Below are 223,358 nucleotides of genomic sequence, written 5' to 3'. Positions count from 1 at the left end.
GCCCAGTCCAAGTTTGAGACGGAGCTCGGTAGCTAGCTAGCTGGCTGGCTGGCGTTTGGCGGCTGTCCGGCTGTTCCGATGGGTGTGATGTGTGCAGGTGTATATGAATGCGGTGTGGGGTGTATGTAGTGGATGGCAAAGAAAGAGATGGGGGAGATCGATGGAGGGGGGAGAGGGGATCGAGGCGGCGGCGGTAATAAAGGATGACCACTGTGGCGCACTTTGAGGTTGTGGAGCTAATGCAACTTTCGATAACACACACACCAAATGGTAGTGTCGACGTCGACGGTCCGAGTCGGATTACTGTGGTTGTGTCACAGTGACAAAGCAACGCGTGTGTGGGTGAGTGTGTGTATGTGTGAGACAGTGAGCGAGTGTAACAGAGACAGTGAGAGAGAGAGAGAGTGAGGGGGAGAGAGTGACGATGCAGAATTCTGGCCAGCGCGAGGGGGATTGCATGGCCAGGATGGGTTAGGGCGCGAGAGGGAGACGCTCTACAGGAATGGCCCAGGACGCCAGGATCATTCACCCCGTCCAGTCCAGCCAGCTCAGCCCAGCGCGCAGGCCACCAGGAGGAAAAAAAAGGTATCCATGGCCACCCATGCCATCCAGGGCACGGCCCGATACGCTGCCGGCGGGCGGCGGCACACCGGGGCGGGGCGGAGAGCATAAAGTGCGCGCGCACGCTGTTTGTTGTGACGGCGGCGGGTTTCGACGGCCGCGCAGCTTCGGGCGATAAAGAATGTCGGCTCAAATTCGACCAGAGACGGACAGCTTACAGCACAAGCGCGCGCATATTTCTCGCACTTAACACCGCTCTCACCCGTGTTCTCTGCTGCTGCTGCCTTGATTTTTGAACTCTGTTATAACCTCTCTCGGTCGTACCAACTGTCGATTGCCCGTGCAGTACAAGCCGATGTCGGAGCGGACAATTTTCTGTCAATTGGCCTCCCATGATTCATCATAATGAGCCATGTTGCACCGCCTGTCCGCGTAGCGTAAGCAACGCCGAGCGTACCGAGCAGTCTGTGTGAAGAGGTGGCATCGCACACCCCTTGATAGCGCGCGCTACGGGCAAGAGTGTATACCCTTTTCACCTCCTCCCCGTGGCCCGTGGATTGCACGAGGGCCGAGATTCCGGGGGTGCGAGCATGCAAGGTTATTGCTGTGTGTCTATGCGCGTCTATGCGCCGTCGTCTCGCCACCATCGCCCGCGATTGTGCACTCGCCCTGGCAATGGCACTGGCGCGCTCCTGCATATTGCATGCCGATCCTGGTATCCTGCCTGGGCCACAGCCAGTCCCGCCAGTCCCCGTTTTGGCCTCGTGCACCGGCCACACAGCATGCCACCTGGGTTTGCCCTGGTCGCCTGGCAGCAGTCGCGATAACGCGCAGTGAACCTCGAGGACACGAACGAGGACACTCTCTCACAACACCCCGAGACACGGCATCGTCATTGGAGAAACGCACCGCGGCAGTTTTTCCGCCGCCGTAAGTCCACTCGATCTCCCTCCCAGTGGGCCAGTAACGTCATGCTGCTGTCTCTCCCCTCGGACACTAAGCGCGGGCCAGGTCACTGGATCACTGGATCTCTGCTTGTTCTGGCGTTGCAAAGTCAGACAAGAGACATGTGCTCATGCGTGCTCAGGGGAGATTCAGGACGTCAACACGTTTGGTGGCAAGAAAAAAAAAACAAGTGTCCAAACGGGTCGTCCGTCTCCGATCTCCTATCCGCGTATCCGACCAACCAAAACAAAAATATCGCAGCAGATAGACACAGCAGCACACAGGGAGTTGGAGTAAAACGTGCGCGGCTCGAAAGCACCGCGCAACGAACGGGGACAGGACAGCACAGGGACATTGTTAATCGTCGCTCACATCAGGGTACAGACTACGTGCTTTACAGACATGTGGGAACGGGGTTCCGATGGCAGTTGTTTTAACCCATTGGCTGGCAGTCGCGCATTGGTTGCAAGCGAAACCAGGATCACGAGCGGCAACGGAGCGGCAATGGCAGCCACAACCGCAGGGCCCACCAAACACATCCATCCTTCGCCCTTCCCAGACGCCTCTCTCGCCTTCCTGGCCTGGGCCTGACCGCCCAGACCCCTCTCCCCTCTCTTCTTTCTCACACCCTCAGGAATAGCTGTTCACTGCCAGTACAGTGTCTGGCAGTCCTCCTTGGCAAACGCCAATCCACATGCCGGACACTTGCGCTGGCGCGATGCAATGCGCGAGTCGAGGCACCTGTCCTGAGTCAGCTGCGAACACTTGCCGCCGGCAGAGGAAAGCGATGAAAGCGAGGAACGCTCCATGGCTGTCCATGTGCCCTCCCGTGAAACGTTTACTCACGGCTTGCAGAACGTGTGCATGCACTTGGTGATGATTTGCTGCTTGAAGTTGAGGTCACAGCACGAGCAGCGAAGGAGTTTCTGAGAGGCCGCGTCAGCATCAGGCAACACGAGGACAACAAAAAAATGCGACACGCGAACGTGAGGTGCAAGTTGCCAGGTCAACGACATGTGTAGACCCGAGGATATGCCGGTGCCCAGGACACTCAAGGAATGTCGTCCACCGCAAACGCAGTCACACAGAGACCCTAGATGCCTACCACCCTGTACACACGGTCGGGCCGAAGGGATCGGCCACAAACGCGCGGATGCACAAGGTGGCAACACGTCGCTAGCACCATCTCATCGGTCTTGGCGTGTCCCTGTATCCCGCGTCTTATCGGCCGGTCCTCCATCTCCCATTCGCACTCACCAGCAGCTTTTCGCGCTCCTCTCGGATCTGCAATTCCTGTGCCGACACATTGCCCGCCGCGCTCGCCGACATGAGCGATTCGTGCTTCTGGCGCAGCTTGTCGAGCGAGCGCTTGGTGGCATCGGCCTCTTCTTGCAACTTGGTGAGTGCCTCCTTGTCGGCAGCAGCTTCTTGCACGCGCGTGCTCGCAAGCTGCTGAGCTTCGGCAAGCGCAGCCTGGCTTTGCTGCAGGCGGAGCTCGAGCTGGCGCTTCTCCGAGGTGGCAGTGGCGAGCTGCGTCTGCAATTCGAGCCCCGCGTTCTTGAGTGACGTCGTGCCCTTTTCCTGTTGCGCCTTGAGACTCCGTCAGCCCAAAAGCCCTCCCTCCCCTCATTGAAAACAACAACAAATCCACACTCACAATCTGCGCGGTCAAGGCACGCTCAACATCGCGGGCGCGCTCCAGCAGCTTGAGCTGCTTGTCGACGCTGCGCTGGGCAGTCTTGCACTCGGCCTCGATAGCCTCCTTGGCACGCATCGCCTGGAAGAACTTGTTGTCGGCCTTGGCCTTTTCGGTGCTGAGACGTGCCATGCGGAGCTCGCCGTCCTTGAGCTCAAACACTTTGGTGCGCAGGGTCTGCTCGAGCGTCTCCCATTGCTTGGAGAGGCCCTCCACCTCGGCATACAGGGCATCAGTCGACGCCTCGGATTCGGACAGCTTGAGCTCGAGTTGCGACTTGGAGGTGATGGCCTCCTGCAGGCGTTCGGCGAGCTGCTTGACGTCGTCGGCGACATCGGCAGAACCAAGGACACGCTGGTATTTGGACAGCGAGCGCTTGGCCTCGGCGAGCTCGGTGCGGACAGCCATCTCGGCAGCAGCAGCGTCGCCCGATGCCAGAGACTCGATTTGAGCTGTCAGAGCCCCCGTCTTGTCCTTGGCAGCCACCAGCTGCTCCTCGAGGCTTTTGACATAGTCGCCGTCGATGCCACCGTCGCCCTTCAGGAACGCCAGGAAGCCCTCGGCGCCGTCGTGCGAGGCGAGCTTGCCCTTGAGGCGGCGGACCTCGGACGTGAGGAACGATATCCGCTCCTGGCGGGCAGTGCACAGCGCCTCCACCTCCTCGGCAAAGCGCGACTTCTCAGACTCGCGTGTCCGACGCTCCAGGAGCTCGGCGTTCATCTCGTCACGCTGACCACGAAGACGTGCCAGGTCGGTGTCCTTCTTGCCCAGCTGCTGGCGCAGCGTCTCCACCTCAGTCCTGGCCTCAGCAACCACAGCGTCTCGGAACTCGAGGTTAGCGTCTCTCAACTGGTCGAGCTTTTGCTCGGCAGATTCGAACCGCGCTTGCAGAGTGTCCGCGCGCGCAGCCTGAGCGGACAGCTGAGTGAGGTACACCTGGAAGAATGGGGATTCTCGCAGCTGGCTCTCGGGAGGGTGGTGGGCTTGCAGTTTCAACCGATCCAACTCCTTGTTGGCCGCCACGTGCTGCTCGCGTAGTGTCTCGAGCTCTTGCAAACGGGAACCGGCAAGTTGTTCCAGCACTGCTATCCGTTCTGTTGTCTCGGCAGACGGCGGCGCGTTGGTAGCGTTGGAGGCAGCCGCCGGGGTTGCTGGTGAGGGCTCGGGTTCGCTCGTTCTTGCGTTCGGAGTCGAATGTCCAGATCCATTCGCCACTGGCTTGTTCGTAGCCCCCGATGCTTCCCGCTGGGTACGCCACTCGGCTCGCTCCTTGTCAAACTCCATCTTCTGCTTGTCGAGATGCTTCTCCGCGCGCTGCAGGTCGCGAAGATACGTGTCGCGGGATTGGCACAGGTGGTCAATCTGCGACTGGAGCTGGGCAGAGTTTGCGCGCAAGGTGCTCGATTCTGCTTGCAGTTGCGCAAGGCGTTGCTGCAGATCGGTGCCAAGGTCGGAGCGGCCCTTGCCAGCAGCCAAGTCTGCAAAGACGGACACTAGGCGGAGGGTCGACGAGAGGCGCAGTTGCAGGGCACTGTCTTGCTCTGACTGAGACGTGGAAGGGTCGGTGGTAACTGGACACAGTCAGCCATTGCTGGTCACAAAAGGGACGAGATGCCGCCTCCATGCCACGCCTCTTGACGCACAGTTTAGTAATTCAGCTTCTTGAAAGTCGTTGGGCTGCCCTGCCCTCTCGCGGACAGATGTAACAAGCTGTTTTTTTGCGTCAGAAGTGTGCACTGTACGCGCCTTGAAGCGCGCGCACGCGACACAACTCACCTGAGCCCAGCATGTCTCAACGCTTCGAAGGCTGTCCTCGAGTGCACGACGCTGGCGCTCCAAGGCGTTGGCACGGCCCTGCTCGCGCTCAAACGAGCGCCGGTAGTCGAGCATTTGGCGGTAGATGGCCTCTTTGCGCTTGGCCTCTACGACGCGAACCCAGTCCTCGACGCCATCTTCCTCTGCGTCGACAGGAGAAATGGGCGAGGACGCGCCGCCGGCAGCGGCGACGGCACGTCGTTTTGACGAGGAGGGGCCGCCATCTATTGAGCTGTCGCGGACCCGCTTGAGGTCGGCGTTCATGCTCGCGGGTGGTAGGAGGGTGGGGGGGAGGGATGAGTAAGAGAGCGTGTTGGTGAGATGCGCATGCGAGGTTGAGTGGGCTCGTTCGCTCTTGGGCTCTGCCTGCAAAGCCGCGCTCTGTCAACCACACGGCCAGGGCTCTCTCTGGCACAAGGCCACAGCGTGCCACCCAAGACGGGTTAATTCCGCGGCGTTATAAGCGCGTGGCACCGTCGACCCCACGCCACCCACCACCACCCACCACCACCCACGGCCCCAGGCGCTGGCACGAGAGTGGACGCGTCCCCGGGTTGTTGTTGACACCCATCACCGTACACCACCACCACCGTCAGTCCGTCAACCGTCCCTGCGTCGCCACCCTCTCTCCCTCCCACCTCTCCTCCATACCTCTCCACCCGCCGAGGGAGCTCAACAATGTCGGCGGGCCCAGCCCTGGAGGCGTCCTCATCCATCGACAACGGCCATGCGGGGCTGCACAAGGTGTCCAGCTCAATCACCATGGGCTCGCATGATGAGAACCAGGAGTCCGTACCCTTCTCAAGTGGCTTACAGCCTTCTATCTGCTAACTCGGGCTCAGGTTTGCGTCTCCCAGGGAGGAAGCAGACTACTATCGTGACAAGTACAACGAGGTCTTCAATGGCTTGACAGAACTGCAAGAGGAACTTGGTGAGCTCTGTATGGATCACTGGGCCGCAACCCGAACCGGGGGAGAAGGGCCTACGAGACACAATGCTGACCTGCCACCTAGATTCCTTTACGGCGTCGTCAAAGGAGCTGGAGAATGAACTGGAGGATGAGCTACAGCATACCGAAGCCCGGGAACAGGACCTCAAAGGCCGCCTCGCCGTTGCTGAAGGCGAAAGAGACGACTGGAAGGTGCGTCCAAAAGACTGATGACATGTTGGATTGGGCAACTGACGACACAACCTGCAGACCAAGTATCTCGATTTACAGAAGAGGCACAACCTCGAAATGGATAGACAGCAGGGCACGATAGACAACCTCACCGCCGAGGGGATTAAAGCGAGGGCCGCCTATCGCGACCTCGAAAATGGAAACGACCAGCTGGAGCGCAACGAACGGTTCGTCACTGATGCTCAATGATTGATGCTCATATGCCTCCCCTCAGCGTTGCAACTTCGTCTTTGCTTGATCTGGAGTCAAAGTACAACCGCGTCATTGAAGAGAAGACGGTCCTGGAGCAGGAAATTGTCCAAAAGCAAGAGGTGGAGGAGGAATGCCAGCGTCTCAAGGACGATGTGCGAGGTGGGTTCGTCACTCACAGCTTGTATGCTAACCCACCCAGACGCCAACAACGAGATTGCGATTCTTCGTGACCAGCTCGCTCGTATGGTTGTGCCGACGCCCCCGTCGTCCACTGCCCCGATGTCGCCTGTGCCAGAGCGAGTGTCGCACTCTCGAACCGGCTCTCGTTCCGATGCGGCCTCACCTACACCGACCGATAGGTCAGCGACAACTGAGCGCTCGGTGCGATCGGCAGCTGGAGAGCGCAGCGACCGGTCCACGACTGTCACTCCGTCCAATGTCCGCCCAAGAGGCCAAGTTCCTGGTTCCCCTCGGGTTCCCAGCCGCTCTGCGCTCCCCCCACTGTCCCCTTCGGCCAAACGGTCCAATGTGTCGTCTCCTTCTAGCATCCCCGCGCTCTCGCGGTCGACCACGACGCGTAACCTTACACAGCCGACAGTGTCGTCGGCACGCCGTGCTGCCGGCTACAACCCCTCGCCGACCACTCGTGCCAGCCAACATCAGATGACCAAGAACAAGGCTTCCAAGCTCCTTCACGATCTCCAGGCTCGTATCAAGACCACAGACGACAAGATCGGCAAGATGGTCAAGAAGGCACCCGCCCAGCTTGCACGCCGACAGCCCACGACATCAAACGCCTCCACCACTTCGGCTGCTGCCGCGTCGGCGACTGCTGCTTCTTCCTTGTCCGCCAGCACGATTGGGCGACCCCGCGCGGCCACCACGCTGGCCATGACTATGGCGACTCCCCGTCCAGCTTCTCACGCCGAAGACTCTGATGTTGGTTTCCTGTCCCCCACCTCTTGGGTTCTCCTTTCTGAGCCAGAGGACACTCCAATTGCTGCCCAACTCGCGCGTCCAGCACACAATCGCGAGGAGCCACCTTCGCCTTCCCGCACTGCCACACAACGTTCCCGTGGTCTCCCAACACGCCCGTCTATCCCGTCTCCCTTGGTCCGCGAGACCAAGGCCCGGGCCGGTCTGTCACAGTCGGTCCGCGGTGAGCGCCCTCCACCACTTTCCTCATCAATCGCTCGTCCCCCGTCGCGTACCCACACCCACGTCCGCACAGTGTCGCGGTCGGGCGCAATGTCGCCGTCCATCACGGCCCACGTCCGTCGCACCAGCGTCAGTACTAATGGCGACTTCTCCTCGCCACCTGCCTCCGCCTCGACTTTCCGCAGTAGCTCGTCGCGCCCTTCCTCACGTAACTCGTCCCGTGCTGACGAGCGCCCAACGGCTCGTGGTGCGTTCATTGGCGCCGTCGGCGCTGGACCTCTTCGAACCAACCGCCCCAGTCACAAGAGTCACGGTAGCCACAGCGGGACCATGATGGGCAACACCACTCCAAACAAGGCGTTGACCACTGCCGCAAGGCGACCTGCTCGTCGCAGCTCCATGGGAGTCGTCGAGACCGGCCAGCCGCCAACAGGTATCCCCGCACCCAGGACGAGCGTGAGCAGCTCTATCGCCCGACCAACCAGCTTGCACACGCCGCCACCACCCGTCCCGCGTATCCCGAGCCAGGTACTGCGTGAGAGCAAGAGCAGGCAGGAGAGTCAGCGCCCGAGGAGCCCTCCTTGTACCCTTCCTCTGTAAGGATGTCTGAAGATTAGACTAGGTAGTTTTATGTGGATACACCCCCCACCATATCGCACAGCCCCGGGTCAGTAGAACTAGAAGAGGAGCTTTCATCAGCTCCTCCGCGCGGAGATAGGGTCGCACGCATGCAAGGTGTCGAGGAGATGCCATGTACATGCATAGTGCCCATGAGGTGATGAATATATGTACAACAACTAGGCAATGTCCCCTCCATGCTGTCTTCTCTGTATTTGTGTCCGTGGGTGATGCTGTGCGGGTCAGCACTCGATGTCGGCGGAAGAAACCCACCTCTGCCACTCAGGCCTTTTTGCGCCACTTGCTATCGCGATGCCTTTCGTCAGCGACAGCTCCCAGCCGGTATCAACACGCACGCAGCCTCGCGCCTGACCTCTGCGTCGCGCCTCGCGTTCATCTCGTCCGCCTCGGCGTTTTCGCGGTCGGCCTCTTGCGTGCTGGGGAAGCCAATCCTCCAGAAACCAGGCGGCGTAGGTGGCTTTCGCCACGTCTCGCGGTGACGTGACACGCGGTTCTGGTGGTCTTCAAGGTCGCGGTGAGGGGTACGTGTGGTGCGTGCGTCTGCGTCTGCATCTGCGTCCTCGTCGCAGTCTCCGTTCTTGGACGGGCTGGTCGGACTCTTCCATGCGGGTCCTTGGTTGAACCGTGGAAGCGGGCCGACTGCTTCATAGTACTGTATTTGTCAGCTGCGGCTGTTGTGGACAAACCCGGTGGGGCCAACCCAGCTCACGTCTTTACAGCACTCGCAGTCGCCGCCGTGCATCTTCTTGCGCTCCTCACGGTTGCGCACCACGTCGTGATACTGGTGCGAAACGCCACCGTTCTTGGCCGGGTCAATCTCATACTCGTCCGTGGCAGTGCGCTGCAGATCCTCCGGGGCAAGGTACCGTCCGTTGCCCTTGTAGCTGGCGTACAGCTCGCGCTTTTCGGAAGTCGACAGACGGGCAAGCTTCTTCCGCTCAAGGGCACGCTCAGCGGGCGAGAGACCCTCGAGGTCGAGCGCACGTTTGCGCGACGTCGACCCTGGAGTCGACGGGTCGAGAAGACTTTCACTTGAAGTGGAGGGGTGGTTGATCGAGGTATCGCCTGCAGGCGAATCGACGTGCGTGACGGTGCGCTGAAGCATGGTCCGGCGGAGGTCCCCCGCTCCCGTGCGGTCACGCACGAGTGGCGTTTTGACAGCCGTGGCTCTGGCCGGGCTGGGCTCCGCCTCGACTTCTTCGTCAGAACCAAACGAGTCGCGGCGACGCAGGGGGGTCGTGCTGGGACGGCCTGTAGATGACTTGCCGCCCAACCAAGGTGTGACCCGCGTAGATTGACCAGCAAGACGCCTGGCCGTGTTTGTGACCAAAGGAGTTGAGGTTGAAGCGGCAGGTATGCGCATGGGCGTCGAGGTGGCTTTTGCTAGGCTGAGAGCCTTCCCCCTGGCGAGAGCCTCGGATGGGCGTTCTGGGGCTGAGACGCCTCGTGTCGGTCTTGGGGCAGGTCGAAGCTCCTCCATGACAACGTCCTCATCAACACGAGTCACCATGTGCGGCGAAGACTCTGGCCTAGGGGGTGGGAACGCGGGGGGTAAAGCAGACTTGGCTCTTGTAGGTGCATGCGGCGTTGGTGGCTCAGGAAGGACCGTCTCGGGAACAAGTGTGCCCAAGTTGGTTGTCGCCGCCACTTCGGTTTTCGGGGCTCTGGGGGTGGTATCCGGCTGCTTCTTGTTACCTGGCGTGTCGAGAGCTACGCTCGTGTTGCTGTGTTGTGATAACACGGGTGTGCTCGGCCTCGAGCTGCTGGCGTGTGACTGCGCTGCAGTATACGTTTTCCTCTCCTCCCTTCGACGCTGCTTGATCTCATCCCTTGCCTGCTGAACGGCTCGGTACTCCTTCCAGTGCTGTACATCCTGTCGATAACGGTTCTTCATGCGGTCGTACTCGGCCTTGAGTTTGCGGTGCTGCTCTTCAAGGTGTGCATACCGTTTGGCAAGCGATGTGGAGGACGGCGTAAACACCTCGGACTTGTGCGAAGTGAGCGAGTCGATGGCGGGAGTCTTGGTTGGCGTACGCGGTGTGGCGACGTTCGGGGACACTGGCATGAGAGCACGAGGGCTTCAAGAGTCAGTGTTGCTCCCAACAGCTGTGGACTTGCCTTCTGTCGCGACTCTCGCTCTTCAACTGGTCGCGCTCCGCAATCACAGCTTGCAACTGCGCATTGAGCTTCTCACGCTCGGCTGCGGCCTTGGCGTCGAGTTCAGATTTGATGCGCTCGAGCAGCTCATTATGACTGCTGCCTTGTTGAGCGGCTGCCAGCTTGAGGTCGAGAATCTCCTCTCGGGCTCGGTGTAGCTGCTCAGCAAGCGTATCGGCACGCGTGTCGGACGATAACCTTCGCTTGCTTTCCGCATCTAGAGAGTCGCGTGTGTCCTGGAACAGTGACGTGAAGCGATCCAGCTCGGCTTTGAGGACAGCGACCTCGTGGGCAAGAGCCTTCTCGCTGCTTTCCCTCTCACTGCGTCGGGCGTCTTTCTCCGGTGAACGGTCTCGCAAACTCCGCTCCAGTCGACCAATTCTCTCTCGTAGACTGGACGCAATAACGCGCTCTGCCTCGAGCTCGTCCTTGTGCACAGAGTCGATGTCGGTCAACTTGCGTTGGAGTTCGGCGACCTTCTCCGTCTGCACCCACAGTTGGCGGGTAACACGGCCGTTCTGCTCCAGCTCGGTGGTGGCCGCGGCATCTGCCGTACGCCAGAACCTTTCATCCTCGACGAGACCGGCGTATTCGAGTTGGAGGGCGTCGCGCTCGTTCTTGAGCTTGTTCACTTGGGCCGCGAGCGTTTCCTTGTCTCCATTGCGCGCGGCGCACTCTTGAATGAGGGAAGAACGCTCACGCTTCAAGTTGTCACACGCAGCCTTGAGGTTGGCCAGGTCATCTCCAAAGTCCGCCATCTGGACGTCAGCAAAGTGCAAGCCCGCAACCCTCGCACTTGTTGTTGAAAGTCTGCTCGTGTCAGTTGTCGGGTCATGGGAATGGTCAGTGGAGCAGGAGGGAGAAGACATACCTCCAAACTGCTTGATCCGGCGCTCAACGCCCGACCCGATGCTCTCCTGCTCGGGAGCGGCGGTGTGCTCGAGAGGGTCCGACATGGTGTTGGTGTTGGGCCCGAAGGCGCTCTTGTTTGTTGATGGTGAGAAGGGACGCGGTGGCCAACGGACAAAGAGATCAAACGCGTCCAGCTACAACTTACGTCAGGGAAGAACGCCCAACCAAACAACAATGCGACCGTGGGAAAGCTGAGTAGACTGGGATGTGGTCATGGCGTCCACCTACATTCAATGTTGTTGACTCTATTAACCACAAACCCAAGCATCTCAACTGACTGCCCCTCTGCACTCTCCCCCGTGTGCACGGGGCACACTAGTTTCAAGATGCGTATCCTAACATGGAACGTCGTGAGTCCACCAAGAACATGAGATACGAACTGACGCCAGAATGTGCTCCGCACCGTCCTCGATTACCATCCGTGAGTTGGAGGAAGGCAGAGGGGAAGCTAATAACAAGATGGTCGAGTATGAAGAACAAGAGCGTCGAGGGACTTTTGGAGGAGCTTGGTGCAGATGTTTGTTGTTTTCAAGGTGAGTTATCGCAGCATTTACAGTTCCTAATTCTTCAGAGCATAAAACGCGTCGACCCCAGGTGGACAAGGCCATGGCATGTCCCGGTCCTTACGACGCGTTCTGGACGTGGCCACGCAGCAAAACCGGTTACTCGGGTGTGTGTACCTATGTTGACTCGCGCGTGTGCGTTCCTCTACGTGCTGAGGAAGGTATCACTGGCCTCCTGCTTGAGGACAAGGGTGGAGCGATGAAGCCTCCTTGGACCGAGGAAGAGAAGATTGGTTGCTACCCCGACATATACACCATGGACCTCATGGACGAGGAAGACGGTACAGCGGTTGATCCCCGCAGGCTGGACATGGAGGGGCGCGCTGTGGTGTGCGACTTTGGGTGAGTGCCGACGACGTAGACAGTTCCCTAACCAACCAGCATGTTCGTCCTCTTCAACCTCTACTGCCCAAACGAGACCAACGAGACGAGGCGCCCGTACAAGATGAACTTTTTACACGTCCTGGAGGCCCGTGTCGCCAAGCTCATGGCCGCCGGTCGTGAGGTTATCGTTGCCGGCGACATGAACGTCATGAGCGCACCTATCGACTCCCGAGAAGGCGGAATACAGTCCACCGCAGAACAGCACTATGCCCACCCTGCTCGCCGATGGTTCCACGAGTGGCTGGCCCCCAATGGTCCCATGATCGATGTTGTGCGCGAGAGCTTCCCCGACCGAGAGGATATGTTCACGTGTTGGAATACGAAGATCGATGCCAGGTGAGTTGTCTGCTGTATTGGCCTTCTTCGTAGCTGTTTGACTTACACCCAGACCCTCCAACTATGGCTCGCGCATCGACTATATTCTCTGCAGTCCTGGTCTCCGCCAGTGGATTAAAGGTGGTGACATCCAAGCCAACCTGTTCGGCTCGGACCACTGCCCTGTCTACATTGACCTCCACGACAGCATTGAAACAGAGAAGGGTACTGTTTTCATCCGTGACCTGCTCAACCCCGCCGTCCGTCCACCCAGTACCGCGCCAGTGTACCCAACAGACGTCCCGCGCACTGCTCCTGAACCACCCCGCTTTGCCACCAAGTTCCTGGAAGAGTTTAGCGCCAAGCAGAGAACCCTCAAGAGCCTCTGGGCCAAGGCTCCAGCTTCGTCTGCGCCAAGTCCTTCGCCCGCGCCGTCTGAAGACAAGGACAAGGACGAGTCGCAGTCAACGCAGGGTGTGTCACAGGCCACCTCGGGACCTAGCACAACGAGTGGCTCTGACCGGCCACTTGGTATTGCTCGCGCAGCGTTCAATTCGTTGGATGCACCTTCGCTGCCATCTCGCTCCGCGACCACTGTCGAGACACCCGCTTCGGCTCCGTCCACTGTAATCTCGCCAGCCACTTCTGCTGCTGCTGCTGCTGGACCATCCAAGCGTCCTATAACTGTCGATTTGACTGGCGACGATGATGACGAGCCCAGATCGAAGAAGAAGACCGTTGAGCGGACCAGGTCGGCCCCCGCCGCGGACAAGGGGGGCAAGAGCAAATCCTCCAAGGCCGACACCAAGAAGACTGGTGGCCAGGCGAAACTTGCGGCTTTCTGGTCCACTCCAGCCAAAGTCGTCAAGGGCCCATCACTTCCCAAGAGGAAGACGCCATCACCCGAACCCATGCCCGATCCCGGCCCATCTCAGTTCGCTGATGTGGACAACCCTCAACCGGACGTCCACCAGGACGCGTTATTAGCTCAAGCCCTGGCCGACGAGGAATCTGAACGTGCCCGCTCACGCAAGGCGAAGAATGATGAGGCGGCACCCGTGTGGTCGACTCTGTTCGCCAAGAAGCTCCCGCCACTTTGTGCTGTGCACCAGCAGCCCTGCAAGGATTTCAGTAAGGGCTCAGTATCTTCAAACGCTAACAGCCTTCAGTTGTCAAGATTCCCGGACCCAACAAGGGGAAGCGGTTCTGGCTCTGCTCACTGTAAGCTTAGTTGACCTCGCTTCTGTAGCTGACAAGCAGGCCAGTTGGACCAGGCTATGACACGGGCCGCTCGTCGCGACCTCGGCAGGAAGTCAACCACGACTACCGCTGTGACTTGTGAGCCCCCCCTCCCCTTGCCCTGACCCCCCGTTGGCTTGTTCTGACCCCCTATAGTTTCTTGTGGGACTCTGCCAACTCGCGCAAGGAGCCGCCCAAGGTTGTGAAGAGCAGCTAGAGGACAGTCCGTTGGCATATGAGTGTAGCATAAGCATAGGAGGAAGTTGTATATACATTGGGGACCCACTGTGGATGGAGATATGACGTCAATGGCTGCATGATCCCAGGCACGAATTGCCACCTTCGGGCCCTGTCGGCTCTGCCATTCGTCATTGCGCTGTAATGGAGCACCCCCGGAGGCAGTCTAAGCAATGACCCGGGTGTCGCTTCTGCAGCTGCCTTCAATCTTCTGGCACCGTTTGTCCTTTGGCACAAACTACATCTCCCCCAGTTCTCTATAGACAGTACAAGAGAGCCCTATAGATTACACCACTCGTCGCGTATCCTCTGGCCAACACAACAGCGCTCCACACCCACATTTCCCGACGCTCGCTGTCGCCACCTTATCACCCACACACCCCCACAATCCCCGCCCACCATGTCCAAGGCTGGCGGCTACTTCCGCACGGGCATGTCCTTTGTCGACAAGCTTGCTGGCGAGAAGCCACACTCTTCCATCACCGACTGGGTGGAGGTCCTCTCGTCGGACAGGTACGAGGAGCTGTCGCTGGACGGCATCCCCGAGCTGGTCGAGAGCATCAACCTGCAGCGCGACGTGGGCACGACCGAGGCCGCGCGCGCGATTAGGAAGAAGCTCAAGTATGGAAACGTGCATCGCCAGCTCCGTGCCCTCGTCATCCTCCGCGCCCTTACCGAGAACGCCGGCAAGGGATTCCAGCACAACTGGGCCGACAGCCAGATCCTTGAGCGTCTCGAGACCATGGCCACGGACGTGAGTGGGCTGGGGGGGACACGGCGGCGGCGATCTATGCTAACAGACTGCAGTCGCTTCTCGACCCCAAGGTGAAAAAGCGCCTCATCCTCGTGTTCCATGCCTGGTCGCTGCACTATGCGGTAGGTTACTTCGATCCCATCAATGCGGTGCTAACCTGTCAGGATGACCCCCGCATGTCTACGGTTGCTGGCTTGTACAGGAAGTACCACGGCGGACCTGCTACGCGTCACGCAACCGTTGTGCCTGCTGCCAAGGACACATCGACAACATCTGCGGCTCCCGAGACTCCCTTCAGCGACCCGTTCTTTGACCACAGCTGGGAGCCCGCTGCTGGTCAGCGCGGCGCCGACACGTACACGGACCTGGCGTCGGCCAAGGCCGATGCCGAGGAACGCAAGCGTGAGCGTGAGGCGCGCATCGCTTTGGAGCACCGTGAGGCGGAGATTGAACGCCGTGAGCGTGATCTCAAGCGCAAGCAGGAGATGGCAACTGTCGAGGCTCGCCGCAAGCGTGAGGCAGAGGAGGAGGCCGAGCGTCGACGCGTCGCCAAGGAGACGCGCAAGAACCAGGCCAAGCAGCCCAAACGCCCCACGTTCAACTTTGACAAGGAAAAGCCCAAGATCATGGTCGTGGTCGCCGACGCGCTGCAGGCTGCCAACTCGCTCATCAACTCGTGCCGTCTCATCAACCGCGAGGTCGAGAATGTTACAGAGTCGCCTCGCGTGCAGGACAACCTCGACAAGGCCAAGGCTGCCCGTCGCCAGGTTATCCGCTTCATTCAGCTCGTCACTGACGAGGACACTCTTGGCACGCTCATCGACGCCAACGAGAGGATTGTCGTGGCCATCCAGCTGTACGACAAGCTGTCCAAGCCCGCGGCACTCGACTCGGACTCGGACCACGAGAAGGACCCCAGGGCCGCCGAGGACGCCCAGCAGGTCGAGCGTATCCGCCAGCGTCTCGCGGCGTCCAAGCTCGAGTCGCAGCGTACGGGCGAGCTTGAGGCTCTCCAGGTGGCCCAGAAGGCTCAGTCAGTCAAGGCTGCGGCTCGTCGCACAAACACGGCGGACACGTCCCGGAGCGGCAAGGCCCCTGCGTCAGGCGTCATGGCCGACCTGCAGGACCTCGACTTTGGCTCCATCTCCAACACCCGTGCCGGCAACTTGCCCCCGCCTATGCGTCCCGACTCGGATGCTGGCAGCTACGAGGGAGGGTGAGTTAACGTTCGTTCTTCTTATTGCCTGCTAACTCTACCCAGTTCGCTCTCCGACTTTAGCGAGTACGATTCGAGCGAGGACGAGTGGCAGCAAAAGCACAGTCGCCAAACCTCGCGCCAGTACGACTACGACTCGTATACGAACAAACACGCCTCGGGCTCGGGTGCTGCCTCGTCGTCGCGCCACCCCGACCCCGCGGCGTACGCTGCCCTCGACGACGATGGAGCCGGCTCCAAGGGTCTGCTCGACCCCAACGACCCCTTCGGCGACCCCTTCGCGGACGAGAACGATACGCCCAATGTCGAGAAGGTACGCATGGAGTGGGCTGCCATCTAGCCGTCTGGGTGCTCGAGAACTGGTAGTGTCTTCCATCCCTTTGTGGTTTAATGCCCAGGTGACCTAGTTAATTTTGGGGGGCTGTGGTGTAGAATGGAAGGGGTCCGTGATGCAGCTTAATGATGATGCGTGACGGGGGAGTTGCTGCTGTCTGCTCGGACAAGTACGAGTGTGTCCATCGGCTATCGTCGCAGACTACCTGTGGCAGCGTTGTTTATGGCAATGGGTTAAGCTCAGCTTCATGTGAGTTCTCGACGAGTAAGTACCTGCTGATCGTGCAATTGGAGTGACGGACAAATGTGGCTGTCTGGGACTGGGTGGGGGAATGGTTGCCGTCGGTTGAACCTTCATCGAGTTGTCTCCTCCGCTATGTTGTTGCAGTTGGTGGCAAGCGCCTGTGACAGTCCAATTTGTGGCGAGGTTCTTGCTTCTGATAGGTGGTGTGTGGCCTTGACGTTTGCTGCCAAGTAAGTCATTCGAGGGCATAAACAACCGTAAAAAAAGGAATACTTGTCCATCGTGCTGCTGTATTTTGGCAACCATCGCTACTCCTGCTTCACCGAGGCGGCTGGATTGCACCTGTAAATAACTTACACGTTACTTGCTCTGAGAGGGCGAGTGATTTGCACAACGATGCACATGAAGCGCTACGGTGGTGTCCGACGTGACCACTTAATAAATCTCACCGCCACTCGAATGGACCACGTCGTACTCGGCCCCAATTCCTTTATTTCCGTTCCTTGGCACAAAGGATCTGGCTGGACTCTGTAGCACGTCTCCCAAAGAATAGACAGTACGTAAAAGGAACCCTCAAGTTGAATGAGTTAGTCGTTGAAACTGAGGGGTACTGGGCATTGAGTGCGTAAACCACATCCGTGTGCCTACGAACAATGGCCCAACACCATTCCCCGCCCGGGTGTGCCTTCCACCCCATCTACCCCAATATCTCGCCGCATGGAGCCCAGTCCCGTGCCAGTTAGAATGAAGATGATACAAAGAGGCTCGTGCTGACCAGAAGAACGTTTAGTACGTACCAAAACGAGAGGATCCTGTGGCACACGCTCTATTTTCCTGGCGAGAATGCGGCAGTGGGCGGAGGATAATACAGGTAAGCAGTACCGCATGGATGTGCCCTGTGAGTAGACTACTACTGTCTCAAGGTGTCTCCTTAACGGTGTCTAGAGGAGTGGGAGCGCACACCACATACACAGCACGTTCTTTACAGACCACTGTGTTCAGGACCGTGCTAGCCATTACCCAGGTCCGAGACTGAGGTCCCGAGGAAGACGAAGCAAGGTACCACACACAACGAGCATTGTTCATTGTTCGGCACACTCCTGCACTCCAGCCCAGAACCACCCAACTAGGCTAAGGAACACACAAACCTAACATACTACGGAGGACATGTTGGTTCTAAAACCAAAATAAAATAAAATAAGTGCAGAGCTCACGCCGACGCTCCGGCCCTCCTTATCCACCGCCCGAGTGAGGCCGGAGCGGCTGCCCACAGCTTAGAGACACCATAGACACGTCCCAGTTGATGGAAGTCCAAGGGTGAACCAAAAAGGCCGTCACCAGCATGACTGGGAGTGCCACATCATGTCGCCCGCCGAGGTCACCCGTGGTGGTAGGACAAACCGGACAAACAGTTGCCGACTCGCGACTCGACATGGTTTGGTCCCCCAAGAGCCACCGTAGGCGCTGCGTAGAAGAGACTGCAAGGAGGCAACGTTGGTTTGTAGTGTCCACACTTGTGAGGAGTGCATGTCTTCCGATCTACCGCTCTCTTTGTTTATCTGGTCTACTGAAAAAAATATATACCCAACACACTGCTATACTGCTACTGCTCATTGTCCCCTTCCCCCCCGTTACTTCTTCTCCAGCGCGTCCGCCCCCCTACGAAGCGCATTCCGGAGTCCCTCGGCGAGCACGCCGCCGGCGGCGGTAGCCACCTGCCTTGCGACCTGGACGGCCTCGGCGGCGTCAGCGAGCGCGGCGGGGAGGCCCGCAGCGACGCCTGGCAGCGGGTCCGAGGCGTGAGCGCGGCCAAACTCGCGCGCGGCCCCCGTTCGGGGTGCGCGGGAGGCGCTGGAGCCGGCGTTGGCCATGAAGAAGGCCTTGAGCGGGCCGAGCTCGTTGATGACTTCCAGTCCTGTACCGCGTGCCCAGTTCATGAAGGGGTTGCGCGCGCCAAAGACCGTGTTGAGCTTGTCGACGGCCGCGAGCATGGCGTGGTTGGGCAGGTAGCGCTCGCGCGGGTACGGCGCGAGGGCAGTGATGCCGCCGACATCCGAGCCGACCGAGCGGGCCTTGTCGAGCGTGGAGGCGAGGACGCGGGCGTCGGCGAGACCGGCGTTCAGACCCTGGCCAGCGAGCGGGTGGGTGGTGTGTGCGGCGTCGCCGACGAGAGCCACACGGTGTGCCGTGTATGCGTCGGCGTGGGTGAGACGGAGCGGGAACGAGGCGACGGATGACGGCTGGACGCCGGTAATAACCGGAGGAAGGGGAGCGTCCGTCGGCTGGGCGTCCGGGAGAGCGGCGAGGATGCCCTTTAAGCCGTCGGCCGAAAGGGGAGCGTTCATGAGGTCGGCTGCAAGGAGTGCCTCCTGCATGATGGCCAGATCCTGCTCGGGAAGAGTAAAGCCGGCATTAATAGCCATGGTCAGAGCCGCCGGCTCGAGACGCTTGAGTGCAGCCGCGAGTGGAGGGGTGGTGGACCACACCATGGTGCTGGCATCCTCGGCGAGAGGCAGGAAGGCGATGGGTCCGGTGGGGAGGAAGCGCTGGAAAGCAGTGTGGTTTGGCCACACGGGGTCGGGACGGTGCTCGAGGGTCGCCACAAGACCGTGGGCGTTGTATGCGTGACCAAAGGTGTCAATCTTTGCAAACGTACGGACGGGTGAGTTTGGTCCGTCGGCACCAATGACGAGCGAGCCGCGCACCCACTCGTCGCCGATACGCAGACCGACCCAGCCGTTGCCCTCGCCGTAGCGCATCTCGGCCACACGGGCGCCCTCGCGCACTGTCACCACGCCCTCGGGTGCGCGCTCCAGTCGGCGGAGCAAGGCACGCTGGGTGTTAATGTTCTCGGTCATGCGGGCGAGTGGCCTGTCACTGCCGGGAAAGTGCAGCATGGGGGTCGCGTTCGTGTCCGGGTTGGCCCAGACAATAATGTCGTCGACGGCACGCGAGCGGTCAAGAGCAATGCCTTGCCATGCGTCAATGCCTACGTGTGTCAGTGTGTTCCCGGTCGCCACCGATACCCGGGAGAGTTCGAAACTCACTTTCCAACCACTCAATGTTTTCCGCGGTCAGCGACGACACGCGGTTCGACCATGGTCCTTGGTCGTCCCATTCGCGGACAGGCTTCAGCGAGCCGCCCTCGAGTAGCAGAATACGTGTCGTGTCACGGATCGTTTTATGTGAGACTGTGCCAGCGTCAGCAGGAGATCTTGGATTTTCATTGTCCGGGTATAGCACAGTTGCCCGGTGCCAGGCTGGCTTTGTCTTCACGTACCGAGGGCAGACGCGAGTGCAAGACCAGCGGGTCCGCCGCCGATAATGACAATGTCATAGGTGTTCTCTGCCGAGATACTTGGGATAGGCCCCAAGTCGGCGGGTGGTGCTGTCGAGTGAGTCGAGTACGCGCGGGCATACGAAGTTGCCCGACGAGCTGCGGCGGAGGGGACCGGGTTGAATGTTGGGAGCGCGGCAGCGACGCGTGGGATGCGCCTTGACGAGGAAGCGACGATGGGCTCAAATATGCGGGAGGTGCTTGCGATGCGTCTCATGGTGTGTGTGGGTGGGAGATAGGTTGTAAGAATGTGTACGGTGTTGGGGGGCGAGGGGAGTTATAATAGTGGAGGGAGATTAACATCGACCCATTCATGGCCCTTTCTCCAGACCGTGGGGTAAGCCACACTACTGATAGAATCCCCATTGCTCCACCCGCTGCACTGCGACAGGAACCGCGGCAGATAACGCGCGCCAGCGAATGCATGCTGATGCGCCAGCCTCGTGTCCCCAGGAGCCCCCTCGAATAGTGCAATTTGCATGGCTCCCCACACCCGCGAAAGCACCGCTTCATACGTGTTCGCTTGCTGCAGCGCGCTTACAAGACGAGAATGGCTCCCCCCCAAATAACTCGAAATCTCCATCCCGGAATTGTACAGAACCACACTTCGCGCCAACTTTCGACACGCGTGTGCGCGGCAGAGCGGCGCGGGGGAGGGACGGACGGGGGAGACGGGGGTCGGTGGAGGCAAACGCGGAAGCAAAATGCAACGCCGCACGATCACGATAGGCACACATCCAACACGCGGCAGGCGCCTAACGTTTGCTAACTGAAAGTGCAACCACACACTACACAGTTGGCACTTTACATCAACATTACTCTCGTTCCATCCACATCCACTCCTCAACAGCTCCTTTACAGCCCACCCTTTCCCGCCTGGTACAGATCTCGACCCTCGCGATCATGTCGGGTAACGAGCGCATCAAGGTAAGCTAAGGTTACACGTTGGCCAAGCTCACAATAACAGGGGGTTCAGGTCCACCGACCGATCATTTACGGCTCGCACGCCCGCCTCCTCACCGATGAAGAGAAGCTGAGCGCACCTGCTGGACGTGAGTGTCAAAGAGCCAGTGTAGTTTTGGGCCAGGATGGGGTGCACCTTGACACCAGACGAGGTGATGTCAGACAGCTGCCTGTCTGACATATGTCCGCCCCGGACACATGTCTGTTGTTGTCATGACGAGGTCACCTGTCTCGGCCCCATTGGCCGAACGGCTCCTTGGCTGTGTCAAGGATGAACCTCTGGTGGTATTTCACCTGCATCCTGGCTGCATTACCATGCTTTCCCTACGCATGGATCATTACTGACCATGCAGACACGCATCGCTGGACCGTCTTCTTCACTTCTGCCGCGACACCGCTGCCTGAGCCGCGCCCCGCGGGCTCTACGGGGCCCGTCCCCATTGACATGGACTACCTCCCTGGTGGCGCCGACGATCTGTCATACGTAGTCAAGCGCGTCGTCTTCCGCTTGCACGAGACGTACTCGAACCCCAACAGGAGTGAGTGGCAGTTGGTGGCCAGAGGCCAATATCACTTGGTCCGGACATCATGCTCTTGCTACGATGAGTCGTCGTCCCCAACCCTTGGCCTCTTCTATGGACCTTTGACTGACGGCAGTGTGCGAGCGACCTCCTTACCAGGTCACCGAGACTGGCTGGGGAGAGTTCACTGTCCAGATCAAGGTGACGTTCATCCCCGAGGCCGGCGAGAAGGCTCTGTCCCTCCAGCACCCCATCAAGCTGCACCACTGGGGAGAGCCCATCGACGTGCCTGTAGCACCCGCGCCTGGAGCCGAGGCCACCCCCGTGGGAACACCGGCCACCGACAAAGGAGACGGCGAGGGCGACGCTGCAGTCAAGGCCGAGGTTAACACCCCTGCTGCTGAGGCCACGCCTGCTGCCGAAGGCTCTGGTGCGACCACCACCGAGGCCGCAACTGGCACAGGCGCGGCGCCGACTCCTGCGGCCGACGGCGGCGCACCTGCAACAGCAGTTGGTACGCCAACTCCCGCACAAGCTGCTGTCCAGTCCATGGCAGCAATGTACCCCGTCCACGCCTGGCAGTACGACGAGCTCGTGTTCTCCGACCCGCCCGCCAACTTTATGTCCATCCTCGACGAAAACCCACCCACCCCGTTACCTGCGCGTCCCCGTCGTGCCCGTGACCAGCGTGAGGAGCACGACCTCAAGAACGCCGGCAGCACCAAGAAGAAGGCGCGTGGGTCTTCGACGGCCCGTGGCGGCGCAAGCCGCGCAGGGACCGACGCCCCAGAAGGTGGCAGCGGTACGCCGCGCGTTGTCGGTACGCCGCGGGCCGGCACCCCGGCCGTCATTGGAACCCCAGGCGGTACGGGAACGCCTGGAGCAGGGACACCTGGCATTGCCCCCGGCGTGCCCGGCGAGCTGGGCAGTGCGGATGTGCCGCTGGAGTTTGCGACCGACATGGAGAAGGGCGAGTTCAACCGCCTGACGGAGATCAGGATACGCATCGTGGAGCAGATGGACCGTTGGCGGTGAGTTTTTTTTGTTTTTGTTCTTGTGACTCCTAGGAAATGGGGCTGTGGTGTTTTACGGATACGGGAATCCGCTGGTTGTTGCTGGAGTCATCCCCGCGTTCCGGTCTTGCCTCGTCGGTTGCGCCGTTGAAAGAGCATATGCTTTTGCAACCCTGCGTCAATTTTCTTGATATTTCCTCCACCTTTACCGGATGTGGGTGGGTTTCGGGGACAAGCCAAAAGGAAATAAAAGTAAAAAGTCTACCACAGCCCCTCGCGTGACACCACGGGGTTGCGTGGCGAGGAACGAGGTCGCTTCCATGACGGGCCCGAGCAGCAATAGAGTTTGGCTTTTTATGTTTTTTATTTGCCCGTTCGTGTGCTGACGCCGAATTTCCCAGAGAGCGACTCATTGCGCAAGAAAAGGAGCTGGGTCGGCTCAAGGAGGAGATGAGGTGAAGCGGGTAGAGAAAGAGAGCGATCAAGGGGGATGCTTTCCTCTGCCTCCACGTACCCACACCCACCGCCACAAACCACTGTTCCGCAGGTCACGGCTCGCACAGGAATCCGTCCAGGCGGGCGTGACCCGCTAGGTTCGGAAACTGCACGCGGAGAACCAGTGACGCGGACAAGATTGGCGCGTGCTGCAGGCAGGCAGGCCAGCAAGTAAGCAAGCTCGAGCGACCGAGGTGTGGGCGACGGTGCTTTGGTAGATTAGACCGTTTGTTGTAAATTCCACCATCCAAAAATGTGACAAGATAAGACATCCAGAGCAAAGCGACGCACGCAACGTGGCCAAACGTGGTCGTCGTCATGCCTCGGGCCCGCAGATCCGCAGATTACACTTTGGGGTGTGGCCGTGTTCTCATGGAGGGTTCAGTTGAGCGCGGTGCCGTCAACGACTGAACACCGACATTTGGTATATGGCCATCGCGACACCCGCAACCGACGGCAACGTTATCGTGTCCCACCCACATGGCGAATAAGGCTGGACCGGCGGGACCCATGTGCCATATCGGCCATCCATAAGCGACTTGCGACCTGCGATCCTGCGATTCTGCGACCTGCGGCTGGCCTTTTCCCTAACGGGACCCGAGACCCGAGCGTTTAATGAAATGGCTACTCTCTCTGGTGCTGGTGTGGTCTCAGGCTGGAACACGACGACCGTTAATGAGAGGAGTGTGTCCTGCTATACCTGCTACACGCTAACGCCGGCCTTGGACTACTGTTTTTTTGTGGCTGCTTTTGCTGCTGGCATGGCATGTTACCCTGTGTAATCTTCATCCATCTCATCTCTTCCCGAGTGTTCCCCCGGGATGTCCTGGGTGGCTGGGGTGGGTGGCTGGCTGGTGGGCCGGTGTGGTGTACCGGACGTTGGGATCGGAGAAGAAAGGACGCGTTAAACGCTTTCCCATTCGGCGTGCTTGCCTCTTGTCGGCACACGTTTGCGTGCGTGCGTGCGTTCGATGTGTTCATGCGTGCGCGCGTGCATGCGTGCGTGCACACTGGTGTCAGGTATCGGGGGCAGTGGCGCATCCACTTTGGCTACGCAACTACGCACGCCATGGCCCCGCGCGCGACGGGCGACCTAGACTATGGCGATAGATTGGCCTGCGAACAAGAGTCCGAGCGTTCAGTGCGACCCGATGGCGCCTGGTGACCGGGCAACCTGGCGACCTGGCGACCTGGCGAGCCGAACGACCCGGGCCGTGTAGAACAGTCACAGAGAGCACTTAGAGGCCGAGGCCAGCCAAGGGGCCAAAGACGTTAAAGACACCTGAGGGCCGCCGTCGCGCGCGCCCGAGTTTCACAAAGGCCTAAGGGGAGGGAGAGGCCTCAGGAGGGACACATGGAAAGGGAAGCGCCGAGATGAGATGAGTGATGAGTGAGTGTGATCTCGTTGTGCATGGCCTCGATCAGAGGTCGCACGCGCGGAGGCGTCACTGCGTCGTCATTTGTGCGTCCACCTTCATCATCGTTATCCTGGAATGCCGGCGTGTGCCCCGGCTCCGCTCGCCAGCGCGCTAGCATGGGCAGGCGTGCGCAAGTCGAGGCCGAGATCGAGGCCGAGGTCACCGTCGGCAGGGATCGGATCGGAGCGCGCTCGCGAGCTCGCGCACTCCTGTGGCGCCGTGGTTGCGTCGAGACAACCGCGCCAGACAGAGCATGGAGAGCATCACAATTAATCACAAGCGGCCGAGCCGCGTTGTTCGTGGCGCATGGTGCGTGGTGCGTGGTGCGTGGTGCGTGGTGCGTTGCCAAAGCTACATGCGCGATTGCGATATACGTGCGGGAGAAACATACGAGCGTGTAGCATGTCAAACGTACAACTGCCAGAACGTGGCACGCGAGCAAGACAGCGAGAGGCAGAGACGCGGAGAGGCAGAGACGCGGAGAGGCAGAGACGCGGAGAGGCAGAGACGCGGAGAGGCAGAGACGCGGAGAGGCAGAGACGCGGAGAGGCAGAGACGCAGCAGCTGCGAAATGGCCCCAAACCGCCGCCGGATGCTATTGATTTTCGGCTTTCGGCTACTGACTGATCAGACTGACTGACTGACTGCATGACGGACTGAGCATGACCGACAATATGACTGCGCACGCGTCGTGTGGCATATGTGGCATGTGTGGCATGTGTGGCCGTGTGGCTAGTGGTGTCGTGGCCACGACGTCGGCAGGTCGTGTGGCGGCGCGGGACCATGTGCCATGCCATGGTGATCCGAGACGGGGGGGAGAGCAGGTATGTAATCTCCGCTGATCTACTGAGATGATATTCCTTCTCCACGCCCTCGGATACGCATGTCGTCGCACGACGCCAGACCGAGATCTCGTGGCACAAAAAGTAAGTATGCAGCCGAGCAAAGCGAAGGAGGTGGTGCACGACCACAAGTTCACAACACTACTGGCTTGTGGCCCCCTTGCCATGCGGGTGTGGGTAGCGGTGTGAGCCACACGCGTCACAGGCAGAAAGGACGTAGGACGCGGACGCGCTCGCGGACACGGGGAGCGGAGACGATCGCATTTTAGTGTCGGAACCCCCACCAACCGCCTCTCTCTCCCTCCCTCCCTCTCATTCACGCGCGGGGCGCGCGGCGGGCCGGCGAGAGGCTGCGTGGGATCGGATCGAATCTGTGGCATTCTCCCACTCACATTGTGGGTGTCTGCGTGGGGTGGGTCCCGTTCCCGGTCCGCGCGCGTGCTTGCCTCACATGTGGCTGCTGCGAGTTCTGGGTCTGGGAGCTGGGAGCTGGGAGCTGTGTGTGTCGGGACTGGGTCTTGTCACTCGTCTGAGCCTCGCGTTGTGGGCGGCGCTGTGAGCGGGTGTGAAACTGGAGGCAGCGTTGACGCAGCCATGGGAGAAAGGAGCAAAGAGGGTGCGTAAAACGAGCAATTTCCGTCGCCTCCCATTGCCATGTGCCACAGCCACAAGTTCATCAGACCATGAGATCCATTACGATGGAGTACGAGGAGGGGGTACGCGGATACGGATACGAACACGCCGAGGTTCCCGAGGTCGTCGCTGCAGTGTTTCACCCCGGTGGCCGGTGGCCGGCGAGCACGGAGGTACCGGACAAGGTCCTGGCCATGGCCCGGTGCCAATTCCAATGCACCGCAGAAAAGCAGAGGTGAGAGATGTCTCTCGCCAGACTGGCTCCGGTAGCCTGGGAGACGGCCTGCGGCAACCCGTGTTTGTGGAGTGGGGTCTCGTGTGTCTGTCTGTTTACTCGGGGTGGCCTGCCACAGCCGGGCACGTCGGACCAGACTTTTTTTTTTTGCCTCTTCTCAATAACACTGCGTGAGACAGGACGACGGCCGTCGGGGGCCTAGAAGGAACAAAGGACACGGCCGATCGGGTGGGTTGCGCCGTGTCCGTCTGTAGTAGGAAGGGAGGGGCAGTCTGTTGTTCAGGAGCCTGGCAAAGGCGGCATTGCTGGTGGTGAGTAACAAGCCGCGCGATAGGGTTGCGTTTGCCGAGAACAGACTACATCCGTTTATTGCAGCATACAGTGCGATGGGCGACTGACTACCCCCCCCCCCCCCCCCCCCCCCCCCCCCCCCATATTTGGATGGCGATTCCGTGTGGGACACGAACGGGTTGTTCCCAAGTCTAGACACGAACGGGTTGCCGGCATTGCCGTTTTGTCAGTGCAGTGGTTCCGTGGTGGTCGATGGTTGCAGACAAGGGGGCTCATTACGGCGTGGAGAGTCTGTCTCATGTGTGAGAGGCATATCAGAAGAGCCAAGAGGACGGCGGAGGGTCTGCCGAGACGCGTCCAGAACGCCAAACGCGCAAATGTGGAGAGACAGAGTACAGAGAGAGAGAGACCTTGGGTATCAAGCTTTGTGCGGTGCTGTCTGATTAATTTCTGTGACAGGAGCCGCTGTTATCTGAGACGAGTTTGCCCATCAGTCTTGTCGCGTCGGTTCATGCGGTGGGATGGGCAGAGGCCTCTTCCGGGGCATGTCGGCAAGTAGAGCCAGTAGACGGCCCCTGAGACCCAGCGGAGAGCGCGGGGGGGATGGTGGGGTCAGCAACGCAGAGGCGCAGAGGCGCAGAGGCGCAGAGGCTAGAGGATCGGTTGATCGGTTGCTTGCTTGCAGCTTGCCGTTTGGTAAATGCCGCTACTCCCCCCCGGGGGTACTGGGCGGACGCCAGAGGGCCAGAGAGGGCCAGCGTGGGGCAGACAAAGATGGCAGGATTAGGATTTCCTTGCCCCCTCGGCCCTCTCTCCGTACGGATTACCTACCGGAGTAATAAAAACGGCTGACTGACTGGGTGGAAAAGAGAGGGTTTGGCCCCAGAAATCACACACCCAAAAGTTACAGATCACAGAATGGGTGTGTGGTGCAGCACGGAGACAAGCAGGCGCGGGCCCGTGCGCACTGCACCCACGCGTGGGTTTTGTTGGAGGTCTGTGCATGTGCCGTCGAGTGCATTGCTGAACTTGCTGGCCTTGCCAGATGCGTCAGTGCGTCAGTGCGATCAGTGCGCTGCTGCTGAGCACACTGGGGTGTGTGCGCACTGCGCTCTCTCCCTTTGGCCGCTTGTGCTCAATCCATGAAATCCATGAAATCCATGAAATCCATGAAATCCATGAAATCCATGAAATCCATGAAATCCATGAGAGGCCAGAGGCATGGCCGGAGAAAAAGGACCCAACCGTCGATAGAGTAGAGTGTGTGTGTGCACCCAGGAACTACAAGCATCCACACATAGAGTTTGCCATTTGCGTAATGCAATGCTGAGTGGAGACAGAGGGGAAAGAGTGGGAGCGGAAGCTGTCCCGGGGGAGGAAGAGGGCAAAGAGAGACAAGCACAGATGGCACAGAGACGGACAGAGTACACAGACACAGACGTGTATGCATGAAATGGCATTGCAGGCATGGTTGTGTTGTCCTTGTGGTGTGCGTATTTTGATTAGATTTTGTCCACGGCGTCCGCCCCCCGTCTCAACGTCTCAGCACGGCAGCTGCAGCTGCAGCGGCGAAAGGGGTGTGTGGAATTTTGCGTGTGGTGTACAGGGCGGGCGGCGCGGGCGGGGCGGGTCCTTTTGGACCGTGACAGCCCAGAGAGACGCGGGTGGGACAGGCCTTTGGGTCTGCTGCCTCGTCGCCTGGGCCTCTCTCCTCCCCCGCAGCCTTCCCTTCTCCCGTGTCCCGTCAAAACCTGGCCTTACCCTCTGATGCCTCTGATGCCTCTGGTCTGATGCCTGTGCCTCCTCTCTGCCTCCTCTCCCCCCGTCCCCCCCCCCGCCCCCGCCCCCCCCCCCGCCGGCTGGCTGGCTGGTATTCATGTCGCCGCCCTTGTACAGACCATATGCCACCAGCGGCCACCAAACGGGGCCACCCACTGCAGCCGTTAATACGCAGAGTACACCTCACATACACACACAAACACAATCGTTGGTCATCCACAACACCACCACCCACCACCCACCACCACTTGCTGGACGCACGCCGCCACACGCACAGGCCTGCATACCCGTCGTCCTCTCGTCCTCGTCCTCGTCCCCCGTCTCTCCCCTCCCCCCTCTCCCTACCTCCCCCCCCACCCCGCTGAAACGTGCGACCCGTGGCGTATCTGCGCATAGACCGCCGCCGTTTTTCCTTTGCGCCGTAGTCTGCTTTTTCCCAACACGGGCCCACCCACCCACACGCCGACGCCGCCGCCGCCTCCGCCCGCCCGCCGCCGCCTCGTACAGAGACAGCTCCAGCCCCGCTTCCAGCCGTTGCCCGTGCGTGCGACCCTCAGGAAACGGGACAGCGGAGAGAGAGAGCCACTGGCCACTTTGTTGCGTGCGCACACACACACACACATTCTTCCATCTCGTCCACCACCACACCGGCACACAGGGACCGAGCGCTGGATTTCGTGTCTGCTGGCACACACACACACACACACACTACCACTGCTACACACACACACACACACACACACACACACACACACACACACTACCACCACGGCACCCTTCTCTATACCCCCCACCGTCCCCACCAGCATTATCGTGCGCCGCGCGTACAGGAAAGCCCCCCCCCTTCGTGTCTTTCTTCTCGAATCCCGTCTCCATCCCACAACCTAGCCGACAAACTACCCGGCGCCTCTTGCTGCTCTGCCCGCGCACACGACAGTCAACTTTAACATCGTTACCCCCCTCCCCCTCCCCCTCCCTCTCCCTCCTCCCCCCGCACGAAGCACCACTATCTGCTGGAGCTTCCACATCGACGCCGTTCGCTGGCCTCTCCTCACCGCTCACCTTCTCCCCCATCCCCCATTCCGTTCCGCCTAGAAGCGCGACGGACTGTACGGCCTCTCATCGCACCGAAAACAGGTCACGGGTGATACCAGCGCCTTCTGGTCTCAACCCCCCCCGCGCGTTCCTCGTCCACCCCCTGTCGCTCGCACATCTTTCCACTTGCACACCAGACTCGCCACCGCTTGCGTGTCTGTGACTTGGCTGCTTTGGTTGCACTGGCATCCTTTTTTGCGCTCAGACTCGAGGCCTGAGCGTCCGGACCAACGCGCCGCTTGACAACGACGACAGTCGTTAGAGCCCACACACACACACCCTCATACACACCGACACGCATCTGTTGTCGGTTGCGCCGCACTGGCCTGGCACTCGGCCTTGGTAAGTTTGAGACCCCTCCCCCCTCTCCTCCTCTTCTACACTTTCCGACCACACCTTCGCTGTCCGTTCATCACCACACGCGCCCTATCCGTCGGCCAGGCCCCGTACGCGTCGTGGCCGCCGTCTCCGTGTCCACTCGGGCCACCCCACTCCGTCTAGGTTCTTTTGCTGACTCTGCGTGTCTCTTGCACCACCTTGTCTTTGTGCCCCTGTCCGTGCGCCGCTCATCTTTCCCCTTTGCTCTCCTGGTTACCAACAACCTGGTCTCTCCTCTACCACCACCTTCTCGACTACCCCCCTTCTTCACCAATTAGCGCGTCTGTGTACGACCTTTGGACGTCTTCGCAACGAGGACTGCGCCGCCGCGTCAAAAGCATCACCGACGGGTACGTGTTGCTCTCTCCTCCTCGCTCCCCACCCATCTGCAACCTCACGCTGACCTTGGTTTCCTCCCTTCGCGCGCTCATTTACAACAACCCATTCTCGCATCCGTCTCGTCCTCTGCGAATCGGCCCTTGTGCTTCTCTGCTTCTCTCACCCCCTCATCCGTTCCATCATCGCTACAACCCCAACCCCTGATTCGACTCATTTCCATCACTGCCCAACTCGCCTTCTTGCGCGGTCGTGATCCTTTGTTCCGGCTCAACACAATAGACTCTGATCCCATCACTCCCTTGTCGGCGTGCCCCTCTTTGCGAGCTTCGCCAACTCGACATTACCCCACCCCCCACCCAACTCTGGTCTTGCATGCTCTTGCATTGATCAGCACACTCAACACTCTTTGCCATCATGTCCATCTCCCGCAAGCGCGTAGGCTCTGTTAGCCAGCGCAATGACTCCCCCCTGCCTCCCCTGGACATTCAGTCTATTCAGATGCCCTCCAACCCGTAAGTATGCGCCGCCGCCTCCCCGACTTTCCGATCGCACATTGTGGGTTGCCACTGACGCACTTCTCCCTTAGGCAAAATGCACTTGCCCTCAAGACGGCAGCTCTGTCATCAACAAAGTCTTTGTTCCAGATGGCCTCGAGCCTGAGGAAGCGGTTGCGCAACGTCGAGGACTTTAGTGTTTTCCTTGGTGGGTAAAATACATGACTGCGGGGGGGACGGTGGATGGATGGGTGGGCCCCGTTTCGTTAGGAAGCACGGCAACGCGGCTTCCGGCGCCCATGGCGCATCAGCCTGCCCCCCCCCCCCCACAACCCCCCGACGACTAAGGCGTGTGCTAACCCGGACTCGCAGAACAACCGCCAAGCGCGCCCCAGCTTGATGTGGTGTCTCACATGTGTCACGTCCTGCGCTTGGGTTCGCCGCTTTGCGTCCTCTACAACCAGCTCATCCCCGTCTTCATCACCCCATCCTCCCCCATCTATGCCGACATCCCGGCACCCAACCCCATCCCCTATGACCTGCCCAACTTTATGGACAACCCCGATGGTGTCCGCAACTGGGCCAAGCGATCCGGAGAGTCGAAGAGCTGCCAAAAGCTCATTGCCCAGTTCTGCATGGCCATGAAGCAGCGCCGCGAGGAAGGCCGCTGGCACAACGACGCGTCCTGGGCCTTGCACGAGCTGTGGGGCAAGAGTACCGGTGACGACAACGAGGTCGAGTCCTACGACTCGACGGGCTTGATGAAGGTCTTCCAGACCGTCGAGTACATGCTCGACTGCCTGCCCAACTCGGCCCTCTCACCACTGTCCCCCACTCCCACAAACTCGTTTGCTGCGAGCACCCACCCATTCGCAGCCATGACCCCGCTCGCCGCCTCGACCAACACGGCTCGTCAGTCGTACGAGGTTCCCTACTCAGCCAGCAGCAGCACGACGCTCGTCAACCCCATGCTCGCGCAGTCCAACGGCGTTGCCAACATGGACGACAGTGCCGGCCCAGGACCCTCGACTGTTGAGCAACTCAAGTCCAGCTCGGACCCGGCGCTCCAGGGCAACGCGTTCAAGACTGTCGAGGAGCTGGTCCGCTCTGAGCGCTCCTACGTCCAGGAAATGGAGATTCTCGAGCGGTGCTCGGCCGAGATTGTCGCCGCCGAACTCATCAACCCCGAAACCGTCTTCTCCATCTTCTCCAACCTCCGTTCGATCCTTGATTTCCAGCGCAAGTTCCTCATCAAGCTCGAGACAGAATACGAGCCCATCGAGGAGCAGGGCTGCCAGGCGTGGACCGAGGGCCGATGGGGTCGCCCATTCGTGGACATGGAGAAGGAGTTTGAGTGCTACGGCCCTTACTGTGCCAACTACCTGGACGCCATTGCCCTCATCAACAGCTACATGCCCTACCTCATGGCCGGACAGGACCTGCCCGATGGCCAGCGCCCGTGTCTCCACCCGGAGCGTGAGCTGCAGGCTTTCATGATCAAGCCTATCCAGCGTATCACCAAGTATGGTCTCTTGCTGGACGCCATTCTCCACGCCACGGCCAAGTTTGAATACCCCCACCGTGTCGAGCTCGAGGCCGGTCTCGCTGCTGTTCGCCGCATTGCCGCCGACATCAACGAGACGACCGCGTTCAAGGCCAAGCAGGCCACTGTCCGCGAGCTTGTGGACCGCGTCGACGATTGGAAGGGACACGACTATGAGCGCTTTGGTGACCTCCACCTCGACGACCAGTTCACCGTCTCCAAGGCCGACTCGCCTCGCGACTACCACGTCTTCCTCTTTGACAAGATGATGCTCTGCTGCAAGGAGATTACACCCGACAAAAAGTCCAAGGGCGGCAAGAACAGCAACATGCTCCGCAAGGACAAGACACAGAGCAAGTCCAACATGGGAGCCAAGCCGCGCCTCGCATTAAAGGGCCGAATCTTCGTGTCCAACATCACCCACGCCGTCCTCCTTCCCCCGTCAGCAGGAGACCAGTTTGCCGCGCCCCGCGTCAAGATTATCTGGTCTGTGCCCGCCAAGAACGGCGACTCGGAGCAAGATGTCGAAGACTCGTTTGTCATGTCGGGCCGTACCGAGGACCAGATGAAGAAGTGGGGAGACAAGGTCATGGAGCTGGCCGCTGCTGCCAAGAAGGAGCAGAACGACCGCCACGAGAGGGCCAGGCAAAACTCGCGCATGTCCGACCCCAACCGGGGACCGTACTGGGCCCAGTCGTCGTTTGCTCCCCCTACCCCGGCGCAGACCCATTCCGACTTTTTCAGCCCTACCACGCCTGCCCACAGCAACTACTACTTGCCAGACGGCGACGAGGACGACGAGCTGCGCGCTTCTTCTGGAAGCCTCAACGGCCTGGCCATCTATGGTGTTCCAGGTGTACCATTCCCTGCAGGCGGCAACCGTCGTGCTCAGAGCCAGCAGTCCCTGCCAGCGATTCACCAGACCGAGCTGCGTACTCGTGCGATGACCGAGGACCACAATGGCCCGAGCATTACCCAGTGGCGCCAGCAGGCGCCGCCACTGCCGCAGGCACCGCACCTGCCACGAATCACCTCTGGCGGTTCAGTCGCCGCGTCGGATGCTTCGTGGACTAGTGCCAACGGGTCTCGCCGTCCCAGCCAGTCTCGCCTGGGTCGCCCAGACGAAGACATTGAGGAGGAAGGACGTGGGTACGGCGTCAACCCGGGCGGCCCACCCCCTGGTGCGTTTGCCCGTTACGAGTCGCAGCGTGGCATGTCCCGCACCCCGTCCCAAGGTGTTACTGGCGTATCGACTGGCAGCGGCGGCATCCCACCACCACCACCACTTCGCAGCCGCAGCGCCTCGTCGCCCAACGTCTACCAGCAGGCCCAGGTCTCGCCCATTCCACCACTGCCCATGACTGCCGCTACCACAAATGGCGGCTCCAACTGGCCTACGCAGCACAGCAACAACGCGCCGTACCCTCCCTCTGGATCTGCCACTTCGTCCTCGACCGGTCTGGGCTCCACCCCCGGTGGCACTGCCTACTTTACTCGCCGCATGAGCACTGGCAAGCGCTCAAGCCAAGAGTCACAGACCACCGAGACTTCCGAGACGTCGAGCCAGTCCCCACGGACGCCTTACACGAACGCCACCCCAGGCGACCTTCGTGGAGCAACGCCCGTCTCGAGGCAAAACAGCCAGGAAGCACCGCCCTCGACCGTGTTCGTCAAGGTCCGCTCGGGCGACGCAAACTTTGTCATCCCCGTCCAGTCCGATGTGTCATATCGCACCCTGTACGAAAAAGTTGTCAAGAAGCTGCGGATCTGCAGCGCGCGCCACACGGCCGCCGGCCTCGACGTTGTGGTCAAGATCAAGTGGCTCGATTCAGACGGCGACGAGGTCGTCATCAAGACCGACTCGGACGTGCAGATCATGCTCCTCGAGGCCGCCTCGGAGCAGATCCAGCTCATCGCCACGTAAACACCCACCGTCCACAGCGGCCCCCTCGTCCCCTTCCTCACACTGGCATCATTTCCCCCTGCATCACCTCATTCGCTTCATCTGTCATTGCACCCTCCGAGACGAATCCGCCACGACCCCAACTTTGTCACCACCAAACCAACCCCAGCATTCTTGCTTTAACGCCTCCCTTTGCCGCCTAGACCTACCTCCCCCGCACCGTTCCTTTTCTCTCATGTTCGCCTCGATTTGGATTTGCTCGTTTCTCTCTCTCGCTCTCTCTCTCTCTCTCTCTCGCTCGCTCTCTCGCCCGCCGTTGTTGTTCGCTAGGATTCTAGATGCGCGCCCTCTCCTCCCCCCTCCAGTCGCCAAACCCGCCTCGGCACACAGACACCCACACGTCCAGCCCCCGCTCGCCGGCGCGCTTTTCCGTCGTGACCTGTCTCACCCCCGTTGGGGCTGCGTGGTTTAAAAGGATGTATAACGATATATATGCCCCCCCTCAGCTGAGATTGAGGAGTATGAATTCTGCTACAGAAGAAGACGATTGCGCGTGCAGAGAGCTTTTGTGGTTCTTCCTTTTCCGCTGGAAGAGATCAAAAAGAGACTAACCTCATGGATGTGCCACTGTGAGGGATATACGCGGGTCCGGCCTAGTGACGGCCAGAAACGAGACTGCGCTCCCTCTTCCCTCTCCATCCCGCGGCATCCATTCTCACACCCACTTTCGAGGAGCGGAAGTACGTGCTTTGGCCGCGGTGGCCCGGTAGGTGCGTCAGAGCGGCAGCCGGCAGAGGGGCAGCCAGGGTGTGGGGCCACGCGCACTGCACCACACTCACACACGCGTGTCCGGGACGGGAGGATTATTCGACTGATTGGAAGGTTGGGCAGGCACTCGTGGGACTGTGGTACTGTGGAGACAAATTGAGAGTGGCTAGAGCCCACCGCGCCCACAGCCGGATGACAGGTCCTGTCAGTTAAAAAGGTAGTACGCACATATCGATGTCCATAACAGCGTGCGCGGGTACGAGAGACTGCCGAAAGCTGGACAGTTACGGAGGCGTGCAGTGTTGGCGCATGGCGGGGCATTTGGTACATGTGGGTACACTGGCCAGACACTATATTCAACAGAGTTGACGCCCGGGGAGACCACAAAGGTGTACATTGGTTTGCTGACTTGTGCAGGTCGTACAGTCCCATAGACCGAGCAGCTCACGTATACCTGCATGCGATGGCCGTGATGTGTACGGTGGTACGGTGAAATGGTCCAAGTCAAGGACCCGCACGACGGGCTAATACGTCAAATAACGGGAACGAGGGGGGGGTATATTTATGCAGATTAATATATTGCAACGCCGGGCATTACCTCTAAGGCCTAATGGCCTAAAGCAGACCGGGGGAGGACATTAGTACTGTGATCTGTGAAAGCAAATGCAAGAGTCGCGCTAAAATATGGTGCAAAGGTGCGTGGCATTGCACAGAATTTTGAAACGTTGCACCCAAAAAAGGGGAACACGGGAGTATTTTGCCCAAAGAGGCAAAGTTGCCCGTCACAAAGGAGATGCGGGAGTATTTTGCACCAAATTATGAAACGTTGCACCCAAAAAAGGGGAAATGCGGGAGTATTTTGCACCAAATTCTGAAACGTTGCACCCAAAAAAGGGGCGGCACGACGGGATCACAGGACAATTACAAACCGCAACAAAGGAATAGCGGCCATCACAAAATGTGACGCGGGAGTATACACAATACACAATACACAAAGCTCATTACACACAGCCCTTCGTCGCTCGCACAATGTGGCTTATTAGGTAATCCACTTCTAGATGACGTAATCAGGAGCGGCCGCGGTTGACGGTGTTGGCTGTCACGTGTATATGCTCCCGCCGTTGCCCTCATTTTGCCACTCTCGCGTCGTGAGTGCAATATGCATCAATCAATGGTAACGTTCGCTTCGCGATTGTCACATCCTCCATCCACCTCTTGAGAACCACCAATAACCGCCATGTCAGCGTCCATCCGCCGCGCCCCGGCTCTCGTTCGTGCCATCTCCACCTCAGCCATTCGCAGCGCCGCGGCTGCTCCTGCATCGTCAACCCAGGCGAGTGGCAGCACCTACTACAAGTCGCGATACGCGCGTGCGCCGTCGTCATCAGCCGCAGCTGCCTCGTCTGCGACCCCGGCCGCTGTTGCTGGACAGGCTGCACCAGCGAGCTCGCCTGCTCGCCGTACGGCTTACACGCGGGCACCTGCTGCTGCCACCGCCAAGGCTGCACCTGCGCCTGCTCCTGCGGCAGCCCAGCCCGCTCCTGCCGCTGTGTCGTTTGCCGAGGCTGCCTTTGACGACTTTGACGACGCCGACTTCCGTCTCCCGGACCAGCAGATCGAGGACTATGCCCATCTCCAGCGCAAGCCCGCCCCCGCCCCCGCGCCCGCAGCCGCTGCTCCTGCTTCTTCGACTGCCGGCGCCACATCCTACGCTGCGCGCCGCAACCTCCCCGCCGCCAGCCCGCCACTCACCACGCTCCCGGACGCAAAGTACACCCCTCTCCCGTCGGCGCCGGGTCCATCCACGCCTCCCGCGGGCTCGGGCCAGCTGGGAAACACCGTCATCATGGATGGATACGTCTTCAACGGCGGCAACCCCAACCCTGTTCCCGAGTCGACTCGGATGCCCGGAGAGATGGTGACGGATGACTGGACGACGAGCTTCCGTGGTCTGAGTGAGAGGCCGTTCGACAGGGAGGTTGCCGAGGCGCTCTTGCGGCCTCTGCACCCGGACGATGTGGAGATTAAGCCTGGTAAGTTGCTGTAGTGACCATTGCTGTCAGCACGTTACATCCTGTGTCTCTTCCTAGTCCCTCCCACTCTTGCTAACTATTTGCCCAGATGGCCTGCTCTATCTCCCCGAGATCAAGTACCGCCGCACCCTCAACGCTGCCTTCGGCCCCGGCGGCTGGGGCATGGCTCCTCGTGGCGAGACCCACATTGGTCCCCGCATCGTGTCGCGCGAATGGGGTCTCGTGTGTCTTGGTCGGTGAGTCGAAGTCGCGTCAGCTTTTTTTTGCTGGCCGATGACGTCGGTGTACCCTTCCTTGCTGGTAAACTGACGGATCCAGTTTGGTCGCCATTGCCCGTGGAGAGCAGGAGTACTTTGACCCCTCGGGCGTGCCTACTGCCACCGAGGCGTGCAAGTCGAACGCGCTCATGCGTTGCTGCAAGGACCTCGGAATTGGATCGGAACTCTGGTGAGTGGCTGAAGGACGAGGGATTGACGAGGTGTAGGGCCCTTGCTGCATACCTCTGCTGTGCTCTGTCCGAACTTTGACTGACCTCCTCCCCAGGGACCCCCGCTTTATCCGCGAGTTCAAGGCCAAGAACTGCGTCGAGGCCATGGTCGAGCACGTCACCCAGAAGCGCAAGCGCAAGCTCTGGCGCAAGAAGGACCAGAAGTTTGAGTACCCTTACAAGGAGATCTCGGCTTTTAGCAAGTGAGCGGAGGCGGCGCTCCATTCCAATCGAGGCGCCGTGGAGAGTCTTGCAGTGGAGAGTTTTGGGTTTCGTGCAGAGACTAGATACTAGCTCTCAGGAGATGAGTAGAAGCTTGTAGCGGGCCCAGGAGGCCTGCGGGGCCGGCCGCGAGAGTGTGTACATTATGGAAATATCTCTACTCTGTGAATTGGCGACGTTGTGCCACTGTGACACCTTTGGGCATGTTGAATCAGGTGACCATGAAACCTACGACCTGAGGCAAAGGTTATCTGAAAATAGGCTGCTGTGGAGCGAGGACGAGGTCTAGGTGACGCTCGAAGCGTGTTGCCCGAGAACGCTCAATACGGTGTTGGGCGGATCACCGCACTCTAGCCGTTGCCGTCAGAGGATCAGAGCCCACAGGTGGGCGCTGGATGTTGGTGAAGGACAGGCTGTGGAGGCACAGTCGTTCTGTTCAACGGTGGGCACTCTCCTGGCGAAGAGTGGACGCTGAGGAATGCGGAATGGAGAAACCGCGAACCGAGACTGCGAGCGTAGACGCCGAGGCATGTGGGGAAATGCGCCCCCCAAGCGCAATTCACTCCCAACGTGTCAACAATGCAGTCGATCCAACGCATAAGCTATCCGCTCTCCGCGATCCCTCTCCAGTCTCTCACGACTCTGTTGGTATTCCACTCTTCACCATTCGGACCATGCCGTCATATCCCACCCAAAGACCGCCGCACAGACCCCCTCCGAGCTGGTCAGTCACCACTTGCGCGACATTTCCCGCGACCTCTACTCGTCTCTCGGCTGTGGGGACGGAAACGGCAACAAAAGGACAATAGCACAATAGCAAAAACAACAAAGAGAGCAGGGCCTGTTGCGTCAGATGTGCGGCGGAAAGAAGCCACGCAGGCATAGCTTGCACGCAGGAGACCTCCTCGTCCACTGTCCTACTTCAGACGTTGGTACTACCTCGTCGCACTTTATTTTATCGTCGCCTCGCTTCTTTTCATTAACCAACTCTGTTCGCCGCCAGGTCTACCTCCTCGCTCACGATCAACGACATGCCGATCGCTATTGGCCCTCCTCCGCTTCATGATCTCCGGATCCACATGTGAGTGTAGTGCGGCCGCAGGTGTCTGCGCGCCGAAGGCCATTCCGGCCCAATTCCGAAATTTCTGGCTGACAGCGCAGTGTTGGTGCTGGGTAGGTACTGCCGGTGGTCGTGGGTTTGTGGGGTTCGGTGCCAGCAGCTTTGCGAGCGGTGGGGTTGGGGCACTTGCCAACACCTTGCCCGTGTGGGCCTGGCCGTGTATCACTTGGTTCCACTGGGAATGTTGAGCGCTCGAACCGCGCCTGCTGGTGGTGGTGGCAACCCTTGACATTGGAAGCTGGTGCAAAGGTCTAGTACGACCTCTTCCCTGTCCATGCCGGTTAGCTCTTCGGCGTTGCGAACGGCTTCTGCCCCATCTCCACCTCCGTCTCGATCTTCACTCCTCCAATGGCCAGTTCCTGACAGACAGTATGGGCGGCATGGGCTCTGCCCTCTCGCTCGCCCGCCAAGGCTTCACCAACATTACAGTGTGGGAGCAAGCGCTTTACCTCGAGGAAGTTGGTGCGGGAATCAACGTGCCTCCCAACCTTGGCCGTATCCTCTCACGCTGGGGCGTCATGGATATTTGCAAGGCCGAGGGCGTGGCTATCGAGCGTGCCAACGTGCTTGGTGAGTGTAGCCATGTTTACGCAATGCTTACGCTCAGACTGCGAGACGGACGAAATCATCTCGTCGGCGGCGTACTCTGCACACATGGTTGCCGACTATGGCTACCCTTTCATCGTGAGTCGTCGAACAAGGTCGTGATTGTCCACACAGCGGTACAGCGAGTGGCCAGCTCGAGACAAGTCCAGTGGGGCATGTGACAAGTACCTCTCCTAACACCCAGACTGTCCACCGAGCCGCGCTCCAAAAGTCGCTCGTCCGCGGCGCCCTCGACACGGGCCACGTCAAGCTTATGACCGACCAGATTATTACCGAGTACGACTTCGACAAGACGCGCCTGCTCGTTCGCAACGAGGACACAGACGAGGACGAGTGGGTCCAGGCAGACCTTCTGATTTGTGCCGACGGCATCAAGTCGAGGGCTCGAGCGGCCATCTACAAACGGCTTGGTATTGCTGACAGTGGTGAGTAATGGAATACGTATGGCGCTCACCTCACTCCAGTCGAGGACACTGGCCAGGCCGCTTACCGCATCATGGTGCGCCGCAACCTTGCCAAGGACGACCCCGAGCTCCTCAAGCTGTTTTCCAGCAAACAGTCATGGCGCTGGATCGGCGAGAAGAGGCACGTCATGGTGAGTCGATGTCTGTGTGACCCGCAAACTGACGGGTAGGGCTACCCGATCAACGCGGGAGAGCTGTTCAACATTTCGACGTCGCAGCCCGACGAGCACTTTGGCGAAAAGGACTCGTGGACCGCCCTGGGCGACAAGAGTGCAATGGTGGCCACGTTCCACGATTTCCCAGAGCGCGTCAAGAAGCTGCTGAGTCTTGTGCCAGAGCATGAGGTTCTCGAGTGGCGGTTGAGGGCCCACAAGCCTCTGCCCGTGTGGGTTGACCACAACGTCGCGCTCGTCGGCGACGCGTGCCACCCTACGCTTCCGCACATTGCGCAGGGAGCAGCACAGGCGATTGAGGACGCCGCTGCACTCGGCATTGTCCTGTCGCGCATCAAGTCTCGTAATCAGATTCATTCGGCGTTGATGGTGTACCAAAACATTCGCAAGCCACGTACCGACTGGGCCGTGTCGATGGCAGCACACAACTCGATATCGCTCCACCAGGATAAGGCTACGCGTGAGGCGTCCCTTGCCATGGCGCGTCTGGCCCTTGCCAACGAAGGAGGCGCAGAGGACGGCAGCGACAAGGAGGACGACCAGGTGTGCGTCGACAAGCTCGCGTCAAAGGAGCTCAGAGATAAGCTCTTCCAGTACGACATTGCACTCGAGACAGAGCAGAGGTTTGACAAGCTCTTCGCCGAGGAGCTCATGAAGCAAAGGGATTAAGCTGCACCCGAGGCGACGGTGGGGTTTAAGACGGAGGCCAAGACCATGGCCAAGACCACAATCCACCTTCTGTGTCAGACAAGTAGATTAGCGGACCCGTGGATATGTACGAGTAGCATAGCAGGGAGTGCTCCGCGAGTCAAACGGGCATCACCCTCTTAAAGTGCAGTACGGCAACATTGCGATAGAACGTAAAGACTTGGAGATACGCTCTCGACCAGAGAGACCGTTCAGTGGACCTAGAGCTCATTGGGATGTTACACGGGCACCGCCAAACGCAGTGCTCTTCTGGGTCTGAGACATGCAACGGGGAACGTGCGTTGGTATCGTGAAATCTGACGGCGCAAGAATATACGGGGCTGCCACTCACGGGCTCTCCGGACGGAGAAACACTCGGCGACCATGTGGCCATCTTGCATCTGGGCTCATGGCTCAAAATATGAATTGCTCCGGCAATCGCGGCGACTGTGTTTCGGTTTTCACTCCCCACAGCGAAAGCATGAGCGTCTGCTCTCCGGAACACGTCTATTAGCTATTAGACATGTACGGCGAGGGAGGCATCGGGCGCGGCGGCTGAATGGCCGGCCGCTGGCCGTTACCTTTTATCGGCACGGGTTGCTCGGCAGTCATCGACCATCGACATTGATGTGCCTTGTGCTCCCTCCCGCGCGTGCCAACTCTTCGGTCATTTCATTTGGGGGGCAAAGGCAAGGGACACGGCAGTTAGACAACGTTGTGCAGCTTCAAACTGGCCAACTGGGCGGGCGGACATTCTGTAATTCTGTAAAGCTAATGCAAACATGGTGAGAGGGGAAGAGAGAGGCACGACGACAAGGCGGGGCGTTTTTGTGGCCGTTTGGATATTGTGTGTGATCCGGTAAAAGGCAGAGCGGCGCCAGCCAGCGACATTCATCAAAGCAGTCCCGCGTATGATGAGCACACGGTACTACGCGTCGCGTTGGCGGCCAATGTCAGAGTGCCAGGATGCGTGTGCTCTATGCTCTATGTATTGCGTGCAACACCATGGAGAGCAGCAGCAAGGGCGATAAGTGGTACGTATGCAAGCGACGTTGTGTTGGGTGGAGGAGAGATGGAATGACGGAAGCGACCTGATCCCCCCCCTTTGTTCCCCGCCCCGCCGCCGCCGCCGCCGCGTGCCGCGCCCCCCCCGTTGTGTGCTTGGCCCCCCCACACCTGGCGCTGGACGTCCATCCACCATCTCCAACGTTCATCACACTCTTGTCGTTCCACACGCACAGCACCCCATCCCCCCACAACCACTACACCGGCGCATCCCTCACCGTCGTCCCCCGCGTATCCCGCTGTACATACCCCAGTACACGGCACGCTCGGCACTGCGGACAGCGTCGTCGGTCGCCCTTCCCTTCCTCCCCCCCTCCCCTTCCCCCGCTCCAGCCGCCCGTCCCCCCAACCTCGGTCCGCGCGTGGTCGCCTTCCCTGCTACCACATTGCCCTCCTTGGTCTCGACACTGTACATCCCTCTACCCACCACAGTGTCGCACTGTAGCGGCACCACATCCCCCTCTTTCCACACTGCGCTTGCACGTGTAATTGCCGTCGCCGTGGTCGCCGCGTCCTCCTTGAACACGGCTAGCCCGGCTGCTGCCGCCAATCACACGTCTTAAGTGTCCGGCGACATTGACGACACATCGACACCGAGAGCCTACAAAGACACAAACCCCGGACCCTCGGGGCCATGTCCAGACCCTCGTCCTACCACGGTGCACCTCACCGTGACGACGACGACTTCTCGCTCCCGCTCTTTGTGCCAGCCCTCCAGCAGCCGCTTCAGTACGCGCCCCCGCAGACGTCGCAGCAACTGCAGCAGCCATCGCTCCAACCAGGCGGTGTCTCTCATCCTCCACCTCCGGCCGCTCCCCCGCGCTCGCCGAACCGTCTGCCCCCCCTCGCGGGCTCTCATCGGCACAGCCTCTCCATTGCGACGAGCCAACTGAACAGCGCCAACTCGACGCAGCACTCGGCCGGTTACCCTCCTCCATCGGCCTACTCCAACGGTACCAACACCGGTCCCCTGTCCGCCGCGCCTGCTCAGCGTCAGACAATGCACTTCCCCGCCCCTTTTGTAAACTCGGGGTACGGGGACGAGATGCAGCCGAGCCCTCCAGGTAGTGGAGTGGGGACGTTGGGATCGCTCGCCCGTTCCGCGTCTCTTGGTACTGCGCGCCGCAGGGATCCCTTCTCCTACGCCGCCGACGATGTCGAGAGCGGGATGGCTGGCGATCAGCAATGGGGAGGATATGGCTCTGGTAGCCTACACCCTACGCAGCAGCCGCCCCAGCCATACGTCAACACGAATCGTTCGTCGGACCGTGACGTTCTCATGAGTCCCGGTCGGTACAACCAGGCGCCATCCATGCCTCCGCCCCCTCTCCCGCCCGTGCGCACACAGCTCAACCAGCAGCAGACCATGTTTGTTGCCAGTCCCTCGACGGCCACGCCCCTCCAGCAGCAACTTCCGCCAACGAACCCATATATCCCTCGTAATGCGGACACTGGACCGGGCGTCGGTGGACCTGAAGCTAGTGGAGCGCCGCCATCAGATGCCTGGCTCAGCTATCGCCGCAACAGCGCTGCATCCGACTCTGTCTCTCCCCTCGGCGCCAGTCCACACTCGCCTGGCCTCTTGGCCCAGTACGACCCTTCTCCTCATCTCCTCACTCCGCAGGGCTCGTCCAACCACTTGCCTTCGTCATCGTCTCCGCGCCAGGCATACCCACTGCCCGCCTCCCCACAGCGCCGCCCATCGGGCCAGTACAACTCGGGCATTCGTTCCCAGTCATTTGCGGCCAGCCAGCCCGTCACTCCCTCTGGGAGGTACGAGCAGATGCCGAACAGCTCAGGTGCCAACCGCCGCGACACTGCCTCCCGCCACGGCTTCAGACCCATAAACGACTGGTCGGATCTCAAGCCCGTCGTCAACTCTCACGCGCAGGGCAGGCGTGCTGACCCCGACATTCCAGGAGGGTACATGAGCGTAAGTTGGATATCAGACTGTTCGACTGTCCATTTGCTGACATTTTGCCTAGCCTCTCAAGTGTCTCACACAAGCACTGCCGCAGACGTACACGCTCTGCAACCCCACGTTCAAATACGAGTCGACTGACAACCCTCGCCGTGTGCTCACCAAGCCGAGCAAGCCAGTGTACAATGACGGCGCGGACAACGAGGACTGGGATTACATCCTATTTGTCAATGACGTCCTCGGTGGTGACCACGGAGGCGACAGGTGAGCGATTATGACCCCGCAGAGGACGCTGCCGAAGCACTCCTGGCTAACGCCCCTCATCAGGTACCTCATTCTTGACGTGCTAGGACAGGGCACCTTTGGCCAGGTCGTCAAGTGTCAGAACATGAGGACGCACAGCATTTGCGCCGTAAAGGTCGTCAAGAACAAGCCGGCGTACTTGAACCAGAGCAAGATGGAGGTCGCCATTCTGAACCTGCTCAACCGGGATCACGACCCACGCGATGAGCACCACATACTGCGGATGTACGACTCGTTCACCCACAAGAGCCACCTGTGTCTCGTGTTCGAGTGTCTCTCGTCCAACCTGTACGAGCTCATCAAGCAGAACCAGTTCAAGGGTCTCAGTCTGCAGCTCGTCAGGGTGTTTACCCAGCAGCTGCTCGAGTGTCTTGCTGTCCTCAAGGAGGCCAGGCTCATCCACTGTGATCTCAAACCTGAAAACATCCTTCTCAAATCGTAGGTCCCTTGATTATGGCCTGGCCTTGCTGACCCAGCCAGTCTGCAGTCTCCCCAGATCAAGGTCATCGATTTTGGCTCGGCGTGCCACGAGCTCCAGACCGTGTACACATATATCCAGTCCCGCTTCTACCGCTCCCCCGAGGTGCTTCTTGGATTGCCGTACTCGTGCGCCATTGACATGTGGTCGCTCGGCTGCATCGTCGTCGAGCTCTTCCTTGGGCTGCCCATCTTCCCGGGTACCAGCGAGTACAACCAGGTCTCGCGTATCACCGACATGTTGAGTCTGCCACCAGCACATCTCCTGGAGATGGGCAAGCAGACAAACGAATTCTTCAACTTTGTCGGCGTCGACGCTCACGGTCGCAAGCAGTACAAGCTCAAGCCCATGGACCAGTACGCCAGCGAGCACCGTACCAAGGAGCAGCCCAGCAAACAGTACTTTAAGCAGACCAAGCTCGACGAGATTGTCATGGAGTATCCCTACAGCAAGAAGAACGTCAAGCAGTCGGACATTGACAAGGAAATGGGCCAGCGCCGCGCGTTCATCAACTTTGTGCAGGGTCTGCTCCACCTCGACCCCATGAAGCGTTGGACTCCCTTGCAGGCGGCCAAGCACCCGTTCATCACTGGCGAAAAGTACACGGGGCCATACGAGCCTCAATCGGTGCCAACGAAGAGGACGCCGGCGTCCTCATCGACTCCCTCTGCTGCCACGACACCGACGACGCCCTCGTCCAAAAAGTATGGCGGCCTCGTCCAGTCGCCATCCTCGAACCGCGGCCAGCGCGTGTACTCGGACGCTGCGGCTTACAACCACCAGCTCAACCAGCACCAGTACCAGACCGCACAGGCTGCGGCCGCCCAAAATGTGGTTCGCCCAGGCCCCTTCTCGCCTGGCTACGACTCCCAGCCTCAGTCGTCGTACACCAAGCCGCGTGTTTCGTCCCAACATGTCCCACCACCATCGTGGCACCAGCCCATGGCGCCTCCTGCACAGCAGCAGAGTTATCGCATTCCATCCGGCTCGCAACAGCAGGCTCAGCAGGCTGTGCGGCCGAACATTCCCATTATCAACGCCCCAACAAACCCCCCACCCAACTCATACTTCCCAGCGTCGAGGAACCGTGCCAACACGATCAACCAGATGGACTCGATTCCGCCGGCATTAGCTCGGCTCACCAACCTGGGCGCGCCAGACCCGTCTGGAAACAGGTCGTCGCTCACGCCCGTTCTGCACCGCGAGGACATGGCCGAGGCGTGGGAGAGGAGGCAGCAAGGCGGGACGCAAAAACACTCCAACTTGCAGACGACAACGTATCCGCAGCTCGAGTACTTGCAGGAGCAAGCAGAGCTCGTCAACCTCGGCCAACAAGGCTACGTTATGCCTGGGCAGTACCACGGCATGCACCTTCCCTCCAACCCCATGGCCCACCACCGCGGTACCCAGTCCTTCTCTGGGACCCAAGCGTACCAGATGCAGCCTGGGATCGGACACGTGCCACAAGACTACCGAGGACGTGCACCGCCCCACGCCCTGCAGCCGACAAGCGACTATGACCCGCCATCGTCATCTTCGCGCTCGTTCCTCCCTGCCTTCCCGCCTCCAGCCGCGACAACGACGCACGCGGGCCAAGCGGCCGGCGGATCGTTTGACGCCTTTGACGCACGCGAAGCCAACATGAACCTCATGTACACGCCGCTCCAGCCCACGCAGGCCGGCGGCTCGTACGGCTACTCGCCCGGCCACGCGTCCAGGTCGTCGTACTCGGGGCCCTACGGCCAGCCACCAGGCGGTCAGCGGGGTAACAACCCCTTCGCCCCCGGCCAGCCTCCACAGAACCCCAACTCGCCGAGGCGATATGGTGGCGGCGGCGGCGCCGGCTACGGTGCGGCGTAGGGATCGAGCGAGCGAGAGAAAGGCATTGAAAAAAAAAGCAAAAGAGAGAAAACCATTGAAAGAGTGCTTTGCTTCGAGCACTGCAAAAACCCCCCAACGGAGAGGTGTCGTGGCCCTTGCTGGGTGGGGTGTCTATCCTTCTCTGGCACAGCCATGAGAAGCGGGCCCGCCCCCACACTGAGCGAGGAGGAGACGACGCGCGGCGACAAATTGCACATCGAGTAGAGCGAGAGAGATCGAGAGAGGGAGGGAGTCATGAGAGATTGGCATTCGGGATGATGGAGGCAATGATACATATTCCGACAACAACGTGAGAGTCATGCATGCCACTGGTATCGTTTCGTGTAGCCGCTGTTGCACTCGCCTTGTGTTAGGGCAGATGGTCTGGGAGGCGCAGAGGGTGACACAGTCTTGGGGGCGTGATACTGTGTCACCATCGGAACCCTCGGCTGGCGTTCTTCCCTATGCGCATCACAAGTGCACGCCAGCAGGCGCACAAACTGTACTTCTTGTACTTGTAGCATGGATACACTAATGGTTCGTGTGTACCATTGGGCACAACAGACTATTGACAAGGGCCTCCTCGGCTTGCCTCCGCCAAATGTTCTCCCTGCAAAACTCTTCTCCCTCACACTGACCACAACACTGCACATGTCATTATATCAATGTTTGTCTAACATCGTGCGGGGTCGCGTCCCACCACTGGGCGGGTACGCACTGCGCTGCCGGTCCCCAACCCCGGGGCTGCCGGAGTACGTGAGACCGCCGAAGTAGCGGCGTTGAAGTTGCTCTTGAGCATGTTGGCGTGTAGGTTTGTGCCGCTACGCGAACGGGGGATCTTGCGCACCGAGCCACTGGCGGCACCGTTGGGAAGACCGCTGATGGCTCCGTTGGCAGTGCTGGTTGCTGGAGTAGGTCCACCTGCCGGTTGCGGGTTGATGCTGCCCAGGGGCGCACGGTCTGTTGAAGTGGCACTGGCACCGGTAAGGTTAGGGGCAGCTGGGACTGTGCGCCGGATGAAAGGAGACGGGAGATCGGGATCGTCGGCAGACCACTTTGCTGGTGTTGCTTCAGGGCGATACACATACGTTGGGGCTGGAATCTGGGTTGGTGGCAAGCAAGGGCTGTCATCCACTGTATCGCTAAACTTGCGTGGACGGGGGAGGAACGGCGTCGATAGCAACGAGTGAGCGGGGGAGATGGCAAAGGACGCCGTGGCCATGGTGATGTCCTCTGCGAAGACGCGGTCAAGCTCTCCAGGCGACCCGATAGATGTCCTTCCAGTGACATGACGATATGGCGTTCCCTGTGCACGAGCTTGCTTGGCGGGCGTGGACTGTAAGGGAGCAACAAACTCGTCGTCGGAACGAGCGCGAGCGGCAAGGTTGGTCATCGACTTGGACGCCAGGCGACGCTGGAGATTGCTCGAGCCCATCCCTGCCGAAGATCCACGACGCGCTGGCAAGCCGGAAATCTTGTTTGTTAGCCTCTGGTCGAGGGGAACTGGCGATGCGAATGCCGATGGGAACGGAATCTTGGATGGCGTTTCATCATAGGACGGGTGACGTTGGAAGCGCGAAGAAGTCGCAGGAACAGGAAAGGTTCTGGTGGTCAGTCAGAATACAAGCATCATGACTCACTTTCGCTCCTCAAGTGGTGGTCGATTAGGCGCAGCTTCAGGTACGATCTCCTCGGGAGACGCAACCGGCAGCTCCATGAGGTCCTTGGCTTGAGCGTCCTTCACTTCCCTAATATTTTCCCACTCCCGACGAATTGCGTCTCTGGCCTGGGAGATGCGGCGATTGTTTTCGCAAAGGACGTTCTCGCGGTCCTTGAGCTCAGCCTCGCGAGCATTGAGGGCTGCTTCCAGCTCCCTCACGGACGCTTCGCGCTGAGACATTTCGACGTATTCCTTCTGTAGTGCTGAGGTGCGTTCTTGCAAACGAGCTTCGCGTTGTTGTAAATCAGCCTGGAACTGTAGCAGGTCGTCCCGTCTCTTGGTAAGTTGCATGGTTCTGTTGGGTCAGCTCGGCAATAAATCTGGTACCCACTGCATCTGAACGTGGAACCCTTTGTGATGGACTTTCATCTCGTCCATTTCCAACAGGTCCCTGGTCGAGGGTCGACGCACAGGCTAGGCGTCAGCGTTGCTTAATCGTCCTTGAAGACTTACATTCAAGTTGAGCATAGCCCTGATGACGGCCTTGAGCGAAGGGGAAATGTGGGATGGCAGGGGCGGCAGTTTGCCCGACTTGACCATCGTGATGAGCTCCTCTTGAGTCTTGGCGGAGGCGAAAGGCGAGCTTGCAAGGTCAGCTAGCTACTATGGCACATCATGCTTGCTCACCTGAGTGCACACATCTCAAAGACCAGGCATCCGAGGCTCCAAATGTCAGACTTGGTGTCATAACGGTTCTCGGCCAGGATCTCGGGAGGCATGTACAGGGGAGTCTGGTTTTGTTAGCCAGAACGTCATTGTGTTGGTCATCGCAACTCACCCCCACGTATGTGCTGGTGAAGGCAAGGCCGGCCATGTCCTTGCTCAGGCCAAAGTCGCCCAACTTGACAACATCACCTGAGAGGAATACATTCTCAGGCTTGAGGTCGCGGTGCAGGACCTGCGTCCTGGCTGCCACACCGTCTGCCCGACCATTTGCGACACGGGGACGCTCGTTGGGCCAGTGACAATGATGCAGAGCCAAGGTGATTTGCAGGAAGATGCTCCAGATCTGATCGTCGGGCAGAGGAGTGTTGCTGCGCTTGGCCTTGCGGATGAGAGAGCCAAGGTCGCCCGAAGTACAGAACTGGAAATGCGGGTCAGCAACAGCGTCTCAACTGCGGCTGTCCGTATGTGTGTGTGTGTGTGTGTGTGTGCCCGAACAACCAGGCTCAAACTTACTTCCATGACAATGAAGATGCGTTCGTTCTTGGGGTCCTTTATCTTCTGCACAAGCTGTACAATGTTACGGTGCTTGAGAGATTCGAGAATCGCTCTGCGGCGCATATTAGTTGCTGGGCACTACTGCGGGTAAATATACAGCCTGCTCCGTACTCACACCTCAGCCAGGATCTGCTTACGGTCGCGCTCCGTCATCTTGCCATAGTCTAGCTGCTTGAGGGCAAAGTCCTTCACACGCCATGTAAGCTAGAAGGCCCCTAAGAAATGAGTTTGGAACTTACTTTGTTGTCATTGATGCGTTGAACTTTGGAGATGACACCAAAGCTGCCTTGGCCAATGTTGCTCACGAGCCGGTACTTGTCCATCTCTGAAGCCTCCGCATAGCCAGTGGCAGAGGCAACCGAGTTGGACGGCGTTGTTGTGCCCGCTCGCCTGGGAGCTGCCATGGTGGACGGCGATGGCGCTGTTTAGGAAAGGAGAGACCGAGGACGGGGGCCGGTGGGTCGACTGGTGAGATGTTTGTGTTGATCGGTTGGGGTAGGAGGCGATGGGATGCTGGAGGGGGAGGCTGGGGTGTTTGTGTTTATGGGTACTACAAGGTCGTGGACGGTGTGAGGACGGTGCAATGAGGGAATCACGAAGGAGTGTGACGGGGTAGAGAGAGAGTGTGTGTGCTGTCGGGAACGTCGATGTTATGATCCCCCTCGTAGCTGCTGCAATGGCCCAAACGGGTGTAATGTGAACGCTACACACCTCCGCACTCCGCGCACAATACGAGACAACCAGCCTCCCCGCCCCGTGCCGCGTTATCAAAGTTAGTCGCGGTCCGGAGGTATTTATTATTGAAAATGACACGTGTAAAAAGAGGAGGCAGACCTTTCCTGTGCCGGGCCTCCACCGGCGACTTTGGATTTTTGGCCACCATGCACGACAAGTTCAACAACATCCACACCACCATGTCGTCCGCTTCTTCCGACTCGGGCCCCTCCAGGTCTCCTTCCCCCGATGCTGAGGCTGGTCCCTCAGCCAAGACCTTTGCCGACCTCGGTGTCTCCCAGGAGCTCTGCGACGCGTGCGAGTCACTTGGCTTCAAGGCTCCTACGGACATCCAGGCCGAGGCCATCCCTCCTGCCCTCACTGGTCGTGATATTATCGGTATCGCCCAGACTGGTTCGGGTAAGACGGCTGCCTTTTCGCTTCCTATCCTCCAGACTCTTTGGGAGAACCCCCAGCCCTTCTTTGCTTTGATGCTGGCACCTACTCGGTGAGCTCTCCTAGTGTTATCTCCCAGAGCTAACTGGTCAGTGAACTTGCGGACCAGATCGCCAAGCAGGTCGCTGCCCTTGGTGCTCCCATTGGTGTCCGCACTGCTGTCATTGTTGGTGGTATGGACATGATGTCGCAGAGCATCGCTCTGTCCAAGCGCCCCCACATCATTGTCGCCACTCCTGGTCGTCTTATGGACCACCTCGAGAACACCAAGGGCTTCTCGCTCAAGGCTCTCAAGTACCTGGTTCTCGACGAGGCGGACCGTCTTCTTGACCTCGACTTTGGACCCATCATTGACAAGCTTCTCAAGATTATCCCCAAGGAGCGCAACACCTTCCTCTTCAGTGCCACCCTCTCGACCAAGGTTGAGAAGCTCAAGCGTGCTTCGTTGAACAAGCCTGTCCAAGTGAAGGTTGCTTCCAAGTGAGTTGTTGTGTTCATTGGCTGCAGCTAACCCTCCAGATACTCGACTGTCTCGACCCTCATGCAGTACTACGTCTTCTTCCCCGAGGTCCAGAAGGATGCCTACCTCTTCTACCTGGTCAACGAGCTCTCGTCGTCATCGATGATCATCTTCACCGGAACCGTCGACCGTGCTCAGCGTCTTTCCATCATGCTCAACCGTCTTGGCTTCCCTGCCATTCCCCTCCACGGCCAGCTCTCTCAGAGCGCTCGTCAGGGATCCTTGAACAAGTTCAAGAGCGGTGGCCGCAAGATCCTCGTGGCCACTGACGTTGCCTCGCGTGGTCTCGACATTCCCCTTGTCGACTTGGTCGTCAACTATGACATTCCTTCCAACTCGAAGGACTATGTCCACCGTGTCGGACGTACTGCCCGTGCTGGTCGCTCGGGTAAGTCGATCACTTTGACGACGCAGTACGACGTTGTCATGCTCAAGGGCATTGAGGCGGCCATTGGGCGCCAGCTGCCCGCCTTTGAGGTCGACAAGGAGGCTGTTGCCATTCTCTCTGACCGTGTGTCTGAGGCTGCCCGTGCGGCCCGGATTGAGATGCGTGAGCAGGGCACTGGTGGCGCCGGTGGCAAGCGTGGACGCGACAAGGGAAGCAAGGGACGGTTCGACGACAACCGTGACCGCGACGACGACGTTGTGCAGGGCGGCATGCCCAACAAGAAGTTCAAGAAGGGTGGCAGGAGGTAGAGAGGGATGCTTCTTTCTGTAGACTTTTATAGAGTACGCCTGTCATTAGGGAGACTGCGAGACATGTAACAATGCCACTAAAAACAACACTCCACAAAAAAAATGTTGCCACCCAGAGCGAGGCCCCGCGATTCCCTGTTCCGGAACATGCCCGGGAATGCCGCCCGTTCCTGCACCTTGTGCTCATGCGCGAGTGTTAGTCCTTTGATTGCCTTCTGCCCATCTCTATCACCATGGCCGCGCAGTCTTCCAACCCCTCCCACCTGCTCATATCGCGCAACCCGCGCTCTCCAGCGCACCCGCAGCTGGCATCGACAACCACGTCACTGTACTCGCCGCAGCCAGGTCCGCACCTGTTTTCCTTTGGGTCGAGTTCAGCGTCTGCGTCCGACTCGGCCGACCCAGCACACGGGATCGTTGCACACGTGCCCCTTCACACGCGGTCACACAGCACACCCGCGTTTTCGATGACCGCAGAGGACGACATGTATGAGGATGACGAAGACGAGGAGGAGGAGGACATCGTTGTGCACCCAACGTTCACGCAGGACGCGGCGTTGCCCGGACGCGTCAAGGTGATTGTCGGTCGGCACGAATTCTGGTGTCACAAAGAAGTGCTCTGGTTTGCCAGCCCATTCTTCAATGCGCTGCTACAAGGGAGGTGAGTTACCTGTCGTCTGGTTGGTGCTGACGTGGTTTACCAGCTGGGCGGAAACCTCGAGCGTTGTGGTCGCTGCTCAACCATCCTCACCGACCGATACCGATCCCGCACATGGTCCCGAGCGTTCCGTCACTTCTTCCACTGACGTACCAGAACCCAACACAGCAGAAAGCACTGTTGTACCTGGGCGCGTCTCTGAGCGGTCGTCCGCTGCCTTTGCAGCTCTCAAGGGAGTTGGTTCACCACGCGCTTCCAAGCGCTCATCCCGCCAGAGCCGCCGGAGCATAGGGCTCGAGTCCGAGTCTGATGCGGACCTCAACAAGACAAGTGTCTATCTTGACGCTCTGGACGACGGTCCCTCAGTGGCCCAGATTCTCAAGGAACTGCGCGAGCTGCCAGAACCGCCTGCGTCTGGAGCATTTGATACTATTGCCGGTACAGGCAACGCACCGCCGCCGCCGCAGACTGGCACAACGACGACGACGTCGACAGCCATGACGCCCGTGCCCGAGTCGCCAAAGGAACCAGAGACGCCAGCGGCGCCATCGCAAGCCCCAGTGCCCGTTGCGGCCGCATCCCAGGCCCCGACTGCAACGTCGTCCACGCCGCCCGAGCGGCCGCGTTCGGCACCGACAATCTCGTCCCCGTCCGCCACGCACGTTGCACCGCTCAGGCTGCAGCCAAGCGTGGGCCACACCTGCCCTCCAGCTGTGACAATGGCCACGACGTCTGACGCCCGGCACCCATGGCGGTTGAGTAATGGTTTTGACCCATCGGTCCCTGCGTTCCCAGTGCGAAAGGAGGACCGCACCGACGAGCGCATCGACGCTGTTGTCGAGCTGCACGAGGAGAGTCCCGCAGCGTTTCAGGACTTCTTATTTTGGGCATACCCTCACCTCGAGTGCAAGGTGACATGGACCAATGTGGAGTCGGTGGGTGGAAGATGTGCATCGTGATAGCAACGCTCACCTCGCAGCTCCTTGCCCTCTCCTCCAAGCTGGACGTCCCGGCCCTCCAGTCACTCTGCGAGCGGTTTCTCGTCACTCATGCAAGCGGCCGGCCGTTTGTAGCCCTCATGCTTGCCGAGCAGTACTACAATGCCGACCTGTATCGTGAGGCGTCGCGCTTCGTGCTGGACCAGTCCACATGGGACGAGCACGAAATGGCCACGTTGAGTGACCAGACGCAGCTCAAGCTGTCGATGCGGTGAGTTGCAGGCCGCTCTCTCTCTCTCTCGAACACTAGCTTATAGTTCAGACGTAACTGGTTCCTCGAGCGTCTGTTGAAGCTCGGCAGTATCGATTGCAAGAAGGAATACACCTGTGTGAGTCCAACAGGCTGGCTATACCGCCTTCTGCGTCGTTTGTGCTGCTCGCTCACAACACCGCCAGCGACACGACTGCCCAGACCCCTCCCGTTGCCAGGCACAGCTGGACGAGAAATGGCGGCAGGCGCACCAGGCCGTGTCGCGCTACGGTCCCCCTCAGCCTTCGGTCGCGTTCAGGTGTCTCCGCCAGCTCGAGACGTTCCCCACAAACCCCTCGCTCGTCATGCCGCACCCCTTGTGCCAAAGTGCCGCCAAGAGCTGGGTTACGACGTGTAAGTCAACCACAGCCCAAGGCTGCCAGAAAGCTGACTTTGGGCACAGTGTTCGACCGCATGTTCCAGCCCAAGCTGGTCTTTGGCGCCCTCAGTCCTGGTACCGAAAAGGTTAGTTGCGGTGACAGCGGACTCCAGCTGACAAAACAGTACTGGTTGTACATCACACTCCCACGCTAGACACGACATGCTTCCCGTCCTCCTGTGTCCTTTTAGTAATCTCCCCGGTCTCTTATTCCTTGGCCCCCTCTCCCCAGGTCTTCGATACAGGGGCATCATATGCATTGTTTTATAAACTTGTAACGCATCTCTACAGGGCTACTGCACCTGGACAACAGCAACGGCCTTGAACGGGTCGGGACTGCCGCTCTGCAGGGCGGCCATCGATGCCTCACGCACGCGGTCAAGGTACGCCACGAGGCGGTAGGGCTTGTCGTCAGAGCCAAGGAACTCTTCGTACACGTGATAGTCTTCAGCGGCGACGAGCTTGGTCATGTCCAGAGCGCGCTGGAGGAGGGCGGGGAAGAGTTCGCGGTTGTCCACGAGGCGGTTGTGCAGGCGCAGGACGAGGTCGGGGACGAAGATCTGGCGGATGCGGGCAAGTTCCTTGCGGCGCTGCGAGCCTGAAGTAACAGTCAGCGCCCCGTCGTGAAGCAAGCTGCACCCGTATGTATAACTCACTGTATGTCGTCCTTGACGAGATGTGGAATCGCAGCCAGCCCGAGGTGAGGAGAGCACGAGTCTGGTCATGTGTCTTCTCAATGGCAGACAGAAGACGCTTGCGCCAGTTGTGCTGGTCGACCTTGGTCGCGGTGGCCTTGGGCTTTTGCGAAAGAATCTCATCCACGGCCTCATGGCACGCAAACACGCCAAGCAGGCGTCGATAGCTGTCGTGCTCAAGGAGCTGGCTGTCATCGTCGTCACCGGCGTCCGTGGTGATCTCGGCCGGGAGCGTCCTGAGCAACGCTTCGGCGGCTGTGGCCTGGCCAAGAGCTATGGATGTCAGCTGGAACTGGACTTGCGGCTCGAAGCAGCTTACCGAGGAAGTACCGCGCCACATCGTTGGACCGCAGCAGGGCTTCGTCGTATGTCTCGGGGACCATGGTTAGCCACTCGATTGAGCGGATGAGGCGCACGTCGCGCTCGCTCAGACCAGTCGAGAACGTGGTCATGTCAGGCTGGCCAAGCGCAAGTGCAGGGATGTGCTGGGAAAGAGAGTTAGACGGGGGAATCTTTCCAACCGTATGGGTGAAGCTCACCTCAAACTCAGACTTCAGAATCTCGCTGACGGTAAGCTTGGCGATGATGGTGACGTTGAGGTTGTACTGTTTGGCGCGGAGGAGGGCTTCCTGCTTGACCTCGCGGGTGGCATTGGGATCCATTCCACGGAGGAAGCGAGCATAGCTCTCTTCGCCGTTGCCCTCGCGGAGGCACGCGGCGTACATGGCCACGAGTGAGTCCTTGCCCTCGCGCTTGAGAATGCTCAAGTAAGCCTCAAGAATGTAGTTGGCGGCAGACTCGGGAACAGGCTGGTTCAAGGACCGGAGGACGAGAACGAGGTGTGCGAAGAAACGCATGAGGGGACCAATGAGTTCGGGAGCCACCGACTCTTCGAGGCCGGAGATGCGGTCGGCAAAGGTGTTGAGGAGCGACTCGGCACGACCAAGGATCACCATCTTTTGTGCCACGTAGTACGGGTTCTGCGAAGCGTTCGCGACGTCTCCAGATTGCACAGAGGCAATGCTGGCAAACACCTGGTCAAGGCCACCGTGGGCGACGTCGACAGCCTCTTCGTCGTCACGGCCACGGAGCTGGTCCTCGGCCTGCCAGAAGCCGCCCAGCTCGCTGCACCGGCGATCGAGGCGCTTCTCGGTAAGGTGAGTGATGTGGGCCCAAAGATGGTCCTCCCACGACTGGCACGCGGGAAGAAGGGACTGCAGGTCCGAGATGAGTGCAGCGTAAAGGCTGCGCTCGGAAGAAGAGAGCGTAGGCTACTGGGTCAGCTGCGTGTGTAGTAATTAAGCTACCTACGTTCTTTGCAATCGCGCGACAGCTCTTCTTCCACAATGCGCGGGTGCGGTTGCCCTCCATTGCCGATCCCGTCAGACTGTCGTTCGCTGAAAGGTTAGCACATGGAGAAGTAGCGTACCTACTCAATCCGCTCATGTTCCACCTCCTGCCGCCCATAAGCGACGCAGCGCGCCAAGGCTCGCCGCCCTCTTCACAGACCTTGACGGCCTGGTCAAGCTCTCCATGACGAACGAGGTCCCAGAGGGTCTCAAGAAGAGGAGCCTGGTATGTCTGGTCCTCGCCAGCAAGGCTCTGTCCGTGGGGATCGCGCAGGGTAAAGTCGGGGTCAAGCGAGGTTGTGACTGCCGCTCCGTTGTTCAAACGAGCGGCCTTGGCGCGCCTCATGGTGGAAGGAAGGTAACCGGTACGGGACTCGATGGGTGGTGGAGAGGTGAAGAGTGGCCTGCTCTGCAGATGACCCACAAGCGTAGCCCACAGGGCAAGCTCAGAGTCCTCGTTGACAATGGTCTGGACAAGCTCCTCTGGCGGGGTGTATGGGGACTCGCGAATCTGTTCAGACGCCGACGGCGCAACGAAGGCTGGGTCGGCTCGGGGCAGTCGGTTGCTGTTGGGTTAGTGGAACTCATAGGAACACAACCTACTCGTAAACAGCCCGTATCAACGCCCAGGTGCGGTGCTCGAGCAGCATGGACTCGTACTCCTCCGAGGGCATGGGGGCGGACGAGTTGGCGCGGTGAGCTTGGAGGCTGAGGGTCAGATGAGAACGTTACACGTTACATTTCAGCTGCATACTTACTATCCCTCCAGGCTTCCCATGAGAGCCTCAATCATGCCATTGTCCTGATCCAAGACAACATCGTAAGGGATGGGTGTGTCGAGTTGAGCCGAGGAAGGACCAGCTTCTGTGTACTGGCTGTGGTACCGAGAGAGGATATCGGCAAAGGTGGAGTATGGGGACTGTGCCAATGTCCCTGCTGCGCCTGCCATGTTGCTGAAGAGGGCGATGTTGGAGGGGGGGCGATGGGGGGAGGATGCAAGAGCTGATGGCCGAAAGTAGAGGAGGCCTGAGGCAACAAAGCGAAACAAGAGCCAGAGCGCGAGGTGTGTGTGTGATAAACAACTGAAGAATTGACGTGTAAACACGTGTCACGGTTTGCGTCATCTTGCCCCGCAGGACCTCCCCCGGGCGGCGCGGGCGGCGGCGGCGACGGCGGCTTCCATGCGTCCGTTTGCAGACGTGCAGAGCTTGGTTCCGTTGTGTGTGTGTGTGTTGGGTGGGAGACACAACGGGTGGTCATCTTCGTTTCGTGTTCCTTCCATCGTCACCACTTCCTCATCTTGACATTTACCTTTTGCTATCCAACTCCCCCTCCCGTCTCCATCGCCCGTTACACCTCCTACCGCCCTCTCCACCTCCCCACGCCCCACATACACGTGACACCACTCTCCCCCCATTACATCAGCCACACCCACTCTCCCGACCTCTCGGTCTTGCGTCGCCACTCACCTCGTCAAAACGAGGTGTCTGCCCACCGTGCCGCCCCTCGTCACACCGTCCCCCACAATCTCCCCGCCGCCGGCCAACAAGCGACTTCGCGACTCTACCTCCCCTATACCACAGCAACCCGCTAACAAGCGCGCGCGGTCCTCTACCCCTTCAGACGACGCAGACTTGGGCACCCCGGCGCGCTCCAACATGTCTTCCGACGGCGAAGACTTTTACTACGATGACGCCGACGACGGCTTTGGGCAGGACGACGACATCATGGACGGTAAGTTGCACACAGTCCTATGCGCTCTCCTCGTCGTGGAGTTGCGCGGACGCAAATTGGCGCACACAGCGCATGGGTCGCTAGAGCACCCTCGAGCCGGCCTCAAGGACCACTCACCATCACTTTGGGAACACGAGCTGATACGTTTATGCAGACATCGACTCCGAGTCTGAGCCCGACGTCTTTGACGCTTTGAGCCCCACCATCGAGGGTGAGTCATTGTCCATCCTTCCTGCTTCCCTCCTGCCTGCCTAACCCCGCTCCCATCCGGACAACATTGACACTGCCGCGCAGAGGCCCCTTCCAAGAAGCCTTACGATGTGTCGTACAAGGTCCGCTCGCCTCAGGAGCTCCTTGACATGCAGAACAAGGAGATCAAGAAGATCCAGACGCTACTTGAGGTTCCTGTGAGTTGGCGCTACCATGCGGACCGTAAATAGTAACTGACCAACCTTTAGTCATCCGCAGCAGCCACTCTTCTCCGTCACTACGCTTGGAATGCCGAAAAGCTCCAGGAAGAGTTCTGGACCGACTCTGCAAAGTCCCTTGCGGACTCTGGGCTCTCCCCTCCTGGCTCTCCCAGTACCTCAATCGCGTCGCTTCCTCCCCGCTCCACTCGCCAGACTCGCAGTTCCCACCAGGAGCCCTTTGACTGTCCTATCTGCTGTGACGACTTCCCGGCGTCCCAGTTTGAGGAGAAGACGTTTGCCCTCGGCTGTGGACACCGTTTCTGCCGCGGCTGCTGGCAAGAGTACCTCACAGGCAAGGTCAAGGGCGAGGGCGAGAGTGCGCGAGTCCAGTGCATGGAGAGCGGCTGCAACCGCGTCGTGAGGGAGGAGGCTGTGAACGAGCTGGTCACGTCCGACGTTTCGGCAAGGTGAGAAAAGACAACGCTTGACTGTGTGTCCTGTACGGGCTAACCCTGTAGGTACCACGAGTTGCTGAATGCCGCCTTTGTCGCCGACTCGCCAAATCTTCGCTGGTGCCCTCACCCCAGCTGCGAGTATGCCATCGAGTGTTCGCAGGCGCCTCCCCGTATGCTCAACCAGCTCGTCCCTACTGTTGTCTGCCACTGCGGCAACGACATGTGTTTCGGGTGTGGCTACGCTGCCGACCACCGTCCTGTCCTCTGCAAGATTGTCAAGCTCTGGGAGAAGAAGTGTGCCGACGACTCGGAGACGGCCAACTGGCTCAACGCCCACACCAAGGAGTGCCCCAAGTGCCAGTCGACGATTGAAAAGAACGGTGGTTGCAACCACATGACCTGCAAGAAGTGCAAGGGCGAGTTTTGCTGGGTGTGCATGGGCCCTTGGTCCGAGCATGGTACCAGCTGGTACCAGTGCAACCGCTTTGACGAGAAATCTGGTATCAATGCCCGTGATGCCCAGGCCAAGAGCCGCGCGAGCCTGGAACGCTACCTCCACGTTAGTGCACAAGTCTTGGTTCCTTGCTGACTCCATTTAGTACTTCAACCGCTGGGCGAACCACGAGCAATCGGCCAAGCTCGACGCCGAGTTCTACAAGAAGACTGAGAAGAAGATGGAGCAGATGCAGAACAGCGGAAACCTGTCCTGGATCGAGGTCCAGTTTGCACGTGACGCTGTCAGCGTCGTCATCAAGTCGCGTATTCTCCTCAAGTGGTCCTACTGCATGGCCTTCTAGTGGGTTTGCCAGATCTGTGTGCGCTAACCTGTCAGTCTTACGCGCAACAACATGACGGAGCTGTTCGAGGACAACCAGCGTGACCTCGAGCGCGCTGTCGAGGACCTCAGTTTCATCCTCGAGTCGGACATGGCCGAGCAGCCCATTGCCAAGATTCGCTCCGAGGTCACCAACAAGGCGGTGAGTTGCTCGCTGGAGGGGCGATGGAACTTTTACTGACAAACCGCCAGGCATATGTGCAGAAGAGGCACGACATCCTCCTTGACGACACTCTCAAGGGCTACCTTGAGGTGAGTCTTCATCAGCGACGAACACGATGGCTAACTGTACAGCGCAGGTGGAGTTTCCAGGTGGATATCTAGACAATGGTGTCCTAGATTCAAGGCCACACAGGCCTTTTTAGCATGTCCGTAGACCCGTGTGTATGTAATATCAGTTTCCTTGTGTATCACGATGTGACGCGTTATGGCTGATCGGCCTTGTGCCGCGGTGGCAAAATTCCAGGCTGTAGGCTGTCCTCGAGTGGAGGTGGACAGTTAATTCCCGTTACACTGTTATTTCCCGTTCCACTGTTGTTCACCAACAGCTTTCCACTTTTCGTCTTTGTGCTCTTGTGGAGGCTGTTCGTCGTTACCATGCCCGACTATACGGCACAATTAAACGTGGCAAGGCAGCACATGGCTGAGCTTGTTGTCCATACACGCGCCTTTCAGTCCACCCGATTCTCCTTCGTCCCACCCATCCTCGACAAAGCGACCGATCTGACATGGGGCAGCTTCCTTCCACCTGGGATCGTGGGGTTTATGGCCGCTATCGAGAACCAAGCTGCAGCTTTAGACAAGGTGGGTGGTACTGTGGGGCTTGAACTGACAGACCAGATGGCCGCGTCGGACGTTCCACTCGCCGAGGACCCTCTTCCTCCCGTACTGGGCCTCGTGACCATTTGGAAGCAGGTCGTGCTCGCCCGCGCACCCGTCACCTTCGTCCGCTCCGCCTTCAAGGGTGCAGGCGGAAAGAAGGCTCGTGAGACGTTTGTCGACGTGATCGCACGCGGCGGCGCAGAATGGATCCGCCTGTACAACCGAAAGGCATCCGCCCTCCTCGCCGAGTTCAGGTTAGAAGATAGCTACCTCACCGAGGACGAGGACGAGGATGCTGGCCCTCCACCACCTATCAGCAATACCGTCACTCGACTTGTGGACGACCTCCTCGCTGCTGTGGCCGAGGCCGAGCGACCACCCGGAGCGGCTCGTCCGACCATCACCCTCCGCATCACTCGCATTGAAGAGCACCCAGCTGGCGGCCACCCCGACCCGCGCATCCCAGCAACCTTTGCTGCTGTGCGTGCTCGCGGTGTGAAACTCGTCTTTGGTGACCTCTCCGAGTTCTCCCTCTCGTCGCTACCGACGACTGTGCCGCCGCCACCCGTGGTCAGGCCCACTCGCCGTCTCAACCTCGACCCCACAGCGCTCATGGGTCTCTGTTCTGACCTCGTGCATTACCCATTACCAAAGGACGAGGACGAAGCTGCTGCGCGCTACTTCCGCCCCGAGCACGCTCTCGAATCGCATGTCCAGGGCAAGGACTCGCGCTGCTTCATCCCCAACGACAGGCTTGAATGGCGGGCTCAGAGCAAGAACTCGGTCGAGCTGGTGCATGGGCTCATCGACGAAATGGGCGCCCCTGTCATTGAGCAAATCCGGGACGCTCTCGATGCGCTCGTGACTGTTGACCAGGCCATCGAGTTTTGGGCCACCCGCAACGCTATCAAGTATGTTCAGGAGACCATCTCGTCCGAGACCATGATCGGCGAGGGCGGTGAGCAGCGTCGCATGCGCTGCCTGACCGGCTTGCAAGACGGCGACTTCTGGGAAGGGAGCCGTTACGAGGGCAAGGCTGGAGTTCTCACCGGGATCAAGCTGCACGTCTTTGGGGAGCCAGAGACGTACCCTGCCGACTATGACAGCTCGGAAGGCCGCCCGCCTCTCTGTCGCGAGGGCATGACGAGCTTCCACACCTCAACAGCCGCCATTGCCACCCAGCTGGTGGCCGAGTACCATGCCCGTGTCTCGGGCCGCATCGCCGCCCCGTCTACATCCATGGTTGTTCAGAAGCGGCTACCTGCCCCGCGTGTCGTCCACATCTCCGTCCCTCTCCCCGTTGTGAGCCTCGAGAGCCTCGCCCACGGCTCAGCGGAGGGCATGACGACACTGCTGTTAGGCCACGTCGTGTTTCGTGACCTCTTCAACCAGCCGCGCTGGCGCATCAATGGGTGGGCCCAGAGCAACTATGAGACCGAGGACGACGATAAACAGCGTCGCGAGAGCGAGAAAGTCAACGCCAACGGCAACGGTGAAGCCAACGGTAACGGTAACGACCACACTAGCCAGGTTCTCGACCCCGCCGCTGCCACGGGACCTGTCAACGCCGTCGCCTGGATCTTACCTTACCGCCTCCTCGGCGAAGGCAAGCGCATCAAGTTTGCAAAGGGCGACTACTCGTTCCCCAACTTCATCAACCGCGGACCGGCGGCCATGCGCGCTGCTCGGGAGGCAGCGTCGGGCACCCAGTCTCCTGCATCTCCTGCATCTTCCCGCCCCGTGTCCCCTGTACCCACATAGGGGCCATGCCCAGCATCTGTACACACCTTGCACATTACAATCCATGACATGCTCATATCCACGCTGCGCCGTATGTGAGCACAGGCGCTGAGAACAGTCGTCATTTTTGGCCAACTCGATCCGTATAATGTAAAAAACGTGACATGCTCTCTGCTACCCCTATCTCCTCTCTACTTGCCAGCATCCTCGTGCAGGAGCACATACTCTCGGGACGACGTTCCAAACTTGAGCACTGGAAGGGTGTCAGCTTCTCTACGGCCACAGAACAGCCAACTCACCGTCGCTGGCGCGCAGCTCATAGTAGCGCGACTTTGGAATCTCCTCGCCATTCACATAGGTGCCGTTTGTCGAGTCGAGGTCGATGACAAACGGCTTGACCTCGGACTTTTGGTCGCCAAACTCGTTGCGCTTGGTGATCTGGCGGAACTGGATGGCGGCATGCTGCTTCGAGCAGCTGGGGTGCGCGATGGGAATGTCGGTCACGACGGTGTCGCGGCCCACGAGGTAGCAGCTCTGGCGGTAGATGTGGATGAGGTCTGGCTTGTCAGCTTTGGGTCGTCTCAGTCTCAGGCATCGTTAGCTGTACTCACCGACCTGCTCGTCTCCCTTGAAGACGTACAGCCGCCAGTTCTGAACCGGCTTGCGCGCCTCGGGCGGCTCGTGGTACTTCATCGCCACGCCCTTGACCGTGTTGGCCTCCTTGGCGAGCAGGCCCGAGTTGCCAAAGTTGGGCTTGATGGGGGACGGCGCGCGGGCGACCTGCCATGCGTGTTAACAACAGCGAGCAAGCAGAAGAGAGCTGCACACGACACAACTCACCTCGCCACCGGTGTCCTCGTCAAACCGCTTCCTGTCTCCATCACGCTCCTTCTCGCGGTCTCTTGCCGAGTACCCTTCATCCCTCCCGCGCGAGCTGTAGGTGTCATCGCGACGCCTGTCTGTGCCATCGCGGCGGTCGCGATCACGGTCACCACGGTCACGGTCTCCTCGGTCACCACGTTCACCACGTTCACCACGGTCTCCGCGCTCGCGCTCACGATCCGGCGAGCGGCGCCGGGGTGAGCGCCTGTCGTATTCGCGTGGCCTGTCGCGATCTCTCCGTGGTGAGCGGGACCGCTGTCGTGAGTGTGGTGGGCTGTCTCTGGGCATGGCGGGTTGGATGCGAGAATGGGCAAGATGGAAGCGGAAACGCTCAGCTGTTTTCTGTTTTGGGCGGCGACGAGAACTCGGTGGGCCTCCCATATTGTTGGCACGCGCGCGCCGTGCCTGAACCCCCGCAACCAAAGCCGCAAATGAGCGCATTTGAGTCTCACTACGATCACTACGGGACGTCCTCTCTTCCTCGTCTTTTTCATCCCCGCATCTGGACGTCTCTTTGGATTCTTGCTCCCATCCTCCATCCTCAACGGGGCGTATCCCGCTTCCCACCCCAGGAGACCGGTCTGCCGCTTTTCGGGGCGCGCATCCACCTCGGCCACCACTGGTCCCCCGTCGTCTCTCGACCCATCAGCTCCACTTGCGCCTCGCCTTCTCTCCTCATCACCCCTTCCTTTCCTCCTTCAAAGATGGCGCCTCGCGCCACTCTGCAAGACCAAGTGACGACGCTCCGGAACGAGCTCGAGCTCTCGACGTTTCTCAACAAGGGCGTGCTGCAGAGCAACTCGGAGTACAAGCTGCGCATTGCTGAACTCGAGGCCGAAAACCAGGTCCTGCGTACCGCCGAGTCACGCCTGGCCGACACGGAGGACGCGCTCGAGGCGGCCGAGACACGCGCCCAGCGCGCCGAGGAGTCCCACAAGCGGTCCGAGGACCGGCGCGCCGCTGCCAACGCGCGCGAGCAGGACGCCCGGCGCTCGGCGGAGGAGGAGCGCGATCTCTGGCGAGCACGCTACGACGCGCTGTTCAAGGCTACGACACAGGTCCAGAGCCTGCTCAACGCGGCGACGGACACCGAGCGGTCACGTGCAGGACCGTCGATGGTGAGCTCTAGCATGCCCCACAAACCGAGCTTGCACGACTTATGCTAACGTGTGTACAGGCGAGGAAGGTCAAACCCCGCGTCTCGGCCCCGCCAGCACCAGCGTCGCGTGGGAACCCGACATCACAGGCCGTCGAGGTCAGCATCTCGTCCCGCGCGCCGCGACTCTCCAGCTCGCGCGCGTCCGCGTCCGCATCAGCAGCCGCATCTGGCCCAGCCGAGACGGACGTGTCGCCGCTCCTGCGCGGGCCCAGCGCTGCGGCGCGTAAACGCCGGCGCGTGGACTCTGTCAGCGACAGCAACGACGACGGAGACGCGTACGTCGACAACGAACATACCGGCCGCACACGACCGTCCTCGTCGCCTGCCCGCCGTCCGCCTCGACCACCAACACCCCGCATCCCATACCCGGCACCACGGAAGCGCGGGCGTCCCCCCAAGCAGCAGGAGAGCGACAGGACCAAGAGGGCCGCGCCGCGTGATGACGAGCTGGTCAAGAGCGAACCAGAGAGTGATATTGGTACGTGGTGCAACGCTACATTTCCCCGTTAGCCCGCTGACAGATGGCAGACCCGCTGGCGATGTAGCATGTATGTATTGCGTGTGTGAGTAATGGGTTAGGCGGCGATGTATGAGACAACATGCCCATGGAGGGCATAAAAGCAGCAGCTCGCGCAGGGCCACTGACAGCGCTCACTGCGAACAACAACAACAACAACATTGGCACTCGGTGACTACTTGGCTATGCGCTCCTGACGCTAATGCGGGCCGCAATGGTGGCTCCACTACCACTTGGGTACCAGTCGGTGTCGACGGCGACCAGTTTCACGGCACAAGCGTCTGGCCACACCATGGCGAGAAACACCACGCCTATTGTTGACGAAAACAGTAGCCCTAGTGCGTTTCTCCCAAATGCGCCCAAATACGCCTTCAGCTGGAAATACTCAACGCCGATGAACAACATTGGCGCGAGACAAGGTCGTCTGGCCGTGGTCTACAGTGTCGTGATGGGCTGAAAGTCTGCCATGTCACATGGATGGGACCAGCACAAGGCAACCTTGCTCAACACAAAACAAAGTCAGGTGGCCGCGGACTGCCTCTATATCCCTGGCTTCACCAGCACGCTGGTTAGGTGGGAGATGTCCCGCCAGTACCGATACTTCAAGCCGCGCGACACGCAAACATACCTGCCAACTATACCTGCCTAGCCACCGCCGACAACCTGTTCGCTGTGGCCACGGTGTGGCCGTCGAACGCCAGCCTGTTACGTCCGAACTACCCCCACTGAAAGGCGATATGCTCGAGGTACTGGACAGTACTCACCACACCACAGGCCACAGGTCAGCATCGGCGTCGAAATGTCTTGGTTCCGCAGACAGCACCTATAAAGCTGAATCTACCAAGACCGCCAAGGAACCTGGTCGCGATCGTCTGGTTCGTGCGATGCGACGACGGGGTTTGTCACTGAGATCACTGCACTGCGCCTGCGCAGCTGCCGTGCCAGATTGGCCGATCATACTGGACTGACCTTTTTTGGACGTGTCCTGCATTTACACTCTGACCCAACAGCTCGGCGCGCTCGGCGCAGTCCTGTACGGCCTCTGTACTGTACAGTACATTCCCGGATCCCTTCCCTGGGCAACCATTACTGTGCATGCTGCGTGCGTGTCTTTCCTAAAGGCTGCGTACCTGCGGCCTGCGGCGGCATAGAATGACTGACGGGGACCCTTCATTTGCGCTGTTTACACCGTACCCTGGGTGTTTTGCTCGCTCCCTCCCTGCGTCTCCAGCCATCGACAGATGAATAGGTTTAGCGGGTGCTGTCGCACTAGTGCTTAACGACAAGGACATTTGATGTAACTCTTGGCATGCTTGGTGACGAGCGACAAACCAGCCTGAGCTGGGACGATTTGTGCTTGTCAAATTGTTGCGTTACATATGCCAAACCGTGAAGACACAGGTTCCTACGTCCTCTCCCAGATGACATGTGTGTGTGCCTCACCCAGTCTTGTTCTTCTGCAGCGGCTGTGCGTTTGGGTTCGACGGACGTGCATGCAGGCGCGGGACAGGCATCGATTCCCGCAATGCCAAGAGGTGCATGCTGTCCATGACCCCTGCAATGTCCACAGCAACATGGTCGTCACCTCACCGTCGGAAATGTAAAACCTGCTGTCATGGGCCAGGTGTACCAAAGGACGGGAACCGAGGACACAACTGCACGACTCTGTGAGACGCTGCCTCCCGCTGTCCGCCTCGTCTCTCCGTTATTCTGTCGTTTCGGGTCGTCTGTGGATCTGTGGCCTGAGGCTCGTTTATGGGACGACGACCCACTGCGGGACTGGCTGGCTGGCAGGAGTACAGGAGCAGGCAGGGAGTGCTCGCGCAACGACGGCACGGGAACCCAGCGAACCCAGCTCTGCAGGTGTGTGCTTCTGCCAAGCCCAGCCCGCGGGAACAGTTCAAGTGGACGGTGTGGTGTGCAGTTGGTACCAAGAGATCAAGAGACCAGCCATCCCGCTCCATCATCCACCTTGTGTCGCGTAGCGTTAATCTATCTACGAGGCAGCTGCGCAGCCGGCGACCCCGAGACTCGGGTTGCATTTTGTCACTGTTGTTGGGACTGTTTTGACCCGTTTGACCGCTTGGATTCAGGCAACGTGATGGACCGTCGGACGCGACAAGATTTAGAGCTCGGCGTGTTCCCTGTGGTTGTTCCTGCAATGGAGGACCCTGGCGACTCACTTTGCAACCCGTGGGGTGGAACATGTCGGCGCGCTTGGCTGACGAGTGAGGCTGGCGGAGCCGCAGGCCGCAGGTCCATACGGGAACGTGCACACTGGTGTTGGTGTGAGCTGTGTATGGGTGTGCTGTGCGCTGTGCAACGGGTCCAACGGAACATGGCTCACTACATCTGTCCAGAAGTGTGGGATGGTGGGTGTGTCTGTGTGTCCCCCCCCCCCCCCCCCCTGCATGCATGTGCTTTAGAATGGCGCGCGCCTGGCCACGACGGTGAGACGCGGGTGCACGCCCAAGGATGCGCAAATATAGGACAGATCTCCCAAGTGTGCCATTCCCCGAGGAATGGCCGCCACACGCCAGCGAAATGAACGCGAGAGCCGGCTGTGATCGCTGTGGGTGCTCTGGGTGCGCGAAATATGCACGCAGCGACCCAAGAATGCACCACCCGCGCCAGGGGGGAGACGCGCTTGTCCTTTGTTGCTTGTGCGGGAACGCTGGCGCATTGGCTGATGGCGCAGGCGGCCAGAGATCCAGAGAGAGCCATCGGGAGCGCACTAAGGGAAAAAAAAGGGATCCACCGTGTCATGACCATTTCATCACCCGGTGCGCGCGAGGCACGGCGTCTACGCGCCTGCCTTCAATGTTCCCCTGCCTAGCCGGTCCGACCGGGGGGACGACGAGGAGGGGGCCACGCCACCCAAAGAGTACCACAGTCATGCCCAGCCAGCGCCAGTGAGCGCCAGTCAGCCAGCCTCCTCCCTCCCTTCCTTGGCCCCCTGGTGCACACACAGCCTGCGGCCAGCCAGTCGCACCCGCCTCCCCCCCCATGCACACCCACACACACAGTGTAATAGCTGGCCGCATCCCTCTCAATCCTTTCCTTTCCTCTCTACCCACCTCAATCCTCCTCACTCTACCTCCTCTCGTGAGTACCACCACCACAAGGCCACCATCCACCATCCTCATCCCTCCGGAGGATGGTCAACATTGATGGTGTGCCTCTCTAGCGTGTGCACGGTGTGTCAAAGAGAGCCTGGCGCTGACAATGATCCCCCCTTGCTTTTGCGTTTATCTCCACCTTCCTCCCGGGCAATCAATCCTTTGTTCTGCACACTCCATCCCTCTCTCCTCCGGAATGCACACACACACACACACACACGTCCATGGTTCCTGGCACGCACCCATCACGCGCGCAACATTACCCCCAACCCCCTCGCACTCTCTCTCCCATTCTCTCGCTCTCTCTCTCTCTCTCTATTTCTCTCTGTCTCTCATACACATCAACCTCCTCCTCGTCCGCCAAACCCTCTCCTCCCTGTCACCCTTGCCACCCCCTCTACCGCTGGCGGTATTACCCATCATCCCCTTGCACCACACCCGTTTCATTCACCTTCCTTTTCTCCATTGTTGGCATCAAACCCCCCACCCCCCCACCGTCCTTGACCGTCTCCCACAACCCCCCGGTCTCCTGTTCTCTCCACCCAACTACTCTCCCAAAAACAGTCTCTCCCCTCGACGCCGGACGTCACCTAGGACTCTCTTTCGCAGGTCGAATCAAGCGCTAGCCGCAACACCCCCAGTGTCCTCATTCTTTCAACCCTCCTAGACAACAATCAACCCCGACTACAACACTCACACCATGCACATGCGCACTCTCTGTCTCCTCCTCCCCATCCTCGCGGCGTCGGCCCAGGCGGCTCGCCTTCCCTTCCGTCGTGGCCAGGAGCCCGTCAACAAGGCCGAGATCGTCACCCCCGAGCAGCTCGCTGGAACCAAGTTCCTCGAGCAGAACGAGACGTTCCTTGGCCGCCGCCGTGTCGCCCCCGTTACCCAGCGTCGCCGGGTGCGTCGCCGTAAGGGCGAGTCGACCACGTCGTCAGGCTCTGCCGACTGTGGTGGCTCTTCCAACTCGACTTCGTCGTCGGCCTCTTCGGACGACTGGTCGCCCTCTGCCACTTCGACCGAGTCGGCTCCTAGTGAGACCGAGTCGTCGTCGTTTATCGGCTCGGGCGGCTGGGCCACTCCCAAGAACGAGACTACGACCACCACCGGCTACAACAGCCAGTCTACTGCTGCCAGCTGGGGCGAGTCGAGCTCTGCGACCGGCGAGTCCTCTTACTCGGCCACTTCGACCTCGAGCGCAAGTACCAGCCAGTCGACCTCTACCTGGCAGCTCGTCGACACCATTGCGGGCTCCAACTTCTTCGACTCGCAGTACTGGACCTTCTGGGACTACTCGGACCCCACCCACGGCGACGTCAACTACGTCGACTCGGCCACCGCCTGGAGCGATGGCCTTGTCTCCATTGACTCGAACAACCGCGCCATCATGAAGGTCGAGACCACGGCTACCGTCTCGAGCGTCCGCAAGTCGGTTCGTCTCCACAGCAATCGTGTCTGGACCGGTGGTATGGTCCTCATGGACGCCTACCACATGCCTACCGGTTGTGGCACCTGGCCCGCTTGGTGGCAGAACGGCCCCAACTGGCCCCAGGGTGGCGAGATTGACATTCTTGAGGGTGTCAACACCAACACTCAGAACCAGGTCTCGCTCCACACTGGTGTCGGCTGCACCATGCCCACCGACCTGTCCAGCGGCATGTCCGGTACCATCACCACCGGCAGCTGGGACTCGTACGACTGCTCGTCCACCAACACTGGCAACCAGGGCTGTGGTGTCATGGACACTACCAGCGACAACTCGTACGGCACCAGCTTCAACAACAACGGTGGTGGTGTCTACGCCCTCGTCTGGGTCACCACTGGTATCTCGGTCTGGTTCCACCCCCGCGGCTCGATCCCCTCGGACATTACCAACGGCTCTCCCGACACTTCCAACTGGGGCACTCCCATCGCTCACTTCCCGTCGACCAACTGCAACATGTACGAGTTCTTCTACGACCAGTTCAACATCTTCGACACGACCCTGTGCGGTGACTGGGCCGGCTCGTCGGGCTCGTGGGATTCGTGCGCCGCCTCGACCGGTTACTCTACGTGCTCGTCCTACGTCCAGAACGAGGGCGCCGCGTTCAGCGAGGCCTACTGGGCAATCAACTCGGTGACATACTACAACTCCACCAGCCTGGTGTAAGGTGCGAGGGACATAGTACTCCATAGGCTTTTGTGCAAGTTCTGGAAGCTTGCAAAGCAAAACACTCCTCGATGGAGCGCATGCAATACACTGGTGTATTATTGTAACATTGCGAGACGTGTGGGGCACAGGAAGGGGGGGGGCAAGGAACGAGCGGTAATGGGCCGCTGTGGCGCTGCACGCACGCGAGGTAAACATTGCTGAAGCTGGAACGCCAATGTGACGTGAATGGAACTGAACGGAGAACTGAATCCAAAGGCTGACTTTGTCAAAGCTGACCGCGCGAGGCACTACGGCGTGTCACTTCCACTCCCCGTGGGCACATGCATCAGGCATGCCAGGCACACAGTACAGCCAGCTATCATCGATACAGCCTTGAATTGTTGAATGCGCAAAGCGTGCTCACGAGAGTGGTCGATCACTGCACACATGCTGTGATCAAGTACCCATTAGGGGGCGACATCAAACGCAAAAACAATGTGGGCGGGTTCGAATCTTTGAAGATTCGAACCCTAAAGCACCTTCTCTCATCGCCAGTCGCCGCGGTCGCTACTCGTGTCGATAATGGTTTGTCGCATCCTCAGCTTGATCACACTGCCCGCATTCCCGGATAGCCAGTCGAATGGCCCTCGAATTGTCGGGCCTCGGATTCGTATAACGACAGGGCTCAGTGTGATTAGCATCATCGGATGGGGGTTTACTCGGAAACCACGCAAACCATTCGATTGTCGATATTTTCTGGGTTTTCGAGCGGTTATGAATTTTGCACCCGCATTTCTGGGACCGGGCCCGCCCGCGGTCGTTCTTTTGCCCCCCTGGTTATACATTTGCTCCCGCGGTTTGTTTTTGCTCCCGCGCAACAGCGTTTGATCCCGCCGTACACTTTTGATCCCGCGTTATGCCTTTGCTCCCGCGTTTTTTACTTTTGCTCCCGCCCCTCACGGTGACCAGGACGGTTAATGTTTACGCTGTTGATTAGGAAGTAGATTAGGAAGTGCTAATGTTTCCCCAGGATGGTGTTTACACGACAAATGCCACACTGCCAGTGTGCATTGTCACCCCATGCAGCCCTCATGAGCACGCACCGCGCCCACGATCCGCACATGACCATGGCGGCAGGCTCGTACTTTGGCGCTTGCCCCTTCATCCGCTGGTGAGTTGGCGAGGATGAGGGGCGGAGGCGGCGGAGGAGGCATGGGAACACCAAACACCGGACAAAAAGGTAGATTGGCTGGTTGACTGGTTCGCTCCTCCGGATTCGAACCCTGGGTGTCGGTCGCCCACTATCCTCCTTCTTGTAGTCCTCTTGTAATCCCCTGGTTGTTCCTTCATAATTCCCTTATACAGTTGATCTTGACCCCCGCCGTAGGTACGGAGTTGTTGGGATTTGATGCCGTTTAGCGCCCGAGACCGATGGTCTTAAGCTGGCAGTTTGTCTTTCAGAAGAGGATGGGGATGCATAGACGTCTACAGAGCTGCTTATATGCACACAGAAGGGAGGCCCGAGCACTACAGAGAAGCATGAGGACAATGAAGAAGCAGAAAGAGCAGCATTGGTGCGGTACCCTCGTTCTCCGGTCAGCTCGGTGCCACACTGCAGTGGCGCAAGTGGTTACGTAATCTCAACAGGAGCGAATGCTAGCTACTGAGCGCCGCTTACAATTAGTCCTACGGCATGTGGTTTCGTCGAGTCTTGAAGCATCGATAATCATAATCGGGCTAATCGTTGGGAGCACCATAGTGTCAACGCCATCAATACTTGTAACTGGGTGCAACCGCACAAACCAGTCCGGTAACGTAATTGCATAGTTTTGTTTTTTTCAGTGCAGCTATGAACGTGACAATCTCGCCTGATCATCTCGAAACCCGTTCATGTGGCTTCGTTCTATACACCTTCTTTGCAGCACGCCGGCTTCACAAAAATCATACACAATCTCCCATGTGTAGCCTGCACCTTGACGTGGGTCCTGTCCCAGTACGGGAAAGGTCAGTGCTAGTGGCGTGCGTTCGGCTTCGGCGGACAAACGTCATCCCAGACGCTGTACGCCAACAGCTCCGCGTAAACTCCCAAATTGTTGTATGACGCTCCACAGAACCCCCGCGCGACTTACAGGCTGCCGTGTACGAATGTCAGCCGACGGAGGACGTTGTCGCTGCAGACGAGTGATGCCACACCCAACACCCAAACTGCACCACTGCCTGCTCCATTCGCGGAAGCAAAAGCGGACAGGTACGGATGTCCGAAAAATGATGGCTTTGCTCGCGACGATCCGTTGCTTGCAGGTGATCAAGTGGTGCAAAGCAAGCTCGTCTAGATCCAACCCTCACCCGCGCGACGCACCATGTTCAAAAAGTACGCTCTCGACACACACACACACACACACACACACACACTTATGGGGTATACGCACTGACGCATCCCAGGTTCAGTCCCAAGGAGGACGTCTCGAGCTCGACGTCGCTCAAGTCGTCGGTCCAGCGCAACATCCGCAGCTCGCTTATCGCCCAGCTGCCCCTCCTCTCCGCGCCTGCGTTCCGGGAAGGCGCTGCCGGTGCCGACGCCGACGCTGCTGCGGCTGCCGACACGGCTACTGCTCCTCCTGCTGACGAGGAGGTCGAGGAGGAGACCAAGGGCGGCAAGGGCAACAAGAAGGAGAAGGGCGGTGGCAAGGGCGGCAAGGGCAAGGGCGGCAAGAAGGGTGGCAAGAAGGACAAGCATGAGGAGCCCGAGGAGGCCGAGGACGAGGGTGTTGTCACGGTCCTTGACGAGATTTGGCCCAAGAAGGAGCCTCTGGGTCTTACCAAGTGGTGAGTGGTTGGTTCGATGGTTGGTCCAGGTGGAGGCGGCGCGGTTTCATCTCGCCTGGCTATCCCTCATCTGGGGCCAGGATTTTGCGAAGCGGGCATCCCTGTTACGTTGTTGGGCTTGCCTGGTTAGCGACGGTCTTTCCCAAGCCGTGAGGCCTCTGATGGGGCTCTGAGGGAGATGGGTTTGCTCTACTCGCGATGCGCGATCGTCGCTGTTCTCCGGAGAACGAGCTGTCAAGGCCACCATCCGTCTGCAGCTCTTGCACCTCCTCCACCTCACGATTGCACGCCTGTCCCGACCCCAACTGACTCTCCTCAGCCACGACCGGATAAGCATCTACACTGTCAACCAGGTGCCTCTCTACTTCAACCACTTTGACGGCCCGTTCATCCCCACCCTCCGCCTGCTGCACAAGTACCCGGACATGCTCCCGCACGTCCAGGTCGACCGCGGAGCGATCAAGTTCCTCCTCGCCGGCGCCAACATGATGGCGCCTGGCTTCCTGTCCAAGGGTGGTGTCCTGCCAGAGGGTCTGGCAAAGGACGCCATCGTCGCCATCCACGCCGAGGGCAAGGTCCACGCGACGGGTATCGGCAAGATGGTGGCCAGCACTGAGGAGATTCGCAAGACGGGCAAGGGTGTTGCCGTCGAGGTCATTTGCTGGGTTGGGTGAGTACAGACAGACCTATCTTAGCCGCAGACACTGCCGCCACAACATTCTCTCCTTTTTGCTTTGTTGTGGGGGACGGGATGATGGGCCAACCAAGTGCTGCCCACTTGCCGCGGACGTGGGACCCCAGTTTTTGCTGACGCCACAGTGACGACCTCTGGAAGGTGCAGACGATCGGCCTGTAGAGGCGGGGGGCCACACTGCTAGACGACGACTCTGTATGCATGCAAATAGATCATGAGGAAACTGTGGGGGCCCAGGACCTGGACCCCAGCCATGGTTTAAACGGGCCGCTCCGGGCCAAGCCCAGCGCCGCGAACGGCGTTCAGCCCAGCGAGCCTCCCAGCGAGCCCGGTCCGGCGCCTGGCGTAGAATGGGGCCCGTTGGGCCCGCTGGGGCCGGCGCGGTCCCGTGAGATGCAGCGGGTCCGCAAGATGTGGGTGATTGAACTGACCTGAGCGGGCGAGCCCAATGGGGACGGACGGTGGGCAGCAAAGGCCTCTCATGTGAACAAACCCGCACGTCGCACACTTTTCCATGCCTCGCGCCATGCGGGATGTGTGTGGCACGATCGAAGGAAGATTGTGATCCCACCTAGAAAGTGCCCAGGACGTTCCGATGGTCCGAAGCCGTCTGCAGCCGGCCTACGGCACCGACGGAGGGCGGCAGAGGAACGACGAGATCTGGAAACTGCCTGGACCTTGTTCGGTGGTCTCAGCTGTCAGGTGTGTCCTCCTCTGACGCCGCCCCTCCCGGCCACACTCGGCGCATTTTTGGATATGCCAAGCCAGCCCTGGAGGCCTGGTCGTATGGTCGTATGGTCGTATGGTTTTCGTTCGCTTGGGCCCACACGCGGAGGACGCAGCGCTCGCAGTCAGAACCGCTCTTGAAGACGACTACCACAAGTACTAGCGACGACTCTTTTGCAGATTGGCCCATGCTTGCCAGCAAGTGAGGCCACCATGTGCATCTGGAACACATGTGAACGAGCGTCATCTGGAGGATCCGCTCGCCTGTGTGGGTATGACAATTTGGGTTTTCTGCTCGTCATCGTGACGGATCGAACGGACGCAACGTGCAACGTGGGGGATGTATGTGTGTATCACGACGCTGCACCGACGAATGACCATGGCCTTTCAGACCCGCAGGCACCGGCGGTGTCACAATATCGTTCCGTGAGTGCGAATGATTTTCTATCTTTGGGTGTCTTTCCGGTCCTATTGACTGACCCGTTTGCCTGTTTAACTGTTTTGGGCCGACATTGAGGGGTACGTCATGTTTAGCATTGTGAGTGCATGAGAGTGGCATTTCGGGTTTGGATGCAAATGGGTGTGTGGTATATATAAATGGGAGTGTGGCTGCTCGTCGGGAAAGCCGCTTTGTGTGTCGGGTGAGAGGAGGAGTGGCGGGGTGGGTGACAGGAGATATCAGGAGATCAGGAGATCGGGAGATGGACACACCCCACACACACAGAAAGCAGCTCCCACCAATTGATGGATATCGCGCAACACCTGGCTGGAATGAGCGCAGGATGAGTCCGGGATGGGTCCAGCAATGAGGGTCCAGAGGATGGAGGCCCCTCATTGCACCAGATAATCGTACGTCGTACGAGCTGCAGGCGGATGGATGCAGAGGGCCAAAGGGGTTGTTTTGCAGAGGCGTGTGACTCCCACTCCCCTCACTTTCCCCCCTCTCCGCCCAGTCACGCCTTGCGGGCACTTCTGCCTTCTAACCGCCTTTCGGACAAGCCCCAGGCACAACCCACCATCCAGGAAAAACAGCCCGATCTCAGGTCCCAGAAACCTACCTGAGCGTCGCTGCTGTGGTATGTGCATCGATGGGGGGGTGGGGAGAAGACGGGGGGCAGGTGCATCCATCTAAATACATCGCTCTGCTCTCTCTCAAACCACTTTCCTTCATAGACAGACCATGCTTTAAGATACACCAGCATCCCCCCCCCCCCCCTCTTCATCTCCTCCGCCAGCAACACCCGTCGACCGGCTCGACTCTCTTTTTGTCCATTACATTTTATCGCTCTCATTCATTCGCATATCGGCCGACAAACATTGACCACTATGGAAAAGAAGTGAGTTTTGGATCCCCCAGCCACCCAACCCCCCCGCCCACCCCCCAACCCATCAAACAGCACAGGCTAACCCACCACAGTTCTTTCAAGCCCGCTGCTCCCAGCATGCGCTCCTCCCATTCTCGCCGTCCTCGCTCTTCTCTTCCTTCGTGCTTTGGTAGCTGCTTCAGCAAGGCGTCCCAGTATGACGCTCTCGACGACGGTACACCGCCACCTACCGCGCCACCTGCCAACCTGCGCCCTGCACTGGTCCAGCAGGGCAAAGTGGCCACACGACCGCAAGCAACATGCACCTTTATCGAACCCGCCACTACCGTCAACCGTGTGAGCGCGCGTCCTCTGCCTCCCGTCGCCAGTCGCCGTATCATTGCACCCCCGTGCTCCGCAGTCGGCTCCAAGGTTGCGGCCCGCCGCGTGCCCCGCTCGTCCCTCCCCTCCGAAGTCCTTGCCGAAGAGGACGAGGACGTCTACACGGCCCGCTACACCGCTCCCAAGTCGGACGTGTGGCTGTGCTCTCGCCCAACTGGCAACGCGCGGCCTCGCAACGCACCCGTCTTCACCCGCAGCTGCAGCGACAGTTCAGACTCGAGCGTCGAGGAGAAGACCTACATCTCGTCCCACTGCGCCCGTAACCTCCGCAAGTCGCCTAGCACACAAGGCTTGACTACCAGCGAGTAACGCCTTGCTCCCCCCTTCTCGTCTCCTGCCCCTCGCTTCCTGATCTCCCTCGCATCTCCCTCGCCTCCTCCCTTTGTCCTCGGTCTCCAATTGGTGTTCCAGTTTTGTCCCACATCCATTGCACTCGCCATCAACACACGCTCGCTCCACACACCCATTGTCAACACATCCTCTTTTTACATAACCACCCATGGCTTTATTGAACAGTCCATAATGTTTTTACGTCCCAGGCCGCCCAAGTTGTCGCCCTGCTAGTCCTCATCTAGCCCCCATCTAGTCCATCTAGTCACTGTTATACGCACATTGATGCACAATTGTAACCCCCCACGCAACGAGCAGTCAGGCAGTCAGGTGGAGCACAGCAAGTGGCACAGGGAAGGCCAAGCGGGCTCGCATGGTGCCACGGTGGCTATTCAACCCTGGTGCGGAGCTGCCTTGGCAGGATAAGCAAACATTGCACATTGAAATGGTGGGCAATTGGGCAATGTCGGCGAACGTTCTTTCCCGCGGGCCGCTTGGCTGTTCATCCCGCAGGCTGGCTATTTATGGGTTTATGTGCGCGGCGGAAGGAAGACGGGGCTAATGCCAAGGGGTTCCTGTACGTCCACAGCACCTGGGGGGGTCGAAATTAAACGCCGCGTCAGCTGGAAGCGATGCCACTGTGACGTATGGGGTCGCCTTCACCCCTCCAAGAAGCAACCCCCGCTTGGGTTTAGAGTTGGTGTGTGGAATTTGACGAGCCAATTTGGTATGCCGCTGAAAGTAGCTGAATGTGCCCGCGTGGGAGGAAGAAGACGACCTTGCCGCTCAATGGAGGAAGGAGATGGCCCATGAGACATTTGTCCTGTTCTCTTCGCTTCAAAGAAGACAACAGTGAGTATGTCTCAATGACGTTGCTTGACACAATCGCTCTCTTGCACGTAGCAAAACAAGCCCACCAAACGGTGTATTGTGGCGATACAGTTACGGACAGTTGCGACAGAGCACTGTTTTGTGCTGGAGAGAAGGCACGCTTGTGGATTTATACACTCCCCCCTCCTTCCACACCGGGAGCATATTGCCCGGCGGGAGCATATTCACAGGGTGTGCTCGGAGCCCCACGCCGAGACACAAACTCAATGTCGCGACGCGTTGCCTTTCGCGAGCGCGTTTTGTGTCCTTTCCAGCCTCATCACAGTCAACTCATCCTACGACCCTCACATCTCTCATCCCCATCCCCCATCCTTCCTCCCCCCCTCCCTTCCCTCCCCCTCTCCCCCCCTCTTCCTTTCGCCTCTCACCATGTCCTTCCGTGGCCGAGGGCGCGGCCGCGGCGGCGGTTCAAAGGGCAACACGCGCTTCACGGGCAAGCGTGCTGCATTCCGTCCAGGCGGCGGCGGTAACCGACCAGCACCAAACCGCGACGACGACGGCACAGCACTGCAGGAGCGCTTTGAAGAGACCAAGGTCGCCGACGAGATTGACGACAAGCTCGGTTTCTGGCGCTTTGAGAGTAACCTTGCGAACGGTGACTCGCGCGACGGATGGCTGGTCAACATGCACCAGGCGCTGGTACAGTCCGATATCCATGCTAGCGGACTGGCAGCGGTCGACTACTACTTTATCCAGGATGACGGCGGCATGTTCAAGGCGACGATCCCGTACCAGCCGTACTTCTACGTTACCTGTCGAGTGAGCTTTCTTGCTGATTTCGTTAAAGCTGACAAACACAGGGAGGCACAGAGACAATTGTGGAAGAGTGGTTGATTAAGAGGTTTGAGGGAGTTGTCGTGCGAGTGCAACGAGAGAAGAAGTGGGACCTCAGTGTCGTGAGTTCTGGAGTCATCGTTGCACTGTGAGCTGACAGGCAGCCCAACCACCTGCTTTCAGCACCACCAGTCTTTCTCAAGATCTTCTTCCACAACACGCAGGACTTTCAGAACGTCAAGAGGGAACTCCTCCCCCTGGCAGTAGCCAACTCGGCCAAGTTTACTGCTGTCGATGCGTATGCCGACGTCGTTGGTGCCGAGAACGCAACAAACGCGGCCAACGGCGATGGCCAGGAGCGCGCCTGGGGAGAGGACGAAGATACCCAGAAGCGCAAGTCTGAGCGGGAGCCGGCAGACTGCATCATCGACATTCGCGAGCACGACATTGCATACTACTTGCGAGTCGCCATTGACCTCGACCTTCGTGTCGGTCTGTGGTACAATGTCAGCTCGACCATGGGCACCATCAAGATGGAGCGCCTCACAGACCGTGTCAAGCGTGCCGAGCCAGTCGTCATGGCCTACGATATCGAGACAACAAAGCAGCCCCTCAAGTTCCCCGACCAGCAGACCGACCAGATCATGATGATCTCGTACATGATCGATGGCCAAGGTTATCTCATCACCAACCGCGAGATTGTCGGCGAGGACATTGAAGACTTTGAGTACACACCAAAGCCCGAGTACGAGGGCGAGTTTACAATCTTCAACGAGCCAGACGAGGTAAGCTGCCGTGTTTACATCTCAGCTGACATCAGGCGGCATTGATACGACGCTGGTTTGAGCATATCCAGGATTCCAAGCCAACTGTCATGGCCACCTACAATGGTGACAGCTTCGACTTTCCGTTCGTCGACGCCCGTGCCAAGATCCACGGCATCAGCATGTACAACGAGATTGGATTCCGACCAGACAACGAGGGAGAGTACAAGTGCCGCGCGTGTATGCACATGGACTGCTTCAGGTGAGCTGATCGGTATGGTGCACAGCTAACAGTGCAGATGGGTGAAGCGTGACTCGTATTTGCCACAGGGCTCTCAAGGTCTCAAGGCCGTCACAAAGTACAAGCTCGGCTACAACCCCATCGACCTCGACCCCGAGCTCATGACGCCGTATGCCATTGAGCAGCCCCAGAAGCTTGCATCGTACTCGGTTTCCGACGCCGTCGCCACCTACTATCTCTACATGAAATACGTCAACCCCTTCATCTTCTCGCTCTGCAACATTATCCCTCTCAACCCGGATGAAGTCTTGCGAAAGGGCTCTGGAACGCTGTGCGAGACCCTGCTAATGGTGAGTCTCACGGTCACTCTGTTTTATGCTGACCTTTCAGGTCGAGGCCTATCAGGCGCACATTATCATGCCCAACCGTCACGAGGACCCACATGGTGTCACGTACGAGGGACACTTGCTTGCCTCGGAGACCTACGTTGGTGGTCACGTCGAGGCCCTCGAGGCTGGTGTCTTCCGTTCTGACATTCCGACCCACTTCAAGGTCGCCCCGTCGGCCATGCAGGAGCTCCTGGACGACCTGCACAACGCTCTAAAGTTCTCCTTGGTCGAAGAAGGCAACGTCAAGTTGGAAGACGTCGAAAACTATGACGAGGTCTACGACGAGATTGCCAAGGCTCTCATCCTCATGCGCGACGAGCCCAACCGCGTCGACCCTCCTCTCATCTATCACTTGGATGTGGCTGCCATGTACCCTAACATCATGTTGTCAAATCGTCTTCAACCCGATTCAGTAAAGGACGAGGCGGCGTGCGCAGTCTGCGACTACAACCGACCCGACAAGGTGTGCGACCGTCGTCTCGAGTGGGCCTGGCGTGGCGAATACTTCCCGGCCAAGCGTGACGAGGTCAACATGGTTCGCTACGCTCTCGACCAGGAGCTCTTCCCGCCCAAGTATCCCAACGACCCCAAGCGCCGTTTCACCGACCTGCCACAGGCTGAGCAGTCGGCCCTCATCCACAAGCGTCTCGGCGACTACTCGCGCAAGGTTTACAAGAAGACTCACGAGACAAAGGTCGTGACCAAGACGGCCATCATCTGCCAGCGCGAAAATTCCTTCTACATCGACACTGTGCGCGCCTTCCGTGACCGTCGTTACGAGTACAAGGGTCTGCACAAGACATGGAAGAAGAACCTCGACAAGGCGTTTGACGAAGGAGGCGCTCTCCCCCGCGGTCGACGAGGCCAAGAAGATGATTGTGCTGTACGACTCGCTTCAGCTTGCGCACAAGTGTATTCTCAATTCGTTCTACGGATACGTCATGCGTAAAGGTGCTCGCTGGTACTCGATGGAGATGGCCGGCATCACCTGTTTGACTGGCGCCACCATCATTCAGATGGCCCGCCAGCTGGTGGAGCAGATTGGCCGTCCTCTCGAACTCGACACGGACGGTATTTGGTGCATGCTTCCCGGTGTGTTCCCGGAAAACTTCACCTTCAAGCTCAAGGGCGGCAAAAAGTTTGGTATCTCGTACCCATGCTCCATGCTCAACCACCTCGTGCACGAAAAGTTCACCAACCACCAGTACCACGAGCTGGTCGACCCAGAGGCGGGCGTCTACAACGTTCGCAAGGAAAACTCCATCTTCTTCGAACTCGACGGTCCTTACAAGGCCATGATTCTTCCCTCGTCCAAGGAGGAGGACAAGCTCCTCAAGAAGCGCTATGCCGTATTCAACTTTGACGGTTCCCTTGCGGAACTGAAGGGTTTCGAGGTCAAGCGTCGAGGAGAACTGCAGCTTATCAAGATCTTCCAGTCTCAGATCTTTGACAAGTTCCTGCTGGGTTCTACTACCGAAGAGTGCTATGCTGCTGTTGCCGAGGTGGCCGACCAGTGGCTCGACATTCTGCAGAGCAAGGGCTCGAGTCTGGACGACAATGAGCTGGTCGAGCTTATCGCCGAGAACCGCTCCATGTCCAAGACCCTTGCCGAGTACGGCAGTCAAAAGTCGACTTCGATCAGCACGGCCCGTCGTCTCGCAGAGTTCCTGGGTGAGCAGATGGTCAAGGACAAGGGTCTCTCTTGTCGCTTTATCATCTCGGAGCGGCCACACGGTGCTCCCGTCACTGAGCGCGCCATCCCGGTCGCCATCTTTGACGCCGACCCGACAGTCAAGCGCCACTTCCTTCGCAAGTGGGTCAAGGACGCCAGTCTCATCGACTTTGACATTCGTACCATCCTCGACTGGAGCTACTATACCGAGCGCCTCGGCTCGGTTATTCAGAAGCTCATCACCATCCCTGCGGCTCTGCAAAAGGTTGCCAACCCAGTCCCTCGTATCCGCCACCCGGACTGGCTGTTCCGCCGTGTCGCCACTCGCGAGGACAAGTTCCAGCAGCACACCCTCACCGACATGTTTGCCAAGATGCGCACCAAGGCCGCAGACATGGAGGACTTTGGCACCAACAAGACGGCCAACAAGCCCAGGATGGCGGTTGTCAACAGGCGTAAAAAGGCCAAGAGCCCCGAGATTGAGGAAATCGCACCAGACCCAGAGGTCGACTACCCTGGTTACATTCGTGTCATGCGTAAAGTCTGGCGCAAGAACCGTCTCGAGAAGCAGCGTCTTCGCAAACAGGGTATCCGCCAGGACTTTTCGATCTCGTCCATGATCCGGACACAGACTGCCAACCTCGCTGCACGCCAGTGGGACATTATCCAGATTGCAGCCACTACTCGCCCCGGCGAGTTCCTCCTCTGGCTCGCGATCGACACCACTTTCCAAAGCGTTCGTCTCCGTGTTCCTCGCGAGTTTTACCTCAATTTCAAGTCGATGCCAGGTGACGACACGTTCTCCAGCCGCTACGACGTCGCGTCCGTTACGCGTGTTCTCCCTCGTGGCCAGGCCACGCGTCACCTGTATCGCGTTCAGGTCGAGGAGGGCCTGTTCGTCGACGGCGAGTCACACTTCTCGAGTCTGATCAACAATCCCAACATTGACGGCGCGTTCGAGTTGCAAGTGCCACTCATGGTGCGCGCTCTCCTCGCCCTCGGTACCGCTTGCGGTCTCAAGTCAACCTCGCTCAGTGGCCTGAACCGCGGTCTCGACAAGGGTTTCGACCTTGCTGAACTGGAACGTCCGGGCGCCAGTGTCCTCCGCCATCGTTACCTCAACGACGGCAAGAACCTCAAGTACCACTTCCTGTTCCACGCCACCGTCAACTCGCGCCACCTCATCGGTCTCTTTTCACCTACAGGTCCAGCCAAGGTTTACGTTGTCGACGGCGCTCGTAACCGCCAGCAGCTTCCTAACCCAGCACGCTGGTACGCCGAGCGCGTCGCCAAGGCTGCCCCCGGTATCTTCACCTACCCCGAGGAGCTCGAGTGCGCCACAAGCTACTACCCTACCGAGGCGGGGGCGATGCGTCAGCTCATCAAGGACCTGCAGGCGATTCGCACAGGCATGAATGTCATCGCCCTGTGCTCGCCCTTCGAACACGCGCACTACCAGGCCCGCCACGCCGTCTTCTCCGAATTCCCCTTTGTGACCATTCGCACGATCAAGGACGAGGAGCCTTCGCTCATGTGGCTCGTCACCATGGCGCGCCGAATGGTGGTGCAGTATCTTCGTCTCTCGGCTTGGATCGCCGGACAAATTGAGATTGCCGCGCACTACGACGTGCCTATGGGAGTGAGTCGACTCGGAATACAAAATGCGAGCCATCAACTAACATGAACAGAACCTCGGCCCTGACCCTCCCACTTTCCTTGCCGATCTCGAGTTTGCCCGCCGTCTCAAGGACCAAGACATGGTCCTGTGGTGGTCGCAGTCGCCCCGTCCCGATCTCGGAGGAGCAGAAGAGGACGCCAACGGCAGCGACGAGCCTGTCGCGCCACAGATTTCGACTCGTGGCTGCTACTCGTCGGTTGTGCTCGAGATGGAGCTCGCGGACATGGCGATCAACGCTGTCCTCCAGTCGGCCTTGGTCAACGAGATGGAAGGCAGTGGCACAGGTGCCCACGCCTTTGGCACGGCTTCCCACAACCTCGACGAGTATGCGCAGGGTACGGCCAACGCGAGCGTCATGCTCGGCGACGCTGTTCTCTCCATCCAGACCTTTACCGTTCTCAAGAGCATGGTGCGCAGCTGGTTCCTTGACAAGTCGCGTGCCCACGTTCGCGGCATTGAGGGGGGTCCCGCCGACCTTGTCATTGACCAGTTCTGGCGCTGGATCAGCTCCAACTCGAGCTGCATGTTTGAGCCGGCCCTGTATCGCTTCCTCCACGGTCTCATGCGCAAGACTCTCCTGCAGCTGCTTGCAGAGTTTAAGCGTCTTGGAACGCAGGTTGTGTACGCAGACCTCAACCGCGTCTTCCTACTCACGTCCAAGCCAGACGCTGGCAGCGCGTTTGCCTTTGCAAAGTATCTCGTCACTGCTGCAAACTCGCACGACCTGTTCCGCCACATCGTCATCGACGTCACCTTGTTCTGGAACTACCTCGCCTGGATGGACGTGGCCAACTTTGGCGGTGTCCGCATCTTCCCCGACGAGGCTGGTACCGGCCTCCCGGCTCCCAAGCAGTTTGAGATCAGCATGGACTGGAACATTCAGGCGTTCCTTCCTGCCGAGCTCCAGCCCATGTTTGAGCGTCGTGTCGCCGACTATATCTACGCCCTGTATACGGCCAAACGCAACGCCACCGACGGCCGTGGTCCGCTCAAGCCGGTTTACAACCTCAACATTGAAGCGCCGGGCGAGGCGGCTCCTGCACAGACCAACCCGGCAAAGGTGAAGGAGCAAGCTGCCGCCGCCAAGGCAGTGTCCACCACGCTTACCCGCAAGCTCCTGGACGACACGTCAAAGATCAAGCGCCGCCACGCGACTGCCCAGGCCAACGGTGACGACACTGCGCTCGCGTTCCCCAGGCTTCCGGGCGCGGTCGCGGCCAACCAGAAGACTGAGAACGCGGCCTTGGCGTTTGTCAAGGATGTGTGCGAGGTGTACTCACTGTCCACCGATCTCCTTATCGACGTCCAGGTCCTCCGCCGCAACTTGCTAGACCTCGTCGGTGTCCGCGAGTTTGCCCCCGAAGCCGCGTTCCGCAACCCAGGCGAAAGCCTTACCGTGCCCATGGTCTCGTGTGGACGCTGCAACGCCATTCGCGACGTCGACCTCGGCCGTGACCCCGACTGCTTGCCCAGCGTCAACCAGGCAGGCGAGGCCCAGGCCCCACCACGCGACATGTGGGCGTGCCACAAGTGTGATGCCGAGTACGACCGTTTCGCGATCGAGCACCCGCTCATTGACATGGTTTCCCGTATCGTCACCTCGTGGCAGACCCAGGACGTCATTTGCCAAAAGTGCAGCCAGAGCAAGAGCGATAACCTGGCCCCCACCTGCCACTGCGGTGGCGCTTTCCGTCCCTCCCTCAACCGCTCCGAGCTCACCAACAAGCTCAAGATGATCCAGAGTGGTGAGTTGGGCCGGAGTTGAGCTACCCCCCTCGCAGCAGCTGACAATTCAGTTTCCCAGTACCACAAGCTTACCATGACCGGCGAGTACGTCGCCGACGTCCTCACCCGCTGGTAAGCGCACACTTCAAGACCCGTTTGGTTAGATTGGGTCTTTCTTTTTCACTGTATAGACCTTGTATTTCGTATCATGATGCTGCATGTTCTTTCTACGGACAAGACGGAAACGGGGGTAACCAAGTGCTTTGATGCGGGGTATGTTGTAGGTGATTTTGGCAACTCTCTCTCTCTCTCTCTCCCCTTCTCTCTCTCGCCCAAGCTACCGTTACTCGTCCCAGTCGGGCGCGATGGGAACGAGTGCGGTCATGCCCGTCTTGGCGGGAAGCACGCGCACGCCCTGCGCGGCGTTGGCGACGTATGTCTCGCAGTGGACACGGTCGGGGCGCGGGGCCATCTGGGACGACGACAGGTCGCGCGTCTCGACCAACTGCACCGACACGGGTGGGAGGGAGAGCGTGCCGTGACGAACGGGGACGAGGACGACAGTCTGTTTTTCCGACTGGGACGCGTCGGCCGTGTAGACACCGCGCTTCTTGCCAACGACGATCCAGTCGTCACCTGAAGCCTGGACGTCGTACGTCACGCGGTAGGTCTTGGACTCTTGTCCCGCGGCCTCGTCCTCGCCGTTGGTATCTGTGGCGCCGAGCCACGACAGTGAAGTGGAAAACTCGACGTCAAAGGCAAGCGCGCGGCCCTCATGGATCGCGTCGGTCGTGGCGGGGGTGAGACGCACGGTAGTGAGCAGGCGACGTAGAGGCACCTCGACGGGGATACACAGTGTCCTCCATCGCGGCGCTGCTGGGCCCAGAGCTGCGAGGAACTTCTCCAACGCCGCCTTGGCCGAGGATGGGACCGTAGCGCTCCAGTTTGCGTCAAAGATGGTCGCCAACTCGCCGGAGAGGAGGTACCGCTGCAACCACAGAGCGCGCTCAGCAATGTGGGACCGAACTGCGCGGGAGAGTGGTGCTGAAGGAAGAGCAAGGGTGCTCAAAGCTGCCTGAGCGGCGAGTTCCACTTCTGCCACAGGTTAGAGCTCATCTTAATGAACCTACTCACCATCTTCGATGGTCTGGTACTGGATCGCCAGGCGCAGCACCTCGCTCGTAGGCGGACCCTTGGGTCGCACCTTGAAGAGGCATGACATGGGCTGGGAGGGTGAAACAAGGACCAACGAGTCCCACTTGCTGCGACACGCGTCGACAGCGTACGTATCGGAAGGCGAGACCAGGTTGACCGAGCTGATCCGGACGTACTCTCGTCCGTCGGAGGCAATGGCAAAGCTTGAGACCAGGCTTGGGGGTGAGCTTGACAGCATATCCAGAACTCACGCTTCCGGCCTGAAAAAGTCTTGTACGTTGACAGTGATGGGGAGGCCCATGAACACGGATTGCTCGTCAATGTAGTTTGATTCGACGCCTTCCGACGACGTATACTGAATGACAATCTGGATCTTTGCCAGCTCGCTTCGTGGCATGCCCGAGTAGGGGATCGAGATGAGAATGACCGTGTCCTCATCAAGGTCACCAAGACCGATGCTGTCCTCTGACGCCTCGACTTCTGAAGGGTTAGCGCTGCGGGATGTGCCTAACACACCTTTTCCGTCCGTCGTTGCGCGGGCAAGATCGTATGTGACCTCGTTTTGTAAAGGCGAAATCGCCAAACGAGCAGCCTTGACCGCCTGCTTGCCGCTGTGGACTTCGAGAACAATCTGTGACTCTTCATCGAGGGAAACTGCCAGTTAGACGAATATCACCAACGGGTGTGCACAACTCACTGATACTGGGCATGCGGAGGACTGCACGCAGTCCTTGAAGGTTGCGGTGGACCGGGACAATGACCTGGCCCTTAGGGTAGGAAGTCACAAAACCAACGGGCCCGAGGGCGACACACGCCTCGCGAAGAGTGACAGGACCGCCAATAGAGCTCTGGGATGTCAGCTTTATGAAGGAGAACATAGCTTACCGAACATGACACAGTTACGATCTGCGCGCCTGGTGCGATGGTGGTAGCACCCGACGAATAGACGATTGTGCCGTAGGTCTCCGAGTCCAGCTCGAGCCACACATCATCCACCTCTACCTCGACAGGCAGCGTGTTCGTCACTTGCAAAGTGAGTTGAGTAACGCTAACGTCGGAGCACAGCGACGCCGCATTGTCGATAAGACGTAGGTGGAAGACGGGGTTGTCTGAAACTGCTGGTTTAGCACACAACACTGACGGTCTACTCACCTTGCCTAGGTTGCGGCAGCTTTCTCAGGCCCGCAAGGGCTGTCTGCAACTCGGCCCGCTCGTTGTCGGTCAGGCCAGCAACGGAACACACGCGCAGGTATGCGAGTGCAAGGTTCGCCCAGTCGTCGTCACGGGGCTTTTGGAGCTCGGTGTGGGCGAAGAGCGCACCCTCGAGGGCATACTTGGCCACACGGTCCCAAACGCGGAGCTCGGCGCAGTCTCGAGACAGTGAGCGGAACAGGTCGTATGCGGTCGTCCAGTCCTCAGAGTGCATGGAAAGGGCTGCCAAGTCGGTCTTGAGACGAACAGCCGAATTGACCTTGCCGCATGCCTCGTATGCAGCGAGAGCTTGCTCGGTGAGGTTGGCAAACAGCTGAAGGAATGACTCCTGGGACTGCAGTGCCCCCACCAGCACCTCGTTGGACAAGGGTGGCTTTGGCAAAGGCGAGTCCTTGTTCTTGGGCGTCGACTGGGGCTGGGCCTCGTCCTCGTCCTTCAAGGAGATCTCGCTGAGCTTGCCATCGAGGGAGAGGATGGGCTGGAAGGGATACTTGTTGGGCAAGTTGCCAGTCATGACGCCGATGCGCTCAATCTGGACTCGCGCAATGTCTAGGAGTTCGGAGCGAGCCGACTCGTATGCGATCAAGCCGGAGTAGTCGTTGTTGGGGCGGTCAACGCGAGACCACTCGTCACAGTGCGCGACGAGGTCCATACATGCGTTGTACGTCCAACTCTCAACGAAGTATTCGGGGAGGGTCGCCTCGCTGTCTCGCAAGCGACGGGCCAGGCTGGCGATGAACCACTGGCCCCTCTTGGCAATCTCGGTGATGCGACCGATTTTGCCGAGGAGGATACACTGTCGAGCAAAGACGTAGATCCTAAAGTCGAAGACGGAGATGGTACTGCTGATAAGCAGCTCTCGATACGGCTTGGCAGCCGGGTCGAGGATGGATAGGCTGTCATCCAGTGGGTCGGTGGCTCCTAAGCGACCAAACCACTTCAGACTGTTCTCCTTTAGTGCCTGGACAAATGCCGCGTCCAGCTCCTCGTAGATGAGCAAGGCGTCCTCGAACAGGTTGACTCCTTCGAACGAGTGGGCAAGCGATTCCTGGGTAGGTTAGGCCTTTCCTGCCAACATCACCTACCTTGAGGAGGAACCACGAGAAAAAGTTCCAGTTTGGGGTGACACGCTGGGCCTCGCCGCGCTTGACTTCTTCCTCACGCTCAATAATGGCAGCATCGAACGCCTGCACAACGCTCTCCTTGAGCTTGTTGATGATATCAGGCCACGCCGCAGGGTCCGTCGTACCAGCTGGAGGGAGGAAGATCTGGGAGCAGCTACAAATGTCAGCAATATCCGAGGTGGTCGCACTTACATGTCGCGCTTCGTGGTGTTGAAGTCGGTCTTGAGCTTGGCGATGATGCCACGGTCGCGACCAAAGACGTTCTTGGAAGACTGAGGTGCTCCTGAAGCCGAGGGCGGGTTGACCAGCACAATGAGAGGAACTTGAGACCCACGCCTAGACGAGAGGAGCGCCAGCCAGTCCTTGATAAAAGTACGTGTGTTGTTCTTGTACAGGTCCGAGTCCTTGTAATCGTCAGGAGCCCGCTGGGGCGACGTCACAGAAGGCAACTCACATCGCACGCAACAAAGCAAATGTTGACAAGGGGCAGCTCGAGCACACTGCCAGCTACCGGGTCCATGGGTGGAGGGACATCGCCGAGCTCGACAAGGTGCACATCGGCTTCTTGGATCGTACGGAGCGCAGTACGCGTGCTCGACTTCCAGTGGAGGTTACGGAGTGGGAATTGGTCGGTGACGCCTGCGAGCGCTGTGCGGAGGTCGCCATTTCCAGAAGGGTAGAGCGTATAGGTCACCAGGACCTCACGCGGCGGCATGGCGGAGTATGTCCTGCTGCTGGGTATCGAGTGTTGCAAGTGGTGAAGAAGCGAGATGAGAGGGACGTCTGGCGACACGGACGCACGACACATGGCATCTCGCGCTCTCTGGCGGCGGCGACGGACGGCGCGTAACGCTTAACACGTCGAGCGTCTCAGGGCCAACCGGGGGAACCGGGGGACACGAGACCACGTGACTTGCACGCGATCGGACATGACCACCACCAGGCAACCACCAAAAAGTCAAAAGACACAGACTGTCGGTCCAGCATCACAACAACAGCGACAAACAACCATGCGCACGGCACTCAAAGTCCTGCCAAGGGCAGTGCCTCGCACCAAGATTCCCTCTTGCACACGGTGCTGCTCCACCTCGACGACGGCGACAACAGCCACTGAGACGTCTGCAGCAACTGACCAGTTGCCCAAGGACGCTCGCCTCCGTTTTGCCCCGTCTCCCACCGGTTCCCTCCACCTCGGTGGTCTGCGGACAGCGCTCTTCAACCACATCCTTGCGCGCAAGTGGGGCGGTAAGTGGCTTCTCCGCGTCGAGGATACGGATCAAGTAAGTAATGCTTTTCCGTTCACGACCTGACGTACCAGAGTCGACTTGTCCCGGGCTCTGTGGATTCGCTGAGGAGTGCCCTGGAATGGGCCGGCCTTGACTATGACGAAGGTTAGCGGCTGGCCATAAGTCTCTGTCAAATGGTACTGACCTGTTAGGCGTCGGAAGGACTGGAGGCAGCCACGGACCGTACACCCAGGTAAGCTTTCGCGGTTACATTCACTCTAAGCTAACCACCAGTCGGAACGCCTCGACATCTATCGCCATTACGCCCAGGAGCTCCTCGACGTGGGTGACAGAACTGAGAATGAGGCTGACCGTGCAGAAAGGAGAAGCGTACGAGTGCTTCTGTTCTGTTGACGACTTGGTGGCCATCAAGACAGCGCTGGTGAAGAGCGGCAACCACAACCAAGGTTACGACGGCCGCTGTCGTCATCTTTCTCGCGACGACGTGCAGCAGCGCAAGCGTGCTGGCCACAAGTACACTGTGCGACTGAAGGTAAGTTGGGCTCAGGACGATATTCAGCTGACAATCCAGTCCAGAGCCCAGAAGGAGGAGCTGCCTGCAGACCTCATTTATGGCAAGGCCGGGTCCAACTCGAACAGCTCCGGCGCCGACGACTTTATCCTAATGAAGGCTGATGGGTGGCCGACCTACCACCTTGCCAGCGTTGTCGACGACCATCTCATGGAGATTAGTCACGTTCTGCGCGGTGAGGAGTGGCTGCCATCCGTCTCGAGGCATCACCAGCTGTACAAGGCATTTGGCTGGGAGCCGCCAAAGTTTGCCCATTTGCCCCTCCTCATCAATGCCGATGGGTCAAAGCTGAGCAAGCGTACTGGGGATGTCAACGTTGAGCAGTACATTGTGAGTTTACATATCTGCCTTTGAGTTTGTCTGACATGGATAGGAGAAGGGCTATGAGCCAGAGGCGCTTGTCAACTTCTTGGCCCTTATGGGTTGGGACCACAACACGGCCCTGGAGGCAACACTGGAGGCCAAGGGCGAGGGCCTGCCTTATCACACCAGGAGAGACGGTCACTCGCTCTACGAGATCTTCACCATGAGCCAGCTTATCAAAGCGTTTGACATTAGCTTGATCAACCACCGCAGCTCCGCTGTTGACCTTAGCAAGCTCGTCTTTATCAACAAGATGACTCTGCGCCGCAAGGCCGGCCGTCTTGGAGATGACGGCAAGTTTGTGAACATCGGTCGTGAGGCCGATACTGCAGGCGATGGAGGTTACGACGCAGTGTTGAAGCGGTACCAGGACGAGCTCCGTGCCCGGGAAGAGTTGGCTGGAAGGTAGGTTTAACATGATTTCTCGGTACTGACGTTCCAGTACACTCGTTGAGAATGCCGCCTACGTCCGCAAAGTCTTCGAGGTCGAGCTGGTGAGAACTCCCTTTTGTTTGTCTTCCTTGCTGACACAGACAGCCACGTGGGGAATTGGTCAAGAGCATGGCCGCCAACTCATCGACCTTCTTCCTGGAGCCCAACTACAAGGGTGCCGAGGCTGAGAAGTTCCTGGATGAACTGCGCACGAAAATCTACGGTACGTTCCGTTTGGGTCTGGGAGATTGTGCTCACGATATCAGTCGACGTTCTCCAGCTGGTGATTTCCCAAATCGCGGCGCTCAATGAGACCCAAAAGTTCGATTCCGACGCGGTCTGGGATATCGTCCACGCTACATTGGCCGAGTTGAAAATCCGCAAGAAGAAGGATGCCTTGCTGCCCATGCGCCATGCACTGAGTGGCACCCACGTAAGTTGAACTGTAGAACGTCAGTTGGGATGGTGACTGACAGCCAGGCTGGTCCCGGTGTACCCCAGATGGCGGAGGTGCTAGGCAAGGCTCGCACCCTCGCCCGTCTGCGTGCTGGCTTGGCCTATGTAGTGGCCAGGGCCCGTTCCACTGGAGTAGTTTGATACATGTAGATGGTACACCGCTCTATCAATGCAAAATGCAGTATGCAAGACTCTCTCTCTCTCTCCCCTCATCAATTGTCGTTGTCCTCATGTTTACCGCTTGCCAGAACGCCCCCGTCCCGACGGGCGGCCCTTTGCCTTTCCAGACGGCCGACCTGACGACGACTTGCCGCCAAAGCTGCCGCCAGACTCGTACTTGGCCTTGCGCTTCGTGTCACGCACCTGAGACAGGGCCTCACGCTGGGCCTTTCGCACTTGGGTGGCCGACTTGTTCCGACCCGCGTCTGCTGCAGCGCGCTCCTCGGCAGCCTGTTCCAGGAAACGAGCAACAGTGAGGGACACACGGTCTTGGAGTGTCTCGGGAAGGGTGGGAGGCATGGGAATGTCCGCGGCAAGGAAGTCGTCGTCGTCTTCAGCAGCTTTGGCAGCAGCAGCGTTCGTGGCAGCGGTGGCCTCGGCGAACGCCGCCTCGGAGGTCGAACCCACGGCGCCCATGTCGCTCACCGTAATGGGGAGGCCGTTGTGGTCGAGGAGCTCGATACGAGCCCCGGGGGCGGGCTGGTCTGGTGTGATAGACGAGATGAATGCCGACTCGACGCCGTCGAGGTCATCGAGCGTCCAGCGTCCCAGCTTGCCCTCGCGGAACTGCTTGAGGAAGAAGGCCATCGACGCCTCGGTGTTGCGCTCTCCGCCCTTGAGGATGGCTCCGAGTCGCAAGGCGAGCTCGTCAAGGAACACTGACAGGTCATCTGTACGCTCAAAGGCACCCTTGAACGGGAGGTGGGAGGTGTAGCACTCGTCTAAAAGCATGAGCTTGGTTTTGGATTTAGCTACTCACGACGAGCCTTGTCTCCTTCGGCAAGCGTTGCCTCAGTAGCGAGTCGGAGGTTGAGTTTGTACAAGAGGTAGTCGGCAATGGCATCAGGCTCAAAGAGACCATCCTTGATACCAGCTACAAGAGTTAGCGCGTGTACGGTGCGATATGCAACCCACCAGTAATCGCCAGCTTGAGACCACGCTCAGAACCAGCCTCACTGTGACCGAGGAAGGGCATCATGACACCGGGTGTGTCAAAGACGTAGATCTTTGGGTCGTCATAGATCTTGACCGTGCCGGTAAGACGGCGGGTCACGCCTGGCATGGCTCCCGTGGTAAATGCCTTGCCCTTGCGAACACCGACGCGGCGGAGGCCGTTGAGGAGGGACGACTTGCCGACGTTGGGCATGCCGACGACGAGGACCTTGAGCTCGGTCAAGGTCTCGCCTGCCTCACGAGCCATGGTGGCAGCGACGCGAAGCACCTGCTTGACATCTGCGTCCACTCGGCTGTCCGCGAACAGCACACGCTGGCCAGTCTGATTCATGAACGCCTTCTTGAGCGGCTACATCTGATTAGCACGCTGCAAGGGAGAATTAAGACCACCGGGACTCACGGCTTCATACCTCTGCTCCGCCAAGTCTCGCTTGGTGTACACGACAAGTTTCCTCTTTGACATGCCTTTGCGATCCAGTCCAACGCCAGAGTGGCCCCAGACACGCTCCAGCATGGAGTCGAATGCGGGGTTGACGGAGGTGAGGGGCAGACGGGCATCGCGGGCCTCAACAACCATGTCGACCTCGTCGAGCAGCCCGGGCAGTTCGCGCAGTGAGCGCGCCATGTGGCCAGCAAACCATGATGGTGTGCGAGCCGGGAACGGGAATGCCGTCCGCACGAGAGCCATCTGGAGAAAGTGCGGGGTTGAGGATGTGGATGTTTGTGGTGGAGTGAGAGCACTGCAAGGGTAATTTCTTGGACGGGTCCGCAGTCATGTCCACATCCAGGCACGGGCTTGTTGGCTGTGGGATCTGTTGTGGCGGCCCGAAAACCCGGCCGTATATTCGGAGTGGTTGTCCATGGCCCCATGGGATGTTGGCTGGATGTTGGGAGCTCAGTACATGCCACACGCTGCCAAATGTCCCATACGCGCTGCATGCTGTGCAAGGGTCTTCCGTCTCCATGCCGGGTGGGCAGCCCGTCGTTTGGCATTTTTAGCGAATAGCGCCTTCAACCGTCTATTTAGAGCTGCCGCGCGTGGCGCCGAGACCCCGGAAATATGAGCCACCCTTTTGCGCGTCGTTTGTTGCGGCCGTACGCGCTCGTCATGAACCGCGCTCAGATGCCTTTGATGGTCGGGATGCTACGGGTGAAGGCAGTAGACGGTGTTCGAAAGTGGGCGGTGCTCGGACCCCCCTGAGGCAGAGACGCGTTGTGAGCTCGACGAGCTTGTTCATGCCTTTCCAGAGTACCAAAACGTTGGTGGATCCGCGGGTTGTTTTGCCACCATCTGCCATCGTCTGAGCGTTGTATTGTCGCTGCAGACATGCTTCAAACTGGAATTGTCACTGGGGCCTGGCCATGAGCGTCTTCTCGGCTTCTTTGCTTCTATAGCCCTGTCGAGACCTCCAGGAGCGGCTTGGCTCACGAGCTGTTGCGAACGTGGGTGGGCCCTGCATCTTGACATCCCCGTTCGTTATTTTCGCAACAAGCCACGTTCCAAAGAGTCCCTACGGCCTACACCCCATGCGCCTCGGAAAGGTGGAGATCTTCTGGCCACTGGCCTGGACGGTACCATAACATGACAAGTGCTCAAGGAGAGACCTTCTTCCTCGCAACTCTTCCTCGCTCTTCCCCTCCAATCCTCCGCCATTGCGAGCCCGCACGATGGCTGTTCACAAACGGAGCCTCGTTGAGAGCGTTCTCCAGCGTTTTCCCGCCATCAGCCATGCCGTTGTTTTCCTCCTCGCTGTCCTCGGGCCGACTTATGCCCCCATCGGTTTCGTCCTGTACAGCGTTCTGGTCAATTTTATCATCCTCGGAGTCAACTGCAGGTACGCGTTGCCACTCGGATCCTTCTCACGTTCTTTTAGGACTGCTTATGGCACTTTTCTGGCCTGGCGCGGGGTGAAGAAGCACGCCAGTACCGACTGGCGGGCCGTCTACGCTGAGGGCCACAACAGCCACAGCCTCCCGTATGATGATGTCGAGCACATTATTGTGATCCCCAAGTACGTCCCAGCGCAAACCTACCCCCTACTGACCGCGATTTAGTTACCAGGAGGACATTACCGTACTTCGTGGGTGTGCCACTTCCAGATGCCACAACACGCGCAGTTCCGGGCCATCCGCAGCTAACCAATATTAGGCGAGACACTATACCTGCTGTCTACGCAGCCCCTTGCTGGAAACTACCGTCCCGTGCTGGCCATGGAGGCACGTGAAATGGGTGCCCGCGCCAAAGCCGAGACCCTGCTGCACGAATTTGGTGGCGCATTCAAGGCCATCTCGTACACCTTGCATCCTTCCGATATTGACGGCGAGGCCGCGGGCAAGAGCTCAAACCTGTCGTGGGCAGTCCGCCAAGCATGGTTCAGCATTGCCGAAGACGCAAACCTGGAAGTGGGCAACATGGTCATCACGGTCCTGGATGCAGACAGTAGGTTGCATTTCGCCGGGTTTCGACTGACGGGTAGCCGCTCTTGCAGGCGACTTCTTTGCCGCTGTCAGCTGCAAATACGCGGTCCGCTCAGCTGAAGAACGGTACGTTGTGCCCCCTTCTGCCATCTTTTCTAACGGTGCAGCACCCGCATGTCCTTTGTTCCCCCCATCGTCTTTGATCGCAATGCCTCAGATGTTCCCATTGCCGTTCGCCTCGTCGACATGCTGTGGGCAATGTAAGTACCGCCATTTATTTTAGCCACAACTTGGGAGTCTGACAAACAAGGGGCGGGCTTTCCACAATCTACCCTTCCTCGTCTGCCAAGATCCCGACCAGCGCGTACAGTCTCTCGTTGACTCTTGCCTTGCGTGTTGGCTTCTGGGACGCTGGCGTAGGTTGAAAACGTGCCAATGGTGACTGACCTATTTCAGCCTACTGCAATTGGCGAGGACATGCACATGTTCATCAAGACTCTCTTCTGCACTGCGGGCAACCTCATTTCCGAGACCATCTATTCCCCTGCTTCGCAGCTGGACGTGTGTGGCGGCGAGCACTCGACCTTTTTCTCCCTCAGCGACCATACTGCGCGGTACAAGCAAGCCGTGCGCCACCTCTGGGGCAGCCGTGAGTGTGGTCTTGGCGAGGGAATTACATGTAGCTGATTTAAACCCAGTCGACACAGGATATATGCTCAACCGCTTTTGGAACCGCCACTTTACGCCTTGTGAGGACGACTTTGCCTCGGTTCACAGGCACGGTCCCCCCATCGGTCTCTACCACTTGCACAGCGAGGACGAGCCCGCGGCCATTACCATGGCGACGAACTGGGTCGACAAGGTCGGTGCACGTACGCCGAGCGATGTGCCCTCGCCGCTCGAGACCATTTCAGAGGTGTCGTCCGTCAGCTCGCTCGACCTGCTGAACGACGACAAGGTCAACACGCTCCTGGCGGAACGACGGGCCAAGAAGGTAAAAGTCGTGCCGTTCCTCACCCTCGCGCTGCGCCTGTACGAAGCCCACCTCCTCATTGGGCACATCACCATCCTGGCCATCGTCCGTTCGGTCAAGTGTTTCAGTGCCGGTGTGTGCGGCACGTCCCCCGTGGTGGTCGCCACGGCCGGTCTGGGCCCGCGTACAATCTTCTTTGTGGACTGGGCAAACATCCTCTTGTCCGTCAAGGGCAGCAGTATCTTTGTGCTCATCACCATCGCCATGATCGTGGTGTATGACCGATACCACCAGCAAGCGGCGCGGTACAGGTGGCAGAGCTCTGACAAGCTCGGTGCTCAGCCTAGTGCTAGGTCGTACCGCCCGTTCCCGCGGGCCACTTTTGAGTGAGTTTTGTACACCTCACAAATGCGGGGGCGAAAACTGACGGCGACAGCATCGTCGCCTTCCCTGCCATCTTCGCCTTTGGCGTCGTACCGTGCTTTCACGCGCAGATAATGCACATCTTCACGAACCGCCTCACGTACACCGTGTCCTTCAAGCCGGCTGTCGCGGCCCGGATCCCACCCACGCAAGAGCGTAAGCAGAGTCTCGCGTAGAGTGTGTGTCGTCGACGCTGCGTCTTGCCTTTTTTTTTGATTTTGGTCCTAGATAGTAATATCCGTTAATCTGCTTTGATAATGATGCACTTTGACAGTGCCCCGGGACACGCAACCAGAGCCTTGTATTCAACATTTGGACATGCAGGGGAGAGACTGTCTACACAGAATGTAATTCGCGCCACTTCTTTATTTTGATACCAGAATAAAACCACTCTCACAATTACGCCTGGTAGTCGCGGTACTCCTTCCATTGGTCCGACTTGAGGAGGCTGGCGACGAACGCGTGGAAGCCCGGAGCCTGGGCCGCCGTGCTAATGCGGTACAGGGGGACCGCGGTGCGGAGAGTCGAGCGCTGCATCTCCTCCTTGCGCTCGAGGTCCTGCTTGATCGTGTCCTCCTTGACCTCGAGGTCCTTCATGATGACCTTGAGGTGGGTGGCGACCTCGTCGAGGCGCGGGACGACATAGACAGGGGCAAGCTGGGCGAGACGGAGAAGAAGCATGAGACCGAGAATCTTGATCTCGTTGACGTCGGCGATAGCAGCAATGACACGGTCGGTGAATGCCGGCAGGTCGATGCGGCTAAAGCACGTCGCGAGGAGAGTGTACATGGTCTCGTATGCGGTCTTGCGGTTCTCCAGGCCGTCGTCCTCGAGTACTGTACTGTTAGTCACCGCATCCTGTTCCTTAACAGCCACTTACCCTTCCATGGACCCATCTGGACCTCGCGCTGGAGCTCCTTCTTGACCTCGGTCTCGCTGTAGAGCCAGGGCTGAATAGCCGAGAGCTTGTCGATGATGAGATGGGGACGGCTCTGAGCCGCAGCGTTGAGGGCGGCAACAGCCAGGCGACGGACGACGGCGTTGGGGTCCTGCATGAGCGAGAGGAACTCGCCGACGATGGGGGCAATCATCTCGTCCGTCTTGGTCGACGCAGCGTCGTTCTTGGACGAGTCGATGAACGTGTAGCGGATAGAAGCGGCAACGAGCGCACGCTCCTGGTCGTTGCCCTGGAGCATCTTCTGGAGCTGAGGGAGGAAGCGAGCAGGCGCAGCAATGGTGAGCTTGCCGATGCACGCGGCCTTGACGTTGCGCACACCGTCGTCGCTGGCAGCCTGCGAGTCGGCGTTGCTGAAGAGAGGGTGCCACAGAATGTCCGTCAGCTTGTCCAGCTGAGGGTCGGACGAGTGAAGGATGACCTCCTTGAGGGAGTAGAGAAGGAGGAGACGTTGAGGCTCCTCCTGCGTCGCCTCAATGTGCCTGATGAGGATGGGGAGAAGGTCGTCGGGCGAGCCAACAGCCATGTTTCCAGCAGCAAAGGCAGCGGCGCTGCGGACCTCTTCACTGGGGTGCGTGAAGAAGCGGAGAACGGTCTCGAGCAGGCCCTCGTTGACTGAAAGGTCGTCCAGGCGACCGATTTCGCCAATGCAGAGCAGGGCGAGGTACGTGTCGGGCTCCTTGGCCGTCTTGGACGTGATGGTGTGCTCAAACGTGGCAAGGATACCCGCGAGGTTGCGCTGGCTGTGCATGACGACGGCACCGATACACCTGGCGGTGCTCGTGTAGGCAAGAGTGCCGCCGAGAGTAGCATCGGGAAGAGCGTCGGCCTTGGCAATGTTAAGCACGAGCGAAGGAACAAGGCGAAGGGCACAGTCAACGTCGCCGTCAACGTAGGTGCCAAAGAAGTCGGTCAGCGCCTTGATCTGCGCGGTGTTGCTCGACGTCTTGACGGCCTTGAGAACCTCGGGAAGAATGTGCTTGTCAACAGCGCCGCGGCTTGCTGGCTGGTTCTCGAGGACAAGGGACACAGTGTTGAGCGCGGCAGGAGTGTCAACAAACGCCTTGAGCTCGACAATGATGCCGTTGGCGGTCTCGACCGGCAATGTCGAGCCAATGCGCTGGAGGATGCTGTCAAGAGTCTCAAACTCGTTGGCCTTGGACACTGAACGCTTGTTGCGGCGAATAGAAACGACGGCCTCGGGGAGGACCTTGAGGAGCCAGGCGTCAAAGGTGAGGCCAGTGCAGAGAGGCGAGTCGGCAACGCGGCCAATGACCTCGACGGCTGCCGACGCCGTGTTCTCGCTGGTAAGACGAGCGGTGATGAGGTCGAGGGCGACCGAGAGTTGGCTGGCAAGAGCATCACCCTCGTGGACGAGGACATCGCCGAGAGTGATCAGGGCCTTTTCACGGACATCGCTGTCGACTGACGAGTCGCCGAGGACGTTGGTGGTGGCCGTGAAAATGTCCTGCACGGGGCGGTCAAAGCTGGAACGCAGAGGCGAAGCCGAGCCCTTGTTTGGGCGCATGGCCTGTGCAAGCGCCGAAGCAGCGGCAAAGGCCTCAAAGCTGACGCGCTGGAGCTTATCACGCATGCAGCGGACAATGGCCTGCGCCAGGTCCTGGAGGTGCGAGGCGTAGCTGCGAGCAGTGTGGTGGGAGAAGAAGGCGGTGAGGAATGAAAGGACGGCAATGGTAAGCGAGGGACTGTCGGCGGTGCGGAGGGCGCCGTTGGCAGTGGAGCAGATGGTGTCGGCCTCGGCGTCCAGTCCGCCGTCGAGGGCCTCGACGACTTGGCGAAGAAGGACAAAGCTCTGCTGGCGAGTGGCGACGCTCTTGGACGAAGCCTGCTTGAGGATCGCCTTGACGAGCTGCGGGCTCAACTCGAGCAGCGACCCGACGGCGGTCTCCTCGGCACCCTCCTGGTCCATCTCCTCGCTCCTCTTGCGCTTGTTGCGGCCACCGGCTGCCAGCTCAGCACTCCTCGTGTTGGCAGTCTGCTTTAACAGGGCCTCAAACGCAGTGAGGATCTCAAGCCGCACACTCTCCTCACGCTCGCTAAAGCGAGTCATGAGACGAGGAGCAGCGGTCTTGTAAAAGTCAAGAAGCAAGTCGATACGGGTGCTGATGAAAGCCTGGAGAAGCTTGGCCGCGGAACGGCGGATCTTCCAAGAGTCGTCCTCATCGTCAGAGTACCTGCTCATGTCAGTTTGGCCACAGTTGGTGATGCCCATTCTTCAACTCACGCGTCGTTGTCAAAGTCGTCATCGTCGTCGTCATCCTCATCACCCATATCCACATCATCCTCCTCGTCGTCGTCATTGTCGACATAGTTGGGGTCATACTTGATGAGCTCCAGCGCACCAGTGGTAATGGACTCGACGTAGCGAGACATCTCAGAGGGGCAACGAAGAGCCAGCACCTCGAGGGCCTGTACTGGTCAGCTTTGGGGAGCGCAACGAGGCACGTACAGTCAGGGCACCCTCGGCAGCATCAGTGTCGGCGAGGTCGGACACCTGGCGCATAATCTCATCCACGAGGTCCCCCGACGCGATGAGGGCGCCGACCTGCGAGCTGGCCGACGTCTTGGCCATGCCCGCGACAGCCGTGACCCATGCCTTGGCCGAGTCGCCGCCCTTCTTGAAGCCCTGGGCCATGTCGCTGCTAATCGCGGAGAAGTGCTGGGGGCAGATCGAGATGAACGCGGCCAGCGCGGGCACGGCACGCCTGCGAACCGAGAGACGGGGTACAGTAAAGACCTCGTGGAAGAGAGTGAGCGATGCCGTCTGCAAGTCGGCCGACTCGGCAATGACGGCGGGGAAGCGCTGGTAGATGTCTGTGAGAATCTGGAGGAGCTCGGACGCGAGCTGCGGGTTGGCGTCGGCCTGAGAGGTTAGGTTGAGCCCATACGACAAAGACCTACATGGCTAACGTTCTGGCGAATGCGAGCAATAACGATCTTGAGGCAGTCGGGAAGGTTGGTCGCCTCGGGGTTCACCTCGGCAACAACAGACTTGAGAGCTGATGGAGTGTCAGTGAGTCCGGCCAGCGCTGTCGCATAAAACGCGTACCCAGGCAGGAAATGTCGCGGTTCTCCTCGTCGACCTTCTGGCCCGCCGCACCAATACCCTCGGTGATGGTGATAACAATCTGGCGGAGGTAACCCGGGCGCGCCTTCTTGGACATGTTGGCGACGCTGGCAATGTGCGTCAGCCACCGGCGTCACAACAACGATTCCCGTCTGCACACGCGTGCTTGCTTACCAGGCGACCGCGGCATTCTTGACTTCGGCATTGCTGTCTAGCAGGAGGGACAGGACGCGCTCAGTAAGGACCTTCTCGGACACCTCGTCGGCGTAGACGTCGGTGGTGGACGTGCGGGACGACGAGGACGGCCTGGCGGGCGACTGGGTGGCGAGGACGCGGTTGAGCTCCTTGTTCAAATCCAGAAGCGCCATGACACTTCACAGAATCGTCAGCTTAAGACTCCTGACGAACAGTCGTCTCAACTTACCGGAGGTCCGAGTCAGACGACTTGAACTGTATGGGAAGTGCGGATCAGCTTGGGACACGACATAGAGTCCGGCAGCTTTGCGACGTACCTTGTCCGAAAGGGACGGCACCAGGGCGCTGAGAGCCTGCCTCGACGAGGACATTGTGGTGCTCTTGTTCTCGAGGGTTGTTGTGGGAATAGTTGGGTGAGGAACAAAGGAAGGAAGACCAAGGGTGGCGGCACCGTACGTGCGGACCGTGAGCAGGTGAGTGAGTGATGGTGTCAGAGTGGAGGTCCGATGCCATGACGTGTAAATAGATATTGTTGGGGCATTGTGTTATCAACGGCGCCTGCGCCAGCCTCAGGACGTCAGCGTTAGTCGTGACCAGCCATGATGGAGGCCAAAGGAGCAAACCCACGACAGACGTGGGCGTCGGATGCAGCAAGGTCTTTTATCTTTTAACTCGCAGAGCGCAGAGCGCTGATCCGGCCATGTCTCGTACAGTCTATGTGAGATCTCTGATCTCTGAATGAAACCCGGTGTGCCTGTTCTACTATCTATCAAAATCGGCGTCTCTTTTCTGCTTGGAACAGACACAAAGGACGAACCAAACACGGCAGCGGACTGTGCAGGCTGTGGCGTCGCCGCGGCGTCCTCACACGCTCCTCCTCAAAGGATCAACGAATACAAAGCTGTAGCATGATAATGACTACAGGTGGCTAAAGTCGACAACGCGCGTGCCCACACGCTCAGACTGCTCGGGCGAGTGGGTGATCCAGATGAGAGCCTTGGGTCCGTTACCGCGACGAGGGATGTCCGAGCCCTGTTTGGGTTTTCGTGTCAGCCACGCTGTCCTTGTTCCTCGACCGCGCATGCACATTCCAAGCACTCACAGCGGATGCACCTCGGGGTGCGGGAGGAAGCATGGAGAGAAGGGTGCGCTCGACCTTCTTGGTGGATACCTCGTCGAGGGCGGAAGTGGGTTCTGGAACATTAGTTAGAGCTGCGTGTGGAGGTTGTAGCTCACCGTCAAGGAGGAGGACCTCGGCGCCGCCCATGCCGACCGCGACGGCCATGGCAATACGCTGGCTCTCGCCGCCCGAGAGGGTGCCCCAGTCGCGCGTCCAGAGTACGCGGTCGATATCCCACTCGTCGGCCAGCTCGAATGGCGTCGGGCCCTTGTTCACTTTCCCGTCCAGCTCAGCCGCGCGGACCTTGCGCGACGCAAAGCTCTGGAGACGCTCCAGGAACTGCAACGGCGTGCCGGGGAGCAGCGACGGGCGTTGAGGCACATACTGCACGAGCGTCCTGTAGTTGGGGATGCCGTAGGATGTCGACTTTCTGGGTGTCGGTCAGCCATCGCCCTGGTCTCGGCCAGCCCCGTGCCCTGGTGATGGTGAGGCTCAACACTCACTTGCCCTCGAGGAGGATCTCGCCTTGCTGGTACACGTTCAACTCAGCAATGCACTTGAGCAGAGTGGTCTTGCTGGGGGGCCTGTCAGATCGCTCTGGCAGCTGCGTTGGAGCTTACCCGCATCCACTCGGTCCCTTCAAAATCACAACCTCGCCGTCCTCCACCTGCAGGTTGAAGTCCTGAGAGGGGGTGTCAACAACCAGACTGATCTGCGCCGGCAGCGACGAGGGCGGTGTCTGGGTTACTTACGTTAAGAATCGCAGAGCCAGTGCCGTCGTCACGACGCAGAGTAAGGTCGTGGACCTCGAGAAGGGGACCCATTGTTGCTGACGGAGAGTAAGAGAACAAGGAAGAAACGAGGGCCGTAATTTAAATAACTTGCGGGCTATTTTGATGACGACACTGGCCCCGCCGTAGGTGTGGGGAGACAGGGACCAACGCGGGCTCCATTGCCCAACCACGACCGCTCTGTTGCAGCCACGTAAATCGCAGATACCGGGACATGTACAAGGAAGCCAAGTGCTACTGCAGCTGAAGGTGAAGAGCCATACTCCAAAAGTGCACATCGAACGGCATGCTGGATGCACAAAACGCCACTCTGACCGCGTCCCTTGCCCGACCATTTAGTTCGCGATGGCTCGGCAGCAGCTATGCCACACGAGTGCCATTGAGCGACCTCCCATCGCACACGGGTACACGGAAGCTCCAGACAGTGTTGTAATGACACATGTTAACAATGCATGATTCGGCAACTTCTTTACTCGACCTCCTCGACCTGGACGTCCTCGACGACCTCCTTGGCCGCAGGCGCGGCGTCGTCCACCTCGTCGAGGTCGTCACCATCGGGCATGCCACCGCCGAGGGCACCGGCACCGCCCATCTGCTCCATGAGCTTGGCCTGAGAGCGTCAGTAGAGCTCCTTAGGGTGGTCTCCATCGCAGAGAGTTGTGAAATCTCTCGTCTCAACTCACAAAGTCCATGCCGCCGGGCATGCCACCGCCGGCACCACCCATGCCGCCCATCATGCCGCCCATGCCGCCCATCTGGGCCATGAGGTCCTCCATGCCACCGCCGCCCATGCCGCCCATGCCACCCATGCCAGGCATACCGCCCATGCCGCCCATACCGGGCATACCGGGCATACCGCCGCCCATTCCGGCGTCGGGGGCCTCAAGCCTTGTGGCGTGTCAGTTGAAACTCGCGAACCGTTGAAAACAACTTACTCCTCGCCCTCCTGCTCGTCCTCGTCGACCCACTTAGCAAAGTCGGTGCGGATCCAATTGCGGTTGGGCTTCTCCTTCGTGAGGCGGGGCCAGTACTCGGCGCGGAGCTCCTTCTTCTGGAGGACAAGGACGACGGCACGGCCGTGGACGACCTTCTTGGTCTTGGTGGGGTCGATCTCTCCCCACAGGTCAAGGTCAAAGGCCCACTCCTTGGTGGGAATGCCCTTGTCGGGACTGGGACAGTCAGCATCGGAGAGGTTGGGAAGGAAGGGAATGGAAAGTGTGAGTTGACACTTACGTGCCCGACACGGCGCTGAAGGAGATCTGGTCCTTGGTGATGTCGAGGCGGGGCTCGCCGTTGATGTCCGCGACGTCTGGCTAGTTAGAATGGGTCTGCTCCAGGTTCGCGTGCTCGTGCTGTATACCCACTGATGGTCAAGTAGATGATGTTCTGTTCCAGGTCAGCGTCGTGGACATTTCTCGGCTCGTCGCAACCGAGAGCCGGCCAGCCAAAACACAAAACGCACCTTCTCGGGCTCAGTCTCCGAAGAGCGCTCAGCGTAGAGGATCTCGGGGTGGAGGGGCCTGGGGGGGATAGTAGCCATCTTGTCTGTTTGTTGTTTTTCGGTGGGTGAAGGAGATGGAAAGGTCGGAAGGTGCGAACGACGCCGCCTTGATGTCACTCTCTCTCGACCACCTCCACGTTCACGGAAGCAATATCGCTACAGAATACGCCGGAAACTTCTGATATTCTACACATCGTCTATCCAGCACCAACTAATGCATGCATATGCTGGCACCCATGCATATGTGACAGCAGTGGTCAGATCTAGGAGGATGCATACCATAGACCAAGCTCGCGCCGCTGGGGCAATGTTGAATGCAGAGATCCATGGTTGACTGCGTCAAAAGCACAGACAAAGGGGCCACGAGCACCCAAACAGCCGCGTCAACAGTCACATAACGACGTCATATTACATGTGGCCATGGTTATGGCCCGTTTACATACGCGAAACCGGCAGTCAGGCAATAGAGATGGTCTGCTGGCCGATAAACTGCTCTCCGGGCTTGATCGACTTGAACTCGCTCACGAATCCGGGCTCAATGCAGACGTAGCGGTTCTGAGAAGAAGAGAAGAAAGTGTCAGTTGTAGCCCCGCGACACGATCGAGCCAACTCACCCATCCGCCGTCCTCCATGTCGGCAATCTTGCTGCCGGTGACGTCGGCAGGGTTCCAGATCGTGCAGCTGAGAGGCGGTTAGTACGGACGTCAACTGTTTCACAGCGTTGTTACTCACTCCTCAAAGCCGCGGAAGCGGACCTTGTAGTGGTCGCCAGCACCGTCGTCAAGACCAATCTCCTTTGAGGGGACCTTGGCGTAGACGCTGTGGCTGTCAGTACATACCACTCTGGGGTTGTACTCACCGGTCAACCTGCTGGTCAATGACAAGAGGGCCGCCGGGGGCGGCGCCGACCGCGCCGCCGAGAACCTTGTCCTTGTAGCTGGTGCCGGCGTCGATACCCGTGAGGGCAATCTTGGAGACGTCGGGGACAGCCAGGTAGGTGTGGAGGAGGGCTTGGAACTTGAAGTCCTCGGTGCCCGTGTTGAGGACGTGGAGGTTGCAGACGAGCTCGTGGGCGGCGAGCGTCACGACGTAGTGGAGCTCGAACGAGTGGGGGAAGGTCGCGGGAGGGGGCGGCGCAACGAGACGGACCGAGACGCCCTCGCTGCGATCCAGGAGGATCTTCTCAAGCTTCCATGTCTGGGTACGGGCAAAGCCGTGCTGGGCGAGGGCGGCGTACTCGGGCGGCGATGAGGGAGGGGGGCCGAACACGGGCTGGGAGACGGGGGGTCAGTTCACTCGCAAGGTAGCTGTCGACACCGATTGGACCATGGACCACTCACAAAGACAACGGGAATGCCACCACGGATCTAGATGGGCTCGGGGTTAGTGGCTTGCAGGCGGACATCATCAACAGTTATCCCCGCTCACAGCAGCAGATCCGTCGAGGTGGGCCTTGTTGGAGAGGAAGATGCGCTCGCGACCGGCAGTCTTCCACGAGGTGACAGTCGCGCCGAAGAGGCTGGCCTTGTTAGCACTTTGGCTCGCAGACAGTAAGAAGGAAGCAGGCACACTAGATTTCGACGCTGGCACCCTGTGGTTGTTGTCAGTGTTCAGTCGCTCTCTGGGTTCAGGTGCCGGCCAGACTGACGGAAGGGTGGGTGAGCACGATGGTCTTGTCGTTCTGTTCAACGGGCATGGTGGGTTCTTTGTTGGTGCTGTCAAACGAGTGGGTTGAAAGGGCAGTGAGGGTATTGGATGCCAAGTGCTGGGAATCAAAAGTGATGTCGGTGGTGGGTTGCTGGCAGCTGACTTGCGGGGGGTGAGGGCCATGTGCGATGACGTTCGCCCGGTGCTTAGTATTGCGATCTCGGAATGTCTGTCCGCCGAGCCGCCCGTACGCCGCCTGCACGCCTCTCCTGCACAAACCCCTGCACGCCTGGACAACGGCGCACGCGCCATGGCCCGACGGGCCGGCGGCACGAGATGCAAACGGTCCCTTGATAACCCCAACAACCGTGGGTAAGCAATGAGCAAGCACGCAAGCCATCCAAATGGAAAACGTTCCGAAGAGATCAGAGACTGTTCCGAAGATGGAGAAACGTGGCTGCGGGGATGGACGGTCGGACTTCCGGTCCGAGATGCCATATCACTCTGTACTGCCGAGGACGGACCTGACCGCTGGCTGTAGCATCAGCCTGGGCAAGTGGTTAAGTTGGGTGAGGACGACAACAGAGGTACAGAGAGGAGAGAATGGCAAATGGGTGAAAAAGAGTGTGTTTCTAATGAGATGAGATGCGAGCGTGTGACAGAAAGAAAGAAAACAAGAAACTTGTAATAATGACCTTTGCTGCTGTCCACCTTCAGCTGATCAGCTGAGGGGTGGCAGGCATGGCTGAGGCGAGCCTGCGTGTTCGAACGTCACAAAACTCGCATGGCATCTGTACTTGTCCGCCTCGACCTCCTCCGCGTCTGCACATGGCCATCTACCATCTCTTACCGCCATCCGTTATACCTCGTGCGTACCCTTGCACACTGTATGTACACTCTCCCGATCCAACCGCTCCTCCTTGGCCTCCTCCTTGACCATCGCCAGCCAATCTTGTCCTCCTTTCCCTTTCCCTTCCTTGCCCTTAGACTTGTTCTTGCTGTGGGCCTTTCGCCTGGGGGCCCCTACTCGTCTTGGTCCTCGGTGTCGTCCTCGTCCTCGGTGTCGGCCTTGGCGTTCTTGGAAGCGACCGGGTCCTTGAGACACTTGAACGTAAACCCAAGAGTGCGTGCGACCTGGCGGATGCGCTCGGTCTCGTCGCGCAGTTGGCGGTCGTGCGACGCAAGCATGTCCTCCAAGTGGCTCTCGGCCCTCTCGAGACTCTGACGCGCCTCGTGGACCTGGGTTGTGGCCCTCTCCACGGTCTCGTTGGCATCGCGCAAGTCGTTTCCCGCCTCACCGACTGCCTGCTCGGCCAGTAGGGAGTGACGCTTGTCACGAGCCTCCTCCTTACGCAGCCTCGCTGCCGCCAACCTTGCGGTGCGCTCCTCCTGGAGCCGCCGGGCGTGGTCGAGGTCTCGGGCGGCGGTCGGCACCGCGTTCCTCGCCTCGTTCACGGCCACCCTCGCCTGGCGCTCCTCGGTGTCGAGGTCGTCCATTAGCATGGCCTCGGTGGCGAGGTCCTTGCGCAGGGTGATCTCGTCCGTCTCGAAGCGCTCCAGGTCGGTCTCAGCCTTGCGCTTGACGCTCTTCGTCTTGGCGTCCTTGACACGACGCCGGATGGAGCACTTGCCGTTCTTCAAGGCCACCGTAATGGCACGTCGAGCCGCACGCGACCTGACCTCGGCAGGCCTCGCGTCTTGGGCCGTGCGACGAGGGGGACGGCTGTTACCCTCCTGGCGCTCCTGCCTCTTCGCATTGCGCTTGTTCTCGACCTCGCGCGCGCGCTTCTTGACGTCTGGCTGTGCCTTGCGGAGAGCGTTGTAATTGTTGTCTCGCGCTCTCTTCTCCAACAGCTGGTCGGCATCGAGCTTGTCCACCTTTGCGGCGTCTCGCCTCGCCTGGATCTCGGCGTCGGTGAGCTTGCTCGCCTTCTCCGCGTGGTAGGCTTGATTGTAGGTCTTTCTCTCCTCACGCTTTGCTGTCGCCAGGTCGGGATCCTCGGCCATGGCCTGCTGCTGCTTCTGCCGGTGGCGAGCAGCGTAGACCAGACCCTGCTGGCGCACATGCTCTGCGTGCTCTGCGGCCGCGGGGTCGCCGAGGTCCGTCTCCAGGCGGATGGTGTTCGCCGGGCGCAGTTCGGGAATGTCTTGGGTCCACGGAGACCAGTTGTTCGTGCCGGCGAGCAGAGGAGGAGACTGGGACCAGATGGCGGCACCAGAGCCGATGACGAAGGTTGGGACCCAGTAGTGCAGGAGACCCTCGACGTACACAGCCAGGAAACGGCAAACGGTTCCCAGAGCGGAGCGGCGCGGCGGAAGGGCGCCAGCGTCGACTCGCCATGCGCTTCGGAGGCGGACGTCGTCGACAGTGACCTCTCCATTCTTGACAGCCTCGCGTGCGTTCTTGTTGAACGTCGAGTTGGCGCCGCGGGCAGTGCTGTTGGGGTTGAACGTCAAGCTCTCGTACTCCCATGCTCGACGCGCAAAGCCAGTCAGCCCCGCCTGGCTCTTCTTGACCTCGAAGCCGCTCGCCGAGCCGGCATAGATGTCTGCCAGATGACCCACGTGCCTCAGGTAGGCGCCCCAGAGGGGGTCGCTGTGGGCCTCGGGCAGGAGGTTGACAGCGGAGGGGGACGGAGGTTGGTCTTCTGGAGCGCTGAGCATCTGGAGAGCGTGGGTATTGAGACCGAGGAGGAGCATGTGCAAATGGTCGTCGAGCGAGAGGTGGTTGGCCGCCCACCTAAAGCGCGGCTTGATGTTCACGTCGCGCAAGCCAGTGTCCAGCACACTGACTATCCTGCCGCGGAGGACATCGGCCATCTTCTCGTTGCACATCGTGACGCTGCCGGCCCAGGTCTGGCGCAACAAGTTGAGGGCAGTGTAGAACTTCTGTCAGAAAGTTCAACTCATCCAATACTTACCTTGTTATCGTCCAAGATGTTCAATTCATTGTGCAGAGGGTCGTCCTCGAGGAGACGCCGTTCGACAAGCTGGTACAGTTCAAACGAGACGGACATTGCTGGAAGGTTCTCATACGCGGCAGTTGCGTCCTCGCTGATGGTGGTTGTCGTGTTTTCCTCGCCTCCTTCGTCTTTCTTCGTGAGCGTGACCTCTCTGACTCAAGACCTGCGCAAAACTCACCGGTCTGCTCGGCTACGTGGACGAAAGGATCTTGTGGGACGGCAAGCGGTCGGCACGAGTAGTAGTGCTGCGCAGACAGCGCGCACGCAATGGTGATCGTGGGAGCACTCCCGTCGTCTGGGCCCAGCTCAACGACGTCTTCCAGCGTAAGCACCTGAATGTGGATGCCTTCTGCCCAGGCAAGGCCGTGGAGGTCACCGATCTCTGCGAACGAGCGCGGGTTGCTCAGTCGGGCGAGGTACGCCGGGATGTTGTCCGGTCGACTCTGGTCGAACAGCGGGGAGTACATGGCGTGATGGTTGCTTCCCAGCCACTGCACCGTCGAGTGGCGGAGCTCGAGGTGGTGGCTCTCCTCGCCGTAGAGTTGGTCCGAAACGGCGCGAAACGCGCACGCGCCGTCGCCGACGACCTCCTGGAGCGATAGGCCTTGTTCGTGCGCGTGGCGGCGCAGACGCGCCAGCTCGTCTTCAAGAGTCAGCTATCTGTCGGCAGGTATGGAAGTGTGTGCTCACCGAGAACATGGGAATCCGTGTCACCCATCTTGATTGGTGATGTGGCTGTTGTTAGGTTGGGTTTGTGGGTGTGGCTTTTGTAGCGGTGAGTAGGCAGAGGCAAGCAGTGTGTGGTAGGAGTGGATGATGTGGTGTGCTGAGAGGTGATGAGACGCAAGTGTGAGAAGCCCGTTGTCTTGACATAAAACGGTACATACGTGTCCTCTGATGACCTCTGATGGCCTCTGGTGGCCTCTGGTGGCCTCTGATGTTGTCTCCCACGCCGAAGACTTGTCTGTGGCACTGATGGCGGCCGGTGATGGCAGTCGGTGAGTTGTTTGGTTCCAGGTAAAACAGACATTAGGCATTAGGAATGTACAATTACAAACTAGGATTTCAGTTGCAGACCCCAACAAATGTAGGCCACCCGCCCCCGTTATTTAAATACGCATGTTTTGTACTTACTGTACTGCTCTTCAAGCATGTTGCACATGTGGAGGGACTGGTACAGTGGGGGCTTTGAACCCTGGTGACTTGTAAGCAAGAATGTGTGTCATGAAGCAAGTCGACAGTCACCGTACACAGTGGTGGTGTGAGTGGTACTGAGTGTGTCGCCGAGTGCCTGCGGTGGCTACCGGCGGCGCGCGGGGCCGGCGGCACTGCTGTGTGCACGGTCCACCCTTTGATGACACCCGCGCGACAGACCCGACGACCGTGGGTAAGCAAGTGAGCACGCAAGCACTCACACTCTTCGGAAGATGGAACGTGGGCTGTGAGGGAGTGACTTGTCAGCCAACTGCCCCCCCCCTCCGGCTTTCCGGGCCGTGGGAGCTGGGCGCGCGGGAGGTTAATAGCGGGTCGGACTTCCGGTCCGAGATGCCCACGCAGGGTTTTGCACGTCTCCCATACTGCCGCGAAAACGGACCTGATTGCACAATCAGTCAGTGAGTGCCGCCAGAGATCATGGGCCACGGCGAGATATGGAATGCACAGGTGGAGTGAGGACAGAGAGAGAGAGAGAGCGGACAGAGGAACGAGATACAGCAGCGAGAAAAGTGCCACCGGGAGAAAGTGCGAAATATGTCCATTAGCGTCATGTGCGCGGGTGTGTGCGAAAGAACATGCTAACCAATGACGTTGACACGTTGCCTGCACACCCGCCCGCTGGGTGCGGCCCAGTCATTTAGTATCCTGCAAATGCAAAGGCATGCTGTCTCGCCGTGTCTCTCTGCTGTTCTCCGGTTGATCGGGAGCCACGACGAGAGGATGTGAGGGAGAGGTAGACCCATGAGCGGAACCTTGCTGTCCGCTCTTGCTCGTTGGCTGGCGGCAGAGGGGGGTGGTGGGGACACACGGTATGCGGCAGGGTGCGGCAATGGACGTCCTGGCAGCGCTGTGCCGCCCTGAGCCGGGTCTCTGAGCCTGGCATCGTGTGGGGAAAGGCCAGAGAGAGAGAGCAAGGAGCGCGGCTCTGAACGCTGGGGCGACCGCACACCGTACAGGCTGACAGGCTCCCCCCCCCCGTCGGCCGGGTTGACTGGCCCCCCCCCCGCCCCGCCCCCCCAGCGTCTCCCCCCCCCGTCTTTCTCAGCCAGCCAGCGCCGTTCCCCTCTTTAACTGCCATCGCTTTCATCCACTCCTCCATCCCCCCTCTCTTCTTCTTTCTTCTCACCTTTATCCACCTCCCCCAACCTCTATACAAAATGTCGTCCGAGCTGTGAGTGTCCTTGCTACTCTCCCCTCACTCCTCCCTCCCCCCTCCCCACCGGCTCGCCCCGTCGCTGCCCAAAACGTCATCGGTCTCAACCGAATCACACACCACCTACCACGGGATTCTTTCTGTCTCTTTCCACCGCCGCTGCACCCCGGCCAGAGCGCTCTATACTCTGCATACGCACACGCAAAGCATGCCTGTTCACGTAGAATGCAATACTGACAGCGTAACAGTGCCGACGTTGGTCTCATCGGCCTTGCCGTTATGGTATGTCACTCCCCCGGCTCCCAAACCTCCTGCTGACCACGACCTTTTTTCCGTCACTCCTTCCGATATTGTTACATTTTGTTTCTTCCAACAGGGGTATGTACTCACGAATGGAGCGTGTGCTGACCTGCAGTCAGAACCTCATTCTCAACATGAACGACCACAACATTAAGGTCTGCGCGTACAACCGGTGAGTACGAAAGAGCGATGAGAACAGATTATGAACTACTCGGGAGGCCATCTAGCAGACACCTCCGTCTGATGGTTTCTCGAGTTTTCATTTGGGCGTTCCCCTAGATCTTGCAGCTGACAGTCCAGCACCACCTCCAAGGTCGACCACTTCCTTGAGAACGAGGCCAAGGGTGAGTAAAGGCTGCTCAAACCCACAACTGCGTATCCGTCGACTGACCTTTTGTAGGCACCAACATCATTGGCGCCCACTCGATTGAGGAGCTCTGCTCCAAGCTCAAGAGCCCCCGCCGTGTCATCCTTCTTGTCAAGGCCGGCCAGGCCGTCGACGACTTCATTGCTCAGCTCCTCCCCCACATGGACAAGGGCGACATCATCATTGACGGTGGTAACTCGCACTACCCCGACTCGACCCGCCGCTGCCTCGAGCTCGAGTCCAAGGGCTTCCTTTTCGTCGGCTCGGGTGTCTCGGGTGGTGAGGAGGGTGCCCGTTACGGCCCCTCGCTCATGCCCGGTGGCTCGACCGCCGCTTGGCCCCACATCAAGGACATCTTCCAGAAGACCGCTGCCCAGGTCAAGGGCGAGCCCTGCTGTGACTGGGTTGGTGGCACCGGCTCGGGCCACTACGTCAAGATGGTCCACAACGGTATCGAGTACGGAGACATGCAGCTCATCTCGGAGGCCTACGACATCCTGAGGCGCGGCCTGAACCTCTCGGACGACGAGATCGCCGACATCTTCGCCAAGTGGAACACTGGTGTCCTCGACTCGTTCCTCATTGAGATCACCCGTGACATCCTCCGCTTCAAGGACACCGACGGCGAGCCCATCGTCGCCAAGATCCTCGATGCCGCTGGCCAGAAGGGAACCGGCAAGTGGACTGCCATTGACGCTCTCGACTACGGCATGCCCGTCACCCTCATCGGCGAGGCCGTCTTTGCCCGCTGCCTCTCGTCGCTCAAGGCTGAGCGTGTCCGCGCCTCGGAGCAGATCCCCGGCCCCACCGTCGAGGCCTTCAAGGGCGACAAGCAGCAGTTCATCGACGACCTTGAGCAGGCCCTTTACGCCTCCAAGATCATCTCGTACGCCCAGGGCTTCATGCTCATGCGCGAGGCTGCCACCGTCAACGGCTGGGACCTTAACAACGCCGGTATCGCTGCCATGTGGCGCGGTGGCTGCATTATCAAGTCGGTCTTCCTCGGTGACATCACCGACGCCTATCGCCAGAACAAGGACCTCGAGTCGCTCCTGTTCGCCCCCTTCTTCCAGCAGGCCCTCGCCAAGGCCCAGCCCGGCTGGCGCCGCGTCAACGCCCAGGCTACCCTCTGGGGTATCCCCATCCCCGCCCACGGCACCGCCCTCTCGTTCTTCGACGGCTACCGCACCGCCGTCGTCCCGGCCAACCTCATCCAGGCCCAGCGTGACTACTTCGGTGCCCACACCTTCAAGGTCATGCCCGGTAAGGAGAACGACCACATGAAGACCGGCCAGGACATCCACGTCAAGTGGACCGCCACCTCGGGCAACGTCTCGTCGTCCACCTACAACGCTTAAGTGTTTGCGTCCCGCTGTAAGGAGTGAGATGCTGTAGTCTTTGCAATGCAAGGGAGTTTCGTAGATACATTTTATTGAAAAACAAAAGGATGCTGCAAGGTAGCGATTCTGGTGCAGGTTGCGTGTGTTGCGTCGTGCAGATGCAGAGCAAGCGTGAGGGGGAGTGAGAGGGAGTGCAGCTTGTGGCATCGCACCGTGTACCGTCTGTACCGCGGAGACGGCGGTCAAAAATGGATTCCACCGTGGGAAAATTCATCTTTGGCCGGCCAAGATTTCCATACAACCCACACGATCATCGGCATCCACACCTTCCCTCCCAACACAACAACCCACACCCCACCCCCTCAACCATGTCGGCCGTCGCTGGACCCTCGTCCGCCAAGAAGTCGTCGTCGTCAAAGAAGACCAAGGCCGCCGCCGCCGCCGCGCCGCCCGCGCGCTCCGAGTCGGTGGTGGACTCGAGCTCCGAGGACGAGAGCGAGAACGAGAGCGTGAACAGCGACGACCTCGACCGCGTCGTCGTCCCCAGCACGCCGGCCGCGAGCGCGAGCACGCCCCGGGCGAGCAAGTCGAGGTCGGGCATGGCGTGAGTAGAGCTAGAGCCAGAGTGCTGGTGGTGCGAAGGAGCGTGGTACTGACACCAGGTGTGTAGTCGCTACCAGCCGCCGTCCGGCATGGAGCCCATCATTGCGTCTGTGTCGTTCAAGAACTCGCCGTTCGAGTTTGACGAGATGGCCAGCAAGCCCGGCGCCGAGGTGTGGGCCATTCGTATGCCCGTGGACGTGAGTTTAGGCTACTGTTGCTGGCCCGCTGAGTTGCGGGTTCCGCCTTGTGTCAGCCCGTACTAGTCTGCTGTCCACCTCTCTTGTACACAGCTGCTGACTCCCTCTCCCAGTTCAAGGCATCCCGCCTTTCGGGCCTGGCCGTCAAGGTGTCGTCGTCCGGCGTCAGCGGCGAGGTCAGCACCAAGAGCGGCAGCTACGCGCTGCAGGCGGCGAGCGCGGACGCCGACGGCGCCGGCGCAGAGATGGGCGGCCTCAGCCTGCTGGTTCCGCACATGGCGCGTGCCGGCAAGCTTGTTCGCGGTGAGTAAGAGCAAGGCCACTGCACGAGTTGCGTGCGACCCTTGAGCTGACACCATGGATCGCAGCACCCATCACCGTTTCGCGTAACCTCCTGCTCACGCCGGTCGAGGGCGTCGCCGCCGCCGCTGAGAGCGCGAGCACCGAGTGGGTCGCGCCGCCCAAGGTCAAGCGCGCGCAGCCCGAACACAAGTTCAAGTTCCGCAACTGCGTCGCGGGCTTTGACACTGCCGGTCCTGGCGCCACCGCCGAGGCCGTGGCTGCTGCTGCTGCTGCCTCTGTGGCCAAGCCCCAGCCCGCGGCAGCAGTCGAGTCGAGCCCCGAGAGCGCGGCCAAGAAGCCCAAGCTCGACAAGGAGAAGCGCACCAAGAAGCGTAAGAGTGATGTCGACGGCACGCCCTCCAAGAAGAAGAAGAAGGAGTAGGCTAGGCGCACCGCACCCACCCACGGCGCCGCTCGCTTGGATGTTGTTCACTTGTTCCGTTTTTAGAGGCTCGGGTTTATATATGCATGATACATGTACACAAAACGTACAACAGCAGCGGAAAGACATGACGAGACAGGGATGTTAGGTTAATGACAGAGGGTCGGTTCCGCGCATGAGGTTGTAGACCTTTTTGGAGAGCGCCTTAGGTAAGAGTTAGCACACGAACAGGGGACGGTCCAACTCACCTTGCCGACTTTGCGGTTGCTAGCGGTACCGTTCTTGAGACTGCGAATGTCGCAGTCGGCGAGCATGTTCTCTGCGACGGACGGGTCTGCGCGGTGCTCGGCCTGCTCGTACGCCCGCATGAGGCCGCGGAACGACGGATACGTCTCCACGACACCGTACGCGGCCGACGCGGTCAGGCCCTGCACTTCCTGGAGCATACACTCGAGCGTCTCGCCTGCCTCTTGGGTCTTCTTGGCCCGCTCGGGCGCCGAGAAGGGGAGGTGGCCCTTGGATAACAGCTTGTGCTGCAGAGGTCAGTCACAGGACCATGGCGGCGTTGGGCTTGTACTCACGGGTCGAACGGCAATGTCGCCGGCGAGGTTGAACAGCCAGTCCTCCAGGTCCTCTGTCTTTTCCACTGCCTAGGTCAGCACATGCCAACTGGCCCGTGAACCTACCATGAACGACAAACACGCGCTGAACAACCTGAGCGCGGAGAAGCTCTGCTTCCACTTGATCCTTGTCGACGCGAGCAGACAGCACAGAGGTGGGGACACCCGCGACACCCTCGCCAGCCAGGCCGGCGCGCGCAGTCTCGCGGAACGCGCGGTTGGCGATAGACTTGGTCTTGGAATGGTACTTTTCCAGGCCACGGACAACGAGCATGAGCTGCTCGTGGGTCTTCATGTCGAGCGTGAGCTGCACATCGCTCAGCCAGTCCGTGAGTGCGTCTCCGCCCTGGGCGACGCGGTCCACAATCGCCTCGCCCGACGCGACGAGGACCGTCGTGGGCTCCCACTCTTTGCGCTCCACCTCGATAGGCACGTAGATCTTGGCCACGGCGTCCCACTCGGCCGTCACGCGGCGCAGGAAGCGGATGGTGCCCTCGACGACCGTGTCTTCTTCTTGGGCAACGTGAATGGACGATAACGACTCTTCAATGCGCCGGCGGAGCTCGGGTATCGCGCCCGCAATGGGCGCCGATGGAAGGGACAGGTCGTGCGAAAGGTGCACCTCGAGGTCGCGAAGCGCGTCAATCTTGGAAGTGCGAAGCTGGAGAAATGTGTCAGTCATAGGTCAGGTGGGGAAAGCGAGGGAGACATACGCGGTTCACCTCGCTGACTTTCTTCTGGTACGACTTCTCGGCTTCCTTGGTCGCCTGGGTAGGTCAGCAGAGGCAAGATGTGCCGGAACACCTACCTTGGCAGTATCGCGAGCCAGCTGGCGCTCGGCCTTCTGCTTCTCCTTGGTAGCGGCGGCCGCCTTGTCCCGCTCCACCTTCTCGGCCGCTTTGGCAGCAGCCACGGGGTCGTCTCCGGGCGAGTTCTCCTGTTGAACAGTTAGCACCTGACCATCTAGAAAGCTACTCACCTTGTTGGTCTGAGTCTTGCGCTTCTTGACCTTGGGCCGAGCGGGGCTGGCATCGGGGGCGGGTGACGGCGACGGGCGCGCCCTCGCGGCAGGGGCGTCATACAGCGACGGGTCGTTGATAATGTCGAGGAGCGAACGCTGTGTGTGAGCTTTGTCTAGCACCTCGCAACTCACTGTCGCTTGTAACGATTGCATCGACCGCTCCTTGCTCTGGAGCGTACTCGTGTCGGCGAACGCAGTCGAGTGGCTCCAGCCTAATGCGCTCGCACGGCTGCTCGAGGCCACCGCGTTCGAGGACAGCGGCAAGCTGCGACACGCACCCAACGCGCTTCGGTTCACCGAGCCCAACATGGGAAACACCAAGTCGCCCAGCGCATCGTCACCCTCGTCTTCCTCCAAGAGGTCAATGACGTCCACGGCCCTCGCGCGCGACGTGCGCATGAACACGGGCGACGGGGAGGCCGGGTTTGTTGGCCACTGGGACTTTGAGCTGCCGACGAACGCAATGTCGTCGTCCGAGGCATCATCCGAGAGCACAATGACTTCTGCACCGGAGTGAGCGTGCTGTTTGTAGGAGAGTGGACATACCTTGGCTCGGCATGGTTGCAAGAAATGTGATGGACGGAGGTGTGAATGCAAGAGACTGGTTGAGTCAACCTCTCAAGTCAGGAACCACACAAGCGCGTCGCGTAGTGGAGTGTTTTTAAACCCACAAAAGCGGACTTCCATCTCCGTTTTTTGGAAGTGATGTTCTTGCACTGTTGACAAAGGACAGCGTACAGCGCAGCTTGCAGCTGGGTGCACACTGCCACCTGGCAAAATGTGGATGGATTCACAACGCAAGTTTCATGCAACAATAGCCTATTTGACACAATTTCTAAATTCCAGTTTCTTCGCCCCTTCCTTCCTTCCTTCCTTCCTTCCTTCCTTCCTTCACTCATCCCCGCCGTCTCCAAACCCCCACCCGTCATCCTCGCCTCCAAAGCCCCACCCGTCCTCTTCGCCTCCGAGACCCCACTCGTCGCCGTGCTGGCGCTTGCGCACCACCAGCGCCTCGACGCAGATCATCGACTCGCCGGGCGGGGGTGCATACGCGGGCGGGGCGCCCGTGGCAATGTGGTCTTCGGGCGACGCGGCGACGGTCGATGTGCCGCTCTCGTCCACGGGCTCCGTCTCCCTCCCGCCCCTCACGTCTGCAAACGATAACGAGAGACTGTCGAGCGGGAGGGATAGACCGTCGAGGAACGCGTCGTCGGGGCCGATCGGTGTGTCCGGAGAAGTAGGGTCGATGGACAGAGTCGCGAGGTCGGGCAGCGGCACGACAGGCGAGGATACCGTGGTGGGCGAGGAAATGGGGCCAGAGTGCGTGCGAGCGAGACGGAGCGTCGAGGGGCGTGTGGGCTGGTGTGGTAGCCTCGAAGCAGCAGCCGCCGCAGCGAGTGCAGTGGACGCCCGGGGTGCGTGGCCAATAAACTCTGCGACGGGCGATGAGGACCGGTCGGCTGCGTAGGGCATTGGCGACGTGCCGTCGCCGCGCAAGAGATCGAGGCGGCGTTGCTCGCGACGTGCAGCAGACTTGCGTCGCTTGTTCTCCTCGCGCGCGGCGCTGATGGCTGCGGCGGCCGCGGCCGAGTCGGAAGTAGGCGATGGGGTGGAGCGGTTGGTAGCCGGGGCCGAGTCGTCCATGTCGAGATGGAACGGTGTGGGGTCCGTCTCAGAGTCGTCCTCGTGCAACCGGAAAGACTCTGCGCTGCTTGTCCGCGTGTGTCCGTTCGCTCCCTTGAGAGGAGCAGCCTCCTCGCGGGTCCGCTGGCGGCGTGACTTGGTCTCGGGACCTTCACCGTTCACGCCCCGCGTCCCCTTTCGCGGCCGGCCGTTCTTGTCCAGGTCTGGGCGACGAGCCCACCACGAGTTGACCGACGCGGCTGACGACATGGACGGCGATAAGCTTGGGGAGTCGGGTAGAGCCGGAGCGAGGACAATCTCCTTGAGTACCATAACTGTCGCCCCGACCTCGGAGGCCATACGCTCGAGTGTACGCAAGGACGCGTCCATTTCGGCGCGCGTCAGACCGATCACCGTGCCGTCATCTGCGAGGCCCAGTTCGTAGATTGCCTCATTACGCCCTTGCTTGAGCCTCCACATCATTTGCGTTACGAGTCGTTCAAAGCGCTCGGGAGACGGCTCGATGAGCTTGAGCTTGTACTCGATGTGGCCCTCCTTGTCGCGCTCGGCGGCGAGCTTGGGTGCCGTGGCTGGGGAGCATGGCGCCAGGTGGGGGCTACCGCTACCGCTACCGTGAACGAGGGCATGGCGCGTCACATCCGAGTCGGGCTGCGCGAGCAGGCGGTCCCAGTCGCGTAGGGCTTGCGACTCGCTTTCGCTGTCAGGAGTGGCAGGGTAGAAGGCCGGCGGGGTCGACGCCATGCTCGGGATCGACCCACGCCGAGAACACGGGGGCAGGCTCGTCGTCGACAGCGAATGGGCAATATCATGCCATGGCGAGGGGCGGCGCGCCGTGAGGACGTCAACCGCCGACGAGATGATGGCAGCAGGTGGCGAGCCCGCCAGCGGCTGGGGTGCCGCCAAGGGGGGTGGCGACGTTGCGGCTATTCGAGCAGACATGCGCGGGGAGATGCGGTTGCGCGCAGCGAGCGGCAAGCCAATAGCGGCGGCAGACAGGACGGCGAGGCTGGCTCCTCCGGACAGGCCCGGAGGGGAGGTGGCAATCGCCGGAGGCGACACTGTGGTAGATATGACGAGCTGGGGGGGAGAGGGCGTCTAGCGGCGAGCGGCTATGCGCAAGCCAGTGTTGGGGAGTCGAGGAGGCAGGGGAGTCGCGAGTGGGTGGTGGGCCATCGGGTGTCTGGCGGGGATGTGGGTGTGTGTGGAAGTGCAGAGGCACTGAAAGTGTCTAGTACGCGGGGGCGTGTGTATGTCCAGCTGAAGATGGTAGTAGTAGTCACAGCACAGAATACAAGAAGTGGTGGTGGGTGAGCGATATCCGAGGAAGCGACGAACGTTTGTTGGATGTGTGGTGTCTTGACCAGAGACACATCGAGTCCATCTCCCAGTCCGACTCGGCGCGCCCATCATATCCGGCGCCATCTCTGGAACGGAGCCGTCGCCCGGTGCCCCGGAACCTATCTACGCCATTCCCCCCATTTAACCACCACGTGGACCGACTGGGGCGCGTTCATGATGAGCGAGAGCTTGTTGTCAGCATCCACAACACACCACATTCACCACCTTGGCATCATCGCACTTTCGGCCACCATGCTCTTTCCATGGGTGTGCCTCCTCCTGGGGCTGCTAGGACTCGCAGCAGCAACAGAGGACAGGCATACCAACAACTGGGCCGTCCTCGTCTGCGCCTCGAGGTACTGGTTCAACTACCGCGTAAGCAATAAGGCCGTTGTGTACATAGCTGACATCACAGCACATGGCCAACACGCTCGCCATGTACCGCACGATCAAGCGGCTGGGTATTCCCGACTCGAACATCATTCTCATGCTTGCGGACGATGTCGCGTGTAACGCACGCAACGTCTTCCCCGCCACAGTGTACGCCAACAAGGACCGTCACCTCGACCTGTACGGCGACAACGTCGAGGTAGACTACCGCGGGTACGAGGTGACTGTGGAGAACTTTTTGCGTCTCATGACAGGTTGGTTTAGCTGGAGGTTTTGGGCCATATACCATCAGCTGACACCATTAGGTCGCTTGAGTGACAATGTGCCCCCCAACAAGCGTCTGTTGTCGGACGCGTCATCCAACGTCTTCGTCTACCTCACCGGCCACGGAGGCAACGAGTTCCTCAAGTTCCAGGACAACGAGGAGATGAGCGCGTTTGACATTGCGGATGCCGTCGAGCAGATGTGGGAGAAGAAGAGGTGGGTGTCCGATTGTCCGTGTTTTAACCCACTAACAACGACAGGTACAACAAGCTGCTGTTCATGATCGACACGTGCCAGGCCAACACGATGTACTCGCAGTTCTACTCGCCCAACGTGATCGCGACTGGCTCTAGTGAGCTGGGTGAAAACTCGCTCAGCCACCACAACGACATGGACATTGGCGTCGCTGTCATTGACTCGTTCACCCACTTTGTCCTCGAGTACATTGAGCCCTTGAACAAGACGTCCCGCAACACGCTGCAGAACCTGTTCGACACGTACGACTACGACAAGATCCACAGCACCGCCGGCGTCTCGTCGCACCTGTCCACTACACCGCCCAGCGAGATCCTCATCACCGACTTCTTTGGCGGTGTCGCTGGTGTGGAGGTTGAGCAGCCCGCTACTGCTCCCGAGGGCGATGTCGCGATCGGAGCCGGATGGGAGTCGTCGGAAGGCGCATTCCATCGCCAAGACTCTGCGCGCACGTTTAGGAAGATTGCGACGACCGAGACGGCCGGCTTGCCATTCACGCCCACCTCGTCCACTCCCATCCGGGGTATCCTGGGCGCGGCCGTCCTCGTCGGCGCCGCCGCCCTCGCATTCTCACATAGCAGGTAGCATCATAGACCATGTACTTCATATCATATCCAGAGCCGCCGCCAAGCACTCCCCTCCGTTCTTGTCTAGATCTAGGCTTTACCGCTCTATGTTTAGAGCTTCTTGGCTGCGTCCGCCTGCGAGACGATGCTGACGAGGCGGCAGCCAAAGTCGACGGCCATGCCGAGTGGGAGGACAAGGAAGGGCACGTACGAGCCGAGGAGCATGCCGAGCTCGACGGTCGAGATGTCGGCAGCGAACAGGGCCTGCAGGACGGGAACGAGGGTCGTGGCGGTGGACGCGCCGTACGCGACGAGGAGGGCTGTGTGCGGGTCAGCAGGGATGGGGCGCGGCGCGACGTCGCGGCCACACGCGTCGACCGGGACAACAACGTACGATACACGCGGCGGTCGTCTGGGGGAGTGTCAGCGCAAGTGATAGTGCCAGAGCGGAGAGGGGAGGAGCTGGATCGGTCCGCGCGCGTGAGGTTACTTGGACATTACATCGGCTGTGTTGCTCCTCCTTCAAGACAGCCGCTGATGAACCACACGGCACAGACACAGACATCACCAAGGCACCTCGCCCCCTCCCGGCGCTCCTCTTGCAGACTCACTCTTCCAAAGCATATAAGCTCCAATAGCAAAACACGGCGCCTGGAAGAAGGCCTCGATGCAGATGAACGAGCGGAACCAGTCCCACTCGGGCCCGCCAGTGAAGCCTGCCGAGAGGACGGGGTCCTTGGTCATGTCCATGTACCACTGCACGAGGCGCTGCATGGGGGTGCCGTCCACCCAAGAGGCTGGGTAGAGGACCTGCAGGTCGACGAGGAGGGTCGTTGGCTGTGGCGGTCAGCGTCTGCGAGAAGAAGGAAGGAAGGAGGGGGGGAGGAAAGGATGGGAGGAACGTGGGTGCTGGTGGTAAGGGGGGCCGACGGAACGCACCAGGTGCATCTGCTGTCAGCGGTTTACATGCATGGCTGTGCTTACGACCAGGAAGGTAAACCACACGCGGTCAAGGGGACGACCGGCAAAGCGCGACATGGTGGAGACGATGGGGTGAGGAAGGGCAAGAAGAGCAGACTGCTGGGTTGACAACAACTGCGGAGATATTGGGCGTGACAAGGAACGGATGTAGCAAGCCGGGCATCGCGATATTACGTCCTCCAAGCCTTACCTACTCCGAAGCATCCAGACCTTGCACATCAGGCAAGGCTCACAGCGATAACGTGCAACTCCCATTAACGAACATGAAACTACTGAAACCCCGTGCTAAGCCGTAGCACCACGGGGGAGAAGCGTCCACGCTGATCTTAGGATCGTAACCGAGACAACGTTGGCCGTCACCAGGCCTGTGAAGGGGGCAAGCTGCACGGGTTGTTGATAGCATCTAAAATTACATGGATATGGCGCCTACTTTGCGTACCGGTCACTGCTGGGTCAGTCCTTCTCTTGGCTTGTCCCTACACCCACCTCTTCATCTTTGCGCGGCGGTCAAGCATGGCCTCGGCGACGCGTCCCTCCTTCTTGGCCTTCTTGAGCGCATGCCTGTCGTCAGACGAGACGTGATGGCGGCCCGCACCCCATGCCTGATACTCGCGGCTGGTGGGTTAGCGACATCGACCAAGACGACACCCACTTTCTGCTCATCTCGTCCTCGACACTGCCGAGCGCAGGTCCGCTGTCAAAGAGACGCCGCTTGCCCGTTCCAGCCTCCTTGGCCTCGAGCGCGGCCATGCGCGCCTTGAACACAAACTCGCGCTGGCACTTGATGCGCAGCTTTTCGCTGTCGCCAGTCGAGGTCTCGGCGTCACCGCGAATCTCGGCCTTCTTCGCCTTGATGTCCTCGGCGTCGGCGGGCGGGACCGACAGGTATGTCCCCGAGTTTGTCTTGAGTGCGACCGAGGGGAAGAGGGAGCCTTCCTCGAGGGTAGCGGTGAAGCCCTCGAGGGGGCCACGCGAGACAGAGGTGGCGGTCAAGGTGCCAGAAGGTGCTGCGGTGAGGAAGGTGCCGCTGGGAAGAGTCAGCTTGAGGCCACATGGCGCGGGACTGCCGGCTAACTGCGACGCGGATCATGTAGTCGGTACCGACATGCTTTTGGCACGCTGACTCAGGCAAGGCAACAAGTGACTCACGTGCTCGTCCTCAGGCTGACCTCCTCGCTACCTGCCAAGCGGGACACGACCCAGACCTGATCCACGGCAGTGGGCTCGACAACGTTCAGCGCTTCCGACAACGAAAGCTCGTTGGCACCCTCTGGAGCCTGAGGCATGTCCACAGGCGCGGCGTACACGCGCTGGCGCGTGGAGTCCCACTGGAGAGTCAGCTAAATTGCCAGGAGGCTGTGGACGTCGGAGCTGTTGTGCGGTCCTCAACCAGCAACAGAGCCGCATCACATCAGTCACAGCAGGAGACTTACTGCCAAACATGTCAAAGGCTCGGTAGGAAGAAGAATATACGAGGGACCAGTGACCTCGCCAACGGTCTCGGGGAACATCCAGCCTAAAGATGTCAGTGACGCTCAAAAGACAGACAACACAAACAACCTCGCCTGCGGCCTGCTCGGGACTCACCAGTTGGATCGGCTGTGGCGAGTGCCTCGAGAGTGTCACCTCCACCACCCGTCTCGCGGTGCGAGCGCTTCTTCTTCTTGGGCTTGTCGCCCTTGAACTTGAGTTTTGTGGACACGACGCCGGACATGGTGGGATGGGTGGATGGAAAGATGGCTCCTGGAGGTGGAGGGCCAATATGAAGCAGCGCGGGGCGGTGGCAAATCCCAGCGCACCACTGGCTCAAGGAACGCGGATTGAGTGTGGCGCGCCTCACCCATTATGGTCCACTGCTCTTGCTCACGGCCGGTCAGTCGATGCACCCCGTCCTGTATGGCATGCAGGACCAAGTAAGGCTGCCCCCAATGTTCTCCTCCAAATTGTATTCCGACACAGGAACGCCATCTTGCGGCTGCTTGGCTCCATAGAAGCTTTCGACACTGCTGCCATGGGCGCTTTCGGCGCTGCCCGCATCCGGGTCCAGGCGGTTCAACTGGTCACGCGTATGACGCCACCAGTGTGCGTCGGTGGGTGTATAACTCAAACCCTCCCCGACCTCGCTCGTCATGGCTTTGCCCTCAACTCACACATATACTCTCTCCTAGCTATCGTTCTCCTCTCGCCACTGCACCCACACCATGACAACATAGCCCATGTCCATCAACATTCGTCGTATGACGGACCCGTCAAGTACGTGGAGTTGCGTCTCTCCGCTGGTCTCAACCCGTTTCGCAAGCTGACCCGTCCTCCAGATGCAGAGCTGGAACGCATGAAGACTGTCCTCTTCACAGCATTGTGCACATGTACGCCGCCGCTGCTCTGCCCCGCTGGCACCGCTTTGCCACCGTGTTAACTCACACCTGACCGCTGTAGATGTCCCGAACATCGGCAACCCGGCCATGACAGCCGAGACACTCACGTCCTGGATCGAAATGGCGCTGGGTGGCGAGGAATTCGAAATGGAAGCGTGGGTGGCCGAAGTCGAAGTCGACGGCCAAGTCGACAGTGTGGGTATAGTCGGTGTCGCGCTGTGGAACCCGCCCACTGTACCGGACTCGTCGGGAGAGGAACCCATGGACGTCGACGAGGCATGGGACATGGATCTGGGCCGGCAAGTGCAGTTACCGCCGCACAGGAAGTATCCATCCTCCGAGGCTGGCGCTGGCCACAGCCCCGTCACCACCAGCCTGGCGCTCGACCGCGATGACAAGGTAAGGCGGCGGCCGCACCGACTGGCAAGTGTTGACAGCAAGTTCCGCGCGATCCAGGAATGGTGGTACCTCGCGCTCTTGGGAGTCGAGCCAGCATGGCAAGGTCGGGGTGTTGGGTCGGCGCTCCTCACGCACCACGCTCAGATGGTGGCACCCGAGGGTGTGCCGTTAGCGCTCAACACCCAGTGTGAGCAGTGTGTAAGTACACCCCCTGCTTGCCAAGTTCTAGACTGAGACTGAGCCGCTGACGGCGACAAGGTCGGCTTCTATCAGCGAAGAGGGTTTGCCATTAGGCACGAGGAGCTGTGGGCCCTCCCCAATGGTGGTGTTCACCACAACCGCTTCATGTCCTTCCCGGCAGATGCGCCAGTGCAGTAGACGGTAGATCAAGAAGAAAGTAAAGGTGAAAAGAGCGTGTGTGTTTCATGGTCATACTGTTCGGTCGTTAGGAGGGAAATGTATGTACAACTGTGGTTTGTGGCCGTCACTTGGCAGGGAACTTGGTCTGCGAGGTCAGCTTGCGCAACAGCCTTCGAGCTCACCGTAGGAGCTGCGGGGACCGCATGCGTCTTGTTGGCGATCTTTGGAGTCAGCTCGGATCGTCCAGACTCCAGGGGCTCACCTCAAGCTCGTGCGCGACAACGGCGCGAATCTGAGCGATGACCGTCTGGGAGAGCGGAGCAGCGTGGTCGTGGTCCCACCCTCCGTGCGCGGCGAGGAGGTCGTCTACCTTGTGGAGGACATTGTCGGCGTCTTCGTCGTTGAAGAGCATGAACATGTCGGTAATTTCCTCGACCTGGCGGAGGTACTCGTCGCAGTTGCCGCTGGTTGGGGTAGGCGTGTGGCCGTCGTGAGTCTCAGTGGAGTAGACCGGCATAGTGGAGTTCGCAGAGGCGGCAGTAGTCATCCTGGTCGTGACGGTCGTGAGAGGGCCGTGGGAGGCAACGTGCAGCAAGAGAGAGAGGGAGTGTTGCGCCTGAAGTGTGAGAGTTGAACGAGTGTGGAGAAGGAACGGTGAGGGATCGCAGTTGGAGGAGAGGAAGGCGATGCGAGGAGGAACAGGTAACCAGTGCCGAGTGGCAAGGAAGGAAGGCGATGTCAAGTTACGAGATGGGGTTTGTTGTCAAGAATACAGTGCAGATGCGCCGAACACATTCAGATCCATGGCAATGTACCCAGCGACGGCGCGTGAATCTTGTTACATCTCTCTTCACAGGCCCACAGGTAACGTGCGGCCACCAGTGGCCAGTGGCCGTGACGTTTTAAGTCTCCCCAAAGGCGGAGCGCTTCGCTGCCTGGGCAAAGTTCATGAAACCACCTGTAACGTATAGGTCAGCCGGCTAAGAGGTCCTATTGTCAGTGCCGGAGACCGTGTATTGGTATAGCACGGTGAACAAGCAATTGGCCACCCTGCGCCGGTTCCCCTCTGCTGCTACCATCCACCGCCTTGCGGCACAACCTCTTACACGATCGTCTCGAGCACCCACCCTCCCCCTATACTCCGATTCACACTCAGCGTCTGTGAGCACGCACGGAGGAGCTTCTAGGGGAAGCAACCTGTGGGCACCACACCTAAAACAAACCGCCAAAGTGGCATTTCCACGGGAACCCTTCCACCACAACCTACCCACCCTTCCAACATGTCCTCTACACCTCCCGGACAATCCAAAAAGGTTGGCTGGGAGTAGCTGAATACTCTTCTGACGAGAGTGGGATTCGAACCCACGTCCGAAGACTGCGGATGAGCTCTATTCCTCGGAGGAGGAGGAGGACACACCTTAACACAGCGCCTTAGACCGCTCGGCCATCTCGCCGATTACGTCTCTTTCTGCGGCCAGGAGGCCATGCATGGAGCCAGGAAAGTGAGAGGATGTACGCTACATTGATATGCATACGTCCAAGTAGCCAGTTGAATCAGAAAGTGATGCATGTTGGAGATTTGTGGAGAACGAAGGGAAAGAGTTGTCGAGGGTTGAGGGTTGTCGCCACCTGCCACAGCGACCATCCCTGGCTGTCGGAAGCTTCCGTCGCCACCTCCACACTCCCGGCCCCGACGTTCACCCTTCCGTCCCCACCTGTTGCCCATTGCTATCTCCCATTCACCCATCGCTTGCACACCATCGTTGACACTCACACTATAGCTCGTCCGCCATGCCCCAGCCACAGACGGGCATTCATGGGCCCCTCTTACTCGAGGAGCCTCTTATCAGGGTGCGTTGCCAGCAAGGAGCAGTCGTCGCCGCCCCAACACCCGCGCCACCCTGGCTGGTGGAGTCCCCGTCCCCGCGGTCGACTGGGCCTCGGACCATGACGCTGACCGTTGCAGACCCCATTCGAGCTGCTCCGCCGGTCCCATAGGAGCGCGCAGCGACAGGTGGAGAAAGACTTTGTTGCCGTGCAGGTGGGTGTTCGATAACCACTTGGACCCCCTGTGCCCCGGCTGACGGACCAGATGCAACTGAGCGGCCTGCTCAAGAGCTTCACTGGGGACGCAGTGGCCGACAAGGAACTGGCCGCCACCAAGCTCGACGGTATCACCGACCGTGTCCGCGGACTGAAGCGCAAGCTCGACGACCTCCAGCCTTCCCCCGAGAAGCCGAGCGTGCTGCGTGACCGGCTGGCGTATGTGGACGCGGCACTCCTTGCGCCGCCCAAGGAGAGCAGTCCCGAAGTGGAAGTCGCGGACGGCAAGGAGGATGGAAGTGGACCTGCAAAGCCGAAGAGCAAGGACGAAGTGATGGACGCGGAGGGTGCGGCTGTGGAAGCCGAGGTCGCGGCCGAGTTGACTGTCGAGGAGGTGCCCTCGCGCCCCTCCAGCGGTGGCTCTGGCTCCAGGACCCCCGGGGACCGCACTCTCGACCGATACATCGTGGACCACCTGCTGCGCACTGGCCGAATGAAGACTGCGCGTGCCCTTGCGGCGGTGCAGGATATCGAGAACCTCGTGGACGTCAAGCTGTTTGCCGAGCTGGTGCGCATCGAGAGTGCGCTTATCGAGAAGCGCTCTTGTGCCGAGGGACTGGCATGGTGCGGAGAGAACCGCGGCACACTCAAGAAGCAGGGTGTGAGTCTTGCTAAAGACATGATTCTTATGCAGCAAGCTAACGTCCTCCAGAGTGATCTCGAGTTTGCGCTCCGCATGCAAGAGTTTGTGGAGCTGTGTCGCAAGCGCGACACTGTGGCCGCCATCACCTATGCGCGCAAGAACCTTGCTCCATGGGGCAGCTCGCACATGGCCGAGGTGCAACAGGCCATGACGCTGCTTGCGTTCGGCGAGACGACCGGTGTGGCACTCTACCGCACACTGTACGACAGCAGTCGGTGGGCAGTGGTGCGCGACCAGTTCCGCGAGACCTTCCTCGGGATCTACGCCCTCCCATCTCAATCGCTCTTGGCCCTCTCCCTCTCGGCTGGTCTCAGTTCTCTCCGCCTGCCATCCTGTGTTGGCCCATCACCACCTGGCTCTGGCCTGGCCTCGCCACGGAGTGCCGAGAAGTCGCCTCGGTCGCTCGCGCAATCCTCCTTCCCACCCGCACCGCTGCTTCCTCCTGCACCAGACCTACACGCCATGCTGGGTCTCGACTCGCTCATTGTTCCCGAAGTCCCGCGCGTGTCCGAGCCCGGTTCGCACGCCGACGAGACCGCCCCGCTCCGCCTCGACCAGCCGACTGCCAACGTCGACTGTCCTACGTGCGCGCCAAACATGCGTGTCCTCGCACGCGAGGTGCCGATGGCACACCACGTCAACTCGACCCTCGTATGCCGCATTTCCGGCGCCGTGATGGACTCAAACAATGAGCCACTGGCCTTCCCTAATGGCTGTGTCTACTCGTCAAAGGTGAGCTGGCCTGACATTTGGATGTACGGTATAGCTGACAAACAGGCCCTTGCGGAAATGGCAAAGAACAACTTTGACGTCGTCACTTGCCCGCGCACGAATGAGACGTGTGCCTTTGCCCGTCTTCGCAAGGTGTACATCTCGTAGAAGCCAAGCTGCCGGTACTGTACAGCACGTTGTATATCACATTTCGAATGTACGCATCCTTTCCTGTCACCAGCCACTTTTGGCGTTTAGTCATCGGCCTCGCCGGCAAGGACGATCATGTTGAAGTTGATATCGCCCTCGGCACGGTCAATATACTTGTCCTTTACAATCTTGGCAACGTCCTGCCGTCAGCTTGGTGGTTCATCGTACTTGAAGCTCACGTGGAGAAGGTCGGTACACTGTCCACGGTCAAAGGGGCCGGAGCGGCTTCCGTCAAGCTCGACGACACGCTTCTCGCCCTTGGCGTTGGTGGCCTCGACAAAGGCAATAAAGTGCGTGTCGACGTCGAGGTCGGTGGGGACCGCAGACTGGCCCGACTGGGCAGCGGCAGTGTGGGCCTCCTCGAAGAAGTCGGCCTCGTCGAGGAGCTTGGCGCGGGCCAGGGCTGAGCGTGAGCAATCATGGTCTTTGGTGTGGATAAGGGGTCAAGGAGCGCGGGTGAGAAATGCAGGGGTGGACTCCCTCTGGCTATAGAAGCGATGACCACTTGGTAGCCATTGGCACTACTCACGGTCAAGAGGGAGCGTCTCGGCCTTGAACTTGACCAACGGCGAGTCGGGCTTGAGCGAGCCCTCGGGCAAGTTGAGGAGGGTGTGGAGCAGTCCGATAGAACCACACGCGTTCGAGATCTGCCGTGTAAGCTTGTCTTCCCCACCACCATCACATGTTCACTCTCCTCTCCCGCACTCACAGTCTGCTTGATCCACCACACATTGCCATCAAACTTGCCCTCGCCCGTCTTCTCCTCAGCCTCGCGAGCCTCGGCAAGCTTGCCGCGCGAGGGGAAGAGGAGGAGGACGGAGCGGACAGGCTGCGGGGTGAATGCAAGGAACTCGGGGTCAAGAGAGAAGAGGTCCTGGAAGCTCAAGGGAGCGTCCGGGAGGCCGAGAGGACGCGACCACTGATGGGTCAGCAACTCTAGTCAAACCAGCGGTCACCCACGTCGTTGAAGACCTGTGGTTGTCAGCTTGACACAATTAATGCTCGATAAAGCTTACCTCGGGAGACGCCTCGAGCGGAACCCACTTGCTGGCCATGGCGATTGTTGTACAGGTGAAAGCGACGGTGGGAGCTGAGAAGAAGGAAGGTGGATGCTATATCGGGTGGGCGGCGGTTACCAACAACAGGTAAGCGTCCAGGACGTCATCGCAACAAGTCTCCCACGGTGTCCTGTTCGCGTCGCCACTCGTCAACCTCGTCAACAAAGGGGCGCGCCTTTCCTGTATCGCTGTTTCCAAGCTGCATCCAACACCTTTTTTCTCAACAATCACATCTGCTTTGTGCACCCAAACATCAATTCAAGTAACACCCCATTCAACAGCTTTTAGAATTCCTTACCCACCTCCATCCATCCGGCGGCCTCCTCTCCCCCCGATGTCCGGCAAACAATCCACCAGTTCCACCAACACCGCGGCGCTCCCGCGTTCCCTGCAACTGCTCCTGCAAAAACAGCAAGAGTACGCCGCGCTCCAGGCGCTCAAGGAGGCGAGCGGCGACCTCGTCGGACGAGTGGAGAAGCTATCCGAAATGACGAATGTCATGGCCGACGGCGGAGAAGGTGGGTCTGGGCGCCGAGGCTCTGGTAGGGGCGCCTCGCCATGTACCAGAGTATGGCTGCTGCTTTCCGCGTGTTCGCGCCGGGCGAGCTGCCAGACGAACCCACCACTAACGTCCCAGCCGTTGCCAAGGTGCTCCAAAACTGGGCATATGTCTTTAGCGTCCTCGGAAGTCTGGACATGACCCGTGGCGAGGAGGGCGAGCCCGTGCCCCAGATGATTCGCCTGCCCCACCCCGAGGCCGAGGCCGCTGCGGCTGAGGAAGAGGCTGCTGCTGCTGCCGCCGCCGCTGCGCAGGGAAGACAATGAGCGATAGAGGTGACATGGTATTGGAGATTGAAGGGAGAGGTGAGCTTTCAGGGAATTGACGTCGAGCTCACCCCAGAGCCATGCTCGTTAGAGACGGACTATGGTCTTTGGCGTTGTCCAGATATACCTCCAGCTGGCAGCCCACAGGACATATATGGCTCTGTGGAACGACAGACATCGTGTACGGTGAGCTCGCTTTGCTCCGCAATCAGCTCATGCCCAGCGTCGACGATGTGCCGCCGAATCTACCCTCAGCCCAAGTCCATTACGCCTAGAGATTGAGAAGCGAAGTGCTAGACGATAATTAGACTGTACCACCACCATGTAATCACGACACCAGACGCAGCAAACAAGTGTAGCTAGAGATACATTCCCAAAGAGTCTATCGTCGTTTCTACCGCGTGTCAGTCTATCTAGAACGAGCCAAACCACGACCAGTCGGCCGGCAGACCCTCGCGGGTCTTCCAGCTCTTGCCACCGAGCCACTCGCCGACGGCCTGCTGCTCGTCCACACCGTCGAGAATGTCCACGCGGCCCTTGCCCTCGAGACACATGGCAGCCCAACCCACCAGGATCATGCCCGGAGGACGCTGGTCGACGGAGGCAATGGCGCCGACGATGCCGTCGAGCGTGGAGAGGATGACGCGCTGGTCGGGCGACGAGGCGCGCTCGACGACGGCGATGGGCAGGTGGCCTGGGTAGCGCGCGCCGTCACGGGCGGAACCGACATCCTCGCCGGTGAGGACGGCGAGGACAGCCTCGATGCGCGCCACGCCCATGAGGATGCACAGGGTGCGCGATTTCACGTAGCCCGGAAGCTGGACCGCCGAGCCGGCACGGCCGACACCGGTGCACATGACGAGCGAGTCGGCCACGCCACGCTGGGTGACGGGGATGCCGACCATGAGGGGGCCTGCGAGCGCAGACGACACGCCGGGCACGACTGTGGCCTCGAAACCGTTCTCGCGGAAGTGGAGGACCTCCTCGCCGCCGCGGCCGTACACGAAGGGGTCGCCCTGCTTGAGGCGGACAACAATCTCGCCGGAACGGGCGCCAGCGAGGGCGAGGTCCATGAGCTCGTTCTGCGCACCCTCGGCGTTACCGGGGAACTTGCGGGCAATGTGAAGCTTGGTCGTCTTGGGAATCAGAGCGATAATCTCGGCGGGGACAAGCTTGTCGGACAGGATAAGAGTGGCGTTCTCCAGAGCATGGCGAGCGGCGACGGTGAGGAGCGACGGGTGGCCTGGACCAGAGCCAACGAGAAGGATCCGGCCCTTTTTGCCGTCGTGGTGAGGGAGGACGGTCGAGATTTCGCCACCAGACTCGAGGGCGTGGTCCATTTCAGCAGACGACATCGAGGCAAGCTGGTCGTACGAGTAGTACTCGCTCATCTGGTGAACCCAGCGCATGCGACGCAGCCGGTCCTGAGAGTTCTGAGTGACGGGCTTGTTGAGCGGGGTGGTGAGGTCGTCCTCCGACAGGAGAGTCTTGGCACGCGAGCGGAGCTGGCCAATGTTATCCACAGCCGAGCCGACGCTCGGGGGGAGCTTGGCAGCAATGTCACGGCGGATACGGCCGGCAAGGCGGCAGCCCTGGCCGTTGGTGCTGACGGCAACCTGGAGGTTGGACGGGCCATCGACGCCGGCGAAGCGGTGGACAGAGGGGAAGGTAAAAGTCGAGAGGAGCGGGCGGTCCGAGACGTTGATAGGAATGGACAGGTCGGTGGCGGCGGCGTAGATGGCAACTTGCGATGCAGGAGCCGCCTGGTGGGAGCCAATGAGCGTGTCGGTGACACACACCAGCGCCACCTTGCGCTCGGCAAGGAACTTCTTCCAAGAAGCCTCGTTGCCGTCAAACGGCTCGTAGCGCACCTGGCCTTGCTGCACGCGCCACTGGATCTCCTCGGGCATGGCCGAAAGGTCCACGTTGCTGGTCACGAGGACATCCGCGTCCGCCTCCAGGAGCGTGAACACGCGGGTCGACGCAAGGTGGTTCGATCCAACAACAAGAGTCGTGCGACCGCGCGGGTGGAAGGTGATGGGGAGAGGCGCACCGGGGATGGGGGTAGGGAACATGGCCTTGGCATCGACGACGGGGTGGACCTTGGCCTCCTTCTTGTCCTGGACGTGGACTGAGAGGACCGACTTGGGTGGCGAAAGGGCCTTGATGAGGCCGGCGCCAAGGACCAGAACCGCAATGGTCGGCACGACAATCCAGGTGCCGTTGGTTGCGACCCAGACGGTCCAGAAGGTGAAACGATCGTTCTGGGCAGTGTTGCACCATCCACAGTAGTACTCCTGGAGGAAGTACAGGATGGTCTTGGACGAGGTGAGGAGCGTGACGGCAAACGCGATCACGGGGCCAGCGGGGTGGTCACCGAGAGAGACGCAGACAACGTTCAAGAACGCCTCAAAGACGTTGAGGAGAGCTGCTTCGTGAGCACAATATCCACAGTGCAGACACCCAGAGACGGCGAGGTGTCTCGGTGTATGTTGCTATCAACTCACATTGAGCGTTGGTGAAGCCATCGTTCTCGTTGAACGCCTTCCAGCCGTAGATGAGGTCAACGTTGGCGTAGGGAACCATGTTGTAAGGAGCCCAGATCCACGACAGGTCACCGCCGGGGAAGGACCGTGGGCGAGCAAAGCAGTAGCCAGCATCTAGAGGACGTCAGCCATGTTGTCGGGTTTTTGTGGACCAGGGAGCGGTTGGAGCAACAGCCATAATAAACTCACCCCACAGCACGACCACGGTGGAGAATGTGAGCCACAGACGGACCCAGCGGGGGGTAGTGTAGCCCATCTTGAGAATGGGGATGAGATGGATGTGACAAAGACGAAAAGGTGTTTGCTTTGTGTTGGATGTCAGATGGCGACTCTTTCTCCACTGCAGCTCGTCATCTCGCCATCTGGCCCGCTCTTCCGATTCTTTGCTATCTGCGTTCGTAAAATCGGGCGGCCTGGCCAGTGGTGGCGTGATTATTATGGGGTGCGTGGGGTCCCCGCATCTGGCGGAAACAAACACACGTGATGGTCACGTGGATGGAACAGGCGAGAGATGCAGTGACGATGACCATCATGGATCGAGGACCAGACACCGCCCATCGACCCTCCACCCCATCCACCATGCTTGCAGCGATAGCTCTGGCTCTCCTCGCCGTCCAGGCGAGCGCAGCAGAGTACACCCTTTACCACCGCTACGTCTCGTCTGGCGCAGAGTTTGTCCCTCGCGGAACTGTCTCGTTCGACAACGGCGCGGCCGTCTTCTCGCCTTCCTCCGAGTCGCCTTTGTCGTCGTCCTCCGACGACAGCGCGTGGTACCAGGTTGCCCTCGGTGTGGGCAGTGACCTTATTACGGCGTCCACTCGTTCCGTGAGCTTGCTGATCCTTATCTTTAGCTGACAACCAGTGCTTTGCGGACAGCGGCGTTCTCACTCTGCACCTCACCGACGACAGGCCGTCGGGTATAGAGTTCAAGCCGTCCGACTCGGCGGCGTGCGCTAGCTCGGCCGACGCTGTGCTTCCTTCGTCTGTTATCCAGGTCAACATCAAGACCGCTCAGAAGGTGGCAAGGTGAGTCACAGCTCACAGGCTGGAGCTTGGAGCAGCGTCACCATGGCCGGCTGCAGACCATTCCGGTCAATGTTCAGCAGCATACTAATTGCCTCAGCCCCTCCCTCGCTGCCCCGCGTGTTGTCGACACTACTGGCCAGACCGTTGTCCCGGAACCCGAGAAGACGTTCATGCAAAAGTACTGGATGTACATTGTCGCCGGCATGCTCTTCCTCGCCACCCAGATGAGCGATGAGCCGCGCGGCCAGGCCGAGGGAGGAGGCGACGCACCTGCCGCGGCAAAGTAGGTAGATATAACGGGATGTATAGACACTGGACGTAACAGGGGACGCGGTGTGACCATGGCTTTGCGAATAGCCAGCATGGGCGATGGCCACGGGCATGACTGGCGAAGTATGGAGCGTCTGGTGGGCTGACTATCGTGGGCTTTCCGCGCGTGCATTCTTGCACCCATTGCTCATATGAGCCCCAGCTCCCCCCCCCCCCCCCCCCCCCCTCCCCCCCCCGCGCTCGTTTTGCTCTGGCCGCTGGCCGCTGGGGTCGCAGCTGGCGCTGCTGGTGACCAGAACAAGTGTGTGGGTAAGACAAACAAAGGTATTGGCCTCAGAACCGATTACCGAGGCTATTAGGCCCCTTGTCTTGCCACCACACATCACTTCTTCCTCTTTGATGTCACCCACTCCATCACGTCCTTGGCACATATCGATGATCATCCCTCCTCCGTCCCCTCACCCGCGACATACGACCTCGTCGCTCGAGATGGTCCAAGTCCGCCTGCTTGCCTCGACCGAGCTCCCAACCAGCACGACCGACGAGGCGCTCGCTCGTCGTGCCGATGCGTGGTGCGAGTCTCACGGTGTCGAGCCTCATCCTGTCAAGACGCTCGTCTCGTCCGACGAGACGCCCACCAATAGATTTTATGCTGGAACAGAGCGTAGTGCTAAGGCTGTTGAAGCCGTGAGGGTACGTATCCATCCAGAGAACGGCGGTTAACCATTCGCAGCGTAGCGCCCAGACGGTAAGCACCGTCACCAAAGCACCGCTGACAATTAGGCGTCCCGGCTGGAGCAGAAGGTGGAGGCTTTGGAGGCCGAAATCAAGGAGATGAAGACGGTGCGTTCCTTAGCAGTGCAGTGCAGTGCTCACGAACAGCAAAGGATGTTAGAACAGAAGGTTGCAAAGGATCGTCGTAGCGCAATCGTTCTTGTCGCCGCCGTCCAGGACGCGAACACCGCTTTCAAGTGCGGTGGTCGCGTGGTTCCTGCGCAAATGGATGCCCTCTTTAGGTTCGCCATGTGAGGAGTCTCTCAGGCTAACAATCAGCGCCAGCAAGGATGTCAACACCAAGCTCGGCCAAGCTCTGGCAACTCTCGGCCCGGAAGTTCGATCCGCCTTCGCCACCAACCCCTCCTGGACAACGCAGGTCGACGTCCACAACGATGACGCTCATCCAGTGTGGGCCAAGCTCCTTCTCGAGCTGTTGGAGCTCGAAGACAAGGCCGTCCCCCTCACGCGTGAGGCCGTTACATTCGTTCTGCTCGCCACTCGTCAGCGCCAGATTGATGGCATCGAGGTCGTTGGCGTTGACGAGATTCTCGAGGACGTGGTGATTCTGAACAAGTTGTTCCCAACGAAGCGACAGATGGAATGGATGAAGCAGCTCAACCTTGGCGTGTGAGAGGGGATACGGGTGGGACGTAAAGGAAAGGACTCTGTTTCTGTACATTACAAGGAGAAGCGCAGCATGAGAAGGCAGGCAAGAGAAGTCAGGCAAGTGCATATGATAGTTCATGTACCGCATGGTTGTGTATCCTCGCAGTTTGCGGTGAGGGCATTCAAAGTCTAGGCTGGCATGCGCCAAACGTTGCATGTCAAGCCGGCCTCGATCAGGTGCAGCCGCCACCTGTTGTTGTTGCTGCCTTTGTTTGGTTCCACATTTTACGATCCTCACCCCTCCCTCCTGTTGCCACCCTTGTGGCCACACCTGTTCTGGTTTAGCTGGCCGCACTATGTGCTTCGGAATGAGGGGAAGTGATACCAGAGCCTGCGGGTCTCGTTTCCAGAACTTGGAGCCCGTGTCAATGGCATATGGGTACGTCCTGGGGAAGCGATCGGCTACCGCTGCTCGGGTTGCTCCGGTTATGACGTGATATGCCGTATGGGTGGTGGGCAACCGCACCGCAAAACGTTATTGTCCCTCCAACATTCGTATCTCTCTCGTCAACAACTGCACACACCACCACCATGGGCGACGACTTCCAGTCCCTCCCCGTGCTTGACCTCTCGCGCCTGGAGACCGACAAGGAAGCGCTCCTCGCCGAGCTCCGCCATGCGTTGATCCATGTTGGGTTCTTTTACATTGTCAACCACGGTGTGACAAAGGATCTCATGGACGCGACGACTTCAAAAGCAATCGATTTCTTTGACCAGGACCTCGACGCCAAGCTCACTGTGGACAAGATCTACTCACCCACCTTTCTCGGGTACAGCACACAGGGCAACGAGATTACAAAGAACAAGAAAGACAACCGGGAACAGTACGACTTTGCAAACGACCTGCCCGACCCTTGGTCACCTGGCAAGCCCGAGTTCCTGCGGCTTACGGGACCCAACCTGTGGCCTGCCGATGTGCCCGGCTTCAAGGACACGATCGGGTCGTTCTGGACGGCGGCGCACGGCCTTGCCGAACGTCTGGTGAGCCTCACCTCTGAAGCGCTCGGACTCGGCCCCAACGGACTGGACGACTATGTGGTCAAGGGCCAACAGCACCGCGCCAAACTCATCAAGTACCCAGCTGTCGACGCCCTGTCACCTGTGGACGGTACGCAAGGTGTGGGCGCACACCGGGACACGGCCAACCTCATTACGCTCCTGTACCAGGCCAACATGGGCGGCCTCGAGGTGCAGAACCACGCTGGCGAGTGGATAAACGCACCGCTCAAGGAGGGAGCCTTCATCGTCAACATTGGCACGGGACTCGAGTACCTCGTCCACGAGACGGCCATTGCCACCACACATCGGGTGACCAACCCACCGGCGGGCAAGGGCCCGCGCTACTCCATCGCCTACTTCCACGGCACCCGGCTCGACACGGTGCTGCGGCCGGCCAACGTGCCAGACGAGGTGCTCGCCCAGAAGCCGACGAATGTTGTGACGGACACGAAGGGATTCCAGTATGCCCAGCTGTATGCCGAGGACCCGGGGACGTATGCGCTTGTCAACCGCATGAGCTCGCATCGTGATGTGGCCGCCAAGTTTTACCCGGCTGTGGCCAAGGCGCACGGCATGGATCTCAACATTGGCAACAGCGGGTACTAGGAGGGTGGAGAATACTTTCACGATGTTGGCTAGCGGTTGTACACAGATATGCATGGGTCGTTAATGTTCAGGACTAGGTGCTTGCTGTACCCGACTGCGCTTGTCCACGCATGGCATCGAGTCGTGAGCAGAGGAGCCAGTGAATCGGCCCGATGTCGGAGTTCGGGAGCTATTTGTTGACATCCATGGTGCCGACTCGAGTCATGATGATAACCGAGCGACGAGACCAGACAATTCATGCCAGTCTCCCAATTTCAACAACGCTCACATCACCACAGCAGGCAGGTCGCAACCCCAGGGCTCACACTGACAGTGCAGATCGACACTGCAATGACCGCAGAGACCAATGGCAGCAGCAAGCCCGAAACTGTGATCCGGGCAGCAACAGCCGATGACGCAGACGCCGTCTCCGCAGTCGGCGGCGCGGCCTTCATCGTCGGCCATGCTTGCGCGTTGGACGACGCCCATGCCTACATCGACAAGCACTTCACTCCGGAAGCGATGCGTGTAGCCATTTCCGCGCCCAAGTCGGTCTGGCGCGTCGCCGAGTCGCCGCCAGGCAACGTCGTGGCCTTTGCCTGCCTGTCCCTCAAGGACGCCGATTCCGAGTCGTATCCAGGCCTGGCGCACCTCTCGTCCACCCAGCTTGTCGAGCTGCAGCGCGTGTATGCCCATCCGTCCTGCCACGGGACAGGGGTCGCGCGCGCGTTGGTGGAGGCCACGCTCGAGACCGCCCGCGGAATGGGATACACGTACGCGTGGCTCGGCGTCTGGGAGCGTAACCCCCGTGCAGCGGCGTTCTACAGCAAGCTCGGGTTCCGACATGTGGGCGAGAAGAAGGAGTGGGTGGGTACAGACCACCATACCGACCTCATCCTGCTTGCTGAGCTGTAATGCGGGGGAAGGAAGGCCTGGGGAAGGTGGACTGGATCGGTGATCGGTGAGCTTGTCAGCACCGAAGCCACTTTGGACTATGCCAAGACATACCACGCTACTCACGGTTGAACAAGTCAACTTGCCAGGAGACTCGCTTCACTGTTTAGCCTCTTCTGACCGGGGTGTACTTACAGCCGAGCAGCCGGCATGTACCTACCCCAAACTTCGCTTCGGCGGGCGTCAGTGACCTTCCGGGATATCCCCAGTGCACCGGTGCCTCTTACGTCCACACGTCTCGGGACAGAGCGAACACCAAGCAGTGTGTTGGTGTGTTGTCCCTCTCGGAGCTGGCAGTTTACACGCCAGCGGCCAGCAGGGAAAAGCCGGGCATGCCGAGAAGCCGAGGGAACGCGTCAAATCCGACATCGAAGCCGCAAAGCTGCGGTCACCGTGGCTTCCAAACACGAGTGCTGTGTAGCCGTGTGTGTGAGACGCCATAGCGATTAGACGTCGCGACGTCACAACGTCACGACATCACGACGCGCCTCGGAGGCCTCGGAGGTTCCGATTGAGGTGTGAAACATTGATGAAAGATGCGCAGAGGTTGCGCAATTGGCGACAACAGGGGGACAAGGTGCAGAGGACAGACCCCTTGTGCCGCGGGCTTGTGGAGGCTCGCTTGCGCTCTCCCACTCTTGCCTTCCTGGTAAGGCGGTGATCAGTGCGGGAAGAGGACACCACCGTCCGCAGCATCAGCAGCAACAGCAGGAGCGTGACATGACAAGGTTACTGTGTGCTGTAGAAGGGATTGTCGGCCGGTTACGGGTACGCCGAACACACACCGTCCACAAATGACGCCACTTTCCATCTGCCTTCTTGGCCTGTTGTTTAGGCTGAGTACCAATTTTTTGGGTAAGGGCGTGTATACACGTACAAGTGTACTCTGTTGTCGCTGCGCCATTTGCGTGACAGCAGGGGCGGTGCCGCATGCCGGGTGGGTAAGCCCACGCGCTGTGTGAAGTCTTTCATGAAACTCGCAGCTTGGAAGCTTCCAACGGGATGAAACTCGAAACGCAAGTGGAGCTCTGGATGGCGGAGCAGACGTCGTCGGGGTTTGTGTATCGTCCGATAGACTCTACACACCAACATGCTATACCTCCAGGCGTCACAACGGCACAGATCCAAGCCATGGTGCATTGAAACATGGTCCATGTCACACTGCGACGGCTTGGGCCTCCATGGCACCATGAAGCTGGTTTGAGCGGCCGACGGGGAGCGAATCGAATGGTCTGGCCAGCGTGGAAAGACGTGCGGGATCGGAGCAGGCGCCACATGTGCACCATGGGCAACGCATTGACCGTCACACAGACCACAAATACGATCAGAATTCAGAAGCCGTACGGTCCTGGGGCAGGGCAGTGACTCTGATTGTTTACAAATGGGGCTATGGAGGTCGAGAAGAGACAGAAGACCAACCCTACCCAGTGGGGTGTTTTGAGCGAAAGGCGCCACAGAGTGGCCAGTGGCCAGTGGAAATGACAAGACGACGCCTTTCAAGTGAACCGCAACCCAGCTGTGATGCAGTGGAGCACCTTGACCAACGCACAAAGACGACGCGCAGGCATGTTACATATTCTCCCAGCTTGTTCCAACATCCGGACTGGCCCGACTTTGGGAACGTGCGCGGACGATCGCTTGAATACAAATTCTAGACGCTACGGCCACGCCCTTTCAAAGCATGGCCCCAACGTGTTGCGCATGTAACGCGTGTTGCCGCCACCGCGACACGTACGTACCGACATTAATGACCCTCTCGTTCGGTGGATGAGCAGTGACACCAGTGTGCACTCGTAAGATATGTGTGACGAACCCTGTGCAGTTGTCTGCCACATCAAACGACTGGCAGTGGCTGCTTCCCCCCAGGCCACCCGAGGCCAAACACCGCATTGGCAGAAGCTGGTAGCGATCCCACCACACCAACAGATTGTCGCCCACTGAGAAGATTAGAAGTCAATGCGCTACACGAGGTCGCGGATCCTGAGGCTTGACCTGCGCCCTCAGTCAAAAGGAGGTGGGCATCTTGGTCGTCGCTCGCTCGCACCCACGCAGGCGGTCCTGTTTTCCCACCATCATTAACCATCTGTCGCCTCGCAACGACTGGCGACGAGGTGGGCCTCGGTGTTGATCTCGGGTGACAATGACACGCCGGCCCGCATTATTCACACGTATATGCATGCGTGGGACGTCTAGATGAGCCGGACATCAGAGTGTCCAGGAGGAGCAAGGACGAGAGATCTCACACTGACACAGTTAAACTCCCCGCGCGGGCTGCGGCGCCACCAGCCCACACCACCACCATTGAGGAGATCTGATCTGATCTGAGGACTCTCCCTGCCCCATGGGTCTTCACTGTCAGTTTCCTGGCAATTTTAAACAGTACAAATGTAGCTTGTGAAGGACACTGGCCATAGGGAAAGACGCAGGGATTGCCTTGGACCACGTGTAAAATCGATACAAATGACGAACTGATGGCCGCGGAGGCTCTGTTTTGTACAGGCTGACATCGGAGGTGTCTACGACAGGCCGCGCCAGGAAAATGGGAGAACAACAGAGGTGTCTACAGGACAGACTGCAATGGTTTCCCCAGGGACGCAGCTGCGTACAAGCATCCCGTCCTTGGGATGAACCCAAACACAGTTGTTTGCACGATCGTTTGCTCGGGACTCCCGCTTGGGGACAGAACAATCACCAATTCGAGACCATGCGTCGGCCTTTACAACAAACCCAGCAGCGGGCCTGTTCATGGGCATAGTCTCGTTTGAACGATGAGCAGAACCATGCATTGTCTACTGCCACATGCCAGAATGCACCAGATATTCTGATGATCCTTCCCTGTCCCTCTTTCAGCCAGTCGGGCACACCATCGTTTGCCACCTGCGCAGCAAGCCCAGTTGCCCCAAGTGCACGCTCAGGCCACCTCACCGATACCAGATCCCCTATCCAGAAATTTCCTTTCCATTCTGTTGCATGTGTCTCTCGCGCAAACAGTCCACAGGCCACGGGCCACGGGGCAACACGACCCCCAGTGTGCCCGCCTCTGTACACGCCCCCACCCGCCGCGCAAAGTCCGCCAGCGTGAGCATGCGCGGCCGTCTTCCGACCCACACCTGTGCGTGCGCCTTGGCTTCTGCGACACTCGTCGTGCGTATAACCGACGGGTACTACATGGTAACAACCCACCTGTGCACACACAGCACACACACACACACAGAACACAGAACAACACGCCCCTCCAGCTCGCCGTAAACGCGGGCAACCTACCGTGAGTACGTCTGTCCCTTTGCCCCCTCCCTGGCCTGCACGGAGCTGCTGGTGCCGGGGCCGTCGAGAGTGTGTGCCCAGTCCCCGATGGCTACAAGCGTTTACCCGGCTCTGCTCGGGTGTTGTGCGCTGTCACGGTGTCGACCAAGGAGCCGACAAGGAGAACAAGGGAGTGATGGGCTGTCGTGCGAACGGGTGAGGCGAGCGCCGATCCCTGCCAGCGGCGATCAACCGGGCGGTGTGTGAGGGCGACCATGACCTGCTGGGTTTTGCTGACGACCAGAACACCGTGAGAGCGTAGAGTAGTCGTTGTCTTTGCTGCACAAACCTGTGTAACGAGAAACCTTGCTTGTGGGCGCCAACGGCCAAAGTCACTCAAAGGGAACCCACCTACAATACCCACCTACGTGCCCCTTTTGCTCTTGCCAGCGGGCAGCGGGCAAGTGACACGGCCGTTCGCCGGACGCTTGCGGTGGGCGCATCGAGTGCGACAGCAAGAGGGGGAGAACACACTGTCCGCAGGGGGATCGGGTGGCGATCAGTGCAACGGGCCCGCCGAGCAGCGGGCATTGCGAGGGGGGACTTGATCAACAAGGGGGGGTGAGAGGGAAGGATCTGAACACAACCGTCCACGAGCGCGCGCTGTGGTGGCGAGCAGCACCAACAACGAAGCATCGAGGGCGTTTTCTTCGGTGAGCGGGGGCCTCTGTGATGATTCTGCCATTCTCTCCCTCTTTCTTCTCTCTCCCCAACCCGTCGCCCATACATTAAGTCTCACCTCGGTCCTTGTTTCTTCCTTCCCACTCTCCATTCCCCTCCCTTTCCCCATCCCCCATACCTCCCCTCCCTTCGTCCTCGTCCACACCCCCCCGTGCCCATCCTCTGCCCTCGATAGTGTTCGCCGCCCTCTCGGGCAACCCCGTCAGCGCCCAAACCTTCGGATATCACTCTTGTCGCCCCGCGCGCGCGCCGTGTTTACCCTCACATCCTCCTCCTCCTCCTCCTCCTCTTGCAACTGCCCGCACCCAAACAGTCACCGCACCGCCTCTTTATCTTTCTCTCTCTCTCTCTCTCCATTTGCATATAATCACACCGTCTCGTTCGCGTCACTCCCCCGGCATCTCTCGACTATCCCTCCCACCCTAGATCTGTAATCTCCCCTTCTCCCCACACCCCCGCTTCCTCAGCAAACGACCGCGACATTCCACAGTGACACACCCTGCCACGCCTTTTGCCTCCTTTCTCGCTTATAAGCCTCAAGCCCACCCTCCCCGTACTTTGTTCCTTTCTCCTCTCCATGCCCAACGGCAACAACACTCGCTGGCGTGGCGGGGACGTGTCCGACAGCGACAGTGATCAAGACTTTGTGCCACGGACCCGCGCGCAAGCCCGTGGACGCCGCTCACGCGCCGCAGCGACCACCGCCTCGACCCCGGCTCTGGCGCCATCCACCCCAAAGTCGCCAGGCGAGTCGTACCCAGTCAATGCCCAGGACACGGGTTCGGGTGCTGGTTCGGGTATCACGACGCGTCGACGCGGGAAAAAGCGCGCACACAGCCCAAACACCAACAACAACGCCAATGGGATGAGCGGCAACAATGGTCCGCGCCCAAGAGGGCGCGCACAGCGCGACAGGTCACGCTCGCGCGCACTCTCCACCATCCCCATGGCATCCATGCCCCCTCTCACTGTCCCCGCACCAGACGATGTGGCGGTGCGCGCGCTCGGTCTCGCCCAATCGGCTCGTCCAGGTGCCGGCGTTCTCTCCCTCGAGCACGAGCAACTCGTGCGCATGCGTGAAGGTCACATCTATCGTCCTCGCCCCGGACGTAAAGTCGACGCCGATCGTAACTGGCGCGTCCTCACCCTGTCCGAGGCGGCATGGACGCGTCTCGAGGAGGTCGGATGCGTCGGCAAGGGTCGCGCCTGGACGGCCCGTGAGGGCTATGACGACCACGGTGAACGTGAGTGCCCCAAGTGCTGTCCCACCCTACCCCACCTTCACTCTTGTCCATGGATGCTTCGCCTACCTGGAAAGACTGAAACAGTCGCTGCAGTCACCCCATGTGATTTTAGTTCTCTCGCTGACCCACTGCCCAGCTGTCAAGCCCGAGCTCCCATACGTCATGCTCACAAAGCTGGTCATCGCCTCCAGCCCACGCAAAATGCTCACTCTCAACCAGGTGCGTTACCCCAAAGCATGACTGTGAACGCTGGCCACTAACATCCTACAGATCTATCAGGGCATGGAAGAGCGGTGGCCATACTTTCGGTCGCAGGGCCAGACATTCCGCGTGAGTGGCACCAGCTCCCCCAGGTTAAATTCACGAAAAAGCGCCAATTTTCCTCATTTTTGCAGCGCTGACACTACCACAGAACTCCATCCGCCACAACCTGTCAATGAACCCGGCCTTTATCAACGTCGAGAGGCCCCTTGACGAAGGCGGTCTCGGTGCCATCGGCAAGGGTGGCTACTGGCGTGTATCCGAGGACGTGAGTGGGGAGTCTTCGCTTTTCTTTTCTTTTCTGACCTGTGCTGCAGAGCACCACTTCTCACCGCGGTCGCGCGAAAAAGCAACGGGTCAAGGGACCAGACGATCCCCCCAAGCCCCGCGGCAGGCCCAAGAATTCCAGCAAGCGCCAGCGTTCACCCACCCCTCCTTCCCCCGGAATCCCAATCGACCCGGCGCTCATGCAGTACCACCCCCGGCACGTGGTTCCTCTCCGGCCCGCTACTGTCTTCACCCCCCGCCGCTTTGGCGGACACGGCCTCAATGACATGGAAATGGACCAAGACGCTCCCGCCGTTGGCCAGCCGGGTTCACCATCGCGCTCAACCCCGGCCCCTAACGGCTACCACCACTTTCTGGACGGCCACGAGCAACCCCCCGGTCTGTATCCCTCCTACGGCCATGGCCCTCAACCGGGTACATACCCGCTGCCCCCACGCGACATGTACCGCTCCCACCCGTCGCAACCCGAGTCACTCGAGCGCGGCCAGCCCTCCAGCAGCGAAACGCAACTCCCAACGCCTCCCATCAGACACGCAGGCCAGGCCCCCGCTGCCACCCAGTGATCCCAGTGACGAGCAGGCCGGGTACCCGTCTCGCGCGGCCTCGTTTGTGCGCAGTGCCCCCGCGCCGCACGAGAGCCAGCTCCCGACCCCGCCATACGACAAGGAGCAGCGTCGCATGTCGCGCTCCAACCTCCCGCTCCCGGATCTTGTCGGCGGCGGCGGGCCAGCACCGCGCACTGTCTCCTCTCTCTTGAACCCTTCTGAGCGTTCCTAAAGCAAACCCAAGCTAAGCGTACCCACCCGTACACGTAACATACTTTTTTGCCGAATTCACATCAAAATCTTGAAAGAGGTGCGCTTGTCTGAAAGAGGTGGGCTTGTCTGTATGTATTGTAGATAATCGAGACTACTGTAGTACAAAGCAACAGCAAAACGACGAGGAGGATCAGAAAGACATCTTGTGTACATCGATACCAGTATAGTACACGCATGCATGTGGCTCTTGTAATGATTGTGGGGTTCCGTGGCTATGCGGTTGGGGGGGAACAAATGTACAACACAGGCAAGTGGCGGCCGGCGGAATCATCACCACCTCACACCCTCGTTCTCGTCCTCGGCCTTGGCGGCAGCGGCGGCAGCTCCCTCGGCCCCAGTGTCCTCGTTGACTTCCTGCTTGACGTCGACGACGTCGTCCACGTCCATGCCCGCGGGAGGCGACGACGCCGCGGGAGTCGCACCGGCATCGTACGCCGACGCAGTCTCGTAGCCCTCAAACGGCGTCGAGCGTGCGCGGAAGGGCGACGAGCCACCAGGTCCATTCTCATGCTCGTACTCGTGTTCAGCGGCCGGCGTGCCCGTCGCGTCGCGCTCGCGCGGCGTAGCGTCTCCCGGTGCTGGCGTGGCCTTCTTCTTCTTCTTGCTGGGCCGCTTGGACGTTGGCGGGGTGCCCGTGGCGCCGGGCGTCGCTGTCCCCGCACCGGATCCCGGAGCAGCGCCAGCGCCTACGCCTGTGGCCGATGGCGGCGGTGCTGCGGCGGAAGCCATGTCGCGGCGCATCTTCTCGGCGCTGGCCGCCTCGTCGCGCTCGTCGTACACCAGCTCTTCGGCGCGGAACGTGTCCCACCGTTCACACATGGGCCGGGCGCCCTCTGGCAGCGGCGACGCAAAGTCCGGGCCAAAGTTGAGGTGTACCTTGCCACGGCCAAAGCAGCTGACCATGGGGAAGTAGCCGAGCGTGCCGTCGTCGTGGTACTGGTACGCCTCGCGCTCGCGCTCGTACGCGTGTGTGTACTTTTTCCGCTGGCCGGGCAAGGGTGGGAGCGGGAGAAAGTCGTACAGGTCCTCGAACGCGGTTCCGAGCGGCTCGCCGTTGAGGAAGAACGAGACGTAGGAACCAGGCAGCTTGTGCAGTGTGCGCGCGACGGGTCGGGTTGGTGGCTCGGCTGCGCTGCTGCCTGCTCCCTTCTTCATCTTCTTCTTGGGCTCGCTCGGCTTGATGTCTTCCACGGCAGCTGGCGCGGGTGGCGGCTTGCCTTCACGGTTGACGAGCGCTTCCATCTCCTTGGTGACTGGGTACTCGTCCATCTCGAAGTACAGCTGGCCGCGGTATCGGAGGGGGATCCGCCAGCGGCGGACATAGGCGACGTCTTCTTCGTCGACAGGCTCGGTGCGCGGCGGGAGGGAGATGAGGCATCCAACAACGTCGCCAGTGGCAAACGTCCGGCCGTAGCTCTTCGCCCGCGAGATGTGGACCTTTTCACCACCCACGTCGCGGATCGCGTAGCCGTACGCGTCGGCGCCAACGGGCGCGTCCAGCCCTGCCTCGCGGCGGCCCCAGCCGATGCGGACGTGTGGGTTGCCAGCGTCACCTGCGCTGCCGCGGCCACCGCCGGACGCTCCGTCGCTGCGCACAATTGTGGCCTCGTAGTACCATGTTCCCTCGCGAACGGCGACGCTGCCGCGTCCAGAGCGATATCCGCGGTCGGTCGTACATGTCCGCCCGTCCTGCGCAACGCGGAGAAAGGCCGAGCGGTCGAGAAAGGAGAGGGCCACTGGCGCGGCAGGTGGTGGGCCAGGCAAGGTGCGGTGAAAGGGGAGCTGGGGGTTGGGAGAGACGTTTGGTGATGGTGCGCAAGGCACATACCGATAGCCTAATGTCAGCTCGCTTCAAATTGTGTTAGCTCACCTTGCCTGTTCATCGGCAGGTCGGTGTAGAGGAAACACTCGTCGCCCCAGTTTGTCCCGTCGCCCGAGCCAACGACGACAGTGCCCGGCTTCGCAACAGTGCGCTCTTCGCCTCTTGGCGCAGGTGTCGTGCCGGCACTGGCACTGGCGCCGGCCCGTCCTCGCTCGCCGCCGCCGTCGTCGCGCGCGTCGTGGTCGAGCTCGCTGCGGCGGGGAGCGCTGTCGTCGGGCGAAGCGCGGGCCGAGGGCTCTTCAGAGGGGAACCCTGGTCCTGGGGTCGATGTGGAGGATGCCGATCCTGATGCACGACGTTTCTTCACCATGGTGAGGGGGGTCGCAAATGGTGGAGATTGTGGGATGACGGCAATGGAGTTTCAGTAGATCAGGTAGAAGACGCGTTCGGCAGATGGGCGTGATTTCAGATATTACGTAATGGTAAATGATGTAAACAATCTCTCGGTGCTGGGCCGGTTAACACGACCTGCAGCACACTCTTCCCAAGCACACTCTTCCCACAACCACACTCAACATTGGCATCGGCTTACTCGGCACACGGCCCTTGTTGACTCGGGCTCCGCTCTGCTGAAGGACATGTTCTTCAAGGCAAGAGCACAAGTTGCCGCTGCGACCCGAGAGCTGGGATGAGCGGGAGGGAAGACACGTCGATTTCGCCTGGCATCTTGCCACCCGCCAACAACAATGACAAACTAACCATTCAGAGCAAAACGTACTTATTATACTTACGTCTAGGCGACTGCCGGCCCATCTTACTTGTAACCACTTTGGACAGCTTGCATGGGTAGGCTATATACAAGCGAGACAGTCCTAAACGAGCGTGGGAGATCTACGGTGGATAACCGGCGATTATGCGCGAGATCGCGCCGAGCGTCGGACCGGATGTGTCGCGGGTGTACTGCATCACCCGCCTGGCGCCTGTTGCCTTATATACAGCCCCCAACAGCCCATTTTTCTCTTCCCCACCCCCATTCCAGTCCCATCAGTTCACCATGTGCCCCTCTTGCCCCGCTCTCAAGGAGGACAACCCTTCGTTTGTCCTCCACGGCATCCACAACACCCAGTACGACGAGGTGAGCAACTGCCGGCGGCTATGAGCTGCCCGGGAATTCGGGCCCCGTCCCCCGAGTCCTACTCACACTACTGCGCCGCGCACCCGTGTCGACGATCAGTGCTCACACCCATGCAGCGTCCCGTTCCCGAGGTCCAGAACGATGAGGTCCTTGTTCAGATTGCCAAGACTGGTATCTGCGGCTCGGACGTCCACTACCTCGAGCACGGCCGCATCGGCTCGTTTGTCGTCGACCAGCCCATGTGCCTCGGCCACGAGTCTTCGGGCACCATTGTCAAGCTTGGCCCCGGCGTCCCCGCTTCGTCTGGTCTGACCATTGGTCAGAAGGTCGCCGTCGAGCCCGGATTCGGCTGCCGTACCTGCGTGCAGTGCAAGTCGGGCCTTTACGAGGTGAGTTGAATGGCGCCTGTCTCGCGCCGCCTCGTTGTGTGCCTATGAATCCCCGTGGCATGAACCCGCCGTTCGTTCGGCGGTACATAGCCTAAGCGAAACGCCTCGAGCCTCGAGAACAACCGCTGACAGGCCCAGCTCTGCCCCAACATGACCTTTGCTGCGACCCCTCCCTTCACCTACGGCACGCTGTGCCGCTACTACAAGCTTCCGTTTGACATGCTGCACCCCATCTCGGAGCAGGTGTCGTTTGAGGACGGTGCCATGATTGAGCCCCTGTCGGTTGCTGTCCACTCGCTGTCCAACCTGGCCAAGATGAAGTCGGGCGACAACGTCGTCATCTTTGGTGCTGGCCCCGTCGGCCTGCTCTGCATGGCCGTCGCCAAGGCGCTCGGCGCTGCCCGTGTCGTCGCCGTCGACATCCAGAAGGAGCGTCTCGACTTTGCCAAGGCCTACGCCGCCACTGACGTCTTCATCCCTCCCCCCAAGAACGAGGGTGAGGGCGCCGACGTCTACGCCGAGCGCAACGCCGCTGCCCTCCGTGAGGCCCTCAGCATCCCCGCTCTCGGCGCCGGCTCGCTCGACATCTGTATCGACGCCACCGGTGCCCCCGTCTGCATCTCGACCGGTCTCCACCTCCTCCGCCCCGCCGGCACCTTTGTGCAGGTCGGCATGGGCCCCTCGACCGTGCCCCTCCCCATGTTCGCCATTGTCGTCAAGCAGCTCACTGTCCTCGGCTCGTTCCGCTACGGCCAGGGCGACTACCCGCTTGCCATTTCGCTCGTCGACCGCGGCCTCGTCGACCTCAAGCCCCTCGTCACCCACCGCTACAAGTTTGCCGACGCCCTCGAGGCCTTTGAGCTCACTCGTGCCGGCAAGGACAAGGAGGGCAAGCCCGTCATCAAGGTCATCATCGACGCTCCCCTCTAAGAGACGGCTGCGACGGCCATGGTATGGCGTATAATGGACACTTTCCGCCTCAGGGGGGGAGCAGTAGAGGCAGTAGTAAATCAGAGGCAAAACGACGCAGTAGGGACGTGGCGTCTGTGATATTAGAGTTAGTAGTATTTGGGTACGACGTGCATGCACCAAGCTTTTGGGCACTGTAGCAAGTGAGCAAGGAGGTGTCCGTCAGTAGCGTGTCAGTTTCTCCAGTAACTTGCTTTTGTCGCCAACACCCAACCTAGCTCCAACCTGGCTCTGATCTCTCTGGGCAGCATTTGAGAGGGCTTCTTCGGCTTTCTTTCATACGGCTTTACTTGTACGTGTCCAAGTCGTCACCGCCCTTACGCTCGCGTTCGACCATGGCGTCAAACTCGGCCTGGGCCTTGGCCAGGTCTTGTTGCTCCTGGCGCTCCTCCTTGTCCAGCGCGTTTTGCCGCAACAGAGCCTCGGTCTGAGACGAACCGGCGGTGAAGTCGGGGGACGAAGACGAAGACGCAGAAGAAGGCGACGACGAAGCAGCAGACGAGGTGGACGCAGAGCCCGAGTCGGAACCTGCCCAGCCGTCCGGGAGCGTCTTGGACGACATGCCGCTGGGCACGCCGATCGCGCGCGGGTGGTACCATGTTGGCACGGTGCCGGTTTCGCGCACCTGGATGATGCCGTCGCGCGCCGTCTCGGCAATGTCCTGGAACGTACGGAGCTTCCTGTTGGGAGTGTGAGCTCAATTTAACCACAAGCTGGGGGCGCGGCTGTACATAGCTGTAGCGATGCCTCATTCGCAGCAGCGACTCACTGCCGCGACCAATCCCCGTTCACATGACACTCACTCGTGCGCGTCGTCCATGTTGTTGTTAATCGACATGGTCACACCCATTCCGCCGGCGATGAAGCCGAGGAAGGAGCCGCAGAAGCTCGCCATGGTGGAAGCCGCGAGCGACCAGAGCATCGGGCGCTTGCGGGGCCCGCTACGCAGCATGATGTAGAGGGGAACGCCGGAGAGACCGCCAATCGAGGAACAGAGCGGGATCCAAGTGGTCGCCTGCTTGAGAAGGTCGACGTCCTTTTGTGTCACTTCGCCTAAAGCGGGGAGTCAGCGCCAGTCTGTGGGTGAGGGGCATTGAGCGTGGGCCAGAGGCTTGATGCATGGCCTGCATGGTGGAGACGACGGACCATACCCCCGCGCGGTGAGAGGGAAGGCATAGTAGACACCATTGGGAGCTGGCGCTCAACGCTCGTATTCACCTTTATCCAGAGCCTCCTGCAGTGCCTGCTTGGCCACGTCCTGCTCAAAGGGGTTGAGAGGACCCCCCTGCAGTCGTCCGATGGGGAGGATGGAGATGTCGGCGTTGGACACGGGCATGGCGGGCCGAGATGCTGTGGGTGTGGTGGACTGTGGGGATAGGAGATGGATGCGAGTTCCGAACTGGGGGTCTCAACTGGCAACTGGGCAGACGTCAGAGAGATCATGATGGAAAACGGCGGGTAAATATCGGACTAAATAGCATTCGTTGGCCGTTTCTATATAACATTAGGAATTCAGGTTAATGAACCCACGGTGCTCCTTCGCACCCATGTTCTGCTGCGATATGCATGCCTCATTCTAGACCCACCTCCTGTCATTCTCCTTACCCACGGCCACGCTGTCAAGGATATCGTCATACCTGTCCTCCTTCTGCACAAACGCCCTTGCCTCGTCGGCTGCCTTCTCCGCGCGCGTCTCCTTTGTCTTCTTCGTGGCCGGAACAGTGCTCGACGAGCTGGGAGCTACACTGTTGCCTTGACGCAAGCGAGCCCATGCGTCGTCATGCGAGGCGCTGCCGTTTCCGTTCCCAGCAGCTGGGCCCGATGGCAGACCGGCCTGTTGGAGGCCGCGCTGGGTAGCAGTGGCAGGCTTGTCCGCCATGGCCGCGTCGGTCGCTTCGTCCTCGAGACTGAACGCGTCCGAGCTGAGACCGGCGCGGAGGCGGGATATCCTGCGCTCACTCTCCACAGCGGTCTCGTGAATGACCTGTAGCTTGCTGTGAGGAGGCGGGCACGTCAGCACACTAGACGCAGTGTTGTCGCCACGGCGGCTCTTATACCTACCGATGGTAGTCTGGGATACCGTTCCGAACGCCGTTTTCCACCATCTTCTCTTGGACCCTCGGCAAGGTCAAGACGAACACTGAGCCGCCCACACTCCATATGAACAAGTTGCCGATTACACGAACGGGACGCGGATAGCTGCGGCGAAAGTACGGGAACCACAAACTCAGCACTGTGGTCGTGACTGCCGCGGAGATGGACACGAGCGGGAACCTTGCCGCCTCGCTGAACGCCGCATCGACGACTTGCAGGTCACGGCGGCTCAGGTCACCTGTGTGACAGTGTCAGGTGGGCTTGATGTGTGCATTCATGCGACACAAAGGAACATACATACCTGCATCGATGCGTGTCTCGAATGTATCGTCTTGGATGGATCGCTCGGCCGCTGTGAGACCTGCGTGGGACAGGTCCCTCTGGAGCTGGCGGATCTGGGCGGGCGACGGGTCGACCGCGTGTGCCCCAAGCAAACGGGCGAGTTTGTTGGCGATGCCCTTGCTGTTGGTATCGTCCGACATGTTGTGTCTGGGCCAGTGTGAACAGTGAACAGAGCGTTGCCGTTGATCCAACCCTTCTACCACTTTCGACGCAGGCAACAGAACAAAGAGCGTGTAATGTGCGTCATTCTCTGGATGTACGGGGTGGGCCATCTGGTCCCGTAGCGCCAGGAACCACACAACAGCCACAGCGCGCACCGAATACAACCAATGCATCCCGCCTATACAGTTCCTCGTCCTCGTCCCCAGACGCTGTCCAGGTCCTACTTGCGCTCAGTGCGGCGGCCAGCTTCCATCTCTGCGCGCAGGTCGTTGGGGATGTGGTCGTCCAAGGTCTCACGACCAGCTCCTTGTGGCTTTGGATCCCAGTAGGAGCCCCAACTGGAAGTCGGGGGTTCAGGCGGCGAGTTGTCCGTGTTGAATGCCCCCCCGTTGGCGCTCGCGCCAGCGTCCGAGGACACACTGGAACTGCCAAATGGATCGCGGTGGGCTCTGCCCGTGTCGATGGCCGACGACGACGCTGGAGTACCAGTGACCGATTGCTTGTACAGCTCGAATGGGTTTGGCCCTGGCGGCTGCTTGGCAACCTCGCTTTCAGTGCTCGACTTGGGCTTCTGTGGGGTCGGTAACCATTGGCGAGCAACTATATCTTGGTCTTGAACTTCTTGAGATCGAGGTCGTCCTTCTGTTCGGCCGCGACACGCTGTTCGAGGCTCATGGCGGCCCTGGCGTCACCTCCCATTCCGGAATGGCCGACACATCCTTCGCCGCCATGGTGGGGGGTCGTTGAGTATCGCGCGCAGCAGAGGCTAATGGACGATAGGAGATGTGATGTGGACAATGGCATCAACAAAAAACGGGGGATGTCGATCGGCCATGTTCGGGCGCGGGATCTGGTCCTCACACGCGGATCAAAGGCGGCCCCCAGGTCTCACCCACACACTGAGGCAGAGCACAGTCAGTTGCCACCCCTCGCCCACTCCCCCGACTAGTTGTCTCGCCGAACATTGCTCCCTGGCTGAAATCTAGCAGATGCATTCTATAGCGGGCGGGGTATCTAATTGGTTACCACGCAGGCGGTTGTACAATCTAGGACAAAAAAGGGTACCCAATGGTACAGAGCGAAGCCACCTAAGTACACGTTTTCTACTCGTCATCGGTGTCGGGCTCGCGCTCGCCACCGTACGCAAGCCAGTTGACCTTGCGGATACGCCTGCGCTCCTCCTGGGCCTTGACCTCGTTACGGGTCATCTTCTTCTTCTTCTTGGGCTTGAGGGCGAGCTTGGCGAGCTTGGCAAGGTCGGCGTCCTCGTCGGCAGAGTTGACGGCCGAGTTGACGGCAGACGTGTACGCCGAGGTCATGGCAGAGGTGGTGCCCGAGGCAATCTCGGGAGTGGCAGTGCCAGTGACGGGGGTGGCGGCGCCGGTGCGCGGGGTACCGGCCTGCGAGGGGACGCGCGACGGGTTGTCAAACGCGTCCTCGGCGAGGTTCTGCTTGCCCTTGTGGGTAAGCAGACCGGCCTCGACGTTCCAGATCTCGGGGCACAGAGCCGAGACAAACTCGACCGAATGCGAGATGATGCACACGGCACCTCCCCACTCCTTGATGGCGACGGCAAGACCGCCGAGAGCCTCACGGTCCAAGAAGTTGGTAGGCTCGTCAAGGAACAGGCACTGAGGACGGTTGAACATCGAGGCGGCAATGACGACCTTGACCTTTTGACCACCGGAAAGACCCGACATCTCGTTGTACTGGGCAATGTCGCCGTCGAGACCGACGGCCTCGAGGACCTCACGGACGGCAGCGGCCGAGGTGTCGCGCATACCGGCACCCTCACGCGACGACTCCATGTCGTCAAACTGGCCGAGGAGCTTCTGGAAGCCCTTCTCGAGGAGGACGTCACGGGGGATCCAGGCGTTGAACTTGTGGTCAAAGCCCTTGAACTTGACCTCGTACTGGAACGACTTCTTGAGCTTCTGGCGACCGAGAATGTACTCGATCTTGCGGAGCTCGCCGTTCTTGCCCTCGATAGGGCGGTCCATCATGGCCTTGTCCTCGTCGGTGAGGACACGGGTGGCCTTCTCCAGCATCTCACGGTCGTGACCGTCCTGGTAACGCCACTGGATGTACTGGACAGCAGTCTTGTCGAGGTGAAGGTTGATGTGGTGGAAGGCGTGCTGGGCAACGTAACCGACACGGAGAGCCGGGTGCTTGTGGACCGAACCCTCCTGAGGAATGGTCTCACCAGTGAGGAGCTTGATGAGGGTCGACTTGCCCGCACCGTTGGGGCCGACGATACCGACACGCGACGAGAGCGAAAGCGAGCAGGTGGCGTTGGAGATCGAGGGCCGGGGAGCACCGGGGTAGGTGAAGGTGGCGTTCGAGAGCTTGAGGATGGCACGAGTGTTGGAGCGGACACCGACAAGGTTACCGGGGGGAGGGAAGGTAAACTTGATCGAGGTGGCAGCGAGGGTGTAGTACGACTTGGCCTCGGGGACACGCTCGACAAACTTGGAGAGGTTGCCGCGGTAATAGGCGAGCTTCTTGCTCTCGTAGTGGATAATGTCGGTACAGACGTTGTCAAGGAAACCAGAGTCGTGCGAGACGATCATGCAGGTCATGGTGGGGAGGTTGGTGAGGTAGTTTTCAAGCCAAGCGACGGTCTGGACGTCCAAGTGGTTGGTAGGCTCGTCGAGGAGGAGAATGTCGGCACCGATAAGCATGGCACGGGCAAGCTCGAGCTTCATCTTCCAACCACCCGAAAGCGAGGCGACGGGGGTCGCCCTGCTTCTCGTCAGAGAAGCCGACCTCGAGGAGCATGGCCGAGATCTCGGCGCGGGTACGCTTGGCGAGCTTGGGGTCCGACGCGATAAAGTCGGCAATGGACATCGAGGTGTCCTCGCCCTGGAGAGCGTGCTCGACCATGATGCAGCGGAGCTCGTCCTCGGCCGGGAAGCCCTCGACCTTGCCGTCGCGGATAGCCTTCATGAGGGTCGACTTGCCGGCACCGTTGGCGGCACAGATACCGTAACGGCGGCCACGGCGGAGCTTGAGGTTGGTGTGGTTGAGGAGGAGAAGACCACCGTAAGCGAGCGAGAACTGAATGTCGCACACAAGGGGTCCGTCCGACTCGTCGTCCTCCTCAGGAGGGGCAAACTTGGCCTTGTCAAGGTCAAGGAAGGCCTGACGAATGTCGGCGGCAGCCTGGACACCCGCGTCGGCACCGACAAGGAGCTTGCAGAACGAGGCGACGGCCTTGCCCTCCCAGATGTCCTTGTCGAAGCGGCGGAGCTCGACAATGTCGGCAATGACGTTGGCCTGGTGCTCGAGGCCAGTGGCAATGACGGGGGTAGCCGACATGCCCATGGTGAGGGGCACGGTAGGGTTGGTGGGCCACGAGGCGACCTCGAGGTGAGCCTTCATGACCTTGAGAGCCTCGTTGACGCCACCGATAATGTCACGGGGGGGAAGGGGAGTGGCGGTGGCCGAAGCACCGGCGGCAGTGAGAATGTCAAGCGCCTGCTGGGCGAAAGCACGGATCTCGGGGAAAGCGGCACCGATGGCGATCTGCTCGACACCGGTCACGAGGACACCGAGGTAGCGGGCGGCGACGGTGGGGTCACGGACAAGCTTGACGAGGTTGCCAACGACGACACAGGTCATGCGCTGGGTGTCGGTGGAACGCTCCTTGAGGGCACGCGAGAGGAGGGGGACCATGACGGCCAGGGTGGGGCCGGTGACCTCGGCGACAAAGGTGGTCGAGCTAAGACCCTTGATGGTCTTGGGGACGGCCGCGGGCGACGCCATGGCGTCGACAAGGAGCGACACGTGCTTGAGGACGTCGGGGTTGGGAAGAGTGCCACAGAGGGTGGTGGCGGCCTTTGTGGCAGCAGCCGAGACCTCGGCCTTGGTGTCGTGCATCGACTTTTCGATGACGGGGATAGTCTCACCAAGCTCCATGGCGACCCACTCCTCGGCACCGGGCTTGACGAGCTCCTCGAGGGCCTTGCAGGCGGCGACCTTGGAGCGCCAGCCCTTGCAGTCCTCGAGGGCACGGGCGAGGGCCTGGATCACGGGGCGCGTAGACTCGGGAGGGCAAATCTTGATGAGAGCCTTGATGGCGCTGTTCACGGCCGAACGGACGGGCTGGCCCTTGTCCATGGCGAGGTTGAGAAGGGCGGGGATGACGGGGATGAAGATACCCTCGACACCCGAGCCGAGCGAGCGACAGATACGCTCGACCAGGACGGGGGCGCTCTCGCGCTCAAAGCCCGACTTGGAGTTGGCCCAGATGTTGAAGACCTCGATGACACGACCCTCCTCGATAGCATCGAGAGTGCGGGGCGCCTTCTTGAGCTGGAGGGCGATAGCGTCGGCAGCGGCCTTGGCGTCAAGGTTGCTGGCGGCCGAGGCGAGCTTGGCAAAGTCCTCAGCGAGGGGGGTGGCCGGGAGGGCCGAAGCGGTAGCGGTAGGCATCGCGGTTGACGGGGTGTGGGTGTGACTACGACGCGAGAGAGAGATAGGCGAGAATCGTGCTGTTGCCGCTGATTTTTTGGGAATTAGATGGGGATCGTCGAGGTTTTTTTTTGTGATGGTTCGGACAGATGGGTGTGGTCTAAATTACAGGAAGAGTGGTGAGTGGGGAGGAGAGGAGGAGGCTAGAGTTGCGAGGGTGTCCCACACGCGTATCTATGAGGGGGGAGGGGGAGGATAGGGAGGGGAGAGAGAGATGAGAGGGGGATGAAGGAGTGATGGAGCAATGGGATGATGGGGATATGACCACCCGTGTACCGTGAGCGCGCGCTGGCCGGGCACAGGAAAATCTGGATTTCTGTTGCCACTCGGGGCGTGTCGCCCAGGGGCCAGGCGGCAGGCGGCAACTACCCACCCAGCCAGGGGGCTCCCGGGTGACACACGGAGGTTTATATCCAGCACCCCCACTTAACCACGCAGCAAACCTTTACTCCCGCCAGCGGCCTCAGAGTGGGAGAGTGGGTCCGTCCGATTACGCGTATTTCACTCCGGTTTGGCTCCGGGTCCGACCCCGACGACCACCGCCCCGCACACCGCACGTTTCAGCGTCGGTGGCCAACAAGCGGCGGGGGTGGTGTGTGCGTGGGGTGACAGTGGAAACCGCATTGTGTCGTATATGAGTGCCACAGAGCGCACGGCCGCGGACGTGAGGCACCACACAGCTGCGAATTGCTTTATATACCCGGCACGCTCTGCCGCTGCACCCACTGGCCACTGCGTCCACCACACCCAACAACCAAAGATAGAATGGGGATGTTCATACATTGCTTCTGCTGATGACATGTCTCTACGCCTAGACCGACTTTGCGGGAGGAACCTGGAGAAGGAGGTTGCCGCCCGAGGCGGGCACGTACGAGACGTTCCGGGACTGCGAGAGCGAGCCGGCTTAGAAAGAGGAAGAGGAACAGCGTCAGCAGCTGCAAACTGTTTTCTTCTGGCACACAAAACCCCCAACTCAAACTCACCAATCTCGCGCGCAGTCTCGATCTTGCGGAACTGGACAAAGGCGTCACCGGCCTTGGCGAGGGCGGCGGAGATGGTCGAGGCGGCCTCGGCCTCACCCTCGGCGCGGATGACGGCGGCCTGGCGCTCCTGCTCGGCCTTTTCGACCACAAACTTGGCGCGCTCGGCGTCCTGCTGGGCAATCTGCTTCTGCTCAACGGCGGTGGTGAACTCCTTGCCGAAGCTGCAATGTTAGTAGTAGGTAACAGTGAACACATCCGCACACCTACGTCATGTGGGTCTGGGCAAAGTCAGCTTACGGTATTTTCGTGGATTGCGGATTGCGTAGCTGTCTGCCTGCACTCACGATAGAAACGTCCTCGAGAACAAGGTTGAACTCCTTTGCACGGTTGAGGAGGTCGTCGCGGATACGTGCCGACACAATCTCACGGTTGGTAATGAGCTCCGAGGCGTCAAACTGGGCCACAGTGGCCTTGAGCACCTCGTTACCGATCGAGGGCAGGACACGCTCGTCGTAGCTGTACTGCGTGAGCTCTGGAACACGAGGTTACCACTTTCTTAGCTCACTCAAGGCCGAGGTTCTGGTAAATCTCGGACAGGTGGTTGACGTCCGGGCGCGACATGACACGGAGGGTCAGCGAGACCATCTGCATGTCTGGAGGGTTAGCTTCAAGTTCAGCACCCGTAACCCACCCTTCGAGCCGGTGGTGGTCGAGATGTTCTGCCGTAGTCAGTACACTGCGCAACATGTACACGCTGTGGCCAAAGAGGAAGACATGGAGGCCACAGAGCTGCAAAAGGAGGGGTACGCACGCGAGGCTTGATGCGGACATCGTACAGGATGGCCTTTTGCAGCCAGGGGACGAGGAAGTGGGTGCCCTCGCCAGAAGCCTAGCACGGCATGTCAGCTGGGAGCCCGCATATGGAATAGGACAGCTTTGAATGGGACATACGTTGGGCTGCACACCGGAGAAACGGTCGAACATGACCGCACGGTAGCCGCCGGGAACGTCATACATCGACGCATCGATGAGCGCGCCGGCAATGGCGACGGGGACTGGCGGGGAGCGTCAGCACAACATGTTGCGGGTTCTACCGGAAACGCCAAAGAACCCACCGATGAGACGAGACAGGTTCTGGGCAAAGGCCATGGTGTATGTTGTTGTTGGGTGGGTGGTGGGAGAGTCGACGAACGTCACCGAAGCTCAATGTGCTTGCGAGGGCGAAAGAGAAACCGGCCGGCTGCAGGCTGACGTTCGCTCGGCCTGGAAGAGCGGAAGTATAAATCGCGGACATTAAACTCCGTCATTTCGGTCACCCTTACAACTGCTGCAAACAAACGCAAACGATGCAATGCATGTGGGATGGGATTGTGTGCGAGGGCTACAGTCTACAAGAGCTGTCTGGAGGACAGGGAGCTGAGCTGTTGGACCGACTTGAGTCTCTGCACGAGGGCAACCACCTCGCCTGCCTGGCCACGAACCACTTCGTCCACATCCGTGGCCGCCACATAGCCCAGGACGTTGGCAGCGCGGTCGAGAACGGGCGTTTGCAGAGTGACAGTGCACCGGGCGTGAGACTGCCGAGTCTGAAGCTGGGAACTGCTGTTGGGGAGACGAAGCTTGAACTCGTCGCTCGCAGGAGGTTGCTCGGGGCTAGCAGCCTCGATGAGGGAGGCGGTCAAGAGGCCGAGGAACACGACGGCAGCGCGACGCAGTGCCGGGTGCTTGCTGTCCTGTGCGGTCGGCTCTTCGTCGACGATCCGAGGCGTCTGCTCCTTGGCAACTTCTTCTTCGGGCTCATCGTCGTCCACGAGCACAATCTTGGGCCTGGCGGGGGCCACAGGCTCTTCTTCCTTGACTGCCTCTGGGCGGAAGGGCGAGGACACCACGCTCTCGATTTGAACGAGGTCAATCGCCGCACTGGTAAGCTCGTTGGCCCACGGGAGAAGGGCGAGGTGGTCCACCTCGGCACAGGTGGACAGGAGTGACAGTGACGACGTCCTCAGGATCGTGGGGAGGCTGGTGTCGGGGAACATTGACAACAGTGCCGGCACGACGAACTCGGCTGGATACAGTCAGCTAAGCACGGCCATAATTAGCTCTCACCATTGGCAACAAATGCCTTGCCAGCGCTGCGGATAACCATGCCCAGAGCTTCGCCGATACGGAGCCGCTTGTCGAGGTTGTCAAGCTCGACGTTGCCCGTGCGGTACATGCGCACCAGTGTGCGGAAGATGTCCTTGCCCAGGGCGTCGGCCATGGCGGCAAGACCCTTAACGGCGTTGAGGTAGATGTAACTGTCCTTGTCTTGGATGCTACCCATGTACACCTCCATGATGCCCGGCGTGAGGGCAGGCTCGTACTCCTTTGAGAGGACCAAGTCGCGCAAGAGGACGAGACCGTGTGCGCGAACGGGCAGGATCGGGTCCTGCACCAGCGTGAGAGCCCGGCGATATGTGGCAACAGCGTGTGAGACCTGGCCATCCTCGGATGTGAGGGAGGCCGAGCGACGGACGAGAAGGACAAGGAGCGCCTCACGGGCCAGCTGGCGAACATTGGTCGGTCCAGCGCTGGAGAGCGTCTCCAGGTGGTCGTTAATAGGATGGAGAATCGCAGTGGTCGTGTGGTTGAGCTTGTCGTTGGCTATTTGTCAGCTGCGGTTACCTCCATATAGCTCACCTTCCAAAGACGCCAGTAGGAGCGAGATGGCCGTCTCCACCATGCCCATTTTCTCAATTCCCTCGGGAGTGAGCTCAGGAAGTGGCTCGTCGATGTTGATATCCTCGTCCACCTCTTCTACAAGCTTCATTGACGCAACGCCGTCCGCTAGCGAATGCTTCTTGGCGGCTATGGTCTGGACTTCGTCGTTGAGCACTCCCTCCACAAAGTTGAGCACATGGTCCGGGTTGGATAGTAACTTTTCGCCGAGAGTCTCCATCATGGCGAGCGTGAGGCGCAGAAAGAGGAGAGAGCTGGCTGTTAGCTGATGCTACAAGTTCCGTGCCAGAAAACTAACCTCAAAGGGTCCTGGTCTGCTGCATTGGCTCGCACACGCCACTCGTCAAGAACCTTGAGGAAGACCTCGCTTGAAATCTCTGGCTGATCAAAGTCCTTGAGGAGCTGCGAAAGAGTAGGCGGATCGGGGGAGAGGTCGAACTGGTCCAGCATCGCTTCATCGTCTTCCATCGTCGCGGAGATCTCCTGGTGCTCGACCATGGGACTGCTGTCAGCTGTTGCCACGACAGCACGACTCACTAGTCGTTGACAAGCTCGACGCCGTCGGCCCCCTTGCGCCACTGGACTTGCAGGCCCTCTGGGGAAGCAGGCCACCCCTTACCACCCGTAACGACCGACCAAATACCCTCCACCCCTTCGTCTTTTGGCACCACCTTGCCCCAGCTGGTAAGCAGAAGCCTGGCGTCGTCCACCAGGCCAGGGGCAGACTCGCTGCGTTTCTCAATGGACTTTGCCTGGATTTTTGGCGTCAAAGAAGCGTACAGCGCAAAGAGAGGCAGGATGATAGGGCGGACGACAAAGTCGACAAAGAGCGGGGAAGGCGGGGCGTGCAAGACAAGGAGGGCCATGGTGCGGGCGGCAGCCGACACGGCGCTTGCTGGGACAACGACGCCCTGGGCTGGGTTGACGGGAAGCCACAATGGGTGCAGCCTGCCATTTAGCCACTCGACAGCCAGACTCGATGTGGACCATAGGTGGTGGATGACATAAGCGGCGGCGTGGGTGTACACGATGGGGTGGTTTCCAGATTCTGGCGCTACAAGGTCCATGAGAGTGTTCAGGAGACCCGGGATGTACATCTGTAGGTGTGTCAGCAAACCGAACCAGTACGTTGCAGACACACCTGTTCTGGTACGTTCTTGGGCACTCGTGCAAGCAGCTCGGCAACCTGGTCAAGCTTCTGTCCCTCTACCGCTTCGGGGCCAGCCATGTTGCCAGCCTCACCAAAGACGTTCTCCATGACCGCCTTGACGCCACCGCTGCGCTGGACTTGCGCGCTCATGAGGGTGCTGACGGCACCGGCGACGTATCCTGGCCAGATAATCTGGCTTCGAGTAGGAGTTGTCTTGCCTGCCTTCTTGCTGGCTTGCACAATCTTGAGTGACGTACCCAGCGACGCCATTGCCTGAGTGGGCGACAGACTGTTGAGAGAGCTGATGAGCTGCTGTCGGAGAGCGGCGTACGTCTCTGGTCGAGCTGTCGGCGTCCATGCCAACGTCACAGCGGCGAGAATGAGCAGTGGAAGGTGAGCCGCAACGACCGTCTGGGTGATGGTAGTTGGTGGAATGGGATTGCGCTCGCTGCTTGTTGCGGCTGGGAGAGGGGTCTCAATGAGGCCGACGAGGGAAGACAGCGCCGACAGGAGAGAAGGGTCAACAGGAGCTCGTTGGCGGAGTCCACCAATGTACGCTGTGATCAATGGCAACACGCCAGATGCCATGGAGTGAGACAGCAGCAAACGAACAAGACGCAGGTCGGCAGTGCCGAGGAGAACTGAGAGCCGTCAGTGCCCGCAACAGCGAGACGCGACCTAGCACCACACATACAGTCCTTCTCGTTGAGGCCCTCCCTCAAGTTGACTGGCCAGAATTCCTTGGACAGCCACCATTGCAGCGCGACGACAAGGTCGATGCTGCGCTTGCCCACAACAAGTACGAGTTCGTCACGACGCTTCTTGACTCTGGCAGGGTTGCTGCTGTCGTCGTCGAGGGCGATGACGTCTAGCTCATCGTCTTCATTCCATGCGGGCTTGTCTCTCCAAGACACATGCTGTGCAGAGTGGCGGAGACGTTCTAGCAAGAGAGGCGGAGCTGATGGTAACGGGGCTGGCGGCTGCAGCAGCGTGTAGCCGGTGTCCAGAATGTCGCGGATGGAGGTGTCGGCCATCTGCGACATGGGAGAGAGGGTGAATACAAACGTCAAAGATAATCATGTCACGCCGATTAACCCAGTCAGACAGCCCTCAGCAGTTGGAATAGCCTAGAAACATTAGGCATCCTTAATAAGCCTGATTAATGGGCTTTCTTATTTAATTGAGTCCCCCCACTAAACCCCAATCCGCGGGCTTTCCGGTCCTCCGGCCGTTTTGTAGCCGAACGGCCCTCGCCGGCCTCTGGCCTCTGGCCTCTGTGTCACTTGCTCGTGTTCCCTATACCTATATTCCCTATCCCCATCGACCTCATAACCGCCCAGTTGCGCATCATTGTCGCTCCAAACGCTCTTCCAACGTGGGGGACACTGGCAATCTCACACCCAGCAATGTCGACAGGACACCGCAGCAACCGCCAAGGCGCACCAGCGTCCTCCTCACCAGCGCTGCCCGACCAGTATGAGGTCCTCTACAACTCGGCCGTCCAGTCGTTTGTCCGCCGCGACCATGTCAAGACCCAGGCCACGCTCGCAAGGCTTCTGGCGCTCACACGATCGCTCCCGCGCGACACCCAGCCGTGGTACGACCTGACCCCCAGCACCGATGCCAACGCCGCGGCCCACAAGACGAGCGATGAGTGGGTGACAAAGACGCTCAAGCTCGCCATGTCCGCCAACGCGTCCATGTACTCGGACCCGCCCCGCAAAAACGACCAGATGCAGCATCTCCTCCCACCGGCCCCGCCCACTGCCATGCTGGAGCACATTCGCGACCTCTGCGTGTCGACGTACGGTGCTCCTCTCCTCCCGCCCCAACTCGTCTCGACGTTCCTCCTCGCCGCACTGAAACTGCGTCCATCCGAGCCGGCACTCACGTTTGCCCACAACCTGGCCGAAAACTGGCTTGCCGATCTGCCTGACGAATTCATCCTCGGCATCGCAAGCGAATCTCGCGGCGCCAATCGCAAGCGCGTGGAAGTCGCGCGCGAGGGTTATCTCAAGGTGGTGGAGCTGTTTGTGGGCGAGGTCCTGGGTCGTGAGGGAGAGTGGGAGATGGCGCGTGGTCTCCTCGAGGGTGACATGGTCATGGGTTCAAAGAAGAAGGAGGTGAGCTATTAGGCCCGTGATGTCGTAGCTAACATACAGGCTCTTTATCGTCACCTCCGCCAGCTCCAGACGCGTCCTGTCTCGCAGCCCCAGTCTCCGGCCAACTCTGGCATCCTGCCCACTGCCGCGAGCGACGACAGCGTCCCTCCAACGCCTACTCACAAGGGCAAGCGGTCACGACTCAGTTCAACCTCTTCCTCGTCGAGCGAGGCCACCGCTCGTCCAGCCGGCGTGACGTTTGGCGACGACCGCCTCGGCGCCCTGCGCAGCGTCAGCGGCAACGCAAAGGGCAAAGCTAGGGAGGCCCAGTCCGAAGGCGGCGACTCGACCGTCCACGCCCCGCAGAGCGAGGCGTCCACTGCCATGCCTCTCCCGAGCAAGATCTACGTCCGTCCCTCGGGCTCCGGGTCCAACGGCGAGGGTGACGCCGGCCCCAGCCGCAACCGCCCGCGCAACTCTGTCCTGCGCTCGACTCTGGCCTTCCTCCCTGCTCCCCTCGCCGTCCGCCTCGAGGAGCTGTGGCGGTCTGGCTGGCTCTCGTCCGTCCTCGTCCCCCTGCCCATTATCGTCGTGCTCCTCCTGATCGCCCACCGCCGCCAGCAGGCGCGCAACAGGGGAGCGGTGACGACAGTCCGTGACCGTCTGCGCCGCGCGCGCATGCAAGGGCTGGGGCCGTGGATTATGCTCTGGGTCAAGTGGTGGATGGACAAGGTGGCAGGTATTTGGAAGTTGGGTACAACTATCACGTATATGTAAGGAGAGAAGCAGGAAGATGAACAGGTATCTATTGTCTAGGTTTTGTGGCTATGCAGACGCAAGGGTTTTGCATAAACTAGTGGTGGAGACGGCACGAGTCTGCAGCGATCCAGCGAGATGCTCCCCATCCCCGCTGTTGTGCGGCGAACCCAACAGGCCGAGGCTCTCGTCGGGGTCTTGCATCTCTGCGAACATGTAGACCAGGCCGTTAAGCTTCAAGGCAGGCACCCACGCATGGCCGTGCCGCACGGTCAAATGCGCCAAGATATGATCGCACTTGCGCACTGAGAGCTTGGATAAGCAGAGGGCGTGTTGTGGCACCACATCTGAACATGTGAACACCGCATCTGAACACGTGACTTAATGTAAATATTACGTAACATACAATACGTCCGTCTGAATTCAACCAACCAACCATGTCACTTTATAAACGCTCGAGTGCCTGATGTAAGAAAAGAGAGCCTCAGATGTCGATGCTAGCACTGCTGCAGACAGTACCAGCGAGGTAACGAGGGTATGAGGTATAGAGTGAAAGAAAAACGGAGATGCATGGCATACTAGCGGTAGATCATCTTATATAGGTAGCGCTTGGGGGACTGCTGACATCATACGGTGGAAGCAATCTGGTCACGTGTTTCTAACACCTGATGCTCTCGAGGATACTTAGTCGCCCTGGTGCGAGGGTAGGAGTCGCGGAAAACGCTGGCCCCCTCAAAAAGTGTTGGTCACGGCGCCCCGGGTTCGATTCCCCCGGTCCGCCAAAATTAGTGTCCGCCACTTTTTGTCACTTGCACGGTTTTGTAATAATCACCACGTCCAGCGGCCAAGGAGGTATTAATCGTATCAATGGTACGTGCCCCAGACGTCCCATGCACTTCGGCCACCAAGTGTGCAAGTGGCCAAGTGGCGGGGCCAGGAATCCGGTGGCATCCGGCCCACCGCCGACGAACGACGGAAGCGGCGGCACCCTCGGCCACCAACGCCCAGATCAATGTCTTCCATCGCAAAAGACCTCATGCCACACACTCCCAAAATGCCACACACTCCCAAAACGCCATGCCAGTCTTGATTCATGCCACTACAAACCATGCCCATCATGCACATGACTATGACCGATGCTCGCCTCAATCGTTGACTCAAATCTCTCACACACACTTGGCTGTGGGGGTCTCTTTTCGCGCTCTCACTTCTCGTCCCTTCTTTCTGGTCTCTCTCGTCGCCGGTGACAATCAAAGGGAATTCTAATTATGCCTAGGGGGATCAACGACGCGTCCTCGGCCCCCCGCCTCTGTCCGCTTCTCCTGCCTGCCTGCCTGCCTCTCTCTCTCTCTCGCTCGCTCTCTACTGCGGCCCACATTTCGGCCCTATCCCGCACCCCAAATCCTGACGACACCGTCGGCGCCGGCGCTGGCTACGATGGGCAGTTCTGGGTGCGATGCCACGCAAGTGACGCCCTCGTCGGACCGCTTGCGGTGGCCAGACAGGTCCTGGAGGGATGTCTTGCGCTGGAGGTCCCAGAGACGCACGGAGCAGTCGACGCTAGCGCTCAGGATGCACATGGGCGACAGGGGGGACAGGGCGAGGCTTGTGATCGGTGCCGGGTGGGCGAGGAGGGGCGGAGTGGTGGCCGCAGGGTTCGAGGTGTCAAAGAAGCGCAGCTTGCCCTCCTCGTCACCAGTGACGATGAGGGGCAGAGTAGGGTGCGAGAGGACCGCGTTGACCTGCGCACCGACCTGGCCGTACGACTGGACTTCAGAGCCGGCAGCGACGGAGAAGGCCTTGACGAGGCCGTTGGAGAGGCCGATGAGGACACGGCCAAAGTCGTGGTTGTCGACCGAAAGACAGGTGGGGACGACACCGTCGCCAAAGTCCGAGAAGCTTGCTTGCAGCGACCAGCGGCCGTCACGGTCTTCCCAGACCTTGGCAGTACCGTCCGCGGAAACAGAGACAAGCTGTGACTCTACGGCGTTGGCGCGCTTCGGGCTGTTGTTCGATGCCGGGCGCGTGGGCAACAGGACAAGGTCCCACACGACGTCGGTATGGCCCTCGAGGGTCTGGATGGCACTGGTGGGGTCAAAGGGGGCGTATGGGTCCTGGTCGCGAGCGGGTACGCGCCAGAGTCGAATGGTCGAGTCCATGGATGCCGAGAAGACAACACCTAGCGGGGCCGAGATGGTCACCGCGGTTACAGCTGCAGTGTGCCCGCGGAAAGTCGCCACGGGCTCGAGCTCAGTGGAGGCATGTGGCTTAGAAGACAAGACAGCGGGAGTGTCGAGTGCCCACACCTTGACGGTACAGTCGTCGCCGGCGGAGGCGAGCATGAGCTCGGGGGCGCTGGACACTGCCACCCCGCGGACAATGTCGAGGTGACTCTTGAGGGTGCGGCGCGTGGTCCATACACGGTCAGACGATCCGTCCGCTTCCTCCTGCTTCATATCATCCTCCACGAGTGTCAAGCCGGCAAGTTGCTCCTCGTCACCACCAGCGCCGCGAGGAGGCCATGGGACATTGACTGCTGCCTCGTGGGCTGCCCTCAACTCTTCACGCCATGCTGCCTTGCTCTCTGGTCGGTAGACTGCTGTCAAGGGCTGGCGCGGAGCAGCGCCGTCCAAGTCCTGCGCAGCCTCAACTGCATCGGCACTGTCGGCGCTGTCGGCACCTTCGGGCAAGTCAACAGTACGCTGTGCTGGAGAGGAGGGTGGGGCGTCCGCTGGCACAGGTGCTGCTGGGGTAGCGGGAGTAGGAGCTTCAATGGGAGCAGCAGCAGTCAGGTCTTCTCCGTTAGGAAAACTGCTAACAACGCTGCTCGTTTGCGAAGGTTGTGGGGGGTCGTTGGTAGGTTGGGTGCTGGCAGCAGGGGCCGCAGCCGCCGCTTCCTTGGCGGCCTCCTGTTCTTTCAAAGAAGGGACGGCCTGCTCGGGAAGGGACTTGAGGGGACGATCAGAGGATGGCTGTGGGTCACCACCGTTGGAGGACGCGTCGTCGACAGAAACGGGGGCTCGAGGGGGCAGTGGATTGAGGGCACCGGGGGAAGTAAGGTACGTGATTTCCTGCAGACATTGCTTGAGGTACTCGCGGCTACGAGCACGAGCCTTTGGATCACGAGGCAGGCCGCTCAGGTGCTTCCATGCTGTCGTGTCGGGGGCTGGGCGGTGCGCGATTGAGGATGTCTTGGTAACAGCGTGGGTACCATTGGGCTTTGACGCCCGGTCTGCAATGTCGTCCCCACCTTCGCTGCTGCCACTGCCCTCCTTATCCGTGTCGTGCCCCGACTTCTCCTCATCCTTGAGGGTCGCGAGACGCGAAGGAGGAACAGCGATAGCCGACGTCGAAGCTGAACGGCCTACTCCTGCAGAGGACGACTTTGTCCTAATATGGGAGTCAGCACGTGCAATGTATGACACAACCTCGGAGTCCAGGAACCTACCTCTCCTGGCGAAGCGCAAACTCGAGCATCTTGACACGACGCAGCAAGTCGACCTTGAGGTTCTCGGCCGACCGACGCTGCCCCTCGAGCAGTGCAATGCGCGCCTAAAACATCCGTCAGCACCCTCTTCCCATCTTTGACGTCGGCATTCTTCTGTGCGTACCCTCATCTCGGCGCGCTCAATCTCCCACTCGTTACGGTCGCGCTCCCACCGCCGCCATTCGCTTTGAAGGTAATGCAGGACGTTGGCGAGGTTCATCTCGGGTGCAGCGCCTGCCGAGTTGGACTGGCCATCGGAAGCAGTAGGAGGGCCACCGTTCCCGCCCATTTGCTGCTGCATGCCCATCTGTTGCTGCTGTCCTCCTTGCTGCTGCTGCTGCTGTTGTTGCTGCATGCCGCCCATCTGGCCGTTATGCAACGGTCCGCCGAGAGGCGAAGGGTTACCACCCCCGGGCCCTGCATAGAGGGGCGGAGGGTATCCCGATGTATAGTCGCGACGCTGGTTGAGAGACTGGCGCATCATGTTGACCGGGTGTGATGGGTCAGACCTTGGTCAGGTCAGGGGCAAACTCGAGTCTTCTCGAGAACGTGTCCAAGTGGTGTTTGGCACACTGCTAGTCGCGTCGCCCGCGCGCGTCGGAAGGCAGGGGAGCAAGAGTTGCTAACGTGTGATGGAAACCGTGTGGTACGGTCTAGAGACGCGCAACTGGTGTCGCGGACGTGGACAAGGGAGTGGGCCGAGAGTGGCCCAGGTGGGGAGGGTCGTGCGACCGACCGAGTTGCTGTTTCGTGTTCGTGCCGGCGCAAATGGTCGGGGATCGTGACGACAAAGGATGCGTGAATGCAACGGAAGCGATGGGGTGTGGGGAGTGGGATACGTTGCCCTGCTGGGGGTGGGTTGTGGAGGACAGGACGCGTGTGGTGTCGCCGTCCGTTGATGTGTCGATGCTGACGGGAGGAGAAAGGTGGTGTATGGATGGAGGGGAGAGGTTGTGCGCGCGCCGTATACTCTGAGCGTCATCGCCGCCCACAGCGTTTGGAAGCTTAGAGCCTGTGCGCCAGTGTCTCGTCCTCTGCGCCAGCGCCAGAGCCGGCCAGCCAGCCAGCGCTGCCCGCGCGCTGGACGGTGAACCCAGAAGCTGCCGCTCCCCGCCTCTCTCTCGGCGTTACCGTGTTACCCCGCCAGAGTGGCGAGGCACCAGACGCGTTGTGACCGTCTGGTCCCATATAAGGTTCCGCTCCTGCCACTCATATGACGAATTCAGTAATGAAGACCGACCATAGTGCATCAACACAGCGTACATTGTATTGATCCTAGCATGTACAGTAGATAGTGAGGATAAGGGACAGAGACCCAAGGAAGAATGTCACGACATGGTCCACAAGCATTTGCTTTGGTAACGCTTGGGACGCGACCATACGATGGGTGGGCCCAAACTGTGACGTCACGTGATCACGGAAATGGTAATCTACTCATTAGAAATTGCGGATTAGGAATGCGCTTCGTTGTCGCAGAGTCGTTGCAGGGCCAAACTGGGACTCACCACTGGCTGCAGGCTCCACATGCTTGTCGACAAACCGTAACATGTACACGTTGCTCTGCATAGTTCCTAGTTCACTGATCACTGGATCACGGACGGTCTGTATCTTGGTGACACTTGGCAGAAACAACGACGACCCCGGTACGGCGGCGCTAAAACACAAAAGGACCGTACAAGCCAATCGGCAGCATCGCCTAAAGACCTGCGGAAACGTATTAAGACGGCGAGGCCAACCCGCTGCATCACCCTGGTGTGTTTCTTACCAGATTCGACCAGACTTTAGTTTTGGGAACCGCCAGTGGCCAGTGAGCGCTGGTCGTCGTGGCATACTGCAGCGTATGAGAAGCCTATGCTGTCGATACCGTGCTCCCATGCACTCGAGTTCACCCAATATCCAGGACGCTGGATACGCGGTGGTGCTGCTTGTTACCCCAAGTTGACGGGCGTTCTTCAAACATTCTTTGACACGCCACGCAGTGCTCACTCAAACAGACTTTTGTTGTCTGTGCCAATACCCCAGATGTCCAGACCCATGTACATCACATGGACCCCCAAGACAGACCTCGGTCCATAGGCTACACTACATGCAATCGTCCACCACCCAAGCATTCAAGCTGGCGTTGCTCGCGAGGACGTGACGTCATGACGCTGCCGTAAAAAGTCGAATCTTGTCCACAAGTTCTGTCACATTGGTTGTGGACGACCACAACGACTTGTGAATGGTGTTGTCGCATGGTCGCTGCAGGTCTAGCTCTTACAGGAGAACGGAAATTGTAGGAAGGGGCGTGTCGAGATCCGGGCAATCTCGATATCTGATACGGCGCACCTCTTGCTAGATCTGCACGCGTGCATCCTGGCGTCTTGCTTGTGTCTCCCACTTCCAGAGATGAGCGCAGCCATACCTCTCTCACCGGTCCCCATAGAATGTAGCAGGAATGCATACTCCACACGAACACGACACGAATAACGCATACGGCGAGTTTACATCATCTCATGATAGTTATAGCCCCGAACATGCGTTGTCACTCTACTCGGCCTTCTTCTCCTCAGCCTCGGGCTTGGCCTCCTCCTCGGCGGGCTTACTGCGAGAGATGTCAGTTCTGCGTATGACGCTGTCCAGGTCTCGTACTCACGCCTCCTCCTTGGCCTCCTCCTTGGCCTCCTCCTTGGCCTCCTCCTCGTCGACGTCGGTCGAGGTGACGTCCTCAGCGGGCTTGTCACCCTTGAGCTTCTCGTTGGCCTCCTGGGCGTCCTCGAACGCCTTCTTGAAGAGACCGGCGTCTGTAAGGTTGTCAGTTTACCGTTCCACAGCGGCATTCGACACTCTGGGAGTGTTTGAACCCCTAATCGCCTGCACTCACTCTCCGAGTTGGCGAAGCGGATGGCGAGGGTCTCAGCCGAGGCGGTGCCCTCAGCAAAGTCGGCGGTGACGTTCCAGACCCACGAGCGGTCAGAGCCGACGTTGGGCGAGAGGGTCATGTCCTTGGAGACTGTGTGGGGTTAGTGTCTGTTTGTGCGGTTTGCGTGTATTTGTGGGGCACAACTCTTCGCCCCAACGGGTGGCGGCAGTCGCACCGGCTCGTGTTTTCCAAGAATAATTACAGCACCATTGACTGCTACCGCCACTGTCATCCACCGTAGACTCACCGATGTGGTTGGCGCAGACCTTGAGAGTCTTATCCCGGCGCATGACGAGACGGACCTTGCCGGTGTCCTTGGCGGCGAGGAGACGAACGTCACCGGTACCACGCTCCTTCCACTCGGTGTCCTCCTTGTGGAAACGGAAGAGCTTGGCGCGCCTGTCATGTCAGCAAGGAAAAGGGAAATGGGAGGAAAAGGTAGGAATCTACCCATCGCGTCCATCAGCATCTCCAACCTACATCTTGAAGAGGACGTCCTCGTTCTCCTCGTGGGTCGAAGCGGCGACGGTCTCGGTGAGGCGGATCACGGGCTCGAACTGGGGGTCGTGCGACTCCTCGGTGGCCTCCTGCACAAGCTCGTCAGTGTCTGCTCGCTACCTTGCGCAGTGTGCGCGCCACCCACGACGGGCTTGGGCTCGGTGTCAGCCATGGTGGTGATCTGTGCGGGGTCAGCTCGAAGATTCAGGTTGGGTCATTCCAGGAGGCACGCCCAAAGTTGGTCACTTTGGAAAGAGGCCCACAGGCGACACATGATTGATACGTACTGAGTGTGGGATTGGTGGGGGTGTAGGGGAGAGCGAGGGAATAGACAAGGTGGTCGTCTAGTGAGTGAGGATGGAGAGAAGAGGGTGTAGCTGCTGGTCGACGCACCGACTTCCATAGTTGGAACTCTCTGGCAGACTTGCGGCGAACACGCGTTTGATGGCGTTTAGCTTGCCTAATGTCTATTAGGCGCGGCACTAAAATGAAATGCCTTTTTAAAATAGGCCTGTCCGTCGCGTGCCACGTCTGTGCTTTGGCTGCTCCAATGCTTCCGGTGCGGGGCATATGCCTGCTCGTCATGAACAGACTGCGAGAGCTGGTGGACACGGCGAACAACGCGACACATTCTCATAAAACACACCAGCAAACCACCAGGAGCCGAGCACGACCACAACACCTCGCTCGTTCTCTTTCTTCCTCACGACCCCTTTACGACCCTTCTCTCCATCACCAGCCATGCGCTACTGGGCCGTTGTCGCGGCCGTGCTCGCGCTCTTTGCGCCAGTGTTCGCCCACAGGATAGACGTCGCGCCGCGCTCCAAGCAGTGCTTCTTTGAGAACCTCCAGACCGATGACAGGGTGAGTCTCATGCTGCTGAAGTGGCCGAGAGGAACATGACTGACCCCTTTCAGATGACTGTCTCGTACGAGGTCGGCGGCGCGTCGCACAATGGCCCCCTTGAGATTGACTTCTATGTGCGTACTCGCAACACACGCCCGGGTGGACCTTGTCACTGTACCGGACGCTGACCGACAGGTTCAATCGCCCAGCGGAAACCAGATTTACAGCTCAAACCGCGAGTCGCAGGGCTCGTTCTCAACGGCTGCCGCTTCGCCCGGCCGCTACACTTACTGCTTCAACAACCACGGTAGCCCGACCTCGGCCAAGACCGTCAGGTGAGCCTCATGCCGTAGGCGGAGCAGCTAGCTAGCATCTTGAACCGAGTTGCTGTCTCCTCCGTCCTGCCTTGGCGTGCATGTGTCCTAACGTACCCAGCTTCAACGTCCACGGCATCCTCTTCCTTGGCGACGACGAGCCCATTGCCCCCGTCGAGGTGGAGATCCGCGAGCTCTCTAACCGCATCCAGATGGTCAAGGATGAGCAGGCTTACCTTGTCGTTCGCGAGCGTGTGCATAGGAATACCTGCGAGTCGACCGTGAGTACAACTACACGTGTCACGGGCCTGTAGCTGACATAATATCTTAGAACTCGCGTGTCAAGTGGTGGGGTGTGGCTCAGATTATCATTCTCCTGTCCATCTGCGGGTGGAACGTCCACTACCTCAAGAGCTGGTTCGAGGTGAAGCGTGTGCTGTAGAACGTGCCCATATGTAGCATGCATGAGTAGCAAATGGCAGCAGGGAAGATCATCAGAAGCACCGCTAAGAGCCACCGACGAGATCCACCGACGGTCACGCGCCACGTACAGGTGGCGGTGGGGAGGTGGCCGCTGTCCAAACCATGACGCACTGCAACAACTCCTTAGCTCTTACTGCCCAATGCATGCTGTAGTCTCGTGGTACAAGAAAAGTCTATCACACCCGTCCGTCTGGCCGTTACTCGCTGAGTGCAAGTTCGCGCACCATCCTCTCGCCGTCAGCGGCCGCAAGAGGCACACCGGGGACGAGAGCCTGGTCACGGAGCCACTGGTATCCCTCGGCAATCAGAGTGTCTGCAAGGGGGACACCATGCGCTGCAAACGCCTTGATAACGTTGGCGACGTCGATGATCGCCTGGCGAGACTCGGGGTCAATCTCGTCGTTGTCATTGCGGTACACGCCCTCGGCGTCAAAGCCCTCTCCGCCTTCGCGATCGTCTTGGCGCGTGCCGAGCGAGACCCACACGTAACCGTTCAAGCCGAGGATAACGTCGACACCGACGGGACCGGCGGGGGGAGGAAGGTGGTAGAAGTGGCTCTTGAGGCGGCGGACGAGGCGGGGAGGCAGCTCGAGGAGCAGACCGTTACGCAGCTTGCCGTACTTGAGCGAACGGGTGTGCAGCGACATGGCTCCGTCCTGGAAGAATGCCTGGACCTCGGCAACAAGGAGCTGCAACACTGTCAGCTGGCATCCCAGAAAGCAAGAAGTCCGTCAAAACAAACTCACGTCGCCCTCGGCAAGGAACTCGCGCATCTTGAGCGCATCCGACTCAACCTTACGACGCTGCACGCCGCCGGGGAGGTTGACGGACGAGAGCATGAGGACAGCGTCCTGGCGCGCATTGGCTTCCACACGCCAGCGCTGAGCTCCAACCTCGACAATACGGCCAATCACCAAGTCGCCAACTTCGGGGGTGTATCGCGACTGCAAGGCCTTGACCGAGATGAGCTTGTTGACGCGCTCGAGCGTGCCCGCCACGGCCGACACGACGTTATCGTCCTCGACGTAGGTTCCGTGACCACTTTCATGTCAGCTCATTTCAAAAAGTATCAAGCTTACCGCATGTACTCCTTTGAGCTGGTGATGACCTCTCCAGGCGAAACGATTGTCCTGCGCGCACCAAGCGAGGTGCCCTCGCCGAGGTCGTCGCCGTCCACATCCATCGCGTCCATGCGGACAGGCGCCTCCGGGGAGCTGCCGCGCTCAAAGGTCGGTGCTGGGGGTATCCGCGCGATCGTGAACATGGTAGTGAAGAGTGGAGGTATGGTTGTTGGAGACGCTTTGAATCGGGTTCTGACACTGAAATCCATCCAAAAGAGTACACGGAATCAAATCGCCCCCACTTGCTGACGTTGGGTGGCAAATGCAGCGCCTTGACGACCCTCCACTCTTGTGCTCGTCTTGTCTCCATCTCCCACTCCCGACACCGACCATGACGGACGAAAAGCCCAAGGATCTCCTCGCCCTCGTATGGGTACACGGGTAAGTTCGATGTCGCTTTCTTCACGTACATGAGCTCATGCCACAGTTTCAAAGGCAACGACGTGACTTTTGAAGGCTTCCCAGACCGTACGCTGTCGTCTGCCTTGCCTGGTCGACCTTCGCAACTGACAGACACAGGCGTTGTCCGCATTTTGGAACAGACACACCCGAACCTCCGCGTAGAATCTCACGTGTTCCCTGCGTACGAGACCCGTGGCGAGCTTGTGCGTCCGATATAGCCCTGCTGGGGAACGCTGGGCAGCCAGACAACTAACAGCGATGTACAGAACCAGGCAACCGAGAACTTTGTCGAATGGCTCGCGACCAAGGTCGTGGTCATGGAGAACAATGCGGGGAACGGACGAGGCGCAGGTAGCGCCAAGGTCGTGCTCATGGGTCACTCGTGGGTTCAACGTATCCATGTGGTGCTGACCCGGCAGGATGGGCGGCTTGCTTATTGCCGACGCGACGCAACGGATCGCTGCTAGTACACGGGAAGGAGACCCGCTATGGCCCAAGGTGGTGGCTACTGTTGGTGAGTTCTTTTCCTTTCCTTCTCTTCTGTGTCGGGCGCGAAATCAACGTGGCGAGTGGACGCGTCCGGTTGTCCATCACAGGCACTGAGAGGAGGCCGTGAGGATATCCAGGGCGTACACCGCGCTGGTAGTTGATCTGCTCTGCTGCGTCTGTCTGTACTTCTTCACTCCGCTTGAAGGACCGGCAGATTAGTAAGGGCTGTACGTCACATACCTGTCAATTGCAGAACGAGCAGTGGGAGAGGGCGTACCTCAGCATATAGCACGCGCTGGGTCTCGCCTTGTCGCCGTGTTCCCAAGCCAGGCATGTTGAATCATTACTGACGCTCAGCTTTCGACACCCCGGTGAGCATACTGATATAGGTCCTGTACATCAACTGACACCGTGGCGTAGTATCTCGGGTTGCATCCTGTAAGCTTTCCGTTGCTTTCTTCTCCATTAAGCTAACGCCCAGCACGTCTTCGTAAGATAAGCAGACGCAGTGATGATCTAACGCCAGAAACACCAGCTGTCCGAAGCTGCGGGCTATGTTGACACGGCACGTGTTATTGGATCCAACCTGGCAATGCTGTCACCCTTGGCGATCGGCTTTGGTTTCGGCAAGGCCAAGCAGGCCGAAGCCGAGAAGGAGGAGCAGGGCAAACGCGCACCGGCGGCCCAGACCGCCGAGACGTCAACATCGTCGTGGTGGAAGACACCAAAGGCTGCCGCCGGCCTCGGTGCGCTGGCCCTTGGCGCTGCTGCTGCTGGAACAGCCTACTACCGTCGCGACGACCTGGCGACAGGCTGGAAATGGGGCTTTGACCACATGACGTTTGTCAAGAACCTGTGGGACACGGAAGGCATGAAGAGGCGAATGGAGGGCATTGAGACCATGAGGCAGAGCCACAACGTGACATTTGCAAAGTAAGCTGACAAATGGGAGTGCGGTAGCTAACACCACAGCTTCTTCACCCTCATCCCTCCGGCCGGCACGCAAACGAAGCGGACGTTCGCCATTCTGCCACCGAAATCGGACCCCTTGATTTCGCGGTGGCTCCCGGCCAAGAACACTGTCGCCAAGGACGAAATCTCGGCCCACATGGGCATGTTCAACCCCCGCGAAAACGATGGGTTCTACGACCTGGGACTTGCTGTGGTTGGCATGGTCGCCGACAGGATCGAGCAGGAAGGCGTAGAGCGTGGAGTAGCGCCGGAGGCCGACACAGAGGCACTGGTGCCCTATACCCCGGCGGCGGATGCGGCTGAGAAAGTCCCTGTTGTTAACGACTTGTTAGATTGATTAGAAGAGATGGCAGCTTGTAACTTGACCTCTTGACACAGTGAGCCGCGTGTTCGACTGGGTGAGTAAGTGCAACAGCACTGACAGCAATGTTTAAGAGGTAGCGTGTTGGCGTGACGCCAAAGGCCTATCCGACCGTCCACGCCGAGGTACACAGGTCCGCCCGCCGGCCGTCTAGCTCACTGACTGGGTCTGTGCTGTGACTGTGGCTGTTGGACCTTGGGCGGCGCCATTCGGGACCTGGTGCATCGTGTTGTTCTGGGCTTGAAGTACGCAGTCCTCCGCAACCGGAACAGAGCTCTGTTCAATCAAGTAGACTTGGGATCTCGTATTGCAGGACAAACAGCACGACAGCTGGAGCAAGCAATCGGCTGTCGCAGTGGTCGGGGAAACGGTTGTCTCGGCGGTGCCGACGGAGTGCGATAGGAGTATGAAGCCGGTCTCTGATCTCTGAAGCGGGGTTAAGTGGAGACGGACTTTGCAACGACCGCGCAGCAACCGCAGCGGGCGTGACTGACAGTGTGGCTTGCATTCAGACTGCACACTGGGGCCACTGTGAATGGTGGCGCCGCGGTGTGGCGAACAGAATAGAATATGAATCGTCAACGATCAACAGGGGTCAGCATATGTCAGGTCGCAGGTATGTCCTGGTGCCCCCAGGATGGCGGTATTGGAGCGGGACGCGCAGTTGCAGAAGGACTGTACTGTACACCGTGCAACATGGCGCCCAGGACAGAACAGACGTGGCGCTTGGACACACGTCACATTGTCTTTTCCGCTCACCACTCTCGGCCTGTCGCCACTCAGGCCACTCAGGACAAACAAGGGCACGCCGAACGGTGACACACTCTGAGACATGAGCAGCGTTGCGAGTCAGCCGCGGTCACAAACTCCACCATATGATGGCTTAGGAGGCATGCGGGCCCCGCATCTCTGCCAGAATCCGACACAGGCGTTTGGAGGTTGTTCACCGCCCGACATGCTCAGATTGTCGCACGGTACGCGTCGCGATTTAGGTTATTCCAGGCTATAGATTTGCGTTGTGCGCATGGCCGCATGGCCGGCAGACGTCGGGATGCGCTAGAGAGTGTTCTAGGGGGACCTGGTGAAGGCGGACGCCTGGAGAGGAACGTGTGGTTGTGGGTGGGGGGACGCCGCCCAGCCAAAGGCACTCATGGAGTAGCACCCTCGCCCTCGCAAAGCAATTGGGACTGCAACCTGGACATGGCCTGTCAAGGAGAGCAATCGTGGCAGTGATAATCATTCCGCTATAGCGTGAGATCTGTAACAGGAAGGTGATTCAATGTTACTCCACGCTATCGCATAGGTGGCTCTCACACGTGCAGGCCAGATCAAATGCCCACCTAACACCAGATTGAAGGAGCAACAACAAAAAAAAAAGACGGCATCGACTCCTGTGGTCATTGAAAGCGCCACCGATTCATTAGCACCAAAGCCACTCTCCAGAGATGACGGATACCCTGTTGCTCCGCACCACGAGCGATGGCATACCCCGCGATCCCGCAGATCGACAGAAACCTCGTGCAGGTGGACTGGAGGGACACGACGACAGGTCGCGACACATATGCTTACACAACCTCTGGCCTGTCCCGGAGGCCCGCGGAGCACAGGGCAGTAAAAGCCACCTGCTAGCTGCTGGCCTGCTGGCATGTGCCACCGGCAGGACACACTACGATCACATGAATGCCTCCGGTGTACGCTAGCCTGATCAGACAGAGGGTGACACTCAAGACACCCATGCACCCAAGAGACATGCCAAGGTCCAGGTCGCCTGTTATCGATCCCTTTGACGGCCTCACGGGGGGGCGCGCGGCGCCGCGGCAACTGTGGAACACACATTCAGCGTCCAAAGGAACAGAGGTGCAACCATCTTCCACGGCCAAGCCCGCGCGATACATAAGGCGCGGGTGTGTCGTGTGGCCCGTGGCCACAGACCACTTGCCACAACACCAAAACTTACACGCCTCCATATTGCCTCTGGCATTCAGAGCCCCATCTGCGACGCAAGACCACCAGCCGCCAACTGTCCCCATATGACGATGCCTGGACCGTACATTGACACTCGAGCAGACAGTTCTTTCGACGACTGCCCCGCCGCGTCGTCATCTCGTGGCTACTTCCCCGGCCCAGACGTCTGGGGTGCCCAGACGCCTCGCACCTCTGTGACCGACCTCGTCGCTACCGCCAGTGCTCGATCGATGGCACGCCGCCCCTCTGTGACCAGTACCACGTCGGTGTCGGCGTCAAGTCAAGCAGCGACCCAGTATGGTGCTACTCTCCACCCTTCGGCCGCTCTCGTCAACACCCGTCTCAACCTAAAAGCCTCGCCAGGATTTTCGCCCCTTCCCGAGTCACCGGCGATCCTCCCATCAGCAGAGCGCACCGAAGTGTTGCGTCCAACGTCGGAACGCTGCATGACAAACCTTACGGGTGATCTCTGGCCGGAGATGGTGCCACTGCGCCTAAGTGAACATCGAATGCAGCGCAAGCTCCCTCCGTCCATGACCGAAAGCCTTGAAGCGCTCATGGAGGTTTCGGTCAAGGCTCACAAGACCCTCAGCGCTGTGCCCGAGGATGGGCCTGAAGATGGGCCTCCTCGTCCCCTCCGCTCACCACTCCGCTCCGTACCCATGACCTCTATCGTCTTGGCTCCAGAGGTCGTGGCCCGCCTGCCGGCTCCCAAGCACCGCCGCTCAGCCTCGGGCCCCGCAAAGGACGAAGGTTGCCCACCACCGTCCCGCCCATTCGGTCTTCCTCGCTCAGTCTCCTCGCCGCTCGTCAGCACACCGACTACGCCCATGCGGCGCAAGAACTCGGATTCTTCAGAGTCGAACGCGAGCATCGAAATGCTCCTCACTCCGCCGTCGAGTCTGTGTGTGTTGCCCCAGTCGGTCGCAATGCAGCGCAGCGGGGCGGTCGAGTACGTCGTCTCCCCTCAGGAGGTCAAGCGTGAACGCAAAGCGAAGGTCATCAAGCAGGCTGAGAACTTTGAGCCCAACCGTCCCGTCGACGTTGGGATCCTCCTGAAGGCCTCCGAGCAGAATGTTATGGATCAGAATGGCAAGGCAATCCGCTTTGGCGACCTTGTCAGTGGAACCCGCCGGACCGTGGTTGTCTTTGTCCGCCACTGGCTCTCGTCATTCTGTGCGCAGTACATTCGTGCTCTCATGACCCACTTTGTCCCCGGCAAGGCTGGTGGCCACGCACGAGTGATCGTTATTGGACACGGATCCGTAGCAATGATCCCTGCGTACCGCAACCACTTCCACTGCCCCTTCGAGGTGTATACCGACCCCACTCGCAGGCTCCAAGACCTGCTCGGCCTCCTTCCCCACAGCCTGGGATCGACTTGTCGTGGCGACTACGTGATGAGCAATGCAGTCGTCCGCGCATGCGAGACCCTCCAGCTCGCTGCTCGCCTGCACGGCTTCCGCTCTGGCGACCGTGAGCAGCTCGGTGGCGAGTTTGTCTTCAATGGCAGACTGGAGCTCGTCTACGCCCACCGCATGCGCGGTGCCAGCGACCATGCGTCACTCGCCGACCTCGTCGCCGCCACAATCATTCCCATCTCTGGCCCCCTGTCCCCTTCTGCAAGCAGGTCTTGCATCAGCCTCAGCCTTGGGGCCCTCAGGTCGATGCCCAACGTCAACCACGTTTCCAAGACACTTCGCGAGGAAAACGAGGAAGAGCCGGAGGACGAGGACGAGGCATACCCGCAGCTCGACATGCAGGACGTTGACGAAGACGGCCTCCCATCCCCACTTTCCCGTCCCCGTCCCCGTGTCAAGGTTTCTGCGGCCGAACGTGCGCACTGGGACCTACAGCGCCAGTCGCTCCTGGCGCGCCGTCCCTCCAGGACCCGCGTACCACTCGACCACGACCACATCACCGTCCACATGACGCCAGTGGGCACCGTGCCACCCAAGGAGGACGACTACTTTGGTCTCGACGTCCCCACCACTCCCTCCTCCCCCAGCACTCCTACTCGCGAGCACATCAAACCCTGTGGCGAGCTCCTCCGTTGAAAAGCAGACCTACGGCCCTCCCCGACCCGCGGCGGGCCTTGGTTCTGTATCGCTGAGCGAGATCGCATTTTGACGCCCTTTGTGATCTCCTCCTCGTGCCTCCTCCATCTCTCTCATCTCTCTCATCCTCCTGTAACCTGCCTCTTTTCCGATCGAGTTGTCATTTTTAGTTGAATTCATCCCGCCAATTCTTGCTCTGTCTCCGTGAAATGCACGCTGTTGAAAACATTTTAGCCGCACCGTACAACACACACTAGTACATACACTAATAGCATTGAATTCTCACGACTCGAAATAGAGTCCCCTGAGACGCGTCGTCATGTCGTTCATCGCTAGTATCCACTAGCGTACCGCGGCGCGTGGGCCGGAGACGGAGTCTCGGAGTCTCGGCGCAGGTCTCGGCGCAAGTCTCCGCGAGGCCACGGACAAGAGGCAGCGCCACACTCGATCGTCCCCGGTTTGCTTCTGTCGCAGCTCACACAGCCGGTGTATAGTGCGTACAAGTGCACGTAGCGGACACGAGGTACGATGACAGCGGCCCTGATTGCCCGCTCATGCAGGTTGGTAGATCAGGAAGATAGCATGCCGCGATGCCGACCAGGGGGGCACGTTGACAGGCGAAGACGCGACTGATTTCCGGAGCTTTAGGTCGTCTGGGGGCGGATTTGGAGACCATCAGCAACAACCGACCATTCGTGTTCATGGAGGCCGACCTGAAGGAAACAAGACCTGGGTTTACAGGCTGCGGTAGATCTATGGGTGTGAACGACAGGGAGAGAGCCATTGGGCCAAGGTTAGTAACAACAGGAGTGGAACATGCTCGACAGGCGTGTGGCGGAAGGAGAGAAGTGCGGCAAAACGTGACGGTAGCGTCTTGGTGAGAGGCATCTGCTGGCCAGCTCCAGACTTCAACATAACAGGGCCAGAACAACATGTAACTCGTGTTTTGATATCAGGATGGCTGCAATAGGAGCCGCCGCATGGGGTGCTCCAGTGATCCCGTCAGTATCCTCTGTCGAAAGATCTCTCCCAACCCCGTCAACACTGACCGCCATCGACCAATACCGTCCCCCAATGGCAGGATACACCTAGGGAGGTGTTCAAAAGGTCTCAGACGCAAAAGATAACACCTATGTGGTGCTCTGCTTCTCCGCCAGGGAGTTGAACCCTGCTCTACCGCGATGTTGTCATGATCCAGAGGATCTAGACGCTCTCCAATGAGAGGCGGTTATACTAACCGATATACTAGCGAAGAGGCGATGAACACTGCCTGAGAGGTGGCGAGCAGAGCTGTTGGATGTCTGAGGACAATCTGGTTGTGCTGAGCGAGTGCTCTTAGCTTGGAGATGGCCGGTAAGTCAACAACGGTTATGTGGCGCCCCTCACCTTGTCACCGCTTTCCAGTCGCTTCCTTCTCACATTGCTAGCGGACTCCCGACTCGAATAGGCCTTCTAATACCTGTAGCCCAGCTGCCAGAGTCAAGACATGAGCCATGCAGTGGATAGGACTTGGGGTTGTTATGACCAACGATCGGTTGAACTGATGAGGGTCAGGGAGCAGACTGCTATTGTTGTCCGAGCGGCGGCGGCCGAGTCCCAAGTAGCGGCGCAGTATTGTGCTGTGTTTGGTGACTCACCGCCCAGTTGGCCAGTTCTCACGTCTTCCCTCCAGCAGCCCCCACTTTTGTAACTGTTCACCTTCGTTCTACGCCTCGTCTTGCTCACCGCATAGCCTCTGTCGCTTGTTTGCTACGTCCCGGCTTTACGGGCACCTCCACCGCGCTCGTAACATCCCTGTCCACTGCCCCTGCAGTGCAGCTGCGGATTCGCTGTCCCCAATCGACCACCGGCCCATGGCAGCAAGCAGGTGATGCTTGCAGGTATCCCCCACCTGATCGGTTCAGAACGCAATGGGAACGTGCACTCACCGTTGGATAAGAATGTGAGCTGGGTTTTCAACCAATGGAGCTGACGACCAGTTTCCACATCTTGCCCTTGCGGGGCCATCGCCGGCTTCCCTCCTGTACAACTCTCACCGTCCCACCACCATTGACTTTTCCGCCTGGCCACCCCTGACTGTATGTACAGTACCTGCACTACTTGACATGTACTGCAAACCAAGCTAACATGCAAGATTTTGAGCAGGACACAGCCGCTGAACCCAAGGAAACTCGATGGCGAGGTCACTGACCCCTTTGAGAGTCGCAGTTCCGACGGCGGGCTCGATGAGGGCGACAGTGAACGCACGCCCGCCAGGACATCTGTGCTCGCAAGTGTGGAAGCAGTGTCCGCCGAGAAGCTCCGTTCACTCGAGGTCGAGAAGCAACTCCACGACACCAAGGAGAAGCTCTACGAAATCGACAGTGAGCGCCAGAGCCTCATGCTCGCTGCCACCATACGCGAGCACGAGCTCCAGCAGGCCACGGCCCAGGTGTCCGAGCTCACGCTCGCCACGGCGCGCGCCATGGCGGAGAATGAGCGTCTGGAGAACGTGCTCAACATTGAGCGCGAGGCCACGGCGTCGTTTTACGCCAAGAGGATCGGGGACCACGTTGTCCAGCTGCACAACGCCAAGCAGGTCAACGACAGCCTCACAACATCCCTGGCCAACGAGCGTTCCCGTGCCGACTTGGCGGAAACACAACGCGATCAAGCTGTGATGGAGCTGAAGAAGGCGAAAGCACAGCTCGAGGCGGTTGAGGGAGTGCGACAAGATGTCGCGAGATCGCCCGGGAGTGCTGTGAAGAGTCAAGGTGTTCCCGAGGACCTCTTGGAAGTAGGGGACAACCCTACGTTTGTCGAAAGAGCAATGAAAAGGAGCGGCAGCTTTCAAAACCTCGACTTGGACCTCCAGGACAGCCATAGCCCACGCGATCGTCACCAGGAGGAACATAATCATATTCGTACAACACTTCTTGCTGCCTTGGAGAGCCGCCAACTCCAAAACAACATGTTCGGCCTGGCGCCAATGACGTCCCCCACTCCCAAGCGGCAGCCCCTTCAGTTGGCGCATTCCCGACGCAAAGACATGACCTACACCTATCTGGTCGAGAAACTGAGGTCAACGGAAGATGCCCTTGCCCAAGCCGAGCAAGACGTCGTGTCTGCAAGGGAGCAGGCCGAATTCTGGAAAGAGCACGCAGAATCCAAGCCCATGCGGTGTTCAGAATCAAGAGAGTGCCACCAACCAGGTTGCTCGTCGGGCCGACTGAATGACTGGCGTTGGAACGTCAGCGACGCGACTGCTGTGGCCGACGCTGCTGCCACCGACATGCGGCTTGAGCATAAGCATATCCCTGCCAGGGTCCAATGTGCGCTGGAGACTCTTGTCCTCGAGTTCCAGGCCGCGTTCAAGCCCATGGGGTCTGCAGAAGCCGCTCCTCGACCCCACCTCGCCGATACACTGGTCCTCGACGAGACACTTCAGAACAAGGACGGTCTTGTCGTTCAGATGGACGTTCTGCGAGGCCCAGCCGTTGACCAGGACACTGCTTGGCCAAACGTCGACTCTTCTGAGGGAGACGCGGGCTCTGGGGAGAGTGGTGCGCCTCACCCTTCCCATCACCAAGACGTGCCTATCACATCGACCTAGACCTGTATAGTTGCCACTTTAACTTTGCACAACACATGTAACATCGCATCGGCAACCAGACGGACGGTTGGCGCTCCGTCGCCCCCGCGGGACCGGGAGCCTGCGGGTCAATTTTAATCCATTAGGTTATTGCCCTTACACATGCTTATTTTGGTTTGGCTCGCTGGCAACAGTGTCGATGTAGGGGTCGTCTTGCACTTGATGTTTGTCTGCATCGTCCAGCACGGCCAGTACGCGACTGAAGCTGGGTACCTACCCGCTTTGCGGAATGCTGTAAATGGACACACGGCTGTCGGCCGATTGGCGGGGGGCGGGGACGGGCCCGGGAGCGCCAGAGCGTCCTTAACGCTCCAGACCGGCCAGACCCCCAAGGCCCGAAGCCCATGCCCGCGTTTCAGCGGTTTGGTGAGCCCCGTCGATACTGATCCTCTTCACACTCGTACAACTCGTTCAACACGATCAACACACACACACCATACACACCGACACCGAATCCGCAATGTCGGCCCTCCTGGCGCAGCTGCGGGGCTACAGCCGCCTAGGTGAGTGACGTCGACGCACGCGCCTGCCAAAAGGATGTAGGGGCGGTAACAATATATGGGGTTCTCAACTGCGGCTGGCGCGCTGCGCGATACTGCGCTAGACATTACAATTCATTTAGACGAACCATGATGCTGACGACACTTGCGCAGGCGGAAGTGGCAGTGAGCTGCCCACCACTGCTGAGAAGCAGCAGCAACAGCAGCAGCAGTCGTTGATCCGCCTCGGCGCCCACAAGCGGCTGGTTCGCGTTGTTGGTGAGTGTTCAAGCCTCGCTGTTGACCTGGCGCTGATCCAACGCAAACAGTTGGGCTTGGTGTCTTGTGTTTCCTCGCATACACTGTACGTCACCTGCGAGGCCCACCGCATGGCCGCCATACAGGTCCAGTGTACTCGCGTCAGTGTCCTCCCATCGACAAAGAGACGCGGCGACTCGGCGGCTCGCCCGGTTTCTACTATCTGGAGAACGTATGGTACAACAACCGAACGTTCCGTGAGTTGCTAGGCCAGGGATTGCCAATGTTCAGACCTCTCACACCAAACCACCAGACGCATACAGCTCCCTGCCAGACGCGCTGCCAAAGCAGGACGAGACCCTGAGCGCACTGGGATTTGTCGTCGCGGAACATGCGCGCGAACAGGCCCCAGACGTTTGCTTTGCGGGCACGACTCGTGAGTTGGGACTCCCATGTAGCTGTACTAACTCTACCCAGTCTTCCTGAACGAAGGTGCTGGCGACGCATGGAGTGGCATGTACCACTACTACCACTTTGCTGCCGAGAACGTCCTCGGCGGCCTGGCGGCCATGGCCACCTGGGCCGGGGCCAGGGACCTCGTCCTGGGCAAGGGTATGGGCAAGGGCAAGCACGGCGCGGCACGCGACCGCTACGTTCCAGACCAGATCATCGTCCCCTGGGATAACAGGTGGCACGACGTGTACGGCATGAACGACATGGTCGTCGAGGGTATCTGGAACGACCAGCACCTCGGCCCCGACCAGTGGGCGGTCCTCGAGGAGGATATGGAGGGCTCGGACGGGTGGATCTACTTTGAGCGCAGTGAGTTTTATCAAACGAGCATGGAGGCGGGGAGAGCGATGGAATGAAGCTGAGCTCTAGTCGTCATCGTGGATCGATGGGCAGCACACCGCCACTCGCCCCAAGTTGAGAAGTGGTACAAGATGGCAGCAGGCATCTTTGAGGAGCACCACCAGCCTCACTTCTTTAGCGGCGCACGCAACCGTCTCCTGCACCACTACGACATTCACCCACGGAAACCGTCCGACCCCCAGCAAATTGTCTACATTGATCGTCAGAACAGTGACCGCAAGCTGCCGGACGCGACACACACGGAGCTGTTGCGCCAGCTGGAAACGTTTTCCGAGACCGAGCGTGTCGATTTTCGGTATCTCAAACTAGAGGACATGTCGCCCAGAGACCAGATCGAGGCCGTGGCTCGTGCTAGTGTGCGTTACATACGCTCAGCTAAGCACAAGGTAGTCGGAGCTGACTGTTACACAGATCATGCTAGGCGTTCATGGTAATGGCCTCACACACGAACTGTGGCTGCCAGAAGACTCGACTGTCATTGAGGTACGTCGACCCGGCGGTGAAGCAAGCTGACAATGGAAGCTCTGGCCTCCTCACTCATTCCAACGCGACTATGAGTGTGTGGCTACCGTCTTGGGCCACGAGTATGTCGCCATTGTGAGTACCTGAACTCGTCGTCACCTGTCCGGCAGCACATTCACAGCTGACAACCTTGCAGCGCAACGACTCGATCTACACCAAGCAGCAGCAGACGAGCCACACCAAGGGCCCTGACGAGTTGCACAGCGGCACCCCAATTCTTGTAAGTGGTCACTCGCCTGGTAGAATGTCGCCGCTGACCACCCGCTCCAGCTCGATGTCCCCTTCTTCATGTCTGTTCTCAAGGGTCTTGTTCGTGGTTAATGGGTTCTTCTGGTTTCTGTATGTATTGTTCGTGGGGACTATCCGCAGGAAGGACAGTTGTATCTCGGGCGCGCGAATCTCGGCGCGAATCTCTTCTCGGGTCATTATTTGGAGTCAAATGGATTCATAACAATTGCAATCCCTACGGCCGCCGTTACATTACGCCTCTGCACATGGTCACCTCGCGTCACTACCTCCTGCCCGCGGGCCGTGGGCGGGAGAAGCCACCACCACCAGCGTTGACACGGGGGCCGAACGCATCAAAGGCCGAGCGGATACGCTCCTGGCTGTCGTCGGTGTCGTTGCCGCCAGCCGAGGCCGACACGGGCGTGGCGGGGGCAGAGTCGGGAGTAGCCGTCTGGGAACGCTGCACGGGCTTGGGACGACCAAAGCCAGCAGGAGCGGGGGCACCGAACACTGGCGCAGTGCCCGGGGTGGCAAAGCTGCGAGCGGCCGGGGGAGCGGCCGAGGAAGGGGCCGGAGCACCAAACGACGCGCCGGCAGGAGCGGGGGCGCCAAAGATACGGGCAGCCGGGGTAGGGAGGCTGGAGGCGTGTTTGGGACGCGAAGGGACAGCCTCACGGATGTGCGGGCCAGCGAGGTCCGACTTGTCGCTGGTCTCGAGCTTGCCAATGATCTCGCAGCCGGCCTTGTCCATCGCGTCTTGCTGGATACCACGGACGGTTGTCGAGTAGACCATGCGGAAACGAACGGGCGAACCGGAGGGGCACCAGTAGATGAACAGGACACGACCCTTGCTCTCCACGACTGGAGAAGGTGGCGACACGGGGGACTGCTCAGGCTCGGCGATCTCGAGCTTTTCGACAGCGGGCTCCTCCTTCTCCTCCTCGACGTCCTCCTTCACCTCCTCGTCCTTCTTCTCCTCCTCCTCGTCCGCCGCGTCACCGCTCTTCTTGTCATCGTTCCAGCGGGGAGCGTCGCTGGTGTCGACCTGACGAGCACCGCCCTGCGATGCCTGGAAAGTGTTGCGGGCCGAGGCAGGCGAGGCCTTGGGAGCAGGGGCAGCAACAGGAACAATGGGCTTGGGGGGAGGAGGGGTGGGGAACGAGTAGAAGACGTAGGCGGGCGACTTCTCGGGGACCTTGGACGCAACCTCGTCGGGTGTGCAAGCCTCTGAGCGGAGGAGGTTGACCGCTGAAGTGTTCTTGGAGTCGATTTCCTGGACGGCATGAGTACAGCTCAAACCGAGAGGATACACTCACAAGAGTCACAATCCAGCCGTCGTCAGAACGCTGCGCAGCCTTGAGGAGCGCATCGGCAACACCATCCTGCCACTGGGTCTTGCCGCCAAGGCCAATAACAGCCTTGCGACGAGCAGCAGCAGCCTCGCCGTCCATCGCAACGCGCTTGGCCTCCTCAGCCTCGGCGGCCTTGATCTCGATGAGGGCCGCCTCCGAGGCAGTCAGAGGAGGAGGAGACAGAATGTGGTTGAGGTGAGACTTGAGCGCAGCCGGGGTCAAGTCGTTCTGGCGGGTTAGACTGAATAAGCAAGTGAATGACCCACAATAGAAGTCGCAAACCAGTCATGCTTGAAGTTGTTGGCGCCGAGGGCCTTCATGAGGCCGGCACGCGATGAGGCCTGGAGCATCTTGGCGCGGACCTGGGACGTCAGCTCGCTCCGAGACAGAGGTATCCTCCATCGACTTGATAGAGGGGATGACAGAGGTCTGACGGAACCAACGCCGGCCTTCGGAGTCGCAGGTCGATGACGGGCATGGTTCAACAGTCATCGAGCCTGGCGCAGAAGGCTGCAACACCGGTCCCGGCGTCCAGTACACCCGTGGAGAAGCGCACAACTTACACCAGCATCGTCGGGCACAAAGGTGACCATCATCCACTCGTAAGAGCCGGCGAGCTTGCTGTCCAGACGGTACGCAAACGAAGCGGGAGTCTGCTTCGTAGGGAGGGTAGGGGGGAGGAGGGCAATGTCCTCGGTGTACGTTCCCGAGGGCGACACAGTGGTGACATGCTTGTACGCCTCTGCAGAGTGTGTCAGTAAGGTCCACTAAGCTGGAGGGACGGAGGGCACAGAGAGAAGGCGATGGTGTACACTGCTGGGGAAGAACGACAGTACCGCAGCAATAGAGGTTGGTTCAACACCCAGGAGCAAACGTTGTCCGGCAAGACTGTAGGAGAGCCTCACTAAGCTGCTATCATGAAGTCGACTTCGACAGCAGCGTGTGGTCCTACAAGGCCATATGCAGAGGAGAGGAATGAAGATGGGGCACCGGCACGAGGAAGTCCAGACTCACCACCCTCGATAGTAAACACGAGCGCGCGCGTGCTCTCGGCGTTCGAGGTCGCGGTCGCAAAGGCGGCCGCCAGCTCGGGGGGAACACGGATTCCCGACTGCGCAGACATGTCGAGCTGGGATTTGAGGAGCGGAAAGAGTTGGGTGGGAAGGGGAGAGGAAGAAACGGGCTGAGATGGAGGCCTATAGAGACGGGGTTGAGTGGGATGGGATGGGTGAGGTGGCCGATGGGTCCGTCAGGCACGGAACGGCAGTGTGTGGTGACGTCGGACGCGCACCGTGAACCAGTGTGGCAGAATCCGGATCTTAGCAGACATGGATGCTCTGCTGCCTCAAAAGGGAATGGGTAATAGTGCTGGGAACATGCATAGAGAGGTACTGTCTACTTGGACTTGACCTTCTTCTTCTTCTTCGCAGGTCCGTCCGCATCCGATGTACGCTTCACAGGCTTGGCTGTGACGGCATCCACCGTCGCCATCTCCACATCTCCATCGGCTCCCGTCTTCACCGCCTCGGCCTCGATCTCGACCTCGGCGCCAGGAGGAGGGACAATGCGTGGCGCAGAAAGAACAGCCTTGTAGGTGCGTCGTGCCTCTGGTGGGTTAGCTTACGAGAGCACTAGGTGAACTCACGAGCTCGGAGAAGAACCATCTTTGGTGTGTTGGACACGGCCTCCTTTGCAAAGTTGGCAGGCACACCAAGAATCGTCGCGCTGAGAGTTAGCCGACGTCTCACCCAACCAACCCACAGATTAACAATGTCCATAGGACCACGGAGACCCTCTGGGCTGCCACCGGGTCCCGACGAAAAGATGATGCCGCGGCCGTTGGTGACACGCACCAGCTCGCGAGCGTTGGACAGGAAGTTCTGGCGGTATTTGCGAGCGACGTCTGGGGGAACAGACCGCGAAGGGAAGAGACCAGCCGAGTAGAGAATTTCGAACACCACGCCGTTGCGCTGCGCCTGCCTGATCTGCTTGCGGTTCAGGCGGAAGTGGTATGGCCGCTCGTGGAGGGGAACGGTGATGATGGAGATCTGGCGGTGAGCACGATGCCGCAAGGTCGCACATTCCAGCAAAGCCACAATATGATGCGACTGAAGTTGGTTCACTCACTTGGTTGGGGCCAGGGTTGGACAGATCTGTGCACGCAAGCTGGAGAGCCTTGTCGCTGCCAACGTAGGCGGAGAGAATGTCATAATTGCGAAGGGCGGCAGTGTTGCCGGCGGTCTGAGGTGAGCAGGTGACATCTTTTGAATAAACTCACAATCGGGTGAGCCTTGCCGTCATCCAGACGCATATGGTAGCGCGCAATCTGGACTAGGGTGGGTTGAGTAGACGAGCTGGCAGAGCTCGTGTTGGCGAAGCGAGGGTCCAGGTCCGCATATGGGAGAAGGCGAGCCTCGGGGCTACCGAACGGGCAAGCAATGACGTTGGTGGACTGCGGCGAGGTGACAGTGTGCGCTACAACAGTGTATCCCACTGGCGGGTTAGCGACAGAACACGCTTTAGTACCCACAGTGGCCCTCGAGAGCAACGGTACGTGCGACTTCGGCACGCTCAGTCGAGGACAGACCGGCCCAGCAGTCGGTGGGAGCTGGTCCTGCCTCGACGGGGGCGGCCTTGGCTTTTCCCTTGCTCTTCTTTGTAGTGGCAGGTGCGTCTGGCACTGGGAAGGGCACGAAGAGGTCGTAGTACATGGCCCCGGGTTGTTGACGAGGAAGGGGAGAGGTTGGGATTTGTTGCAGAAAACGGGTCAACAGCCGGTCTACAACCACAGACAGCCAGAGAGTCTCCATGACCTAACTTTGAATCCTTATCACGGAATCACACTTTAATCTTCGGATAAAATTAATACACGTGTAACGCGATAATTCTCGCTGATCGATGCGATAATTCTGCTCTGAACCTGGCCATGGGAGGCACCTGGCAGTGGGGTGTGCGTCCGCCCCGCTGTTGTTCTTGTCCACAACACCATCGACAGTTGCCCTTCTATCTCATCTAGAATCCAGCAGCCCATCATGTCCACCACTCCCGCTGCCGCCCCCCCTACCAACGGCGAGACCGTCGCCCCCGAGTCGATGACCAGCCGCGACTAGTACGTCCTCCGTTGTTGATGACTGCGCCAGACATGTCCAAGCCCAGTAACTGACAATGTTTAGCTACGCCGACTCGTACGCGCACTTTGGTATCCACGAGGAGATGCTCAAGGACACTGTCCGCACCATGTCGTACCGCAACGCCATCATCCAGAACAAGCACCTCTTCAAGGACAAGGTTGTCCTCGATGTGAGTATTTTGTTGAGACTGCAACGTCAGCGGCGGCGTTCAGCACCTGGATAGCCCTGCAGTTGCGATGAAGTGAACATGGCTGACAATATTTCAGGTCGGCTGCGGTACTGGTATCCTCTCGATGTTCGCCGCCAACGCCGGTGCCAAGCAGGTCATCGGTATCGACATGTCCAACATTCTCGACCAGGCCCAGAAGATCATTGACGCCAACGGCTTCTCTGACAAGATCACCTTGATCAAGGGCAAGCTCGAGGACATTGAGCTCCCCGTCAAGGAGGTCGACATTATCATCTCGGAGTGGATGGGCTACTTCCTCCTCTACGAATCCATGCTCGACACTGTTCTCCTCGCCCGTGACAAGTACCTTGCCCCCGGCGGTCTCCTCTTCCCCGACACTGCCACCATCTTCCTCGCCGCCATTGAGGACCAGGACTACAAGGAGGAGAAGATCAACTTCTGGGACGACGTTTACGGCTTTGACTACTCGTGCATCAAGGACATTGCGCTCAAGGAGCCCCTTGTTGACTGCGTCGACCTCAAGTCGGTGGTGTCGCAGCCTTGCGCCATCAGGCACATTGACATCCGCACTGTCACCAAGGAGGACCTTACCTTCAAGGTCCCCTTCGAGCTCAAGGCTCAGCGCAACGACTACGTTCACGCTTTCCTCGGCTGGTTTGACATTTCGTTCTCGTGCTGCCACAAGCCCGTCCAGTTCTCCACTGGCCCCCACGCAAAGTACACCCACTGGAAGCAGACCGTCTTCTACACCCCGGAGACCCTGACCGTGTCGGTGAGTACCGCCAGCTGTGCAAGACGCGGCGGATATGTGTATGTGCGTAAATGCAATGGCTAACACCCTCCGCAGCAGGACGACACCATCAAGGGCACTCTTACCTGCGCTCCTAACGCGCGCAACAACCGTGACCTGGACATTGAGATCGAGTACGACGTGTCGGGCGCTGAGGCCACCAAGGGCAAGATGGTTTACAAGATGTACGTGACACACATGTTGGAGGACGCTCATATCTTACCAGGTCGTAAACGCCTTACCCTCCATACCCCCCCAAAAAACTGCCATCTCTCACTTACCTGTCTCATTCCACCTGCACCACCACCACCACATCCCCCTCCTTACGTTCCAACCCAAACGGCCATCACGCTCGCACATCAGGTACTGAGATGGCTGTCCTAGTAGAAGTGCATTGTACGATACCCTCATGCAACGCCCCAAGGTGTGATATACATGGGCAATCGGATCTCTACAATCTAGCCGCTTGAGCCAACTGGCTCTCCTTGACACTGACACACACTTTTGATTGACTTTTGGGCTTGGCGGGCAGGAACGATTTCTCAAGATATTTTAAAGCAATGTTGTGACGTGGTTTGACTCGCTGGGCACGGTGCCTAATTATTACGGCTGCACGGGTTGACCCCTTTTTGGGGGGGGATGGGAACCTATGCTCCTAAGCGCTTGCGGTCTCCCCAGGCATCGTCGATCCTGGTAAGGTCCCCCTGCACGCGCCTGACACCCATCTTGCGCTCCATACGGGCGTTGGACCACTCGGAGGGGATCTCGATGCCGTCGAGATCCAAGAGGCCACGGAGCAGGAACTCGTTGAGGCGTGCGTGCTCCTTTTGGAGGGTGTCAAAGGGCGGGATGTGGGCCGGGCGGTTGGTAGCGTCCTTTGACGTCTGCGAGACAAAGGTGGCAATGCTGGCCTCGAGCGGGTCGACGACACCCTTGACGAGGTTGCGGATCCAGTCCGTGAGGACCTGCTCGTCGTTGGTCTCGGGCTGCTTGTTCTTCTTCTTGACGACCTGCGGAGGAGGCGTAGGGGTGGGAGCCTGGGGGATGGGGTCCTTGTTGCCGACGACAGCGAGGAGAGAACCGTCCGTGATACCGTAGGCCGAGAGCGTGAGCGACTGGTCCTTGAGTACAGCGCCCTTGTAGACAATCTTGAGCTGGTCGACGGGGATGCCAGTGTGGTGTGCGAGGGTCCCGGCGAGCTGCGAGACCTGGGTGATCTCGGGGTTCTCGATGGGGATGTTAAACCTGCCAGTGTCAGTTGTCAGACAACAAGGTGGGGGTCTTCACTGCTCACTTGTGAGTGCCCCACTTGACCTGGATATGGATCAAGCCGGACGCATTCTCAGCCTTGGCGCGGCGGAATGGATTGCGCAACGACTGCATGGCGGCGCGACCAAGAAGGGGAGGAACTGGGGACGGGGTGTAAGCATGTGACACTCGCACGCACGGTGGGAGCTCACCAGATGCTTGAGACAGCTTGGGCGAGGTTGCCAGACGGGCCGAAGAGGGTGATGAAGGATGGACAAACGGACGGAACCACGGTTTGGGGTTGTCGTCACTCCAGCGCATGTGCGTGGTGTGGACGGGACGGAGACGGGAGCAGATGGGAGAGGCGACTGAGATTACGGCACTGGTGGTGGCAATCCGTCGCGACTGTCTTTTGGCGTGTCATGTGTCCCGCAATGTCTTAAGGTGAAGCGCATTGCGGGAGGAGACATGGGAATGAATCCAGGCAGTCTCGTACGGGAAGAATGGAAGCATGAAGAGGATGTTGTGGAAGGAAGCCACTCGAGCGTAAATGACGCACCGGCACGGTGGATTTGCCACCCACCCGGACGAACGCGGCGGCACCAGTGTTGATGCTGATCGCTGTCTTTTCCGTCGCCGTCTCGCACTCTGTTTGTCTCTCACACACATATCGATATTGTCTTCCTGCCTGAGCTGTCTCATCACTCCTATCTACACACTTGCATTCACCACCTCCCGTCCACCGTCGCGCCCCTCGCTGGCCGGTCCTGCTATGGGAGGGCTGCGCTTCCCGTGGATCAAGCTTGGCGACGAGACCGTGTCCAAGACATACACCAACGCCCTGCTCGACACCATTGCCTCGTACTGTGCTCGCACACAACAGTTTGAGACTCTTTCCACTCTGGCACTCTCGTCCAAGGCCACACACGCACTCGTCGTTCCACACCTGTACAGCTACTTTCGCCTGACTGCGGCGAATGCTGTCCCTCTCCTAGCTGGGCTCCGAATGCCCCCCTTTGACCGCACTGGCGCCCGCTACCACGATGTCCGTTGGGCCAACGCTCTAGCCCACTGGATTGTCATGGAGCGCCCCAAGGGCATCCCGTTGTGGGTTCGCGAGGTTGTCATGCATGGCTTGTCGCCTATAGACCATGACGTCGACGACAACGACGACGACGACGAGATGGAGGGGTACAGATCTGGGTCTTCTTCCGACCAGGCCAGCGGCCGTCCCGGGACCCGCAATCAACGCTCGTACCCGTCCCAGCGGTCTCACAGCCTCAAGATGGCCTACCTCAAGCAGATTGCTACCCTCCATGTTGATACCGTGCCGGACGAAAGCCTTTGCCACCATTTCAACATTATGATTGGCACCATCCTGAATAAGACAATGTACGACAAGATCTTTCCAAGAGTCAAAGAGGTCTCGCTGTCCTCTGGAGCAGTGTTTCAGCTGTCATCCTGGCAAGGCAACGACACGGCGCCCATGCACCCCTTTCTCCGAACTCTGGGTACGGCCTTCCGCCCCGACCATCTCTGCGTCCACCCGCTCCCCGATGACACAGTACACGAGTCGCTGTTCGAGTTCCTCACCCCTTTCTTCCACGGGCCCGGGCCCGCTCGACCATGGCAAGATGTCCTCGATTCGCAGCCGTTCGACCTCATCTGCCACCTCGTTCGCTCGTGGTTCCCCATGTCCATTACCATCCACGGCGCCGGGCGACAGCTGGTCCCAAGCCCGCCTCGGGTGACGATGCGAGTCTTCCTTGCCGATACGAGCAGCCGTCAAGGCACCGTCGTCGATACAATGTCTGGCGACATGGCGTTCCGCCGGAGTGCCGAGGACGCGCCCCGGTGGGAGTGGATCTACCCGACTTCACCGTCGTTTGACGAAAGAATGAGGCGCAACGACAGTCTGATCAAGCTCGGCGATACAGCAGGGTTGGAGCGCGTCAAATGGAGTGTGCAGAGTGAAGCGTCCGAGTGTAGGTGTTGTGGAGGCAAGTGAGAGAGGGAGAGGGAGGGAGGGAGAATGAAAAGGGGTCGGGCAGGAAGAGTCGTGGGCGGGAGAGTTATACATAGCGAACGAGATAGTCACCCCCGAATGATGTAGCCTGTATGTGAATCATGTATGTGTCTCCGTGATCCGTGACCTGCCTCAGTTCAGTGGCCAACAGGCAAACAGTAAACGCAGCGTCCTTGCAACCCCCAGGTGGTACCAGCGTGTAGCCTTGTCACTGTGTCCCAGTATGCCTCCCCAGTCTACCTCGTGCGGCTTTGGTGTCGTACTGCATGATGTCCGTGTAGGGGCCACACCGACCAGGAAATCAAACCCAACACTTGCTGGCGGATACTCGAAGAGCGTAGCAACTGATGACGGCCCACCGCACGGTTATCACCAGCGCAGTCTTGTGGGCAATTCGCTAACCCCTGCATCAACGGCGACAAGTGCGTTCGGATCTCCACCGCCATTGCAATGGAGGTCTTTGCGGCGGCAAGTGGTTAGTTACGGCGTCATTAGCCAGAGCATGCTGCCCTAAGTCACGGTCTCCCGACGTCGTCTTTGTTGCTAATGGTCACATGTTAGGTGCGGGAAGCGTCTATCTAGCGCCGCGGGGGATACTGCAACTGTCAGCTGTACTCAACATCGACCCCCAACTAACCATGCAGTGTCATCTGGGGTAGATGTAGAGACACGGGGGGGCAAGGCTCGGTGGGAAGAGCGGCGAGGCGGCAAGCTCCGCGCTCCGCGCGAGCGGGGACAGGCGAGGGAGGGCTACGGATGAACACGACAGGATGTCAAGTCACAGTCTATGCACGCGGGCCCTTGCCGCCGGGAATGAGCTGGAGATGAGTCAGTTTACGCCAAGCTCACGTCGAGCAGTGAGGGACACGCCAGCACGCACCATGGCAATGTTGTTGCCGTTCAGCAGGGTCTGGCCAAGACCAGTCTCGGTGATGCCCTCGGGGGTGACCTCGTACTCGGTCACGTCCTTGAGAACCATGTCTGCCATTAGCTCTCATCCACCGAGCTGGTGCCATCTTGTTTTGATCCAGCGAGGAAGGAGAAGCCCGTCTCGATGACCGGCTTGTTGTCACTCACTGACATAGTCGTCAAAGCCCATCAGGGTGCCGGTGAACTCGCGCTCGTTCTTCATGAGAACCCAGATGGGGCTGCCAATGCAGCGGTCGACGAGCTCGAGGGGCAGGATGGTGCTGGCCATGGTGGTGAGGTGGTGGATGTGGGTGGAGGTACGTTGCTTGTCGTTTGAGGTCGTTTCCAGGATCCAGTTCTCGATGATCGCGAGATGGGCGCGGATGCAAATCGGTGGTTGGGGTTATTGGTGCCCCCCTTTTAATTTGTTTACATATGTTTCCTCCTAATGAGACGTGTAAAAGACGGGACAGGGAGGTTCAATAGGAATGTTAGGGGGACAGCAGTGATAGAGCAGTGTTCTAAGCAGACTATGGGGTTATGGGGAAGGATGAAGCGGAAAAAGTTGAGCAGGAATGGCACTTTGGGCGGTCGTTTGTGAGCTGCTACGACGTTGTGTCGCGATATTCCTTTCCACAGTGCTTCGTTCCAAGTCTGCAGAGAGGCTGTACCGCGGTGATGCAGCAGACCAGCATAATATAGCTGTTCCAATGGTGATACCCCCCCGGCAAGGCGGCTGACGGTATGACACCTCGATGATTTGTGGCACAGTGTAGCCACGAGGAGGGCATGTTAACTTGCTTTTCTAGATTTTAACGGCTCTCTGGTATGCCCGGAGGCTGTACGGATCAGGTAGACAGTCGAAAACAATGAATTTAATATAAAGGTGGTGGTGAATGGTGATCACAAGTGTTGGTCATTGCGGGGAACAAAGCTCATCGGCGCCCTCCGGTTGGGGTTGGCCGAAAGTCAGTGCTCAGTGTGTGTGTTTCTCAACCACTCCTTAACCCAAAAGGGACTGAGCAAGTAGCATCCACCAGAAGTCGCTCACGGTACTGCCCAACTGGCGAGCCAAAGATTTCTCCCGTACCCTCTACGAGCTTCCTAGTGGTACTCTTGTAGTGCTTCGCTCTGCTCGCTGTTGAAATCTGCACCGGCCCGGCCCCCAGAGCCCTCAGTGCCCAGCGCCCAGCGCCCAGCGCCCAGCGCCCAGCGCCCAGCGCCCAGTATCCACCCTCCTTTGGGTCCCTTATAGGCCGCATCCAGCAGTGCAAGAGGTTTCCTTGAGACTGGGAGTGGCCTTTGACTCTGGGATGCCACTGACAGTGCTCTACAGGTATACCATCAACCACCGACCCCCACCATTGGTACAGGACAGACCATGCCCAAGATCTCCTAGCAGGACCTGTGGCGGGGCCTTCAGTGCCCAACGTGAGTGAACTCCTCCAATTCAGCAATGGGTACAGTGTCTGAATTGATATTGAGACAAAGACAAAGACAGACAGTGAGAGCGACGGCGGTGGTCGCGACAGCGACTGGGTGAGTACCTGGCGGAGTGGTTTCCACCCACGGACCACCCTCGCGCCCATCCGCCACCGATGGAAGTGACGACAGCAGCTGATACCATCCAGGATTGTGAGAGGGGCGACACCAGTGACAATGCCGACTTTGCCGCCTACCTGACCCAGACCGGCCAGATCAAGCAGTCCGAGGTCGGTGGGCTCTTTGAGGAAGAGGACCAGGATAAATGGAGAGGATGACGAGGATGGCGAGTGGAAAGAATTCTCGAGGCTATGTAGCAAGGGTGGTCAAGCCCACGACTACGGAAGCAGTGATCGGTACATAGTCGTATGTTTGTGCACAGTTGATGTAAGGCTCAACGAAGCTTTGGACTGTGCAGCCTCTCTCTCTCTCTCTCTCTCTCTCTCTCTCTCTCTCTCTCCAGGGTCATGAAGTTCTGGGCACGAATCAGACACCTGTTGACGCGCTCTGTTTTTCAGAGAGAGTGCTAGCGGTTGAGATGGTTAAGCGCAACCAGGCTTCAAGCCCACCGATCAAATAATCGGGCACTGCTGCTCAGTGTACCAGTGTGTGGTCTGTCGGCTCAAAGCTGGGAATGTGTGAGTGGTCGTGGTCGTGGTCGTAACTGAACCAGGGGACCCATTTATTTCCATTTTCCAAAAAGAAAAAAAAACAAATCCGTTCACCCACTGCCACACTCCACCAACAACAACAATCCGGTGTTTGGGTTCCGCCAACTCATCGGTAATAGAGCCTCCCAATGCAAGGGAGAAGGTGTGCAATGTACGGACTCGCATTTACTTGCTGTGGCTGATGAGTGCTTGCATGGGCCGCAGCGCTGCGGCAGCACTGTGAAAACCGTGTTGAAATCATTCGAGCCTTTTCTGTGATTGTGGCCATGGTGGCATCATGGGTACCATACCAACACTGACCTGTCACCTTTATCTGCTTTTTACCCTTTACAAAATTACTGGCATTGCCTCAGGCCCTCAGACAAAGCTCTGTGCGAGCAACCCAACACCGATGGCGTGGAACTCATGCGATTACGTGATGCAGCGTAGCAGCATGACCAACATGTTGTTGAGCAACACGGTTCTTTCTCCCGTCCATGTTCCCATGCAAGAAGGATCTCTAGAGACACAGAGTGACATAGCAGTGTAAAATAGTGTAATCTATGACGGGGTATTAAGTGCATATGAGGACCGGTGGGGCGCAGCGTGGCACGTTTGCTGGGGTGGCGGAAACTTCTTCCCCATGTGCTCCACTCTTCCTCGTCCTCGACCTCTTTCGCGTCCTACGAGCTCTAAAACGCTTTACTTGCGCGCCGTAAAGGTGACCAAACCCACTTCGGGCAGCACAATCATCGAGTTGTAGTTGGTCGCAGGGAATGCCTTGGTGCCCAAGGTGAGCTTGAAGTCGCGGACCATCAAGCCGACAATCTCGGAGAGCTGGAGGTAGGCAAACTGCTCGCCGACGCAGCGGTGGCGGCCGGCACCGAAGGGCTGGTAGGGCGACTCGGTACCCTTCGAGACGGCGCCGAAGCCATAGTCGACCTTTTCGCCGGCCATGTACTGCTCGTTGGCCGCCTTTGCGACGCCGCCGACCTCGAGCCAGCGCTCGGGACGCCACGTGGTGGCATTGTCCCAGATGCGGGGGTCCATCTGCGAGACGCCCGGTGCGGCGACGATAAAGTTGCCCTTGGGGATGATGTACTGGCCGCTCTCCGAGGGGGCCGAGAGGGACTGGGGCACGACAATGTCCTGCTTGACGGCGCGGTAGATCGAGTGGATGGGGGCGTGGAGGCGGAGGGTCTCGCGGATGCAGGCGTCCATGACGGGCATGTTCTTGGTGTCCTCGTACGACATGTCGCGGAAGGTGCCGTCGGCGTTGCCAAAGAGCTCGACCTGCTCGCGGTACAGCTTGTCCTGGACGTCCTGGTTGTTGGCGAGGTTGAGGAGGATCCACGACGAGGTGGCAGACGAAGTGTGCTGGCCGGCCATGAGAATGGCGATCATCATGTGGGCAATGTCACGGTCGGTGAGGGGGACGCCGTTGCGGTACTGCGAACCCTGGAGGGCGGCAATCATGTCGTGCTCGTGGTCGTGCTCGCCGGAACGGCGCTTCTCCATAATGCTGAGGTAAAAGTCGGACATTTCCTTCTGGGCACGGTCGCGGCGGCGGTACGAAGGGAGGGGCAGGTTGGGGAACATGAAGTTGATGGGGGTAAAGCCCTTGTCGAGGTCCTCGAGCAGGTGGGCAAAACGGGCAGACATACCGGCGCGGACCTCCTTGCCCTGGAGCGTACGCGACGCCGTGAGGACAATGAGCTCGGCCATGACCTTGATCACTTCGACCGTCTTGGGGCCCGACTCCTTGGTGACCTTGAGCGAGTCCTTGAACCAGGCGCGGGTCTCCTCAGTCATGAGCTCGGCGTACGACTCGAGAGCCTCGGTAGTGAGGCCGTGCTTGATAAACTTCTTTTGCTGCATGAGCATCTCGTTGGGGCAGTCGTACACGACGCCCTTGCCGAAGACGGGCGTGGTGAGGTGGGTGTAGGCGTCCTCGGCCGAAACGTGCGACGTCTTGCCACCGAGCGAGAGGTTGTTGCCCTTGGGGCCAAGAGCCACAGTCATGCGGCGACCAAGAAGGATAAAGGTGAAAACGTCTCCGTACTTGTCACGGCACTCGAACATGAACTTGTACGGGTCCATGCCATAGTAGGCCGCAGAGCCAAACCAGGGGATGTAGTGGAACACGACGGGGGGGAGCGACTTGTTCTTGGGGATCAACTGGGGATGATGTCAGCCAACGGCAAAAGAAGCTCCAGCTCGAGCTCGAGCTCGAGCGTCTAAACACACCAGCTGCTGGAGGACGTTGAGGACAATGGCGAGGAAGGGGACGCCGACGACGACCGCCGCGACCTTTGCGGCGGTGGGCAGCTCATGCACCCAAGCAGGGATCGCCTGGAGGATAGAGTCCATGGCGGGGGGGGGGGGGGGGAGGGATTAGGCGGAAGGAGTAACGAGAGTGAGGGGAACGGCGGACAAAACACAAGTGAGAAAGACAGACGGTGTGATTTGACGCGTCCTCTTTGTTGCTTGCGCTCTCCACATCCGCGCGCACACCGTAGTACGATCGCGCGTTTCAATCGTACCACCTCGGATCGCCCCAAATATTTGCTCCCGCTCCCGCCCGTTTTTGATTATCCCGGCGCCCGTGCCTCGCCGAGATCGCATCGTGGCACGACGAACAATGAGGCAGCGTACCCAACAGCTGGAAAAGGTCGCCGACATGCATGGTGGTGCCATGGTGGCCATGCAACCAATAATGTATGGTGCGATGCGATGCAATGCGAAACGATGCCACGATGCCACGATGCGACGATGCGACGCTGCACACAGACTGCCACACACAACCCCAACCGACTGCATCCCTTTCCCTCCTGCAAAGCCAGCTATACAGAGTGTCCAGGCTATACACTGTGCTCGTTGCACAGATATATATGCCTCCACAAAAACGACGCAACAAAACACAAAAAAAATGAGAATATGATACTACTTAAAACCTACTGTAAACTGGATGACTGACTGCTGCTCACACTAAAATCTACTCGTCGTCGTCAAGCTCATCCTCCTCGTCCTCGCTGACCCAGTCATCGCCGCCGAGGGGTCCCCCGGGTCGTCCCGCAGGATCGACATCGTGCGAGTGTCTGCGCTGGTGCGCGTGATAGTGGGCGGCCATGTGGTCGCCGTGCCCTGGTCGCATTCCTTGTGGCTGGAAGTGCGGGGGTGGGCCATGACCATCGAACCCGGGGTGGCCAGGCTGCGGTCCACCCATGTATCCTGGCGGTGGTGGGCCGTGGCCATAGCCCGGTGGCGGCGGGTGGTGCTGGGCCATGTGCATGTGCGGGTGCGGCGGTGGGGGGCCGGGCCGGGTCGCATAGTACACTGGAGGCTGCGGTCCGCCGTGGACGTTGGGTCCCATGTGCATGGGATGCCGTGGCTGCGCGGAGCGCTGGTTGATCTGTGCCGCCTGGGCTTGCTGTGCCTGCAGCTGATGCACCTTGGCATGGCGTTTGAGGTTGGACTGAACCGAGAACCTCCGGCGGCACGAAGGTTCCTTGCAGACGAACGGACGCTCGCCAGTGTCTAATTAAGGTATCAGCGTCAGGTCCCTGGAGAACAATGCCCAAAGGGCATGAGAGAGATTGTAACACTTACGGCTATAGGTATGAATGCGGAGCGAGGACGGGCGCGAAAAGGTCTTGGCGCAATAGTTGCACGAGTACTTTGGCCCAGAGCTCGGTCCGCTGTTCTTGGTGGGGCTTGTTTCGCGGTCGTCGTCTTTGCGTTCGTCCGCCAGGCGCCGTGCGCTCTCGGACGCCAGCACCTCCATCCCACGCATGCCCGGATCACTCTTCGGCTCCGCCAGTTCCTCTTCTTCGACACCACCCACAAACGACCGCCGACGGTCATGTGGGGGTGGAGGAACCAAGACGGCGTTCTGCCGCTCTCTGAGGACCGCAGAGCCTCCCAATTCAGAGTCGGAACTTGGGGGCATGCCCGGCACAGACGTGACCGAGTGGATGGATTCTGTCGATTCGCGTCGTACTGGCCACATGGGGGCCTCTGGCGGCGCGAGCCGGCTGTCACTAGGTGATGGACCTGGTGGTCCCGAGGTGAAGAAGCGTCCGCCCTTGGCCATGGCGACATCGTCGCCACTGCTTTCCATGATCAGCTCGGCGAGCGATTTACGCCTGTCACCCTTGGGTCCCAGGGGCTCGGGCGATGGCGGGCGCGTGCGTGACACTCGTTGTGGGTCGCCGCCTGGACCACCTGGGCTGGGCACTTCACGAAGAGAAGGGATCTGCGGGATCGACTCGTTCGAAAGCGACGGTCGGAACAGTGACGGTCGACGCTCGACTGGGGAGCGGTTGCGTGAAGGTGGGTGGCCTTCAGACTGCGGCGACCGCTCCGAGGCGGTGAGATCGGCAAACGAGCGCGTGAGGGGACCTGTCATGGGCGAGTTGCGCGATGAGTTCATGTCATACTGCGACTCCACAGGAGGTGTCAAGGGAGACGCAAGGGGCGTACCAGAGATTGACCCTCGCGACAACGTTGAAGATGACAGCGGAGGGTAGAGCATTGACCGGAGACCATGGCCCGAGGCCGAGGATATCGAGCCAGACGCTGGAAACGACGCGTTACGGCTTTGGGCTTGCCACTTGAGACGCGCAATCTCGTCGGCGTCTGGCAACGTGGGCGCCAGGTCGGACCTGCGACGCTTGAAGTCGGGTTCCTCGTCGAGCGGGCCTCGTGTACTGAACGAGCCTGCACGCGAAGGGTAGCTGGAAGTTGAACGCTCATCTGGCGCCCACCAGCCGCCAGACTGGCCGCCCTCGTTCACAGATGACGTCGAAGAAGAGAAGCGTGATGTTCGCGAGGTTGGCGAGTCAAGTGGCGAAACTCCAGAGTTGGTTACCGAGGTGACGCTGGGGGAGGCGTAGAATTGGCCAAAAGGGGAGACGAGGGGGGGCTGGTCTGCAGCGTTGAGGAGAGCCTTGATACCAGGCAGGCTAACAGACGAGCTGTCGCTGTCGCGGTGGTCGGGCATGGGTGGACGGTCCTCGCGTATCCTGCGCAGAGGGTGCCGCGGGCCGAGCTCGCCGTGCCCGTCGTCGTCCACACCAGTCTCCATCGGGTCGAGACGCGATACTCTGCGAATGATGGGCGGTCGCGCACCGGGGGGAGGTCCAGAGTTGGGGGAGAACGCAGATGGAGCGTTCAATACCAAGCGCGGTGATGGAGCGATCGAGTACTCGCGCTTGACGATACGGGTGGGGGAAGCTAGCGGCGAGTCGAGGTTCGAATGAGCCATTGGGTGCAGGTTTGGGGCACTCTGCGAGGCCACAGAGGGCATGTTCAAGTAGCCGGGGGAAGACCGAGCGAGGTGTTCTTTCGACAGACTGTAGCGAGTGTGGGCGCAAGGGGAAAGAGGGACAGAAGAAGGGAGAAGAAGGGGGGGATTGAAACGAATTTGGGAATAGAACCAGAAGCGTGTCGACGAGCAGGTTGTTGACGGTGAGAGGAGTGGGGGGGAGAGGTGACACGTTTTGTTGGAGGATGCGTGACAAGGTGGATGGAAAGTATGTGGGAGAGGTGAATAGGATGGACGGTGGTGGCGGTGTTTGGATCGATGGGATGAGGGACAGCGCACAGAGGCAGATCGGAGGCAGAGAGGATCGGCGTCGCGGAGGAAACGGAAGATAGAGAGAGACAAGGATGTGGAGTGGTCGTGAGATGAACAGAGTAGAGGTCAGCTCACTGCGACTCTCAACGGATAGGGAGCGATGATGGGAAGCGGTCATAACAGTGCTCGACCGCGAGCGCGACATGCGGGGCCGGGGGGCATGGTGGTGTCTTCTTTTGTGCGGCCATGGAGGGCATGGCCGCTGGCGGCGGGCACCTCGCACAGTGTTGGCTTGGACCGCGCCAGCGCCGTGTGGTATGAGATCTCTCATGTGAGGGGCCCGTGCCGAGCGACGTTGATGCGCCATGGACGCGCGCGCGAAACTGGCTAAACTGGGGAGACGATCTCTGTCCCATACCTGCACGCGGGGGTGGGTGCATGGGTGTGTGGAATGCGTCTGCGTCGTTCCTCTACTACGCAGCCACAGATCCACAGAAGGACACACACCGTCTCCGACACGGAGGTATGCAGACAGACAACGAGACACACACACACTCCACTCGCCCGTCACAAATGCCCAGAGACACGGGGAGAACAGACACAACACCCCCATTTGCTTATCAAACAATGGGGATGCGTGCGCGCGTGTTTGTGTTGCGCCGCCGCACATCCACACTGGCGATCCGTGGGCGCTGGGCGGCGGCGGGCACATGGAGAATGATGCACACGCTTGGAGCAACAACACCGTCGCCATACAGATGGCTACGCATCGTGATGCGTTTCGATGCGTACAGGCTGCAGGCGCGCTCACGGATCACGGACGTTGCACAGAGAACAGAAACTACACGCTCGGTCACTGGTCACTCACCGGTCAGGCGGGGGGCAATTGGACACACAAACGAAGCGAGGGCGGAGCCGACGTCAGACGGGGAGAGACTGGCGGAAGTGGGCACGCGCGAACGCGGGCGGCGGTGGTGACGGTGGTGGGGCGAGGAGAGATAGGGTGTATGTGTGTGTGTGTGTTGTTGTTGTTGCAGGTCTCGACCTGGATGCTAGGAAGAGAAGGAGTGGATGGGATGGGGTGAAGGTGGTGACTGCAGATCGCCGCTGCGGACGGACGCAAAGGAAATGTCACCCAAGAAAGCGATGCAAAGGTTGTACCCCGAGTCACTGTTTCCAGCAAAGCTGGGGACTACTCTGCAGGACGGGCAGGTCGGACGCAACAGACGTCAGACGGACGCTGGTCGATCACTTTCGCACGCTGGACGGGAGTGGGCGAGGACGCAGCAAAGGCTCTGTGCGTCGAGATGGTCGACGGGAGGGCGGGGAATTGGCAAGGGGTGTGGGCGGTTGGCAGAGTGGGGGAAAGGGGGGTGTGGGTCCGAGGTATGAGATGGTGTTCACGGCCGTGATGATGTGAGTGACGGAGAGAGAGAGCGAGCGAGGGGAGGCAGAGGTACAGAGAGGGAGAGAGGATGAACAGATGCGAGAGACGATGGGAGTGCCGGGGGAGGGATGGGTGGTGGTGGGTGGTGGTATAGAGGACGGGGGGGCGACGAGGATCCACACACAAGCGGTACCTTGGGATGGATCGGTGCGATCGCAATGTCGTGCCGTGGGATGAACCTTTGAGCTGGGACGTGTGGTCGCTCAACAAAGGCCTCCTTCTGTATTGCCGATGGGTGAAGCGGCGAGCAGCGAGTGGCGCACGGCGAGGATGCCGGCGGGGGTGGTGGGGAGGGGTAGGGGGTGGGGTGGTGGGGGTGGTTGTTGGGGCCGGCGAACAGAGAGACGATGAGCAAGAGGACGAGGCTCGAAAGGATGAATGAGGAAACCCAGGAGCTGCGGGCGGGCGGCCGGGGGGGAGAGAGAGAGGGGGGTGGGCGGCGGCGCGGTGTCTGGCTGTCTGGCTCTCTCAAGCAGCTCTCTCTGGCTACACACGTCTAATCGCAGGAGATTCTTTCACGCAGGAACACACGCACTCTGCCAGATGCAAATGCTCTTTCTCCCCCCACCCCCCCTTGTGCACGCTCCTCGTCGTGTCTCTGCTGGTGTCCCTCTTCTCTGGCTGACATGCTGCACTTCTGGTGGCGTGAGGCGGAGGCGCTGGCCGGGCTGTCGACTGACGATCCCGCCCGCAACAACCCATCCACACCACACTCTGCTGCGAGAGAACCCCCCCCCCACCGGACCCCCCCTCTCCCCCCTCCTCCCACCGCACCTGCAGGCTGTTCAGGTGGGTCAGGAATTGCCATCATGCAGGTGCTTATCCGCGCCCCGAAAGCTCCCCTCATGGGTGGGCCCTGACTGCTCGCCTGACTCTGACTCTCTCTCTCTGTGCAGGACCCTTTTGTGTCTCGCTCTCTGGCTCTCTGGCTCTCTGGCTCTCTCGCTGGCTGCAGGCTGCGCACGCGCACACGCGCAACATGTCATGCAAGACGTCGCACTCTTTTTTTTTTCTTTCTTTTTTCTGCAGACCCTTGCCGTCCGCCCAGTTTGCGCGGTGGGGGCAGATGGACGGGCGGACGCCAGCTCAAGCTGGCCAGCTGCGAGGCAGAGAGACCTGCACGGCCGTGCCATTGCGGCCGAGGTTAAACGCACCTTTTTTCGGTTTGTTTTTTTTTGGGCGTCCGCTCTGCCCATCGACACTAACGAGGCAAATGCTCAAATGCAGCGGCTGCGCAAATATGGCGGTTGGGCTGTCGCGTCTCGCTTGCAACCTCCGCACCCAAAACGACACCGACTCTGCGTGTGCAATAACAGCCGTACCGGGCCAAGCCCAACGGGCGTCATAGATCACCCAAGCAAGTCCCAACGTCGTTCACCCGCCCATAGCCGAAGCATGTGTTTGCAGAAGCTCCGAGAGTCTAGCGCGCGGGCGGGTAGAGAGCGTTTTGCTGCTCTTTTGTCACGGATAGGAGCCGAAGGGGGGGTCCAAGCGAGGTAGGGTATTACCCCCCGGGCAGAAAGCCTGGCGGGAGTGGCGAAGGTGGGTGGGGTTGAGGGCCAGATGGCTCATCTCGGGCCCAACTCTTGAGCAACAAGGTGCCGGCTCCTGGCTTGCGGGAGCAACCAACTGCTCGCGAGACGAAGGACAGGCAAGACATGCGTCAGGGCAGACATCATATACCCATCCAGGGACATGACTCACCAACCGTACGACGACATTTTTGACGGCACCACCCAATGCCCAGTTATGGATATGCCGACGCGCGCGTAATCCCAGCCCATGGACTGCCAGTGCCGACAAAGAAGGAACGCCTAAACTCTGTCAAACGACACACGCGGCCAAAGCCGAACTAATCAAAGAACATGGAGTGTGGAGAAACCCATCTTGACGTTTAACCACATGGACCACATGTAGTGGTTCTAATTACGCGCGTGGTCGCAGGCCTTTTGTCACCTGTAGCCTATTTTGTCGTCGTATGTCCTCCCTCTGCTGCTTTCAGATTGATGGGCAATAAAAGGCCAGCACTGAAAGCTGACAACTTCGGTGCGCTCCGTACTCTGCCAGGGTGCTTGATACATCATGGTCCATACCTGCAGGAATCGTTGTCCCTGTGTCAGCTAGCATCTTGCCTCCGGTGCCAGCGTGTGGATCGCTTTTTTTTTTCTTTGTCACTTGATCCCATGCGCAGGTCAGATCTTCCCCCTCCAGTACCTCATTGTGAACCCCGCCACGGCCGACCAGAAAACAGAACGGGCCAGGGCTCATGACGGCCGACTCCGAGCCGCGCAGCGACTCACCACGCAGATCATTCAACTTTCGTGGCGCGGACCAGGCGGCGCCGTCGCCGCTCGGGGCTGTTTTCGTCAGCTGCATCCACATACGACCCCCCGCAGTCGTGCGAACAGCAACGCTTTGGCTGGAAAACCTTATGGTTGCACGCGTCCTGTCTCAAAGCTCACCACGTCATCGAACACTGTCCTCTTTTTTTTCTTGCTAACGGGAAAACATAACAAGACCCGAAAACTGCGGCCATTGCCAGCCTCAAGAGTGCCTTGACGTTCGGTGACCTCTGCGCCTTTACAGAGTTTCCGTGTCAGAATACTCACAGATCCCCTCTCCTGCACCCCGCCGGACAGCACCGCAATGACCCTGCAGCTCCACTTTCGTCTCCCTCGTTCATCTCAACCGCGCTTCGGCCGGCCCCGCCGCCACTGCCAGCACCCATATTGTTTTGTTTACTGACACTCAAAACTCGGCGTCTGCAACTCACAGTTGCAGACGCCGAGTTTTGAATGCAAACTCTTCACTCGGCCTCAGCAGGCCGCGGGTGGGCGGTTTGCGGACGCCGGACGCCGGACGCCGGACGACGGGGCGGCAAGTGCCACCTGCCAGAGGTATGGTATTGCTTTGCTGGAGCGGGACGCAAATGCAAAGGCCCAAATCCGCACATCACGGCCGAAGATCTAATGATCCGCTGCGGCATACCTTGCAAAAGGCATGCCAAGCAAGCACTGTCTCAAACTGTGCGCGGTGAGCCAAGGACAAGGACCCGGGTCCTACCAGCGCCCGTTTGTCGCGCTCGACGCTGAACGGGGGGGCCAGGCCAGCACAGGAGCCAGGAAACGAATCCCCCGGGCTCCACTGGCCACGGGGTGGGTTGCAGTATGTGGCGTCGCGGGCCGGCAGCCTCACGCCGTCGCTCACCACATCTCCTCACACTGCGCGCAAATGTCTTGTCCAGTGCCTTGCCCCCACCCTCGATCGGGAGCAGTATTTCCAAGAGAGAGAGCAGCGGTGACTGCCTCGTTGGACGCCTTGTGCTTCTACTCTGTGCAGTCAGTTGGCCACAACACATTTGAGGCGTGGTGACAGGGATTCCCAAAATCCGAACATCCGCATAGATCTGGTGGCGAGGAGCCTCACACCGCGCCTCCTCTGACGATTGACACGGCCCAGGGCCCGCTAGAGGCGGCCGAGGACCCTCTCCCCCCCCTCCCCCCTTGGCGTGTGTGCTCACTGTCCTTGTCCGGTACTTCTAAATGTCTCTGAAACGTTGCACCGTTGCACAATGCCACTAGCGCGGGTTATATGATCAGCCACATTGGAGAGAGCCATACCCATTTTTGCACCGTATGATGGCTTGCAGCCCTCTCCACAGCGCCCATGACACGTACACCGGGGCCCGGCGTCAACGGCCGCACAAGAAAAAACAATGCACAAGCTGTCCAACTGGCTGGCCTCGAAGGGAGCTGCGCCTCGTCGTTGGCGCGGTGGAACAAACCGGTGGCAGACACCGCCGGTCAGCCACCACGAGAGCCACGACGTTAGCCACAGTGGCCACAGCGGAGGTGGGTACTCACCGCTCACATTACCGCTCGCCAAGTCATGCCAACCATCAACCACTTGCCGCAACGTCTTGGGATGCCCTTTACCGGTACATGGGACGCGTAGGCCAATTGGAGTGGGGGTGTGTGTGTGGTCCCTCGTGGCTACTCTGCAAAATGACGCATACCACAGCTGTCTCAGAGCTGTGCCCCCCACAAAGGTTTGCTGGAGTTCTTTCAGATCAACGAGAATGGATCGTCAGTGCAGGTGCTACGTGTTCCGTGCGGCCCAAGACGGTAGCGAACTTGGCCTCGTCTTCTCTGCCCTCGTCAGATCCTCGTTCCTTGCGACACCAAAATGTATGTTTAGCCTCGGCATCAATCACCCAAACGGACGGACGGATAATGGACGGGCGATGGCAGCTGTGCGATTTCCGTGGCAATCGTCTCTATGAACGGCCTACAGCCGGCACCACCGTCCCGCTCGCCAATTTAACTATTGCCAAAACCCGCTCGTGTCGGTGGATCGGTGGCATGTCCGTTATGCTCTCCCCGACGGTGGCATGTGAAGGACCCACGCCAACTCAGCGATCTCAATGTGGCGTCCCGTTTTGACCTGGTGCAATTGGGATGATCAACCCAACGACAACCCGGCTTTGCCAGTCCCCCCCTGCAACACAAGGGCACGGTGTATTCAAGTTGGGCTACCATCAGACAGACCATTGAGCCATGAACAGAAGGCGAGTTGGGGTTTTCACAATCCGCACGGTCCGCGTTTTATGATCACGAGGTCTACGAGGACATGGCTCTCACACATAATACAGTAGGGTGCTTCGTCATGGCTGCAACTCTCCATACTCCATGAAACGGGGGGATCCCTGTGTCTATTTACTCCAGATGGTGATGGTGTACATACTTGCGCTGTGCCACTCACCGATGGACGGGATGGACAAGACCAGTCGGCACACGCCGCGGCTTGCGGATTGCCCGCTGCGGGGTGGGGACAACCGGTGCCCAATGACGATGCCCACTTCCTCCACCTTGACCATAACCCACGACGCGACAGACGTGCCACCAGTCAATACGTACGCTGTTCCAGATTCAGATACCAGGGTTGGCAGTCGTTGTGGTCTGAGGGACGCGCAGAGCTGAGATCTGGGCTCCCGTTAGCTCCTGACCCAGGTGTGGAAGGCGTCTGCCTATTCTGCTGCTAGGTGAGGCGCAGCAGACGACCGATGTGGCTGTCCACAGATCTGGACGTCTGGACAGTCCTTTGCTAGTCTGGCCAGCCGCGCGCCAGCCCTCAAAAGAAGTTCTCCCTAGAAAAAGCCCGCATCGCGTCGCACTCTGTTCATAGCGTGGAACCGTTGGGGCCAGGCGGGCAGAAAACGACCATCCACCGTGAATGACGCGCTGGTGACTACCACCCCCACCCACGCTGGCATGGGCTTCGGGGACGACCCTGGCTGTGCCCTTTTTGCCCACCCTTCCAGCCTGCCCCGGAGTGGAGCTGCCCCGTGGCGGCAAACGCCCTTTGAGTGATCCCTACAGTCAAATGGGCCTGCGAGGTATGCACCAGTGGGTGCTTCCTGGGTAACCGACCAAAGGACGAGCCAATTTGATTAATGATGATATTCTAACCCTCCTGACAGAACAGGCAGCGAATAACGGGAGCTGCCCGTATGGCCTGAATGCTTGGCTCCACAGCCGTCTGGCGTCTGGTCTGTCACCTTTTGCATCCAGGCATAGAGAGCTTCCTGTCTCCACCCCCCGAATCCGCTACATCCCAAGCGCCCTTGACCATGGCCACCCTCGCACAGGTGGGACTCCACCGCGAGCTGTCTAGAGCCTGTTCAGCAATGTGCACGTAACGCCCCACGCCAGATGCATAATCTGACTCACACAGTCACCCACATGGACACAGCGCCACCGGGGTGCAGCTCAGCCTCCGCAACTAGTTCTGGGGTGGGAACCCCGCCGCATACCACAAATCCGAACATGCTGCAAGGCATATCCTGGCAGTCGTACTCGCAGAGCTCCTCTGTTTGGTGTCCACCCCCCAACCCCCCCCCCCCCCCCCCAAGCCACCAAGCCACCACCGAAGCATGCCACCCCGGCGGTCACCTGCTTTCCGATGGTGGCCTTTTGTGCTGCTGGTGCCTTAGACAACATGCTCTTCACACACCACGCGCGCTCCAAAGCTGCGCAGTGCTGGAACGGCCACAGCTCCCAGCTCTGCCCCGTCTTCGGTGGCGTCTGTTGTTTCCGGATGAGCGGGAGGAAGGCACACAGTCAGCCATGAGATCAGCCACACACCGCTGGAGAGAGGCGTTTCCTATGCCTGCCCCCAGGTCCAAAAGCTAATGCCTAAACCCCACCGCCCAGGCTGAACTTTATACCGTCCCACATCCGGGGGCACACAGGGCGTCCAGCCCCGGCGCCGGCTGCCACTGCCACACAGGCTTGCCCGAAGTTGAATGTGCCCACGTCCGAAGAGATGATCTGCCCGAGTAGCACGGGGCGTTCACGTGAGTGAGTAAGGCAGAGTTGGAGCTCATGGCCGCTGTGGCGAGGGCCTTGCGTTTGTTGGAGCAGGTACAGCACCACCTTGTCTTCGTGGCACCCGCTTCTTCGCAAATACGGACCCAGCCAGCAGCTGCAGGGGGACCGCAAACGCAGAGGCATGCTGACATTCCTTGTTTCTCCATGGCCCCATGGTGCGAGTGGGCACCTTTTGCCGCAAACTGCGCAAGGTGAACTTGGCAGTCTGCGGCATTCCGCGATACGTCTCAGCGAACAATTCCCCGCATGGACAGCAGACGCCGTCTGTGGACGGCCGGACGGTGTTGCTTTGTACAAAATCAGCGTGCGCCCATACGCTGCACGGCCCTCGCTCGCGTTCATGTCCGTTTGCCGGTTCGTGCCCCCCCCCCCCCCCCCCCCCCCCTCCCCTGTTATCGATCCGAAGGCGTCAACATGTCTCCAACCCCCCGGTTCGCGCCACCACTAGCCGACCGGGGCCCGCGGCCGCACATCACATCGCACAAGCCAAGCCCAACACCGTCCGCATGGTGTACAGCGCCGCAGGCCGATGGCGCCGGCTTGGTCGGCCGGCAGTGTCGTCTGTGGTCTTACCCAGCATCCACTTTGCCGGTGTCACATCACATCGCGGAAACAGGTCGCTTTGCCTGCGCTGAGACATAGGGAATAGCCATTTTCCCGAATATTTTGCTTTTACTTTTCCTTTTGTCTTTCCACTCATACGGACCATGTCAGGAAAAGGGAGCCACTTCCGAGGCCTCCCAGGACACTCATCACAGTGCATGGGATCTGGCTTGCCTCACGGGGTACCTCGCATGCTTGCTTTCAAGAAGAAAGAGAGCAGCAGCGTCAGCCTCATCCATGACAAACCCGGCGAAATGGCCGCTGCGCATAGGGACAAAAAATATGTGAATATAGGGATCCGGAACCGAGGTTGCGCCGCACTCGTCAGTGGCATGCGGACCTCAAGCGCTAGAGGGCCACATTTTTTTGGGCAAAGGACGATTGTAAGAGTGGACGGACGTGAGTGGACGAGTGGACGGGTGGACGTCGTCGACGCGGGTTCTTTTCGTTTGTGTGTGTCCGTGCTGAAAGCCTCAGGACCGGGATGACGGTCTAGGATATAGCATTGCGCCTTGCTCGCTGAACTGCGCATGCTGCGTCCCCCACCCACTGTGTCCTAGTTCCGTCCTCCCAAGTGCGCACATTGGGAGAGATGGGATGCTTGGAAGGAACCATTGCTGCAGAATATTTATTCCGCTGTCAGGACAGCACCTCCTTCATCAGGAGGGGAGCGAGGATGATGGACCTGCGCCGAGGGGGTGGCGAATGGCCGTGTGTTCCGGTTGGGCGTCCAACTTGCGTCCGAAGAGGACAAGAAGCCCTTCTCATTTGTCGCTGAGCCGTGGCGGTCAACGTGACGAACGTGGCACACGATTCTCGGACCGCGCTGCAGATCAAACCGCCGTGTACGATCCTGGGTTCCGGTGTTGGGTGGCAGGGTCAGGAGCTAAAATGGAAGCTCACGAGGTCGCTTGGCAGCTTCCCTCGAGTGTGCTTTTAAAAGCTCAGCGCGATCCTTCCCATTGGGCTCCAGCTTCCGAATTGGAGAAGGCTGAAATCGAGTGCGAAAGCCGGTGCAGACAACAGTGCATGTCCCCCCACCCACATCTCGCATGGTGAGGTCCTCCTCCGCCCCATTATCCCGTCCACGCAGTCCGCGCAGTCCACGCAGTCCGCACTCAACGCCGCACAGTGTAGCGCCACATGTCGCAGCCGTCGGCTGGCTACGTCGACCGACGGACGGAACCCGACCGCCTGTCCCGTCCACCCCGAGCATCCGCGTCCGCCACTGATCCACGGATCACCGTGGCGGTCATTTAAAAACCACACTAAGGCAATCGTACCGACCCCGTGGGCCAGTGCGCGCCCAGTGTGCTGTGATGGAGCGTTGCGCTGCAATTTGTGTTCCAGCATACCTCCGAGACCAACTCATACGCTAGCTCCAAGACCGAGCGTTCCAGGCATGCAGAGCCAAACCTGACCGCCACACACCGATCAGTCTGATCTCCCCTCCCACCTCCTCATTCCTCGTGCAACTGAAAGGCCAAGCTAGCGGGGTAAGTGGGTGAGCGTGTGACAGTCCTTCCTGTGGCCTGTGACGTCCACCCTCTGTCACTCAGCCACGCTGCAGGGTAGGATCAACATCGAGTACAAGTCTGCATTGTTCTCGTCCCTGCAGCCCTGCAGACTGTCAATACGAGACGGCCAGTGGACGAGACCCAGCAAACCACCGCAGCCAGTAGGGGTCAAGTGCTGCTCCACTCTCGCTTGGCAGCCGTGTTCGTTCAGCTCGGCATCCTGTGTCAGCGTTTCAGCAGGGCAATCAGTGCGCACTGTTCGCTGGCGCCACTGACGTGCTTGCATTGGCATATGTGGGTAGCGCATCCTTGGCGCGGTGCAACCGCCCATCCCTTGTTGCCCTTCCCCCCCTTGTGTCCAGCGCATCGAAACCGTTCTCCGTTACTTGCCCCATTCGAACTGGGTGCCCTCGTCTCTCGCTTCCGAATGATGCCCCCCGCTCCCCCCTTGGTTTCGTGTTCGTCGCAAAGGAGGCCTTTCGGTGCACGCCCGTGGATTTGGTCACTAGCTTGGACTCTGCTATCGCTTCACAATCGGCAACCGTTGGGCACAATCTGCTGCACATGACCCCCCTACTGTGCCAGACTAGTCCTCTCTCTGCACATGAGCACGGGCACGCACATGGCCTGTGATCAGACGCGCCAGAACGCCGCGAACGGATCCTTCTGCCGAAGTTACCGAGTGAACCGCCGGGGGGGCTGCAGCTCGCTTGCAGACATCGGTACAACGCTAGGGGACCGAGCTGTCTCCTAGTGACTGTATCGGACTGCTCAACGGATAAACGATCGTCGAAAGTGGCGATCCACAGACGTGTTGGTGTGGATCTCATGATGATCTGCCACACACACATCGTTTCAAAAATCTCCGTTGGCTCCGGGATCCGCGGGTGGTGAGATGAGATCCGTCGATCAGTCCATCCGTGAGCGCGTACCGGTTGGAGACGGCTAATGGCTCCAAGCTCCACCTGTCCATTCGTGATCCGTGACAGGCCGGAATGGTTGGCCAGGTCGGCTGCCGGTCATCAACTAACGGCTCAACTGGGAAGAGTGCGTACGCGAGCAGAGCCACTTGGCATGCCGCGTGTCGTGATATGCGCGCGGTTGTCGTTTGTCGCTTGAACAAAGTTGCGTTCCTCATCGTCGGCTTGAGGCGCTGGAACTGGGACCCGATGGAGCAGGTTGTCACGCTCGTAACCAGAACCGAGCAGCCTCACTGTGGATCATTGTGGAGCCATTTTGAGGACGAGGGACAAAGCTGTGCCGGGCCGTACCGGTGCGGTGGCTATACGTGGACCACTGGTGGATATCTGCACCGAAAACAGATCATGCATCAGTCAGCAGCCATACGTAAGTCTCCGTTGTAGCCGAGTAAACGTCCTTGGCTAACCGTACACTAGTGGCACCCTTATTGACCGGTGTCCCGAGGTTGTCAATGTGGCAGCAACACTTAGGCTATGTACTTTTGCTAGCCGATCAGGAGGATCCATCTCGGCCCGTTTCGTGCGTACGGCAATCAGGCTCTAGCGGGAGAGTTAGAACGCAGCAGATAGACAAGTGCTCCAGCCGAGGCAAGCTGTTAGTTAGCGCGGGGCGTCTTGGCATTTCTGGTGACTTTTGACGCGGCTGTTGACTAAAGTTTGGTGGCAAGTGAGTGTGTGTGCCACTTGCCGCTGGCGGCGGCGTGTTAACATGCCCCAAGCGAGGTGTAGTGCGACATGAAAATGGGCAAGTGTGCGTGGGCGGTGCGTGTGCGCTCGCTGTTTCTTGAGAGAATTATGTAGTACAGTGGCTCAATGAGAAAGATCGTGGCGTGCCAACATGGACGTCGTAACGTTCTCTGTATCGTGCATGCAAAGACACGGGAAAGGCACATGTAATTGATGCAGTGGGCATGTTTCATAAATAACGTGTCTGTCAAAGGATACGGCGGCTGCATGCGTATCGCTGTGGTAGCTTTGGGGTACACCCATTTGGGGCTGGGCACTGATACACTATGTGTTGGATTGCAACCCCGATACTCATCTTACTACCGCGACAAGGGCTAAGTAGTCAAGTCCATCCTTATACCTCACTATCAATGACATACGCAGTGCGCAGTCGGGACTGCATCCCAAGTCACATCTACCACCAGGGCCGGCCTTGCAAGTGCCACACTGTCACAGCACCCCGCGTGGTCGCAATGGCGATCTTGCTTCCATACCCTGTATCCCCATGTATGCCGCCTTTTGTCTATTGTCCTCCTCTATTCCATCCGGCGTGCACGACAGGTCCGCTCGGTACCGCCGTCCCAGATCCGATCTTGTGAAAAGAGATCTCGTGTTTGTTTGATGTCCTCCGGTATGGGAAAATGGCAGTTGAGGAATGCGCCTTTGCTGTGGTCCGCCGACCCAAAACCTCGCGGGAAGATCCGCCATCTCAGCCATGCTCGCCACCACCAATCACCAACTTGTTAGTTGACTGCGCTCTGTCACTATAAGATTCCCTCCAGACGCCACATGCCGTTCATTGACTGACTGCACTCTTATTGCGCAACGTCACCAACCTGGTCCATGCGCGGCATTGGAACCCCGGTTTGATAACGGGCATACCTCCACGAACCCCCATGACACTGGCCGTGTTTCCAATATTTTCGAATTTAACATGTCGACCGGCGGCCGTGCGACCGATACGTCCTCTGCCATTGGCCCATCATCTAATATTCCCCAACCCCTCTCCTCGTCACGCTTCATAGAGGAGGAAGCCATGTAGATCCAGATCTGCTGGCTACCGCCGCCTCGTTTCTAATCTCCTTTCGTGCGTGCCAATGTGTTGCCGCTTGGACATTGAGATCCCCGCGACAAGGACATCCAGCCGACGCCAAGCGAGCTCAACAATAACAACACTCATTCTAGTGACCGCCTGTCAGCGAAGCGCAATTGTGTTCGATACGAGATTTGACTCACCGCCATAAGCATACTCCACTTCGTCCACGGCGCCATAGTCCCGTTCCATCTCGTCCCTCGTCTCAGGGTTGATAGGCATGGGTCCGGGGAGCTCGCTGTCGTCCTCAAACACGTCACCGAGGCCCTCGGACAGGGGCCCAAGACCCATGACAGGGCGAAGTGGCGATCCACCAGAGCTGGAGCGGCGGCGGTCCGATGGTGAACGCGGCAGTAGCTTGAGTGTGGTAGGGGACATGTGCTGTTGTCAGTTTCATATCCGGACTTCCATAAAACTCACCTCCCAAGTGTTCTCGCCTTGCGATTTGCGGCGCTGGCGCATGGCCGCAAACATGCTGCGACCCTCCTCTTCGGCGTCTAGACGCGAGTCCTCGCCGAGCTCACCTACAGTGACGACCGACTCGGAGTCGCTGATGTCGCTGATAGTGTCATCGTCGGGGCCGCCACGTGCACGCATGAGCTCCCCGAGGCGGGTCCACGCTGCGTCGTCGCGCTCTGCAGGACCAGGCGCAGTGATCGGGCGAACGTCCTCGTCTCCGTCCCAGTCTTCGTCTTCGTCCTGCTCGGGACGCGTGCCGTCACCAAAGACTTCGCGGAGCACGTCCTCGTACTCGTGCATCCAGAACTCGATCATGCCGTCTGGGTTGTACGGCAGCTGCTCGGCGCGAGAGAGAGGGAACAGGTCGGACTCGGACGAGATGGACGAGATGCGTGAACGGCGGCGCGAGTTTGCAAAGCCGGCCGGGCCCTCGTCGAACACGGCAACGTTGCCTGATTCAGTTCGGCGATGTTGGGTCTCTTCCAGCATCGTCGGCACGAGGTGTGCGGCATAGTGTCGCTTGTTATAGAAACCGATAAGTGCACGCAGGGCGAGTTCCTGCGGCTTGCCGACCATTGCGTCCTCGGCCTCGAGGTCAGCCTCAACGCCAACGAGCCAGTCGTTTCTCAATTCAGGACGGCAGTTGAGGTAAATGCTCGTAATGATCTTCATGTTGGCTGGTTTGTCAGTTTCGAAAGACCGCAGTGTGGCACTCACTCGACCGCCACTTGCGCCCGCAGTACGGCATCTGGCTCTTGACGAGCTTGAGCACCTGCAACTGAAGCATCGGCTGGTTGACACGGAGCACGCGCTTGAGGATGGCAGAGCTCTTGTACTGGCACATGAGGAGGATGCGGTGGGTACGGTGCTTTGTGATCTTTTGGAGGATCTTGACCAGGTTGATGGCTGAGAAGAAGTTGCGCCACGAGTATTCGTTGATCAGCTCGACCTCTTCGCCATCCTCTTTGCCCATCGTTGGCTGCTGTGGCTGGTTGTTATTCAGCATCTCATCCTCGGGACGGGGTCCGCCCTTGCTGGCATGGAGGTGGATGTAGCGGAAGAAGCTGCAGTCGGGCATCTCGTTCTTGGTCTGCACCATGGCCGAGATCTCCTGGAGGCCAAAGATCTTGAGCACAAGCACAAGACAGTTGGAATCCAACAGCAGGGACGTGAGGTGGTGGAATTTTAGAACGTCTGTGAGGTAAGTTAAGGAGCATAAACAGGGCACGTACGAGACGCCTTGAACCACTTGAGGAGGAGCAGAATGATGGCTGACACGGCCTTGGACGTAATCTCACGGTGGCGAGCAATGTCAATCTCCTCCTTGGTCGGCGGGGGGTTGTCCTGGATAGCTACCTCGTCAGCGCAAACATGAAAGGAGCCACTCACGAGGCATATCCTGCGTTGGCGAACCCAAAGGCTGGGCCAAGTGGGCCTGGTTTGCAGTGCCCGTGACAGTCGCCAAGAGGAGCTTGAGCAGGACGATGACCGTGTTCTGCATCATTGGCAACATCGAGCGCTATACGTCAGCTGAGATGACGGTTTGCTCAACTCACATAAATGACCTCGACGCGATAGAGTCTCCGAGCGGCAGCACGCTTCTCATGGGCGAGCTTGACACCCTCCTTGTCGCCCTTCTCGTGCGCAAGTCGCTCCTCATCCTCGTATTGCCAGTCTCGACGGAGCGCCTCCTCGGCGGCCTCGTCCTCATCGTCGTCAAGATGCAGATTGGAGAATCCAATGAGGCCTGACTGGCCCAGTCCACGCTCTTCGCGCATGCAGTCCTCACGTGCCTGCCACAGCTGGTACAGACCCAGCGAGACAAAGACGTGCGAGTGGTACAGCTTGTCTGCCTCGGCAATAGCGTATGGGACAAGCGATGCCGGAGGCCCCTGAGTGGTTTGCGAGTAGGGGAAGACGAAAGGGCGAGTGGGGTCGGTCTGAAACTGGAGCTTCTTGGGCTTTTGCTGAGGCGACTGAGGAGGTGTCGGCGCGGGTGTACCAGGCTGGGGCATGGAGCCCATACCAAGCGACGACGACGAGCTCTCGGGTATCTCAGTCGAGTGGTAGTTTGGCCTCGCGGGAAGTGGGCGGATACTCTCAGCAAGTGTCTCGGTCGCAATGGGCACGCCGTCGGCGACGGATGGGGGTGGGGCAAACGTGGGGTACTTGGTCGATGTGTCACGACGCCAGGTGGCAATATCCATGGGAGAGGCCTTTGTGAAGTCTGCAGACGGTTAACACTCTTTGAGGATGGCACAACCTACCCTTCTTCTCCGGTCCCAAGCCGGTCAGCTCGCGAGACAGAGCCTTGGCTTTAGCAGCCTCACGCATTCCACCCAGACAGGCGAGGAGAGTCTTCCATAGGAGGAGCAACACCTTTTTCACCGGGTATCCCTTTGGCACCATACGGTCCTTTAGACCGGCGACCATGCCGACGAGCATGAGGGGGAGAGGCGGATCCATGGCCACTGATCGTTAGCAGTCTAACAACCTGTAACGAGGCCACCCACTGAGCTCGTCACCAAACGTCTCGTCGTCCTTGAACACCTCGACCATAAAGTAGAGCATGGCCAGCACGTCCATGAGTTCGGCAGACTGGACATCGTACGGGTCGACGGGGACGAGGTTGGACGAGCCCGAGCGCTCGCGCATGGCAGGCTGCTTGTCGGGCACACTGCCGTCAGCTTGGAGATGGAGGGTCTAGCTCACTCGGCGGCATCGTATCGCCTTGCTGCATCGCGCAGCCCATACACGAGCGTCGACACGCCGTCGACGCTGCGCATCAGCTTGGCATTCTCAATAATCCAGTGCAGCTGCATTTCAGGAGACGTGGTCTCGGCAAAGGAGCCTGGCGGGTCAGTGTTGCGGCACCGGCGTCAAACCCCACCTTGGAGAAGATAGAGCAACCTGCCCTGCGCGGCACGTCGCGTCTCGTTCACAGGACTCTCGATGTACTCGAGCTGCGTCTCGACATATGCGCGGCGCTTGGCCAAGCTCGCCGACGTCCATTCTGCTGGGTCAGTTCCGGACCACTAGGCCTTCGATACCCACCGCCGTCAAACGAGCCCGCAAAGCGCGATGCGTTCTGCGCAACGTGTCCAATCTCGATGTATGGGTAGAACTCGTCGAGCTCGTTCATGATCGTGTCCGTGTCATCGTAGCGGAAGGCGAACAGCTGGGTCTGGGTCATCGTCAGCCGTGATACGGGACGAGGCGACCCGCACTGCAGCTCACTTTTTGCTTGGCCATGGCAGCTGTCTGGGCACGCAGCTGCCCGAGGGTGATGCTGTCTGCTGGGTCGCCCTCGGCGTCGCGCGCCAGGCCCGGCACGCCGTCGCCGGCGCGTCCAGGGCCGGTCGTCGTCTCGTTTGAGCGTGGGCGCGGCAGGTTGGGCGGTGTGGTGGAGGGCTCGGGAGGGTATAAGAGCAGCTCGCGAGCTGGACTAGTGAGACGCCCTCAGATCCAAGTCGGACGAGGAGGGCCGGGCGAGATGGGAAGTGGGAGGTGGTCAGCGATGTGGTGAACGATGAGAACACAGACATGGCAACTGAGGTCGACTTGGATGGTGGAGGCCCGAGTACACTGATGGTGTTCGCGTGATTGGCACGTGGCGGGTCACGTGACACAGACCGGTCGTAGCCCCCCAAGTGGTATGCAGGGCGGTCACAGTCAACTGTTTGGCTTGAGCCTGGACTTCCGGGTCATGCTCGCTCTCGATGGATCGGTAGTTGCAATGGTAATGGCATGCTGGTACAACAGTGTATGCAAATATTATATGAGTGGCAGGACATCCGATGTAAGGGTGGGGCAGTCAGGTTCTCCTCTCCTCCCCTCTCCACACTCATGCACTCGTACCCGCGGGGGTACGCTCCAGTCCCTCCATCCCATCTCCTCCAGCTGGCGCCACACCGTCAGCTCCGCCAGCACGGCCCTCGGCGGCCTTGGTCATCGCCTCGGCCTGCTTGCGCATGGCCCACTCGCGCTCCCAGTCCTCGTCCTGCTTCTTGTCGTACTCCTCGCGCCGGTCGGCCCAGCGCTCCTGCACATCCAGGACGTCCGGATACGGGTCGCCGGGCATGAGGCCCGACGCTGAAGAGAAGAGCGCGTGCAGGTTCTCCTCGTTGGTGCCGGACCCGGACGGCATGAAGATGTATCCCGTGACCTTGTCGACGAGGCGCACAATCTTCATCATGGATGCCTTGTCCTGGGGTGTCTCTGTCAGCTTACCGGATTCATGGCGAACCCAAAACAGATGTGCGACTCACCTCCACGGCCAAGGTCTCGAACCCGACCAGACTAAACTCCTCGATGAGCTCGCACATGGCTGCGTTGAGCTTGCGGAATTTCTTGGCGCGCGGCTCGTCGTTGAGCGTCTGCAAGAGGTATCCCAAGTCCTGCACTTCGGTGTAGTAGTCGAGGTTGAAGGGCAGCTCGCCCATGCCGCCGATCGTGTCAATCTTGCTCAGGATATTGATGTGGGGCAGCTCGAGCTGGAGCATGGCGCGGAGGGCGAGGAGCACCGCCGAGATGTACTTGGACGCATCGGAGATGGAGTGCGCGTCCGTCAGGTGCACGGCTGCGAGCCTGTAGTCGAGCTTGCCGAGGCGCTGGAAGATGCGCTTCAAGCTGTCGTGGTTGGTCCACAGCTCGGCCTGGCCGGGCGTGTCAAAGATGACATAGCCGTTGCCGCCCTGGGCTTCGAGGACGCTGTCGAGACCCTCGACGAGCCAGTCAAAGTTGGCCTCGAGGTACTCGATACAGTACAGCATGGCACCGTTGGGGCCCAGGCCATACTCCTCCTGCACCTGGTCGAGGGTGATGAGGTCGGTGATGGACAGCGCACATGGGTATGGTGGGTTGGGAACGGCCGGGTCGAGGTTAATGATCGCGACGGGGCGCCCGAGCGCGGTGAGGAACTGGGACATGCCATGACAGTAGGTCGTCTTGCCAGCACCGGGCGGACCGGTGACAAGCTGTCCGAACGCCGACTGGTGTGTGGTCTGGTCCATGACGCAATGGATGGAGGTGGCAAGTGGAGGTGGGTTGGTCACCGATTCCAACTTTTTTTGTTCCAGTTAGATGCGGCCGCTGGTGTGGGTAGGGGGCGACGGGAAGCGGATGACGACGTCGGGGTTGGGAGTAAGTACGCCTGCAGAGGAAGTGCCAGACGAGTCAACCTGTATGGGTGTCCTCGGTGTCGACTGGCCGGTGGAGAGCGACTCGAAGCGGTCGGTGGAAACTCCGAAAGTGGTCGGACTGAATGACTGAGGCTGCTCATCACTCAGCGGTCGGGGTTTTCGGTGAGACCGCCTGCCGGCCGGTGTGGCACTTCGCAAGGACGTGGCTGCAGCCAGGCGCTGGTATGCTGTGGATTATGGTCAGCGATCCATGCATACAAAATGAACGCATGCATACATGCATGCATGGTTGTGGGGTAGGGGGTTGGTTGGTTGGTTGGTTGGATCACTCACAGTCGGTAATCCACGAGTCGTGGCGTGCAGGCGTGGATGAGTCCGACTGGCCGCCCATATCGATCCGGTTGTCAAACGCCGCGCCGAGGCCAGACACACCGAGACCCTGTGGGTGCAGGGCGGCAGGCATCGTTGACGTGCCAACAGCGTCCGCCGAGCTGCGGGGGAACGGGAGGGGCACGCGCTCCGAGCTGATGACAGGTGTACGGATCTCAAACGTCCCGTCGCTGCGTGTGGCGTCTTGTGGGCTATCGGCCTCGAGGGAATAGCCCAGTCCAATGGGCTCGGTGGGCATGACTGGGCGCGAGAACATGAGTGGACGCTGTGCGTTCTCGGCCGGGGGCTCGGTGACAGGCGACGCGACTTGCGGGGTACGGTAGAAGAGGCCACGGAAGTTTTCGTCCATGCTGGGACGGAGCGAGCCCTCGGACCCACTGGACATGGCCGAGTTGTGAGACCTGCGCCGCTCAAAGGAACGGCGGTGGTCAAATGCATGCAGGGTGTTCTCAGTGTCGGGGTCGAGGTTGCGGTTGGCACGCGGCGTCGCCGTGACGGAGAGCGACTCCATGATCCCCTGGTTTGGTAGCGCCACAATGGTCTGGCGGCGCGAATCGGAATCAACAGTGTCTTCCTCGGCCTCGTCGACGTGCTGGAGATGGATGGGGATGTCCAGCCGCGGCACCGTCGGCGCAGCAGGCGACGGTTCTTCCCAGTCCGAGCCCTCGAGCGCGTCGGTGTAGTGCGAGAGCGCCGACGTTGACGAAACGGGGAACAGGTCCGGGAGGGTGGCATCAGAAGAGCTGTCGTCCATGTCGCTGTCGCTGTCGTGGAGCGTCGCCTGCTCTGCAGCTCGAGGGGTAGCAGACGGCGTTGCCCAGTGCTCGGCCGTCGTGGCAGTCGCGCTGGTGTAGGCCGAGTCTTCAGAGGCAGCCGATGCGGGACGAAGCTCGGGGAAGCTACGGTGGCTACGGGCACTGCGGAAGCTCTGTCCGTCGGACGGTGTGCCGATAGCGCGAGGGGGAATGGCAAACCGCGCGATGCTGTCCGGGGTGCCGCTGCCAGACCTGCTCCTGCCAAGAACACCCGAGGTATCCGCCACAGCAGCCGACGTTGCGTCTGTCCTTGCGCTCAGGTCTGCCAGACCGCTGAGGTCCATGTCGCTGTTGTCCCTAGTGCGAAGCGGGCTGTCTGGTGTGCCACGGCCATCGGGAGCTCGGAAGCTGTCTGGTGTGGCGATGACGGCCGACACGCTGGGAATGCTCCTGTGACGACTGGCGGCGGATGGGCTGAACACTGGCGACGGAATGGGCTGACGCGACTGCGAGGCAATACGCTGGCGCTGGTTGCTGCTAAACGCGAGCAACGCAGCGGGGCTTGTAGTCGAGGCAGGGATGGGACTGGTGGGTGAAGCTGTATGCGGTGCAAGCACAGAAACAGTCATCTGTCGGACTGGAGTGGGCGACTCGTCCATGATGGTGGGCATGTTGGGCGGCGGGGGAGTTTGGATACGAGCTGGGGCCGGAGCTCCAGGAACGACACCACCACCACCAGCAGCTGGCTCGCCAGACACCGAATCCATGACCTCAGAGTCATTGTTGGGAGTCGAAGGCTCTACAGCAAGTGGGTACGTGGCAGCAAAGACCGCGAGCGGTGACATGGCGCCAAAAGCTGAGACAGAGGCGGACTGGCGGTGGAGTGTCGTTGGCGTCGGTGCCTGTGACTCCCCAAGAGTGCTGGTCGATCCAGAACGCGACAGTGGAGGGTACGGAGGCGTTGGTGGCACCGGTCCTGATGGAGGAGCGCGGGGGGGTGGGATACGTGCCGGCGCCGTCAAGGGCAGCGAGGGCAGTGCCTTGTCCTTTTGCACCACCGTCCTCGAGCTGGGCGGCGTGACTGGTGGCATCGCAAACTTGCTCAGGTCTAGTGGCGAGGCTGGCGAGACCGAGCCCAACGAGCCAGCAGCAGAGTTGGCACGGGGGCGCACAGTACTCGCGGCAGCCTTGGCCTTGGGACGAGGTCCGAGGGTGCTGGTGCGCGTCGGCAACGCGTTGCCCGCCGTTTTGGAGTGTTTGAGGTCGGGCGACGTGGCGCGAGCACGTGCAAAGAATGAGGTTTTAGGGAGTGGAGGTGGCGCGGGCTCGCCGGCGGCGGCGCTGGCAACGGGGTAGTCGACGATGGCAGTGGCAGAGGCAGAGGCTTGTCGGCGAGGCGTGGGGTACTCGGGCCGCTCATAGTCGAAGCGGGTCTGGAATGTGGGGGATAATGCAAAGACTGATGAGGATGCAGATTGAGGATAGATGGTAGCGTTCTTTGTAGAACCAGTGGGCGACATGGGAGGGGACTGGAACGCGCGCAGGGTGACCGAACGACGGCGCTGGCGAGCCAGCAAGTATCTGGCATGGGCCGAGCTTGGGGGTTCCTTTGGCAGAGCCCCTGGCGGCGTGTCCATGGGGATACGTTGTGGGACCACCTGAGGTGGTGGCGATGCCGCCTCGTTGCCCACAGTGGTTAGCGCGACACCAATCTCGTCCGAGCTGAACGTGAACGGCGAAGCGCGTT

General features: G+C 59.6%; 80 protein-coding genes and 2 non-coding genes across 82 annotated transcripts in view; 41 read left to right on the top strand and 41 right to left on the bottom strand.

Moving 5' to 3' along the window:
• Positions 1-2,150: 2,150 nt before the first annotated feature.
• Positions 2,151-5,281, bottom strand: EHS24_008385 (uncharacterized protein; the record flags this gene model as incomplete). Its single annotated transcript, XM_028623701.1, has 6 exons — positions 2,151-2,247; positions 2,353-2,432; positions 2,764-3,096; positions 3,164-4,773; positions 4,846-4,912; positions 4,979-5,281. The coding sequence occupies 6 exons, from the start codon at positions 5,279-5,281 to the stop codon at positions 2,151-2,153; spliced, it is 2,490 nt and encodes an 829-aa protein (XP_028475675.1).
• Positions 5,282-5,695: 414 nt separating this feature from the next.
• On the top strand, positions 5,696-8,147 carry NDE1_2 (NADH:ubiquinone oxidoreductase; the record flags this gene model as incomplete). Its single annotated transcript, XM_028623700.1, has 6 exons — positions 5,696-5,805; positions 5,860-5,948; positions 6,031-6,158; positions 6,216-6,364; positions 6,412-6,548; positions 6,589-8,147. The coding sequence occupies 6 exons, from the start codon at positions 5,696-5,698 to the stop codon at positions 8,145-8,147; spliced, it is 2,172 nt and encodes a 723-aa protein (XP_028475674.1).
• Positions 8,148-8,447: 300 nt separating this feature from the next.
• On the bottom strand, positions 8,448-11,299 carry EHS24_008383 (uncharacterized protein; the record flags this gene model as incomplete). The annotated part of the gene is made up of 6 exons (XM_028623699.1): positions 8,448-8,469; positions 8,522-8,838; positions 8,896-10,244; positions 10,318-11,101; positions 11,140-11,153; positions 11,215-11,299. 6 exons carry the CDS (start codon positions 11,297-11,299, stop codon positions 8,448-8,450), a joined length of 2,571 nt encoding a protein of 856 aa, XP_028475673.1.
• A 282-nt stretch (positions 11,300-11,581) lies between these two features.
• APN2 (Class II abasic (AP) endonuclease) lies at positions 11,582-13,973 on the top strand (the record flags this gene model as incomplete). Its single annotated transcript, XM_028623698.1, has 8 exons — positions 11,582-11,605; positions 11,645-11,676; positions 11,715-11,788; positions 11,827-12,160; positions 12,200-12,538; positions 12,591-13,738; positions 13,783-13,855; positions 13,913-13,973. The coding sequence occupies 8 exons, from the start codon at positions 11,582-11,584 to the stop codon at positions 13,971-13,973; spliced, it is 2,085 nt and encodes a 694-aa protein (XP_028475672.1).
• Positions 13,974-14,393: 420 nt separating this feature from the next.
• Positions 14,394-16,303, top strand: LSB5 (putative actin patch assembly and actin polymerization protein; the record flags this gene model as incomplete). Its single annotated transcript, XM_028623697.1, has 3 exons — positions 14,394-14,747; positions 14,801-15,963; positions 16,009-16,303. The coding sequence occupies 3 exons, from the start codon at positions 14,394-14,396 to the stop codon at positions 16,301-16,303; spliced, it is 1,812 nt and encodes a 603-aa protein (XP_028475671.1).
• Positions 16,304-18,171: 1,868 nt separating this feature from the next.
• On the bottom strand, positions 18,172-20,094 carry COQ6 (putative ubiquinone biosynthesis monooxygenase; the record flags this gene model as incomplete). The annotated part of the gene is made up of 3 exons (XM_028623696.1): positions 18,172-19,529; positions 19,588-19,731; positions 19,821-20,094. 3 exons carry the CDS (start codon positions 20,092-20,094, stop codon positions 18,172-18,174), a joined length of 1,776 nt encoding a protein of 591 aa, XP_028475670.1.
• A 686-nt stretch (positions 20,095-20,780) lies between these two features.
• On the top strand, positions 20,781-22,833 carry YAF9 (NuA4 histone H4 acetyltransferase complex and the SWR1 complex subunit; the record flags this gene model as incomplete). The annotated part of the gene is made up of 5 exons (XM_028623695.1): positions 20,781-20,804; positions 20,845-20,929; positions 21,194-21,379; positions 21,498-22,392; positions 22,776-22,833. The coding sequence occupies 5 exons, from the start codon at positions 20,781-20,783 to the stop codon at positions 22,831-22,833; spliced, it is 1,248 nt and encodes a 415-aa protein (XP_028475669.1).
• Positions 22,834-30,293: 7,460 nt separating this feature from the next.
• EHS24_008378 (uncharacterized protein) lies at positions 30,294-33,840 on the top strand (the record flags this gene model as incomplete). The annotated part of the gene is made up of 3 exons (XM_028623694.1): positions 30,294-30,391; positions 30,466-30,581; positions 30,746-33,840. 3 exons carry the CDS (start codon positions 30,294-30,296, stop codon positions 33,838-33,840), a joined length of 3,309 nt encoding a protein of 1,102 aa, XP_028475668.1.
• A 1,984-nt stretch (positions 33,841-35,824) lies between these two features.
• EHS24_008377 (uncharacterized protein) lies at positions 35,825-37,314 on the top strand (the record flags this gene model as incomplete). Its single annotated transcript, XM_028623693.1, has 4 exons — positions 35,825-36,620; positions 36,709-36,856; positions 36,939-37,067; positions 37,164-37,314. 4 exons carry the CDS (start codon positions 35,825-35,827, stop codon positions 37,312-37,314), a joined length of 1,224 nt encoding a protein of 407 aa, XP_028475667.1.
• Positions 37,315-38,820: 1,506 nt separating this feature from the next.
• On the top strand, positions 38,821-40,361 carry EHS24_008376 (uncharacterized protein; the record flags this gene model as incomplete). Its single annotated transcript, XM_028623692.1, has 5 exons — positions 38,821-39,019; positions 39,057-39,133; positions 39,189-39,480; positions 39,520-39,650; positions 39,690-40,361. 5 exons carry the CDS (start codon positions 38,821-38,823, stop codon positions 40,359-40,361), a joined length of 1,371 nt encoding a protein of 456 aa, XP_028475666.1.
• A 1,717-nt stretch (positions 40,362-42,078) lies between these two features.
• Positions 42,079-46,006, top strand: YAK1 (dual specificity protein kinase yak1; the record flags this gene model as incomplete). Its single annotated transcript, XM_028623691.1, has 4 exons — positions 42,079-43,377; positions 43,430-43,629; positions 43,693-44,106; positions 44,149-46,006. The coding sequence occupies 4 exons, from the start codon at positions 42,079-42,081 to the stop codon at positions 46,004-46,006; spliced, it is 3,771 nt and encodes a 1,256-aa protein (XP_028475665.1).
• Positions 46,007-46,679: 673 nt separating this feature from the next.
• On the bottom strand, positions 46,680-49,351 carry KIN3 (G2-specific serine/threonine protein kinase; the record flags this gene model as incomplete). Its single annotated transcript, XM_028623690.1, has 9 exons — positions 46,680-47,430; positions 47,647-47,981; positions 48,058-48,117; positions 48,180-48,309; positions 48,354-48,457; positions 48,505-48,810; positions 48,906-48,999; positions 49,063-49,133; positions 49,187-49,351. 9 exons carry the CDS (start codon positions 49,349-49,351, stop codon positions 46,680-46,682), a joined length of 2,016 nt encoding a protein of 671 aa, XP_028475664.1.
• Positions 49,352-49,828: 477 nt separating this feature from the next.
• RRP3 (ribosomal RNA processing protein) lies at positions 49,829-51,333 on the top strand (the record flags this gene model as incomplete). Its single annotated transcript, XM_028623689.1, has 3 exons — positions 49,829-50,169; positions 50,211-50,597; positions 50,637-51,333. The coding sequence occupies 3 exons, from the start codon at positions 49,829-49,831 to the stop codon at positions 51,331-51,333; spliced, it is 1,425 nt and encodes a 474-aa protein (XP_028475663.1).
• A 233-nt stretch (positions 51,334-51,566) lies between these two features.
• On the top strand, positions 51,567-53,773 carry EHS24_008372 (uncharacterized protein; the record flags this gene model as incomplete). Its single annotated transcript, XM_028623688.1, has 7 exons — positions 51,567-51,994; positions 52,038-52,926; positions 52,971-53,200; positions 53,252-53,318; positions 53,386-53,593; positions 53,643-53,704; positions 53,744-53,773. 7 exons carry the CDS (start codon positions 51,567-51,569, stop codon positions 53,771-53,773), a joined length of 1,914 nt encoding a protein of 637 aa, XP_028475662.1.
• Positions 53,774-53,911: 138 nt separating this feature from the next.
• Positions 53,912-56,611, bottom strand: NUP84 (Nucleoporin nup84; the record flags this gene model as incomplete). Its single annotated transcript, XM_028623687.1, has 8 exons — positions 53,912-54,216; positions 54,275-54,586; positions 54,633-54,798; positions 54,853-55,584; positions 55,625-55,710; positions 55,747-56,228; positions 56,266-56,370; positions 56,421-56,611. 8 exons carry the CDS (start codon positions 56,609-56,611, stop codon positions 53,912-53,914), a joined length of 2,379 nt encoding a protein of 792 aa, XP_028475661.1.
• A 709-nt stretch (positions 56,612-57,320) lies between these two features.
• Positions 57,321-59,058, top strand: EHS24_008370 (uncharacterized protein; the record flags this gene model as incomplete). Its single annotated transcript, XM_028623686.1, has 6 exons — positions 57,321-57,396; positions 57,551-57,607; positions 57,691-57,803; positions 57,855-58,273; positions 58,325-58,820; positions 58,861-59,058. The coding sequence occupies 6 exons, from the start codon at positions 57,321-57,323 to the stop codon at positions 59,056-59,058; spliced, it is 1,359 nt and encodes a 452-aa protein (XP_028475660.1).
• A 51-nt stretch (positions 59,059-59,109) lies between these two features.
• Positions 59,110-59,420, top strand: EHS24_008369 (uncharacterized protein; the record flags this gene model as incomplete). Its single annotated transcript, XM_028623685.1, has 3 exons — positions 59,110-59,238; positions 59,289-59,348; positions 59,391-59,420. 3 exons carry the CDS (start codon positions 59,110-59,112, stop codon positions 59,418-59,420), a joined length of 219 nt encoding a protein of 72 aa, XP_028475659.1.
• Positions 59,421-59,861: 441 nt separating this feature from the next.
• Positions 59,862-61,679, top strand: EHS24_008368 (uncharacterized protein; the record flags this gene model as incomplete). The annotated part of the gene is made up of 2 exons (XM_028623684.1): positions 59,862-59,900; positions 59,937-61,679. The coding sequence occupies 2 exons, from the start codon at positions 59,862-59,864 to the stop codon at positions 61,677-61,679; spliced, it is 1,782 nt and encodes a 593-aa protein (XP_028475658.1).
• Positions 61,680-61,849: 170 nt separating this feature from the next.
• Positions 61,850-62,828, bottom strand: EHS24_008367 (uncharacterized protein; the record flags this gene model as incomplete). Its single annotated transcript, XM_028623683.1, has 4 exons — positions 61,850-61,911; positions 61,958-62,215; positions 62,270-62,438; positions 62,499-62,828. 4 exons carry the CDS (start codon positions 62,826-62,828, stop codon positions 61,850-61,852), a joined length of 819 nt encoding a protein of 272 aa, XP_028475657.1.
• Positions 62,829-62,971: 143 nt separating this feature from the next.
• On the top strand, positions 62,972-64,244 carry EHS24_008366 (uncharacterized protein; the record flags this gene model as incomplete). Its single annotated transcript, XM_028623682.1, has 3 exons — positions 62,972-63,658; positions 63,718-64,177; positions 64,228-64,244. 3 exons carry the CDS (start codon positions 62,972-62,974, stop codon positions 64,242-64,244), a joined length of 1,164 nt encoding a protein of 387 aa, XP_028475656.1.
• Positions 64,245-68,035: 3,791 nt separating this feature from the next.
• Positions 68,036-69,487, top strand: EHS24_008365 (uncharacterized protein; the record flags this gene model as incomplete). Its single annotated transcript, XM_028623681.1, has 1 exon — positions 68,036-69,487. The coding sequence occupies one exon, from the start codon at positions 68,036-68,038 to the stop codon at positions 69,485-69,487; it is 1,452 nt and encodes a 483-aa protein (XP_028475655.1).
• Positions 69,488-70,560: 1,073 nt separating this feature from the next.
• Positions 70,561-73,151, top strand: TMA20 (translation machinery-associated protein 20; the record flags this gene model as incomplete). Its single annotated transcript, XM_028623680.1, has 4 exons — positions 70,561-70,640; positions 71,912-72,295; positions 72,615-72,965; positions 73,115-73,151. The coding sequence occupies 4 exons, from the start codon at positions 70,561-70,563 to the stop codon at positions 73,149-73,151; spliced, it is 852 nt and encodes a 283-aa protein (XP_028475654.1).
• A 1,890-nt stretch (positions 73,152-75,041) lies between these two features.
• Positions 75,042-75,730, top strand: EHS24_008363 (uncharacterized protein; the record flags this gene model as incomplete). The annotated part of the gene is made up of 2 exons (XM_028623679.1): positions 75,042-75,052; positions 75,133-75,730. 2 exons carry the CDS (start codon positions 75,042-75,044, stop codon positions 75,728-75,730), a joined length of 609 nt encoding a protein of 202 aa, XP_028475653.1.
• Positions 75,731-77,011: 1,281 nt separating this feature from the next.
• Positions 77,012-84,021, top strand: POL2 (DNA polymerase epsilon catalytic subunit; the record flags this gene model as incomplete). The annotated part of the gene is made up of 9 exons (XM_028623678.1): positions 77,012-77,401; positions 77,443-77,538; positions 77,581-78,201; positions 78,237-78,442; positions 78,480-78,771; positions 78,812-79,693; positions 79,827-82,121; positions 82,171-83,905; positions 83,957-84,021. 9 exons carry the CDS (start codon positions 77,012-77,014, stop codon positions 84,019-84,021), a joined length of 6,582 nt encoding a protein of 2,193 aa, XP_028475652.1.
• Positions 84,022-84,228: 207 nt separating this feature from the next.
• On the bottom strand, positions 84,229-88,091 carry EHS24_008361 (uncharacterized protein; the record flags this gene model as incomplete). The annotated part of the gene is made up of 10 exons (XM_028623677.1): positions 84,229-84,980; positions 85,020-85,243; positions 85,292-85,520; positions 85,557-85,694; positions 85,738-85,888; positions 85,944-86,149; positions 86,193-87,300; positions 87,338-87,530; positions 87,569-87,780; positions 87,831-88,091. The coding sequence occupies 10 exons, from the start codon at positions 88,089-88,091 to the stop codon at positions 84,229-84,231; spliced, it is 3,474 nt and encodes a 1,157-aa protein (XP_028475651.1).
• A 295-nt stretch (positions 88,092-88,386) lies between these two features.
• MSE1 (Glutamate--tRNA ligase mitochondrial) lies at positions 88,387-90,586 on the top strand (the record flags this gene model as incomplete). Its single annotated transcript, XM_028623676.1, has 11 exons — positions 88,387-88,656; positions 88,695-88,767; positions 88,815-88,855; positions 88,897-88,944; positions 88,982-89,155; positions 89,195-89,524; positions 89,568-89,962; positions 90,000-90,051; positions 90,095-90,212; positions 90,256-90,422; positions 90,470-90,586. The coding sequence occupies 11 exons, from the start codon at positions 88,387-88,389 to the stop codon at positions 90,584-90,586; spliced, it is 1,785 nt and encodes a 594-aa protein (XP_028475650.1).
• A 93-nt stretch (positions 90,587-90,679) lies between these two features.
• On the bottom strand, positions 90,680-92,306 carry MTG1 (putative mitochondrial GTPase; the record flags this gene model as incomplete). Its single annotated transcript, XM_028623675.1, has 4 exons — positions 90,680-91,386; positions 91,425-91,538; positions 91,580-91,967; positions 92,019-92,306. The coding sequence occupies 4 exons, from the start codon at positions 92,304-92,306 to the stop codon at positions 90,680-90,682; spliced, it is 1,497 nt and encodes a 498-aa protein (XP_028475649.1).
• Positions 92,307-93,286: 980 nt separating this feature from the next.
• On the top strand, positions 93,287-95,608 carry EHS24_008358 (uncharacterized protein; the record flags this gene model as incomplete). Its single annotated transcript, XM_028623674.1, has 10 exons — positions 93,287-93,453; positions 93,493-93,630; positions 93,674-93,699; positions 93,768-94,058; positions 94,096-94,162; positions 94,204-94,296; positions 94,347-94,452; positions 94,493-94,685; positions 94,735-95,395; positions 95,446-95,608. The coding sequence occupies 10 exons, from the start codon at positions 93,287-93,289 to the stop codon at positions 95,606-95,608; spliced, it is 1,905 nt and encodes a 634-aa protein (XP_028475648.1).
• A 223-nt stretch (positions 95,609-95,831) lies between these two features.
• On the bottom strand, positions 95,832-100,041 carry EHS24_008357 (uncharacterized protein; the record flags this gene model as incomplete). Its single annotated transcript, XM_028623673.1, has 9 exons — positions 95,832-96,268; positions 96,313-98,582; positions 98,633-98,817; positions 98,858-99,271; positions 99,310-99,407; positions 99,458-99,582; positions 99,650-99,847; positions 99,900-99,925; positions 99,988-100,041. The coding sequence occupies 9 exons, from the start codon at positions 100,039-100,041 to the stop codon at positions 95,832-95,834; spliced, it is 3,807 nt and encodes a 1,268-aa protein (XP_028475647.1).
• A 547-nt stretch (positions 100,042-100,588) lies between these two features.
• On the bottom strand, positions 100,589-101,614 carry EHS24_008356 (uncharacterized protein; the record flags this gene model as incomplete). The annotated part of the gene is made up of 6 exons (XM_028623672.1): positions 100,589-100,702; positions 100,773-100,864; positions 100,907-101,220; positions 101,294-101,365; positions 101,411-101,472; positions 101,543-101,614. The coding sequence occupies 6 exons, from the start codon at positions 101,612-101,614 to the stop codon at positions 100,589-100,591; spliced, it is 726 nt and encodes a 241-aa protein (XP_028475646.1).
• A 436-nt stretch (positions 101,615-102,050) lies between these two features.
• On the bottom strand, positions 102,051-103,121 carry EHS24_008355 (uncharacterized protein; the record flags this gene model as incomplete). The annotated part of the gene is made up of 6 exons (XM_028623671.1): positions 102,051-102,191; positions 102,265-102,469; positions 102,517-102,750; positions 102,815-102,890; positions 102,946-102,967; positions 103,044-103,121. 6 exons carry the CDS (start codon positions 103,119-103,121, stop codon positions 102,051-102,053), a joined length of 756 nt encoding a protein of 251 aa, XP_028475645.1.
• Positions 103,122-103,538: 417 nt separating this feature from the next.
• EHS24_008354 (uncharacterized protein) lies at positions 103,539-104,778 on the bottom strand (the record flags this gene model as incomplete). Its single annotated transcript, XM_028623670.1, has 8 exons — positions 103,539-103,637; positions 103,697-103,763; positions 103,815-103,901; positions 103,942-104,354; positions 104,423-104,449; positions 104,511-104,601; positions 104,654-104,673; positions 104,731-104,778. 8 exons carry the CDS (start codon positions 104,776-104,778, stop codon positions 103,539-103,541), a joined length of 852 nt encoding a protein of 283 aa, XP_028475644.1.
• Positions 104,779-105,752: 974 nt separating this feature from the next.
• Positions 105,753-108,410, bottom strand: EHS24_008353 (uncharacterized protein; the record flags this gene model as incomplete). Its single annotated transcript, XM_028623669.1, has 4 exons — positions 105,753-107,585; positions 107,651-107,820; positions 107,871-108,335; positions 108,383-108,410. 4 exons carry the CDS (start codon positions 108,408-108,410, stop codon positions 105,753-105,755), a joined length of 2,496 nt encoding a protein of 831 aa, XP_028475643.1.
• Positions 108,411-110,064: 1,654 nt separating this feature from the next.
• On the top strand, positions 110,065-112,085 carry GND1 (phosphogluconate dehydrogenase (decarboxylating) gnd1; the record flags this gene model as incomplete). Its single annotated transcript, XM_028623668.1, has 5 exons — positions 110,065-110,078; positions 110,309-110,342; positions 110,480-110,532; positions 110,661-110,704; positions 110,761-112,085. 5 exons carry the CDS (start codon positions 110,065-110,067, stop codon positions 112,083-112,085), a joined length of 1,470 nt encoding a protein of 489 aa, XP_028475642.1.
• Positions 112,086-112,435: 350 nt separating this feature from the next.
• On the top strand, positions 112,436-113,591 carry EHS24_008351 (uncharacterized protein; the record flags this gene model as incomplete). The annotated part of the gene is made up of 4 exons (XM_028623667.1): positions 112,436-112,671; positions 112,738-112,867; positions 112,981-113,170; positions 113,236-113,591. 4 exons carry the CDS (start codon positions 112,436-112,438, stop codon positions 113,589-113,591), a joined length of 912 nt encoding a protein of 303 aa, XP_028475641.1.
• Positions 113,592-113,735: 144 nt separating this feature from the next.
• Positions 113,736-115,791, bottom strand: EHS24_008350 (uncharacterized protein; the record flags this gene model as incomplete). The annotated part of the gene is made up of 9 exons (XM_028623666.1): positions 113,736-113,795; positions 113,840-114,124; positions 114,173-114,237; positions 114,278-114,872; positions 114,925-114,978; positions 115,020-115,148; positions 115,191-115,328; positions 115,365-115,735; positions 115,779-115,791. The coding sequence occupies 9 exons, from the start codon at positions 115,789-115,791 to the stop codon at positions 113,736-113,738; spliced, it is 1,710 nt and encodes a 569-aa protein (XP_028475640.1).
• A 332-nt stretch (positions 115,792-116,123) lies between these two features.
• Positions 116,124-117,617, bottom strand: EHS24_008349 (uncharacterized protein; the record flags this gene model as incomplete). Its single annotated transcript, XM_028623665.1, has 1 exon — positions 116,124-117,617. One exon carries the CDS (start codon positions 117,615-117,617, stop codon positions 116,124-116,126), a length of 1,494 nt encoding a protein of 497 aa, XP_028475639.1.
• Positions 117,618-118,466: 849 nt separating this feature from the next.
• Positions 118,467-119,708, top strand: GPI8 (glycosylphosphatidylinositol anchor biosynthesis; the record flags this gene model as incomplete). The annotated part of the gene is made up of 4 exons (XM_028623664.1): positions 118,467-118,589; positions 118,630-118,858; positions 118,910-119,084; positions 119,129-119,708. 4 exons carry the CDS (start codon positions 118,467-118,469, stop codon positions 119,706-119,708), a joined length of 1,107 nt encoding a protein of 368 aa, XP_028475638.1.
• Positions 119,709-119,800: 92 nt separating this feature from the next.
• Positions 119,801-120,727, bottom strand: EHS24_008347 (uncharacterized protein; the record flags this gene model as incomplete). Its single annotated transcript, XM_028623663.1, has 5 exons — positions 119,801-120,009; positions 120,084-120,101; positions 120,301-120,526; positions 120,629-120,637; positions 120,674-120,727. 5 exons carry the CDS (start codon positions 120,725-120,727, stop codon positions 119,801-119,803), a joined length of 516 nt encoding a protein of 171 aa, XP_028475637.1.
• A 369-nt stretch (positions 120,728-121,096) lies between these two features.
• EHS24_008346 (uncharacterized protein) lies at positions 121,097-122,384 on the bottom strand (the record flags this gene model as incomplete). The annotated part of the gene is made up of 6 exons (XM_028623662.1): positions 121,097-121,115; positions 121,157-121,285; positions 121,323-121,697; positions 121,820-121,998; positions 122,104-122,186; positions 122,258-122,384. The coding sequence occupies 6 exons, from the start codon at positions 122,382-122,384 to the stop codon at positions 121,097-121,099; spliced, it is 912 nt and encodes a 303-aa protein (XP_028475636.1).
• A 297-nt stretch (positions 122,385-122,681) lies between these two features.
• EHS24_008345 (uncharacterized protein) lies at positions 122,682-123,822 on the top strand (the record flags this gene model as incomplete). The annotated part of the gene is made up of 4 exons (XM_028623661.1): positions 122,682-123,036; positions 123,107-123,444; positions 123,487-123,642; positions 123,703-123,822. 4 exons carry the CDS (start codon positions 122,682-122,684, stop codon positions 123,820-123,822), a joined length of 969 nt encoding a protein of 322 aa, XP_028475635.1.
• Positions 123,823-123,928: 106 nt separating this feature from the next.
• On the bottom strand, positions 123,929-124,321 carry EHS24_008344 (uncharacterized protein; the record flags this gene model as incomplete). Its single annotated transcript, XM_028623660.1, has 3 exons — positions 123,929-123,949; positions 123,987-124,025; positions 124,067-124,321. 3 exons carry the CDS (start codon positions 124,319-124,321, stop codon positions 123,929-123,931), a joined length of 315 nt encoding a protein of 104 aa, XP_028475634.1.
• Positions 124,322-125,145: 824 nt separating this feature from the next.
• Positions 125,146-125,258, bottom strand: EHS24_008343. Its single transcript has one exon. It is a non-coding gene; the product is annotated as a tRNA-Leu (tRNA).
• Positions 125,259-125,595: 337 nt separating this feature from the next.
• FYV10 (GID complex subunit containing RING finger motif) lies at positions 125,596-127,429 on the top strand (the record flags this gene model as incomplete). Its single annotated transcript, XM_028623659.1, has 3 exons — positions 125,596-125,655; positions 125,771-125,845; positions 125,897-127,429. 3 exons carry the CDS (start codon positions 125,596-125,598, stop codon positions 127,427-127,429), a joined length of 1,668 nt encoding a protein of 555 aa, XP_028475633.1.
• Positions 127,430-127,515: 86 nt separating this feature from the next.
• Positions 127,516-128,526, bottom strand: YUH1_1 (ubiquitinyl hydrolase 1; the record flags this gene model as incomplete). Its single annotated transcript, XM_028623658.1, has 6 exons — positions 127,516-127,611; positions 127,651-127,874; positions 128,001-128,118; positions 128,181-128,390; positions 128,432-128,443; positions 128,488-128,526. The coding sequence occupies 6 exons, from the start codon at positions 128,524-128,526 to the stop codon at positions 127,516-127,518; spliced, it is 699 nt and encodes a 232-aa protein (XP_028475632.1).
• A 337-nt stretch (positions 128,527-128,863) lies between these two features.
• On the top strand, positions 128,864-129,354 carry EHS24_008340 (uncharacterized protein; the record flags this gene model as incomplete). Its single annotated transcript, XM_028623657.1, has 2 exons — positions 128,864-129,047; positions 129,167-129,354. The coding sequence occupies 2 exons, from the start codon at positions 128,864-128,866 to the stop codon at positions 129,352-129,354; spliced, it is 372 nt and encodes a 123-aa protein (XP_028475631.1).
• Positions 129,355-129,767: 413 nt separating this feature from the next.
• On the bottom strand, positions 129,768-132,156 carry EHS24_008339 (uncharacterized protein; the record flags this gene model as incomplete). Its single annotated transcript, XM_028623656.1, has 3 exons — positions 129,768-131,782; positions 131,862-132,014; positions 132,090-132,156. The coding sequence occupies 3 exons, from the start codon at positions 132,154-132,156 to the stop codon at positions 129,768-129,770; spliced, it is 2,235 nt and encodes a 744-aa protein (XP_028475630.1).
• A 323-nt stretch (positions 132,157-132,479) lies between these two features.
• On the top strand, positions 132,480-133,213 carry EHS24_008338 (uncharacterized protein; the record flags this gene model as incomplete). The annotated part of the gene is made up of 3 exons (XM_028623655.1): positions 132,480-132,725; positions 132,763-132,926; positions 133,024-133,213. 3 exons carry the CDS (start codon positions 132,480-132,482, stop codon positions 133,211-133,213), a joined length of 600 nt encoding a protein of 199 aa, XP_028475629.1.
• Positions 133,214-133,631: 418 nt separating this feature from the next.
• EHS24_008337 (uncharacterized protein) lies at positions 133,632-134,604 on the top strand (the record flags this gene model as incomplete). The annotated part of the gene is made up of 5 exons (XM_028623654.1): positions 133,632-133,889; positions 133,930-133,944; positions 133,980-134,039; positions 134,079-134,212; positions 134,250-134,604. The coding sequence occupies 5 exons, from the start codon at positions 133,632-133,634 to the stop codon at positions 134,602-134,604; spliced, it is 822 nt and encodes a 273-aa protein (XP_028475628.1).
• Positions 134,605-135,170: 566 nt separating this feature from the next.
• On the top strand, positions 135,171-136,244 carry EHS24_008336 (uncharacterized protein; the record flags this gene model as incomplete). The annotated part of the gene is made up of 1 exon (XM_028623653.1): positions 135,171-136,244. The coding sequence occupies one exon, from the start codon at positions 135,171-135,173 to the stop codon at positions 136,242-136,244; it is 1,074 nt and encodes a 357-aa protein (XP_028475627.1).
• Positions 136,245-136,574: 330 nt separating this feature from the next.
• EHS24_008335 (uncharacterized protein) lies at positions 136,575-137,138 on the top strand (the record flags this gene model as incomplete). The annotated part of the gene is made up of 1 exon (XM_028623652.1): positions 136,575-137,138. One exon carries the CDS (start codon positions 136,575-136,577, stop codon positions 137,136-137,138), a length of 564 nt encoding a protein of 187 aa, XP_028475626.1.
• Positions 137,139-141,738: 4,600 nt separating this feature from the next.
• On the top strand, positions 141,739-143,517 carry EHS24_008334 (uncharacterized protein; the record flags this gene model as incomplete). Its single annotated transcript, XM_028623651.1, has 5 exons — positions 141,739-142,405; positions 142,542-142,624; positions 142,676-142,735; positions 142,818-142,934; positions 142,984-143,517. The coding sequence occupies 5 exons, from the start codon at positions 141,739-141,741 to the stop codon at positions 143,515-143,517; spliced, it is 1,461 nt and encodes a 486-aa protein (XP_028475625.1).
• A 525-nt stretch (positions 143,518-144,042) lies between these two features.
• Positions 144,043-145,964, bottom strand: EHS24_008333 (uncharacterized protein; the record flags this gene model as incomplete). The annotated part of the gene is made up of 2 exons (XM_028623650.1): positions 144,043-145,607; positions 145,643-145,964. 2 exons carry the CDS (start codon positions 145,962-145,964, stop codon positions 144,043-144,045), a joined length of 1,887 nt encoding a protein of 628 aa, XP_028475624.1.
• Positions 145,965-146,648: 684 nt separating this feature from the next.
• Positions 146,649-148,048, top strand: EHS24_008332 (uncharacterized protein; the record flags this gene model as incomplete). The annotated part of the gene is made up of 3 exons (XM_028623649.1): positions 146,649-146,729; positions 146,846-147,118; positions 147,257-148,048. 3 exons carry the CDS (start codon positions 146,649-146,651, stop codon positions 148,046-148,048), a joined length of 1,146 nt encoding a protein of 381 aa, XP_028475623.1.
• Positions 148,049-148,373: 325 nt separating this feature from the next.
• Positions 148,374-149,423, bottom strand: EHS24_008331 (uncharacterized protein; the record flags this gene model as incomplete). The annotated part of the gene is made up of 3 exons (XM_028623648.1): positions 148,374-148,767; positions 148,891-149,140; positions 149,306-149,423. The coding sequence occupies 3 exons, from the start codon at positions 149,421-149,423 to the stop codon at positions 148,374-148,376; spliced, it is 762 nt and encodes a 253-aa protein (XP_028475622.1).
• A 240-nt stretch (positions 149,424-149,663) lies between these two features.
• Positions 149,664-150,663, bottom strand: EHS24_008330 (uncharacterized protein; the record flags this gene model as incomplete). Its single annotated transcript, XM_028623647.1, has 3 exons — positions 149,664-150,081; positions 150,149-150,419; positions 150,483-150,663. The coding sequence occupies 3 exons, from the start codon at positions 150,661-150,663 to the stop codon at positions 149,664-149,666; spliced, it is 870 nt and encodes a 289-aa protein (XP_028475621.1).
• Positions 150,664-150,905: 242 nt separating this feature from the next.
• Positions 150,906-151,384, bottom strand: EHS24_008329 (uncharacterized protein; the record flags this gene model as incomplete). Its single annotated transcript, XM_028623646.1, has 2 exons — positions 150,906-151,233; positions 151,287-151,384. 2 exons carry the CDS (start codon positions 151,382-151,384, stop codon positions 150,906-150,908), a joined length of 426 nt encoding a protein of 141 aa, XP_028475620.1.
• Positions 151,385-151,788: 404 nt separating this feature from the next.
• On the bottom strand, positions 151,789-155,119 carry EHS24_008328 (uncharacterized protein; the record flags this gene model as incomplete). Its single annotated transcript, XM_028623645.1, has 2 exons — positions 151,789-153,390; positions 153,452-155,119. 2 exons carry the CDS (start codon positions 155,117-155,119, stop codon positions 151,789-151,791), a joined length of 3,270 nt encoding a protein of 1,089 aa, XP_028475619.1.
• Positions 155,120-155,969: 850 nt separating this feature from the next.
• On the bottom strand, positions 155,970-157,290 carry PHB1 (prohibitin-1; the record flags this gene model as incomplete). Its single annotated transcript, XM_028623644.1, has 8 exons — positions 155,970-156,061; positions 156,142-156,362; positions 156,409-156,419; positions 156,486-156,657; positions 156,707-156,786; positions 156,833-157,030; positions 157,093-157,196; positions 157,257-157,290. 8 exons carry the CDS (start codon positions 157,288-157,290, stop codon positions 155,970-155,972), a joined length of 912 nt encoding a protein of 303 aa, XP_028475618.1.
• Positions 157,291-157,529: 239 nt separating this feature from the next.
• Positions 157,530-161,043, bottom strand: EHS24_008326 (uncharacterized protein; the record flags this gene model as incomplete). Its single annotated transcript, XM_028623643.1, has 7 exons — positions 157,530-158,206; positions 158,248-158,773; positions 158,861-159,113; positions 159,158-159,361; positions 159,397-159,956; positions 160,001-160,650; positions 160,704-161,043. The coding sequence occupies 7 exons, from the start codon at positions 161,041-161,043 to the stop codon at positions 157,530-157,532; spliced, it is 3,210 nt and encodes a 1,069-aa protein (XP_028475617.1).
• Positions 161,044-161,415: 372 nt separating this feature from the next.
• EHS24_008325 (uncharacterized protein) lies at positions 161,416-162,888 on the top strand (the record flags this gene model as incomplete). The annotated part of the gene is made up of 2 exons (XM_028623642.1): positions 161,416-162,132; positions 162,172-162,888. 2 exons carry the CDS (start codon positions 161,416-161,418, stop codon positions 162,886-162,888), a joined length of 1,434 nt encoding a protein of 477 aa, XP_028475616.1.
• A 1,364-nt stretch (positions 162,889-164,252) lies between these two features.
• On the bottom strand, positions 164,253-166,838 carry EHS24_008324 (uncharacterized protein; the record flags this gene model as incomplete). Its single annotated transcript, XM_028623641.1, has 3 exons — positions 164,253-166,257; positions 166,316-166,419; positions 166,479-166,838. 3 exons carry the CDS (start codon positions 166,836-166,838, stop codon positions 164,253-164,255), a joined length of 2,469 nt encoding a protein of 822 aa, XP_028475615.1.
• A 2,045-nt stretch (positions 166,839-168,883) lies between these two features.
• Positions 168,884-169,926, bottom strand: SBP1 (single stranded nucleic acid binding protein; the record flags this gene model as incomplete). Its single annotated transcript, XM_028623640.1, has 6 exons — positions 168,884-168,938; positions 168,990-169,137; positions 169,218-169,346; positions 169,504-169,655; positions 169,737-169,843; positions 169,900-169,926. The coding sequence occupies 6 exons, from the start codon at positions 169,924-169,926 to the stop codon at positions 168,884-168,886; spliced, it is 618 nt and encodes a 205-aa protein (XP_028475614.1).
• A 569-nt stretch (positions 169,927-170,495) lies between these two features.
• Positions 170,496-171,356, top strand: EMP24 (p24 complex component; the record flags this gene model as incomplete). Its single annotated transcript, XM_028623639.1, has 5 exons — positions 170,496-170,618; positions 170,672-170,734; positions 170,796-170,935; positions 171,036-171,195; positions 171,246-171,356. The coding sequence occupies 5 exons, from the start codon at positions 170,496-170,498 to the stop codon at positions 171,354-171,356; spliced, it is 597 nt and encodes a 198-aa protein (XP_028475613.1).
• A 238-nt stretch (positions 171,357-171,594) lies between these two features.
• RRP4 (exosome non-catalytic core subunit rrp4) lies at positions 171,595-172,661 on the bottom strand (the record flags this gene model as incomplete). Its single annotated transcript, XM_028623638.1, has 3 exons — positions 171,595-172,086; positions 172,144-172,438; positions 172,477-172,661. The coding sequence occupies 3 exons, from the start codon at positions 172,659-172,661 to the stop codon at positions 171,595-171,597; spliced, it is 972 nt and encodes a 323-aa protein (XP_028475612.1).
• Positions 172,662-172,849: 188 nt separating this feature from the next.
• Positions 172,850-174,718, top strand: EHS24_008320 (uncharacterized protein; the record flags this gene model as incomplete). Its single annotated transcript, XM_028623637.1, has 10 exons — positions 172,850-172,899; positions 172,946-172,986; positions 173,038-173,123; positions 173,187-173,302; positions 173,340-173,434; positions 173,767-173,780; positions 173,830-173,847; positions 173,891-173,899; positions 173,936-174,342; positions 174,382-174,718. The coding sequence occupies 10 exons, from the start codon at positions 172,850-172,852 to the stop codon at positions 174,716-174,718; spliced, it is 1,173 nt and encodes a 390-aa protein (XP_028475611.1).
• A 2,060-nt stretch (positions 174,719-176,778) lies between these two features.
• On the top strand, positions 176,779-178,764 carry EHS24_008319 (uncharacterized protein; the record flags this gene model as incomplete). The annotated part of the gene is made up of 1 exon (XM_028623636.1): positions 176,779-178,764. The coding sequence occupies one exon, from the start codon at positions 176,779-176,781 to the stop codon at positions 178,762-178,764; it is 1,986 nt and encodes a 661-aa protein (XP_028475610.1).
• A 1,146-nt stretch (positions 178,765-179,910) lies between these two features.
• EHS24_008318 lies at positions 179,911-180,019 on the bottom strand. The gene has a single exon. It is a non-coding gene; the product is annotated as a tRNA-Glu (tRNA).
• A 615-nt stretch (positions 180,020-180,634) lies between these two features.
• Positions 180,635-182,356, top strand: EHS24_008317 (uncharacterized protein; the record flags this gene model as incomplete). Its single annotated transcript, XM_028623635.1, has 3 exons — positions 180,635-180,706; positions 180,744-180,842; positions 180,899-182,356. 3 exons carry the CDS (start codon positions 180,635-180,637, stop codon positions 182,354-182,356), a joined length of 1,629 nt encoding a protein of 542 aa, XP_028475609.1.
• A 499-nt stretch (positions 182,357-182,855) lies between these two features.
• Positions 182,856-184,848, top strand: EHS24_008316 (uncharacterized protein; the record flags this gene model as incomplete). The annotated part of the gene is made up of 11 exons (XM_028623634.1): positions 182,856-182,898; positions 183,049-183,153; positions 183,204-183,238; positions 183,299-183,389; positions 183,446-183,568; positions 183,610-183,954; positions 184,015-184,361; positions 184,417-184,488; positions 184,528-184,602; positions 184,664-184,747; positions 184,798-184,848. The coding sequence occupies 11 exons, from the start codon at positions 182,856-182,858 to the stop codon at positions 184,846-184,848; spliced, it is 1,371 nt and encodes a 456-aa protein (XP_028475608.1).
• Positions 184,849-185,038: 190 nt separating this feature from the next.
• TWF1 (Twinfilin-1) lies at positions 185,039-187,230 on the bottom strand (the record flags this gene model as incomplete). The annotated part of the gene is made up of 6 exons (XM_028623633.1): positions 185,039-186,028; positions 186,072-186,335; positions 186,374-186,448; positions 186,495-186,617; positions 186,671-186,849; positions 187,122-187,230. 6 exons carry the CDS (start codon positions 187,228-187,230, stop codon positions 185,039-185,041), a joined length of 1,740 nt encoding a protein of 579 aa, XP_028475607.1.
• Positions 187,231-187,502: 272 nt separating this feature from the next.
• On the bottom strand, positions 187,503-188,818 carry EHS24_008314 (uncharacterized protein; the record flags this gene model as incomplete). Its single annotated transcript, XM_028623632.1, has 6 exons — positions 187,503-187,714; positions 187,753-187,832; positions 187,869-188,155; positions 188,235-188,348; positions 188,386-188,582; positions 188,638-188,818. 6 exons carry the CDS (start codon positions 188,816-188,818, stop codon positions 187,503-187,505), a joined length of 1,071 nt encoding a protein of 356 aa, XP_028475606.1.
• A 321-nt stretch (positions 188,819-189,139) lies between these two features.
• Positions 189,140-190,451, top strand: RMT1 (type I protein arginine N-methyltransferase Rmt1; the record flags this gene model as incomplete). The annotated part of the gene is made up of 5 exons (XM_028623631.1): positions 189,140-189,216; positions 189,281-189,407; positions 189,505-190,200; positions 190,276-190,403; positions 190,445-190,451. The coding sequence occupies 5 exons, from the start codon at positions 189,140-189,142 to the stop codon at positions 190,449-190,451; spliced, it is 1,035 nt and encodes a 344-aa protein (XP_028475605.1).
• A 414-nt stretch (positions 190,452-190,865) lies between these two features.
• Positions 190,866-191,787, bottom strand: EHS24_008312 (uncharacterized protein; the record flags this gene model as incomplete). The annotated part of the gene is made up of 3 exons (XM_028623630.1): positions 190,866-191,463; positions 191,513-191,627; positions 191,679-191,787. The coding sequence occupies 3 exons, from the start codon at positions 191,785-191,787 to the stop codon at positions 190,866-190,868; spliced, it is 822 nt and encodes a 273-aa protein (XP_028475604.1).
• Positions 191,788-192,238: 451 nt separating this feature from the next.
• EHS24_008311 (uncharacterized protein) lies at positions 192,239-193,474 on the top strand (the record flags this gene model as incomplete). The annotated part of the gene is made up of 1 exon (XM_028623629.1): positions 192,239-193,474. The coding sequence occupies one exon, from the start codon at positions 192,239-192,241 to the stop codon at positions 193,472-193,474; it is 1,236 nt and encodes a 411-aa protein (XP_028475603.1).
• An 803-nt stretch (positions 193,475-194,277) lies between these two features.
• Positions 194,278-194,690, bottom strand: LSM5 (RNA-binding protein lsm5; the record flags this gene model as incomplete). The annotated part of the gene is made up of 3 exons (XM_028623628.1): positions 194,278-194,310; positions 194,373-194,473; positions 194,570-194,690. 3 exons carry the CDS (start codon positions 194,688-194,690, stop codon positions 194,278-194,280), a joined length of 255 nt encoding a protein of 84 aa, XP_028475602.1.
• A 1,309-nt stretch (positions 194,691-195,999) lies between these two features.
• Positions 196,000-196,161, top strand: EHS24_008309 (uncharacterized protein; the record flags this gene model as incomplete). Its single annotated transcript, XM_028623627.1, has 1 exon — positions 196,000-196,161. The coding sequence occupies one exon, from the start codon at positions 196,000-196,002 to the stop codon at positions 196,159-196,161; it is 162 nt and encodes a 53-aa protein (XP_028475601.1).
• A 1,074-nt stretch (positions 196,162-197,235) lies between these two features.
• On the bottom strand, positions 197,236-198,903 carry ERG11 (Lanosterol 14-alpha-demethylase; the record flags this gene model as incomplete). Its single annotated transcript, XM_028623626.1, has 2 exons — positions 197,236-198,711; positions 198,781-198,903. 2 exons carry the CDS (start codon positions 198,901-198,903, stop codon positions 197,236-197,238), a joined length of 1,599 nt encoding a protein of 532 aa, XP_028475600.1.
• A 625-nt stretch (positions 198,904-199,528) lies between these two features.
• On the bottom strand, positions 199,529-201,799 carry EHS24_008307 (uncharacterized protein; the record flags this gene model as incomplete). Its single annotated transcript, XM_028623625.1, has 2 exons — positions 199,529-200,070; positions 200,143-201,799. 2 exons carry the CDS (start codon positions 201,797-201,799, stop codon positions 199,529-199,531), a joined length of 2,199 nt encoding a protein of 732 aa, XP_028475599.1.
• Positions 201,800-214,949: 13,150 nt separating this feature from the next.
• Positions 214,950-218,577, bottom strand: FAR11 (Factor arrest protein 11; the record flags this gene model as incomplete). The annotated part of the gene is made up of 13 exons (XM_028623624.1): positions 214,950-214,954; positions 215,010-215,247; positions 215,287-216,002; positions 216,043-216,519; positions 216,558-216,677; positions 216,715-216,820; positions 216,882-217,552; positions 217,593-217,796; positions 217,839-218,002; positions 218,038-218,176; positions 218,216-218,338; positions 218,380-218,509; positions 218,563-218,577. 13 exons carry the CDS (start codon positions 218,575-218,577, stop codon positions 214,950-214,952), a joined length of 3,108 nt encoding a protein of 1,035 aa, XP_028475598.1.
• Positions 218,578-219,169: 592 nt separating this feature from the next.
• EHS24_008305 (uncharacterized protein) lies at positions 219,170-220,337 on the bottom strand (the record flags this gene model as incomplete). The annotated part of the gene is made up of 2 exons (XM_028623623.1): positions 219,170-219,532; positions 219,594-220,337. The coding sequence occupies 2 exons, from the start codon at positions 220,335-220,337 to the stop codon at positions 219,170-219,172; spliced, it is 1,107 nt and encodes a 368-aa protein (XP_028475597.1).
• A 66-nt stretch (positions 220,338-220,403) lies between these two features.
• Positions 220,404-223,358, bottom strand: part of EHS24_008304 (uncharacterized protein) — a gene marked incomplete at both ends in the record, with an annotated part of 5,026 nt that continues 2,071 nt past the window's right edge. Inside the window, 2 exons of the mRNA XM_028623622.1 lie at positions 220,404-220,693; positions 220,800-223,358. The exon at positions 220,800-223,358 is cut by the window's right edge and continues 2,071 nt beyond it. Of these exons, the coding sequence (XP_028475596.1) occupies positions 220,404-220,693; positions 220,800-223,358 (2,849 nt within the window). The remainder of the gene's footprint in view (positions 220,694-220,799) is intronic.

This window comes from Apiotrichum porosum, assembly GCF_003942205.1.
Source record: "Apiotrichum porosum strain DSM 27194 chromosome Unknown scaffold_7, whole genome shotgun sequence".
Classification (NCBI taxonomy): domain Eukaryota; kingdom Fungi; phylum Basidiomycota; class Tremellomycetes; order Trichosporonales; family Trichosporonaceae; genus Apiotrichum; species Apiotrichum porosum.
Note: the sequence above shows the minus strand (reverse complement) of the source record. Positions and strands in the feature narration are given on the sequence as shown.